The following is a 276,049-nucleotide window of genomic DNA, read 5'->3' on the forward strand; positions in this document are numbered from 1 at the left end:
AACAGACGTTAGAGACTTGTGCACAAACAGATGTCATAGACTTGTGAATAAACAGATGTTATAGACTTGTGCACGAAGAGATGTTATAGACTTGTTCACACACAGGTGTTATAGAATTGATCACAAACAGGTGTTATAGACTTGTTCACAAACAGATGATTTAGACTTGTGCACAAACAGATGATTTAGACTTGTGCACAAACAGATGTTTTAAACTTGTGCACAAACAGATGTCATATGCTTGTGTAAAAACTGATTTCATAGACTTGCTCAAAAAGAGATGTCATCGACATTTGCACAAGAGATTCCGTAGACTTGTGCACATGAAGATTCTTCAGACTTGTGCACAAACATATTTTGTAGACCTGTACACACACAAATACCATAGACTTGTGCAAAAATAGATGTCAAATATTTGTGCAAAAACACATCCCACAGACTTTTGCACAAACTGATGCCATAGACTAGTGCAGAATCATATGTCCTAGACCGGTGTACAAAACATTCTATAGATTTGTGCACAAACATGAGACATATACCTGTCCACAAAAAATATTTCACGGACTTCTGCACAAAAACATTCCATATACCTGTACACAAAAATATTCCATTGACCTCTGCACAAAAACATTCCATAGCCCTATGCTCAAAAATTTTCCTTACCCATTTGCACAAAAATATCACGTTCACCTGTGCACAAAAATATTTGGTATCCATTTTCACAAAAATATTCCGTACACCTGTGAACAAAAATATTCCAAATCCATTTTCACCATAATATTCCGTACACCTGTGAACAAAAACAGTTCGTACACCTGTGCACAAAAATATTCCAAATCCATTTTCACCTATAATATTCCGTACACCTGTGAGCAAAATCAGTTCGTACACCTGTGCACAAATATATTCCAAATCCATTTTCACCTATAATATTCCGTACACCTGTGAACAAAAACAGTTCGTACACCTGTGCATAAAAATATTCCGTACAATTGTGCATAAAAATATTCCGTGCACCTACGCATAAAAATATTTCGTACAAATGGAAATCACAGGCTTGTGCACAAAGAAATGTCGTAGACTCGCGCAAAAAGAGATGTTATAGACATGTGCACATCAGATTCCATAGAGTTATGCACAAACATTTTCAATACCCCTATGCTCAAACAGATTTAAAACCCTTATGCTCAAAAGGATTCCATACCCATTTGCACAAAAATAATCCGTAGACCCGTGCTCAAAAATATTCCATAGACCCTTGCTCAGACAGAAGTCACTCACGTGTGCACAAACAGATGTCATAGACTTGTGAATAAACAGACGTTAGAGACTTGTGCACGAAGAGATGTTATAGACTTGTTCACACACAAGTGTTATAGACTTGTTCACACACAGGTGTTATAGAATTGCTCACAAACAGGTGTTATAGAATTGCTCACAAACAGGTGTTATAGAATTGCTCACAAACAGGTGTTATAGACTTGTTCACAAACAGATGATTTAGACTTGTGCACAAACAGATGTTTTAAACTTGTGCACAAACAGATGTTTTAGACTTGTGCACAAACAGATGTTTTAGTCTTGTGTACAAACAGATGTTTTAGACTTGTGCATAAACAAATGTTATTGACTTGCGCAAAAAAAGATGTCATAGAAATGAGCAAATCAGATTCCAAAGACCTGTGCACAAACAGAAGTCGTAGACCTGTGCACAAACAGAAGTCGTAGACTTGTGCACAAGCAGAAGTCGAAGACCTGTGCACAAACAGAAGTCGCAGACCTGTGCACAAACAGAAGTCGCAGACCTGTGCACAAACAGAAGTCGCAGACCTGTGCACAAACAGAAGTCGCAGACCTGTGCACAAACAGAAGTCGTAGACCTGTGCACAAACAGAAGTCGTAGACCTGTGCAAATAAAGATTTTTCAGACTTGTGTGCACTAAAGATTCTTCAGACTTGTGTGCACATAAAGATTCTTCAAACTTGTGTGCACATAAAGATTCTTCAAACTTGTGCACATAAAGATTCTTCAAACTTGTGCACATAAATATACCATAGACCCATGAACAAAAAATTCCATAGACCTGTGCACAGAAGATTCCATACTCCTATACTCAAAAGGATTCGATGCAGATTTTTGCACAAAAACATTCCGTAGACCTGAGTAAAACAATATTCCATAGGCCTGTGCATGAAAAGATTCCATAGACCTGGAAACAAAAATATTCCACTGACCTGTGCACAAAAAGATTGCATAGGCCTCTGCACAAAGAGATTTTATACCCCTTTGCACAAAAATATTCTGTAGGTCTGCGCTTAAACAGATTCCGTAGACTTGTACACAAACAGATGTTATAGTTTAGACTCGTGTAAAAATTTAATTACCTATAATTGGTAATTATCTTTAATTGCTTATTTTGTTTAATTAAGTTTAATCTGTACTTCGCAACTAAATTAGTTGGACGCGCAAAAGTTACAATGACAATTAAGCTAGCTAATTGCCCTACCAATTTGATAATCCGCAGTAAAACGACGTAAGTCCTAGAATGACTTTCTTTATTACTTAACCAAGCAAAAAAGTCTTAAGTTCCACAGTTAAAAGGTAAACCACGTAATTCGGAGCAGGTACCTAAAACTATTAAAAACAATACTTAAACTTTGTTTTTCTTAATGAAACAAAAATTGGCGCCCACTTTAAAAATGGGGCTTTCATTTAAGACCGGTTTCAAATCTATGAAACGTATAGTTATTTTTGTAAGGGTAGTTACAAAATGGAAGTTTGGAAAATTTCCCATGTTATTTCTATGGAGATTCTCTAGTTTTTCGCCAAAATCTGTGATTAATTTTATGGAAATGAAAACCACCCTTAGCAACTTTATGCTTTATAAAATAAACTATTGGATGGATCATCTTGAAATTTTTACCACATATTAAGGGCCCGGATTTTAGTTCAGTAGAAAAATTTCAAAACAATAAACTTAATACGAAAAAAGTTAAAACCAATCCAAAAACCTTCCTTATACATTAGAGCCGTCATCAGGCCTTATCTAGAATAATTGAAGCATATTAAACGTCCACGCATATTCAAAACAAAAAACACGTGATAAAACCGTACGTTGTGAAAATTTTTAAAAACTCGTCTACATATGTCATATACTTTATTATGAAGTTGCTCATAGACACCCATGAATACGTGTACAGTTTCATTGTCTGAAATTTACATATTAATAATGCTATAGTGAGGGACTAAGGCGAGGTTTGGTTATTCTGCATTCATGCGCTTATACGACTAAATTTATGATATGCACTCTTAACAAAACGCGGGGGTTTATTTTGCGCGCGCTTTCCGGTCTACTTAAACAGGGGTTTTCAATGTACTTTCTACGGTATTTGACAAGGTGTCTTTACATTGGGCTGGAATAGGGGAAAGTCGGGAAGTTTTTCTTATGAAACTCCAGAGCCGCAATCGGGAGGAAACTGCGTAATGCATATGCGAAATTTTCCAAGGTTTTAACTTTTCAAACCTCCAAGTTTTTATTTATTTATTTTATTATTAACTTCTTAGCCTAAAACGCAAAATATTTATGTGTACTGTACTCTTGCTTAAGGGTAGTTTTCAATGGGTTAGGCGAAATTAAGCGAACTTTTTTAATAAGAGACGTGTTTTAAGCATACAGAGATTGATTGATTGAAAGTAATTATTGAGATTAACAATCTTAATCTTTATTCTGCAAAATAGTACACATCAAGAAACACATTTTAACCACGTCGATTAACATTCGCAAGCACGACTTTCGCATACACTGTATCTTCCATCGGGACACTTACAAGAATATTTCAACCAGATATTCCTAATATAATTTTGAATGCAATCTGTAAAATAAAGTTAACACTTTAGTAAAAAGGTGGCTTGGTTCAGTGTCATCTGCTGAGGTATTTAAGGGTTAATACAGTATATTACATAACCAAGATGTTAATTAAGAGAGGGGCTTCAAAGATACCATGGATAACGGATAAGTTTGGGTGATTCGCTCTCTCGTTTTGGTTTCCAAAGCGGTAATTTTCTTTAAATTCAGAATTTGCAGTAATTGACTTACCAACTACGCAGTTGCAAGTTAAATCGGGTCCGCAAAGTCCCATTACACTACCATCGTATTCACCATTACGACAGTAACAATCACCAATCTTTCTTGTCGCATTCTTTAACAAAAAGAGGCGATCTTTAAAAACGGAATTAATAATATTTGCTATTTTTCTGTTAAAACTGAAAGTCAGAAACTCTTTAAGACAACTTACTGCTTCCCTGCTGGGCTATCGATTTCATGACGCAACAAACCAATAAGAAACAAATCAGGATTCCTCGAGACATGGTTTTCTTTTCAGTACAGGATGAAGGAGTAAAATTAGATAATGGAAAGACTAATTGAACTTTGCTTAAACTTCTATTGAATTGTATCTAATATTGTCCCCAATTGCAAATAATTTTAAGAGTAATATTTTGAAAACAAATTACGAAGAAGTGTTCGTTGTCGAGTGAAAATTTTCAAAGTTTAGAAATCCGCTTTTAAAAAAAAAATTCAAAGTTTTCTTACCAAAGTTGAAGAGCTTAGAGTTTGAAGCTGACTTTCGAGTTCTCCAGGAGTGTTAGTGATGATTTGGCAAACAAAACATGGTCTTTTATCCACTGTTTTGCTGACGAAGCAACTACAGTTGAAGAGTACATTAAACGTCTACGCAAATTCAAAACAATAAGACAATGAAAGAACGAGTACGTTAAAAATTTTGAAATCCTCATCTATACACTCTAAGAAAATGGGGTGTGCTTTAACACCTTTAAAAGTAGTTCATATGGGTCCAAATTTGACACCGTTACAGGTGTTCATTTACACCCCTGAAAGGGTTTAATAACACTTATTTGAGCAATTGGTGTTAAAGATAAGAATAAAATGGTGCAATATAGGTTTAACACCTTTTTAACTCTTATATCGAACTAAAAGTTAATTTTTTACTCTCATATGAGTGTTGTGCAATTCCTTAAAAGGTGTAGAATAGCACCTTTCCGAGTTTAAATAACGCTTTTAAGAGTGTAGCATAACAAGTTTCGGAGTGACGCATAACACCTTTCAGAGTGTCGTATAACACCTTTCAGAGTGTCGCATAACATCTTACAGAGTGTCGCATGACACCTTTCTTAGAGTCACATGACACCTTTCCTAGAGTCACATGACACCGTTAAGAGTGTTTGATTTGTTAACAAATAGCGCCTTATTCATAGCAAGGTTCCACCTAGAGAGAAGTTAAGAGGACAGTTCTTACATGCAGACCTATACCCCTTTAAGCAAGGGTAGTTCTCGCATCGATGTGAAACTACATAAAAAGTTGGCCATTTGACCGACTTAAAATCCAGCGTGAAACTGCACGGTAAGTTCGTCATTTTCACCGACTTAATAACTTCAGAAAAGGCAGAAAGTTTTAAATTTTAATAAATGCACCGGGTATTAAATTGGTTCCGAGACCATAAAATCCCAGCAGTAGATACACACGTACTCCTCAATTTTAATAATCTCTTTTCACTAAGAGTTTTTCGAGCACCAGAAACGCGTTTGACCAAATCTACTCTACAATGTTTAAAAAAAATCCATTTTCTACTCTAATTTTTCTCAAAATAAAGATAAGACATGTCACAAAAGCATGTGCCCCACATGTTGGCCTCTCAAGCTGGCATCTATAGTCCATAACGGTGGAACGAATTCTACGCTACACCGCGGCCACAGGTCTCTTAAAGGCCTGAATATGAGGGTGCACAATATGCCTCTGGCATCGGTCCAAGGACGTGAGCCCCCCTCTCCCCAATAGTAACAATAATAATAATAGTCGCCCTACTGTGAGGCCAGTACCTAACCTAGTCTCGTTCTATTAGTGTCACACAATACTTTTAAGAGTGTCACATAACACTTTCAAGAGTGCAATAGCGTTGCTAGGGTTTGAAATTTGGGGGCTTAATCTTATTATTCGTATATTAAAGATATACAAACTTGCAGTTTTGAGGAGATTTTGAAAAACTTCAACGGAGCTTTTTTTCAGAACGTAATTTGTTATTGCAGCTTAATTTTAAGTTTTCGTCGAACGATAATTTATCATAGAAGGGAGTTAAGATATCCGCTTTTGATTCCGACGCTGTTAAAGAACCCATATTCAATATTCAATATACCATGGTACTTTAAGCTTAACGGTCATAGCAAGGAGAATCAAAAAGCAAGAACTGTATGAAAATACCCTTCCTTCTTTCGGAATGAAGAATAAAATTCAGTTCAGTTAGGAACATGAAAATGAAAACACGCATTTTTTACGCATAAAAAGGGGAGCCCACAATGCTCGTTTAGGTGAAGATTTTGGAAAGCTGAAAGCCAACCGAAAATATTAGCTCCTTCCGCGAAGAAGGGGAGTTGAAGGTAAGAGCTTTGTTGAAACATTTTAGGAGTTCTTGGTTTCCTTTTTTATTTATTTCATTTAATTTCCTTGCTAATATCCGGGTCACCATATTCAAACCAATTAGACCTCATAGAAAAATGCGCGCGCATACCGCATGCTTTAATTGAAAACTTTCAAAGCGATAACTTTCCATCCCAACTTTCTACTCCCTTCTTTCTTTCCTCTTAAATATTTTCCACGAAGCCCCCCCCCCAACACATACACACACCCATTTAAATTTTATTAAAAGACAAGTCTTCTTTAAAATGTACTTTTTAAATCCAATTTAATGAGGTAGGAGGGTGAAGTTTCGGTGATATCGGTTAACATTTCACCGAGATACAATTTTTTTGAAGTAATTAAAAACTGGATTCACTAACTAATCGATTGTGAAATTCGAAATGCTCATGAATTATTTATCTTCCCCTTTCGGGTCATAATTAAACTAGGCTTAGCAATAACATTACGAATAAGATTAGGCCTAAGCCTAAGCCTTATTTTTTGTATACTTTTCACCTTCCACGTCAACGGGAAAGTTCAACGAACTAACATTATCTTCCGCTAGCTCGAAATTTTGAAGATGAGAATTGCCTTTTTAAGATAATTTTCTATTTATACTCAATCCGAAATTTCATCTAAATATCTATGGAGTTTAACATTAGGAAGCCATTTTTTTTGTGAGTTAGACCAGGGATAGATTTATTTTTTTTAAGAAGGAATGGGTAACTGGGTTATTCGGGTGCGCGTCCAAGTCCACGTCCCCGTTACCCGTGACGGAGGGTTATGAAAGAAGAGGCGGGTCTTATTTTCATTATGGCGTTGTATGTATATCCGGGTCAAATAAGCGTCGTCTGCCCCTTTGTCTGCCAAGTTGGAATGGGCTCGGATTGTAATTTCTAGCATCTCCAATAACCGTTCTTTTAAATGTCAGAGTTTATCAGTTTCATCAAACCAGAACACATTTGAAATACGATTTATTTCTCTTTGATGAAGTTGTAGTGATGTTGTAAAAGTCTTCATAGATATTACAACACGAACCGGTTTTAACCAAACACTAAGCTCACAAAACTCCTGGCTATTCACTAACCCTTGGTTAACTTCATCAAATTCGTTTACAAAATCATGAGGATAGTAGACATGATTGGCTTTAGTAAGAATTAGCGAATACTTTTCACCCTTATAGATGTACTCCAAATCCAAAACACCGGCACCAAATTCACTAACTACCGTCTTAATTGCTATTAAAAACAATTCCCGAATAATTTCCGGACCCTCGCTTTTAGACGGCTCCATTTTGAACCCCTGTGAAGACGCTTATCTGTACAACGCAAGAGGGGTCGTAGTCATAGCGACAGAGGTAAACAGGAATTACGTATTTTTGGCCCTCCTTGTCAGCAACGTCACCAATACGTAGTTTTAGTGAGCCAATAAGATAATTTAATTTTTTGGTTACGTGTTAGTGCTGTGCGAATACTCGACAAGACTCGAGTACTCGATCGAGTATCGAGCCGAGTACACGACTCGATAAGAGATTTTCTGAGACTCGAAAAAGTTTCGAGTATCAAATCAGGGCTCGATAAATACTCGAACCTGCTTTTGGAAGACCTTTTACTCTGAAAATGGGATGTAGTAGCTATAAAAATCTACTAACAAGTCACGTTTATTGGTTAACAGACGCAAGTTATTGCTCATTGGGTAGTTTAGATCATAATACAAGTGTAATGTAGTAGGGTAGTAGCTCCCAGCTGGTTCAATAGTGGAATTAAAAGTAATAAAATACAGTTAAAAGGTCGTTGACTATTCTTATCATTGTTTTATTTTATTAATATATTTCTCTATTCTTATTTTTTATTTTTGAAATTCAGCTTAGTAATTTTCGTTTGGGACTTGCGCGAAGTATAACAAAGGCTAGAAGTGACTTCGGTGAGGAATGATATTCCGAGGAAGATATTAATGAGGAATTAAGTTTGTTAAATTTAAAGGGACTAATATCGTCTGGGAATTGTTTCAAGTAGTTGTCAAGGATCAAAATTACACTAAATGTCTAATATGAGAGCGACAAATAAACAGAAAGTGTGGAAATACTAGAAAATCAATTCCCAATTACTCGATAAATACTCGAAACAAATTTTCCAACTACTCGATACTCGATTCGAGTACTCGAGACTCGGCTCGATACTCGATAAGGGAAAATTTCAATACTCGAGACTCGACTCGAAACCAAAAATTCAAGGCTCGCACAGCCCTATTACGTGTTGAAGGAAGGGGCTCTACTCGGCTATGAGTCGGACTGAAGTAAAGGCCAAACGTTGTCCATTCCTTCTAAAACAAGACGGCCCAAGGGCTCGTAATAGTAGCCATATCGTACGAGTGAATAGCCCCTCTATACCCTACCCTATCGAGTGGATAACCCCTCTATACCTTACCCTAATGAGTGAATAGCGCTATCTTTTTCAATGCTTAAATGATTTACCGTGCATAAAATCAGAGTGAATAGCCCCTCGATTCCCTACTCTAAACAGTGATTAAATTATAACCGTATAAATTTACTTATGCTGTAATTCTAATATTCCGGCGAATCGAAGAACAGATAGTTTTTAGTGATAATCCCCTCGATGAGTTTACAACATAGACTTATGCCGATGCACACTTATCGCATCTTATAAATTTCTAACAAGGACTTATGCCCAGAAACTTTTGAAAGAGAAAGTTTAGTTATAGTGATTACGCATTTTAGTGATTATCCCCTCGAATTACCTTTAGCAATGCTAAAATGATCAGACGCATAACGCCCATTTAACACTATGTTAGCTCTGTCTAAACCCACATTTGAATTAACCGCCAAAACGTTCCAGTCAAACATAACATAGATGACGATAGCTACCGAACGAGAACGAAACACATGAGGTAGGAAACGGGGAAAATCGTTATCTATTTAATTAGCACATACATAAAAAAAAAATAAATATGAAAACCCCAAACATACAAATTCATAAGTATCCGACCCCACAGATAAAAATTCAAAAGTTTCCGACCCCACAGATTAAGAGGTACCCCACCCCACATCACCCCGACATTTTAGAGATAAGAATAAATAATAAAAAACTCGAGGTTTCTATCAAGTCTCTATGGTTGAGTGGGTAGACTGTTTGTCTTCTACGCCAGCGGTCCGGGTTCGAATCCCGGGTCTGACCTGAAAAAATTTTAATTAAAATTAAATCTCTAACCGAGCCCAGTAACCCCTATGGGTGGGTTGTGGTAATATAAAGTTCCTTTTAAGCTAAAATCTGACGATAACGAAGCGACAACCCCGGCCACTACTACTACTACTACTACTACGACGGCTCGGGTCAAACTAAGAGCCTATCGTATACTTAGATATGGCTAAAAAATAAATCTATCCCTGGTTAGACCTAGACCCAAATTTTTCCGACCAAGTGTGTACACTTTTTCACAACCTAACTTCATAGCACTAGCAAACGCTGAAAAGATATAGTAACTCAATTTTCGTAGTATGGAATAAAGTTGACAATTTTTTTTTAGATTTCGAAATATTTTCTTACTAATTTAATTAAAATTTTCAATTCAAATCTCGTGATCCATTTCACCATTTCGGTTCTCAAATTATGGTCTCCAAATTTTTTCAATAATAACCTTTTATGCCTAATTTTATGCTTGCCTAAAGATAGATTATAACAATTAAATACCTAGAGAATAATTCTCTATAGTTTCCCGCGGATCCAGCGAATTTCTAGCATAGTTTATTTCCATACTGTGCGTTGTATTAACGAAACACCATTGCAAGCTACGTTATTCTTAAACAAGACGGCCCAAGGGCTCGTAATAATAGCCACATCATACGAGTGAAAAGCCCCTCTATACCCTACTCTAATGAGTGGATAACCCCTCTATACTTTACTCTAATGAGGGGATAACCCCTCTATACATTACCATAATGAGTGAATAGCGCTATCTTTTACAATGCTTAAATGATTTAGATTTACCGTACATAAAAATCAGAGTGAATAGCCCCTCGATGCCCTACCCTAAACAGTGATAACCGTAATACCGGTAGAGGCAGAGCGGAGCCTCAGCCAGTCAAGGCCGGCGCCCGCGGGAAGGGGAAATGTAACAAGCTATACCTTTCTTTCCATTTACCTTTAAAAAATATAGATTATTAATGGTTATTTTAAGAATTAAAGTCGCCACTTCCACTTTAATGAAGTCTGGTGGAGTATACGACTCCAAAGAAGTATCCGACCCAAAAGATACAAATTCAGAAGTATCGACCCCAAAAGTGCAAATTCAGAAGTATCCGACCCCAATGATACAAATTCGGAAGGATCCGACCCGAAAGATACAAATTCGGAAGTATCCGACCCGAAAGATACAAATTCGGAAGTATCCGAACCGAAAGATACAAATTCGAAAGTATCCGACCCGAAAGATGCCAATGCAGAAACCCCAAAGATACAAATTCAGAAAATATAAAGAAAAGAAATATAAAGACCAAATGACACAAATTCAGAAGTATCCGACCCCAAAAATACATAAGTATCCGACCCCAGAAATAAATAGGGCCCTCCCTCATTCCCAACCCTTTAGAGATAAATTAAAGGAAGAAAACTCGCTATTATTGTCAAGCCCTCGTGGTATAGTGGTAGGGTGTCTTACTGCTGCATAAACGACCCGGGTTCGAATCCCGGCTATAACCTGAAATTTTTTAATGAAAATAAAATCTGTAACCAAGCTCAGTTACCCCTATGGGTGGTTTGAGGTACTATCAAATTCCTTTTAAGCTAAAATCTAACGATAACGAAGCGACAACCCCGGCCACTACTACTACTACTACTACGACGGCTCGGGTCAAACTAAGAGCCTCATCGTATACTACGATGTGGCTAAAAAAGGGGTCGCTTTATTTAACAACTCCAGAACTAATTAAGGCTTTCCTAAAATCGTTTCTCCCCAAAAAGGCACAGATATTATATGTATAAAACAAGATTATATGTATAAAACAAGATTATATGTATAAAACAAGTTTTGCGGCGTCGCTCGCCTGTAATAAGAACTTCCATCAAAATGATATAAAGAATGGGTACATTTTACTGATGACTATTATTTTTGTAGCACCCTGGGAGCGAAGGCACTCGGCGTTGCCCGTCAGCCCGTCGGGACATTTTCTTTTTACTTTTCCCGCGGACCTTATTCCATAAAGAAGGGTTTTAAGTTTTTAGCCGCCATTTATAAAGATGGCAACAAATCGAACCCGAAAGACCATTCAGCCCGTCTATGGGTTAAAGGAAACCAGTGTACTAAATATTTGTGAAATTGGTTGAAACGCGCGGACTTTGTTGAACAGAGAAGATTTTTTACATTTCGGGGCGCCATTTTTTAAGATGGCGGTGGGTTGAAAAAATCTTTCTTAGTACGCGCCTACTACTTATGAGTAACGTTCCTCCAAATTTTCAGTCTTCTAGGGCAAGCGGTTTGGGCTGGGCGTTGATTATCAGTCAGTCTGTCAATCAATCAGTCAGATTTATATAGATATAGATGATTGACACTCATTCAAACTCACAAAGGGCCATGCAGCAAATTAGAAATTAGTATAGGTATTGCAATTTGAAATTAAGTTTAATCAATATGAAAATTCTGGTATTAATTGCGTAGTTCAAACATCTGAAATTTTAAAAATGTATAAATGGGGCATTTCAGAACAAAAAAGAGAGCTAATTTTCAGGTATGAAGTCGTACAGAAACTGTTATCGCAAAAACTTATGTCGTTTTACTATTTGTGATATAAGCTCTCGGTCATTCTTTTTACTGGCGTACTCTGACATTTATCATACATTATGTATTCCGCTCATTTTATGGTTGTCTTTAATTATATCAAAAATTTATTTCATATGCAACTGAGCGTTCAATCTAAAAAATGTTTGTCCAAGGTATGGTTCATAGTCTATAGTTCAAGTATTTTTTTCTTGAAAACAAGGGAAGTTGTAAACTTGAAATGAAAACTACATTTTTTTTAGAAAGATAAATATTGAGTCTTTAGTAAGGTACGCTAAAATTTATATGCAATAAGGGACAAAAGCCTATTTGTAAAAGTGTCCAAATTTAGACCGGCTGAACATGTAAATCGGATCCTTTCCCGAGACTCTCAAAAAAGTACTAATATAACAATGGAATTTGCAACAAACGCTTTTTGCCAAGAACTCCTAACAATGTTTTTAATGAACTATGGGGTAAAATTCTCAATTTCTTCAGTATGCAATATTATGAGATATTGGGATTTCAATTAGGCGGGGGAAAAATTAAATAAAAGCAATGTAAAAACGACCATCTATGGCCAACAACGATGACCATGACCGTCTAGCTAAAAGACCTTCGAAGATACTCTCTGAGCATTACAAAATATCCTACCTGTCCCTGCCATTGTAGAAGTACTTGGTTTTACTTAGAAAATCGAAAACCAAGCAGAGCGAGACGAAATATTTATATAAATCCAATGAAATCTGAACTTTGAACGAAAAATATCTAGAAATATTGGCTCGAATTTCTTGAATACGACGCTGGAACCGTTATCTTAAATAGTATCCCAACACCTGCTTCAAATAGCGTATCATTAACGTAAGACAAAACAGAGGCGTTGAATACACTGTGTTTGACCTAAAATATATATTATTGGAATTCATTATGTTTGGCTCAGCCGAGTGTCTGTGTGATCACCCACAGTTTAATGTTTTACGAAGTTCATTATCACATGAGATCCAATGACGCGAAGAAGTATTTCGCAGACTTTCTTTGGTTAATAAAACGTTTGTAAGTTCTAAATTTTGTAGGCGAAGGATAGTGTTAAATGCTAAACAATATTTGTAGAATCTCGAATAAAAAGAAAATGTTTGAATGATTTGGGTTTCAAATTATTTTACGTAGGTTTAATATAATTAATATTTTAAGCCCAGCATAAGTTTCCGGCTATTTATATCAATCTAATCTAGGACTCCAGTCCACTAAGTTTTAAGTTCACCATACCAGAAACCGCCGGGGACTCCTTTAACTCCCCCTCACAGAAGGGACACTCCAATCCACTTTTGGGTACAACGCCGAACCCCAATTCTTCTATCGCTTTCTTCAGTAAATCCCTGTTGAAAGAGAGAGAGAATGATAACGTATGTAAAATAACTATCTTGTTATAGATTTATATGGTTTTCAAAACCCCGCCAATTATGTCAATATATATATAAATTAGCCATATTTAAAGGAGGTAGGAGATGAAATATATGTAAATAATGAATCTAGTTTCTCTCTTTAAATCTTTTTTTTTTTTCGTTTTTTTTTCATAAATTATAAAAAACTTTTTGTTATCATTAACAATTTTTGGGATACCAATCCCCGGCGCCAGAGCCCATGAAAACTACATCATTTTTGATGTAGTAAATGCTACCCCAATAGTAATAACATCTACTATTCATACAATAGAAAACTATCGAGGTAGCATCACACGTGCTCTGGTACCCTCGACTCCGTAAAGCATTACCCCCGCAATGCAAACAGTGTGGGGTACAGTATGCTTCGGGTAAACGGGCATATCCTTCGGTCCAAAGTTGATCGAAATCTCATCCCCTGGGAGTAGAGAAAAGAAAAATAAAATATAAGTAAACAAAATTCAAAACGTTTTAGAAGGCAGGTGATGATAATATAATTAATATTAAATAAAAATGAAGTAAACACGTCCATGGAAAACTTACGGCCAGACTATTGCCTCCTCCTCCTCATCCTCAGAGCCGTCGGATGATAGGAGAACCTCCATGAACCCCTCGTCTACAGACCATTCGACGTATTCGAGCGGAGGTGGGCTAAAATAAATAAATATTAGGATCATAAACCATCATATTTCATACGGTAAACTTTAACTCGCGGTATGCTAAACTATTTATTATATATTTTTAAATTAACTCGTAGCACGCTAAACTATTAGCCATTTTAACCAGCAGTATACTAAATGATCAACTATAGTATATTTTAAATTAACTAGCAGGACACTGAAGTATTAACTTTTATATTTTTAAGTAACTCACACGTAGACTTGGGGGTTCATGGCAGCCACTGGAGGTTCCACAACTTGACCGGGGTCAGCATCATTGTGAGGGCATGGGGTGATGGCAGAGAAAGCACGTCTATAGGGTGGACGCTCTGATAACATCTACTATTCATACAGTAGAAAACTATCGAGGTAGCATCACACCCTCGACTCCTAAAGCATTACCCCCGCAATGCAAACAGTGTGCCTCGGGTAAACGGGCATATCCTTCGGTCCAAAGTTGATCGAAATCCCATCCCCTGGGAGTAGAGAAAAGAAAAATAAAAAATAAGTAAACAAAATTCAAAACGTTTTAGAAGGCAGGTGATGATAATATAATTAATATTAAATATAAATGAAGTAAACACGTCCATGGAAAACTTACGGCCAGACCACTGCCTTCTCTAATACTAGGCCATGAAATACGAATAAAAAGGGGGTGGCAGATAGGATTTCACAAATGCCGCTAGATGTCGCATTTCTGAGGTTTTAAACTGGCGGCAAATTCAAAACTATGGGAAATTGTTGAAAGCTTGCAAGTGGACGGTTATAGGTATTGAGGATAATATTGGAGCTGACTTAAATAACCAGACACATTAAATTTCAAACGACAAGTTTATTTTAAACTTGTTAAAACAAAAAACTGCATTTATCACAGCATCTTTCTTATGATCACAGTGAGTGTGGGTAAAATTTGTTTACATTTTTACAGTTTTTCTAGAAAGAGGTTTGTTTTTGAATTTCTTGTAAGATTCTTTGCGATCAGTTAAATCTTTCGCGTAGTTGTCTAACAACGGTCTTATAAACTTTGATAAAAGTAGTTTCGTTAATGGCAAATAACTATCACAGTCACATTTTAAAGCCTTCTCAAAATATGGTTGAATGATATGTACTAGTATCATCAATGAACATCGTTTTGAAATGAAGAGCATTGCTTCCTTTACAAAATCTGCAATAACAATTAAAATGTTCGTCAAATAGTTGCTGGGATATCTATATCCCCCACGATCCAGCATATGTATTAAACTTAAAGCTTTTGCGTTGGATCTAGGTTGGGAGACACGATCCAAGCACATTTCACATTGACTGTTTTCTTCGGCTACTCGAACAATATATCCGCCTATCAAAGCAGCTGCGGTGTTTCTTAAAGTAGGCAAAACCGAATCCAGAGGAGACAACGTGTTCATGCGTACAAGAATATTCATAACCCAGTCTGGTACTTCTTTGACCATACTTTCTAATGTTGCCAAGGTGATTATTCCTTTTGGTGGTGGTAATGCGTGAATGTCCTTCACAGTGGTTGACAATATTTCAATGTTTTGAGGTTCTATATACGCGTTGCCAAATTTGGATGGTTTTAAAAGTCCAGTCTTGAGAGTGTTTTCTACGGCGGTTGTACAAGATCGGGCATCCATCATATGATTGTAGCCGCCTTTGGGGCGAAGGTGACTAAAGAACATTTCTATCGCATCAGATGAGAATTTGGACGTTAGGACGAAAAGGAAATCAATTTCTAGAAGGTGTTTTATCATGGCTACCGTTGAAGTTGTCGTTAATATCAATGCAGCGAATGTCTCTTGTAGGTCATAGAGCTTTTTAATGAACTTTGAAGAAATGACAGAGCCTATGAAGACCATCACTCTAGCTAGAAAGAGGTTTCTAAGGTTTTTCATAATATGGCTTTGGTCAAACGCCAGAAACAGCTTACGCTCCTTATCAAATGGGTGTTGGATTACTGGCTTCAGAGTCCCATTACCTAACTTCTTGTAGGTTGCAACATTGATTTTGGCATTATCGCTAACGAGGCGCATAATCTGGAACCCTTGTTTTTCAACTTCGTTAATCACCTCCAATGTCATTTTATACTGACTTTCTGCGGCTAATTTTGCAACAAAAAAGTAAGCTACCGGCATACGAAAATCAGTTGATAAGCTTTGGTAATAGAAGCACAGAAGATGTGTTGCTAGTGTTTCCGATACCCCCACTTCATCTCGAGTGATGTCATTTTCGCCAAAGAACAAATCCATTTTTCGATCATAGAGATATTTTGATTTGATCGCCATCTCATCAAAAATTAATGACCCGATACACTGATAATCTTTTTTACCTCTCCGTGTGACGTAGTCCAGGAGAGGTTCTGTAACGGCCGTGTCTGTCTGTCTGTGTGTGTGTGTGTCTGTCTGTCCGTTGTTACACCCACGTGACCGCGTTCGCAGTTTGCGTATCGGAGCAAACGTGTTCGCCATTTCCGAACTGCTTTCACAGTCACGGAAATGGCTCCTCTACTTGAGTTCTCACACCACCATCTTCTGATCTTTGTCCATCCCACATGAACACCAGTCTGGTACTTATCTGGCTTCCAACACCATCATCTTCTGTTCTTTGTCAATCCCACATTGACACATTTATCAACGCGTCTTTCAAGTTCATATTTGTTGTTCTTGACTCACTTTGAACATAAATTAAAGATGTATAATGAAGGATTAAATTAACATTTTTCGATGTGTTGCATTTTAAGTAAATGAAGAAGTATTTTCTATTATTGTTCTCCAATAGCAATTTTGGGCCGAGCTTGAGCTTAATGTGTTAAATTTGAAGAAAAGTTCAAAACTTTTTCGTAAGCGTACATTTTGCCTATTGGTCGTAAAAGCTATCCAGGGAGTATTTTCCCTTCGATTTTGGTAAAATTAATTATGGAAAATATTAGGTTGCCTAAATATAGCTTTATCTTCTCGGGATTTTATGATAAGAGCCTTACAGCTGCGTTCTATAGATAGAGGAGTTTTCAATCTATAAAATTAAAATGAGCCCTTTAAGTATTCATTTGAAGGTACCAAACATAAATTAGGACGTTTTTAAGAAAACTGTTCAAAATTAGAGCTGTTCCAAGTTAGGACTACTGAGTACTGACCCCTAATTGAATGTTTTCCCGTTTACTGCATGACTTTTAGACGAACATACCAACAAGGGTGAACCAGCACAGAAAAAAAAATCTCCAAAGTGTAAACTTCATGAAGTTTTTTATGGTCTTGTAGCCTAGAATCAGTCTTGAATTTCATCTGAAGAGATAAACAGAGACAGTATCCACGCACACATTCGTACAGATAACGTCTCTCTTTTAACTCCATAAATTTAAATTGAACTGAATCCTAAAATCAGAGAGATAAAAAAACTAATAAATCCTTTTAGAACTATCAAACAATCGCTCGCTTCGTTTTAAAGCTCTTTCAGCTTTTCAAAGGCTAGAATTAGCAATCAAGATATTCTTCCAATTGTTGTAGCTTTCTTAGTTCGTAAAATTATCCACTCATGCATCGGTATCCTTAAAGATGCGATTTCGATACGATAAAAATGGGAATTGTATTGCGCAAATGAGTCGACGACCCCTGCAGTTACCCTAAATATTTCTTCACCAACCGTAGGAAAGTTTTCATTGGCCGCCAGATGAGGAGAAGAATGAATGTCTTGTGGTATTTTCCAGATGTATCGTGAGAGACCAAAATAATTTTCTCATATTTTGACCATTTTGGTGAGATGCCGATCTTTTAACTATAAGTTTCAGTAATTTTTGTAACGCGTATCCTCAAAGAAAATGTAATGACTGCACAAAACATGTTGTTTTTTTTTTGAGTTTTCGAAATCATGCTAAAATAATTAAATCTTAAAGTAAGCAATTCATCAATTCGAGTAACTTTATTTGAAAACAAAGTAAGAAACGCGCGCGTATTGTTACAATAAAACGATAGCGTGAAATTGTAATGATTACTTAAATGGAAAACAGACATAAGACTTCTTAGCCACACTACGATACATCAAAATGGATTAAATGACGGGATTCAAATTAACTTTAACCACCTCGTAAAGATAAGGTGCTTCTTTCATTCTGATGTAATAGCATCCATGATAATTCCCCGAATCTTCCAATTTGGTCAAAATAATGGAACACTGTTTATTGGTAAACTGAGTTTCATGATCAACAACGTCATTGTTATGAAAACCAAACTCCTCCTTCAGGTGATCAATTGGTTCTTCCCATTTTACACTTAATTCCCGCCTCATTGCTTCAGAATATGGGCCATAAATCGCTTCGTTAGCGGAAAGAGGCATTGCAGATTCTTTTTCCAATTTGACACAATTGAAGTGTAGCTCTGAACTAAAATTATCATTCGACACGGGTTCAGCTTCTTTCTTCATTTCCTCAGAGGTTATGGTTGAACATATGGTATTAAATTTACGCTCAGAAAGTCCTTGGTTGAAGTTGGAACCGATACGTTCTGAACGAGTACAATTCGACTCTGTTGCGTTTCTGGGTTCATCAGGATCTTCTTTCTTCATTTCCTCAGAGGTTATGGTTGAACATATGGTATTAAATTTACGCTCAGAAAGTCCTTGGTTGAAGTTGGAACCGATACGTTCTGAACGAGTACAATTCGACTCTGTTGCGTTTCTGGGTTCATCAGGATCTGATTCAGAATGGATTTCGACAAAGTCTCCAACAGCAGTTGATCTACTTTCAGACCGAACATCTTTAGAATCTGGAAAATTCGATTCAATGTTTCCCTGATTTGGCTTTTCAGAATTGTCTTTGGTATAAATACGTTCACGCTTGATGCTTCGACAAATATTTTCGTGGGAAATTAAAGACTCACGACTTTTGAAAACTATCATACAAAATCGGCATTTCCGAATAAACTTTGAAGGACCATATTTGTTTTCCCCTTTGGACTCGACAGTTTTCTTAATTTCTCGCTCAACTCCAGATTTTGATGGATGACGACTAACAATGTGAGCTCTTAAACTCTGCTTTGACTTGGCTGCGAAATCACAAAAAGAACACTTGAAAGGACGCTCGTCACTGTGAGTCGCGACATGTGTCTTTAAACTCCCACGTATCCGGGTACGGTAATCGCAAATATCGCATTTGAATGGACGTTCATGACTGTGAGACGCAACGTGCTGCTTTAAATTCCCGCGAATTCGGGCGCGGTAATCGCAAATATCGCATTTGAACGGACGCTCATCACTGTGAGACAAGATGTGGTTCTTCAAAGTCCAGCCAGTTCGGGCGCGGTAATGACAAATATCGCATTTGAAAGGACGTTCAAGACTGTGAGTTGAGACGTGTGTGTTTAAATTCGACCGAAAATGAGTACGATAATCACAAATATCGCATTTGAATAGACGCTCATGGCTGTGAGTTGAGACGTGTGTCTTTAAATTCGACCGAAACCGGGTACGATAATCGCAAATATCGCATTTGAACGGACGTTCATCACTGTGAGTCGTTAAATGTCTCTTTAATTTATCACGTGTTCGGGCGCGGTAATCGCAAATATCGCATTTGAAAGGACGCTCATCATTGTGAGTCAAGACGTGTTTCTTTAAATTCGACCGAAAATTTGTACGATAATCACAAGTATCGCATTTGAATGGACGCTCATCATTAAGTCGCGACATGTTTCTATAAATTCCTTCCGCACTTGAGCATAATGTTTTCATTCATATGTAATCGATAGTGGATACTGAGCGTTGAAAGGAGATGGCTATTCATGCAAAAATGAGAATAGCATACAACAGTTGTCTTTCCAGTTCACCCAAGGATTTGCAAACAGAGGGGTCCAACTGATTCAGTTTTTTTTTTGTTCCTGAGCCAGTGTAAGCTAAAGCCAGTGTGCCGCACAGCTTGGCTTAGGAAACTGGTCATGCATAGGGTTATTATAATAATCAATTAAGTGAGTTAAATAATTAAATGTACAAATTAAATATTGAGATGGCAACGTAATAACAATTTAAATTGTCCAACAATGAGGGCTTACGTGACAGACACAGGAAGGGCATTCCAAGAAACTATAGTGCGATATTAACCTCAGAATAGGGACTTGGCAGTACTACGTCATGCAACGTCAGGCTACCTTCCACTAGTGCTAAAAAACATACCAGGAGGAGGGGCTTGTGTAGCTTTCATTCTGTTAAAAAAACATACCATAATGGCGCTGGGGGCGGAGTTAAGCATGAATTGCCAAGTCCCTATTGTAGTGATGAAGAATTATCTCCTTACGCTGTCACTCTGTTTGAAATGGCCGATATGATAATGACCAGGGGATTCCAGACCTCACCCAATATGTAAGTAGCCGATCAAAGAGGCAGGTCAAATATTAAACTGTCCATTAGTCATGGAAACCTGGATTAATATTTTGACATTATTAGTCCATGAGCCAGGTGTTCAATATCACATTTTCGAGTACCAACTCTAGGGACTAAAAACGAATGTAATTTTCGGAAAGATGGTTGGATAGGGTTTGCAAAACCGTGTGATGGCACTGTCTATCGCCCAGCTATTCAAGATGGCGCCGGTTTCAAGATGGCGGCTTAAGGAAAATTTAAATCGGCTGTATCTAATGAACTACTAATTGTATTGCAATGTTTAATATCTCCAATGGAAGATGTTAAACAGTTCTTTAATTTATGTACACTGGTGTTTCATCATAAATTGCATATTTTTGCAGAAAATTACCAAAAAAGAGATTTTGACCTCCTAAAGATACGATGTTTTGTTTTATTAAAGGAAAACACTACGACTTGGAAAATTTTCAACATCATATATCATATCTACATTAAATAAGCTGCATTTTAAGCTATTATTTACCTTCCTACGTTAATTTATGAATAAGTGGTGGAAAGAAAGATTTAGGGGCTGCCTTACTTTTAGTCAAATCTGGAGCGTTTTATTGTGCTTTATATATTTTTCAAAAAAATAAAAATTACCTTATTCAGTTGGAGATAATAATTTTAATAGTTATTTCGTTTTAAACTTAAAAATAACACATTTTAATTTAAGTGCAGCAATGGTTTAGATTCACTACAAGCGGCGCTGTTAGCCTAGTGTTATGAATTAGTCATACCAAAATACAACGCAATAAAGATAACGTGGTATTTTTATGACGACGTCGACGAATGTTTTTTGTATGCAGTTCAGTAGGTGCCCAAAATGTCGCGTGAAAAAGGAACTAGCTGTGTTAGAAAGCCGTGTATTCTTTGTAACAAAGAATCACCTTTAACAGAATTGACAATTCCTCAAGATGAACAATCATGGCAGTCTCTTCGTAGTGCGGCGGAAGTTAGAAATTTTGAGCCAATACTGAAACTGGTCTTCTCTGAATCAACAATGGATAATTTATACTACCATAGGAACTGCCGAGCGAAATTTACAAGTAAGAAAACTTTATTGAAACTTGGGAAACAAGCCGAGTCTGCTGGAAAAGAGTTTTCTGAATCTCAAGATACCAGAAGATCGTCAAGGGCCGGTCCCTCAAAATCCAGAGTTTATGACTCTGTTTGCATTTTTTTGTGAAAAAACATCCAAGTATCTTAAAGGGTCCAACACCCGTGAGCAACTAACACAGTCAATGGAATTAAGAGCAGACGAGACTGTTCGAAAAGTTGCGATTGAGCGAGCTGATGATCGTTTAATAGCCCTAACTAGCAGAGACATTGAGGCCGCAGAAGCCCACTATCACAAATCATACTACAAAGACTACTCTTGAAAAATCAACCCTTCAACCATGAAGTCAGACTCTGAATTATTAGACGCTTACAGTGTTGCTGAAAAAGCAGCCATTTCTGAATTGTTTTATGAATTACGTCATCGAATATTTCTTGAAACTCCGGTCTGTTCCTTATTTCATTTAACTTCAATGCTAGAGTCACTAATGGAAAATAAACGATCATCAGCTCGCTCAATCGCAGCTTTTCGAACAGTCTCGTCTGCTCTTAATTCCATTGACTGTGTTAGTTGCTCACGGGTGTTGGACCCTTTAAGATACTTGGATGTTTTTTCACAAAAAATGCAAACAGAGTCATAAACTCTGGATTTTGAGGGACCGGCCCTTGACGATCTTCTGGTATCTTGACATTCAGAAAACTCTTTTCCAGCAGACTCGGCTTGTTTCCCAAGTTTCAATAAAGTTTTCTTACTTGTAAATTTCGCTCGGCAGTTCCTATGGTAGTATAAATTATCCATTGTTGATTCAGAGAAGACCAGTTTCAGTATTGGCTCAAAATTTCTAACTTCCGCCGCACTACGAAGAGACTGCCATGATTGTTCATCTTGAGGAATTGTCAATTCTGTTAAAGGTGATTCTTTGTTACAAAGAATACACGGCTTTCTAACACAGCTAGTTCCTTCTTCACGCGACATTTTGGGCACCTACTGAACTGCATAAAAAAACATTCGTCGACGTCGTCATAAAAATACAGTAGCGTCGCTAGGGTTTGAAATTTGGGGGGGGGGGGCTAAATCTGGGCAAACTAGTTATTATAAGAACTTAATAAAAAAAATTGCAAAATGGGTTCATTGGACAATGTGTAGACCTTTAAAACTATCCGCAAATATGTGTCAACGTGAAATTATTCGTATTTAAAAGATATACAACCTTTTATTGTTAAAAACTACGGAACCGATTATGAAGGATTTCCACTCGTCTTGAGTTTATTTTTAGTTTTGGTTAGCTTTTAGTCAACACTATTGGGACTCGCTTCGAAAGAACCTGAAATATTTTACTTGTCTCGATCTGTTCTTTTCTTCAAAACTGTACTGTTTGATATTGAAATTCATCTCCGCAGACATGAAACTTAACGAATGTATCATTTTAATTTTTTATATATTGCTACAGAATTTTAGGTTGCTAACTGGAATTTTTTGGTAGGGTTTACGGATTATTTTGGGGGGGGGCTAAGTTTGGAATTTGGGGGGGCTATAGCCCCCCCCAAAAAAGGCCTAGCGACGCCACTGTAAAAATACCACGTTATCTTTATTGCGTTGTATTTTGGTATGACTAATTCATAACACTAGGCTAACAGCGCCGCTTGTAGTGAATCTAAACCATTGCTGCACTTAAATTAAAATAACTATTAAAATTATTATCTCCAACTGAATAAGGTAATTTTTATTTTTTTGAAAAATATATAAAGCACAATAAAACACTCCAGATTTGACTAAAAGTAAGGCAGCCCCTAAATCTTTCTTTCCACCACTTATTCATAAATTAACGTAGGAAGGTAAATAATAGCTTAAAATGCAGCTTATTTAATGTAGATATGATATATGATGTTGAAAATTTTCCAAGTCGAAGTGTTTTCCTTTAATAAAACAAAACATCGTATCTTTAGGAGGTCAAAATCTCTTTTTTGGTAATTTTCTGCAAAAATATGCAATTTATGATGAAACACCAGTGTAAATAAATTAAAGAACTGTTTAACATCTTCCATTTGAGATATTAAACATTGCAATACAATTAGTAGTTCATTAGATACAGCCGATTTAAATTTTCCTTAAGCCGCCATCTTGAATAGCTGGGCGATAGACAGTGCCATCACACGGTTTTGCAAACCCTATCCAACCATCTTTCCGAAAATTACATTCGTTTTTAGTCCCTAGAGTTGGTACTCGAAAATGTAGGTGGCTCATACACTATATTACCTTGAATTTGAAGCTCTAGGATAACGTACTTTCCCTCGCTCGCTCGCAAAAATCTCTTTCAGAAAACAGAGCAGACGACACACACTGTTCAGATTTAAAGAGCGGGTGCGGAAATAAGCTAATATGTTTCTTAAAATTAGGGAACAGCTTTTTTACATGAAATTATCATTATTGATAGCCGGGAGTGTGGCGCACTCCTGTAAGCCAAGCGTCTGGGCGGCAAAGTTTGAGGGAATAAGACACATGTCGGCGATCCTACCCTATAGGCATGGACGAAGGATGCGCGTGAAAAACATTCGACGCTCAACAGGATGTGAAACTCCCTGTACTAAAAAGTAGACTAGTCGATACTAGCGCCGCCTGGCTACCAGCGCTGGAAACCCTCGCGGGAAAAATAAAAAATACTGGACATAAGAAAAAATCCCTCTGTTTTGCTTCTAGCAGACGACGCTAAGGAAAAAAATTTACGGTAGCGACCAGTCTTGGAAATAAGGATTTTTTTGAAACTAGTCCTCGGGACCAGTGACCCCCAGCGTCTACAATATTAAACTGGTCCTTGGGACCAGTGACCCTATCCCTAATTTATTTTTTACTAATCCTATGGAAAAATTAAGGGAGTATTTCGTTGACGCACAGCCCATTCGATCGGGCTATAGATGCAAAATTATGTCAAAAATCAGAGTTAACTGCGTCATTGGGGGAACACCGTTTTTTGGTCCTAATTTTGAAAATACTGGTTGAAATCTCTTGAAATTTTAATGAGATTTGCAAAATAATGTTTGGTACTTTTGTGCAAAATTTTCTCTTACAAAGCTTTTTGTAACAACATTAAAACGAAAATGAACCATAATTTAATGGCTTAGTCTCAAACAGTTTAAATTTGTTTCCTTCAGCTTCACTGGTTCGAGTCTCTTGAAATTTTAGTGAAAGGCATATTTAAAGGTTTTAAATTATTGTGGAAAATTTCCAACTTTTAAAACGAATAGTCCTTTTCCTAAAATTTCCCTAAGCGACTAAATAGGTTGTAGGATTATGCACAAGCACAATTTTAATGAATTTTTTGGAAGTGAATTGTTTCTTTGAAAACTTCGAAAATTTGCATCATAACTTAAAACCGTTCAATGTGCCTCTCACTAAAATTTCAAGAGATTCGAACAAGTGAAACGGAAAAACTTATTAAACCGTTCCAAGACCAAGCCCTTTAAGTAGGGCTAATTTTCGTTCTAATATTTATACAAAAAAACTATAAAAGGGAAACTTTTAAAAATTTCCAAAACATAGCAAACGCTGTTTTGCACATTAAAATTTCAAGAGGTTTGCACCAGTAGTTTCAAAATTAGGGCAAAATAACTGTGTTCCTCCCATAGCCGGTCATGTTAAAAGCTGGCTCCTTGGATTTTTCGAGCGAAAAAGCCCATAATTACCAACACACGCTTTTACATAGGAAAAAAATTGTGTGAAGCCAAAGCGTGATCGAGTGGCTGTGGTTGTAGCAAGGAAGGCAACTTAGGCAAGAATGAGAAAATGTCAAGGCTAGGAGACTATATCCATGGAGTAGAAATTTATAATGACTATAATTTTTAAACTGGTCCCTCCTGAATTTTCATAAAAATTCTCAATTAATAAACTGGTCCCAAGGACCAGTAACCCCCGGATTTTGAATAAAAAAACTGGTCCGAGCAATTAATAAACTGGTTTTTGACCTGTGGACCTGTGCTATTTCCAAGACTGGTAGCGACTAGCGCGTGTTTTTTTCTTATGTCAAGTATTTTTTATTTTTCCCGCGAGGGTTTCCAGCGCTGGTAGCCAGGCGGCGCTAGTATCGACTAGTCTACTTTTTAGTATAGGGAGTTGCACATCCTGTAGAGCGTCGAATGTTTTTCACGCGCATCCTTCATCCATGCTATAGGTGCCGACTGCCCCGTGTCCGCCGGAGGTGACTTGACCCCCACACCCCGTCCGTCACCTCCCAAGTAAACATCATTTCCTTCTCCTGCTTACACACATACTGAACCCTGAATAATCGCATCCTTGCCGCGGACGTAAGAGCCCAATTCGCATTGAAACCTCAAAAAAAAAATCATTATTGATAAATTAATTAATATTTATTTCGAAAAAATAATTCGCTAAAATCATAGAGGCAAGGTGTGGTTACAGGGAAATATTATGAGCTAAGCATAGTTTAGTGTAACGCTAAAAGGACGTGCACGCGATTCCATGGATAAAAGGGAACTGGTAAAAAAGTTACCGCTTTGATAGTTCAACAAGGGCAAACATCATTTTGCATTACTCCGTGTGGTTTCCAATGTGCTAAGGTTGTACAACATCCAACTAAGGCGATACAATGTCTTATCATACACTGTAAAGTTACGAAGACTGCCACATAAACTTGAGAAATGCCTGCCTAATTCGATATGCGCGAAATACAGCGACCACGACACTAGAAGATGCCATTTCTAGACTAGCATACATTTTTTAGCCACATCGTACATCGTAGATTTACGATGAGGCTATTAGTTTGTCCCGCGAGCCTGTGGTGGGTGTGGTGGTAGCAGGTGGTAGTAGCATGGACGAAGGATGCGCGTGAAAAACATTCGACGCTCAACAGGATGTGCAACTCCCGGTACTAAAAAGTAGACTAGACGATACTAGCGCCGCCTGGCTACCAGCGCTGGAAACCCTCGCGGGAAAAATAAAAAATACTGGACATAAGAAAAAATCCCTCTGTTTTGCTTCTAGCAGACGACGCTAAGAAAAAAAATTTACGGTAGCGACTAGCGCGTGTTTTTTTCTTATGTCAAGTATTTTTATTTTTCCCGCGAGGGTTTCCAGCGCTGGTAGCCAGGCGGCGCTAGTATCGACTAGTCTACTTTTTAGTATAGGGAGTTGCACATCCTGTAGAGCGTCGAATGTTTTTCACGCGCATCCTTCATCCATGGTAGTAGTAGTTATTCGCGATTTTGAATATGGTCAGAGTTACCCAAAGAAATGGTTATGTCAGAGCTAACCGAAGAAATGGTTATGTCAGAGCTAACCGAAGAAATGGTTGTATCAGAGCCAACCGAAGAAATGGTTATTTTATGCCTTTGGCAGCATAAAACTTTTCGTTCGTCATTGAATTGAGAGTGAATGTGAGAGAATTGTGATGAAGTGATATTTTTCGTTCGTGTTTTTAAAAGTATGGGGATTATAATAGTAAGTTTAAGCATTGCATTTAATTGTACAGGTGAGGTTAAGCTTTGTGAATTGTGGTTTACGTTTGCTCGATATATTTAAAGCGTGAGAGAGGATTGTGGTATTGCCTTAATTTAAATTGGACCCTCCCGTCGACAATAAGGGTTTCACCTCGGTCGAAAGGGGTAATTCAGCGTAAATATGGCAAACGTTAGCAATTATATTTGCAAACGAAGTACAACGAGAGGGTCTTGTTTTAATATAACTACCGAAGTGTAACGAGAGGGTCTACAAAAAGAAGTGAGATCCTATGAAAAACATTAACATGTACAAAAATGGGCCAAGCCTCGCCTCGTGCCCTCTCCGCCCTAAAACGTTCTGAGATCCCATGTAGAGCCAAGTCTGTCATTTTCTTCTTATTCAATCGCCAATTGAACAATTATGTTATAAATTAAGTCCTTTTCCGAATTAATAACCAATATTCTTTGACTCTATCATTATTATACATCTTTGTTCGTATCAAAAATATCGTGACTTGGCAATCGCAGGTAATTACCTTATAAACGTGTACATAGGGTTATGCATAATTCGCCTCATAAACCTGTAAATAGGGTTATGCATCACTCATCTTATAAACTTGTACATATCCCCTCGACCATAAACGATTTAGTGAATATCCCTTCGATTATTTTAAAATTGGCAACGATGTAGTGAATATCCCCTCGACTACGTTTTAATATTACTTTCACATGGAAGAAGCAAAAATAAGTTAGGGAGAGAGAGAACCACTCTGGCCAATTTTAATAATGTCTAGTGTAATTTTATCATGTAAAATTAAAAGTTTTTGATGAGTTTGTTTGTTTTAAACCGATTCTGATCCTTGAAGTTCAGATAGTCATAAGTTATATCCCATTAAGATTGTAACTCAAATATACGACAGTCGGTAGGCGTAAATTACAGTAAATTAGCTCTCCCAAGCCGGTTGCATAAAGTTTCGTACTCACGAATAAGATTTTAGTTTACGGTATCATGGAACGCAAAATGTTGCATAAATGCGAAGATTACGTTTTGGGTACATTCAAATTTACTAGACCCGACTCGTAGCCCTGTATAGAGCCCCTCCCTCCAACACGTAACGAAAAGTTCAAATTATCTTATTGGCTTGCTTAAGCTACGTTTTGATGACGTTGCTGACGGGGACGGCGGAAAATACGTAATTCCTTTTTACCTCTGTTGCTATGACCCGCCTCTTCTTTCATACTCAATGAAAATTAATTTCATTTAATTAAAATCTTAATTACGATAAAGCAGTGAATTTAAATTCCTGCCAGTCGCGTTTTTCCTATCCTTTTGCAATGGTTTTTTTATTAGTGAAAAAAAAATACTGGCAGTTATAGCTGCCGGTACTTTGACAGTAAATTTTATGGTAATGCTTTACAGTGTAGGTTAAAAAAATTTTCATTTATATGTTGAGTACAAACAGGGATAGATTTAATTTTAGAAGTATTAATGGAGAACAGAGTAATGTAGGCGCACGCCAAAGTCCCGGACCCCGTTCCACGGGACGGAAGGGTATGAAAGAAGAGGCGGGCCATAGTGACAGAGGGAAAAGGAATTACATATTTTTCGCCGTCCCCGTCAGCAACGTCATCAAAACGTTTTAAGTGAGCCAATAAGATAATTTAAACTTTTCGTTACGTGTTGGAGGGAGGGGCTCTATACTGGGCTTTGAGACGGACTGAAATAAATACTAACCGTTCTCCATTCCTACTTCTAAAATTAAATCTATCCCTGGTACAAACAAAAATTTCCATCGACAGGAAACCCGTCAGGACATCTTTAAAGAATACGTAAGACGTTGCAAAAAACTCCCGACTGAGTTGAAAGGTGACTTGGATGGTATCTTCAACAAAGGAAATGCAGTTTATATCAGCAGTCTAACTCATTTGGAATATTTTTGTCGTTATGGTTACACCTTGAAAAAGCCATTACATTGCGGGAAAGATCATTTCTTACCGATCTTTGAAGGCTTTACAACGTCAAAGAACGCATCGACCTTCAAAAACATCATAAACATGAGGTAACGTATTCCAATAGTACTGAAAGAACTAAAAATGTAGCGCCATCTAACGCATATCGGTTTAGTATCATGTTAAACCAACTGATCCGATACTTTCGAGAAACCCCGAGTGTTGGTGCCGGTGCCAATACCGATATGGTATCGGTACCGGTTCATCCCTAGTTTTTACACGTCCCCCCTTGCATTTTGAAAGGGGGGACATTCAAACAGGGGTACTGGGACTATGGCGCGCGAATACTTAGGCATCTTAAACCTTCTCCCTAATAAACTAGATATCACTTCGTGGGTTCCGTTGGACTTTGGGTAGATTAGTGGGAAAATACAAATATCATCTTATCCAAATCTTTTTTAATTTTAGGAAAGGAAAGTAAGTAGCGCGACCAAAACCGAATTTTCACTTCGAAGCGATCAGCGTTATCGGTAATATCAGAAGTCCATTAAATTAACCTAGGAAGTAAACAATTACAATAGTTGGTATAGCGTACGTCTCTGCTGGGGTAGGAACTCCTAACTCCATGGATAGGGGATTCGTTTTTCCCCCTTTCCTAACACTGTTAGAAATCTCGAGCTCCTCTCTTGTAAGTCTTTTTGACGTGAGTGGGGCGTGACTTCTTCAGCCCATGAACGCTGGATCTCTAAAGGGACCGGAAAACGGGGTAGATCGTTTGCTTTTTAAAAAATTAAAAAAAGGAACGGCCACGGTCGTTAAAATTTTTTTTTTACCTCTCCGAGTGACGTATGTCACGGAGAGGTTCTGTAACGATCGTGTGTGTCCGTGTGTGTGTCTGTGTGTGTGTGTGTCTGTTGTTACAACCACGTGACCGCGTTCGCAGTTTCCAAATCGGAGCAAACGTGTTCGCCATTTCCGAACTGCTTTCACAGTCACGGAAATGGCTCCTCTACTTGAGTTCTCACACCACCATCTTCTGGTCTTTGTCCATTCCACACGGACACCAGTCTGTACTTACTGGCTACTCTACATGAGTTCTCACACCACCATCTTCTGGTCTTTGTCCATCCCACACGGACACCAGTCTGTACTTACTGGCTTCTAACACCACCATCTTCTGGTCATTGTCCACCCCACATGGACACCAGTCTGAACACACTGGCTTCTAACACCACCATCTTCTGGTCTTTGTTTTTGTCCATCCCACATGGACACCAGTCTGTACTTATTGGCTTCTAACACCACCATCTTCTGGTCATTGTCCATCCCACATGGACACCAGTCTGTACACACTGGCTTCTAACACCACCATCTTCTGGTCTTTGTTTTTGTCCATCCCACATGGATACCAGTCTGTTCACCTGGCTTCTACACCACCATCTTCTGGTCTTTGTTTTTGTCCATTCCACTTGGACACCAGTCTGTACACCTGGCTTCTACTCCATCGTCATCGTTTGGTTTAAGACATTCGCGGCGATCAGCTAGGGTTACGAGAAACGTCTAGCCTCCCTAGGGTGGGTAGTCCACGATAGGTTTTCGCAATTGCGGTTGTTCTTGCTTTTAGCTGTAGTTCGACACCCTTATATACTACCTATTTGATTAAGGCGAAGCAACCGGCGTATGCTTCATTTCAAACGCCAATATTAGTCAAGTCTCTCAAGAATGTTTAATTGTTCTTTTTTAAAACGATGTAACGTTCAATAAGGCGAATAACTAACGAAGAAAATATTAAATATTAATTATATTTATTTTAATATTTAAGATAATCTTGTTTCTCAATTCAAAATTAATACAGAAAGAGTTAAAAAGCAGTCTATGTTTTGTCTGTGTGTGTCCGTCCGTTGTTACAGTAGTGCGCTGCGTTAAAAGTTCGTTTTGTTTTGATGTGTAAAGAAATCCTACAGAACCATAATATTCCCTTTATCCTTAATATAAAGTGAATATGTGGAAATATTTTTCGTAATTATGCTGCATTTAGTACTTTTGTAGCTTTAAAGCTCTATTTCATTTTGATATTCCAAAGATTTATTTTTAATATTATTATTTAAAATGGATGATTATATATTACTTAAGCTATACTACATCTGTTTATAGCATAATCCTTTCTAAAGTGAATACAAGCACAACGCTACTATATTGGTCAAATGAACTTTTATTTGTCAATAGGCTTAGTGAACCAAAAAGTAAACGCTTGGGTTTGGTTTTCGTTTCTGTAATGCAGAGACATTAACGGTTCAGAGTGAGCCGAAAGTTAAATACACTTTTAAATAATTAGGCTTAGATTTTATAATCATGGTGGAAATCTGGGCCGCGTTCAGCAGAGCCCAGAGCTATTAGCATAACGGGATTTTGTTTTTGAATTTTGACGTCACGGTGTTTAGCGCTGAGCTAGCGCGGTCTTCAAAGAAAATAGTCGGCTTTTTGGATAACGTGACGTAAAACGCGTAGTTCTCAGCTTGGCGAAAAAACTATGGAGGAATTAATACAAATAGCTCTATGGGACTATAGCTATTTAATTGGCGTGAAACCAGTTGATCACGCGAGAACATGGCAGCCCTGTTGTGAATATGGCTTTGAACATAGAGAGCATACAGTTGAGGAGTAGAAAATTGGGCCTTTACAAACAGGTATATATCTCTCCAAAGTTTTATCTCTTCATTTCCCGTTTTTCCCCCATCGGATGATTTTAATGTGTACAAGTATATCATTATTGGATGTAAAATGTCGTCTGATTTACAGTATATTTGCTATGCTTTGCATACTGCTTTAATATTTCATAAATTTTAACTTAAGAAACATTTCCATATCTGGGTAAATAAGTTTGTAAGTAGTCGTCTTGACTCGGAGAGGTAATATTTTGGTTTTCCCAACTTGTTTTCAATAGGCTTTTCAAGATTCATGAAAAAACCGAATCGCCTTGAATGTTCTAAAATTCACAACCCCCAATCCAGTGGCGCCGCCAGGATTTTTTTACAGATAGGCTAAGGAAGATTTGGGGGCCCTTTATAAAATTTGAAGAGAAAAATTTAGTTGCACAGCGTCGATAATATTAAATTAACAACTTTTTTTCATATTATTCATATAGAGAAGTTTAATATACTAACGTTCAGTATTATCAACAATAGACATATTATTATATAAACTATAGTTTGCGAAAATAATAAAAACACGGAGTCGGAGCGAGAGAGGGGGATTTTCAGTTAAGCCCTCTATGAGGTCACTGTGCACTGTCGATGTGGTGAGGAAAAGGGTATTAGCCCAGGACATTTAGGGTGTGACCTAGAACTTTTAGGGTTTGACCTAGAACATTTGGACATAAAGATGAAAATTGGTACATGTGTTATTTTCGGTATCGTTCCTTTCAACCGAATTCCCAATGGACCGAAATCCCATTCGACCGAGAATCCCGCAATGGTTTTAGATTTCCAGCCCAATGGCTATATTCCCGATGGACCGAAATCCCAATCGTCCGAATATGCCCCTGAAAATACATCAATATAAATTGAAACACTGTAGCCGTCAGCAATTCGGTGGTGTAGTGGATACGATGTTGGACTGCGAAGCGATAGGTTGTTGGTTCGAATCTCCGAAAGGTATGTTAATAATATTAAAAGTAAATATTTCGTGATACTAATTAAAACGCTCACTTTCATTCCTTTCAAGGCAAGAGATATATAGAATTAGTAAATAAACAAATTGCGCTTAAAATGAAGTACAGTCTTAATGGTAGTTCCATCAAGGTCTTTAAGTTTTAAATTAAAATTATAATATTTTGGTTTCGGGTGGGTTAGGTTAGGTTAGGTTAGGTTAGGTTAGGTAAGGTTAGGTAAGGTAAGGTTAGGTAAGGTAAGGTTAGGTAAGGTAAGGTTAGGATAGGTTAGGTTAGGTTAGGTTTGGTTCCGATAATTCGTTGACACCTTTTCCAAAATATGCTCCTTTTAATTAGCTTTCACCTTTTCCAAAATATTCTCCCTTCAAATAGCTACCACCTTTTCCAAAACATTCTCCCTTTAATTAGCTGCCACCTTTTCGAAAAGATTTTCCTATTAATTAGCTGACACCTTTTCCAAAATATTCTCCTATTAATTAGCTGCAACCTTTTCCAAAACATTCTCCTACTGATTAGCTGCCACATTTTCCAAAACATTCTCCTATTAATTAGCTGCCACCTTTTCCAAAATATTCTCCCATTATTTAGCTGCAACCTTTTCCAAAACATTCTCCTACTAATTAGCTGCCACATTTTCCAAAACATTCTCCTACTAATTACTGCCACATTTTCCAAAATATTCTCCTTTTAATTGGCTGCCACCTTTTCCAAAATATTCTCCTATTAATTAGCTGCCACCTTTTCCAAAATATTCTCCAATTAATTATCTGACATCTTTTCCAAAATATTTCTATTATTGCTAATAAATTGTTCGTGGTAAGAGGCGGGCTTTTAATACTCATATAAATAATCTTTTTACCTCCAAACAAGTTTGGGTTAGGTTAGGTTAGGTTAGGTTTGGTTAGGTTAGGTTACGTTTGGTTAGGTTAGGTTAGGTTTGGTTAGGTTAGGTTAGGTTTGGTTAGGTTAGGTTACGTTTGGTTAGGTTAGGTTAGGCTAGGGTAGGTGAGGTTCGCCGTAATTAAAACGCTGTTAAAATAAGTGCAGTAATACATTTTCAAATCACATTTATTTTAACAATAATAAGTTGTGAAATTAAAAATATATTTAATGCAAAACCACACAGTATGTCTTCTTCCAGTTCAATAGAATTTCGGTCCAATGGGACTATAATAAAATCGCACCTTTGGCTACGTTCGGTCGAATGGGACACCGCAAAAAAAGCCGTTCTGTCGAATGGGAATTCGGTTCAATGGGACCAAAGCTTATTTTCGACCCAACAAAAAGTATACTAAAAGTCCCCTGCTGTAGAGCGCGAGCTTTCGCCGCCATCTTGGAAAATGGCCGCCGGGAATGCCAGCTACAACGTATTCCACATTCTTCTTCAAAAATTATGAAAATTGGTACACATTATGACTGGGACCACATGAGCATCATAGAAAAATTTTACAGCTCTGTGTTTGATGGTTTGGTCGCCATATTGGAAAAAGGCCGTCGTGAATGCTAGGTACAGTATATTTCACCATGTTGTTGGAAAATTAAGACAAGTTGGGAAACCAAAATAAACCTCTCCGAGCCGAGCCGAATTTACTTTCCAAACACAGTTCCGCAAGCCAATGAGGCAAACCGGAAATACATAGTTCTGATCGGCGAGATATTGCCATGATCATTTAGTTTAAAGCGTTTTAATAATTTCCTGCGTATCCACAATAATTCTAATGAGGACCTAATATCTATCACACTAATGTGTATTTAACTTTCGGCTCAATCTGAACCGTTAAGACCTCCTATAAGAGGACATGAAACAAGGTCAATTATGGTTAAGATCTAGGTTATCTTATCTCATAGACCCAGTCGTTTCAACACGTATGGAGAGATGAAGTATTAACATCCTTGTTATTTAATGAAGCTAAACGTTACGTTTACACTATATATAAATGTAGTAAAGATGAATTAAAAAGTAAACACCAAATTTTAAATGTTAATATCAAAAGATGTTCTTGGAATATTGAGATGAAACAGAGCTTTATAGCTACACAACTACTAAAAGAATCGTAATGCCGAAAAATATTTAAGTATTTCCATTTAATATTCTGCAAAAAGAAAATGTTATCGTTTTGTAAGAGATCTTTTCACCCTACTCGCTTTATATTAACTTTGATATGCGTGTACTGTTTCGATTCAGATGCAATCTTCATTACTCGTTCTATATTAACTCTCACTTGTGTCAGTACATAGAAATAAGTTTATCTTAAATAATTAATTAAATATAAATGATATTAATTATTTTAATCGCCAGTAAATAACTTTAAAAATAGTTAAATCGTTTAAAATAAAGTTGTTCCTATTTTCTTTCGAAACTTTGCTAATATTGACGTTTAAAGTGAAGGGTACCCCTCTTGCCCGCTTTCTTCAAATTTTGGGGTATATATACGATTCGTTTCCATTTCAATAATAGATAAAAACGCATTGGGAGGCTAGACGTTTCTCGTAACCCTAGCCGATCGCCGCGTATATCTTGAAACCAAACGTTGACAAAGGAAAAGAAGCCAGAATGGACTGACTGGCGTCCATGTGGAATGGACAAAGACCTGAACATGGTGGTGCATAGAAGCTGGTGTCAATGTGGAATTGACGAAGAACAGAAGATGGTGGTGCATAGAAGCTGGTGTCAAGGTGAAATTGACGAAGAACAGAAGATGTTTGTGCTTGGAAGCTAGCAAGTACAGACTAGTGTCCATGTGGAGTGGACGAAAACCAAAGCTGGTGGTGTTGGAACTCAAGTAGAATAGCCAGAGGAGACAAACCCAAATTTCCGTGAACTGTCAATGCAGTCCGGAAATTGGGAACACGTTTGCTCCGATACGCAAACTGCGAACGCGGTCACGTGGGGTCTGACAGACAGACACACAGACACGGCCGGTGTAATACCTCTCCGTGACATACGTCACTCGGAGAGGTAAAAATCGATAGATATTATAATCAGAGCTGTGTAAACATCATAGTAAAATATTGAAGCCATTCGTCAGATAGTTTGGCCGCCATGTTGGAAAATGGCCGCCGGGAATGCCATTTCTATACAGTATATTCTTCAAAAGTTATGAAAATTAGTAAATTTATTGTTGAAGACCGTCTAAACATCATTATTGAATATTTAAGACGTGCTACTGATAGTTTTGGCGCCATCTTGGAAAATGACTGCTGGAAATACTAAATATATTTCAAACATATACATCTTTTCGAAATTCCTATATTGAGTAGATGATTTTCATTAACTTAATAAACACCAAAAATAGCCATCTCCAAGTCGATATTATCAACGCCAACTTTAAAATGGCCCCTCGAAAATTATTACCCTAAATTCTGAAAGAAAGAAAAGTTATTCAAAACTGCAATTCTCAACATGTTGATTAGGGTATATAATTTAATATGGGGGTTTATACATTCTCGTGTTGTTAAAGATTAGATTTAAAACAAATCTCTACCAGTTCGTTCATATTCATCTCGTCAGCCTGAAGATTTTTTCACAATAATTGCATGTCAGAGGCCTTAAGTAGGCGCTACACTTCTTCAACAAGATATTTACCAATTTTCATAATTTTTGAAAAGTATACTGTATCTAAATGACATTCCAACATGGCGGCCAAACTATCTCATGAATGGCTACAATATTTTACTATGAGGTTGGAACAGCTTTCATTATAATATCAATAAATTTTCATAATTTTCCAACAACATTGTGAAATAAACTGTACCTAGCATTCACGGCGGCCATTTTCAAGTATGGCGACTAAACTATCAAAATAAGAGCTGTGAAATTTCACTATGATGTTCACGTGGTTACATTCATAATATGCACCAATTTTCATAATTTTTGAAGAAGAATGTGGAATACGTTGTAGCTGGCATTCCCGGCGGCCATTTTCCAAGATGGCGGTGAAAGCTCGCGCTCTACAGCAAGGGACTTTTAGTATATTTTTTGTTGGGTCAAAAACAACACATGTACCAATTTTCATCTTTATGTTCAAAGGTTCTAGGTCAAGCCCTTTTTTAGCCTATCTGTCCTGGCCTATATTACCAAAAGGAGTCTGACCTCGAAGTTTTATGGGACCAGAAGGCTCATTATTTTAGCTACATCGTAACGAATAGAAAATTTCAGTGAATAGCCCCTCGATGCGCTCCCTTTAAGTGTGATATAATGATTACTATTAATCCTAACTTCAATTCATTTTCTTCTGTTATAATTATAATGGTGCGACACAAATAGGAAACTTGAGTTAGTAGCCCACAATAACGCATACCTAAACCTTAATTGAAGTACAGAAAATCCAAGTGATTAGCCCCTCGTTTCCCAGACTTAAAAATAATTACCTCGGTCGTAATCCTTACGTTCATAAATTTACTTACGTTAAAATTGTAATACACTATATTTAATTTATAAAGATACTATATACTTACTTTTGCCAAAAGTGGATGAGAGGAAAAGTATGAAAATGGCCAAAAGTCGCGAGTCATCAGAGTTTCGCCGTAGTTGACCGTTTTATTGGCTGGGCCTGTTCACTCCCTTAAAATAGGTCTTGTGTTAATTCGCGGTTACGCGGTTACCGTCGTCTGCTATTGTGTATGCTAGAACTTCCTCGATTTGTGTTTGTAGTCAGGACAGAGTAGCTGGTATTGTTTAAAAAGGTATTTGAAGGTATAATATGGATTTAAGTAAGGTTTTCGAAGAAATAGAAGATCACATAAAACTAGATACGTTTAAAACCAATCTCGGTTATTTAGCTTTAGCGCGAGCAGCTTGCGTCGTGATGCGCTTGATCGAGTAGGCCATGGTTAACCAAAGTCGCGAGTTTATAAGTCCATCAGTCACTAGTAGACTAAATAGTTATTGGCGAAACTTTGATGTCCGCGTTTTTTTAACACAGGCTCTATGGTCATTGTCATACTTTCCCTCTCATCCACATTTGCTTTTGCTTTTAAATTTTTTTTCACTTTCTGGAGAAATGCACGTAAATTCTGGGATCGTGATAAACACCGCCTTAAGACTATTCAAAAAATATACAATCAGTATATACTTGCTTTTGCATTTAAAGTTAACCTCGATTTTTTTGAATGTTTAAATAGAGGAGCGGGATTGAATGCGTGAAATCCTTATTGTCGACGGGTGACTGAAATTTTAAAGAGAGAGTTTAACACCTTCCATTATAATAAGGCAATCCAATAATCGTTTCTTTCGCTTTAGATATATCGAAAAAACGTAAAATTTTAAAATTCAGGGTTGGCAAAAACACACGCGGAAAAAACCGGCAAAAACACACGCAGAAAAAACCGGCAAAAACTAAATTCATGGTTACAAGGTGGTAAACTAAATAACAATAGTATTTTTAATTTTTAAATTTGACATGGTTATTGCTGTATTAAATTTTTAGTATTCAAATTTGCCAGGTGTCGTTCTATGAGCATTTGTCAGCACAGGGCCGTCGTCTGGGGGAGGGCCGGGTGGGCCGGGTGGGCCAGGCCCTACCTACAATGTGTTTGGCCCTACCTGAAATATTTCCAAAATTCTTGGAAACTGCTCGTGGCCCTACCAGTAGTTTCATTGGCCCAACGCCCCTACCCCTAACCCCACCCGACTACGTTCATGACAATAGGATAAGCCTTATAAATCCCATATAATTAAAACAAAATTTAAATAATTATTGTCATGGCATAGAAAACGTTTTCGCCAAACTTTGGCAAATTGGCACAATCTTCGTAGACGGTAAAGCAGATGATTCCAGTGTTGCCAATGTTTGAAAGTGGATTTCCCACTTCCATTTGAAAAATTTCCAACATTTCCCACACGCCCCCAGCTAAAATATGCAAGAAAAGTTACAGTCAAATGACTAATCTTTTCAATCGTCCTTGAAGTAACAACTCTAGGTGACGCCCAGAGCGTTCAAATAAATCCCTACCGGCGTTTCCCTATTGCAGCGTCATCTACGTACACTATTATTTTTGGAACAATTTCGAAGCAATAATTATTAAATATTAAGTCTATATAAAATTTAGTGTATCAATTGCAAATTTTATTTATGAGGAAAAAGTTTAAAATAACCTCAGGGTCTAGTTCTGAGGTAGCCCACCTGCCTTTCATCCCGAGTATTCCTTCCCCATTTTTAGCGTCCCACCAGACCCAATCGCGTCCGAAGTTACGGTGCGTATTTCTCTCAGAATTCGTATCCACCCCCTATCATCCTTGGCCGTTTCGCGCCCAAAAGTATCGGCCAGGAACCGTTAACCGTTTAGCGAAAGATTTCTCTCTCCCCACTTTCATCACAAGCGGTACGCGTCGCCTTGTTTCGTATGTTTGAGATATTTCTACCTCTCGCGCCTAGCTCCGAAAAACCGAGATTTTTTGGGGTCTGTACGAGCCAACGTAATAGTGCAATTTTTTTGCGCATTTACAGACCTTGTACGAGGGTAACACCGAAAAAAAATGGACATGATAGAAGGGGCATATGATAGAGCTGTATATTCATAGGTATATAGATTCATGGAGCTAGTTCGAGAACGAAGCAAGAACTGACTACACTCGATTGTACAGTTCATTTTACTAAGCCTTTGACAGAGCTTCACCAGGCGTCACTTTACGAGAATATAATTACCAGTGACAAACTTATGGAACATATCTTATGAACTAATGAACAAATGAAATCTTTAAACAATGGAACTAAAAAAGTTTTGAATTGAATTGATATTAATACTGAAAACTTTTATAATCAGAAAATCAGGTATCTTTGAATTCAAAAGTACTCTTTTAAAAACGATTCCAACTTCATTTAACCGTATAGGTTGTAGATTATTGTTATGATGATGGTTGAGAGAATTAGAAATATCAAAAATGCTATTAAATAATAGAATTAATCAGAAATATTAGAAATACGAAGGAATATTAGAAATACTGAGAAATATTAGAAATACGAAGGAATAAGAGAAATACGACGGAATAAGAGAAATACTGAGAAATATTTGAAATACGAACGAATATTAGAAATACTGAGAAATATTTGAAATACGAAGGAATAATAGAAATACTGAGAAATATTAGAAATACGAAGGAATAATGGAAATATTGGAAATTTAAAGGAAATATCGTGAAAATATTGGAAATTTTTGGAGAAATATCGGGAAATAAAGAAATACAAAAATAATAGAAATAAATCGGAAATATTTGGAAATAAGAAATTTGGTGTACATTTTTTGGGGAAGTGAGTAGCCCCTCGACAAGAATGGTGCCCACAACAGCAATGCTGACGCTCTTAGCAGATTGCCCTTGACGGTCAAGCACACCGAAACACGGTTACCGAACGAATACGTTTGTTTGATGGAACTCCTCGATCAAGGCCCCATCAAGATGGTCGACATGGCCCAAGCGACTCGAGCAGACCCTACACTTTCACAAGTCTTCCAATATTGCCGAGCTTCTTGGCCCCCACATGCGAAAACGCCAGACCCTTGCAAACCATTCTCTTTGCGGAGGGAGGACCTGTCGAGCACAAACGGAATCATCATCGTCAGCAACAAAGTCGTGGTACCACAAGCTCTCCGTACACGCGTCCTGAACGATCTCCACAGCAGTCACCAAGACATGAACCAAATGAAACAATTGGCCAGGACCAAAGTAGTACTCGGCTCGTTTTAAACAGGATCAGGTGTTGTAATCGGACTTTGTGCGTAATCTGAGAGTTCCGCGTAGTGTAATTTGCGTACTCATGGCGTAAGCCAAATAATCTTTACGTACTGATGGATTACATAATCAGTGTACATGCAAATTCAAAGTGATCAGCCCTTGGTCTAAATATGGCCGAAAGTGCACGATCACTCTAATAGGCGATTTTCATTAAAAATTAATAAATTTTATTAATATTCTCTGTAGGTAATTTGCACAGACAAATCATAGGTTTTCAACTTAGTGAAACCAAGTTCCAACAAGAACTAAACGCTGTTAAACAAAAATTGGATCAAAGTGTAAAACGGAACCAAAACCTCCAGAAAAAGTATATAGGCCTACTACAAAATTTAATTCCCAATTAAATAGCTTAATTGTATTAATTAATGCAACATTATTAAAAATTAGGTGTGTTGACAAAGAAGACGAAGTCTACAATATTCATAGCCAAGCTAGAAGCAAAATACAGCTACTGACTAGAATACTTTACGAACTGCGACGGCAATTTTCTTCGTCAATTCCTATTGTTAAACAAGAGGAGTTGATGAAGGAAGTTAAAAATCTCAATAATGAGAGAAATAATTTGCGAAAAGATTTGGAAAAACTTAAAGAGGAAAACTCCAAGATTGACTAGGATAAAATGAAGCTAAGCGTAAAACTTCAATCTGCTAAGGAGTTGATACAGGCATTGAAATCCGGGTCTTCAGTTGAAAAGATTATGGATTGGCACAAATGGTAAGGGTTTCTTTTCTTCTTCTTCTTTTTTTTTTACCAAGGGCAGTCTCCCCCCCCCCCCCAACAGCGCCGGTGAGCCCCTTTAAGAGTTCATTAGACCCAAAGTATTGGTGTTTGCCAGAGAGCACTTCATCACAACTAGCCGATATTTAGCATTGCTCAAAGTATGGTTTGATATGCCAAACAAAATCCCTGACATCCCTGACGTTTTAGGATAAAACTTTGAATCCCTGACTTTTCCCCCCTAATTTCCGAATCGCTAACTTATCCAGGTTATCCGTACGATTAATTTTCAGGATTGAAGTGGTTCAGATGAGAGAAATTCACTCGAAACGACTCGCTGAAAGATATTCCAGTCAAAGTGATACTTTGAAAGAGCTTGTAAATCGATTGGAAGCAAAAATCCTTCGATTGGAAGAACAAAACCTCAGACTAGAGTCTCAACTTAGAGAGCAAGAATTAGAAATTGATGCTAGGAACTTAGACTTTTTAGGAGGGCTCTCTTCAAATCGGCTTCAAAGTGTTTCTACTCGAAGTGAAGCTAGAGAACCCCAAGAAGAATTAGTTCAAATTGAAGAAAGCCTCGATGGAGATTCAATTCACGAGCAAGAAGCTTTGAATGAATTGCCATTAGAAGAAGACTCTGTTTTAAGTGAAGCGTTAGAATCATCAGTCTCTGCGAGTGAAGTTCGAGCACTTAGAGAGGTATGCTTATTAAAGCAATTAAGCCTTGGCTGTGGTTTAGTTTAAAAAAATCCACTAGATGCTCCCATTGTCGAGGGGTGGAGTTTACTATCCTGCTAAGCTTTTGATTGGTTCCTGCCTTTGGCAAGGTTAAATTATTGTGTAGATTATTATAGCCAGCATGTTGGGGCGCCACAGGAGCTTTAATTTTTAAAGGAAAAGCTCAGGTAACATTTAAGCCAGTCGACAGACTGGCTGATATATACGGGTCGTTCGAGTTTCCTGCCTTTATAGGGGCAAATTTCTGGAACGGGAGTGTAGATAATTTTGAAATGGCAGGCCTATGACTTCAAGCGAATAAACGCCAATTGGTTTTTAACCGTTCTGCTGCAAACAGGACCCCTCCGCGTAAGTTTTTTGAGGTGCAGAAATGACAACGCTAAGGCTTCACGCGAATAAACGACAATTCGTTTTTAACCCTTGTGCTGCTAAAAGCGTAAGTCGCGTAGGTCATTCTCGAGGGTGGTCTCTATCTAGCTCTTATCATGGTGGGGGATCTTTTAACGACGTGCTCGAGTTCAAAATTCTCGTAACTCCAAGGCACTGAGGTTAAAATGCACGTATCTCTTTTATCGACATGCTCGAGTTCAAAATTCTTGTAACTCCAAGGCATTGAGGTTAAAATGCACGTATCTCCGATTCGTTTATTGAGACTTGGACTCTCTTTGAGTTACAATGCACGTATCTCTGTCGTTCTCCGATTCGTTTCATTATCAGTAAGACCAAGCCTTTCATGGAAGGGACACACAAATATCCATTCCGTTTGAAATTAATCATTTCATATTTCATTATTAGTAAGACCAAGCCTTTCAAGGAAGGGACACATATTATAAAAAGACCGTTTTTACAAACGGAAAAAAACCTGATATATACTACATCGTTGATTTTGGGTCGCCACTCACTGTTCTTGTCACGGCTTCTAAGGGACAGATATTATTTATTCTAACCGTTTCATATAACACCACCATTTATTAAAGCGGTAACATTACGTCATGACAATTAATATCACATGTCATGACAGCATCAACTATTAAAGCGCTAATATTACGTCATGACAATTAATTTCACATGTCACAGCTAAAAACTGTCGATTCTTATCAGGTGCGTCAACTTCATTATCTTAACACATTTTCTTTACTTTTTATTTCGGCTGACATTTTTTGAAGCTAAAAATAAATAATTTTTGCCATAACAACGAAGTTATGGTAAAAATGTCAGCCGAAATAAAAAGTAAAGAAAATGTGTTAAGATAATGAAGTTGACGCCCCTGATAAGAATCGACAGTTTTTAGCTGTGACATGTGAAATTAATTGTCATGACGTAATATTAGCGCTTTAATAGTTGATGCTGTCATGACATGTGATATTAATTGTCTTGACGTAATGTTACCGCTTTAATAAATGGTGGTGTTATATGAAACGGTTAGAATAAATAATATCTGTCCTTGAATACGAAGTGTATGTTCAGATTGCACCGATTACGCCGAGTGCTTTTAGGACGCGTCGAGTGGCTTTTGGAACGCGTCGAGTAGCTTTTGCAACGCGTCGAGTAGCTTTTGCAACGCGTCGAGAGCTTTTAGATAATGCCTAGCACGTTTACACTATGCCGAGTGCGTCGTGACTATAGCAGTATTATGCGGGTTTTAAAGACTATGCACCATTTCGGGTATGGAGCCAACAAAGAAGATTGATCAGCGCGTTACTGAAGACTTACCAGATGATAACTTCTCGTCACTAGAAGCTTGCATATCCAAGAGTAAATTCCTTGTCATTTCCAGTTCTTTTTCGGTAACTTCCCGGAATCTTTCAACTGTTTGTATTTGATATTTGGCAGATTCCAAAGCTGCCTCATAGCGATCAGCATCTTCTCTTAACCTCAATTCTTTGCATTCTAACTCGCTCACTTTTGTGTTCAAGGCGTTGTATACTTCATTACTGACACAATCTAATGTAGAATAGAATAACGCGTGTTTGTAGTCACCACTTAGAATAAGGAAAATAAGCGTATAATTTTTATATATGAATACAAGTACCAAGAATTTCAATTACAATAGGTACTGTAGTCATCAAGTCTGAAGAAAAGCATTCATCGCTTAAAATATTGTGCTTTCATTAAAATCGTTTCGTTAGTAAAAATAAAGTGATCCAGACGGTATTGCTTAAAACAAAAATTTAGGGTAGGCTCCTTTAAAGCAATTAGCAAAGCAGTGCTTTAGTTCAAACAAATGCCACTAGATGCCGCCATAGTCGAGAGCTGGAGTTGACTAGCTAGCTAAACTAGGTAAAGGCTAGTTTTAGCTCCGCCCTCGAGAATGAGTTCTGATTGGTTCCTGCCTTATCCCCCCAACTCATTGGACCAAAACGGATGTAGATATAGCGCCATCTCTAGGCAAAATAAATAGTTTTTGCGGATTTTAAAGATGGTGACGCCCAATTTTAGGCAGGATTTCAATTTTGACATCATAGGGCACGTGACATTTGGTCCAACTTTCTTGTAACTTCCTGTTAGGGATAGTAGTTGCTACTAGGGGCGTTTGGAACATGTATACTTTATCTTTTAGGGGGAACGAACAACCCCTAGCGTTAGTTAATCCATGCCTTTAAGTTCAGCATAATGTTTCTATTCTAATGTTTAAAGGAACTGCAAAGAAGGCATCGGCGGGTGGGCAAAAATTATTAAAAATACGTCACAGACATCACGTGATACCAAGATACAAAGACTCCTCATAGAGTGGAACTTGACATCTAGTCCTTGTTTTTCGCGAGATTGCAGCGCCAATTCAATGAAGTAGTAGTTTTCGAAATAAAACGAACTAAGTTTCTTTGAATCACGCCTCTCCTCGGCCACGTGCCTCTGACGTTTTTCAAATAATTTTTACCCACCCGCCGATGCCTTCTTTGCAGTCCCTTTAATTCAGTTGTGTGTTGTAAATGAGTCGAATAGTTAAAAGATATGTCAGAGATCCATTTTCTTCACTTATTTCTTCCCACAATTACAAATTTCACGTCAAATTTAAACAGTACAAGTGGGGTTTCAGTACATTTGCCTTAACATCCCATAACACCTTCACATACCATTCAACTTTTCTTTAAGTATTCTTTCTCTGTTTTTGATGTCCACTGCCTCTCTGGTTAGCTCGGCAAACTTCTTTTCCAGTTCAGAATTTCTAGTATCCATGCTATCAAAAACTTGTTTGAGTTGCTCGTGTTGCAATAGAAGGTGATCGGCTCTTTGTCGTTCATTGGCTTCCTTTAACAAAGTAACTCGCAGTTCATTTTGTAAACTAGCTTCATCCATACTTGCGTGATTTTCTGTAAGGTTATCAGTTAAGTAAGGAAGTTCGTAAAAATTTTAAGTGCTTACCAAGAATTTTAACTTTCTCATTTAAGAGGCGATTATCTATTTTAAGTTTATCACATTCTAATTTTAATTTCTACGGACAGACAGACACACAGACAGACAGATACGGCCGTTACAGAACCTCTCCTGGACTACGTCACACGGAGAGGTAACAAGGGGTATAATCCCATTAGTGGAAGCAGTATTTTTTTTCGAAACAATCTCGCTTATGTTTATCCTCTCTAGACTTCGCTAAAAACGTATTACTCCTATGTAAAATATTAATTGACAGGCAAGGATTCATACCATTAAAGAAGGAGCGCAATATTATCCATATTTTCATTTCATATACAGAGAAAAGAAATTATTATGTTTCTGAGAGGAGCTTCCCATTTTGGTTGTCGTTTCGAAAAGTATATAGAAATGCACGGGCCTTGATAGATATAGGAGGCAATGAATGAAATATAACACAATGCACGGGCCTTGATAGATATATGAGGCAATGAAGGAAATATATCACATGCACGGGCCTTGGTAGATATAGGAGGCGATGATAATCTCTCTCTTTGCACGAGAGGTTTATCTTTAATATTTAAATAAATATAATTTTTAATTATTTTAATCTTCAATAATGAACATTAATAATAGTTAAATCGTTTAAAATAAAGTTATACCTATTATCATCTCAAACTTTGCTAATATTGACGTTTAAAGTGAAGGGTGCTGTACCCCTCTTGCCCGCTTTCTTCAAATTTTGGGGTATATATACGATTCGTTTCCATTATAATAGTAAGGAACAAGTTGGGAAAACCAAAATATTACCTCTCCGAGTCAAGAGGTCTACTACTACCAAAGAGGGTAGAAAGAGGGGGAGTAGAAGGCTTGGCTGGAGTGTTCTCGCTTTGAAAGTTTACCTCTAAGCTTCCGGTGTGCGCGCGCATCTTTCTCTGACCTCTTATTGGTTGAAATACGGTGAACCAGATATTAGGAGGAAAATATAACAAATAAATAAAAAAGAAAAGCGAGAACACCCAAAATGCCTTGCCAAAGCCGCTAGCTTCTACTCCCCCTCTTTCTACCCTCTTTGCTACTGCAAACTTATTTACCTAGATATGGAATTATTTCTCTTTTTTGAAGTGAAAATTTACGAAATATTGAAGCAGTATTCCAAGCATAGCGAATATACAGTAAAGCAGACGACATTTTACATCCAATAAGAATAAATCTCGGACACATGGAATTCAGTCAATGGGGAAAAGAACAGGAAATGAAGTCTACGCTTCAGCTGTTTACCGTATATTCTGATTAGTTTGCCAACATGAATGTTAACGTTAAATAACACCAAAGCTAAATTGTAGCTAGACGCACTAATAGTCAATGCGCACCATAAAGATAATAAAACGTCTGTAGCTAATACCCATTTACCATTAGCCCTTTTACTATTCTAATTGTCACAAGGATCTTTTCTTCTATTACAAAATCTTAACCTGATTATTTAAGAGTGTATTTAACTTTCGGCTCACTCTGAACCGTTGATGTCTCTTCATTTCAGACACGAAAATCAAAGCCCATAGTTTACTTAACCTCAGGCCTCGATTATTTACTCTTTGTTTCACTGACCCTATTGCGGATAATACTTGATATACCCGCCGGAGTCTAGGTCTTAGTTTTCTTCATGAAATCACTAAACCAAGAATTATTTTATATACATATGTAGTATAGCTTAAGTAATATATAAACAGCCATTTCAAATAACAATATTAAAAAAAATCTTTGGAAAATGAAACAGAGCTTTAAAGCTACAAAAGTACTAAATGCATCATAATTACGAAAAATACTTCCACATATTCACTTTATATTATGGAAAAAGGGAATATTAAGGTTCTGTATGATTTCTTAACACATCAACACAAGGCTAACTGCTAACGCGACGCACCAGTGTAACAATGGACGGACACACACAGACAAAAACATAGACTGCTTTTTAACTCTTTCCGTATTAATTTTGAGTTGAGAAACAAGATTATCTTAAATATTGAAATAAATTCCATTAATATTAAATATTTTCTTCGTTAGTTGTTCGCCTTATTGAGCGTTACATCGTTTTGATAAAGAACAATTAAACATTCTTGAGAGACTTGACTAATATTGGCGTTTGAAATGAAACATACGCCGGTTGCTTTGCCTTACTCAAATAGGTAGTATATAAGTGTGTCGAACTACAGTTAAAAGCAAGAACAACCGCAATTGCGAAAACCTTTGGTGGACAACCCACCCTAGGGAGGCTAGACGTTTCTCGTAACCCTAGCTGATCGCCGCGAATGTCTTAAACCAAAAGGATGACGATGGAGTTAGAAGCCAATGAGACAGATTGGTGTCTATGTGGATTAGACGGAAGACCAATAGATGGTGGTGTTTAGAAGCCAGTATGTACAGACTGGTGTCCAAGTGGGATGGACAAAGACCAGAAGATGATGGTGATTAGAAGCCAGTATGTACAGACTGGTGTCCATGTGGGATGGACGAAGATCAAAAGATGGTGGTGTGAGAACCCAAGTAGAGGAGCCATTTCCTTGACTGTGAAAGCAGTTCGGAAATGGCGAACATGTTTGTTCCGATACGCAAACTGCGAACGCGGTCACGTGGGTGTAACAACGGAGAGACAGACAGACACGCCCGTTACAGAACCTCTCCTGGACTACGTCACACGGAGAGGTAAAAACATAGACTTCTACTTTACTCTTTCCGTATTCTACAGGGCCGGTAGGCCCTTGTAGATATGACTTGATACTCTTTTGTAACGTTAAAGCAAAATTCACATGCTTTTACCAATTTTCCTATGGAGATTAACATGGGGTTTTTCATGATATTTAACCACCTCTAACTGAAAAACTAGAGCGAAGTTACTTTTCGGAATACTCTTAATTTAACAATTAAGTATTCAGGGTGTGCCTTTTGCAAGTGTCATGAAAAACAATTAAGTCTAAGTGTGTTAATTTTAGTTAATTACGGAAGTACGGCTCTTGAGTTAAACGTCAGGTTAACCTGTTAGCGCGCTGATACCCATTTCTTCAATTTTCAACCAGATTGAGAACAAGGGAGGGCCTAGCTTTGTGCCTGATAACAAGTTATGTTGACATTTTCAGTTTGCTTCATTCTGTGGAAGTTGAACCTATAGCGCGAGCAGCCTGCGTCCGCAAGTCGCGTGATTGAGGTACTTGTGGGTACTTGTAGGTGCTTGTGGGTACTTGTAGGTGCTTGTGGGTGCTTGTAGGTACTTGTGGGTGCTTGTGGGTGCTAGTAGGTACTTGTGGGTACTTGTGGGTGCTTGTAGGTACTTGTGGGTGCTTGTAGGTACTTGTGGGTGCTTGTAGGTACTTGTGGGTGCTTTTGGGTACTTGCCCCGGGTGCTTGCTCAGGGTACTTGTGGGTGCTTGCTCAGGGTACTTGTGGGTGCTTGCCCCGGGTACTTGTGGGTGTTTGTAGGTACTTGTGGGTGCTTGTAGATACTTGTGGGTGCTTGTAGGTACTTGTGGGTGCTTGTAGGTACTTGTGGGTGCTTGTAGGTACTTGTGGGTGCTTGTAGGTACTTGTGGGTGCTTGTCGGTGTTTGTAGGTACTTGTAGGTACTTGTGGGTACTTGTAGGTACTTGTGGGTACTTGTAGGTACTTGTGGGTACTTGTAGGTACTTGTGGGTGCTTGTAGGTACTTGTGGGTGCTTGTAGGTACTTGTGGGTGCTTGTAGGTACTTGTGGGTGCTTGTAGGTACTTGTGGGTACTTGTGAGTGCTTGTGGGTACTTGTGAGTGCTTGTGGGTACTTGTGAGGTCTTGTGGGTACTTGTGGGTGCTTGTAGGTATTTGTAAGTGCTTGTAGGTACTTGTGGGTGCTTGTAGGTACTTGTGGGCGCTTGTAGGTACTTGTGGGTGCTTGTAGGTACTTGTGAGTGCTTGTGGGTACTTGTGGGTGCTTGTAGGTACTTGTAAGTGCTTTTAGGTACTTGTGGGTGCTTGTAGGGACTTGTGGGTGCTTGTAGGTACTTGTGGGTTCTTGTTGGTACTTGCCCCGGGTGCTTGCCCCGGGTACTTGTGGGTGTTTGTAGGTACTTGAGGGATTATTTAGTGGTTCCAAGCGATCATTTTAGCACTGTTAAAAGCAACGCGTCGAGGGGCTATTCACTAATGAATATTTTCTTTCATTGGTGATTTTTATTGATGCTTTTAAATGTTATAGGGATTTATTGACGATTTAAAATGGATGGGGTTAAGGGTAACTAATACCTATTCCAAAGATAGAATGTCCTCGATAGATGGAGCCTTACAAACGATGGGGCTTTAATTTGGCCGGGGCCATCTTGTTAAACTTTCATAAAAAAGTACAACATTATATGCTTATGAAAATCAATGTTATTGGATATAAGTTAAATGTAATTAGCTATTATTAAGTACTTCTTTAAGCGATTAGAAATAGATCAACCCCAAATGTGTGACGGTAAAGCAAAAATAAAATTATTCAAATTTTAATTTCATTAAGACTGAAGTGACAGATATTATAAAAAAACGTCTTGATTTAGACCAAGGCCGAAAAAACAAACGATATGTGTGAGGTTTATCATTTGACTGAAGTTTCAGATATTGCAATTGTTTTAGTTATTTTTATCCATTTAATCCTTAATCAATATTAAATTCAATCAACTGATTTTACTGTTAATCGATCCATTCCCTCCAAATTAATTGAAAAAATTACATATCTACGCTTTTTCAAGAACAATTACATTTTATCATGAAATAAATTATTTTGAAGGGATTTCGTGTCGACGATTACTAACTTGAAAGCACCTTGACGGGCATAGTTTTAATTAAGGCTGGCTTGACAAATTTTGAAGTTTGCACCAAAATGTTTAAATCTGCAGTATGTTTCAGAGAAGACTGATGTTCAAAAAATTATGATAAATAACTTATTCCGGACTTGCCCGCCAACCTTAATAACTTAAAACTATAAAACATTCGTGTACATGAATGATTACGGTTGTGGCTTGACACTCGCTAGCGCCAGAAAGACCGATCACTCAGTGTAATCGGTGTTCATTTGTAAGTGAGTGGACCATTTTGGAAATTACATACAGATAATTAAAACACAGGGGTGATGCCACCATTGTGGTCTTCTCTCTCTCTTGCCTAGAAGCCCCGCTATAGGCAGTGAGAATTGACTAGCCTCTTGCCTGTAGTGAACTTTGGCACAGTCTGGCAGTGACCCTTGGTGTGAGGGAGAATACCCCAATGGTGGCCTCGCCCCTGTGTGTTTTCCGAAATGGTCTTTATGCGTACTAAAATGATTACACGTAATACGTAACCGGTGTACAAGTAGCGCCAACAATGAAGAAATGACGTTTCAAATGAAGACTGAATTATGACCAAGAAATTCTAAAGCACGGAGAGGGAAATTGCAGTGCAATCTTTTCTTCATAGAGGCGACAATAGAAATGTAGCATTTCGATTAACGAAATTAAATGTATAAATTCATGCAACACCCTTGTTTGGCAAACACTATTAAATATTTACATTTTCCTTTCGAATTATGTCAAAGATCACCTGCTCTTTTTAGAAAGTCAGTAGAATATTTCAAATATTCAATATTGACCCCTCAACACGTACTCCCTTCAAAATAATTAATTTCATGATAAAATGTTTTCGGAAAATGTAATTGTTCTTGAAAAAGCGTAGATATGTAATTTTTCAATTAATTTGGAGGGAATGGATCGATTAACAGTAAAATCAGTTGATTGAATTTAATATTGATTAAGGATTAAATGGATAAAAATAACTAAAACAATTGCAATATCTGAAACTTCAGTCAAATGATAAACCTCACACATATCGTTTGTTTTTTCGGCCTTGGTCTAAATCAAGACGTTTTTTTATAATTAATTCTGAGTTGAGAAACAGGAATACAGGATTATCTCGAATACTAAAACAAGGAAGGATTATAAAATATGAAACATGGAGTGGAAGCTGTATCCTTATTACTCAGTTTTTTATTAACTAACGTTATCATTACTTGTCCGATATTAGCTTTGCAAAAGAGTTTCCGTGGTTTGTACTACAATGGAGTAACGTCTTTTTTACTCGCTCTATATTGACTATGAAATGTGTATAGTGTTTCGACTTCATATGCAATCTTCATTACTCGTCCTATATAAACTTTGACTAGAAATTTTTGATTGATAGGGGTTTCTCTTAAACAATTTCTTAAATTTATTTGATATTAATTATTATCTTCGTCAGATATTTGCTTTAGCATAAGTTTATAAGATATGTATCTTATAAACTTATGGCTTTAGTTATACTTACATCGTTTTAAGAAACTTTATTCGTAATATCGTTTGAACTTAAACTATTATTTTGGTTTCCCCGCTAGCGTACTGCCTTTGCCAAAGTTTTGGAAATCTAGGGTATATATAGCAATCGTCTCCCAGTAAATATTAAGAAAGTGCGCAATTGCGAAAACCTTCGGTGGTGATCCCACCTTAGGGAGGCTAGACGTTTCTCGTAACCCTAGCTGATCACCGCGTAAATCTTAACGATAACAGAGTAGAAGCCAATGTTGCAGATTGGTGTGTATGTGGTATAGACTGAAGACTAGTGCATGGTGGTGTTAAGGCTCGTTTACATGTGCGCGAGAAATGGAAAAAGTCGAAGCGTAAAGCGGAGAGATGAGGCGTATTGGGGTTTGCGTTCCCTAGGCATACCGTTTACAAACAAGCGAAAGCTTTTTAAGTCGCGCTTGTTGCTCATAGATGAAGCGGGTGTTCGGAATAAGCTCCGATCTGCCGCAGTAGAATCTTCAGCTCGTGTTTCCTTCTCGCAAAGAGTCACGTGATTTTCTAAGCCAATAATATCGAAGGACCGAATATCGTTTGATATTTTTGCGTTTGTTTATCTCGCGAAATAGGCCTAGGCACCACCATTGAGAATTTCTTTAAAAGAACAAGATAAAATTTTTGAAATACGTGTAATCACATTTCAAGCTCGACAATTAAATCAAAATCATTCTCAACATACGCATCTTAATAATAATAATAATAATAATAATAATAAAGCTTTTATTTCGTGCAAATAAACAGTACAGCGTAGGTGTGACCTTCAAGTATTTGCACGCGGGGACAATCGGTATAATGATACGTCGTTTGTGTGGTTTTAAATTATTAGGGGGTTTAAAAGTTAAAACTATGCTCATTTTGGTTCATGTTAAGTAAGGTCTATTTTTTTCACGTTTAACTTCTTATCATTGAAAATGTCAACATTGTTTCCATGAATATTAAAATTTCTCATTATCCGGCTCATAGGGTATATTGTAGACAATTGTGGTTTGAAAATTTGGTAATTTTTAATTCTTGTCTTCTGATTTGGGATATTTAGATTGATTTGACTTAAGAGTTCTTTACAGTCAATAGCGTTGTGAATTAATTTTTTTAGAAAGAGTATGTCTAGTTTTATTAAGGTGTCCCTTATTGAGTCCATTTTTAATGTCTTAATAACTGTTTCGTACTTAAACGGGGTTTTGATGCTAAAGTATTGATGGTAAAATTTAGCGAATTTCTTCTGGATACGCTCGAGCTTAGATATCTGGTATTGGCTACAGCTACTATATACTAAGGCACCGAATAAGAGCTTCGGTTTCACTAAAGTTGAGTACAATCTTTTAAAACATGTGGGTGAGTTTATATCCTTAGCGATTTTGAGTGCTAAACAGAGAGTTCTTAAACAGCTTTTTGAGGTGTTTTCAACTTGGCTTATGAAATGTAATCGCTCATCAAACAAGACTCCTAAGTCGCGTATGTTCTTTTCTCTCTTGAGTGTTTTTCCGTTCAGTTTGTAGGGATAAATAATTTTATTTTTCTTGCGGGTGTAAGACACTACATACGTTTTATCCTCGTTTATAGGTATATTATTTATGGTAGACCATTTCTGAAGGTTCATTAGGTCAGTGTTTAGTTTTCCACAGTGTTCTTCGTTGCGAATGTAATTACATAATTTGTTATCGTCGGCAAACATGTAAATTCTGGAGTCCTGGATCTGCAAGGGTATATCGGAGGTGTATATGTTGAATAGTAACGGACCTAGGGAAGAACCTTGAGGAACGCCACAAGTAACTCCATAGCTTGTTTTCGATATTTCTCCGTTGATTTTTAATGTGTTTTTCCTGTCCCTTAAGTAGCTTTCAATCCAGGCCAATAGTTTTCCCGTTAGGCCGTAAAAATTAAGTTTTTGAAGTAGAACACGGTGGGATACTCTATCAAACGCTTTTGATAGGTCTACATATAGGATGTCCACCTGTCCTCTATCATCTATTTCAGGAGCCATATATTCAAGAGTACTTAGGAGATTAGTTTCAACAGATCGACCCCTGACAAAGCCATGCTGATTTTCGGGTAAGTTAACCTTGAACCAGTTGTACAGTTTATTACTCATTAACATGTCAAATATCATTGGTAAGCAGTTCAAAAGGGAGATTGGTCTGTAGTTACTCGGATCGGCTTCCAAACCTTTTTTAAATATTGGGGAAACCAGAGCTTCTTTCCACATTCTTGGGAATTGCCCAAGTTCTAGTGATAGGTTGAAAATATGCACTAATATTGGTGAAAGTAGGTCGCCGCAGCCTTTTACTACGAAGTTTGGAATTCCATCTATTCCAGATGATAGCTTAGGTTTGAGTTTCTTAATTGTATCTTTTACTTCCTGTTCTGATATTATATATTGATAAAATTCACATTGGATTTTGTTTTTAGGTGTGAAGGGTAGAAGTATAGAGTCATCATTCGATATATTCGAGAAAACCTTTTTGAATTCATTTGCAATTTCATCGTTATTTGTAAGGAGTTTATCTCCATTTTTAATCACGATTCTTTTCTTTTTTGACTTGGATTTACTGTTTATATACCGCCAAAATGTTTTTGGGTCGTTTTTAACACTATTACAAATTTCATTTGAGTATGTTCGTTGATCACGTAGTAGAAGTTTTTTAACCGTTTTGCGAGCTATAATGTATTTTAAGTTATCATTTTCATTACCGATTCTCTTATTTTTTCTGTGATAGTAACGCTTATTTTTTAAGGCCTTGATGAGCTCACGGGAATACCAGTGTGGATATTTGTTTTTTGTAACATTTCTGGGTTTATTTGGATTACTACGGGGGATAGAGATTTCCATTGCTTCTTGAATATTTTTAGTTGTATAGTTTATGCAAAATTCTACGTCCCTAGATGAGTATACTGGACACCAGTTGATGTCTTTGATTGTTTTATACAGTTTCTGATAATCTCCCTTCATGAATATAAATCTACTAGATACACACTCTTCATATTGAATTTTTTGGTTCGTGCAGAATTCTAACGTAAAAACTGGGTGATATTTATCAATAGGTACTAACGGGATTTCATTGTGGTATTCTATTGTGCATTTGTCGCTGTTAACTAAACAGAGGTCTAGGATATTTCCACTGCTATTTCTTTTATAATTTAGTTGCTTGAGATTGTTTAGGTGGGAGAGCTCAAAAATATGTTCCGCCTTATGTTTTGCATAATAACCACATTCGTTAAGGTTCCAGTTGTCCCAATTGACACCGGGGAGATTGAAATCCCCCAAAAGAATTATATCCCCTTTAAAGCTAAGTAATTGATTTTTAATATTATCGTTAAATTCTTCGTAATCTGATATTGAAGAATCCGGGGGGAAGTAAGTACAACCTAATAGTAAATTTTCTCGATTGTTTAGGCGCACTTCAACAAAAACAGATTCATGTTGGTGTTCTAAGTCTGATCGCCTTATGGTTTTAAAGGTGTCTTTAATGGCTATTAGGGTTCCTCCACCAAGACTTCGTTTAATTCGGTCGGTACGGAAAACATTATAATTTCTAGGGAAGTAGTCAGAGCTACTATAAGAGTGGTTTAACCAGGTTTCGGTTAGGCACAGAACATCAAAATTTGTTTCTATTACGTTATTTAAAAATATAGTGGCCTTGCTACGTAGACCCCGGGTGTTTTGGTAATATATAATTGGGTTTCTAGTCATCATCGTGTTGTGCCTTATCTCCCAAATTCTCTTCCCTAATGGTAGTCATTTGTAAAGTGGTTTTAAATTTCTGGTTTTCATAAAGAGGACCGCGAAAGTCTGTTATTAGTGAATTTTCTGGAAAATTTTGGGGATCGCGTAATTTTTTAAATTCTTCTTCGCTTGCTGTGACGTAGAAGGAATAATACTTCCCTTTAATTCGGGGGTTGAGTTGTATACACTGCACTGTTTCTAACTCTGTTTCAAATTTAATTGAGTCCCTAAGTTGTTCTGCGGTGGTATCAACGGGCAGTCTTGAGATAAACAATGCTTTTTTCCTAGGTTGTTTGGCAGGTCTTGCAATTCCTTTAAGTAGGCTTGATTTTTTTGTTCCAAATTGAATGAGTTTTTTATCATTATTTTCAGATGTGGGTTTATTAAGGGGTAGTTTTTCATGAATTTTGGGTTGTGTAATTAGACTTGAAAATTCGCGGGGTCGTCCTATGGGTAGGTAGGGGTTCCGGTCGAGGGTTGAGTTTGGTGACTCAATACTTCGTGCAAGTATTTCTGCGTTTTGCCTAAGCACTAAAGCATTTTGTTCTCTCAAGTTCTTTATTTCCTTTTGGAGTTCTGAAACGGTCTCAACCAATAAAGAAACAGACGATAGAACATTGTCTACTATGTTATTTTTGGTCCGATGTAGGCTATCTACCCTAAAATATTCGTTTAAGTTGTCCATAAGCACACTAATTGTTAATGTTTCTTCACCAGCTACACTTTCTTCAGTTTCTGATTCACTATCGTCGTTATTATTAGGGGTTTCGATAAGGGAGCTATCATTTCGGTTAGTAATGCAGGTTTTACATTTATATTTACTTTGTTTTCCTTTGTAGTAGTATTGAAGTTCTTCGTTAGTTATAGCACCAATGCATTCGCCGTGTGAAAACTCATTGCAGATTCCACAGGAGATATTTGGTTGAGTCGAGGTTATTTGTTTTTTACATACTTGGCAATTAATTTTAGGGGTTTTCTTTTTCCCCGTCATTCTCACGAAGCCGAGTCCGCTTTGTTGATAAGCGATAAGCTGAATTCGCGATAAACCTTTTTGCTAGTCTCAGTAGGATTACGGAGCGATTATGATTGCGACCGCACACGCCAAGAGCCAGATAATCGGTTTGGAAGTGATCTGTTCTTACCTTAGATGTTTATTGTTTTCAAATCTTGACAAATTATATCAAGTAACGTTCCAAAAGGCGAAAATAGCATTCTTTGTTTCTATTTCTACATATAGGATGTGCCCACCAACGACGTTCCGTTCTAATTTTCTGTTGTGTTTTTGTTATAAATGTCGAATGTTTTTCAATAGCAATAGTTTCTTTTTAAGCAGAAGTAAACTAACGACAGTCGACACCATTTTAGTTGTTTACTTCCGACTGAAAGACAACTCTGCAATCTAGGCGCATGCTACCGCCCAGCTCGTATGTAAACGAAGGAGCAGGTGGAGCAGCGGGAACAAACGCTTTTGGCAGACGCGATTTTTTTAGGCGCGAGAAAAAGATTCGACTTTCAACTTCTACTCTCCGCTTTAAGCTTAATTCTCGCTCACATGTAAACGAGCCTTTAGAGGCCATCAAGTAGCGACAGTTTTCCGAATTTCTGTGAACTGCGAACGCAGTCCGGAAACTAACAATACGTTTGCTCCGATTTCCCAACTGCGAACGCGGTGACAGACACACACATACACACGTTGAGCTCAATTTGACATACAGTGTGCTCTCAACTATGTTTATAATTCCCGAAACTAGTTGTAGACGATATTTTCAAGGAGCAGTGTTAGCGTTAGCGGATGTTTTGAGAGATACAGTAGAATGGCCATCAAAGGATGAAATACAGAAAAATATACCACAATGTTTCGAGAATTTCAAAAACATAGTGGTAGTTTTAGACTGTACTGAAATACCTATTGAGAAGCCAAAGTGTCTGAGGTGTAGTTTGTTGACATACTCATTCTACAAGGGAGTTAACACAGCTAAGTTTTTAGTTGGTGTTTCTCCCGCAGGGCACATAACATTTTTCAGTGACGCTTATGGTGGTAGAGCCTCGGACAAATTTATCACGTCAGACACTAAAATTCTTGACCGATTAATACCTTACGTAGATGGGGTCATGGTAGACAAAGGCTTTTACATAAAGCAAGAATGTTACGACAGAGGGATTGAACTTATAAGGCCTCCGTACCTTGGGAAGAAGAAACAATTAACAACTCAAGAGGCTCGACAAAATGTAGCGATAGCAAAGGCAAGGGTACACGTTGAGAGAGCGATTCAACGCTTTAAAATCTTTGCCATTTTTAACCAAAAGCTTGAATGGGAGATGTTACCATATCTAAATGCAATGAAAGACATAGGAGCTTCGATCGTCAACTTATCCCGACCTATATTAAGCGATAAAAGATTCTAATATCATTAAACAAATAAATTCAAACAGATTAAATTGAAAATTTAAGAATTGGACTTTTTTATTTCCTTCATTCTACTGCAATTTTTGGAAGCAAATATTTAAAATACACGGTTTTTAATTTCTTTAAATACTTGTCAAGAAATGCTAAGTCACGATAAACATGAATGAGAATTATTTCATTTAATTTTTGACCAAACACAATGAAATGGCAAACGTTTAAGTTGGTTAAAGCCATCCCAAGTTGAATTTGGCCATAATATTTGTGTTTCTTTTTTAGGGCATAAACCCCATTGGTTTTAGTCAAATATTTAATTTTTTTGTTGTCAAATATTTTATCGAGAGAATCATTTTGGGCTTCGAAGGAGCATTTAACTTCAATTAGGGCTACTGGTATGCCTCCTTCAAAAACTAATCCATCTGGGCTATAGCCTAGCCACGGCAATAAATAATTAATAATAAGGCCTGTAGATACAACAGTTGAGCCCGTTACTTCTTGGTATTTCCTAATTGCGTTTAATTCGTTGGCCTGACCAAATTTTGTATACTTATTTCCCTTGAACTCAATGTTTTTTAAGTGATTTGTTATTTTTTCACCCAATCCCCATTATACGTAAATAAGGCATAGCTGGTTGATCCTGTAATTCGAACTCTCCTGAGTTGTACCCAAATTTCTTCACAGTCGGAGCCATCACCACCCTGCTTTTCAGTCTCGATAGCGATTTTTAAAGCTTCTTCTTCAGTGATAACAATTCTTTCGCGGTAAAAGTTTTGCGTATCCACCTTTTCTATTTCCATCTGAGGTGCACTAATGCTGTCTATTACACAATTGTTATCTGAAGCGTGCTTCAACAAAACCCTACATGATTCTTTATTTGTGTCCAAAGTGCTATCCAAATTAGCTTCATTCTGAAATTGATTAAAATTCCCATTAACAGATGGGTTAGGTTCAGAAATAGCAAGCTCAGAAGCATGATTGAGACTAATTGGTAGGTTTGGTTCGGAGGTGACTAGGTTAGATTGCAGGTTGGGTTCGGTGGTGACTAGATTTGATTGCAGGTTGGGTTCAGTGGTGACTAGATTAGGTTGCAGGTTGGGTTTGTTGGTGACTAGGTTAGTACTGCGTACTCTACCTTTCTTGTGTAAAGAAATTGCAGAGTCCGGCGCACACTCAAGCAATTTGCGTTTGAAATGCTGTTTCTCATCAGCTGACGGCTCCCGATGAAATCCCACAATTTTTTTCACGTGGCACATTTCAGTTAATGGTACTGGATCATACATTGACTTAGCGTCACTTTTCCTTTTGCCCCATTGTTGCGTTATGGTGCAGCTTAAATCATCTAACTCCAAAATATTTGCTCTATTCAGGAACAGAAGTAACGCCACACAATGTTTACATTTCTCTAGAAGGCCTGATTTGCAAGAGCAAACAACCGAGAAGTCGCCTTTAACATTTAATGAACAATTTAATTCGTGGGGTTCGCCTTTTAAATCACTCGTTTTCAAGCAAAGTGCGACAATCTTCAAATTATGTTCTTCTCTTTTCTGTATTCCACAACACACCAAATGTTTACTTTTCAAAACTTCTTCTCCCTCTACAAGGCACCGTTTTCTTTCTCCTTGATAATCAATATATTGTAGAATAGACTCGATAGAAACCGAAAATTTCACTTGTTCTAATAAATGTAACTTACATGAAAATAGTTTTTAAACTGCTAATTTTAGGAGTAAGCGCGATAAAAAGTGCTAAACTGTCTATACACCGACAAGCGCTATCCTTCTCTCGTCCGTAGCGCCCCCTATATTCAGTGGCGTTTGCGAATAGAGTCCACCTCTTCTCTACGAAAAGAAGGGTAAAGAAGGCGCAGAGGCGCCCTCCCGAGGAAGATTCTTCAGAAGATTCCCACCACTGCCATAAAATAACCCTAGAAAATGAACCTTTTGAAGCCTATCTTATAAAAAAAATACAGTTTTCGTTTGAAATACAGAGATTTTTTTAGCAAATGGCGGCATTTTTGAAGAGGAATGGGCTAAGGGGATGGAGTTTGAAATATACTATAACTTTCACCACGTTTCACCTTAAAGTTACTTATGTGATAATAGGCAACAAGAGAGTCTCTCTGTACAATGCTGTGCGCTGTGAAAACACATATGAAGCTGTATTTGGTTTATCATCCCCTCACTTTACAAAATTTCCAGTTATTGTACAAAGCGCATTTCTCCTTCGTACTTTCAGTGAGAATTAAGAACGGAAGAAGAAACTTCAAGGAACTTTGACAAGGAACACGATGTAGCTCAAACGAGCCCGCGCGTCTCAAGCGTCATTTTCTCGCTCTAGTTTGTCATTTTCTGGCTTCTAGTATTTGCTTCCAGCGTAAATGAAAATACCAAAGCTAGAAGCGAGATTGAGTTCTAACGACATTTTCTCGCTCTCGCGCGTTTTTTTCACACGAAAATGCGGCTTAACTAGCGCGTGCTGACAACCAAAGCTGGAACAGAGTATATATATTGAATAAGCTACCATCCGAGATAGGGAGTTGCCTATCCTCTGAGCATGGATAAAGAATGCGCGTGAGAAAATTTGTTTTCATGCTATAGGATAGGCAGCTATCTCCGACGGCAGCTTATTCTCATTATTCGATATAACAGTACCTTTAATTGCTGCTATTTTTCATAATGACATTCTGTTGATAGAGAAAGTATTTCTACTATGGAAAGGGTGACACTTTTGAATCGGCAGTTTACTGACTGGAACAACACAAGTGCTTTTTAATAAAAACAAGTTGGGAAATCAAAATAACCTCTCCGTGTCGAGACGTAATTAAGAGGATTTTCTTAAATAATTTAATAAATGTTATTTTAATGGTCATTAAGTTACCTTAATTCTAGTTAAATCGTTTTAAGATACTTTATACCTAAAATCATTTTAAACATAGCTATTGTTGACGTTTGAATTCAAGCATATGCCTCTTTAACAATTTTTGGAAATTTAGGGTATAGGGTCTTTGCGCGTGACGTCAAATTACCTACCCCTTTCCTCTCCCCTTGCCAGCTGCCCGCTCTGGCCATGTTAGGCCGCCATGTTGACATCCCCTGAAAACCGGTTTTCGCCCCCTATTTCTTCTCCCTTTTCACTCTCGCGGAAACACCCTATATAAGGCGATTGATTCACGTTGGGAGGCTAGACGTATCTCGTAACCCTACCCGATCACCGAGTACTTCATAATCTTAACGATGGGAGTAAATGCCAAAAAATGCTTTCTGCGTACACGTATGCTCTGATTTGCCAATTGCGAACGCTGTGACAGACATACACATACGTCCAGTGTAATACCTCTCCCTGACGTCATCGTCACTCGGAGAGAGGTAATATAACAAGCTTCGAAGTAGATCAGTCAGTCATACAACAATACGGAAAGTACCCCAGCTTCTGATGAATTAGTATTAGTTGAGACTGGTACACTAACCCCAGTTAATACTTTTCAATGCAAGGAGACTCAAACCAGTTTAGAAATATCCAGTGGCGTCGCTAGGCCTTTTTTCAAACTCAGCCCCCCCCCCCAACAAAATAATCCGTGAACCCTACCAAAAAATTGCTGTTAGCAACCCAAAATTCTGTAGCAATATGTAAAATATTTTCAATATCAAACAGAAAAATTTTGAAGAAAAAAACAGATGGAGACAAGTAAAATGTTTCACGTTCTTGCGATGGGAGTCCCAAACGTGTGGACTAAAAGCTAACCAAACATAAAAATCAACCTAAGACGAGTGAAAATCCTTCATAATCGGTTCCGTAGTCTTTATCAATAAAAGGTTGTAACTTGTATATCTTTAAAATACGAATAATTTCACGTTGACATAAATTTACGAATAGTTTTAAAGGTCTACACATTTTCCAATGAACCCATTATGCAATTTTTAGCCACATCGTAGTATACGATAGGCTCTTAGTTTGACCCGAGCCGTAGCAGCTGTAGTAGTAGTGGGCGGGGTTGTCGCTTTCATTATCGTCAGAATTTAGCTTAAATGGAACTCGATAGTACCTCAACCCACCAATAGGGGTAGCTGAGCCCAGATAGAGATTTTTTAAAAATTACAAATTTTTCACACCGCACCCGGGAATTGAACCCGGCTGGCTGGCGCAGCAGTAAGATACGCTAACACTTCTGATTTTTTTAGGGTCTTTGAATTTTTTTCGTTTTATGTGCTAATTAAATAGATAACGATGTGGCTACTATTAAGTCCCAGCCCCTGGGCCATCTTGTTTATATCAAGTTCTTATAATAACTTTAAAATAGTTTGCCAAGATTTAGCCCCCCCCCCCCCCAAATTTCAAACCCTAGCGACGCTACTGGAAATATCTGATGTAGGCCTAGCATGTCAGTTTGGAAGAATCGAAGTTGATGATTGCTAATGCTCACAGCATGAAGCTATAATGGTAGAAATTTAAAGTCAAGTGGTTCTAGCTGACTTTGAGGAATTAATTAACCAAAAAACCCAAACTTTATTTAGAATGGTTAAAAGATTTAAGCTATAAACTCTCTATAGACACAAGTAGAATAACCTTACACCAAGTTCCTATGTAAGATTTTTTGCCGTAGCCTCTGTGTCTGAAAGTTCTGACGTTAAGCTTTTTAAAGTTCCCAACGGAGCTCGCGTGAATGGAGACATAAAATTTCTAAAATCTCGGCCACGACCGAGAACGAGCTTTTGAAGCAGCGCTCCACAGCGGTGGAGAGTGAAGTAAAACAGGCGGGGCTAATTTTTTTTATCTGAGTAAGTTCAAGCATGGAGGGTTCACCCACGGTGTTTACGTTTTTTATGGCAACGGCGTATCGTGCGGAGTGCTAAGGGGGGTGGAATTTTTTTAGTGAGAACCAGCTCTCCGCGGCTGATGTTAGTTGGCGCCGAGAAAAAAATGTTAGGAGAGAAAAACTTTGGGTGTTCAACCACCATTTACTCTACAGTAGATACATTCGGCCTAGCCTTGGGATATCAAGTTTTAGGAACACTCGAGATGAGACGTTCGTTAGCGAGAACCTGACACACAATACCCTCATTCCTAAGCTGGAAAGCTAGGTCCTTGGTGTTAGATTATTCACCTTGTGCTATAGACCATTAAATATCAAACTTTATTTAAAGAAAAAAGTAATTATCTTTAAAATATTAGTGAGCAGATAAACACTCATCAGAAATTACAAGCTAAAATGAAGAGTACGAAAGATTTTCATGTTTTTATTTGACATTTAGTTTGGAATCCCATACAAATTTTGTTTTCTTGAAATTATCAATGAATTTTACCCCATGTAGTAACTTGAAACTGCTGCTATATTTGCATTACAAATAAATTATGATATTTGAGACTAGGTACTAGTTTTACAACGGACGGAGTTGACAAACGTGCAGGTATCGTGACACACCAGTCAGATGACTAGACTATAGATACCGTCATAAGTTTATAAGATATGTTCCATAAGTATGTTACTACCTATACTTCGTAATATTAGAGACATACTAGGAGCTAGTTCGAGAACGACAAGAGAATTGACTACACTCGGTTAATTTTGCAGTCCATCTTACTATTTGGTCTGTACTAAGCCTTTGACAGCGCCTCACCAGGCGTCGCTTTACCTCGAATCTATGACGTTTCACCTACGTCACTCATGGCAAGCTCTCCGTAAACAGTGACAAACTTATGGAAAATATTTTAATAACTTAAGATACAGTTGCTATTTTGGCAATATGAAAATGTAAAATAGTTTTTCGAGAGAATTATCTGACTAGTCAAGTAGGAGATCAGGTATCTTCTTTTAATTCGTTTATTCTTATTTGCACTCTCATTTCAGCATTTTCTCTTAATAGTGTCTCGTATATTGTGTCTCTTTCTTTAGTCTGAAAAAGATAAATAAAGTCAGTAAAATTAAATTAGAAAGTTTGCACAGATGCCCATGGCCTAGTGGGGCGAAGTATCAAATTACTTTCATTTAAGAATAGCTTAAAGTCTGGGCTATGGTTTAATTTAAACTAGGGATGAACCGGTACCGATACTCGGGGTTTCCCGATAGTATCGCATCGGTTGGTTTAATATGATACCATAAGAAAATAATATATAGCTCCCTATAAGTGTGAAAATCTCCATTTAAGCCATGTAAACAGCATTTTCTTCCATTGAAATTTGAAAAAAGTTTCTAATGCCACCTATTAAGAGTTTTTGGCGTTAAAAAGATGAAATATTTGCTTAGAAATTTTCAAATTTTATATTGTAATTAAATAGTTAAAGGTCTAGAAGTTACTATTATGATAATTAAAACTAATTAAGTACATGTCAAAATTATCATAATAAATTAATAGATGGCGCGAGATTTTGACGAACGAGGCTAGCGCCTACACTGGTACTTATAGGGAGCTATATATTATTTTCTTATGATACTAAACCCATACTAGTTTAAAATGCGCGTTAGATGGCGCTACATGACATTTTTAGGTCTTTCAGTAATGTATTGACGGTGGTCATACATTTTTATGAATGTCAATAAGCCGTGATATTATTTTGAAAGTACCTCTAAACATTGTACTTGGTAGTATAATTCATGAAACTACTATATAATTATTTTCTAGTATTTTTAATGCATATATAAATATAAAAATATCGGTATCGGTTGAAGTATCGGGTTTTCGATCATAGTGAGTAAATATCGGTATCGGTTCATGTTTGCACCAGTATCGATCCATATCGGGTTAAGTCTGGTATCGGCCATCTCTAATTTAAACAAATAGCACTATATGCTCCTATAATCAAGGGGTAGAGTTGACGCCCACTAAGCTTAGCAAAGGCTAGTTATAACTCCGCCCTCCCAGACGAGTTCTGATTGGTACTTGGCAAGGTAAAATTGGTGTATTGAAGATTAGCCAGAATGTTAGCGGCGCCACCGGACGAAGAGAGCATCTAGTGACAAACTAAATCACAACCATTAAGTTATGGTTGCATTTACAGCATTGGGCGATTGGATATGTTTACAAAAGTCGACCAAAGCAGGAAACCAATCAGAATTCATTTACAAGGGCGAAATTAAAACTAGCCTTTGCTAGGCTTAGCGGACCAGTCAACTTCCCCCTAGACTATGGCAGCATCTAGTGGCAAACTAACCACAACCATAAAGTTATGTTTGCATTTACAGCATTGGCCGATTGGATGTGTTAGCAAAACTCGACCAAAATCCTTGAACCCTAGTTATTGGGGAAATGATTTAATGAATACCTTTATCAATTCCGGTTCATGATGTAAAAGCCTTCCAAGTAGTTCTTGATTTTCATTTTCCAATTCCACATTTTTTTCTTTTAGGGCTTTAATGGCGTCTTCAGGATCCACCATTGAAAATTTTTCAAGAGATTCAATCTTAACGAAAAATATTGCACATTTGAGTTAAAGACTATGAATTCCTGGGTGATGCTAAATTTCACCCAAGGCGCAAGTGTGGCGCTAAAGAGCTTGTAATTTGAACATGTGATAAAACCAAACCACTATCTACATGTTTGTGTATATGCTAAAATAAAATGTAGAACCCACTTAGCTTATGGAAGATAAAATAAAAAAAGACGAAACCTGGAACAATTAGGAAAAAAAATCTGTATTTTTGTAGGATGATAGTGTAGAACTAGACTAGTTAAACAATATCCCAAAACTCCACATCTTTCTGAGCGCCGCTTGCGCTTTAACGCCCCCTCCCCCCAAATGTTGGGAAAACCCACTTAATGCAGTAATTCCGGAATGAGATGAGATATAGAGTCAAAAAGCATTCCAATCAAATGCTATAATGAGCTATATTTTATTACATTACGAGAAATCTGTACGAGCTCAATAACGGAAATGTTTTGGTAAGTTATATCAATGATTTTGATGATATTTTATCAATGTAAACTGACTCAGCTTTTTCATAATTTTTTCAAAGTTCAATTCTATTTCCTGGGGCTACTTGGTCTTGGTCATTTAAGCCTTTCTGAACACTAAAATTTTCAGAATTTGTGAGTCCGGTGTTTTTACCACCTTGTCTTCTTAAGACGGAACATCTGTTATACGTTGGATTGGTAACATTTTTGGACGTTCATTCCAGATGTTCAGTCTTAACCCTATATCAAAGCACATGATAACATGATACTGCGGCCCCCTTTTGAAAAAGGTCTACAGAATATACGTCTTTTGTGCCCCTGTCGAAACCTAGTAAATTGGTTGTAACACGATAATGTCGCACTAACATTTTTATATTTTTGCACACTATGTATTTAAAGAAAGGCTTGTATGGCGCACCTTCAGAAAAGTGTACAATGATTAAAAATTTGCTACCTTAATTTTTAACTGAGCTATCTCCATCCTTAAACGTTCTTCTTTCTCCGCTTGCTCTTTTGTTACTGTGAATACCCGATGATATTTATTCTTCTACGTTAAAATATTTTCAATCACATTTCATTATATGGCGATATATTACATAAGAATTTTCTTTTGAAAATAGGGAGTTGGCCAAGAGGTGAAAATCGGACCACTCTGGCCTCTCCCAATAAAGGACTTTTGACTCAAGTAGATGGGTCAAAAAGTTTAGTCAGCAAAAATTGGTCAGTGATAAATTTTTAATGTGGTGATTCAACCAGTCTGAGAAAACCAGTTTATTAATTGCTTGAACTAGTTTTTAAGTTTATTAATTTCAAATCTATAGGAAAACTAATGTGGGACCAGTCCAAGGGAACACTTTATTATTTTGGACGATATGGGGGTCACTGGTCCAAAGGACTGGTTCAAAAACTATGCTCATTTCCCACTGCTCCCAACTAGTTTACTCAACTCAAGTTGACTCATCTAAATGAGTCAAAAAGTTGTATCGTCTGTAAAGGCCTTTAAGGCTCCCAAACTTATTTCACTTACTAATTCTTCTAACTCCTTTTCAAGAGCAGAGATTTTTTCCTCGTACATCTTGGTAACTACGTAAGTTTTGTATTGTCGTGGAGGCATGGAATGTGGCGTTGGAATTTGTTGCTTTAAACTTTTGATTAGTTTCTCTTTTTCTTCAAGCGCGTCTAAAACTCTACGGTTTTGTTCCGTTAACGTTCTGTTCCGCTTGGATAATTGGTCAATTTCACGTTGACACTAGATAAATTAATTGACAACTTCTTCACCTATTTTCTCTTAAAGCAAAGCGCGGGTCACGTGGGTCCCCTACAAGGTGACTTTCCTTACGAACTCTAGTCTTGGATGAAGAATAGTTACACTTGGATATATCAGTCGACAAATCTTTGGACCACAAATGACTTACGCGACCTTCGCCCCGCGTAGTGTTAAAATCTTGAAACTTCCGTTACAAACAAGAAACACGTGTTTAGTTTAGCCAAGGCCTAGGGCTATTTAAACATCAACTTTACTGGTTTCTTTTATTATAGAAGGTAATTATACTTAAAGTATAAAATCACCTACTATAATAATTAGAAGAATTATAGTTCATCTTTAAAACTTCCATAATCATAACTCACCGCATAAACAAAAGCCACTGAAAACGATCTTAACCCTAACCGCCGTTTATTTTTCAAATTCAAACGGAATCAGAGCAGACGACGTAACAAACGGAAACCAAAAAATAATCATTTCCGGTAAAAACAGCTTGTCGCGTTACCAAATTTAGAACCCCTCTAATGCGCATCCGCGACCGCGGCCAGAAGCACACGTTATACTACGAGTGATATATCCAAGTGTAACTATTCTTCATCCAAGCTCTAGTTTAGGCTTGGCGAAGCTAGAGGCATTTGTGGGCGGGATTTTTAAGTGCACTTATAAATCCCGCCCACTAGCCTTAGCCAAGTTAAACCCGAAAACGTTTCTGAGCCCGGGGTATCTTGTTTAAAACGTCCCGCACACGCGCATATCAAGCAGATAAACGTCACTGATACGACAGCAGGCGCCATCTGGCGCTGGATTATTGGGATATAGTTAGGCTTAACGGCTTTTTTAACTGTTGTATATAGATAATATTTACACTGTATTTTACGAAATTAAGTATAAATAATAACTAACAAAAACTGGAAACTTGAAAGCACAAAAATACGACTATGAAGTTAAATCTTAGACAGAACGCGGCCTTTATCAAGTACTGCTCGAGTAAATTAGGTTTGATTGGCTGCTGCTAGAATTGAACTGACTCGAATGACCTGCTGTCGGACCTTTTACCCAGGATTACTTTGATTTTTTTCAGAAAGGCCTGTTCAGGAGGAAAGTCAACTTGTAGGGAAACCACGTGACCCGCGCTTTGCTATGATGTTGTTATCAAATAAGCACATACCTTTTTAACTTCATGTTGAAGTTTCATATTTTCCGAGGCAATTTTATTAGTTTTGACATCAAGCAATCTATGTATGCTGGTACTACTTGCACATTTAGGGGTTGCGGTATTGTCGCTTTTATCAACATTGTTATCAAGTACATCACTCTGTGATTGATCCAGTATTTTTACTTCCTGCATTAACAAATGTTTCAAATTTAAATAAGGCTGATATGTTGAATGAATAAGTTTATAAGATATGTTCCATAAGTATAACACTGGTTTATACTTCGTTATGCTAGAGACTTACAGCTCGAGCTAGTTCGAGAACGACAAGAGAATTGACTACACTCGGTTAATTTTGCAGTCCATCTTCCTATTTAGTTTGTACTAAGCCTTTGACAGCGCCTCACCAGGCGTCGCTTTAAGACAATCTATGATGTTTCACCTACGTCACTTCACCACAAGCTCTCTCAGTAACCAGTGACAAACTTATGGAACATATCTTATAAACTAATTGTCTCAGGTCCGGAAATAAGCACATTGTCCAATAAAATTTTAAAATGTCCCATAATTTTTCTAAAAACTTAAGGGGTTACTGGACATTTTAACCAATAAATCTTCCGTAGTTTAGATGGTTTGACTATGAAGATGCGACAGTATTTTTGCATATTCCAGTGGACAATGTCCTATAACTTTTCCACTCAAAGGGGGCGTCACTGGACACATGTCCTATAAGAATTTTTTCTTATTTCCGGCCCTGAATGGTCTTAAGGATAACCCTTTAAATAATAAACTGAAGGACAATGCTATTTATAGTTAAGGGGTCATTCATAAAAAACTCTAATCAGAGCTTGAAAACGGTGGCCCTTGGATCAAAATGTAACAACAAAATTTTCAACTCAAAATCGCCCATAGAACCCACTATACTTCTTCCTACTACCCAATTTTGGAACACCCCATATTTTTTAAGACGTGGACATGCGGTCCAATCTGGACTTGACATAAGCAATAATAGCATGGATGTAATTATTTTACTTTGATATTTGATTGTTCTCCATTTGAGAGCTGTTCAATTATGGCTTCTTTATTCTTCAAATCTGATTTCAGGACATTGATTAAGCCTTCCAAGGTAGATATCTGCACCTTGTAACGAGGAACATCAATTTTCACTTGCTCCAATTCAACCTTCAGCTCAAAATTTTCCTCCGACAGTTTCAAAACCTGACAAAATCGAAATTAAAAATATGCTTCATTTCTGAAATTAACAGCTTTGCAAAACCTTTACATGTTTTTGAAGATTATTAATTTTAACAGAGGAGCTGACTGAAGGGTCATCGTTGAAAATATCTCTAGTGGCTCGGGCCATAGTCTACAAAAAAGGTTATACTTTAACATACGCATAGTAGTTAAAAGCATTTATCGTCTGTGGTTTAGTTAACTCATTTCATCGTTCATACCTCTCTGGATACTGTATATTTCGCCAACTGCTTTTCTAGCTGATAAATTTTATCCACCAAAATTTGGCTTTTTGTTTTCAATTCTTCCAATTCATCCGGTTTTCTTCCGGTGGTCTTATTAAAATAGTTAACTCATATTTGAAGTTGCAAAGATACAGCTTGCTAATTTCTAAATTTAGCTTCATAACTTTTGTTTTACCTCTTGTTCAAGTTGCTGTAACTTTTTCTTTAGTTCTTCAAGTTGTGCCAATTCTGGTGGATGTGCTTTAACCAACAATGCTTTTACTCTGTTCTCAAGAAGGGTTTTTTCCTTGTTCAATTTTACCAACTATGAAACAGAAACATATATTCGTTTATGGGCATGCCACAATTATGGATAGTTTTTACTAATGACAAGACGCTAGAGCACTGTCAACCAATTTAGTCCAGTCCCTATTCAAAGTAAACTGCTAACCTATTGATACCTAAATGGGTTGGCAACACTGCCGACCGGCAAAACAACTATTCTTAGCTTAAAGCATGGTTTTCACTTGGCGTAAATCAAGACTTTTCGCCCGACGTCAAGCGATAACCGAAAAAAAACCTAGTTACGCTGGACAGAAATTACGTTGAGTGTGGCGATATTAGCTTTCTATTTTTTCGGCCGTGTTCAACGTTAACGCTCTGCGCGAGCCAATCAGCAATAAGCTAGAGTCGTGACGTTATTTTCGAACACGCGTGTTCGGAAAAGGCCGTCTGCGGTCCGCCATGTTTTTATTTATTTCGTTCCTAATCGAGTTAGTAACTAGTACAAATCCCTGAGAATGCCGAAGTTCAATGCTTAAAGGTTTATTGAAGAGGTTAGAAACAATACAAATCTGTATGATGTTAGAATTAAAGATTGCAAAAAAAAAAAGACAATAGATGGGCCGCAATTGGTGCAGTGTTCAGTTTATCTGTTAAGCCTTGGTTCCATTATTTGCATGAACTACGCTAAGTGAAAACGCTATAACGCTGGGCGACAACGTAAAAAACAAATCTGACGTTTGACGTCCAGCTGCAAAGAAGTTTTTTATGGTCAAGTGAAAACCATGCTTAAACCAAAGCGTGGGTCCTATTATCAAGAAGGCAGGGCGTAACGCGCGCGATTGGTCGGAGGTCCTTATTTCCAATTATTCAGAAAATCTGAACCTAATTTTAATTTTGAAATCATTCGGAGATATTTCCTGGATGTTTCACTGCGCAGACTGATCTTATATAATATTTAGAAGAATCGATAAAAAAATCACTTGATTTTCCACTTCACCCTCCCTTTAAGAAGTATAAGCAAGGAAGATGGAGATAGGGAAGTTTCGTGTAACCGGAGCCTCCGAGATATCTAGGCCCATGCATGTCGATTTTTACGTGGGGAAATATCCAGTTTCATAGAGGAAATATTTTTACCCTTTGTGTGTACGAGGTGGCGCTTTAATGACCGTTGCGACCGGGGTCTTCCATAAATTATCGATGACATTTTAGGGGCCAATTATAAAACTTTTATGAAAGAGAAATGTTTCACCTTTAAATTAACGTAATTTTTTAGGGGCTATTCACTTTTTATTGAATTTATTGGTTAGATTAAATGGACAAAAAAGTAATTATGAGATTTTAACATCGTTGTTTTTTTAGTAAAACAAAACTTCTTGAAGTTGCTAATTCACAGTTTTCATATATCATTAGAGGATTTTTTACCCCTTCGAAACCTTAACATTTTTATCCTTTACTTCTTTGGAATGATTGTTTAATAAAGGTCTTCGGAAATTTTCAAAAACATTTTTTTACTATCCGCGACCTCGGCTTCACCGCTCTACGTCTATACCTTGCCCTAATATTGTAGCAGTCGACGGGGTCACGAGGCTGAACTTGTTTATTTTACGGTGCTGAAAGCGCCACGAGGCGGGAAAACACGGCGAACTAAATTAGTCAAAAAAATATTCTCGCTTCGCTACATGCATATCTCGGAGGCTCCGGTGTAACGCTATAACTCCGGTCGCCCAAAAATCCCGTTTTCGTCTTGGATGTGCAATTGTGCATGTGCGCACGCGCCGCACTTTTCTCGCGCATCGTGCTGAGGATAGGCGGCACTACCGGTTTCCTGCGCAGTTCAAACTAGCGCCGAATATAAGTCATGTGACCTGCTACATTTCGTGAAGAGAGATTCCTATACTGACCAAACTTCCCTATCTCCATCTTCTTCCTTGGTATAAGTTTAAAATATACACGTTTGAACACAAGTTATCTTACACATTAGAGAAGGAATATGTATCTATACCGTGCATTTAGTTTAGCTCCAGATTAATACGCCCTCTAGTGCACATTTTTCGACTAAAAATTAAGACCCATACAGAAGAATACGGTACCGTTCTTCAATAACATGCGAAACTTTAACACAACAAAAGCCGCTACCATAGCAACCAAATTGATTTTTGGGATATGGTATAGACCTTTTCACACTTAGAGCGGGGGTGAAAAGGGGGTAAAATTCTCGAGAGGTGAGCATGCGCAGAAAGAATGTTTGTTGCCAGTCGTATTTATGTACCCATTGCTTTTACCTTACTAGTTAGGAATTCGAGTTTATTTTTATAAAACAGTGTTGTACTAATGGTTGTAAAAGTATAAATTGAACTTCCTAGGTGAAATTTTATCGAATTCATTTGATAGACGTAAAATTGGGATAGTTTATAATATTCTACAGACCAAATTGGGCGCCAAGGCTTACGAGCGTGTTATACGCGGGGTAACGCGTCGCTTTCGGGCTCGGCACGGCATGATCGGCGATATCCGCCGATGAAGCGCGTTGATCTCATACGGTCGCCGAGGCTTAGTGAGTTTTAACCAACTATTATCATTCCACCGTTTCCATTAGAACTTAAAACTGTTTGTTTCTTAACATTGTTTTAATTTTACTCTCTCGGTTTAAATACTAGGCATTTTATTTTAATTTTAAATTACAAAACGTTCTAAAACACGTCCATCGTAGTTTATTTTACACGTTAACTCCATAGAAGTGTAAAACTCGTGGCAACAAACTTGCAACTGCTCATGCGCGGCCATAAGTGGGAAAAGGTCTATTCACTCAACCATTTAAAGCAAGTCTCGACTGTGGATTAGTTTAAACCGATACCACTAGATGCTGCCATAGTCGAGGGGTGGAGTTGACAGGCCCACCAACCTAGGAGGATGTAACTCGTTCCGGGAGGGGAAAATAGCTTGCCAATAGCACAGAAGTCTTACACCCATGCGTGGCAGTGTGAAAAAGTGGGCATACGCTTTAACTGCTGCCTAGTGGACGAAAATCAAATCATATTTCTTGAGTCCCCTACCCCCTCCGCCCCTTCTCTATGACCCTGAGAAAAACATTTTGAATTCTAACCGTCCGTCTGCTTCACTCTTCAGTAAGTTCAGTGTTTGGAATCTTTGGATGTCTTCTGTTCGTTTCATTTCGATTCATTAAGTTTTAATGATTAAGTAGCATTTAGTTTTATTGATAAGTAGTATTTAGTTTTAATGATAAGTATTATTTAGTTTTAATGATAAGTAGTATTTAGTTTTAATGATAAGTAGTATTTAGTTTTAATGATTAAGTAGTATTTAGTTTTAATGATTAAGTAGTATTTAGTTTCGTTATCCCTCTAGAATCTTTAGATAACTTTGAATATCGATGGTCGTGATTAATTATTTTTAGCAAACAATTACTCTCCGACCCCGACTGGGCCGACATTGCGAAAATTAAAGATCCGAAGGAAGTCCGAACTAGCAGAAAACGTTTATCCAAAAAAAAAAAAACAATCCTTGGAAATAACTAACAAAGCGCTCGATAGGTGGTGCCACTATCTTATGCCCACCTTTTTACACTGCCAATCATGGCGCACCCGCTCAGCTCTCTTTTCCCCTCCCGGAACGAGTTCTATTATGATTGTGGTAGGCTTGTAAAGCTACTTATCATAAGTGAGCCTATTAAACGAACTTACGTAAATGTATTCTCATTTATTTCGGTTAATCTTGAGTTAATAAGGCTAATACAAATTATATTCCCATTTGGGATCGAGCGTGGTGTTTCCTTGTTCCGACTCTGGGCGCTACCCGAACGCGACTGACTATCCGAATTGATAGTGTACAAGGGAGTAGCTAAGCTTTCTAAGAGGTAGCACTATGGCCATCTAGGTGTAGATATTAGAACTAGTATAGAAACACAACACTCCTCCCGAATTACATTAGAAACAAGCATTAGTTAAGGTTGGGATATTCTTTTCGCCAACCTGACGATTGCATACAGGTGTTAAATTTTAACATTCAATAAATTGCATAACCATTTAAATATCACAAAATTATTAATACTTTTTTTTTCTTGCTAGGAACTTTTAGCTTAGTTTAGACTTTAAGTTAGATTTAATGATTTTAAAGATTTAGTCTTTTTGGTGGTTTGATCTCTCGTTTGGATCTTCTTGGCACTGGAGTATTTGTGGTATTATTTGGTAGAATATTTTCATCAGGAGTCGATCGAGGAGTGGGAGTTAGATTATCTGGAATCGCAGGAGTCGATCGAGGAGTGGGAGTTAGATTATCTGGGATCGTCTGTATTGGTGTATTGGTTGATACTTGACTAGCCTCTTGACTGGGATTTTCACCGGTTGGAGGTAATGTATCTTGACTAGCATCTTGACTAGGATTTGCGTATCTTGTTAGGAGTTGATCTTGGTGACGTTTCCATATTACATTATTTGGAGTTTCGATATGATAAGAAGTTGGTCCTGTTCTCTTTAATACTGTTGCGGGTGTCCAACTAGGCTTAGCTGTGCGATAGTCTCTAGCGTAGACTCTGTCACCAATGTCGAAAGTTTTGTTGTTTACGGTACTTCTTCTTAAGACTTGAGAAGTTTGATTTTTCCTGACCGTAGCGTTAATGTCTGGTTTAATTAGTGTTAGTCTAGTTCTAGGAGTGCGTTTTAAGAACATATTCGCCGGGGTTTCTCCCGTTGTAGCGTGTGGAGTGTTACGATAAGTCAAAAGGAATTCGTCTAGTTGTTGTTGGATGGATGTAGCTGTAGACGAGTGTTTCAGATTACGTTTTAGGGTTTGTACAAATCGTTCCGCTTGTCCATTCGTTGCGGGATGAAATGGAGCCGAAAAAACGTGTCGAATTCCGTTATTAGCGGTGAAGTTTGCGAATTCAGAACTTGTGAAACACGTTCCATTGTCACTTACTAAACATTCTGCCAGTCCAAAACGTGAGAACATATTAGTAAGAGATTCTATAGTTTGTTCTGTTGTTGACGTTTTTGAGATGTAGACTTCGGGCCATTTGGAGTATGCATCCACTGCAACGAAGAACATGTGGTTTTTGAATGGACCTGCATAATCCATATGTACCCTCTGTAGCGGTCTGTCCGCATGAATCCAGGGATGTAAGGTTCCTTTTATCGGGTTTTTACTAAGTGTCTGACATTCTGAACAAGACTTGACCTTTGATTCCAAGTCCTTGTCTATCCCCTTCCAGTAAACAAAACTGCGAGCAATAGCCTTCATGTTTACGATACCGGGATGATTTTGATGTAATTCGTCCAAAACCTTAGTACGACATTTGGTCGGTATGACTACCCTCATTCCCCTCATCAAACAACCTTGAGTGGCTGTCAGATCCTCCTTTCGAGCGTAATAAAACTTGAGATCGTCATTCCAATTCTTTGCAACGGAATTTGGCCAACCCTGGAGGGTAAATTCCAGAACTTTTGACAGCAGAGGATCATGGCGAGTAGCAGAGGCTATGACAGAGCTCGTGATAGGTAAACAATGTAAGTGGTTCAGTTGAACCAATTCGGCGCCATCCTCTTTGTTTGGTACGGTGACAGCGAGCGGCAGGCGCGAGAGTGCGTCTGCGTTTCCGTGAGAATTACCCGGTTTATACTTGATAGTATAGTCGTGAGCAGCGAGCATGACCGCCCAGCGCTGGATGCGAGAAGCCGCCAAAACCGGAAGACCCGTATTGTGACCGAAGATGCGCGTCAATGGACGTTGGTCGGTATAAAGGGTGAAATGGCGTCCGTAGAGGTACGAATGAAATTTTTTTATGCCGAATATGATCGAGAGCGCCTCCTTTTCAACGTGCGCGTAATTCTGTTCAGTTTTAGTCATTGTTCGTGAAGCATATGCTATTGGGCGTTCGTCGCCATTCGGCATGACGTGAGCTAAAACCGCCCCTACTCCGTAGGGTGACGCGTCGCACGATAAGATCAATGGCCAGAGCGGGTGATAATTTACTAATACTCGGTCTGAAGATAGTTCGTTCTTGATTTCTTCAAAAGCTTTGTGGCATTCGAGAGACCATTCCCAAGGGGTGTCTTTGTGAAGTAGTTGATGTAACGGATACAGCTTTAAACTAATGTTATGGATAAATTTTCCGTAGTAGTTGACTAGTCCAATGAAGGAACGGAGCTGCGAAACGTTTATCGGAGGGGGTGCGTTTAAAATCGCAGAAAGCTTCTTAGGCGTAGGGTGTAGACCCGAGGCATCAATGATATGACCGAGACATTCTAATGAGTCTTTGAAGAATTTACATTTATCTTTTTTCACTTTTAAACCGCGATCCGCCAGTCGAGTAAGAACTTTGTCTAAATTCAAGAGGTGCTCTTCGTCCGTTTTGCCTGTTACTAAGATATTGTCTTGAAAGTTACTGGTAGATTCAAGACCAGAAAGGACCTGTTCCAATGCTTTTTGGAAAATGGCCGGTGATGAAGCGATACCGTATGCTAGTCTATTTACTTTATAAAGTCCTTTTGAGGTGTTAATCGTAAGGAGTTTACTAGTAGCTTCGTCAACCTGAATCTGCATGAAAGCCTCGCTGAGGTCTATTTCTGTGTACCTTTTTCCATGTGACAACTGGTCAAACATTTCTTCTATCCGTGGCATCGGATGGTGTTCTACTTGTATCGAGGGATTTACCGTTACTTTATAATCGCCGCATAGGCGAATTGAGCCGTTTGGTTTGACTATTGGAACCACTGGAGTAGCCCAATCACTGAATTCAACCGGAGTAATTATATTTTCGCGTTCCAGTCTTTCTAATTCAAGATCTACTTGTGAGCGTAGAGCGTATGCTACGGCGCGTGCTTTACAAAACTTCGGAGTGACACCCTCCCGTAGGTGAAGGTGTGCTTTAAAGGACGTTAGTTTACCAATCGTAGGGCCAAAAACTTCTTTGTGCTTTTCGAGAATGTCTTCTAATTTCTTCTCGTAGTCTCCAGAGGATAATTTTGAAATCCTTCCTCGGGAAGAGAGCAATTTCTTCCAGTTTAATTTGAGTTTGTTGAGCCAACTACGTCCAAACAGAGGTGTGTTATTTCCCTCTATAATGTATAGCATTTCCTGGATCTCCTGTGACTCGTAACCAACGGTAACGTGTATAACCCCTATTGGCAGGACCGGTTCTTTTGTATATGTCGAAAGTTTCTTCCGAGTAGTCTGAATAGGAATGTGGGGAAACTGTTCGTCATATAGTGTCTTTGAGATAACCGATACGGCTGCACCAGTATCTAGTTCCATGGACAAAGGTTGTTGGTTGACTAATACGTCCAACATTATCGGCGAATCTTCACCCATGAAGATTGAATTTAACGAATATATGTTATTCTGGAAGGACTCTTCGTCGTCCGACTCGGAGTTTGTCTCCTTTGGTGCGGTATCGAGTGAGTGAACTGTGTGGTGCTTAGGACTCTTGGACCCTTTTGTACATACTCTAGCGATATGGCCGTGCCTGTGACAGCGATTGCATTTAGAGCGTTTGAAACGGCACGCTACCTCAGTGTGTTCAGTATCTCCACATCTATGACAAGCAGGTCTTCTGTTGTTAGAGCTTTTTCCTCTCCCGGAGCGAGATTCAGAAGAATGGGGAGAGTTGGTCGTAAACCTCGAAGGCGTGGACTGACGAAAAGCTGGACGCGAAGACGGACCGGTGCGGATGGCATGGACTGTAGGAGTTGAAACCGAACCGTGCAGTTCAATGGTATCTTTAGCAGCCGTTTCCATTGAGACTGCAATATCTACCGCTTGTTGAAAAGTAAGAGTGCGTTCTGACAAAAGTCTCTTCAAGATGCTATCGTTAGCGAGACCCGAGATGAACTGATCGCGTAAAACGTCATCTAAATTGGCACCAAAGTCACAACGAACCGATAAGTGTTTTAATTCCGCGACGAAAGCCGAAATTTGTTGCGACGAGGACTGCCTACAGCGGTGAAACCGAAATCTTTCTGCTACGAGCAAAGGCTTAGGGCACAAGTGGTCGCCTAAAATCGTCTTGAGCTGATCAAAAGTCTTCGTAGAAGGAGCTACCGGAGCCGTGAGACTGCGTACTAACGAATAGGTTTTTGGGCCTAACAAGGTTAAAAACGTGGCCACCTTTTTGTCGTCGGCGATATCCTGGGCGATGAAAAAAAGTTCGACGCGCTCGACGTACGTGGGCCAATCACTGGAAGATGAGTCGAAAGGTTCTACAACCGAGAGGGAAGAAGCCGCCATTTTGAGACGTCAGAACAGGGTGTGGTCCGTGGGGAAAATCGGTAATCTCCGTCGCCAGTTATTATGATTGTGGTAGGCTTGTAAAGCTACTTATCATAAGTGAGCCTATTAAACGAACTTACGTAAATGTATTCTCATTTATTTCGGTTAATCTTGAGTTAATAAGGCTAATACAAATTATATTCCCATTTGGGATCGAGCGTGGTGTTTCCTTGTTCCGACTCTGGGCGCTACCCGAACGCGACTGACTATCCGAATTGATAGTGTACAAGGGAGTAGCTAAGCTTTCTAAGAGGTAGCACTATGGCCATCTAGGTGTAGATATTAGAACTAGTATAGAAACACAACAAGTTCCATCCTCCTAGGTCGGATGGCAGCCCATAGAACTCCATACTAAGCGAGTAAACAACCAATGTTAAGCTTACCTCCCCTTTTCACCCCCAAAATGGACGGGGGGATTATAAAAAATACGGAGTCAAATCCCGGAAAAAGCTAGCGCCATCTATACAAAATAAGATGTTAGCTCCTTCCCTCTTTAGAACGTTGATTCCCCCATATGCCCCCCCCCACTATCCGGTTTGCTACTATCTGCCGCTAGAGGGCGAGTTAACAAGTATTTTTCAACTTTCTCCCTCTGCCATCCGTCCTTCAGTATTGCTTTTTCCATGCACTAACCTTAGTTAAGGCATGAACAAAGCAATACTGTATTGCTTTGTCCATGGTTAAGGCTAGCTTTAGCTCCGCCCTCGTGGACCAATTTTAATTGGTTCCTGCCTTTGGCAAGTTAAATTTTGGTATGCAGAAGATTAGTCGGATTTTAGGGACGAAAAAGTAGCTTTAACAAGACCAGAGCCTCCACGTGGACAGCTTTAAGCACCCCATTCGCGCTCGTTTTTGAATTCTTAAAGCTATCCTAGTATTAGTTATGATCAAGAAGTTTATTAGGTAGAAGGTATAAATTCACCACATTTCCAGCTTTATCTCCAGTAAAAACGTAGGTCCGGGGTTAATCCCCGCCTCTAAATTACAACCAGCATCTAATTGGTTCTTGAAAACTCACGTCAGCGCGACGCGAATGACGAAAATTACGTATTTTCTGACTGAGGAGAGGCGAAATAGCCTGGCCTCCTTTTACGTCCCCCCCCTTGTATTTTGAAAGGGGGACTGGGACTATGGCGCGCGAATACTTAGGCAACTTGTACCTTCTCCCTAATAAACTAGATATCACTTCTTGTTATGATCTTGAAGGTAAGATGGTGCTTAATTTCATCAGGGGCGTAAGCCTAAATTTTAGAAAAACGCCATAATCCGCGATTGGTGGCTTGGTATTATATACTTCTGATAACGTTAATTGGTCATAGTGACTGATAAAATAAAACAAAAATAACCTCTCTTGAAGTATAATTAAACCATATTGTATTCCACGTTATTAGAAATTATAAATAGAATTTTAGCGACAAAATATTCAATGCAAACTCCTCTAACCGCTTGAAATCACCATTAATGAAACAATTACAAAAGGTTAATTTCTTTACCTGATCTCGCAGTGTTTTGTTCGACTTCTCAAGTGATTCCACTTCATGTTCTTTCTCTTTCAGCTTACTTTTTAATCGCTCAGTAGTTTGTTGCCACTTTTTACTCTCTTCCCAACGAATAAGTTCTTCCCTTGACTACGAAAAGATACAAAATAAAACAAGAATGATGGATTTGCTACACTGCTTATTTGAATTTATGGGAAGACACTGTTGATGAGGTACAGAGGTACTGTAATAGTTATGCATTACAGTACTTATGCATGGGGTGGAAAACCGTGGACTGGACCACATCAAATCCTGTGCAAGTCTACTACGCAAGTATTAAGAATATACTAATTACTTTTTGCGCTTTCTCATCCTCAACATAAGGCTTTTCCGGTGGTTCATGACGACGTATTAGTTCCTCTAAAAATCGAATCTGTTCCTTCAGCTCCGAAACTTCTTCAACACCATTCTCTTCAACTGGAGCCTGAAATGCATGTATTTCTTAACACCATCAACAACTCATGACCTCAGGAGTGAACCCATTATTTAACGTCAGTCATATTACACAATTTACACCTCTAGTGGGCAGTTCACTCCTGATGCCAACTGATTTCTAAGAACAGTTTTGACGTACATTTGAAGTAGGTGGTCGAGCTCTTTCCAGTCGCCTTTTCATATCTTCATTTTCTTTAAGGGTTTTCTCCAAAAAGTCGTCATTTTGATCTAAAAGAAACACAATTTGCATTACTTTATTAGTCAATGACAGATTTTAAAGCAAAGCGTGGGTCCAGTGGATCCCCTACAAGTTGACCTTCCTTACGAGCTCCAGTTTTGACTTGGCAAAGGCAGGAGACATTTCTGGGCGGGATTTATAAGTGCACTTATAAATCCCGCCCACTAGCCTTCGTCAAGCTAAACCCGCTTGCTTTAAAGCAATGCTAACTCCTAACTTACCGGCTATCTTCTACAAACCAAATTTATCTTGACAAAAGCAGTAACCAATCAGAATTAACCTTTGCCGGGCTTAGCGGGCAGGTCAACTGCACATCAGTCCACACCTCAACACGCCGTTGTACTTCGTCGATTAAAAATATACTAACCCGAGTTCATCCGTAATGCATCCAGTTCAACAGCAAGTTCACTTATTCTTTCATCCCTTGAATTTATCTGCTTTTTCAAATTTTCTCGCGCTTTTTCCAAATTGTGGATTTTATCCTGAAGTCATAAGTGATAATTATAGCCACTCCATAAGTTTATAAGATATGTTCCATAAGTATGACACTTCCTATACAGCCCTAATTCAGTTAGTTCTAGAACGACTTGATAATTGACTACACGCGGTTTTGCAGTCCTCCTACCCAATTAGTCGATACTAAGGCCCAGCAGCGTTTTACCAGGCGTTGCTTTATGAGAATCTATGTCGTTTCAACTACGACAAGCTCTCAGTAATCAGTGTCAAACTTATGTTACAACGAGTCCACTTATAATCAATGAATTGAAATTTAACCTGATGTTCTTTATATTTTAAATCAGTTGAAGTTTGAGTTTCTTTATCTTTTGTCTCAATTTTAGTGACAGTTTCCGGCTTGTCAAATTGCACTTGATTGATTGATTGTATTGATCTATCAGGCTGACTTAGAGATTCGTGTGTATCCGCCTGTTTAATTGATGTCCTTCTCATATATTGCATTTCAGATCTCAATTTCCCAATTGCGTTGATAAGTTCCTGGGATATTATTATTATTATTATTTTGATTTAGTTATATCATTTTTCATTCTTAATAGAGTAATGACGCTTTGAAAATCGTCACTCTAATTAACCTTCGCGGGATTGATCATTCTGTGCAATTATTGTACACGCAGCTTGAATATTGAATTAAGTTACTGTAATGGTGCCATAATCTCGGCATAATCTCGAAATAATGGCGCCATAATCTCGGTGTAATCTCGATATAATGGCGCCATAATCTCGGCGTAATTTCGAAATAATGGCGCCATAATCTCGGCGTAATCTCGAAATAACGGCGCCATAATCTCGGCGTAATCTCGAAATAACGGCGCCATAACCTCGCCTTATTCTCAACGTAATCTCGATATATTTTCGGTGGTCATATTCTCGCAATATTCTCGCGATATTCTAGGCGTAATCTGGCTTTAATCGCGCCCTAATCTCGGCATAAATCGCCTTACTCTGGGCGTAACCCTTACTGTAATCTAAGATTAAGTAGTCGGTGTACGGCGGCCACCATTTCAAGTCTGGAAACTAATATAGACCAACCTGATGAAGGTTCACATATCCAGTACGTTAACTTAAAAGGCTGGAGCGCTACGTCACCATTGCATTAGGAGCGCGAACCCACATAGTTTTAAATGAAACGCGTAAGAGTGCTGTTATGAAAATCAAATATTATTTGCACTAGCTTACATTCAATTGTTTTTCCTTGCCATAAATCTGATTTTTAAGGTCTTTCAGTATGAGTTTCAGTTGAATAACTTGAGCTGGCTGATTGCCGATTTGTTCCTCGAAATTTCGATTCAGAACTTGTATCATCTGTTGGTGCCTCTTTACTTCTTCCACACCTTGCAGCCTTAAATACAGCTCTTGCTTAATTCTAAAAAAATAAAACGTATAAAGAGTACATGTAAGGCTCTGAAAGAATATTAAAAGCAAGACATACCTCTCCTGTTCTTCAAGTTTTTCCGTCAAATTGTTAGCTTTGATTTTCCACTCAACTGTTTCTTGTTGAGCTACGTTTAATTGTTTCATGAGACCAGATAGTTTTGTCTGATTGATATCCATTGATTCTTCAAGCTCTGTTACTTTCGAAAGCTAAGGAAGATAGAAGATGGAACGTATCTCATTAATTTATGCTAGTGTCATATACAGGGTTCATACAACTTTTGGAAAACAAATGTCCCTGAATGTTGCAGGTTTTTCCCCACATACTTCCCCGAATTTTCCAGGTTTTTCCCCACATACTTCCCCGAATTTTCCAGGTTTTTCCCCACATACTTCCCTGAATGTTCCAGGTTTTTCCCCACATACTTCCCCGAATGTTCCAGGTTTTTCCCCACATACTTCCCCGAATGTTCCAGGTTTTTCCCCACATACTTCCCCGAATGTTCCAGGTTTTTCCCCACATACTTCCCTGAATGTTCCAGGTTTTTCCCCACATACTTCCCTGAATGTTCCAGGTTTTTCCCGTATATGGAGTATCCTATTGAGAAAATGTTAACGAAGGAGGAGGGGGGGGGCAATATGACTATTACATAATCAAAGGACATGCCCGTATCTCTAATATAACAGAGTTATGAGCCTCCAAAGTATAGAGAGCTTTCAAATGAGATAGTAGTACGTCAAACCGTCCCAAGCCTTACCATTCTGTTCTGGTAGCCATATTGGGTGGTCTCAGCTTCATTCCTGCTTTAAACCCACCAATATGGCAGCGAAAATTATGTCACGAGACTCAGTTACTCCTCCAACTGAAAGCTCTCTATACTGTAATGTTAAACCTATGGCGCGTATGTTTATGAACATTTTGCTTAATTACTCGGCCCCTGTTTGACGAAAGCCCAAGTTTATAGTATTGTTGGAGAGGGGCAGATAAGACTATAACATACTCGAAGGACATCCCCTTATCTCTAGTAGAACCAGAGTTATGAGCCTCCAAAGTTTTGTGTAATGTTAATCCTATGCAGGGTATGTTTATGAACATTTTGCTCAATTACTCGGCCCCTGTTTGACGCAAAGTTCGCTGATTTCGATGAATTTTACTAAAAATTCGAAATTTCCCTGAGGTTTTTGTCAACTATTTATTTCCCTGATTTTTCCTGGTTTTCCCGGTTTGTATGAACAATGATCATATTGCGTAAAAAAACCCATGAAAATTCCTCACTAGACTAGAGTTCAGTTCCTGCATCAGCAACTTTTTATCATCAGCATCCGAGGCATTTTTGGTTTTGGAAAGAACGTAATCTCTCTGCGCACTTTGAAGTTTACTCTGCAGTTCCAACAATTCTCGTTCATAATGCAGCTTTTGCGATACCGTATCATCTTTCAGTTTATTGAGAAGTTCTTGATAACGCGTAATACTTTCCTCTTTTTGGTTCAAGCGAGCCTGCAAACAATCTATGGTAGTTTGGGCGACACTCAGATTCTGTTTCGCTTCGAAATAGTCCACCAGTTGAACTTCGGGGCTCTGCGATGTTTGCAATGAAGGCGCGGTGTTCAGGCTAGTTGGCATTCGGGCTATTAAGTCATTTAAGGCTTCTTCCCTCGATTTCAATGCATCTTCAGCTCCTTTAAGACGTCTTTCTAGATTAGCTACAGTCTGCGCAAACAAACAGACAAACAATTAGAAATAGCATGAATCTATATAACTATGAATATACAGCTCTGTCATATGCCCCTTCTATCATGTCGATTTGGTTTGAGTGTTACCTTCCTAGCTTTGACGCGTTTTGCGTAGCTCTAATAGCCAATCACAAGACAAAAGGAAGTGACGTTTCGAATATACACACCCCCGGACTCCCCCTCCCGCTCCTAACACTAGCAGACACGTGACTGATGTCTCCTTTCGCTAAGTTCCGCCCAAACCTTACCGAGAGGTTAGACAGCATAACGCAGCTGTATATTCATAGTTATATAGATTCATGGAAATAGTATATCAAAAAGCGAAATATTCTTATAGGAAAAGTTCAGGTAATATTCCATTGTACCTTAAAAGAACGGACTTCTTCTACATATTAAAGGAAACATATTAAAAAAAATATATAGTCTAAAAAACGTGGACTACTGCGCCCGGTCTGCCGACATTGGATTAGTTGCGTCTGCTAAATAGAACCACTTACCCCTCTCAGCCTATGTGAATTCAAGATTCAACCAATCCCGTAATGGTAAGGGGTTCTGGCTAGCAGAAACCACTAACCCAATGGCGGAAGGCGCAGTAGTCCTCGTTTTTAGACCAATTAAATTCCAATTATTTTGTAATAAGAGATCATTTTATTCTTTTAAATCCTTTTCCTTTAAAATTTAGAAAAAGGCCGTTCTTTAAGGTTCGATTTAGCAGACGCCACTAAACCAATGGCGGCATGCGCAGTAGTCCTCGTTTTAAGACAAATTAAATGCTAATTATTTTGTAATAAGGGATCATTTATTTTTTTCAGGGGTGTGAGAGTACCCGAGTCCCAATTTTAAGCCTTTGCCAATACCCGCCGAGTCTGACAAAACCCCCACGGGTCCAGTTCATGACGTTACCGAGCATGTTTCAATATTTCTGCCTTTCATGATTAAATAACTTAATTAGTTACAAGTTATTAATTAATATTGTTGAATGAATTACACTATAATTATATAATGGCTCAGCTTTGAAATCTAGCTTTTAATCGGACTGTAAGGAAAAACAAAGACCCGAATTGGACCCGAAAGCAAATTTTGGGGATTTTGCAGGACCCGAGGACCCGAAGGGTAATTGAAAATTGGACCCGATACACGCGGGTAAAATTTTCTATTACCCGAAGTTTACCCGACACCAAAAATCTGGACCCGCACAGCCCTGAGCTGGCTATAATAATCTGCACAATAATTTAACCTTGCCAAAGGCAGGAACCAATCAAAAGCTTAACAGGATAGTAAACTCCACCCCTTGACAATGGGAGCATCTACTAGATGCCATCTAGTGGATCTTTATTAAACTAAACCATAGCCAAGGCTTAATTGCTTAAATAAACATACCTCTCTAAGTGCTCGAACTTCACTCGCAGAGACTGACGATTCTAACGCTTCACTTAAAACGGAGTCTTCTTCTAATGGCAATTCATTCAAAGCTTCTTGCTCGTGAATTGAATCTCCATTGAGGCTTTCTTCAATTTGAACTAATTCTTCTTGAGGTTCTCTAGCTTCACTTCGAGTTGAAACACTTTGAAGCCTATTTGAAGAGAGCCCTCCTAAAAATTCCAAGTTCCTAGCATCAATTTCCAATTCTTGCTCTCTAAGTTGGGACTCTAGTCTGAGGTTTCGTTCTTCCAATCGAAGGATTTTTGCTTCCAATCGATTTACAAGCTCTTTCAAAGTATCGCTTTGACTGGAATATCTTTCAGCGAGTCGTTTCGAGTGAATTTCTCTCATCTGAACCACTTCAATCCTGAAAATTAATCGTACGGATAACCTGGATAAGTTAGCGATTCGGAAATTAGGGGAAAAAAAGTCTGGTATAGAGTAATGTCAGTTCTACGTATGCAAACGTCATACCCTTCTATCTCTTAGCTCAGTGTCATCCCCCCTACCAGGCGCGTACAGTATCCTCTCTTACAAAAGCGCGCCTAGAGGGAGGGATACACAGTCTACTCCGCTCTCTACCGACACTACTCTAATAAAAGTTTTATCCTAAAACCATGAATCTATAACTATGAATATACAGCTGCGTTACGCTGTCTAACCTCTCGATAAGGTTTGGGCGGGGCTTAGCGAAAGGAGACATCAGTCACGTGTCTGCTAGTGTTAGGAGCGGGAGAAACGTCACTTCCTCTTGTCTCGTGATTGGCTATTAGAGCTACGCAAAAGGCGTCAAAGCTAGGAGGGTAACACCCAAACCAAATCGACATGATAGAAGGGGCATATGATAGAGCTGTATATTCATAGTTATATAGATTCATGCTAAAACGTCAGGAATTTTGTTTGGTATACCAAACCATACTTCGAGCAATGCCAAATATGGGCTAGGTGTGATGAAGTGCTCTCTGGCAAATACCTTAACACGCTCAAGGATAAGCTGGAGAAGTCAGGGATTTAAAAAAAAAAATTTCGTCCGGACTCTTGATTTGGTTATTTAATTTTGAACATTAGAATACAGCTGAAACATAAATACTTAACTGTCTGTGTTACCAGAAGGGGATAGTATTATATCCCTTACTAAAATATTGCATGATAAATAGGTAGATATTACATGAATTTCACGTGATTGTTACCAAGTACAAGTGAATATTACGTGACACAACGTGTCAATGATTATCACTTGTGTTTGAGAAGTATTTCATTAGTGAATACCAGCTCTTTAAAGTGTCACGTTAGATGGCTTTTCATACTCAAGGTGATTCATGGGTGACACTCGCATCACTTATATATACCCATGGATATCGGTCACGTTCAAGGCAAAGCCTTTATGAAATGAGGGTTCCTGATAGCAATATCAGGTGAATAACATCCAAAAATCACTTCGGGGCTCTGTCGATACTGTTTGTTAAGAACTCAGTGAGGGCATGTCGGATGAATATCTGACAACAAGTAACACTTCACTGGGTTTATGTACACCTTGTTGAATATTGGACATTTAATATTCACCCGAATTACACCAGCCGCGCAGATCACAAACATTCGTGAATCCAAGAACCACCAACAGTAACTTATATGAAACGTAGCGAATATTGAAGATTCGATATTCACCCGAAATTCACCAACTGCATATACGTGGATCAATGGTTTATCATTTATGTCTGGTGTATCTCAGATCTACAGCGAGTGATAAATTATCACTTGTATCTCATATTAATAGAAAGTGATACATTTTCATTTATGTCAAGTTCATCTCAGATAAATAATGGGTGACAAATTATCATTTATGTCAAGTGCATCTCAGATCAATAATGGGTGACAAATTATCATTTATGTCAAGTGCATCTCAGATCAATAATGGGTGACAAATTATCATTCATGCCAGGTTTATCTCAGATCAATAATGGGTGACAAATTATCATTCATGCCAGGTGTATTTCAGATCAATAGCGACTGATAAATTACCATTTATGTACTGAGGTTGGTGAATATTACACATTCAATTTTCACCAGAGATATACTAGCTGCGCTCGTCAGAAACATTCAAGAATTAAAGTGAGGTCCGCGATTCATCCAAGAATCACCAACATATAAACCATAGTGAATATTGGAGATTCGATATTCACCCGAAATTCAGTAACTGATATATGTCACACACTTAAACGAATTAATGTTTTAACATTTATGTTTGGTGTAACCTTTGGTGTTACTCAGTTGAATAGCGAGTGATAAATTATCTATTATGTCAGATGTATCTCAGATCAATAAGGAGTGAAACATCAGTTTTGACAGGTGTATCACAGATCACTATCGAGTGACAAATTTTCACTTATGTCGGGTGTATCTTAGATCACTAACGAGTGGCAAATTTTCATTTATGTCGGGTGTATCTTAGATCACTAACGAGTGGCAAATTTACATTTATGTCGGGTGTATCTCAGATCACTAACGAGTGACAAATTTTCATTTATGTCGGGTGTATCTCAGATCACTAACGAGTGGCAAATTTACATTTATGTCGGGTGTATCTCAGATCACTAACGAGTGACAAATTTTCATTTATGTCGGGTGTATCTCAGATCACTAACGAGTGGCAAATTTACATTTATGTCGGGTGTATCTCAGATCACTAACGAGTGACAAATTTTCATTTATGTCGGGTGTATCTCAGATCACTAACGAGTGGCAAATTTTCATTTATGTCGGGTGTATCTCAGATCACTAACGAGTGACAAATTTTCATTTATGTCGGGTGTATCTCAGATCACTAACGAGTGATATCACTTAGATCAGAAGTAACATATGCTTAGATCAATAGCGAGTGATACATTATCATTTATCTCAGGTTTATCTCAGATCAATAACAGGTGATATCATTTGTGTCATTTATTCGGCCCTATCTTGGTATGATAGTGCTTCCTTTAATTCGTATTATAATAAAGATTTTGAATAAAAATGAAAGACAAGATCAGAAGTCGTTTTCATTAAGTTTGTTAGCTGAGAAATAAATATATTTTTTTCGTTTTAATTATCATTTAAGCGTAATAACAGATGACCAATTTCGTAGTATGCCTTATTTTACATTTCCCATAATGATAGATAAGCCAGTATCTCGTAATTGAATGAATCGATCATTGCGTCCTCGGATTCTTAAATCAATCGTGGATATCGATGCAATGTTCAATTATCGTTAAGTGCAGCCACTTGACACCGTCCATATTTTTCGAAAACCGCCCACATGCGGGGTTTCGTTTGAATGGGACATTTGAATTTTGGGTACAGCCGAATGGGGGAGAACCTTCGCGTGTCACTTATATTGGGTGTATTTCAGATAAATTAGTGATATAATATCAACTATTTAAGGTGTATCTCAGGTCTATCGCAAGCCAAAATTTGTCACTTTTATCAGGTGTATCCCAGGTCTGTTGCAAGAGATAATTTGTCACGTACGTCGGGTCAATAACGGGCGATTATTTGTCATTCATGTCGGGTGTCTTTCGGGTCCATGGCAAGTGATTATTTGTCACTCATCTCGGGTGGCTTTTGGTTCAATAACAGGTGATTATTTGTGATCTCGGGTCAATAACAGGTGATTATTTGTGATCTCGGGTCAATAACAGGTGATTATTTGTGATCTCGGGTCAATAACAGGTGATTATTTGTGATCTCGGGTCAATAACGGGTGATTATTTGTCATCTCGGGTCAATAACGGGTGATTATTTGTCATCTCGGGTCAATAACGGGTGATTATTTGTCATCTCGGGTCAATAACGGGTGATTATTTGTGATCTCGGGTCAATAACGGGTGATTATTTGTCATCTCGGGTCAATAACGGGTGATTATTTGTCATCTCGGGTCAATAAGGGGTGATTATTTGTCATCTCGGGTCAATAACGGGTGATAATGTGTCACTCATTTCAGGCGTCTTTCGGGTCAATAACGAGTGATTATTTTTCACTCATGTCGGGTGGCTTTTGGGTCAATAAGGGGCGATTATTTTTCACTCATGTCGGGTGGCTTTCGGGTCAATAAGGGGTGATTATTTGTCATCTCGGGTCAATAACGGGTGATAATGTGTCACTCATTTCAGGCGTCTTTCGGGTCAATAACGAGTGATTATTTTTCACTCATGTCGGGTGGCTTTTGGGTCAATAAGGGGTGATTATTTTTCACTCATGTCGGGTGGCTTTCGGGTCAATAACGAGTGATTATTTTTCACTCATGTCGGGTGGCTTTTGGGTCAATAAGGGGTGATTATTTTTCACTCATGTCGGGTGGCTTTCGGGTCAATAAGGGGTGATTATTTGCCATCTCGAGTAAATAACGGGTGATAATGTATCACTCATGTCGGGTGTCTTTTGGGTTAATAGCGGGTGATTATTTGTCACTCATGTCGAGTGGCTTTTGGGTCAATAACGGGTGATTATTTGTCACCTCGAGTCGGGTGGCTTTTGGGTCAATAACGGGTGATTAATTATCTGTCATCTCGGGTGATTATTTTAAATCTCGGGTCAATAACGGGTGATAATGTGTCACGTATGTCGGGTGTCTTTTGGGTCAATAATGGGTGATAATGTGTCACTTATGTTGGCTGTCTCTCGGGTCAATAATGGGTGATTAACACTGATTATGTGTCACGTATGTCTAGTGAAAAATGAGTGATCAGGTGTCACACAGGTTTATAACGAGTGATAATATGACTCTTATCACAAATGACAATCAAGACTAAGTCAGGTAATTTTTACGTAAACAGTCAACGTGAAATATAAATAAATAGCAGGTCTATATTGGACTAATTTTAGGCAATACTTGGAGGTCTATTTTTGGGTAAGGGATACTCCTGGTGTTACGAGGAACTAGTGACAAATGAGTACAGTGCAAAAACACAACCTATGTAAGTAATTTCTGGCAAGGACGTATTCTTGGGGGTCATAACTGCCTCTGTATCTCAACAAAATAATTCCATAATTCTTTGTGTTTACGTAGGGTTGTGCCTTTCAACTGATTCCTGTGTATGATATGAGATCATACACATGAGACGCCTCGACGTTTTATCTGATTGTTATGCGCGTGACGGGGCCTATAAAACAAGTTGCCTCAAGTCTAAAAACCTTTGCGGAATGGCCTATTACTTAAGTACTTTGGGTGTAATCTAAGACCATTAAAAACCCCCGGGGCCGGGACTCGCAACGCAATAAGATCCACGTATTGAAATTTCTGCCTCTAGGAGTTACGGCTGTTTTTGCGCAACAAGGGTGCCACCAAGCGGCAACGGATAGAAACTTATAGGGTATACAGAACTTCCGGTTCCGGATATCGCTTAAAAATAGAAACAGAGCTGTGCTAATTAGCTGACAAGTAATTGAATTAGAATTAGCAATTAGGGAAATATTTATGAACTAATTAACTAGCCAATTAGCAATTAGGAAAATATTTATGAAGTAATTAATTAGCCAGTTAGCAATTAGACATAGAAACTAATTCAATTCAATTAGAAATTAGACATTTATTTATCAAACTAATTAAATAGAATTACTATTTTCTAATTAAGGTAAAAGAGAAACGTGAGTAAACATAAAAGTTTAAAAGTGCCCATGTTTAATGTTTTAATGCCATTGAAAAACGGTTACGGAAGCCATGAATTATTAATTCGAGAGGTAAAACAGTCGAAGTTTCGAAATTGCGGCAGTAGCGAACTACGAAATTTTCTACTAGTACTAGTATTCTCTCATGTTTGAGGAGCTAAAAATTTAGAGTAGCACTAAGTTTCCTCATCGACATAATAAGGCTTTTTCATATTCAAATAGATGAATCAAGAGTTAATTCCTCGATTTTTTACAACAAATTGGCGTAAAAGATTAATTGAAAATCCAATTGGCTAATTAGTTAATCCTAAATCTAATAAAATTTTAATTAGATAATTACCTTTCCGACTCATACTAATTAATTAGAATTACTTCTCAATTAGCACTAACGTAATTAAAATTCAATTACCATTTTTAATTAGTAAATGTTGCTAATTAATTAGAAATTCAATTAGCTAACTAATTAATTAGCACAGCTCTGAATAGAAATAAGATCGTCTTATTCTAAATTCGGAGGCCGAAGCCGCAACGGTTTAATGTATGATTATGATAAAATAGCAAAATAACATACCGCTAAATTAGCTTGATATCTGCAATATGGTAGTTAAAAAAATATGTACACGTTAACATTTTCATTCTCGTCTTCATCGTCGTGATCCGCCATTTTTAAATGGCAAAGAGGAACCTGTAATCCGGAAATTCGGTACCCCCTAAAAGTTTCCTCAATATACCGCGAGGCGGCGAGGGTCGCTAGGATCGCGCGTAACAGAAAACCACGCAAATTAGAAAGCTTGCGTTGCGAGTCCCGGGGGTTGTTAATGGTCTTAGGTGTAATAAACTCTTAATATTTATAATTGAAAAAAAAACAAAAAAAAACCAAGAAACCCTTACCTTTTATGCCAATCCATAATCTTTTCAACTGAAGACCCAGATTTCAGTGTCTGAATCAACTCCTTAGCAGATTGAAGTTTTACGCTTAGCTTCATTTTGTCCTCGTCAATCTTGAAGTTTTCCTCTTTAACTTTTTCCAATTCTTTTCGCAAATTATTCCTCTCATTATTGAGATTCTTAACTTCCTTCATCAACTCCTCTTGTTTAACAATTGGAATTGACGAAGAAAATTGCCGTCGCAGTTCGAAAAGTATTCTAGTCAGGAGCTGTATTTTGCTTCTAGCTTGGCTATGAATATTGTACACTTCGTCTTCTTTGTCAACACACCTAATTTTTAATAATGTTGCATTAATACAAGCAATTAAAGCATTATATTATGTAGTATATACTTTTTCTGGAGGTTTTGGTTCCGTTTTTCACTTTGATCCAATTTTTGTTTCACAGCGTTTAGTTCTTGTTGCAACTTGGTTTCACTAAGTTGAAAACCTATGATTTGTCTGTGCAAATTACCTGTAGACAATATTAATAAAATTTATTAATTTTTAATAAAAATCGCCTACTAGAGTGTTTGTGTGTACACTTTTGGCCATATTTATATCTAGGGGGTGATAATTTTAAATTTGAATGGACACCGATTATGTAGTCTATCCGTACGCGAAGATTATTTGGCTTAAACCATGAGTACGCAAATTACGCTACGCGGAACGCACAGATTGCGCGGTTTACATCAAGAGTACACAAAGTCCGTTTAGAATACATGATTCTGTTTAAAACGCGCCCAGTCCGATTTGAATACGAAGTGTATGTTCAGATTGCACCGATTATGTCGAGTAGCTTTCGCAACGCGTCGAGTAGCTTTAAGATACCGTCGAGTGCTTTTAGATTTATAATGCCTAGCACGTTTACACTATGCCGAGTACGTCGAGACTATAGCAGTATTATGCGGGTTTAAAAGGAACTGCAAAGAAGCAGAGAGAATTTATAATAGGGAGTGGAAGCTCTTGCCCTTGGCCGTGCTAAATACAATGTAGCTCAAACAAGTAGGCTGCGTCGCTTAAACTGGCCTGGTAATTTTCCGGTCACATGACTCTCCTTTAATTTTAAAGTTTGCCTCAAACACTATTGGTTGTACAATTACCCAATAAGGGTTCGCAATTTCGAGTGCGACTGGCGCCCTCTGGAGATATTTTTAGTCAGACGTTTCCCTTCCGCTAAAAAGGTAGTGTCCATCTCCCCTAGAGACCCTCCCGCAACATTCTAGACCCACCCCGGAGGGAGGGGCCACAAAATTTCATACCGGAAATAGACCTGGCGAGTTTTGTTGATCACGCGATTTTTGAGCTACATTATATTCCTCAGTTTCCACTCCTTATTGTAAATTTTCTCTGAAAGAAGGCATCAAAAATTATTTGAAATACAGACATCACGTGATACCAAGATACAAAGACTCCTCATAGAGTGGAACTTGACATCTAGTCCTTGTTTTTCGCGAGATTGCAGCGCCAATTCCATGAAGTGGTAGTTTTCGAAATAAAACGAACTAAGCTTCTTTGAACCACGCCTCTCCTCAGCCACGTGGCTCTGATGTATTTCAAATAATTTTTAGCCACCCGCCAATGCCTTCTTTACAGTCCCTTTAAAGACTATGCACCATTTCGCGTATAGAGCTGACAAATGAAGAGTGATCAGCCCCTTGATGAAGACTTACCAGATGATAGCTTCTCGTCACTAGAAGCTTGCATATCCAAGAGTAAATTCCTTGTCATTTCCAGTTCTTTTTCGGTAACTTCCCTGAATCTTTCAACTGTTTGTATTTGATACTTTGCAGATTCCAAAGCTGCCTTATAGCGATCAGCATCTTCTCTTAACCTCAATCCTTTGCATTCTAACTCGCTCACTTTTGCGTTCAAGGCGTTGTATATTTCATTACTGACACAATCTAATGTAAAATAGAATAACGCCTGTTTGTAGTCACCACTTAAAATAAGGGAAATAAGCGTACAATTTTTATATATGAATACAAGTACCAAGAATTTCAATTACAATCGGTACTGTAGTCATCAAGTCTGAAGAAAAGCATTCAACGCTTAAAATATTTTGATTTCATTAAAAGTTCGTTTCGTTAGTAAAAACAAAGTGATCTAGACGGTATTGCTCGAGTTCATGTCTAGTTATTAAAACAAAAATTTAGGATGGGCTCCTTTAAAGCAATTAGCAAGGCAGTGCTTTAGTTCAAACAAATGCCACTAGATGCCGCCATAGTCGAGGGCCGTAGTTGACTAGCTAGCTAAACTAGGTAAAGGCTAGTTTCAGCTCCGCCCTCGAGAATGAGTTCTCATCGGTTCCTGCCATCATGAACGAAATAGTGATTGTTCACTATTTCGTTCATGCTGCCATTGACAAATTAAGTTTAATGCGCAGAAGACTGAGAAGATTACCATGCAAGTTTGGAAGCGTCAAAGGAGCGTACATTGGCTTTAAGTAGGGATGAACCGGTACCATATCGGTATCGGCACCGATACTGGGGGTTACCCGATAGTATCGGATCGGTTGGTTTAATATGATGCTAAACCGATACTCGTTTAAAATGCGCGTTAGATGGCGCTACATGACATTTTTAGGTCTTTCAGTAACGTATTGATGGTGATAATATCTCATTTTTATGAATGCCAATAAGCCGTGATATTATTTTGGAAGCACCTCTAAACATTGTACTTGGTAGTATAATTCATGAAACTACTCTATAATTATTTTCTAGTATTTTTAATGCATATGCAAATGGCACTGTCCTACTAAAAATATCGGTATCGGTTGAAGTATCGGGTTTTGGATCATATATAGTGAGTAAATATTGGTATCGATCGGTATCGAAACATGTTAGCACCGGTATCGATCGGTATCGAAACATGTTAGCACCGGTATCGATCGGTATCGAAACATGTTAGCACCGGTATCGATCGGTATCGAAACATGTTAGCACCGGTATCGATCGGTATCGAAACATGTTAGCACCGGTATCGATCGGTATCGAAACATGTTAGCACCGGTATCGATCGGTATCGAAACATGTTAGCACCGGTATCGATCGGTATCGAAACATGTTAGCACCGGTATCGATCGGTATCGAAACATGTTAGCACCGGTATCGATCGGTATCGGGTTAAGCCTGGTATCGATCGGTATCGGAACATGTTAGCACCGGTATCGATCGGTATCGGAACATGTCAGCACCGGTATCGATAGGTATCGGGTTAAGCCTGGTATCGGCCATCTCTAGCTTTAAGTGTAACATAATGTTTCTATTCTAATGTTTAATTCAGCTGTGTGTTGTAAATGAGCCTATTGAACTAATTTTCGAACAGTTAAAAGATATGTCAGAGATCCAGTTCCTTAACTCATTTCTTTCCACAATTATAAGTATCACGTCAATTGTAAACAGTACAAGTGGGGTTTCTGGACATTTGGCTTAACATCCCATAACACCCTCACATACCATTCAACTTTTCTTTAAGTATTCTTTCCCTGTTTCTGATGTCAACTGCCTCTCTGGTCAGCTCGGCAAACTTCTTTTCCAGTTCAGAATTTCTAGTATCCATGCTATCAAAAACTTGTTTGAGTTGCTCGTGTTGCAATAGAAGATGATCGGCTCTTTGTCGTTCATTGGCTTCCTTTAACAAAGTAACTCGTAGTTCATTTTGTAAACTAGCTTCATCCATACTTGCGTGATTTTCTGTAAGGTTATCAGTTACGTAAGAGAGTTCGTAAAAATTTTTAAGTGCTTACCAAGAATTTTGACTTTCTCATTTAAGAGGCGATTATCTATTTTAAGTTTATCACATTCTAATTTTAATTTCTTGGTTAGCTCCTGAAAAAAGGTTTTCAATATATGTATCAACATAATTTTTCATTCATAAACGTCAGGACAATGCAATAATGATCTTGGGCCTACCTCTTTCTCTTGGTATTCTTGAAACTTCGAGTTATCTTCATTTTGCTTTTGAAGCAGCTTTTGATAATTTGTATTAAGATCTAGGAAGCTACGATTTGCAATTTCCAGCTCTGTCGCTGGTATAGAATCATCCAAGGCCTTTTGCAAATTTAATACTTTGCTATGAGCCCTCTCCTAAAATAACCACAGCCAATTAGCACGCTAAGGCAAACTATACATATCACCCTAATTACCCTATAACGCTTAAGTATGGGTTTACCGTTAGGGCTTATACAATAGAGCTATCTCAGTTGTGACGTCAGTGCCTAGGCAAAACAGTCATGGGCTTAGCTTTTACAGTGGGCGGCCATGTTTGGTACCGCTTTGGCTCTAAGGGGAAATAGCATGGGTGACGTCACAATAAGGCTTCTGAGATAGCTCTATTGGCATTGTCAATAAGACAAAATAATATGAGCTATTGTCTACTGTGATTCTCTTTCGCCACTCTACGATGCATACACCGCCGCGTGAGTGATGCCCATCAGGGCCATCTACGAGATACAGCGTCCCTCTAACCAATTATGAAGGATGCGTGCTCATTGCAACTATACCTTTGACTCATACTTATGGAGAATATGATAGGCTTAAAAAACATGATATTTGGAATTAAACATACCTTGTATCGTAGTAAGTATTTCATTTTCTCCAGACTATTCAGTTCGAGGCTCAACAACTCTTTTTTGACAGCTTCATTTTCCTTTCTTAGATCACTTTCCGATGCAGCGGAAACTTCAAGTCTCCTCGACAAAAAATTTACTCTACAAACAAGCTGTGAATCTTTCAACGCAGCTTCAGCCAAGGCTTTTTTCATTTCATCTTCATCTTTTTCAAGTGTTAATATAAGATTCTGTCGATTGTAATTTCGATAAGAATATTAGAGAACCTTTAACTGCCTTCATAAAGAACTTTGTTCACACTAAAACAATTTTCAATTAATCGAACTATAACGAAACAATTTTCACTTAATAGAACCATACTGAAACAATTTTCAATTAATCGAGCTATACTGAAACAATAGTCTAGCCACCGCCTCCTATATGTAATCCAAGCCCGTGCACGGTGAAATTTTTAGGGGGGACTTTATGTTGTATAGGAATGGCATTTTATCCCAATAGGTGGCGGGATTTATCCGAGATTCGCACAATACATTTTCTTCGACTAGTTGGACAACCTTGACCAAAGTGATATAAGTATTTGATTATATTTCTCATATCATGATTAATTTGAAATAGTCCAAGATTAAATTCAGTATATAGTAGGGGAAAGTCTTGAAATTGAATGGGAGAAATTGGAATTTGAGATGCAAATTAGATGAGGAAATAGGATTTAAATATTAAAATCATATGAATTATAGAAAAGTGATTAGGGAAATTTTAGGATTGTTGATTTGTAAATTATAGGATTATTGATTAGTAAATTATAGGATTATTGATTAGTAAATTTTAGGATTATTGATTAGGGAAATTATAGGATTATTGATTAGTAAATTATAGGATTATCGATTAGTAAATTATAGGATTATTGATTAGTAAATTATAGGATTATTGATTAGTAAATTTTAGGATTATTGATTAGGGAAATTATAAAATTATTGATTAGTAAATTATAGGATTATTGATTAGTAAATTATATCTAAATACAGGATAATCTAGGAAAACAAAGATAAACAAATGAACTAATTGTGTACAATTTCACCCTTGAATTTGAAAACTGTAGTTTAACAACGGTGGTTTAACTTGAAATTCCCTCATTAAGTGAGGAAAATTAAACAAAGTAAACTAAAATTTGAAATGGAAAACTTAATATAGGAACATGTTTAATTCTTTTAGCAGTTTTCATCTGAAATATCAAAGATCTCCAATCTAGCATAGACAGGAATTAACCAATTCAAAAAGAGGAAAATAACGGTCGTTTTCAAAATCTCTTACGTCACGCCGTGACGTAAAAGCTATAGTTAATCGCCCCTCTAGCGGTAGAGACTGGCGAATTAAAAATCCACTTCTGAAAATGTTTTTGGGATGGCGAACGGGCTTGGATTAGGAGACGGTGGTCAAGCAATCGAACTATACTGAAACAATAGTCAAGCAATTGAACTATACTGAAACAATAGTGAAGCAATTGAACTATACTGAAACAATAGTGAAGCAATTGAACTATACTGAAACAATAGTGAAGCAATTGAACTATACTGAAACAATAGTGAAGCAATTGAACTATACTGAAACAATAGTCAAGCAATTGAACTATACTGAAACAATAGTCAAGCAATTGAACTATACTGAAACAATAGTCAAGCAATTGAACTATACTGAAACAATAGTCAAGCAATTGAACTATACTGAAACAATAGTCAAGCAATTGAACTATACTGAAACAATAGTCAAGCAATTGAACTATACTGAAACAATAGTCAAGCAATTGAACTATACTGAAACAATAGTCAAGCAATTGAACTATACTGAAACAATAGTCAAGCAATCGAACAATTTTCAATTAATCAAACTATACTGAAACAATTTTCAATTAATCGAACTATACCGAAACAATATTCTGATGCCATATTCACTTGATCAATCTATACTGAAAAACTGTTTGCTTGATCAAAAATTATAATGAAAATCTACTTAATTAATTAAATCGTATTGAAATATGATTTGATTAACCGTATGTGGGCAACCCAATGAGTAACACTTATCACCTTTCCCACTAGTGCAAACTGAACTTGAAATGTTTAAAACATTCTAGCAACATTATTTACATACCTCAAAAGCCTCCAATCTCGTTTTCAAAGTATCGCGGACTTGCATTTCTCTCTCACATTCTTCAGTCCAAGTACGCTTTTCACTGAGAAATTTCTCCCATTCAGACAGGATGTTTTTATAAAGTGATGGCACACTAGCAGTGTTGTGCGACTGGTGAGTTGGGCTTGTCATTACTTCACCTTCACTCATGTCTACATCAGATCTGTTGCTTATTTCCTGCAATAAATACATAGTTTACAATGTGTTAATTAAGTAACTAATTTGCTTGTAAACTGTGGCCCGAACAGCCAAATGTCATAGAACATTTTTGACTTAAAATGGCCCAGAGAACTCTCTGTTGGAGCACCCTTTATATTCTAAAAGAAAAAAACAACTTCTTACCGATTCAGATCTAATTGGAGAAGATGGCAATTTATCACTAGCTTTGGAAACACTAATTTTATCAGATTTCACGTCTGCGTGAATTTCAGATGCCTCAGATAATCTACTGTTGGTTGGACTAAACGGGCTATTACCCATTGTTCGTAACTGTAAAATTAAAATAGCTTCTATAGAATTAAACCACCTTTAAAGGGAATGCGAATTCACAATTTCATATTATATTTGACCACGAAAGTGGTATTATGTTACACTTTCAAGTCTCTACTTTCAAAATACCAAGTTTTTAATATAATTGAACCAAAGTTTCTATTTTTAAAATCCATTGGAAAATCACAAAAACTCAGTTTCGATATATCAATAATTTTGTCTTGTCGAGCTTGTTCGCCCATTTGATGACATCACTATGACGCGAGGAAAAAAAGCGCGGGAATCTAGTACGCGTCTCGAGCTTCTCGCCAGTCTAAACTCTGGGTCTGATAGCGGAGAGAGTGGCACCATCTCACGTGAAAAATATATCTGTGACGTCAGCCTACGAGAAACGTTTTAGCCTTTCATAAAACGTGGATCTCAAACAATTTCATATGAAGCATTTTGAAATGCATATTGCGGCCAAATAAGCAGAAATCGGAGAATTAAAAGCTTGATATTTTTGAATTCACAGAAATTAATTCTATCTTTTGCTATATAAATCAGAGCTTTTTCAAACGAAGCTTCTCATTCCATTTAAATAGTTCAAATTCCGCCCTCTGCCTAACTTGACCATCGAGTAGCTTTTTTAGCACTTACCTTGTCTTCCGCCTTATTTAGCTTATTCATTGAACTAATGGCTTGTTGCCGGATAATTTTCAGTTCGCCACGTAAGGCCTCATTCTGTCCTTGAAGCTGATCAACCTGACATTTTAAGATCCAAATTGGATCGTAACAACCGGCGATTTCCCTAACTTCAATCGCGGCAACCAGCTGCTCGAGGGTTGGGCATTTTAATACGACGTCAGCTTTGCCTGATTGGGTTGAAAGTCACCGACTTGAAAGACTTTAAAACCACGGGAAAATCAAAGTTAATTAATTACCATCTTCTTCCTTCAAGGCCTCTAAAATTTCTTTCATGCCCATAAAAAGGCTTTTATTTTCTCTTTCGAAATTTATAAGTTGGATTCTCAGGTCTCCATTTTCTAGTCGAACTTTCTCAATGGTTTCTAAAATACTGTCAAGTTCATCCCTCTAATAACATTGAATAAAAAGAATTAGTTTCATAATTGTTCCCTAGGAGGTGTAGAAAAGGAGACATATTGTGGGAGCCCTCCATTACTAAAATATTGGATGATAAATAGGTAGATATTGCATGATTGTTGCCAAGTACATGTCGTTATTACGTGACACCACGTGTCAATGATTATCACGTGTATTTGAGAAGTATTTCATTTGTGAATATCGGCTCTCTAAAAGTGTCTCGTTATATAGAGAGCTTTCAGTTGGAGGAGGAGCTGAGTCTTGTGACATAATTTACGCTGCCATATTGGTGGCTTTAAAGCAGGAATGAAGCTGAGACCTCACAATATGGCTACCCGAACAGCCGTAAGACTTGGAAGGGTGTGACGTACAACAATCCCACCTGAAAGCTCTCTATTGCTTTTCCTACTTCGTGGGAGAAACAATATGGATATGTGGTACCATGAGTTAATAATATGTCAGCTCCCTATAAGTTACTCAGGCAATTCATTTTTATAGTCCAGCGTTTTCTCCCGCGCCGCCGGCTTCCCAATTATATGCGACGCTCTGCGGCCGCCACGTGAACGAAAGTCTTATTTACTCTTCTTTCCGGTTTTTCCCCGGAAGCCCGTGTAGTGGAAGCTAGCCAATGATATCGGAGCTATTTAAGCAGCCGAATATTTCGCTTAGTAGCCTCGGTTAAGAAAACAGTCAAGAGATCAGTGGATTGGATTTAGCTCAGTTGTATAATTTTCTGGTTTCAAGCCACAATAACAACTCTTATCTTTAGCATTCTTTATCAATATCGGCAAATTGCATTGAGTTCCTGCATTTTTTTTGTCTCATTACTGACACAACGCCATGATTTAATGTTAAATTATAAAATATAAAAATTCACGACTAAAACACTGGTGAAAATGTAGTCGACGACTCGAGGTCGAGGAGCCGTACGAGCGGGATTTTTTTTTCGACAAGAGAGAGCGCAACATTCGGATTTTTCCCCGCGCGGGCGAAATGAGAAGAAATCGCTGGATACATTACGCCTGAGTAACTTATAGGGAGCTAACATATTATTAACTCATGGTGGTACGTGATGAAATGAGTGTTCCTGATAGCAATAACAGGTGAATAACATCCAAGAATCACGTCAGGGCCCAGACGTCTATACTGTTTGTTAATAGCTCAGTAGTAACACAAAACTACTATGCACGTGTGGGTATCGTTCCTTTCAACCGAATTCCCAATGGACCGAAATCCCATTCGACCGAATATCCCGCAATGATTTTAGATTTCCAGCCCAATGGCTATATTCCCGATGGACCGAAATCCCAATCGTCCGCATATGCCCCTAAAAAATACATGAATATAACTTGAAACACTGTAGCTGTCAGCGATTCGGTGGTGTAGCGGATACGATGTTGGACTGCGAAGCGATAGGTTGTTGGTTCGAATCTCCGAAAGGTATGTTAATAATATTAAAAGTAAATGTTTCGTGATACTAATTAAAACGCTCACTTTCATTCCTTTCAAGGCAAGAGATATATAGAATTAATAAACAAATTGTGCTTAAAATGAAGTATAGTCTTAATGGTAGTTCCATCAATGTCTTTAAATTTTAAATTAAAATTTTAATATTTTGGTTTCGGGTGGGTTAGGTTAGGTTAGGTTAGGCTAGGTTAGGTTAGGTTCGGTTAGGCTAGGTTAGGCTAGGTTAGGTTAGGTTAGGTTCGGTTCGGTTCGGTTAGGTTAGGTTAGGTTAGGTTAGGTTAGGTTCGGTTAGGTTCGGTTCGGTTCGGTTAGGTTCGGTTCGGTTCGGTTAGGTTAGGTTAGGTTAGGTTAGCTTAGGTTAGGTTAGCTTAGTTTAGGTTTGGTTTGGTTTTGTTCCAATAATTCGTTGACACCTTTTCCAAAATATGCTCCTTTTAATTAGCTACCACCTTTTCCAAAATATTCTCCCTTTAAATAGCTACCACCTTTTCCAAAACATTCTCCTATTAATTGAATGCCACCTTTTCCAAAAGATTTTCCAATTAATTAGCTGCAACCTTTTCCAAAACATTCTCCTACTAATTAGCTACCACCTTTTCCAAAACATTCTCCTATTACTTAGCTGCCACCTTTTCCAAAATATTCTCCTATTAATTAGCTGCAACCTTTTCCAAAACATTCTCCTACTAATTAGCTGCCACATTTTCCAAAATATTCTCCTTTTAATTAGCTACCACCTTTTCTAAAATATTCTCCTATTAATTAGCTGCCACCTTTTCCAAAAGATTTTCCTATTAATTAGCTGCCACCTTTTCCAAAAGATTTTCCTATTAATTAGCTGCCACCTTTTCCAAAAGATTTTCCTATTAATTAGCTGCCACCTTTTCCAAAATATTCTACTATTAATTAGCTGCCACCTTTTCCAAAATATTCTCCAATTAATTATCTGACATCTTTTCCAAAATATTTCTATTATTGCTAATAAATTGTTCGTGGTAAGAGGCGGGCTTTTAATACTCTATAAATAATCTTTTTACCTCCAAACAAGGTTGGGTTGGGTTAGGTTAGGTTTGGTTAGGTTAGGTTAGGCTAGGGAAGGTGAGGTTCGCCGTTATTAAAACGTAGCTAAAATAAGTGCAGTAATACATTTTCAACTCACATTTATTTTAACAATAATAAGTTGTGAAATTAAAAATATATTTAATGCAAAACCACACAGTATGTCTTCTTCCAGTTCAATAGAATTTCGGTCCAATGGGACTATAATAAAATCGCACCTTTGGCTACGTTCGGTCGAATGGGACCCCAAAAAAAACCCCCTTCTGTCGAATGGGAATTCGGTTCAATGGGACCAAAGCCACGTGTGTTGGGTTGTTTACAGCAAATGTCAGCGGGACGCCTAACATCTTGGCTAACCTTCAATATACTAGTTTTCCCTTGCCAAAGGCAGGAACCAATGACCAATCAGAATTGGTCCAAAAGGGAAAAGCTAAAACTAGTCTTTGCTAAAATTAAACTACAACTCTCTACTATGGGATCGTCCAGTGGTATTTGTTTAAACTAAACCACAGCCGAGGCAAATTGCTTTACCCACTGGCCCTATGGCCAAGCCAGTAACAGAGATTCTTAATCAAATCATAATTGTTGTAAAACTAACATGAAAAAATACGGTATCCTGGCCGCCAGGGCATTAAGCTGTTCAAGATTTTTACATGACCAATATACGCAGTATAATACAATTTTAATTAAACTAATTTCAAACTTTCGAAGTAAAATAGGGTCTTTGCGCGTGACGTCAAGTTACCTACCCCCTTTCCTCTCCCCTTGCCGGCTGCCCGCTCTGGCCACGTTAGGACGCCATGTTGACATCCCCTGAAAACCGGTTTTCGCCCCCTATTTCTCCTCCCTTTTTACTCTCGCGGAAACACCCTATACAGGCATTTTAGTTTTAGCCTCATACTTATTGCTTATAAAGATCCTCAAAAGGGGGAAGTTCAAAGTGCACGTTTGCCATGTGATAAGTTCTACCCAATGAGATAGAATATATGTATTAAACCTTGAGTCACAACGTGGGAACGGTGGGATCTCGAGATCGACGTTTCGTGATACACTTTTTGTCGAGCATGAATATTTATCAAATACGGGTGGCGCCACCTATTAATCACTCGAAGAACCTTATTATTACCAGGGAGAAAGGGAGAAGCCGCCTAATGCTAACAGAACTCGTATCTAGCGGGAAGGGGTTGAAAACGGGGGTATGAAATACTATGTTCTCTCTCTCTCTACCTTGGGTCATTCGGTGGATCATTGAGCATGCGCGAAGTGACATCACAACAGATAAAAAATTTGGATTTTGCGCAGTAGAGCTCGCGGTAGCCCGGGCGATACTACCCCCGTTGGCTGGGAAATTTACTTCCCCCACCCAAAAGAGAGACACCTCGCGCTCTTCACGCGGCATCTCCCTTTCTCCCTGTTATTACCGTCTGCTGCTATAATCTGTGTAACAATCTGTCAAGATAGATTTTCAAACGTGTTAAATAAAATACGCGAGTTAAATAATAAAAACCCTAGTTCTTTTTAATCTAATAAATAGATGAAATAAAAATCATAACGATGTTTCTGATTGCAAATAAGCAAGTAAAAGTTGTAATTAGTTCCGCTACAGGCTCACAGATGGCGCTGTCATGTTTTGACAAACGTGCTTGATAAAAACAATGTGTTTCGCGGTAAGCCGATTTGAATAGCCCTTTTCGCATGTCGGAGGGTAAAAGTGGGGGAAATGCGAGGCGCATGCGTGTTAGTAATAACGTGGATAAAATAGCAGACTACGGTTTTAGCCTCCGCGTATTTCCTCATTATTTTAGAGGCATCAACTTTGCCATTAAATCTGATAATTTTCAATACATTTTCTTGATTTTTTTCTTAGAAATTTGGTAAAAAAGTGTATTAAAATTCATTTAAGCCAGTGGTTTTTTAGTTAGTTCAATTTTGTAGCATTGTTCAAATTTAATTTTTTTTTTCATATGATTCTTAAGCCTTTGCACTATGCCTGGATGGCGGATGCTGTGTTCAATTGTGTTGTGGTAGTGGGTGGGATGCAAGAATCAGTCTTATAAAGTAAAGAGGGATGGTAAAAATAGGAGGCGGTGGTAAAACAGTGGAAATTAAATTTCACAGAATTGTTGTGAAAAGTAGAAAGAGTTATAAATCGAAGATGTTGGAACTACAAAGACGGGGTTATGTAACATGCATTTCGTTAGTGGGTATCGGACCCTGGTCGGGAATCGGCGGCCCTCGCGGGGAAAGCGCTCTTTTTTCAGGGGTTGCTCTCGTGGTTTTGCCCGGCGCTGCTTGGATACCGACATTATTTATGAAGCCGACACTAAGCCTTGGTTATTAAGGGAAATATTTTCGATATTTTCATTTTTTAAAGCTTCAATGTGCATGTGTTTTCTCCAGTAGGATTTAAATATAATTCCTATATTTTTACAAACTTCTTTAAGTTCCAATATTTTTAGTTTATCACAGTTTAGATTCAAATTTACTCCGTTATCCACAATAAATTACGAAAAGGGCTATTGTAACTCTATCTATCTCATTGGTTCTACCCTAGTTCTTCCCTCATTTCTCCCGTTGTGGATGTAAGAATTACTCTTGCCACTCTGAGGAGTGTGTACAATATGTCCCCCTTTTAGCACTCCCAGATAGATTGCAAATAAACAGTTAAAAAGCTTTTCAAGGAGTCAATAAATTAACTTTGAAACGAAAATAGACTAAGTTTTTCTGTACTAAAACAACCACAGCAAAAAAAAAAAAAATGCATATAATGCTTGATAAATTTAGAAATAAGCCAAACTTACATCATAAGAAGCTTCAATTTCATTGTTATTATCCGACACTTCTTGACTCTTAGATTTTTTAATTTTGTTGGTATCTTCAGATACAGTTAAACTTCTGTTAAATAAATTTAGATCAAGATATATTTAAAAATTTAAAAACTAGGTAAATCTCCCATAAACAAAGTAATCAAATTACCTTTTGGCTGAATTGCGCTTTATTTTGTGAAGTTCGGTTCGAAGATCAACATTCTCTCCTTCTAGCGCATCAACCTTAACAAAAAAAGAAGCTTATACATGTTATTTGACACTAGATGAACTACACGGTGTTGTCTAAGTGGTTTAAGGGAGTGGAAATTGGGAAGATTTTTCTGTCTATTTAGACTCTAAAGATCCCAATATGTTTCAATACAACACTTAATGCTTAGTTAGGAATTATTCATGAAGCGCTAAAATGATACAGGTGTAGAATAGGACCTTCTTAACTTGGATAGGCGTTTAGGACCCAAACTTAAGGAACTTTATCAAACCTAAGATTAATAACCCCTGGATATGAAAGGAAATAGGGAGGCATACTTGAAAAGGGCATCGGCAGCTCTAGCGCCCCTATAGTCAAGACTTGGAAGTACCTGGTCCGGAGGTTTTGGTCACTATATTAGGTAGGTTTTTAGTTTTTTATTTATGTAAAAATTAGATTGATAAATCAAATGACAACTTGCGTAAGAACAGCGTTTGCTAGGCATTTTTTGAAAATATTTAATGTCTTTAACTTAATATCGAAGACAAAAAAAACCGTTCACGTTTACCAGGACTTGCCGGTACAACCGTACAATTCATACTGCGTCGTCTGCATGGGGTGACAAAGTTCTACGTTTTGCCGTCTGAGGGCGCCACATGGCGATACTATTTGAAAACGCCCGGTTTTGTTTGCCTTTCATATCCAGGGGTTATTAATCTGAGATCAAACCTATAATCTAAGTTTTTCAACAGGTAAACTACTGATTAAAATTTTGGGGAAAATAAAATTACAATTCTGTTGGTAATTTATTTATTTTCAGGTGTATGTAGTCTATTAAACCACGTTGAATTGTGATCAATTTATGCCTAGTTTAGGTGCTTTGAACAGCGCCATCTAGTGGGAAATTGAGAGAAAACGATTAAAATAGGGAGTTTTTATAGCATCTGGCAGTTTAGTACACTTAGTTTTACCATGGAACTAACTAACGCTAGGGACGGTTCGCAGCCACAGAGTTTACATTATCGCCTCTGAAGAACGTTCGTTGACAACTCCCCCTTATTTTAGCCGACCCCCGACAAGAATTTGGTGAGTCAAAACGGAAAGAAATTAGGCTGTCGGCGCCACCTACTACAACATTTTCAAACTAATTTACCGGACCTTGGCCTTGGACTAAAAGTTCGTCTGCTAAGATAAGGTTATCGACAGCAGACTTAAGAAACAGCACACGTCCTCTGGTCCAAAACCAGTTTATTAATTGCTTGGACTAGTTTTTTAATTCAAAAAGTGGGGGTTACTGGTCCTCGGGACCAGTTTATTTATTGCAAATCTATAGGAAAACAAAGGCTGGGACCACTCCGGAGACCAGTTTATTATTTAGGACACTAGGGGGGTCACTGATCCCAAGGACTAGTTTAAAAATTATCCTTATTTCTAAGTCTGATCGACAGTTACTTCTACTTACAGTTATTGTGGAATCGGATATTTCATAATTATCAGACTATTATAGAATATAGGGCGATTAATGCGCAATTAGGTTTCTTATAAATATGGTGAGACACAAGATATGTGTGTATAAGGGTTGTAGAAGTGACAATCGACGAGCACATAAAGAATACGTGAAAGGTGTTGATTTCATTGTTTGAATTTGTGAATTACAAGTAGAGCAGACATGTAAGCAGACTACACCCTCCGATTGACGTGAGTCATGTAACTATTAATGACGTCCCCCCCCCTAAAAATATTGACTAACTATTCCGGAGCTGCACCGAAATCCCGCTAGGGCCGTTGTCAACGAACGTTTTTCAAATTATCTTGCCTGCGAACCCTCCCTAGCGTTAGTTAGTTCCATGGTTTTACGAGGGATAGATTTAATTTTAGAAGTAGGAATGGAGAACGGTTAGTATTTACCAGTAGCGTCGCTAGGGTTTGAAATTGGGGGGGGGGGCTAAATCTGGGCAAACTAGTTATTTTAAGAACTTAATAAAAAAATTGCATAATGGGTTCATTGGAAATGTGTAGACCTTTAAAACTATCGGTAAATTTGTGTCAACGTGAAATTATTCGTATTTTAAAAATATACAACCTTTTATTGATAAAAACTACTATGAAGGATTTTCACTCGTCTTTAGTTTACTTTTAGTTTTGGTTAACTATTAGTCCACACTATTGGGACTCCCTTTGAAAGAACATGAAACATTTTACTAGTCTCCATCTGCTCTTTTGTTCAAAATTGTACTGTTTGATATTGAAATTCATCTCTGCAGAGATGAAACTTAACGAATCTATCATTATAATTTTTTATATATTGCTACAGAATTTTAGGTTGCTAAGAGCAATTTTTTGGTAGGGTTTACGGATTATTTTAGGGGGGGGCCTAAGTTTGGAATTTGGGGGGGCTATAGCCCCCAAAAAAGGCCTAGCGACGCCACTGGTATTTACTTCAGTCCGACTCATAGCCCAGTATAGAGCCCCTCCCTCCAACACGTAACTAAAATTTTAAATCATCTTATTGGCTCACTTAAACTTAAATTTTAATGACGTTGCTGACGGTGACGGCGAAAAATAAGTAATTTCTTTTTACCTCTGTCGCTATAACCCGCCCTCTTTCATACCCCCCTTCCCGGGGAACGGGGTCCGGGACTTTGACGCGGGCTCAGATTACTCTGTTCTCCATTCCTACTTCTAAAATTAAATCTATACCTGGTTCTACTCAGAAGGGTTTTAAGTCTGGGCACCAACATTTGGAAATTTTTTGTTAAATTACCATTGTATACGGTATGACGTAAATCGGTAATTTACGGCGTTATTTTGGTAAGGTACCAGTTAATTGCAGCTTTTGATAAAAATTTACCTGTTCCTGCAGTGTCTGAGCAACTGTTAGTATTTTCTGAGAACCGGACTTCCTAAAACTCTTCGAGTCATATTTTCTCGGACTGATATTTAATTTTTCTCTCAAGTGAATATTTTCTTCGACTACTTCGCCCAACTTGAAATCCGAATCGTTAATTTGTTGAGTAAGTTCTTCAATCTGTCTGTAAAATTATTAACATAATATTTAAGTCAACCCAATATACGATAATACCATAACCATAACTATAGAGCTATCTCAAAAAACCTTAGTGTGACGTCACCCATGCTATTTGCCCATTGAATAAAAGCGGTACCAAATATGGCCGCCAACTGCCAAAGCTAAGGCCGTGACGTTTTACCTAGGCGCTGACGTCACAACTGAGATAGCTCTATTGAAGTATTACAAAACAGGCTTAGACAATTTAGGCAAAGTGCAAATCGAATTTAGAAATGCAACAGATCAGTAATAATCCTTTTCGATGTAAAAAAGGGGGTAGGTAACCCTCAGTTTCGAGACATACAAGGGGATTGACCTATAACCGCCTCTGGGCATGCACTCTTTGAACCCAAAACGCGCACCACATTAGCAGATACCCCTATATGTCTAGAAAAGTCATAGCAGGGTGTGCTGTTAAGTGGTTTAATAAATTGGTAGTTCAAACAAGGATTTAAAGGGAATGAGAAGCTTCGTTTGAAAAACCTCTTGATTTTTATAACAAAAGATAGAATTAATTTCTGTGAATTCAAAAATATCAAGCTTTTAATTGACTCCGATTTCTAATTATTATTTGGCATTATGCATTTGAAAATGATTCATATGAAATGATTTGAAATCCACTTTTTATGAAAGGCTAAAACGTTTCCAGTAGGCCGACGTCACGGATATATTTTTCATGCGAGATGGTGCCACTCTCTCCGCTATCCGAGCCAGAGTTTAGACTGGCCTGAAGCTCGAGACGCGTTTTGGATTCCCGCGCTTTTTTTTCCTGACGTCATAGTGATGTCATCAAACGGGCGAACAAGCTCGACAAGACAAAATTATTGATATATCGAAACTAAGTTTTCGTGATTTTTCAATGGATATTAAAAATAGAAACTTTGGTTCAATGATATTAAAAACTTGATATTTTGAAAGTAGAGACTTGAAAGTGTAACGTAATACCACTTTTGTGGTAAAATATGATATGAAATTGTAAATTCGCATTCCCTTTAAGTTAGTATGCTACAAGGCGACACCATTATGATGTCATCACCCTATTTCTATTTTGAAATAATAGAATTAACAGATGGAGCTGCAATTGGGCTCAAAAATATATCAATAGATTGAATAAGGAGTAATAAATCACACATTTTGCGATGTGTAAAATGCACATTCAAAGAGAAATTAATATCATCAGAAGCATATAAGTGAAAAATAATTAAAAAATAATAGGTATACAAGTGACTTTAGCGTTCACCAGGAATTTAACAAAATTTCATACTTATTTCTTATTCTGATCTGATTTTTGCACTCCTTAATTTCCATAACTGCTTCCGACAAACCATATTCCCCCTATAAAATGTATATAACGATATCAAAGCAATTATCAGTTTCAACTATCAAAATTGTTAACCTAAGATACAGTGTGCCCCAAAAAGGGTGTGGTTCTATGGATGCTCGGACCATCTAACCCATGGACAGGCAACTGAATGTGGAGCTAGGTTTGCTTAGAGCAACGCCTGACACTAGCGCTGTGGCGGCGGATGTTGGAAGTTTTTCACCAAACCGTACTAAAATTCGCGGCTTTTTGTTTTCTGAGGAGTAGAGGTCTCCAGTCACCAATATGGGGAGAAAATCTGACTAAATTGTAAAAGTGAGTTGAATTTCATTATTTATTTTAGCCTTTCTCTCTCATTAAAGATTCATGAACGATCAATGAAGTTAGTTTTAGTAAATATCACTCTGGTATTGTTTATAAAGTCAGTTTAACACTAAGCCTTGGCTAAAAAATATCCCGAACCATTACAGACGAATTTTTCTTTGAGGGCGCGTGATACGCATTGCCATTTGTTAACGCGGGCTTAACATGGATTTGCCTGTCCATGGGTTAAGTGGTCGGAGATGGCTGATTTGAGTCAAAAATGTTCTATGACTTTTTGCCACAAGTCATGATTAGAGTTGTCTTAAGGATAAAAAACCTTAAATTTAAGTATGAAAATGAAAGGCAATACTAATTTATTGAATTGTAAATGTTGGCCCTTAAGCCAAAAATCCCAAAATGTCACCCAACATTTTTGACCCAAAATCGCCCATAGAATCCACTGTACTTCGGTCCTACCACAGTTCTTGTAACACCCTGTATAAACGGTTGACTGTACCATTTCGTATAGCCTCATCCTGCCTAAGGTATCACTGAGTTCTTGATCTTTCATTTTCCATTCCTCTTCAACAACTTTCAGTTTATTCCTTAATTTTTCTAATGCCAGATTTTTCTCTCGAATTTCATTTTGACTTTCGATCATGGCACCGAGTCGACTTCCGGGACTAAGCGGAGCCGATTCTTCATTCTTATTAAGCCTTAACTCTTCCAGGAGTTTGCTATTTTCTTCCAGATCTCGTGTAGCCAATTGCAATTGCTCTTTCAAAACCTCTATCTGCGCGTCACGATCTTCGACAACCTGAATATTGTAGGCAGTTAAGGATAAATTTTAAATACATACGTCACGTGGTAATAAAAAAGTACCTTTTTCAATGCCTGTGATTCTGAAACATTCATACTACCAAGATTGAATTCCGACTGAAGTTTTGAAATGAACTGTTGCTGCCTTAAAATTTCTTCTTCTTTGTTCATTAGTACAGTCTGCAAAACAATAAAGGATAAGAATGGATAAAGCAATACTGAAGGACCACTGGCAGCCCATAAAGCCCCATACTAAGCGACTAAACAACCAATGTTAAGCTTACTTCCCCCTTTTCTGCTCCAAAAATGGAGGGGGGTTATGAAAAATACTGAGTCAAATCCCGGAAAAAGCTAGCGCCATCTAGACAAAGTAAGACGTAAGCTGCTTCCCTCTCTAGAACGTTGATTCCCCCATATGCCCCCCCACTATCCGGTTTGCTACTATCTGCCGCTAGAAGGCGAATTAACAAGTATTTTTCAACTTTCTCTCTCTGCCATCCGTCCTTCAGCATTGCTTTGTCCATGTGCTAACAGTCTTGAACAAAACTGTGCTCAGAAATATTTTTTAACATCAGCTGATTTGCTAATCGGCTAGCTTTCATGGCAAATTATTTCCATGAAAGCCATTTCAGTAATACGGTGTTCAGAATGGCTCATCCAAGAAAATTGATTTTACCTAAGACCATGGACTGGAATGGAGATACAGTGCGTGGTTTTTTTTTTAGGGCAGTGCCTCTCTAGCGCCACGCCGCGAACAATATTGGAACTTTTTCGACTCAAACCATAGCCATACCATGATCTGAGTCGAAAGTTTTGGGAATCTCCCGCTAGGGGCGACGACAGACGATGCCATTGGAAGAACAGGGGGGTTTAGCTTATTATTTCAGTCCATCTGTGTATAATGGTCTTAAATTGTACCTTCATTCCTTTTCAATAAGACCCCCTTTCCCTGATAGCCCCTTCCGAAAAGTTATCGAGGCTCAGGCGAACTTGCTTTGAAGGTCCCGTCACGCGCATATTAAGTTGATAAACGCGCGGTTATTGGTGTGATATTATGCGCTAGAGATTTTGGTAGGGTCGGCATTGACTTGAGGAAAACTGCCATTGGATCCCAGGATTCCTTTAGGTTTTTATTTCAGAAAGGTCTATACAACTAACAAACTAATTGTTTCAATTCCATAACGGTTATTTGCGTTGTGTCTCGTGCATTAAGGGTGCGAGCCTTGAATTTTTGGTTTCGAGTCGAGTCTCGAGTATTGAAATCTTCCCTTATCGAGAACCAATCCGAGTAATAATAATAGTCAACGCGCCTTTAACTGTATTTTATTACTTTTACTTCCACTATTGAACCAGCTAGGAGCTACTACCCTACTACACTACACTGGCATTATGATCTAAACTACCCAATCAGCACTATCTTGCGACTGTTAACCAATAAGCGCGACTTTCTAGTAGATTTTTTATAACTAGTACATCCCATTTTCAGAGTTAAAGGCCTTCCAAAAGCAGGTTCGAGCTTCGAGTATTTATCGTGCCTTGGTTTGATACTCGAAACTTTCTCGAGTCTCAGAAAATCTCTTATCGAGGCCAGTACTCGAGTCTTATCGAGTACTCGCACAGCACACACAGTAGATGTTCTCTGCTATTGACTGGTTAAGCGATGTTTAACGGGACAAAACAAGGAGAAGTGGAGCAGGTGATATTATTAACCAATAGGAAGCTGGGAGCCGTACCTGATCTACTATACCCCATAGATGTCGCTCCATCGCTTACACCCATTTTACTAATCAAATAGCAATCTGCCAATTCCCGATATGTATTTTTTCGTCTATTCCGGTAGCATCACTAAACATTACTTAAATTGAGTTTACCTTCCATTCTTCAACTCTGCGACTGACAGTCTCCATAATTTCATCATCAACTTCTCCTTTTTGAGAAAGTTGACTTTTTAAGTCTTCAATCTAAGATTTGAAATGACTTAACACTGATTCAGGTAAAATTAAAAATTGTATTTAAATGAAATAATTACCTCACTGGCAAGGAGCATTTTCTGTTCCATTAAGAGTTTTAATTGAGATTCACTTTCATCATAAGCTTCCTAAAATGTACATGGAAAAAAGGAACATAAATGGGCGTTACTAATCTAGCGTATGACGATTCAATTGGCGGAACTAACTTTCAGTTTTATGTACTCATCGGTGGTTTTCTCCATTTGATCTACCGCTTCAATTAGTTTTTCATGTAGTTGGCTTTTTTGTGATCGAAGTTCAGAATTCTCACTTTCCAGAGTCTGTAAGATGTTTGAATTTCAATCAATAAGTTTGCTACTGGTTACTGAGAGCTTTTCATGAAGTGACGTAGGTGAAACATCATAGATTCTCGTAAAGCGACGCCTGGTGAGGCTCTGTGAAAGGCTTGGTAATTTAAAACCGAATGTAGTCAATTCTCGCGTCGTTCTCGAACTATCTCTTAGTAAGTCTCTAGCATTACCAAGTATAGTTAGTGTCATACTTATGGAACATCTTATAAACTTATGATGAAACATAGGCCCATATAAACTACTAGGACGTGCCGCGCGCGGTCCCATATTGGTGTTGCCTTCTGGTGGAAAAGACGTTAAGCTTAAGCCTGGCTCTTGTTAATAGAATTTATTGCGTGCGATGTCAAAGCATTGTTGCTTTCAGATGAAAAATATCTGTTGCAAGCGACAGGCGGTTGCTATAAGAGCGTGAAAAGTGGAACGTCATAACAGTGTCGCCTTCTAGGGGCTGAAGCTTTTCAATAGGGTGTACCTCACTGGGGGGGCGGAATAAAGTATAAATGGAATAAAGTATAATGGGAATAAGGTATAATAACGAACTGGAATAAAATATAACTGGAATAGTGTATAACGTCGTATTTGAAAACTGGAATAAGGTATAACTGTCCTAATATATAATGGGGGAAGGGACAAAATGATAAAATGGCATTCCTGGACTAAAGTATAATGACCCAGAAGCCAATACTGGAATAAAGTATAACTGGACTAGAGTATAACCGCGAAATTCTATACCGGAATAAGGTATAACCGGATTAATGTATAATGGACGTACGTATAACGCCAAATTTCACAACTGGAATAACGTATAACCGGACTACTGTATAATGGACGTAATAACGCCAGGTTTCACAACTGGAATAACGTATAACCGGACTAATGTATAATGGACGTAATAACGCCAGGTTTCACAACTGCAATAGCGTATAACTATCGGCTCTACGACAATTGGGTGTCTGACAATTGGGAGCGCGACAATTTGGGGCGTTGAAAATTGGGTGTCCAAAAATTAGGAGAATTAAATTTTTATTTTGTAAAAATTACAAATATCTTGACATTCTCAATTTTATTTTAAAACAATGAAACTAGATTAGGTGATATAGGTCAGGTTTGGTTTGGTTTGGTTGAAATAGGGTAGGTTTGGCTAGGTTGACATAGGTCAGGTTAGGTTTGGTTTTGTTGACATAGGTTTGGTTTGGTTTTGTTGACATAGGTTAGGTTTGGTTTTGTTGACATAGGTTAGGTTTGACTTTGTTGGCATAGGTTAGTTTTGACTTTGTTGACATAGGTTAGGTTTGGTTTGGTTGAGATAGGTCAGGTTTTACCAGAAATATGTACTTTTTAAAAAACATTTAATTCACCCAATTGACGCTCTGCCAGATTCATTGACACCAAATTGTCGCTCACTCAATTTTCAAACCTCCCAATTTTAGGACAACCAATTTTCAACGCCCTAAATAGTCGCGCTCCCAATCGTCGTCACCCAATTGTCGTAGAGCCGATAGTTATACGCTATTGCAGTTGTGATACTTGGCGTTATACTTACGTCCATTATACATTAGTCCGGTTATACGTTATTCCAGTTGTGAAATTTGGCGTTATACGTACGTCCATTATACATTAATCCAGTTATACCTTATTCCGGTATAGAATTTCGCGGTTATACTCTAGTCCAGTTATACTTTATTCCAGTATTGACTTCTGGGTCATTATACTTTAGTCCAGGAATGACATTTTATCATTTTGTCCCTTCCCCCATTATATATTAGGACAGTTATACCTTATTCCAGTTTTCAAATACGACGTTATACACTATTCCAGTTATATTTTATTCCAGTTCGTTATTATACCTTATTCCCATTATACTTTATTCCATTTATACCTTATTATAGCGACCACGCCTCCACGAGGGACATCAAACCAGTGTCGCCTTCTTGTGGGAAAATAAAGGTTTGTAATTCGCGTCCTTCGATTGCTATGAAAGCGTGCAACGTGCGACACCTTAACGGTGTCGCCTTCTGGCGGAAAATATCTGCAACTCGCTACTGTCGTTTGTTTAATAGAGCACACTGTGAAAATACCTGTGGTTCAAGACTGGCAGTTAATATAAAAGCGTGATATGTTCCACGTCAAAACAGAGTCGCCCTCTGTTGGAATCGATCTTTAGCTAGCTAATGGTCGTTGCTACTATTAAGTACCGCATGCCTCGTCAAAACTTCCTCGCCATCTGGTGGAAACGAGCTGCACTTCACGATTAGCAATTGTTAATATTATAACAGTGTCGTTCTTTTCCAGATGTCGCCAAAAAGTCATTGAAACCGCAGATTTTAAAATATATATTTTTCAAAACAAATGACTTGCAAGCATCAAAGACTTTCTTTTGTACTCCATTTGGTAAAAAAAATGTTGACATCGGAAATGAATGATATCAAGTGGCCTTACATGATGATTGATATGAATAAAGGCAGAAGTAGGATAAGGGACTAGAAGTAAAGAGCTCTAGCATTGGTAATAAATCCTGGCACTAGTGAACAAATTTGAGGATTTTATGCCGCTTCCATCGCGTCTGCACGAGAGAGAAAAAAATTGGTCGAGTGCCCCTTCCCCTCAACGTAAAGCCGCGGAACACGGACGCGGGTGCTTGAATCTAGTTCGGCCGTCTACCGCCGCGAGCGTCTCACGTTTTGGAGGGGAAATACAGAAACCGCTACCAGAGGGCCAACCATTGGCGTGTTATCAAGAATATTCACTTTCGCCAAGTGAAGAATTTGATTAGCTCGATACTTCTAGTCCCTTATCCTACTTCTGACAAAGGGGAACTCCAAAACAAAATTCAAAACAAAAAATTATAGACAGATACCAAAAATATACCTTTATATCATTTAGAAGTTGATGAATCTCTGCGTTTTTAACTTTTATCTTTGCCAAGAGCTCTTTCTCTTTCATTTTGCAGCTTTCTTCTTTCGATACTTCAACATTCTTTATCATCTCTTTGCTTTCTTCCAGTTGTTCTTGCAACTTCTCAATCTCGTCACGCAAGATACTCTGCTCCTCTTCGTGCTTCTCAACCATTTGAAGAGCCTGGGTACGATTAAAAATAAAAATAATAAAGCTTTCTCAGAAATCAATCAAGTAGATTGTAGCTCGTGAACTGTTCACACTTTCTCAAACTCTCGTTTGGTTCTCCTGATTTCAGTCTTTTTCGATTCAATTTCTTTACTCAAAGTCAAGTTTTCCTGTTCGAGTTCCTCATTTCGAAGATTATGTTTCAGAAGCGACGTATCACTGCCTTTTCTTGAACCCTAAATATCATGTAATTATGGTTAGTGGTATATCTTTTCATAAAAATACAGTAAAAAGTATTTTTAATGGTAAACATCTTCCAAACTAATCTAGGCACGTGCAGATAGCTTCATTTGACATTATGTTACTTTCTGAATTCGTAGGGGCACCAAATATCGGCTGGGGTCTAGTTTAAACAAATGTCACTAGATGCTCCCTTAATCGAGGGATGGAGTTGATTTGTCCCCTAAGCTTAGCAAAGGCTAGTTTTAGCTCCGCCCTCATGGGCGAATTCTGATTGGCTCCTGCCTTTGTCAAGGTAAAATTAGTGTGTATAAGATCAGCCAGAATGTTAGGGGTGCCACAGGAGCCGACATTTGCTTTAAAGGGGTAATGAAGAAGAAAAACGAGTGAATTTTGATGTACCTTTTTCCTGATGCATGTGCCAAGGCTTCACGCGAGCTTTTTATTTGCGTCAAAATTATGCCACGGCTGCTTCAGAGTAGAAAAGCTTCAATATTTTCGACTGTGAAGTAGACAACGCATAATTTTTGCCAGATTTGTCAAATAAAAAGGGACGTTAAGCCTTGGCACACGCATCGGGAATAAGGTGGAGTGATTAAGGGTGTTAAACTATGCATAAAACAAAGATAAATCAACAAAACTTTGACTTTAATATTGAAAGTTGCTATATTAGCTCGCAAAGCCTAACTCCAATTTGCAACAAATTTTGAAGATGGAAATTTCTTTTGAGAAACTAATGTTCAGCAGGTAAAAAATCACAACTTTGAAAATATATTATATCATATAATATATTTTCAAAGTTGTGATTTTTTACCTGCTGATATAATTTATATGTTAACATAAAGTTTTGGTGAGTTACCCTGTTTTTATGAACATATTTTTAACACCCTTAACAGGGTTGCCACGGAATTTTCAGAACCAAATTCCCTGACTTTTCCAGGTTTTCCCTGATCTTTTAGGCCGAAAGTGTGAATGTTTACTGCACGTTTTAAGTGGTTATAATTAAATAAACTCTCTACATTAAGTTTTCCCATGTATTTGTTGCACCAAAACAAATAAGAAACATTTTAACTATAAATAACAGTCTAAGAGAGCATTTACTTTACAAAAATATTTTTAAGGATTAATCTAGAGTTTTCTGTGTTGAGAGAGCATGAGGAGAAACTTTCATTACTCTTTCAATAAAGACTTATTCCCAGAAGTTTTACCCACTAAAATCCAATTCCCTGACTTTTCCAGATTTTCCAGGATTTCCAGGTACTGTGGCAACCCTGTTTAATCAATTAAAATTAACTTTTTCTACTTCATTGTCCCTTTGATTGAAAAAAAATAATATAAAAGTAATTAATTTCAGGGTCCCAAAGGGTATTAAACTCTTAATGAAGAAGTGAAGGGTCACTGCCACTTGCGACATAATTCTTGCCTTTCTTATGTGACAAGTTTACACTTGCAACTATTTTGCAACCCAGACTTTTAGGGGATAATTAATCCCAAACATAGACTAGATTTTTAGCAAGTACAAAACTCTACATGGTACAAACTGAAAATAATTTTCCACTAAAACAATGCAACCAAAATGACAACCTTCATGTTCTCCAACTCATCCTTCAGATCTTCAATCTCGGCTAAAAGCTCCTTTTCATGACGAGCACTCAGTCTTCCTTGATTCTTGGCCATTTGCTCCAATTCTTCCATCGCAACCTCCGCTTGCAAGCCTTTGAGCTTGAATACGATGTGATTCACTTATTTTATCTTAACCTAAAGTTTGTTTTCTTAAAGAATGTATACCTGCAAAACTGCTTTTGACACCAGAAAGAGCTTATGCAGTCTTTTGGGATCATCTTCGTTTAATGGGTTAAACTTTAATAATATAGGTCAATTAAAAACAATGGCAAATTTATATTCTAATTAGGATACTTACATTAATTAGTTTTTTGTAGAAACTTTCAGCTAAATCATCATTTATATCCTGAAGATTGCATTTGTCAATTTCGTTCCAATCAATAGGCGCCATGTGAACAGCGGAAGTGCGTGCAAACTTATAGGGTAATGGCAGCCGTCTGCCTTCGACTGTATTAAGCTCTATGGGTAAATAACATGGGGTGCCATTAGTCTATTGTAGCAGAATTTAATATTTTACACAAGAGAATAGGGTAATGGCAGCCCTCTGCCTTCGACTGTATTAAGCTCTATGGGTAAATAACATGGGGTGCCATTAGTCTATATTGCATGTGTTTTTGTTATTTATTTTTAGGTAGTCATGGTCTTTTTTTCACAAATTTGTTATTTACCATGTGTAATAATAATAATAGAGGTTAATAAAAAAATACGAACACCATTGAATCCATGTAACACACAACCACAGGGTTCCACTTCACAATTTTGAAATTGGAGTTGAAAAATCCAAGTTGACTTAACCCAGGCTCGGACAGTGGACACAATGTGGCACTACGAATCGTCGAAGTAACTATGGTGCTTCCCCGGATATTGCTGGTGAAATGCGCTTTCTAGCATTATAAACATACCAAAAACGGAGTGGTCACGTCATCACCTAAATGAACTTAGTCCATTTTATCATTTGATTATTGTCTCAGCGTTTCAATTAGCCTGTTTTGAAAGGCCTTGGTAGAAGCTGTCTGCTTCACTACTTCGATGTCTTATAGGTCTGCGTCTGCTACAAACATTTTTGTTTGTTGATGTTTCCATAGCAACGAAAGTAACAAAGAGCTGGACATAGGAAATCTTACAGCAGTTCTATAGACCTTTTCACACTTAAGGCCGCGCATGAGCAGTGCAATGTTTGGCGCCATGAATTTTACGCTTCTATGTAGTTACAGTGTAAATTAACTACGATGGACGTGTTTTAGAGCATTTTGTAATTTAATATTAAAATTAAATGCCTAGTATTTAAACCGAGAGAGTAAAATTAAAACCATGTTAAGAAATAAACGGTGCTTTAGTTCTTATGGAAACGGTGCAATGATAATAGTTGGTTAAAACTCACTAAGCCTCGGCGACCGTATGGGATCATCGCAAGTTCATCGGCGGACATCGCCGATGCCGTTCCGAAAACGCCGCGTATTATCGCGTATAACACGCTCGTAAGCCTTGGCGCCCAATTTGGTCTGTAGAATATTATAAACTACCCCAATTTTACGTCTATCAATTGAATTCGATAAAATTTCAACTAGGAAGTTCAATTTATACTTTTACAACCCTTAATACAACACTGTTTTATAAAAATAAACTCGAATGCCTAACTAGTAAGGTAAAAGCAATGGTTACATAAATACGACTGGCAACAAACATTCTTTCTGCGCATGCTCACCTCTCGAGAATTTTACCCCCTTTTCACCCTCGCTCTAAGTGTGAAAGGAGGCTGCTATTTGAATCTGAAATCGCTTGCGGATTTCTTTATTTCGTCATGAAATTCGACAAAAAACAATGAGATCGTTCTCAGTTAGACTTAGATCCGTAAGGCTGATTTACACGGTTTCTAAAAAATTTGCTTGTGTGCGAACTTTTCGCTAGTGACAGCACGGAGCTTCTATTACTAGAAGCTCCGTGGTGACAGAGCTCGAGATTTTTACCTCTCCGTGTGACGTAGTCCAGGAGAGGTTCTGTAACAGCAGTGATGCCAGGTGGGAAAAATGGAATTTCCCTTTCTAGCCCTTAAAATTTCCCTTTTTGGACCAAAATTTCCCTAGTTCAGGGTTGCCAGATTCTGCACATAGAAAATGATAGAATTATAGCTTGACAACTGTTTTTGGCGATGTATTTTCGTAACGATTACAATGGGTCAGTTAATTCAATGTTTGGAAATTACTAAAAACAGTAGCAGGGTTGCCATCTAATAAGAATCCAACGTAATTAATAGGTCAATTTGATGAAGTTGTTTAATTTTCTATGTTGAGATTGTAGGTTTTGAATAAAGTATTTCTTCCCATGGAATTTCCCTAGAATTAGCAAATTTTTGGTGGAATTTCCCTTTTCCCTTTTTACCGTTTTTAGGAGTCAAAATTTCCCCAGATATGGGAAATTTCCCTCAATCTGGCATCACTGTGTAACAGCCGTGTCTGTGTGGGTGTCTGTCTGTCTGTCCGTTTTTTTTATTTTATTTTTTTTGTTCCTTTAATAAAAGACTAGCTAGGGCTGAGTCAGCCATACAGCTCCCTACATACATAACAGATAACAGTTTTATATCACAATATCACATTTTCATATCACAGTAAAAATTGGTGGTTAAAAATAGGTAGTTAATTCTTAAAGTTGTAAGTGAGCTCTTAGTCGGGTTTTAAATAGTGCAATGGACCGGACAGATATCACATCCTCGGGGAGGGCGTTCCAAATGGGAATTGTGCGTCTGAAGAATGAATGTTTTAAGACATCGGTCTTGAAAGGTTTCAAAAACAATTGCGGGAATGGCCTCTAGTATTAATGGAACGGGGTGCTTGAATAAAATAAGATTGGGAGGGGTCAATTAAAATTTTGAAGAGACTAATAAGGTCCAGGTAAGAACGTCGAAGAGTGAGGGAGGGCCAACCGAGGGCTGACACACGTTGCTCCCTTGGGCGGGATTTCAAAATGTAAGGAAGCCGAGAAGCACGGCTTTGGTCCCTATCGAGAGACGCTATATCCTGGATGTGGGAGGGGTTCCAGACTTGGGATCCAAATTCTAGAATAGGGCGCATCACCCACGTGACCGCGTTCGCAGTTTGCGTATCGGAGCAAACGTGTTCGCCATTTCCGAACTGCTTTCACAGTCACAGAAATGACTCCTCAACTTGAGATCTCACACCACCATTTTCTGGTCTTTGTCCATCCCACACGGACACCAGTCTGTTCTTACTGGCTTCTAATCACCACCATCTTTTGGTCTTCGTCCATCCCACACGGACACCAGTCTGTTCTTAATTTCTTACTGGCTTCTAATCACCACCATCCACTGGTCTTCCGTCTATTCCACATAGACACCAATCTGCACTTACGCTGGCTGCTAACACCACCATCCACTTGTCTTCCGTCTATTCCATTCGGACACCAATCTATATCATTGGCTTCTACTCCATTATCATCGTTTAGTTTTAGGATATACGCGGCGATCAGCTAGGGTTACGAGAACCATCTAGCCTCCCTAAGGTGGGATCGCCACCAAAGGTTTACGCAATTGCGCTTTTTCCTTACTATTATAATGGAAACGAATCGTATATATACCCCAAAATTTGAAGAAAGCGGGCAAGAGGGGTACCCTTCACTTTAAACGTCAATATTAGCAAAGTTTGAGATGATAATAGGTATAACTTTATTTTAAACGATTTAACTATTATTAATGTTAATTATTGAAGATTAAAATAATTAAAAATAATTATATGTATTTAAATATTAAAGATAAACCTCTCGTGCAAAGAGAGAGATTATCATCGCCTCCTATATCTACCAAGGCCCGTGCATTGTGATACATTTCATTCATTGCCTCCTATATCTATCAAGGCCCGTGCATTTCGATATACTTTTCAAAACAACAACCAAAATGGGAAGCTCCTCTCAGAAACATAATAATATCTTTTCTCTGTATATGAAATGAAAATATGGATAATATTGCGCTTCTTCTTTAATGGCATGAATCCTTGCCTGCCTATTAATATTTTACGTAGGAGTAATACGTTTTTAGCGAAGTCTAGAGAGGATAAACATAAGCGAGATTGTTTCGAAAAAAAAATACTGCTTCCACTAATGGGTTTATACTCCTTGTTACTGTTGTATAGAGTAATCATGATAAAAGCTTAAAATATTACGAGAGGACAGACCTATTTTATCCTCTTGTTTTATTCTTAATAAGAATATAAAACATTTATTTTGTATCAAAAATATTTTTGGTGCTGAGATTGCTTTAGAAAAATCCAAACGGTTAGGCATTGGTAAAAAAGACATGTGTAAGCTATTTGCAGAGATGATAATTGTTTTACATGTTTTAAATAAGACTGAAGATTCCACTATTGTGTTTATGCTCCTTGTTTGTTTCACTGAAAACCATCTAGGTGTAGATAACAGCCAGACCAAAAATTTCAAAAATATGTATTTTAAATCTAATCAGATACGCCCACCTAGTTGAAAATAGACCTATTAAATTTGCGGGAGCCATTCTTGAGAATTTTTCTTTGCTTGTAGGTTGTTAATTTATCTACCAGAAAATATTTGTATTTGGAAGTTGGATATTAAGTCAAATTAAGTGGTTGTAAAGAGGCAGCAGGTTTTTGCCGCTTCTTTTTGTGAGTATTTGATTTTTGTATGTAAAATGGAGGAAGGTAATGTTGAGAGTAAGGATGAAATGCGGAAGCGCAAAGCGCGGGAAAGGATGAGGGCAAAAAGGTCGACGTTTTCATTGGATACTTAAGTTTATATAATCTTCTCGACACGGAGAGGTAATATTTTGGTTTTCCCAACTTGTTTTATTTACGTTTTTACACGCTTCAAGCATTTTGATTTACATGCTTTTAAAAATATATTTTAAGATAGAACTTGAAATTGTTCAGATTTTCGTTAAGCCTAATGTTTCAAACTTTTTAAGCCTAATTTTTCAAACTTTTTGCTAAGACTAATTTTTACCTCTCCGAGTGACGTGTGTCACGGAGAGGTTCTAACATGGGTTCTAATTTCGACGTGTCGGTCTGTGTGTGTGTGTGTGTCTGTCTGTTGTTAGACCCCAGGGGACCGCGTTCTTAGTTGGCAAATCGTAGCAAATGTGTTCTCAATTTCCGGACCGCATTTACAGTTCCCGGAAACTTGAAAAATTGTATTCCACTTACGATGGCTAATGTTTGCATTAATGCTAATGGTGGGCATTTTGAAGAATACCTCTATAAAACTGCTGCTAACTTTGTACATGTACGAATAAATGATACATTAACTGGAAACTCTTCTTTGTTTGTCACCAACTTTTATTGACCAGTCCTTGCACACTTCTACCTTTAATAATACGCTTCTGCTAGAAAATGGCTCATTAGAATTCTAAGATGGGAGGGTATTGGAATTGTCTAAACAAGATGAGCAAGCTGATATGTCTTACTCCACATTTGTGACATTTTTCACGTTTTGGGGGTCAATGTTTGGGGACCCGTACCTCCGAAACTAAGCGTTGTAGACCACATGTTCTTTGACACTTTTCACTCATTTTGACCCAAAGAACACGCCCTTTAATTTATGACATGCTTATCAGAAACACCCTGTATGTGTTTGGCCTTTATTGCAGTCATTGTTGTCACGATATCAAAGACTAACTTTTTTGACTGAAAAAATACCTTTACTGGCTTTGGGTGTAAGTTTACATTTAAAATTAAAATTAGCGTATTCCAAAATAAGGTTGGCTCAATAAAAAACTTAATTTCAATTCGGCACATTTGCCTTTTCAAAGAGGCAAGTTATGACTAATATCCAGTTGAAATTTTTTCAAAATTATAAAAAAAACTGAATTTTCATTGATGGCGGTAGCTTTTTTTTGCGCTTGCTTGAAAAAAAAAATCGTTTTGGTTGCAGATTGAACTTGTTTAAAACGAAGCCAAGGAAGCGAACCTACAAGCAGTCATGTAAATGGCCGAGCTTGAGCTTGTGCAGAAAATATTAAAATATTTCAAGCAAAATCCTGTTTTTACGAACTACAATCGTGCATGTAAATGAGCCTTGACACTAGCGAAAAGTTCACACACAAGCAGAATTTTAGAAACCATGTAAATCAGCCTTTAAGAGAAATACGCATAATTTCCGTACCGGTTTTAACATTGGTTTTTTCCCCGCCAAGTTAATGTTTATGCTTATTTTGTTTTACCGTACGGACCAATCTTTTAATAGAAATCGGTTCCGACTCGAGTTCGCGACCGAACTATGGAAGATGTGAATCCGAGTATAGCCCACTCGATCACAGGTTAAACTGATCGAGTGGGCTATGCATGGACGAACCAATACTGAAGGACGGATAGCAGAGGGAGAAAGTTGAAAAATACTCGTTAATTCGCCTTCTAGCGTCAGATAGTAGCAAACCGGATAGTGGGGGGCATAGGGGGGAATCAACGTTCTAAAGAGGGAAGCAGTTAACGTCTTATTTTGTCTAGATGGCGCTAGCTTTTTCCGGGATTTGACTCTGTATTTTTCATAACCCCCTCCTTTTTGGGGCTGGAAAGGGGGAAGTAAGCTTAACATTGGTTGTTTAGTCGCTTAATATGGGGCTCTATGGGCTGCCATCGGTCCTTCAGTATTGGTTCGTCCATGGGCTATGATCCGCCTCTCTGTCCGATTTTATGACGTAATAGAGGAAATCGCGAGCGATCTCAGACAGTACAAGCCAAGTGTGGTTGGGGGTGGAAAGATTATGTTAGTTTCGAATGTACAAAGGTAGTATAGCACACCCCAAAGGCGGGTGTACGCATTTACTAAAATAATTAAAGACCACTTTAATATTGTGGACCCTAGGGGGTCACTGGTCCCAAGTACTAGTGCAAAAAATGCCAAAAATATCCTATGTTTAATATTTCTCTAGTAAACAATGCATACGTTTGAGTAGCCCTCAATTAGGGCCGTTTTAATGTTAACCAGGATTTAACTTTCCTGCTTCGGCATGCTTATTGTAGTTTCGTGAAAATCACTTGCCGTTGCGAAAGGCATATTTAATTCGCTCCCGTTAAAACCATGCTTAAGGCTTTATTTTAATTACATCACAAATTTCAAAGTTTGGTACATTTTACACTAATTAAAAAACTATAAATCAAATAACCGTCGACAAAATCAGGTGGTTTAGTGGGTTTAGGGCTTTAGGCATGAACCTGTACAACAATGAATATACATAGGCATTTCCCCGTCTAAACTCTAACCTCTGGTTCAGACTTGTGTGGGGCTTAGACATAGACGACACTAGTCACGTGGTGAAAGCTTCTTTCCGAATAATCCCGAGTTTGAACAAGAGGCAAGAGCAGTGAGTGTTTTATGTTATCTCGACCCCTGACATTATTAAATTTGGTTTTATGTGATATTTTGAGGTTTTTGATATAAAAATCGCCGTATCTCGAAACATAACGCGTTAAAAATTCCCCAGCAAAATATCGTCAAGCGAGCGCTGCTGACGTCACCCTGGCGCTTCAGCGTTACACCAGGACTTAATAGGCACCCTCCTTCTAACTTATGATTGGCTACTCAAAAGACGTCGTTGACTTGTAAGCCAACACCCAAATCAAATTGGCAGGTTAGAAAGGGTATGGCATAGGGATGTATATTCATTGTTATATAAATTCATGGTTTAGTGGGTTAAGGTGTGGGTGGTTTTGCTGGTGGATTAGTAGTTTTAGGTTTTGCCAGTTTATTGCGTTAATGGGTTTAGATGTGGTGGGTGGCTCAATCGGTTTGGTGTGGGTGCTTTTGTTGGTGGTTTAGTGGGTTAATGGGTTTAGATGTGGAGGGTGGCTTAATCGGTTTGGGTGTGGGTGCTTTTGTTGGTTTAGATGTTGGTGGTTTAGTGGGTTAATGGGTTTAGGTGCGAGTGGTTTTGTTAGTTTAGGTGTTGGTGGTATAGTTTGTTTAGGTGTTGGTGGTATAGTGAATTTAGGCGTTGGCGATATAATGGGTTTAGGCGTTGGTGGTATAATGGGTTTAGGCGTTGGTGGTATAATGGGTTTAGGCGTTGGTGGTATAATGGGTTTAGGCGTTGGTGGTATAATGGGTTTAGGCGTTGGTGGTATAATGGGTTTAGGCGTTGGTGGTATAATGGGTTTAGGCGTTGGTGGTATAATGGGTTTAGGCGTTGGTGGTATAATGGGTTTAGGCGTTGGTGGTATAATGGGTTTAGGCGTTGGTGGTATAATGGGTTTAGGCGTTGGTGGTATAATGGGTTTAGGCGTTGGTGGTATATTGGCTTTAGGCGTTGGGGGTATATTGGCTTTAGGCGTTGGTGGTATAATGGGTTTAGGCGTTGGTGGTATAATGGGTTTAGGCGTTGGTGGTATAATGGGTTTAGGCGTTGGTGGTATAATGGGTTTAGGCGTTGGTGGTATAGTGGGTTTAGGCGTTGGTGGTATAGTGGGTTTAGGCGTTGGTGGTATAGTGGGTTTAGGCGTTGGTGGTATAATGGGTTTAGGCGTTGGTGGTATAATGGGTTTAGGCGTTGGTGGTATAATGGGTTTAGGCGTTGGTGGTATAATGGGTTTAGGCGTTGGTGGTATAATGGGTTTAGGCGTTGGTGGTATAATGGGTTTAGGCGTTGGTGGTATAATGGGTTTAGACGTTGGTGGTATAATGGGTTTAGGCGTTGGTGGTATAATGGGTTTAGGCGTTGGTGGTATAATGGGTTTAGGCGTTGGTGGTATAATGGGTTTAGGCGTTGGTGGTATAATGGGTTTAGGCGTTGGTGGTATAATGGGTTTAGGCGTTGGTGGTATAATGGGTTTAGACGTTGGTGGTATAATGGGTTTAGGCGTTGGTGGTATAATGGGTTTAGGCGTTGGTGGTATAATGGGTTTAGGCGTTGGTGGTATAATGGGTTTAGGCGTTGGTGGTATAATGGGTTTAGGCGTTGGTGGTATAGTGGGTTTAGGCGTTGGTGATATAATGGGTTTAGGCGTTGGTGGTATAATGGGTTTAGGCGTTGGTGGTATAATGGGTTTAGGCGTTGGTGGTATAATGGGTTTAGGCGTTGGTGGTATAATGGGTTTAGGCGTTGGTGGTATAATGGGTTTAGACGTTGGTGGTATAATGGGTTTAGACGTTGGTGGTATAATGGGTTTAGGCGTTGGTGGTATAATGGGTTTAGGCGTTGGTGGTATAATGGGTTTAGGCGTTGGTGGTATAATGGGTTTAGGCGTTGGTGGTATAGTGGGTTCGGGTGTGGGTGGCTCTGTTGGTGGTTTAGTAGTCGTTTGGAGTGTTGGTTGTTTAGTAACTGGGCGGTCCTCGGGATATTTACATTCTTCGAAGTTAACTTGTTCCGATTTTGAACGCACTTTGGTCGATATTTCGCAAAAGGAGGCACGTTGCGTTTGGCAACATACGTTGATGACTTTATGTTCATCACCACCGCGCAGAGCTCCGCAATTTCCATCGTCACCGTGACTCGGACGGCCTTTGTACCATATTTCTTTAAATTCCTCCTCAGTGACCTTGGTTCCATCAAGGTATTGCCATTCATTTTTCTTATAAAGATCACTGGCTGCAATGTAAATGTGGTCATCTTTGGGCCATTTCTCATTCACAATAAATATTTTGGATTTATTGAAGATCTCCACGGTGCTAATTTTGGCCAAGTGGGCTTCGCTATTAATACTGTTACACTGAGGCTCGGCCTCGAACCAGGTCACTTTATTAGTTTCAAGCCAATAACATTTATCGCCCACTTTGACGGCATCAGCGCAAATTTCTTTGGCTGATTTGTGGACTTTAACGTAATTATATTCAGCCTTGGACACTGGTACTTCACACATGAAGGAGTGTTTACTGTGACATGCTATATCCCTTATTCCGTATCCGTCTTTATCATTTTCGTAGATAGCACTGCATTTTTCAGGTCTAAGATCATAAGGTCCATCATTTCCCCAAATAATTTCGTCAAATGTTGTTCCGTCAATATTTTCCCACTTATCGATGGACTTGCTATTGCTGTTCTTTACCAAGTCAATGTGTGTTACACGGGCATTACTTTGTTTTGCTATGTAGATGAGATGCTGTGCTGTCTCCTGGGTATTGGCTATAGCTAATTGCGCGTTGGGGTTCAGTCGTTTACATTCCCGGGAAGCGTTGCCCCAATTTAAAGCTTGGTGTTCAACCCAGTAGCATTTGTCACCAACGGTCATTCCTTTCGGGCATTGAGGTGGAAGACTGGAAGTATTGCAATGCCCTCAAAGTAAAAAAAAATATATATTCAATTCACTCCAAGTTGTCTCAAAATATGTCATAAAATATACAAAACTAGCTGCTACCCGCGGCGTCGCTCGCGTGTAATTATAACTTCCATCAAAATGATATAAAGAATGTGGAGATTTTACTGATTCGACTAATATTTTTGTAGCACCCTAGGACCGATGGCACTCGACGTTGCCCGTCAGCCCGTCGGGACATTTTTTATTACTTTTCACGCGGACATTATTTTATAAAGAAGGGTTTTTAACTTTGTGGCCGCCATTTAAAAAGATGGCAACAAATCGAACCAAAAAGACCATTCAGCCCATCTTTAGCTTAAAGGAAAGCAGTGTACTAAATATTTGTGAAATCGGTTGAAACGCGCGGACTTTGTTGCATAGAGAAGTTTTTTTTTCATTTCTGGTCGCCATTTTTTAAGATGGCGGCGGATTGGAAAAATCTTTCTTAGTACGCGCCTACTACTTATGAGTAACGTTCATGCGAATTTTCAGCCTTCTAGGGCAAGCGGTTTGGGCTGGGCGTTGATTATCAGTCATTCAGTCAGTCAGGACTTTGATTTATATAGATATAGATTAAATTCGAACTTACGTTTAACAAAAGGTACTTCACAAATAAACGGAGATGGTAAAGAGCATTCTTTACTTCCCAGCTGGATCTCGAACGATTTTACTAAAACTACCCCGCAATCATCTTCCTGTATCTTACGTTCATTGGTACTCTCTTCATGCCATAAAAATTGTCGATATTTTTCTGGAACTTCGGTGCCATCAATGTAGTGCCAATGGTCTTGATTTCTCATCATTCCGATGAATGGACGTCCTTCGTTATCGTCGATACACTTCCCAAAGTTGAATTTTAGCTGTAGTAATAGTCGCATCATCGCGTCTTTGATCTGATCGGTATTGACCTTGGCTAGACTTGCGTGGGGGTTAAGCTTTTGACATTTGACCAAAGCTTCACCCCAAGAAACCTTTTCATGGCTAGCCCAGTAACACTTATCACCAACTTGAATTCCTATGTCACACACAGATTCTGTGGAATTCGGTAAGACATTTATTTACTTTTGATGAAGCTAGGTTTGTCTAAATAGATTTCGTACTAGTTTTAATCCCAATTGTGGCCGCTAAGAAAGCGGCGAAGGTTAACGCTAAGTACATATGGAACATATTTTGGAAACTTGCTTTTGACTTCGAAGAGTATTAAGATGAGTCCGGAAAAAATGGTCGATGTGGCTTCGATGAAAGTATTACTCGTGTACAATTATTGTTTACAGCTTTGTGAAATTATAGTTCAATTCAGCTATAAATTTAACCACAGTACAATGGAACGATAATATTTATGCGAGCTTTTTTTCATAATAGAGAAATAGATTGAATTTATTTAATAAATAAGGGGTCGTCCGTTAAACACTCCAATCACAACTTGTAAACGGTTTCCCTTAGAGAAAATGTCATAGAACAATTTCGACTCTATATTTTTCATAGAACCCACTGTACTTAGCACCCATTTTAGACTACCCTGTGTTATTTCCTACGTTATCAGTAATTTATGAATGATAATCCGTCCAAATATATTTTAATTTAAAATCGATTAACACTGAATTTTAGATTTCCCATAACAATACGACGTTACTTTAAATTGATTACTAAAAAAATAATTATAATAAAACACGAGCAGTTAACCACTAATAAAACCATATAAAAACAAAACAGAGTCGAGATGACTATCACCATGAATTTATTTATTAATAAATAAATTCATGCTATCACTAACCACTAATTTAACTAAATATGTAACGATTGCTAGTTATTGATAAGCAATTGCTGGTGTTAAAATTAAGATACTGAATATTGAAGCTTTACAAAGGGTTTTATTCATTGCTCGGCTGGCGCGTAAACACTGTCACCTCGTTATTTACCAGACTGATTACTAACTTTTGTCCATACTGGTATCTTTACCCTTGTAATCATCCGTGATTACAAGGTAAAAATAAAAAACTCGGCCTTGAGTTTTTTTTTATTTTCCATTTTAAGATAATTTTAATACTTTATTGTTATCGGTCTTTTTATTTAAATAGGAATGCGCAGTTCCAAGCTTCTGGGAAATAATTCGAAATGATATAGACTTATATATTATCTTATCTCTAATTTTAAAACAAATACTTCATTTAGGTATCTAAGAATATGGAAAAGGAAGGAATGGAGAACAGAGTAAGCTGGGCGCGCGTCAAAGTGCCAGACCCCCTTCCTCGGGACGGGGGGTATGAAAGAAGAGGCGGGTCATGGCGACAGAGGTAAAAAGGAATTACGTATTTTTCGCCGTCCCCGTCAGCTACGTAAAAACGTAGTTTAAGTGAGCCAGTAAGATAATTTAAACTTTTTGTTACGTGTTGGAGGGAGGGGCTCTATACTGGGCCATGAGTCGGACTGTAGTAAATACTAACCGTTCTCTATTATTTCTTCTAAAGTTAAATCTATCCCTGGTGTAAACTGTATTCATTTTACTAGGGTTAGAAAAACGTATAAAAAGATATGCAATCAAACATACGACGAAATTCTTAGTTATGTGAATGGATGGTTTTTCCTAAAGATATAAAACTTTCAACAACTTCAAATTGACATTTGCTCATACACTATTCACTAAAGATGTCTGATTTGTGGTATAAAAGTGTTATTGAGGATGCCCTAAAGGATCCAAAGGCAATTCTATTGACCATCCTGTTTGGTCTGATCGTTTATATTACTAGTTCATCTCTGATCAAGCGTCGCAAGTATCCACCAGGACCATGGGGTTTGCCCATTATCGGTTACGCCCCTTTTATGACCAAAACACCCCACGTCAAGCTATCAAAATTGTCCGAAAAGTACGGCGACGTGATCATGATCAGGATAATGGGTGACCCGATCGTCCATCTGAACAGCTACGAAGTTACGCGTGAAGCCTTTGTCGAAAAGGGCTACGACTTTGGGGGGAAACCACAAGATTTTAGCTTCTTTCAATGGATAACTGACAGCTTAGGTAATTAAATTCAAATCCTTAATTCCCTTGAAACTACTGTTTTCTAACGTATAACTTTAGGTATTGCTCAGAGCGAGGGACCAATTTGGAAAGAGCACCGAAGATTTGCCTTGCACACCTTGAGGGACTTTGGTTTTGGAAAGTTGGCTTTGGAACGCAAAGTTTTGGACATTGTTGGCGATTTGGTAAAAACTTTGGAGCTTAGTAAAGGACAACCAATCGATATCAACGAGGATATTTCCAACTGCGCCAACAACACCATTTGTAGTTTGCTTTTTAACAAACATTACGGCAGGAATGATCCCGAATTTCTCGAAACTAGAGCAGCCGTTAACGAAGTCTTTGGTCTTTTACAAGGAGCTAGCGCCTTCTTGGCCACACCATTATCTAAGTAAGTCTCAATTCACTCTTAAAGACATACAATTTCGAAAAATTCAGCTATCCCCAAGCGATTTAGTAAACCTTTGGAATATAACAGGCAATCTAAGCTTTAATTGTAGGCTTAGGTGGACATAGAATCTCTAAGAAAAGTCACATTTAATTCTTGGTTTTATAAAATAAACAAGTTGAGAAAACCAGATTATTACCTCTCCGAGTCAAATGGAGTAGTTTCACCCCATTTAGTTTTAAGTATTAATGATATTTCATGATAAGCAGGGTTCGAGTAATGAAATAAACCTACTCATTTCATTGTGAAATTAACCTGGGCCTCACACGAAACCCCTAAACCCACTTTAAGAGTACACATATGAAAATGCCAATAGCTTGATGTTATATCTTTGAAAGTATAGACTTGAATGATGAACATAATGAAATTACTTTTATTACTGGGAAATGACGGGAAAGTTTGCCCAATGAAGTGGTACATTCTTTGAAGCAGGTTCTAGTTGTTGCCGTGTTTCTGTAGTTGAAGCGGCCATTGAAAAGTGAAGCACCACCACTTTTATAGTGGTGAGCCGTCCCGCTCCAAAGGGGTTCTATTTTTCATACTTGTTACCAATAAATCTGGAATCTTGCTGGAGTGATTAGATTTAATGGCCTTGTCTGGTTTACATTACGTGTAGCACTGTAGCTTTGGTTGTTGATTTCTTATGAAAAACAAACCGTCTCTACACGGCAAAATTCATTTCTCATTTATCCTAAATGAACTTCACCACTCCGTTTTATTAAATAACAATATCAATACCAGTCCATATTAAAGCATAGCGCGGCTCCAGTGGATCCCCTACAAGTTGACTTTTTTTACGAACTCTAGTTCTGGCTTGGTAAAAAGTGGGCGGGATTTATACGATAAATCCCGCCCACTAGCCTTTGCCTAGCCAAACCCGGAGTTCTGGAGGAAAGTCACCTTGTAATGGATCCACTGGAGCCGCGCTATGCTTTAACTTTGGAAAGAGTTTCCACGATTTGTAATACTATGGGGTAACTTCTTAATTACTCGCGTATGTTCATACCCAACTTTTTTTACTCATCCTTCATTAACTTTGACTGAAGAAGTTTCCGTCTAATCTAATCTAATCTAAGTTTTTTGTCTATGAAGGGATTTCCACACTAAGCCAGTGGCTTGTTTACAGGTGGGTCCCTTTACAAATGCATAGGGGGTGGTGGCTAGCCCCTTTGCCACAGCTAACCTACAGCGCCCTATAGTAACTATTACAGTTAACCTCTGTGATTGTATGTCACGTTCTTCTTCAAGCTGCCGTTAAAGGTTTCTTACCAGAATTAATTTAAATAATTATTGGATGGTAACTGCTACATGTCTATACACGCAACACGTGCTGCTCTAATGAAACCTTGATTAAATAAAAAGCTCTCACCAATATTCCGTGTAAAAATTCTTATTTACAGATTTTTACCTATCCACATGCTACCAAACTACGACAAATTCACAGGTATCAAGAAGCATATCCAGTCGATATTCTCTAGACATATCAAAGAACACGAAGATACTTACGATCCAAACAATATGAGAGATTACTTGGACGCTTTCTTGGCCGAAAAAAAGAGACAAGAGACTGAGAAAGTAGAAGATACCACTTTTACTAGTAAACGAAACTTAACATTGGTTTACCATTCTTTCCTTGACTTGAGTCACAAATATGGATTATAACTTTAATATTTCTGCAGTCGATCGTCTAATAGCCATCGGTATGAACTTTTTCTTCGCTGGAACCGAGACAATCACCGCTACCATGTATTGGGCCTACAAAATCATGATGATCCATCAAGATGTCCAGAAAAAGGTCCAAGAGGAAATTGACCGCGTCATTGGTAGGGAAAGGGAACCGTCTATTATCGATCGAACAAAAATGCCCTACACCGAAGCCGTCATCGCTGAAATACATCGATTTGCCACGATAGTCGCCATTATTCCTGTCCACAGTAATCCCGGTAAGTTTCTATTTACTAACTGGTTAATTGTAGACCTTTTCGGGAGGTGTGATTATGTAACATGGTAATTTTTTGTTTGTTCGTTCGTTTGTTTGTCTGTGTACACGAAAACCAAGTGTGCCTAGACACTGATTAAGACAACCAGATGCCATTGCTTGGGAAATAAAGAAATTAGTATTATTGCAGTGGTCACTTTGTTTTTCATGTCGTCCCTCAATTCCGCTAACCGCAGTCCTCCACAGCCAGCTAAACTAGACGAGGGGCGTTCAAATGTATATCTTCACAACGTAACCTCACTCAAACTAATTTTAGGGAGTTCATTTGTTTATGAGAGGGGAAAATAGGTTTTTTTATGAAACATATTTGTAAATAACTAGTGAAATTCTAGAAACGTTTTTCGCTGTTATAAAAGTATTTTACCCCTCGGTCCCACGCACCGTCAAATTAGGTTTAAAAAACGGTGACTTGCGACTTGCGACTTGCGTAGTTTCTACAGCTTCAGTTGGTTGAAGACTATTAAGAAATATTTTTCTCTAGAATTAAGGAACAAAAAAACCAAGCTCATGATTTGTATGTCTGTTTTATAGATATTAATCTATTTGTAAATATAATTATTTTAGTAAGCCCGAACCAATAAGAACTTAATGGACACCATTTTATATTAACTTAGCGTTAGAAAATATGCATGGTTACTGAAACAAACATGCCAACCACACCTAGATAGCACGAAAATGTTCATTTGCGTTACTTGTTATACTTTATTACGAAACAGAGGAAGCTACTCTGGCTGGTTACACTATACCCAAACGAAGCATCATTATGGCCAATTTGTGGAGAATTCATCGAGACCCAAGGTACTATAGCGACCCTGAAAAGTTCATTCCGGAACGTTTCTTGGAGGCTGATGGATCGTTGAAGAAAATGGATCATCTGATACCATTCTCCATGGGTAAGTTAATTTCGACATTGAACATTTGTTCATAAGCCCATAACCCTCCTGTGGCGGTTTATAATCTATCCGTCTTCAGCCTAGATATTTAGTTCGAATCCCCCCAGCTTCCTTCATCATTTTCCATCATCTTAAAGGGCGCCATCGGAGGCTTGAGGGCGCGATAGTTTTACAAGAAGCAAAAGCAAGTCCGCCGTTTGTGTGTGTAGGCACGGAGCTTCCACAGGCCTCTGGTGGTGCCATTTAATTTAAACGGCGGAAAAAAATATGTGTCACTTCACTTCGATCACACGATAAGCTCAGAGGCGAGAATAGACCTTTCCGACGTAAATAAGGGGGTAGGTAATCCTCAGTATTGGAACATACAAGATACATTGCGTCTCTGTGTACTCATATGATACAAAAAGACTACAGCGCAGACGCCAAAAATAGGGTTAATGGCAAAGTTTTACCCCCGTGTCTTTCCCTCTTAGTTACATCCAAATGATCTACAACTTTGCCTTCTATTTCACTTTTTGGCGCCTGCGCTGTAGTCTTTTCGTATCATGAGAGTGCGCAGAAACGGTAATATTTCAACCCCCTTGATTCTGAGGGTTGCCTACCCAATTTTTTACGCCGAAAAGGTCTATTTATGTGTTGGCGCTAGCGTCGTGGCGTCCCGCTGTCTTAAAGCCTGAAGAGTGAATGAGGAAAAGCTTCACTTTGGTACTTCGTGTGTTATGGACTCCTGATTTTATTTCTAAAATACTTTCTTGTATCATAAACATTCGCAGGTAAAAGGGCTTGTCCCGGAGAAGCCTTGGCTCGTATGGAAGTATTCCTCTTTTTGACATCAGTTCTTCAAAGATTCAACCTCTCACAACCGGAAGGACACAATGATAACACTTTCGAGTGTCACAAGGCTGTTATACGAAGATTGACTTCTTATAAGCTTTCAGCCAAATGTAGATATTAAGGAAATAAATACCTAGTTAATGGTTGATTGTAGTAAATTGAATTTATAGGCATAAACTAGACTTTACTTCGAGGATTCCTAAACTTACACCGAGGTCGCTGCAATTGATCTTGCCTCGATTCTCAACAGTTTACTAGTGTGGCTCACCATGACGTTACCAAATACTCATTTGTGGATGAATTTGATCTCAATTCCATGATGTGGTTCCCAACGTCGCTACCTTTGTGTTCCAACTTAAAATTAGAAAAAAAAATCAATGTTTTTTATCCTCTAATTAGTAACGTTTGTAGAAAACTATTATCTTTACGACCTCTTCCGTGTTTAGTTTTAACAAGTTTTTAATAATGTTTACAAGTTAATTAGATCTTTGTGGCAAACAAGATTTGAGTGGATGGACGTTATTGCAAAATTGGTCAAAAAAACTTTATATTTTGCTACTAATCATACAAGTTACAAATACTTTTCCATCCCGCCTACAATAAAATCATAGTTAAAATTTGTAATGGAATCCATGTTCAATACGATTGGTTACAAAGATATCCAAAAATTTTAAGTAAAACGATCATTTCGAAAACCACTTATTTCAAAGTGATAAGAATGGTCTAAGATTTATGATAACAATTTCAAAATTCAATGAGATCCAACGACAGAACGACAAAATGGATAACGACATCTAATGACCATTAAGTATACGCGTCAACTGGGTGAATGTGGGAATTAGAGGAACAGCTTAGCAAAGTACTACTTCCAACGGTAAATTGAAATAACAAAAAAGTGAGGCAGTAATGATCTCTATGAAATTATAATGCCAAACCGTCACTCAAGTTGCCTCTGCGCTAACGAAAAACGGCTTCCAGAATGCAGTTATAGGAAATAGTCGCGTATGATTGCCTATATGATTCTCTTTGCTTATTATTCCCTTTTGCTGATGCGCAGGCAAACCGAATTATATCTACCAGGTCTGCAGTACGAAAGGGACCCACCTGTAAACAAGCCACAGGCTTAGTGTGGAAATCCCTTCATAGGCAAAGCTTAGATTATTATTATTATTATTATTATTAAATGAATGAACACCAAGAACGAAAAATACCCTAATGCTCGATTGCCTCAAAGCAACAGGCGACTCCATTATCACCCCTAGCATTCTGGCTAATTTCCTGAACACAAATTTTATGTTGCCAAAGACAGGAACCAATCAGACCTAATGCATTAGTTCCGAATGGTTCCTGCCTTTGGCTAAACTAATCTTTACCAAGCTTAGCCACTGTGTAGTAGAAAATTCATCTTTATGGGGCTTCAAAGTCGAACCAGAGATAAAATACATGTATAATGTCTTTAATAATTGCTTGACCTAAAAAGGCAGAAAGAAAGCGAGACTTCCTCCACTTTGGGCACAAGGGAAGGCTTCCGAATACAGTTCCTCACGTTGTGTTATTTCAATTTGTCTTTGCTACTACTGTGGTAAGGTTTAATAATTTTTAAAGCGCAGTGCAAAATTAAACTAATTCCCTATATCCATTGCTTCAAGTACAAATAAAAGACTTTATGATATAATAGGGATAAGTGTTAACAATGTTAAAAGGGTTAACGAAGCGATGTTTGAATTGCAACCGCAAGTAAACTTCTTGATGCTCTCTATTTCTTTGGACATGTAAATGAACTTTGGAGATTTATTGGGGCAAAATTTAGTTTCACTATTCTTTTCCTTGCAAGCTTCGAAAGCTTTCTTTGCTCTGTAAAATATTGCCAGAAAATATTTAAAAAATTTAGAATACACGATGAAAACTGTACACAAATGTATCAAAATGTAATTACTTGCAAAACACGTCCTTTGAAATTTCGTGAAGGTTGCTTCTATTGGTAATAGTGATCCACTCTCCGTAGCAAGATTCAAACATTTGAGGGCACTTTTCTATGTAATCGCTATGATTAGCTTTAAAGAAAACCATTAAAATTATTTAAAGCAATTAAGGTGACGAGGAATTTGAAAAGTTCAGTAATTTCCTCGAAAAGGTCATATTATAAAATTTTCGTGATGAAATTTTCGGCTTGCAACGTTATCACTAAAGTCCTACCATATGTTTATAAGATATGTTCCATAATTCGTAATGCTAGAAACTTACTATTTGGTAGTTCGAAAACGACGCGAGAATTGACTACACTTGGGATTGCAGTCTATCTTCTTATTGAGCCTGTACTAAGCCTTTGACAGCGCCTCACCAGACGTCGCTTTACGAAAATCTAAGACGTTTCACCCACGTCACTTCATGACAAGCTATCATTAATCAGTGGCAAAGTTATGGAACATATCTTATGAGCTTATGCGGAGCCTCCGAGATATCTAGGTTCGTGCCTATCGCGAAGCGAGAATATTTTTTTTTACTAATTTAGTTGGGAGCGCTTTTAGTATAGTAATGTAGAAATAAGTTCAGCCTCGTGACCCCGTCGACTGCTACAATATTAGGGCAAGGCATAGACGTAGAGCGGTGAAACCGAGGTCGCGGATAGTAAAAAAATGTTTTTGAAAATTTCCGAAGACCTTCATGACAAAGAAGTAAAGGATAAAAAAGCAAAGGTTAAAAAAAATGAAAGGTTACGAAGGAGTGAAAAAAATTCTCTTATGGTATAATAAAACTGTGAATTAGCAACTTCAAAAAGTTTTGTTTTACTAATAAAACAACAATGTTTAAATCTCATAATTAATTTTGTTGTCCACACATTCTAACCAAAAGATTCAATAAAAAATAAATAGCCCCTAAAACAATTACGTTAATTTATGGGTGAAACCTTTCTCTTTCACAAAATTTTTATATTTGGTCCCTAAAATATCAACAACAATTTATGGAAGATCCCCTTCGCAACTGAATTAAAGGCGCCATCTAGTACACATATTGGGTGAAAATATTGCCTCTATGAAACTGGATATTTCCCCACATAAAAAACGACACGCACGGGCCTAGATCATCTCGGAGGCTCAGCTGCAAACCCTAATTCAAATGGACTCAAAGTAATACTAAATTTAATATTGCATATTCTATCATTTTGAAAAGAGGAAAGGCAAAATTAACAGAAGACTGTATTTACGTGTTCTAAAGCTATAATTTTAACTTGTAATAAGATGGCTCCAGCGAGTCAATATTAAAATTTTGCGCGGCTACACGGCTAGCAACTATTTTTCCGGCGAACCTTGAATGTTAATTCCATATAGTCTAATAATTGTTTGTCAATTTTCCATCAACTTTTGTTCAAAAAAATTATACTGTCCTCAAATAACATCAGTAAACTGTAACTTAACAAACCCAAATTTCAATTCTTTAATTTACCGCAGTTTGAAGAATAATTAAGGTTATAGTTACAAAATTTTAAAGCGCGCGCCCTGATTCCTATGCCAGCGTTCGCCAAGCAAAATTAAAAAACAAATAAAAAAAAGTGTCAGTAACCACCTTAAACTTACCACAATCTATATTTAGATGGTCGATTTCCACATTGAGGCATACATTTTTTGTGAAATTGTTCCAAAACTCCTTTTCAGTGACGTCCTTACACTCATCAATAAACGGGTTTGTGAAACTAAAGGATGTAGAAAATTTTTAAATATTTCGTTAAAATAATAGGGTTCAATTGTCTTACTTGCAGTCTTTTTCCTTTACGGTAGCTTTTTCAGTGCAGTTATTGTACAGGATCAAGCAGTCGCTGTTAGTATTTTCAAATTTCGCATAGGGTTCTATAGTCAATGTTATTTCATTACTAAAATTTGCAACACAACATTTTTTCATCTCTCATTGAGTGTTTGGCTACTATTTTCGTATTTTAACCTCGCGGTGGGGATGGGGGTGCGTGTCTGTCACCACGTTCGAAGTTGGAAAATCGGAGAAAACGTGTTCGCAATTTCCGGACCGCGTTCGCAGTTCACAAAAATTCAGAAAATTATACTCCACAACGTTATCTATCTCACTTAAGCGCCATACCTTCACCAACTAGCTATCCGCAAATTCTTTCAGCCAATATTTATAATCTATTCCACATACACACCTAACCCACTTATTGGCTTCTAACAACAACACCATGCACTACCACTTGCACACCAATCTGTACTTATTGGATTCTAACACCGACATCGAATGGTATTTCGTCTATAGAGCTATTTCAGAGGGGGTAATGGCTACGTCACCAATGTTATTTGCCCATAGAGAAAACCCTCACAAAATGTCCGCCCCGGCCCGCCAAAGGCAGGCCCAATTTTCGTAGCAGACGAAATTTTTCCCCCACTGAAATAGCTCTATACCACATATACACCAATCTACACTTAATGGCTTCTAACAACAACACTATGTACTAGTTATAATAAGAAAGACGAAGCTTTCCTTAGAAAGAGTATTTAAAATCATGAATACTTCAAATTAGAGCCATGTAAAGAAGATGAAAGCAATTATTTTAGTCTTCACTGCTAACAAGACGCCACACGCCCACACCTGAGGACTACCCCAATTGGGCGATTAGCACCACCTGACCAATTTATCCAATGAAAAGGTACCATTTAAGAAATCCACTAAGCATAAAGTTTAAAATCAAGGATTATTTAGCTTGAGTTGAAATATGGCGTCACAAAATATAAAAGCAAGAAGAGTTTAGAACAGTGAGAATTATACACATCTTGTGAACGAAAGATAAAAATAAATATAGGAGCCTAGATATACAAAACAAAGAATCTTCGTATGACGGGCAAAACTTAACAGTTCAGATTATTCAATATAGAACACTCACCATAGAAAATCACCAATGTTACTATGGCTAAGAAGAACTTGCACAGCGTCATCTTGACTAACTACGGTACACCACTCAAATGAGTCTTTTCGCGAGTTCAATGCTTTCTAGTTCCTGTTATACCTGGAACTCAAAAGCACTTCTCTTGATTGAGACATAAGAGTATAACTAACATTCTATAAGTTTGACACTTGCAAAATTACAGCTCGCGATAAAAGGCTTAGCACATGCCATTTCTAGAGGGTTGGCAGGCCCTTCTAGATAAGAACCAACACCCTTCCGTAATGATAAAAAATCACACGTTTCTCTAAATTTCCCATAGAAAAAGCATGGGGTTTATGGTGGTCCAACACATCGAATAACTTCGAAACTGCAGCGAAGTTACTTTCGAAATACTTTCAAATTAAGAAGTAACTATTCAAGTTGTGCCTTTTCAAATTTTTATCAATAATAATTATGTCTAAGTATATTAGTTTAATTCATTTGTAAAGTATTTAAAAAACGGTTTTCGCTGTACCAAGTCAGTTTAATATGTTAACACGTTCAATGCTATTTTCTATAATATTCGTGCTGGTTGAAAAACAAGGGGCCTAGCGTTGTACTTGCTTACAAGTTACGTTAGTAAATTTGTTTTATAAGGGAAAAGACTTTCAATTCAAATGTCGTGAAATACCAATAATAAGGAAATTAACTTAAAAATATAGCTTGTAGACAGTTCTTATATCACTCTGGAATTGCTTCCCAGTAAGGTTTTAGAATTAGAAAGTTTCCTAATTATCATATGGAAGATATATTATTAACTTATGCTGTACTTGAGAGTTTTAATTTGATATATTGATAACCTATCTTGGATCACTTGCTATGGTGTAGGAGTGACAGACTGTCACCTTTACTAATAAAACAAACTAAGGGTTTATTTGTGGAACCAAAAGCTGATAAACAAGTATGGCAGTTTGGCACCTGATGGCACTATAACCTATGCCTTAAGAATTGTTTTCAATATTATTTATTCTTTTTTTCAAATCTGATTATTTTTAAATAATATGAATTTTATATCAAATAGTTTTACATATTTTATTTGAAAAGTATGTTTTGATATAATTATGAAGTATGAATATTGCCCTTTCTATAAAAATAAATATTCCTTTGCTTCTTTAATTATACAAAATTAAGTTAAAGAGCCAACGAAAAGCTAAGTTCCAAGGTGGTCCATTGAACATTCTCCGTTCAATACTTCTCTAGCGAATGCAATAATAAACTTGGTGAAATCGAGGCATACATTTTTAATATAATCAAAAGTACTTAAAGACGTCATCGAATCTTCATCAGAGGAAAGGAGCGATTTCCTTAAATATTTATGAATTGACCACTTCCGAGACTTATATACCTTTAATAGCAAACCTTAATTTTCCCATTACACTATCATCAAATATGAAAGAAATGTTTGAATGTCACATTTGCATAATTTTATTAATTTATTCGTTTTCTGAGGTTCGATTTCGAAATTGTTTTTACTAATATCAAGAAGTGATATCTAGTTTATTAGGGAGAAGGTATAAGATGCCTAAGTATTCGCGCGACATAGTCCCACTCCCCCTTTCAAAATACAAGGGGGGAAGTAAAAGGGGGTCGGGCTATTTCACCTCTCCGTATTCGGAAAATACCTAATTTTCGTCATTCGCGTCGCGCTGATGAGAGGTTTCAAGAACCAATGAGATGCTGGTTGTAATTTAGAGGCGGGATTAACTCCGGACCTACGTTTGGACTGGAAATAAAGCTGGAAAAGTGGGGAATTTATACCTTCTCCCTAATAAACTAGATATCACTTCTTGCTAATATGGAATGACAAAAGCTCTAGAATTTACGTCTCTTTTAGAATAAAAGTGCTTTAAGACGGCAATTATATCGATTGATCAAACAGTCATGAAATGATTCTCCGAAAAATTACATCATAATATGACGAAGTTCACTTCTCCGCAATGTTAGAGGAAATCATAAATTGCAGTAAATCTATTTGCCTTACAAACTGCTACAAGTCCAAGAGCACGAAGAAATATTTTTGACAAAGTTCTGTAACTTGTACTGTACATCAGGGTTACAATTTTTGGGCGTTTGTTATTTACGTTATAAAAGGGGAAACGCCTACTAGCACCAGAAGTAAGATAAGGGACCACAAGTATCGAGGTCGAGGTAACCAAACTCTTCACTTGGCGAAAGTGAATATTCTTGATAAAACACCAACGGTTGGCCCTCTGGTAGCGGTTTCTGAATTTTCCCTCCAAAACGTGAGACACTCGTGGTGGTAGACGGCCGAACTAGATTCAAGCACCCGCGTCCGTGTTCCGCGGCTTTAGGTTGAGGGGAAGGGGGTATTCATTTTTTTTGGAACTTGACCAATTATTTTTGCAAACTAGTGTAGGCGCGATGGAAGCGGCATGAAATCCTCAAATTTGTTCACTAGTGCCAGGATTTATTATTAATGCTAGAGCTCTTTACTTCTAGTCCCTTATTTAACTTCTGCTAGCAATAAAGACAACGAATATTGTTATATTTTTGCTTTTCATCTCTGGTTAAAAAGTAATAATTTATTAATCATCTTTACGATCTATTTATATCTTACGAGTTAAAATAATAATTGTAACCATATTTGTGTCGTTACAAAACACTACAAGTGCAACTACGCGTGGAGTTACTACCCAAGTTCTGCAACTTATACAGGACATCCGGGTTTAATTGAATGTAAATGACGGCGTAGGTAATGGCCACGCCCATAAAGGACACGAAGAAATTTTTGGTGATGACAAAGCATCCTCCCAAACGGATACCATTCTTCATGGACCACAATTGGTTATACAACAAATTTATCTCCGCCTGGTACCCAGCGGTGATGGCGTGTTCTGCTAAAACCGGGACATAATCAAAAGATTCGGCCAAGACATCAGGGATCTTGCTTGCATAATAAGTCACCGTCGTTAATGTGACGAGATCACCGAAGTTCAAAATTAAGTGATAGACAAAGTTGAGGATTGTGGTACTTCCGGCTCGCTTGATTCCTTCCGTGACGCCACTGCATGTGTGCAACAAAGTGATGACGTACCATAACAAAACGATGTTTTGTAGTATCGAGTTAGCCTCTTCGATTAAACCATTTAACTGCCGTAAACGGGAACGCATGGTGCCAAGAAATGGTCCAAACTGGTCTCTTGTTTCAAGTGTAGCCTATCAGAAAAATTGTTAGATCTACGAAGTAAACATTGGGGGAAATTAATTCTCTAACTTTTTAAGCGAGTTATCTCAAGTGCTAACTATAGACTAAAGGGTCAGTGGTCAACCTCGTGCGTTCCTTGAGAGCGAAGATTTAAATAGGCGATTATTTATAGGTGTCATCTAACCTTGAAATAAAATCGGCAGATGCCTTGCGATTCCTATTGTGCTGATAAAAAACCAGGTGGTCAAGTTAAATTTTTACCGCCTTCAGTTATAAAGCAAGCGATAACTTATCGACCAGATCAACCCTTTGCTAAGTTATCGCTCTCATGAAAATTAACAACGGTTAAAGTTTACTTTGACCTCGTTGTTTTTTATTAGCACAAGGGGAATTCCAAGACATCTACCGCTTTTCGTTCGAAGTTTGATTACACCTAAGACCAATCACCTATTTAAATATCGCGATCTCATAGAAGGCACAAGATTAACACCAACCCTTTAGTCAATAGTTATAACTCGCTTAAAAAGTTGGAGAATTGCCTGAGTTTGTCTAAATTACGAACCAAATCCTTATTAAATCTTTCGGCGATGCTAACGATGGCCATACAGACGAATGCGTAGAAACTTGCAATAAGAATTCCGCAACCAATGACGCAGTAACTGTAGAACGTAAAAATCGTTGATGTCACAATACGAGACTGCAACATGGTTAAAGGACGATACTCATTTGGATCGCAAACGAAGCAGTAATAATCGGCCATGATAAAGTAGTGACTATCCGCGGACCCGTTCATGATATCCAGCGCGCCAACGATAGCCAATAATGTTCCTAAAATCAAGGCGATAGTAACGAATAAACGGTGTTTGCGGAAAAGGCCTTGCAAGACTGTCTTTTCCGAGGCATCCAAAGCGATGAAAAGCTTAACCAGAAGTGACTTGATTTGCTTCCGACGGAAGAAGATGGTGTACAACGCGACCAGTTGCGAAATTTCAGATAAAATGTAACCCCCTAAATTGAAAACCGCTCCTTGACGACGCGTATGTGTTAAATAAATCAAGTTGGATATTATGGCGTAATGAATATGCATCGCGGACAGTATCATCCATAGTTTAAAGAATCTCAAGTTGCCCTTGCCGACATATAATTGAAACTTACGCGAAATGTCCTTAGAGACATCGTCGTCTTGTGACGAAAACCACGTGGACGTTTTTAACAGCATCTATTCTTTCTGGTGTTACCAATGCTAAAAAGAGTAGTATTAAAACCCAAACCGGGTTAAGGAACCGTAGTAAATGTAAATTGTTTATTGTTTGTACAAGGCGTTGCTCTTTTATAACGAAAGGGAAACGCCTTGTTGAACTTTTTAGTTGTTAACCATTTGAGAGTCACTGTAAGGTGGCTATTATGTTGTTCGATTTTTGGCTGTTTTATTTGGTTAAACATAATTTATTTTGTTTATAACTTACATCAACAAACACTAAATACACGTTATACAAATTAAAACTTACCGAGGAATGAATTATGTTAGTTAAATTAGTATTTCAATTGATATCTATAGGAATTAAACGGATGTTAAACGTAATTTTGATTTAGTTGGGGCTGATGTCGTTGCCTTCGCCGGCATACGCGGTAGCCAGAACGCATTCGACAAATGTTTTCTCCGATTCACTACTGAAAAAATTGCGATCTATCATATTTGTACAGATGGCTTCGATTTTTAGAAGTTGATTGTAGCAAATATCCCGTTTAGTCTCGCACTCATCTTTTTGCCTCAATAACTCCGATTTCTATGGATAAAACAACCATCAAACACCAAGCAAAAAGCAGGTTTTTAGTTTCAAGTTATAGGGTAGCTGGCTCACTTGCTCGGTCAATTGATCGATTCTATCTTGTATAGCTCGTTGTCTGTACAATGCAGTTTCTGAAGAATTTCTACTCATAGGTCGAACCACACCTGTAATAAATTAACAACCGTTACCCTGAATTAGGACTGAAACTACGGGTAGACTTTTTGGTACAGTCATACATTCCTGGTACAGTTTTACTTCCAAGCTAAACATAATTATATATATAAAATAAACGACAAAATTAATGTTTGACTACGTAATTAACTAAGTTAATATCTGGCGGCTCGCGGAACCAACCTTGAGGAACTGAACCGAACTACTTCCAACACCTTTTTCTAGTGTTTCAACCATGCAGTTTGTTTCTGTGCATGTAGAACAAACACACAAAATCAAACCACTTTCTAAAATAAGATTGGACCACTTTGTGTCTGTACCGACTTGATACTTCAACCATGGAGAAAGGGGGGAGGAGTCGAATTGAGTAGCGTTTCTCGGTCACTATGCGTAGTAAGTTTCACCCCCAAGTGGGAGAAAACTGTGGGGGATGGAATGGGGAAAGATTCTTGCACACTGTGGTAAAACCACCATGCTTCTTTGGCTACATTTATCACGCCCTCTCTCGACTATATCTCGACTTAGCAAATTCAAAATTTAGTGGCAGCATGGTTCCAGGCTTCCATCGTTTTAGATAATAACTTTGGCTTTTATACACGCAGTATATGCCCATATTCAAATAATTAATACGTGAAATATTATTTAATTCACAAAAAGCTTGCCTCCGTTCCTCCGTTGAAATCTACGCGCCACGGAGTAGTAGAAGGCAATTAAATTAAACTCGCCACCATGGTGCTACAGACGGCGCCAGCTAACTAGGTCCACGTGTGTTTACCACGATGTGGATGATGCGTCCCCCACTATTTCAACCCACCCCGTCCTCCCGTTTTTGTGGGAAATTATATCGCGGGTCGGGGCAGAGTTCGGCTCAAGATTTCCTCCCCCTTTCTCCATGCTTCAACACACTATAGACCAATTCGGAAGTTGCCTACGGAGAAACCAACAAACGAGGGCGAGGCCGCCATTGTGGCAACGCCAGACGGAGCCCGAGTTCAGGGTGGGAAATAGGGATACTTTATTAAACTGGACATCAGGCCAGCGACCCCCCTGACCTGGAATAAATAAACTGGTCCATGACCATTGACCAGGGCACGTCGTCTGCTAAACTATAGAAGTGGATAATTGAAGTATTTGAATTAATGTCTGGACTCTGGTTACCCTTGAATTTTCTTAGTGGTCCCGTGGACCACTGACCCCCCCCCCCTCCGATTGAATTTTTAAACTGGACCAGGCAATTTTTAAACTGCTCAGTTGCCCTGTGCCAAAGCCTTATTTGCCACGCTGCCCAAGTTCACTACACGCGGGAGTCTAACCAACTTGCACTGCCTCTAGCGGCGCTTCTCGGCGACAGGGAGGAAACCCCAATAGTGCCCTCGCCCCTATGTGCTGGTTTCTCTGTATGTTAATACCGTAATGGTCTATGGTCCAACATTCACTACTCACTAGTTCTTTCAGAAGACCTATACCCATGTTTCAGCTCAGATCCAGTTTTACTCGGACATGAAGAAACTGAATTGATAGAGCTACAAGATGAAACTGATGCTACGGATTCAGTTGAGCCGGCTCGTGATGTATTTAGTATAGTTGCGGACTTGTTCCTGTAGAGGCTAACAGCGGGTGATCCAGAAGAATGAAGGGATGTGTTTAAATGATTTATCCCATAACCCCAAGAAGCGCTACGAGATTCTAATGACTTATTTGGATCCTGCCGGTAATTAACATCCCAAAACATTTTGAACCACTGTACAAATTCTAAATTATCTTGGAACCGAGCTTTGGATAATCTGTCCAAAGGAACCGTCTGGAATATAATTAGAAAATTACTAAATTAGGAGATGATAGCAAAAGTGTATGGATATAAAAACAAAAAGTACACTTCATTAACAATTCCCTGCCTTTGGCTGTAGACGACATGTAAACTGAGAAGCAAACTATCCTCCTCTCAACCCCCTACACGAACTAACCAAAATCAGGGAAAAACCAAACCAATCAGGGAAGAGCTGCTTGGCGTCATTGGTTTAGAGAAAGTAGTGCATGATGCTGGCGATCCAAACGTTAATTTTTGGTACTAGAGCTAGCTTATGCTATTCTTTATGAGCCTATTCACGGATTATTACCTATGCCACGCTCATAGCAGACGGGGATCGACACTATTCTGCGATAAAGGAAGGCTTCTCATATTACACGGCGCAAGAAAGTTTCAACAAAGTGCACTTTTTGTTTTATATACTTTTGATGGCAGTAAACCCTTTTCAAAAGCGAGGTCGCAGCACCGTCTGCTTCATTTAGGGTCAAGACGAACTATCTGGTATGATGTGGATCCAAAGACGTTAGATAGGACTTCAACGTTACCAGTCCACCAGAGTAGTTTTGTTAGAAGCAAAATCTAATGTCGTTGGATAAACATAAAAAAGCTATGTAGCCAAAGTGTCAAACACCAGTTTCTGTTTCACCCCTGCAGACTTTTGAAAAGGCTAAAATGCGCCAATGTGGACGCGGATTACCTTATCGCTGTTGACCTTTTTCAAAGCTAATTGTAAAAGTTTCAAATTGTGAATGTAGTGATCTTCTAGCTTGGCTTCCATTTGAAGTTTTTTTTTACAATTACTGATCCTAAAATGAAACAAAACTTGAAATTATCCATTAAATTATTCGGTTTTACAATTAATCCATACCCGGAAACATTATATCCATTAATTGACAGTAAGCGACGCCTAGAAATTAATAAAAATATATAGGGTTATTGTCACAATAAGTTTTCCGTTTGAAATTATAGTTTATGTATGAATTTCAATAACGACTTCCTGTTACTCCCAAAAAATTTTAGTATTAAAATAGTAGTTAATAAAACAGCAATTAGCTCGCCCTTGGTCCCACCCTATTTGGATACATCTTTTTATGTTAAAAAGGCGGTGAGGAGCCCTCATTATCGGGACATACAAGAGGGTTGATAAATTGACCTCTCTTCGTATTATCAAAATACCAAAAAGAAAGCCGGCTTTAAAATGTCCGTGTTTGTATTCCTTTAAGGTGATGTTTTAAATCGAGTGGAATTTAAATGACAAGCTTACCGTCACATAATTGTTCGATGCGTTTGTACTTTTTCTGAAGAGTTTCGTTAATCCAATCAAGGATTTTATATCGGCTTAAATTAATTGCTCTGCTCGGAGTTGGATAAACGCATTGGCGAATTACTTTTGGAGTACCGCCTTGAGTGCTTGAAGCCGTTGCCATTGTTAAATAAACCTAATTAAACAAAATTTTTTTTTTAATTGACGATTTCCGGACAACCGGACTTGTGAAAAATCTCCAACACGACTGAAAACGAAACTTTAAACCAGCCACAAAAACTATACTGAACAAGAAAGCGTAGGCCTATTCTTGGCCTAAAATATCGTAGACTTAACGAGATTTCGTGTTTTTTATTTTTTATGATGTAATCATTTATTCTAGGAGAGCGATAGCTCTCTTAGATAAGACTTCATACCGACTTTAATGTATAAGGATGGTTTTTTGATTGGTTATAACTTTTTTTGTATCGTATTAACTGCTTTGAAAAAATTCCACAGAACTACAATTCGGGCCCTCAATATGTGGTTAAAATTTCAAAAAGATCCACTCATTAGTTTATTTTATAAAAAATAAAGTTGCTAAGGGTGGTTTTCATTTGCATAAAATGATTCAGCCCTTTGGGTGAAAAAGTTAAATTTTCCCATAGAAATAACATGGAGTTTTTTTCAAATTTAGCCATTTTGTCGCCACCCTTTTGAAATGAAATTTTCGTTTGTTACGTTTGGGAACGGTTTTATATCAAAATTTAAACCTTTTTCTAGGACCATTTTTAAGGTTTTTGAGAAAAATTAATTTTAAGTATGTTTAATTTTAAATTTTAAAAACTACCCCAATCTGCGATATTTTAGCATTTATACACTGTTTTATTAGGAAATATCAGCGAGACCAATGTTGGCCTTTTTTGACGTATAGTGCCTCATAATAATCCGATTGTTTCTTCTTAATGCCTTTTGGTTGGAATGGCCTATCGATAGTGAGATAAGACGGCTTTAATATTGCTGCAGTGACGTTGTCGCGGCCGCTACAGCGACGCCATCAAAACACACGGGTCTAAATTGTCGCGGATATAGTCAAATTCAAACTAGCTTAATGGACATTTTAACTTTTCCCTGCTAATTATTCTGGATTACCAATAAAAGGTAATTAAACTAGACTCCCAATTAAAGATAAATAAACTAGATTACGAATTTAAATAATTAAAGTACTTTACCAATTAAACGTTCTTAAAATAAATTATCAATTAGAGTTAATTAAACTAGACTACCAATTAGAGGCTATTAAACTAGATTACGAATTAAGGGTAATTAAGCTAGATTACCAATTAAGGGTAATTAATCTAGATTACCAATTAAGGGTAATTAATCTAGATTACCAATTAAGGGTAATTAATCTAGATTACCAATTAAGGGTAATTAATCTAGATTACCAATTAAGGGTAATTAATCTAGATTACCGACGACTGGAAATTAAACCAGATTACCGACGACTGGTAATTAAACCAGATTACCGACGACTGGTAATTAAGCTAGATTACCGACGACTGGTAATTAAGCTACATTACCGACGACTGGTAATTAAGCTACATTACCGACGACTGGTAATTAAGCTACATTATCGACGACTGGTAATTAAGCTAGATTACCGACGGCTGGTAATTAAGCTAGATTACCGACGACTGGTAATTAAGCTAGATTACCGACGGCTGGTAATACCGACGACCGGTAATTAAGCTAGATTACCGACGGCCGGTAATTAAGCTAGATTACCGACGGCCGGTAATTAAGCTAGATTACCGACGACTGGTAATTAAGCTAGATTACCGACGATTGGTAATTAAGCTAGATTACCGACGACTGGTAATTAAGCTAGATTACCGACGATTGGTAATTAAGCTAGATTACCGACGATTGGTAATTAAGCTAGATTACCGACGACCGGTAATTAAGCTAGATTACCGACGACCGGTAATTAAGCTAGATTACCGACGACCGGTAATTAAGCAAGATTACCGACGACCGGTAATTAAGCTAGATTGACGACGATCGGTAATTAAGCTAGATTACCGACGACCGGTAATTAAGCTAGATTACCGACGACCGGTAATTAAGCTAGATTACCGACGACCGGTAATTAAGCTAGATTACCGACGACCGGTAATTAAGCTAGATTAACGACGACCGGTAATTAAGCTAGATTACCGACGACCGGTAATTAAGCTAGATTAACGACGATCGGTAATTAAGCTAGATTACCGACGACCGCTAATTAAGCTAGATTACCGACGACCGGTAATTAAGCCGTATTACCGACGGCTGGTATTTAAGCTAGATTACCGATGGACGCGCAACGGCCTAGGACTTTTTCTCCCATATTTTAAAGAATTTTAATTAATATGAAGACTGAAGTGACAGATATTAATAAAAACTGTCATTGTAGACAAAGACTGGAAAGTGTAAAAGATAAGGTTTGAAAATGAACTGCCTGAAGTAACAGATATTAAAATTTTCACTATTGAAGACATCATTATAAAACATCAATTATTTTAAAAAATTCTTATCTTACTTTTTTTCACCAAAATTTCATTTTCCCGAAATATTTTTCAGCAATATTTACCAAGTATTTTGTCCTCAATAGTAGTTGTCACCTAGAAGGGTTTAAGGGATACTAGCTTGGTACTGGTTTTACTTTCAACTAACATTTGATTCTAGGAGATTCAAATGCTTCGATATCTGAAAAGATTTCTCTTGAAGAGTTTAAATTTTTATATTTTAAAATTGAAAATATTGCGAAGCGGAAAATAATATAGGCCTTTTCTTTGTGATTTAGTTATTAGTGTCGAAAAGATCTGTAGATTGATCGTGATCTTTGAGAGCAACACAGCACGTTAATATTTATTACTTTGAAAGCTTTACAATTTAAGAATACGTTTTGTAAAGTTTTAATACGGTTTATATTTTGTAAGCTCTCAACGATTTTCTCACGTTATAGGGTCAATTTTCTACCTAATTTTAAATTTTTGATAAAAAATAAAATGTAAAGCCGTAGTATTTTTAAAATAACGCGCATGTTCCTTTTTAAAATACTTTCCCGAAGTAATTTTGGTGAAAAAAAGTAAGATAAAATTTTTTTTAAATAATTGATGTTTTATAATGATGTCTTCAATAGTGAAAATTTTAATATCTGTTACTTCAGGCAGTTCATTTTCAAACCTTATCTTTTACACTTTCCAGTCTTTGTCTACAATGACAGTTTTTTACCTCTCCGAAAGACGTATGTCACGGAGAGGTTCTAATTTCGACGTGTCTGTCTGTCTGTCTGTCTGTGTGTCTGACGGTGTGTGTGTCAGTCTGTTGTTATTGACTTACACCCCAGGGGACCGCGTTCGCAGTTTTCAAATCGGAGCAAACGTTTTCCCAAATTCCGGACCGCATTTACAGTTCCCGGAAATTTGGAAAATTGTATTCCACTTACAATGGCTATTATCCATTGGCTATCTAACACCACTATCCTCAGGCCATTTGTCCAGCTTACTGACTTCTATAATCCACCTTCATCTGCTCGTTGTCCATCCCACATGGACACCAGTCTCTACACACTGGCTTCTATTCACCACCATCTTCTGGTCATTGTCCATCTCACATGGACACCAGTCACACCACCATCTTCTGGTTTTTGTCCATCCCACATGGACACCAGTCTGTACACCTGTCTTCTAACACCACCATCTTCTGGTCTTTGTTTTTGTCCATCCCACATAGACACCAGTCAGTACACCTGGCTTCTACTCCATCGTCATCGTTTGGTTTAAGACATTCGCGGCGATCAACTAGGGTTACGAGAAACGTCTAGCCAGCCTAAGGTGGGATCGACCACCGAAGGTTTTCGCAATTGCGGTTGTTCTTGCTTTTAACTGTAGTTCGACACCCTTATATACTACCTATTTGAGTAAGGCCAAGCAACCGGAGTATGCTTCATTTCAAACGCCAATATTAGTCAAGTCTCTCAAGAATGTTTAATTGTTCTTTTTAAAAAGGATGTAACGCACAATAAGGCGAACAACTAACGAAGAAAATATTTAATATTAATTATATTTATTTTAATATTTAAGATAATCTCTTTTCTCAATTCAAAATTAATACGGAAAGAGCTAAAAAGCAGTCTATTTTTTTGTCTGTGTGTGTCTGTCCGTTGTCACACTAGTGCGCCGAGTTAGCAGTTCGCTTTGTTTTGATGTGTTAAGAAATCCTACAGGACCTTAATATTCACTTTTTCCATAATATAAAGTGAATATGTGGAAATTGTTTTCGTAGTTACGATGCATTTAGTACTTTTGTAGCTTTAATGCTCTGTTTCATTTTGATATCCCAAGAATATTTTTTATAATTATTATTTGAAATGGATGTTTATATATTACTTAAGCTATACTACATCTGTTTATAGCATAATCCTTTCGTTACTGATAGCAAGAAGAACGCTACTAGGTCGGTCAAATGAACTTTTATTAGTCAATAGGCATAGTGAACCCAAAAGTAAATGCTTGGGTTTGGTAATCGTTTCTGTAATGCAGAGACATTAACGGTTCAGAGTGGGCCGAAAGTTAAATACACTTTTAAATAATCGGTGTTAGATTTTACAATTGATAAAGCATCATGGTGAAAATCTAGGCCGCGTTCAGCAGAGCTCAGCGCTGTTAGCAGTGTCGTACAGAAGGGATTTTGTTTTTGAATTTTGACGTCACGGTGCTCAGCGCTGAGCCAGCGCGGTCACCAAAGAAAATAGTCGGGTTTTTGGATAACGTGACGTAAAACGCTTAGTTCTCAGCTTGGCGGCAAAAACATGGAGGTATTATTACAAGTAGCTCTTGCCGATTCTGATGGGACTATACCTATTTAATTGGCGTGAAACCAGTTGATCACGCGAGAATTTTAAGAGACATGTTAGTTAATTATAAAAGTTGTTCTTATCTATCTCTATAAATATGTTATATATGTATATCCTTATAGAGTAATTTCTTTCCCATATACGGCAACGTCATAACCCTCTATCTCTTACCTTAGTGATATCCCCCTCCCCTTCCCTTCCGGAGGCAAATAGTATTCTCTAGTACAAAGTTGCCCCTAACGTAGGGGATACACAGTTCACTCCCCCTTCAGTATTTGTTCATAAAAAAGAAACATTTCCATATCTGGGTAAATAAGTAGGCTTCATCTTGACTCGGAGAGGTAATATTTTGGTTTTCCCAACTTGTATTAATATTTTATATGGAGTGTTTTTATTCTAGTGATAATATTTTTTTCTTAAAAGTGCATTGATGTTTCATAGTTGTAACAAAAGCGCATAGATAACCAGAAAGTGAAGAATGATCGAGAAGCTTAACCCGCAACATGAGAAATGAGTTCCCCTATAGTCGGTTCAAGATTTCCGTCCCCCCCCCCCCCATTCAAAGCGAAGGGAAGTCTTTTGCCGCGCAAAGAGAGAATTTATAATAGGGAGTGGAAGCTCTTGCCCTTGACAGTGCTAAATACAATGTAGCTCAAACAAGTAGGCTGCGACGCTAAAACTGGCCAGGTAAATTTCCGGTCACATGATTCTCCTTTAATTTTAAAGTTTGCCCACAATCACTGTTGGCTGTACAATTACCCAATAAGGGTTCGCGATTTCGAGTGCGACTGGCGACGTTTGGAGGTTTTTTTTTTTTTTTTTTTTGGAGGGTTTCAATGCGAGTGGGTCAGTGGACCTCGGCAAGGATGTGAATATACAGGTTTCAGTAGGTGTGTAAGCAGGGGAAGGAAATGAGGTTTACTTGGGAGGTGACGGACGGGGTGTGGGGGTGAAGTCACCTCCGGCGGACACGGGGCAGTCGGTACCTATAGGGTAGGATCGCCGACATGTGTCTTATTCCCTCAAACTTTGCCGCCCAGAAGCTTGGCTTACAGGAGTGCGCCACACTCCCGGCTTCCGTTTGGAGTTATTTTAAGTCAGACGTTTCCCTTTCCCTAAAAAGGTGGTGCGCATCTCCCCTAGACCCCCCGCAACATTCTAGACCCACCCTAGAGGGAGGGGCCACATAGTACCGGAAATAGACCTGGCCAGTTTTGTTGATCACGTGATTTTTGAGCTACGTAATATTCCTCAGTTTCCATTCCCTTATAAATTCTCTCTGCCGCGCCGGAGAGGTACTTTCGTGTAGTTTTACACAAGGTACATGCGTAAGTTGGCTAGAAATAGTTCACTTATTTCCTTAATTTCACGTCGTCTGCTATAGTTTATTTCCAAGGCCTAATGTGACGGTCTTGTCAGAATGTCAGATATCAATGTAACAAATATATCTCTCTTGCGCCCACCTACCACGGTGCGCAGCCGTAAACAAACTTCTCTGACTATTCTTTACTCTATGTTGCGCCGATTGCGCATGTGTAGAACTCTGATACTGAGCTACATCTCGGTACCGGTTTTGAAAGGGGGACTGACGGAGAATTTGGTCTTTCCTAGCTACTAGCAAAACCATGCTTTTAAAACACATGGTGCTCTTCAGCGGATTATTCCGTTATTAAATTTCCTTTAAGGAAAGCAACGTGTAATAATATCAGATTCAACGTATCTAGAAACCCTCAAAAGAAAATTATTTAAAGAAATAATCCAGAGAAATGCGAAACACAAGTTTCAAAAGGTACTTTTTTAATGAAAGGACTCACGGTTTTCTGGCTCGGTATGCTATAATTTTAATTTGACTCGTGGCAGTACCCTAGTTTTTACTTGGGCATAAGCTTTAGCATAAGTTTATCATGCCTCTAAGTACACAAATATGGGTTACAACTGGGCATCTTCCGCAGGCTACTGTGACGTCAGAACTCCTATAGCACTAAGATCCGAAGAGAGAAAATTTTGAAATTTCGGTCGCGGTGCAGCCACCAAGCGGTCGAGACGATTACTAAATTGGTCTCATGAAAAAAAATCATCCAATGGAATAAAGGATATTTTTTCGTTTCGTATAGGCAGGCATTGGGGGGGGACTAATTTTACTTAAGCAACCCCAAAATCCCTCTCTCTCTCTCGTGAGATAGAGGCGGTTTCGGTCCTGAAACATTCTAAAAGGGATAAAAGAAACGCTAGGTTAGGCGGTACAATTTTGTATTGAAGTTGAGGTGATAAATGATACGGAGAGAGTATAGGGTTTCATTAAAGGGACCCGGACAAACACTATTGCCATAGGAGTAGCAGCCATTTCTCTACTTAGAGGCATGATAAACTTATGGCTTTAGGTTAGGAGCCTCCTGGTTATAGCAATAAGAACTTTTATTTACAACTGACTTCGCAATGAAAAAAGAAAAATTAAATATTTCCACCGTGATGTCCAACCACGAAAAGCAATCTCGAGTTTCTAACTTACAGGTATAGATGACAGCCGAAATCAAACGTTCATCCTCCAAGTTATCACATAGAGAAATGTGGGGGTAGAGGCGCGGAGGATAAAATTTTAAACGTTGAGAGATAACGCTAGATGGAACCGGAATCTCTAAAATAAGGGAATATATTTATAAAGCACAAATTATGATTAGCGACAGTGCGATAACTGTTTAATTTTCAATCATCGTTCTTATTCTATTTTTAGGAAGGTACTGCTCTTGGATCAATAATTATACAGTATATGTGTATTTTAAATTTTCTTATTGTCCATGAAATTATTATATTGTGTACATTTTCTATTTTTCGTTGAATTTATACAACGTTTATGTAAACCATTAAGTTGGCGGCGTCTTTTTTATAAACATCTCTTGTAACATTACGTCCCAGAAACACTATTCTTAATTATCTTTGCGTTTCAATTTTACAACACCCTATTTTCACTCTGGGGACAGAAACTGCCACCATGTGTCGTATTCCCTCCAAACTTTGTCGCCCAGAAGTTTGGCTTACAGGAGCGTGTAACACTCCCGACAAATTCGAGATAATTAAGTACACGTGGCTTTGTGGCGCCACACGAGCGCCCGGGGTTAAAGTTCATTTCAGCGAGATAGCGCCTTGATTTTTTAGAATGGTTAAAAAATAATTGGGTGGGATTAAAATTAGTCTTTGGAAATCCGCCGTTGTTATTTGGAATAGGGGGGAGGAATTAGGTGGAAGAATAATAATGCCAAATATTGGTGGTTTTTTTTTCACGGTTACCAAAGGTCAGGGAAAAATCCCGTTCAAGGTTACCAAAGGTCAAGGAAAAATCCCGTTCAAGGTTACCAAAGGTCAAGGAAAAATCCCGTAAAGGGTGCAAGACGTCACGTGCTGCAAGAAAATCCGTGAAAATGAATGTCAGAAACGATTGAAATTGATACAAATTTATTAATGAAACATTTTGTGTAATTAATTTTCGTTCGTTAATATTGATTACAAGTTAAGCAAAAAAATAGTACAAAAGTAAATATGAACTAGATATAGACGCGTACAGTTTCGATTGTGTGTAAATTGTTTAAAGAAAACCCTAAAAGAAAATTTTCACCCAACATTTTCACGTAAACCATATTTGAAAAAAAAAGAATTTAATCAAAGTAGAATATAATTTCAATTAACCTTGACTATATTAAGATTAACTATTTTTTATATAATAAAATTAATATCAAGAAATTAATATTTATATTTGTGATTGTATCATTAGTTAACAAGGTTAGTTTAAAAAGATAGTATAGCGTTATGAAGAAATCATTAAATTTTGTATTTAAATATTTAAAGCCCATATTATAATAAAAATAAAGCATTGTATATACTAAAAAATATAGTACCAATTAAAAACCAAAATTAACTTTCGTATTCCATTTTTCAATTTTAGAATTTAATACCAAAAAGAATAGTGCATAAATCAAAAAAAAAAAAAAAAAAATAAGTCGATATTCGTGTTTTAAACATTCAAAATATCTAGAAACAATTCAGAACTTTCGTCGAAAAATTGCTTAAAAAAACCAATAGAAAATGAGTATTTCTTTCAAGTGAAATATTTTTTTCAAAAAAGTACGATCCTAACTTAACCTAATCTAAACCTAACCCAAGACTCACGCGCTTTCGTTCTTTAATTATTAATGAAGACTTGGGTTTTCTAAACGGCTTAGTTCAAATGGTTTAGATAATTTCTTTTCACTAACCAAAACATTCTCAGTCAAACAAATTGCATTGCTTCTGACTAATTCAATTTGAAGGTGCTGAACACGAATATCGACTTAACTATTAATTTAATTAAGTGCCCGGTAAACTGCACTTATACTCTTTCGCTTAAGACCAAACCGCCATTTTAATTACGCGTTAATATTCTAAAATTGAATTATAATAAAGAAATCGTTTCCATGAAAATGAAAAATACATGAGTGGCTAAAAGTGCGCCTCTTCTTAGTTTAAAAAGAATCAAGAAGAACAATTTTGTGGGAAAGGTGTCAATAAACAAACCTAATTAGCAATAAATTGGGGGAAAAACATATCCAATTTAGTAATATTTTGGAAAACGTAGAAATTTATTCAGTTGATAATATCAACAAGATGTGCCCGGCTGGGCACAGAATACTTTTGCACGGCAACTGTCGAATTACTATTATTACTATCAAAAAATGGCCCAGGGATGGACTCATAATATTAGCCACAGCGTACCGAACTTAAAAGGCGTATAGAAAATTTACGTGAATAGCCGTAACTATGCTAAAACGATTACCCGTAATTCTAACGTTAATTTATTTACTTCTATTATTATTCTAATAGTGCAACACAGTAATAGAAGTGAGTGAGTATGCCCTCGTTGCGAATTCTTTAACAGCGCAATCATTCAAATAATTTACTTAAGTTATAATTTTCAAACTTTTTCCTTATTATCTTAAGATGAATTTCGTCCCGAAACATCTTTAATTAAAATAAAACGTGAAAAAAAAAATTATTTTCTCGTGTGGAATCGAACTTGCGACCCATGGTTCTGCCGAGCAAAACTCAATATTTCTAACCGATATACCACCTATACCACGCGCCCAGCCTGAGCGCGCTCCCCCGAGAATTTTTTCGGTACCTTTTAATTCGCCGAATGCCTAAGTTTTTTTTATCTCATTTTAAAAACAGGAATGTTAAAACAGAACATTAATTTTTATTACGTAAGTCAAACAAAACTGATTCAGATTATTTTATAACATTTTAAAACTAGTATTAATATAGTGCCACATTAAAACAATAATATTCCTATTTTTAAAATGTGAACAATTTTAATTTTTAAAATGGGACTCTATTTTATTCCTATTTTTAAATATGACTCTATTTTATTCCTATTTTTAAAATATGACTCTATTTTATTCCTATTTTTAAAATGACTCTATTTTATTCCTTTTTTTAAATATGACTCTATTTTATTCCGTTTTTTAAATATGACTCTATTTTATTCCATTTTTTAAATATGACTCTATTTTATTCCATTTTTTAAATATGACTCTATTTTATTCCTTTTTTTAAATATGACTCTATTTTATTCCTTTTTTTAAATATGACTCTATTTTATTCCTTTTTTTAAATATGACTCTATTTTATTCCTTTTTTTAAATATGACTCTATTTTATTCCTTTTTTTAAATATGACTCTATTTTATTCCTTGTTTTTAAATATGACTCTATTTTATTCCTTTTTTTTAAATATGACTCTATTTTATTCCTTTTTTTTAAATATGACTCTATTTTATTCCTTTTTTTTAAATATGACTCTATTTTATTCCTATTTTTAAAATATGACTCCATTTTATTCCAATTTTTAAAATGTGGCAATATTTTATTTATATTTTTAAAATGTGGCAATATTTTATTTATATTTTTAAAATTCCTCAATCTCAAAGTTTTGCTGGTTTTAAAAATTCGCGGGGATTTTTGAGATTTGAGGTTTTGAAAAGCGACATCTATGCGTGGTGCCCAAATACACCTTGACTGCCTTCCCTGAGATAGCGCGCTTAGGCCTGTATTAATAATAAATTTACTTTTGTTAAAACTTAAAAACTTTTTCGTCGTTAATTTAAGACGAATTTCGTCTCAAAACATCCTTAATTAAAATAAAACTTAAAAAAAAAAAAAAAAAAAAATTTCGTCGTGTGGAATCGAACTGCGACCCATGGTTCTGCCGCGCAAAAGGCAACTGCTCTAACCACCATACCACGAGCCTAGTTATCCAAGCTACTATGCGTGGTGACCAAATACACCTTGACTGCCTTCCCTGAGATAGCGCGCTTAGGCCTGTATTAATAATAAATTTACTTTTGTTAAAACTTTAAAACTTTTTCCTCGTTATTTTAAGATGAATTTCGTCTCAAAATATCCTTAATTAAAATAAAACTTAAAAAAAAAAATATTTCCTCGTGTGGATTCGAACTGCGACCCAAGGTTCTGCCGCGCAACAGGCAACGGCTCTAACCACCATACCACGAGCGTAGTTAATCAAGTTCATATTCTAGTGGTATTTTTTTATAAAGCTCGCGCATGCGTATCAGATTCTTGGTTACACCATGACGTCAGCAAACCACCGCCGGTATTCCACTGGGGAATTTTTCATCGTTTCCCTCTCGTGGGCCCGTATATTTCAATTGACACCCGAGCGTGCTCGACGGGCTTTAAGTCTTCCGTTTATAAAAATATAACTTTTGAACGCCATCTGGCGTGCAAAAGTAAAAACAGGCGCGCATTTAGCCGCTCATAAAAAACACGAACCAGTGAAAACTTTAAAGGGGCTAACCGGACCTTTCCCAATGTAAGTCTGCCTTCATTTCCTCTTATCGCCACTGTTTCTATTTTGGCGCTGCTGTCGGGCAAATGTCTCAAAGCTTTATATCCCTACTCCAACAGATCCGTTGGATATTGAAAAGATGGCGCCACCATAGACCAATTTACTACTTTTGGAAATTAGTGTCCCAACCCCAATAAAAAGTAGTACCCGGGAAAGGTCCGGTTAGCCCCTTTAACGGAAATTTCAGGTAACATAACAGATTATACCTTAAAAGAACGGCTGCTTTTTAAAACTATAAAAGGAATTAAATATTAAAATTAATGAATAAATTATCTCTTATTACAATATGATAATTAGTACATTTAATTAGTCTTAAAAATTATCAAGGACTACTACACCATACGCCATTGCTGTAGTGGCGTCTGCTAAATCGGCTCACTTACCCATAACCTATAGGGGTTATGGCTAGCAGACACCATGCACTAAACCAATGGTGGATGGCGAGGCAGTAGTCCTTGATACTTTTTAATCATGACTATTTAAATGTACTAATTATCATATTGTAATAAGAGATAATTGATTTTATTTTAATTTTAATATTTAATTCCTTTTATAATTAGAAAAAGGAAGTCGTTCTTTTAATTAAGGTATAATCAGTTATGTTACCTGAACTTTTCCTTTAACAAGGTCTCGCTAAAATCTTGAAGGAACATTGCAGTATTGAAACTCGATCTCTCGTCGAAGTTAATCGCTTCGAATCTCGGTCACGTGAAAACCGGGCTTCAGAGTATATTAAAGGGAAGGCTTTCACGGCGGTATTGTCTCGCATAATTTAATACCAAGTTGGTGACAGCAAGGGGACATACTATAGTCCTCTTTAAGATCCCATTCAGACATAGGAACTTAAGAGTCCATGATCAATTTATGATCTCGTGCAGTTTTCTCTAGAGATGGCCGATACCAGGCTTAACCCGATACCGATCGATACGTGTACAAACATGAACCGATACCGATATTTACTCACTATGATCCAAAACCCGAGACTTCAACCGATACCGATATGGTATCGGTTCATCCCTAGAGTACTAGGCGCGTACTAAGAAAGATTTTCGCTTATTAGTTGTTAGATAAACTGAAATCAGGTACTTTTTATATAAATGAGAACTCGTCATGATTGAAATTCATAGAAATGAGATATTATCACCATCTATAAAAGACCTAAAAATGTCATGTAGCGCAATATAACTCATTTTAAACGAGTATCGGTTTAGTATCGTTATCGAATCAACCGATCCGATACTATCGGGAAACCTCGAGTATCGGTGCCGATACCGATATGGTATCGGTACCGGTTCATCCCTAGGTTACTCTATACTTGACAGACGACAATTGTTATCATTTTATCCGATAGGTATTACATCTAATTTTTTGTACCCGACAAGCATTTTTCCGCTAAGCTTTATTACCCGGATACCCGATAACAGAATTCGGGTACCCGCCCCGATACCCGATAAGCAAATTTAAGAGTACCCGAATTCAGTTTGAAATACAAAAATCACTATACCCGCACTGCCCCATTTATATTTAATTTGAAATTTTGAAAATAACTATTTTGAATTATAAATTAGAGTCAGGTTGCTCTTCCTGACTAGGATCGGCAGGGACCCCCCGAGGGCGTTAATCCGGCACTAGTTACAATTATTAAATCATCAATAACTACGAAGAAGTTCCACTAACTTTTCATGTTTACATCGACGAGCTATGTCTAATGGCGTTTCTCCTTTCTTATTTTTTAACTGGGGATTAGCGCCACGTTCAAGTAACAATTTCACGACATCAACATGGCCCCCATAAGCAGCACGATGCATTGGTGTTTCACCGCTGTTACTCGTTAAATCGTAATTAGCCCCGCGTTCTAGTAACAATTTCACGACATCAACGCGGCCCCAACAAGCGGCACGATACATTGGCGTTTCACCGCTGCCACTCTTTAATTCGTAATTAGCGCCGCGTTCTATTAACAATTTCACGACATCAACATGGCCCTCAAAAGCGGCACTGTGCATTGGCGTTTCACCATATCTATTCTTTAAATCGTAATTAGCGCCGCGTTCTATTAACAATTTCACGACATCAACGCGGCCCCATTCAGCGGCAATGTCCATTGGCGTTTCACCGCTGTAATTTTTTAAATCGGGATTAGCCCTGCGTTCTATTAACAATTTCACGATATCAACGTAGCCCCTTTCAGCGGCACGGTGCATTGGCGATTCACCCCTGCCATTCTTTAAATCGTAATTAGCGCCGCATTCTAGTAACAATTTCACGACATCAACGCAGCCAGTTTCAGCGGCACGGTGCATTGGCGTATCACCATATCTATTCTTTAAATCGGGATTAGCGCCGCGTTCTATTAACAATTTCACGACATCAACGTGGCCCTCTACAGCGGCAAAGTGCATTGGCGTTTCACCCCTGTCATTCTTTAAAGCGCAATTAGCGCCGCGTTCTAGTAACAATTTCACGACGTCAATTTGACCCTGAGATGAAACAAGGTGTAACGGTGTCTTTTTATCCTTATAGTCTCCACAGTTCACGTCAGCACCGGCATTTATTAAAAGTTCTGCAATTTTAACGTGGTTATTTGAAGAGGCAGGGTGTTTAAGGCGTTCTAGTAACAATTTCAGGACGTCAATTTGACTCTGAAGTGAAACAAAGTGTAACGGTGTCTTTTTATCCTTATAGTCTCCACAGTTCACGTCAGCACCGGCATTTATTAAAAGTTCTGCAATTTTAACGTGGTTATTTGAAGAGGCAGGGTGTTTTCGAGTCATGTCTAGTTAAGAAAAGAGCATGTATAACCAAAAATAAATAGGGGAAAGTGTCGGACTCTCTCCTTCGTCTGTGACATGCATTTGGAGGGGTGAATGCATACTCGCGAAATCCGTTTCATCCCCCTCGCCATTCACCACGTACCTAAGATAATTTGTGATATTGCGCGTGAAGAAATAGTGCGGTATTATTTTACATTAGCTCAGCTGCTTTTGAACTGAGGCTAACCGTGGCCACTGCAGTTTATCACCACAATTTAATTTGATGATGTACATGACTGTATTAATTTAGTTTGCTAATGTTGATTGTTATTTACCAATATATTAAAACTTTTTGGCTTATAATGACAACCCAGGGCCTAAGTTTAAACGAAAGGATTTTAACGATGAGTTTTTTTAATTAAATGAACATCTGCGGCATTTTTAATTTAATTTCGGCGTGCTAAGTTGCTAACATTTTAAACAAACTTCAACCTCGTTCAAACGCGAAAATAACACTAAAGAAAATAGAACAGAGCGCGGAGGTCCGAGGTTGTGACTCTTCCTTGAGATAAGCCTATGCCAAATTTTCCAACTTGGTGGCGTACGAGCGTTATTCTCGAGAAGAATGACATCATCAACTACAAATCTGATTGGCTGATACCATTTTAAACATCTCTCGCGCGCTAGAGCGTCTCGAAATGCATGTCAAGCTAAGGCAAAGGCAGGCAAATATGGCAGTCCGATAATCACGCACCGAAGTATAGCCAAGGTCAGGAGTTCATAATAACCCCCTTGTTATTTAATTTAACCGCGGAATTCTCAATCACACCTAGGCCAACCTTAGCTGCGTTCAGTAACACTCATCAGGAAAAGCATCGCTGTTTGGGAAAATGAAATCGGTGTTCTTTTGACGTCATGATGACGTTGCAGTTGCTGAACGGCACAATTTGGCGAAATCGATGCTTTTCAAAATGGCGACGATTATGATAACGTTATGGCAAAGGCTTAAATAATAAGGCCGAACTATTTACAAAGATATTAAACTTCAATTTATCAACTAAATCATAACGCCTACCTCTTAAAATTCTGTCATAATCCTTTTTTTTACCGAAATAATATATTGCTTTTTAGTATTATTATCCATAAGGATAATATTTGTCAATTCTTCATTATTTAAGATTGCCGGAGACTGGGATCATGGATTTATAATAGAAGCTTACGCTTCCTGGATATTCCACTCGCCTTAAAACGCGCACAACATTTATTCCTAATCTGAACTGGCGCGAGCTAGTACCAGCCTGGCAGGCGCGTTTGTGACGTAGAATTTGAGGCAAATTCAGAGGGGGGTGGAAGTTTTTCACGCGCTTGAGTTTTAACTTTTAATAGGGCGCGCGAAACAATTTTTAGAAAAGCGCGCGTGCACGCGTGCCGAGAGAAAAAAGTTTGCCTCAATTTCTACGTCATCAGTCCCCACGCGCGCGAATTTCTATGACATAAATGTGTTTAAAATCAAAATGCCTTACTGAAGGCTACAGTGGAATATCCAGGAAGCGTAAGCTTCTATTATAAATCCACGCTGGGATGTAGTTCCCTCCATTTGTTTTTTTCATGGCGCAAAATGACGAAATTTACGTCATGAATCCGATGCTCATCGAAAAAACCTCCTCTCACAGCTAATTTTTCTGTTGGGCATCCGATGAGCATCATGACGTCACGTCCAAAGTCGCGAAAAACCGTTCAGTAAGACATCGATGTCATCTTTTAGTCATCGATGTTTTTGATGCCGGTTACTGAAAGCAGCCTTAGATAACCTTCATTCGGTGGTAGAAGGCCTGCCAGCTTTATCCGAACCCGATGTTAAAAAACGACTAGCAAAAGCGCCCCTAGTTCCGACTTTCGCCGTTAGGTGAGCTACCAACCCAGTTTTCCTCGTAATGCTTTTTCCATGGATAAAGAATGCGCATGAGGAAATTTAATTTCACTCTACAGGATAGGCAGCTCCCACTCTCGGACTACAGCTTATTCTATATGTACTCTATTACAACATCGGTTGTCAGCAGGTGCAAAGCTAGGTGTCTATGTAACGTAGCTTTGTACGTGCTGTCAAGAGACCAAAAACTTCAGGATCTTCAGGATTTAAAATATCCGCGGTTTTTTTTTTCGCTGAAGTGCACGGACCTCTACCGTCTTGTCAGTAAGCACAAAACTAGGTTACATAGAGACCTAGCTTTGCGCGTGCTGACAGCCGATGCTGTAACAGAGTATATACAGAATAAGCTGTCGTCCGAGATAGGGAGTTGCCTATCCTATAGCGTGAAAACAAATTTCCTCACTCGCATTAATTGCTTTTTCTATGGGAAAGAAATTCGGAAGTGAACTCGGTTTTAGAACATTTTTCATACATTTACTGATTTTTTCAAGGCCAAATTTTAAATGAGAAGAAGTTCTAATTTATATTTTGAGACCTATAAGCCTCGGTCCAACGACGCCACTTATTTTTAATGGTTTAAACCATGGATGTACTAATAACGCTAGTTATGAGCTGTACATCCATCATCTATGGCCCATGGTGCAGACTGCAGACGCGATCAAGCGAGTCAGTTTCGCTCCCAAAATCAGAAGATAAAAATAGTGCTAAACCGGAAGTGAGTAAGTTAATGCGCGTGGGCGATAAAAATTGGGGTAACTATTTCTTTGGGAGTTAAGCGGTGTATGAATCCGCTGAGCTTTACGGCGACACTTTGTTGTTATGGGCTTTTTAACTAGTTTCATACTTATTATGAACTCCTGCCAAAGTTTATAGTTAGTTGGGGAATCATTGCATTTTAAACGGCTAATAATACTTCATGAGAAAGATTAAAGCAAATATGAAACCTGAAATTATTAATAACGAAGTGAAGTTGTGTTTTCACGAAAAATTAGAAGCGACACTGAGAATATTTCTGTCCACGTATACACTAAGAAAAAATGGTGAGAAGTGAGCGAGCACTGAGTACTCTAGTAAACGTGGAACCATAAAGATTACTCGTGTCGCATCTAAATTAGGGATATCAACTTGCCGCAAACCCAGTTTTCGGTTAACTGGTTTTTAAAAATGGCCGATCCAAAAATAAAAGATGTTGAGACGTATTTATTCAAATCTTCAAGCGTTCCCGGGAATTTTACATTCAGGATGTTAAAATGTTTTTGCAAATATTTAACAATGAACTTCACTTGATCCTCTTTCGAAAATGGTACCATAGTATGGGCCCAACAGCTGAAACAATATTCCAACTGTTCCTTGGTATATGGCCTAGTTGATATTATAATTTTCTCGACACGAGTTTTCATCAACACTTCCAGCATTTTTATAACTTGGCTATCATAAGTCGGACTAATTTCGTCAAATCCGTCTAAAAGTAACACCAATCTCCCGTAATTGGATAACGAATTTTCAAACAACTTTTCTTCAAATGTATTTTTCAATGTCGTGTTTTCGCTGCCAGGTAAGATATATTTCAGCATAAAATCCGATAACTGTTTCCGATTTGCGATGGAAATTTTCTCTTTTTTTGCCGTTTCTAAAGTCTTGGTGCACTCGTTTAAGTTGACTCTAATTACCCAATAATCCGGATACATCTCTTTGATTTTTTGTCCCAATAAAGAAAGCACGGTTGATTTGCCCATCCCGGGAGTGTCGGAAATTATCAATGATTTGCCGGATTTTTCAATCAATGTTTCTTCAGAATAGGAAGATCTCTGATCTTTGACCAAGTACTTTCGTAAATAACCCAGTTCACCACGTGACTTGTGCAAAATTAACTTGGAATTTGAATCATACTTTAACCAATGAATGTTCTTCCTTGGATATTGTTCGCATACACTGTTAGAAAAAAAGGTGTTTCATGGGTGTTCGGAAATACCTTGAGGTGTTTATACACTCTTTTTGGAGTGTTTTTTAACTGAGATGGTGTTTTCTCCGTAAAAAGGTGCTAGTTGACTCTTTTAAGGTACTTTTTAAGGAAATCGTGATTCACTGGTACGTAGACACACCTTTAGGTGTTAATTGACCCTTATTAAGTGGTTTTTTAAACGGAAATAGTGTTTTTAATATAAATCTGTTCGAATGGTGCGAATAAACACCTTTGGGCTTTACTTCACACATTGTTAGCTGATATGATGTTTTTTTAAGTGAAAGGTTATTGATATGAGCTTAGAGGGAAATAATCTACTAATTCTACCTGCATAGTGAAGCATCCTAAAAATAACCCAAAGATTTTAAAAATCTAAATTATTTAACATTTCTTAGGACTAGCTTATTCTAATATTTATAGGAATTTATAATTATTTTGAGTTTTCAATCATTGGAAAATAATTCTTGAAGAGTTCAATATGCTGGAATGTCTTGGTATTAGAGTAATTAATAAAATTATCACTTGAATTTCGCCTTGACACAGGTTTTAATCTCTCCGAGTGACACAACTACTAAAATATTTCCATTTAATATTCTGCAAAAAGAAAATGTTATCGTTTTGAAGGAGATCTTATCATCCTACTCGCTTTATATTAACTTTGATATGCGTGTTGTGTCTCGATTCAGATGCAATCTTCATTACTCGTTCTATATAAACTCTCTTTTTTTGTCATTCCAAAGAAAGAAGTTTATCTTAAATAATTAAATAAATATAAGTGCTATGAATTATTTTAATTGTTAGTATTTTACGTTAATTATAGTTAGGTCGGTTTAAGAAATTTAATTCCTTAAATAATTTTAAACATAGCTATCTATAAAGTTATACTTCAAGGAAACACCTATATCAGAACTTTTGTAAATTTTGGGTATATAAAGTGATTGATTCACACTAAGAGATAAGAAATGCGCAATTGCGTGAACCTTTGGTGGTAGCTCTGCCATTAAGAGGCTAGACGTTTCTCATGTCTCACGTGTGGCGTATGTGGTGTACACGAATGACTAGTGCATGGTGTTGTTGTTAGAAACCATTAAATACCGGATAGCATTGGGTGAAACAATTGGTTGTTAGACAGCAGATGAAGGTTTAACGAATAGTTAATGATTGACGTTAAATAAGATGGATATAGCAAAGAAGTAACATTTTCCGAATTTCTGTATACTTCGAACGCGTTCCGGAAATTACGAACACTTTTGCTTCGATTTGCCAACTGCGAACGCGGTGACAGACAGACACACAGACACGTCCAGTCACTTGGAGAGAGGTAAAAATTCTACTTCATTACACTATCGCCACACTGGTTTTTCTAATGGTAAATACCACATACACGCTAATCTGTACTTATTGTCTTCTGACAACGCCATCATAAAGTCTTCTGTGTATAACACATACACGCCAATCTGAAACATTGGATTCTACTCCATTATCATCGTTGGGATTAAGATGTACGCGCGATCGGCTTAAGTTACGAGAAACGACCAGCCTCCCAATGGCAGGGCCTCGACCAAAGGTTCACGCAATAGCGCTTAATCCTACCATTTGTGAATCAATCGCCTTATATAACCTAAATTTCCAAAAATTGTGAAAACGGTTTACGCTAGAAGTCAAACGTCAACAATAGCTTTGTTTAAAATCATTTTAAGAATAACGTTCTTAAAACCACTTAACTAGATTTAAGGTAAAATACTGACGATTAAAAAATTAATATCATTTAAATTTATTTAAATATTTAAGATAATTTTCTTTCTTCGGAACGACACAAGTGAAAGTTTATATAGAACGAGTAAAGAAGATTGCATCTGAGTCGAAACACTACATGCATATCACGAGTAGGATAAAATTATCTCTTACAAAACCATAACATTTTCTTATTGTAGAAAATTAAATGAAAATATGTTAAGTATGTTTCGGCATTACGATTCTTTAAGTAGTTTTGTAGCTATAAAGCTCTTTTTCATTTCAATATTCTAAGAAGATCTTTTATATTAATATATCAAATTTGGTGTTTACTTTCTAATTCAGCTTTACTACATTTATATACAGTGTAAACATGAAATTTAACTTTCCTTGTTTCACTAAATGTTACTTCTAAATATTTTGGTAAGCGTTGTTCAGATTGGTTCCTTGAATTCGTGTGTCTTTGAGGAGGTCTTGACGGTTCACAGTGAGCCGAAAATTAAATACACATTTGAATGATGTAAATCAGGTCCTTAAATAGAACTATTGAGGATATACAGTAAAGGTTAAGCGTAACCATTTCACGCGCATATCAAATCTTACACGGTTGAATAAGGCTTACAGAAGAAAAAACGTTTACCCTTAATCCACTGGATTTGAGCAGCAGATTTTGAGCAGCTATTTTGAAAGACTAATCTATGGTAATTCATGTGTTTTGAAAAAAATAATTTCAAAAAACACCTTTTACAGAGTTGATAGACACCTTTCTGGTATAATTATAATCCTCTATTAAGGGTGATGGTTTAAACCTAACAAGAATTAAAAAGCACCAACGTCAATGAAATTTAAAAACACCAAATTAGTCTCAAAAAGACCTTTTTTTAAAGGGTTTATTAACACTTTTTCTGGTATTAATATACACCTCTATTCAAAGTGATTAAAACACCTCGCAGGATATAAAAGCACCTTCAGAGAAGGTATTATTTCGCACCGTTTTGAAAGGTGCGTATTGACATCCTCTCGTATGGTGCTTTTCAACACCAATAGGGGTGCTGCTGGGGATGCATTAGGAAACACCTCTTAAGGTGTCAAACAGTTCCATTTTATTTAACAGTGTAAACGTTGAAAATCCTCATCTTTCGTTATTTGAACAGGGTTTACTTTATTTGCGAAACGCGGATTGCTTAGAGCTATTAATTCGGAAGAGTCTATTTGGTTTAAACATTTTTCATCAATAACGTCATTTACTTGGAACTCTCTTGGAATATAATAATCCTCGACGTCACCCAGACTCTGGAGCTCCTTTCCAACAGTTATGACTTTATTTTTAATCAAATCAACTAGAGTTTCCCCTTTCAGAACTTCTTCAAATTGAATAAAATCCTCTTCGCTAAAGAGATCTTCTAAACTAAAATTTTCTTTTCCTTGAAATTTGATTACCTTTCTCTTCATTAGATCTTTCTGAGCTTCAGTGGTCAACTCGTCCCAAGTTATTCCGTCATGTTTTATCACATGCTCTATTTTTAAACCTTGGGCATTTCCATCCGTTATTAAAACTAGTTTGATATTAGTTTTAATAGATTTAATTTCGTCTCCCAAATCTTGTAGAAATTTCGTACGTTGGGTGTTCGAGTCAAGTTCGCCAGCGGATTCGATTAATATTATGGTTTCTCCCAAATTTTCGTGTTTTAAAAATTCCTTCAAAGTGAAGAAAGTTTCCGTTGTTAATAAACTTTGCAATTCAAAGGCCAAAATTAAACAATTTTCTTGTGAACTTGGAATTGTCGTCAGAGCCTTTGCCATAGCGACATAGGTTCCGTACTGAGCCTGAATTTGACACACTTTATCCGGCTTATTTTCGAGAAAGTTTATCAAAGCATGCCAAGGATCTTTGGAGTCTTCGACATTTAATTTGATTAAATCGTTGATTTGTTTTCGGTATGTTTGGGAGATGTCGTTGTAAATCGTTTTCCTGACTTCATAATCGGTTAAGGCATCTTCGATTTTCTCGTTTAATTCGGGATAAAGTCGAAGCAAGCATTTAACGTATGGCACAAGTTGACGGATATCCGAATCAGAGTCGCAGGTAACGATATCACCTTGAAGACATAATTGTTCCAATTTACGTTTTATCTTGTCTTGTAATCGATGAAAAATTTGATTGTAGTCAAAAATTCTATTCGGGATTATTTTCAATTGCTGGAAAAGTTGCAAAAACTTTAATTCCGAATCGGTGAAAACGCTGACGTGGCATTGATTTTTCCCAACGAGTTTCGCTTGATACCGAACTTTCAAATCTTTTTGCGCTTTTGAGTTAGGTCCATCGGTGTATGTTAAATATGCCGTCGTATCTTGCGGTTCAATTTTATTCACTGCTTCGGCAAATTGCCAAAAATTGCCAAATTCATCACCGAAAGATTTGTTTTGCCTTGTCCCCAATATTTGTCTTCCAATAACTTTCATACCAGTCCACAAAGTGGGTTCAATTTCGGGCCAGTCGACTACTTCAATATCATCTGATGATGGATTTTTCAATTTTGCTAAAAGACCTTCGAGGGCGTGAGACTGTTTTGTGTATTCAATAACATCTTCGGCGATATTAATTTCTGGAAAAATCCGGTATAATTTTCCAACATGTTTATTGCAACAGTTGACGATATTCGGTGATGAGATATGGTTGGTTATGTCCAGGCGATGTAGTTGGATCTTTCTATCAGCATATCGAACGTCAAAATCATTTTCCATCTTTGCCAGCATATTCTTGCAACCCGGGCTATCAAAAACTTCAGTGTGTGCGTGGTAACCTTTGTAAGTCTTGCTTGAATTTTCTTGGTTTCGAATGTTGATGAAAATTCCTTTTTCCAACTTCAAGTACTTGAGGGAAAATGTTGTCACTTGGGCTAACCAACCACCCAAGGAATGTCCGGTGAAATATATTTCGAATTGGACGTTGTACTCTTGCTCAATTGAAGCGGCAGCTTCGTAGACTAGGTGCGTAAACGTGCAAGCGGCGTTCATCTGTCTAACATATTGATTCCACACGACTCCCATTAAATCGGCTCGTATTGTATCCAAGTTATTGGTTCCTCTATGCGCTATGACAATTCCGCGACGCACTGGATGCCAAAATGCAGCACCAAAATATCCCCAGCTTAAATTCCAGAACGCTGAACTTCTAGCGGTTGTAAGAAGTTCCCAACCTTGAGGTAGTTGCAAACGTTCCTCGTAATCCTCATCAATATCCTCTTTATTTCGGTCCGGGTCTTTGTAGGCACTGTCGGCGAATTGCCCTAGCGTGTAACGGTCCAGGAAAGGCAATACGCTCTGCAGCTGTTTTTCTTTGGTCCTTGTTTCTTTTGGTGTTTTAGTTTTGAGGTCGTTTAGAAAATGTTTGTTGCTGAATTCTAAGCTATCCTCTACAGTTAATTTGCCTGAGACTTCTTGAAAAGCTAATTTGTCAATTTCATTTTCCGCGTTTGAAACTGTCCCTGTTATAGAAACCAGATTCAATATTCAATATATTTAAAATAAAACCATGGTCATTTAACCTAGACGGTCATAGCAACTCCGAATGACTCCCTAAAAATATGATTGCCTTCTTCGAAGTGGGGAATAATCGGTGGGTTGCGACGGTTGCGATTGATTAAATTTTTAACATGATATAATGTAAGCCTTGGTCTTCTTATATAAAGCTCGTGTTCCCTCATTACACAGGTAGGTAGGAACAAATCAGAACTCTTACAAGCGAGGGTGGAGCTAAAACTATTCTTTGCTAATCTTAGAGCGTCAGTCAATTCTACCTCTCGACTATGGGAGCATCTAGGCCTAGAAACCAGATTCAATATTGAAATTAAAATAAAACCATGGTCATTTAATCTAGACGGTCATAGCAACTCGGAAAGGCTCCCTGAAAATACGATTGCCTTTTTCGGATTGAGGAATTATCGGTGGGTTGCTATTGGTTGAATTTTCAACATGAGATGTAAGCCTTGGTCTCCCTACGAATCTCGTGTTCTCTCATAACACATGCAGGTAGGAACTATCAGTACTCGTTCACGCGAGGGTGGAGCTAAAATCAGCCTTTGCTAAACATTCGGAGCAAAGTCATTAAACCGAATCACATGCGCCATAAATAGTTCCCTCACCATTACTCTATTAGCGTTTAACTATTTGGCAAGACGCGCAAGTGGAGTTTTGTCCTACCTCAAGAGGAGGGTTGTGGGTTGATTTCTGTGGATTTAGTGCCAAACAATTATAGAATTCAACTTACGGTGCGATAATAATTAGGTAAAGCAAACAAAAAGGGTGAGCCTGGGAAGAATGACGTTACATAACTAAAGTATTAACAGGATACAGAGTGCCATCCTTCCATTATCCCCTTCTGCTAAAATGTAAGTGGAGAGACCTTCCTACCCTCACCATTGTAAGCGACAGTTTTCGCACTATGACCATCTAGCTTAAAGGACTATGCAAATACATTCGGAGCGTATTATAAATTATCCTACCTGGCCCTGCCATTGTAGAATTTCTTAAATTTCCGCAGAAACTCGAAAACGAAACACAGCAAGCTTATGTTATAATTTCACACTAAAAAATAAGAATGTAAAACTAAAAGTGAAAAACATGTTCCTATTTAAAATACCATTGAAATCACTCACGTGACGTGGAATTATTCAATCCAAATTCTTCATCCGCCATTAATGGTGTGCAATTTCTATTGGTTAAGAACTTGGCATCAACATGACGTCGTTAATTGTAAATCATGTTTCAAATACCGAAATCTAAACTTACTTTTTATCTTGCTAAGCCTTTTCACGAACAATATCCGGAATCTTGAACATCACGCGTTCAGATTAGCGAAAGAACAGCGCAGATTAAAAGAACTTTTAACTATCAGTACAATGTTCTTACTGAACGATCTACATCTATTTCAACTAATTTTAAGCAATTAAACTAAGTATTCCGAATTTAGGGTTAATTTCCGTTAACAAGACTATGGACACGACTGAACTAATTTAATCTTTCAAAGTCCTTATCAGCTTGCCAAACCTCACTTTCATTGTGAAATAAAATCAGCTGAGGTTTGTCACGCGGTGAAACTTACCTTAAAAGGTACAAAAGAAGATAAAACTATAATTTGGTTTTATCACGAGGAGATAGCAACGGCCTAATCCAATTAAAAAGAACAATGAATGTATTGTAACTAAGGCAAAAAAAAAATAATTGTCTTTGACATTTGAAAAAGTATGGCACAAGTTGCTAGCGATTCCCATGAATAGCAAACAAAAGCAAACTTGACTGTTACACTTATTGTTGTTATGTTTCTTAAAATATTGCAATAAATATAGAATTAATATTATTTATTTAAAATTTAAATGTTGTACAGAAACAAGGATGGTTAAGTATGGAGCGGGAATATGACGTCATAAAACATTAATCAAAGGATAATTAAGAATGGGGTGGAATTGAATAAGTCCTGTCGTATAACGAGATGACTTTATAGAAATAAAGAACTTATTCCAATTCAACAGATTGGGGCCGATTCCCTTTAAATCGGCTGTTAGTACGGTAAAGTTGGTTATATTGAAATTCCTTTATGGGATATGACGATTTTGCGCCAAAATATCCCCCACCTTGTATTTATGAAGGCCCTGTTCCTTGCGGTTGTAAGACTTGCATAGGTTCTTGGTATTTATTTCCTTGTCTTCCTCAACCCTTTTTGCGAATTGAGCAAGTATGTACGCATCCAGTCCATTGTCCAACCGTTCTTCGCTAGTCTTTGTTTCTTTAATCCTTCGAGATTTAAGGTTTTCGAGAAAATCGAAGTTTCTTAACACTAAGCATTTGTCTAAAATTAATTTCTCATTTTCGGGTGGTGGAATGGGATGGGATTTTCCGCCTTTAAATCTAACGCTGATAATGAAATATATCGGGCAAAAGTAAAACACAATTCACAGTGACAATTGTACCTTACTAGTACAATTAAATGCAATGCTTAATCTTACTATTATATTCCATATCCTTTTAAAATACACGAACGAAAAATATCACCACCTCACCACAATCCTCTCCCATTCACTCTCCCTTCAATGACGAACGAAAAATTTCTTACTACCAAAGGCGGTACTCTTTCACGACGGCGCCAACAACAGGGCAGGTCAAACTAATACCCACATCGTAGATGTACATAATACGATGTGGATAAAAAACCTACAGTCGCTAAAATTTCAACAACTTTCCAATTGATCTATGTCCTAAAAGTTCAGTAACCAAACTTATGACCTTTTAACTACAACACCCGTAACATTTCTCGGAATTTAATTAATTAACTTTCACTCATTTTCCACAATTCTGAAACATCAACAAGATTTTAGAACAAACAAATTTAATTACCGTCTAAAGGACGCCCGATATTTCAATCCAATTAAAATTGCAAATTAAATAATCAGAGAAATAAAACAATCTAAAAAATACTTACGGCGCAACAAACACAGTTCGCCTGTCCCGTTGAACCACGCAAAACTGATCAAACCGTTAATGACTTCATCGGACGCTCGACGAGACAAAGAAAATGAACTACACCGAGAGCGGCTGCAAATGGACTTTGAAGTTTATCTTCAAGATATTCTTTATTCTTAAAGTGCACTAAACGCCAACTGACATTGTTGTACAATTAAGCGTTAGTCGTTGAAGGAAAAAGGAGGTTTACTTGGGTGGTGACAGAAGGGGGGTGTATGGGGTCAAGTCACCACCGGGAGGGACAGACGGCACTGCCACCATGTGTCGTATCCCTCCAAACATTGTCGCCCAGAAGTTTGGCTTACAGGAGCGCGTAACACTCCCCGCCGTATTCTGCAGGCTTAGCCTTCCGCGCCCACTTGGATTCTCGTCGCTCATTGGTCCATAGAGGACTGAATTCTGGCTTTTGATTGGCGGCTTAGGTTTCGAGACGAAATTGGATTCTGGGCTGAGATTGGAGGTTCATGCAAGCAAGGAAAGATAGTGGTTCAGTTCAGTTAACTTTTCAATTGACACTGAACGTACGGTGTAATGTCAGCATTTTGTGTCGGTTATCGTCAAAGGTCAGTGCAATAACCTTTAACCTCTATGTTTAGGTTCTTTACGCCATCTATTTCGTGAACCTTCAAATAGCAGACTATTTTCCCCAATTCCCACATGTTTTGGGTTAGTGTACTGTATCTGGGTAACATAACTCTGGAATGGAAGTTTATTCAAGTATTTAATGTGTAACGATAGTGTACTTTATGGTAGACGAAGTATAATTTTACATTTTAATAATATAACTTCACAATCTTTACTAAAATATAGCATTGTAACAGGGGTTAATTCTGGTCGTCAAAAACCTTGTAGCAGAGGGGTTTTATCATTGAAAGGGGCGTGTGTAGCTGAACCATGCAAGGCTATCTAAAATATATTGTGCGCAATACACTGGTTAGGCTTTGGAGAGCCTATTTGTCTTTATGAAAGAGAGATTCCAATGCACAGAAATTGAAGACGTAACTGTTCTGATATACCATTCAGTTCACGGGTAGCATGTATCATGTCACCAAGTAATAAGCTGAGAAAAACGAGCGTAAAAACGCTGCTGTAGGTTGAAGAAGCATAAAACAATAGATTTTAGTTTTACTTCCCGGGTTTCATTTTGGCATTTGTAATTTCTGTTACTCCTGGATGAGTACTAATTGTTGGTATCGAATACCTCTATCGAATATCAATACAAGTACTTGTACCAATAATAAGTGATAAATATCGTGAAGATTACCAATTACATGAATGACATTCGACATATAAATGCTCGAACGAAAGGACACCATTAAGACTTCACCCTGTTTCGATAGCGTCGCACACTCTATGGTATAACCTTGAATGAAACGTATCTTATTGATTGCGTTAAACTTATTTTGGCTTTTCAACTAACGATTTAACTGACGTTGTAGCTTCTCTAGTTTCACATATAAAGGCGACACACTTCTATATTAGGCAAACTTACACTCTACTATCACTTAAATCTAAGATTTGCCTAAATGGTCAATTAGGCAAACGAAAAAGTCGAAACAGGAAGCCTCTTGTAATATGTCGGCTTCAATCAGTTTTATTCATACTTTCTACCAAAACTCTAATTTAAAATTATAATAAATTTATACAGAACGATATTTCAGAACATATAGCTTTATTTTGTACAGTTTATGAAGAAACGTTGTCGCTACTCTCATGACAAGAGAGCAAATTTTTGCCGTTGTCATATAATTGCTTATTTATAACATTGTACATCCAAATGTACCTTCAAACATTGTCTCTTATCTTTTTACACAACCAGGCTGATGTTACTTCATTTGGGTGACATTAAGTAGCAGCAAATCCTGTATATAGATAGTTTACACAAATGGAGCATTAATGAACCTTACACCTGAAGGCCGGGCTGCATGGAGGACAAAAAGAGACGGGTTTCTGTCCTCCTGGTGTAAATGGTATGATTCCTCCAGATGTGCAAATCCTGTATATTAAGATCAAACTTTTAAGAAGCCTTAAAACATTATTAAGTTTTTGTAATATTTTCTAAATAAAGTGGTTAATACATGGTATTTGATGTTAATTATAACAATTTCAAGTTTGTATTATAGATTGAAGCGTGGACGTCATCAATATTGACAGTAGTAGCCCATTCGTGTGACACTGTCAATTATACCACTGTTTTATTCCAAATCTTTAGCACAACAAAAACTCATTCACATTTATATTGTTAGACACATCAGTAACCATATTTACCAGTTGAACGTACTGCAACATTTACTTTTGAACCCATCTATCATAATGTATTTCTTTGATTATATCACACGTACAGTCAATGGTATCCCATAGGGGTAGGATTGCCTATGGGGCTGTGATACTTTGAATGGTTATACTAAATGACGTTTTTGTCTCATTACCCTTGAGTGAACCCACTTCAGCATATCAGTAGGATGTTATTATATACTATAATTAACATTCTATATTGCATTAATTATATAACTATTATGAGAATTGAATGGCTTTAATAATGGTCAGTTGGCTCATTCGATGCTCATTTTATTTAATAACGACGCAGAACGATAAATGAAGTCACATTAATGATTAAACTTACATAACACCTAAGCCTTGGTTGAAATAATTTTCGATCACGAGCTGAAACGTCTTACACTATAAATGAACGTTTACTTTTATTCAACTATATTGTCACAGATAATTTGCAAATGATAAAATAAAAGCATACCCGTCCAATGCGACGATTTAAGTAAATCTCTCTTCTTCAAATAAGCATCCGTACTTAGCAAAATATTAACCGTACCGGTGTACCCAAGTCGCCTCTAACACTGATGAAGTGTAGTCTGCTACGTTCAGCATCAGAAACAAAAGCAAAAGCACCGGTGAGTTAACCGGTTGATTACGCTGAACGATTTACCAATCGAAAAACCGAATTTCAAATTTGGTGGACATCCGCAATTTAATTTCGTCTTGAAAGTCGAAACCTAAGCCGCCAATAAGAAGCCAGAATCCAGTTCCTTTACGGACCAATGAGCGACGAGAATCCAAGTGGGCGCGGAAGGCTAAGCCTGCAGAATACGGCGGCCGACAAATTCAAGATAATTAGGTACACGTGGCTTTGTGGCGCCACACGAGCGCCCGGGGTTAAAGTTCACAACAGAGAGATAGCGCCCTGATTTTTTAGAATGGTTAAAAAATAATTGCGTGAGATTAAAATTATTCTTTGGAAATCTCCCGTTGTTATTCGGAATATGGGGAGGAATTAGGTCAAAGAATAATAATGCCAAATATTGTTTTTTTTTTGTTCAAGGTTACCAAAGGTCAGGGAAAAATCCGGTAAAGGGTTCAACACGTCACGTGCTGCAAGAAAAAGCCTGAAAATAAATGCCAGAAACGATTCAAATTGATATAAATTTATTAATGAAACATTTTGCGTAATTAATTTTCGTTTGTTAATATTGATTACAATTTAACCGAAAAAAGAGTACAAAAGTAAATATGAACTAGATATAGACGCGTACAGTTTCGATTGTGTATTAATTGTTAAAGAAAACCGTAAAAGAAAATTTTCAATCAACTGTTTCACGTAAACAATATTTGAAAGCAAGAATTTAATCAAAGTAGAATTTATTTTCGATTAACCTTGACTATATTAAGATTAATTAATTTTTATATAATAAAATTAATATAAAAAATTTAAATTTATATATTTGTGATTGTAGCATTAGTTAACAAGGTGAATTTAAAAAGATAGTATAGCGTTATGAAGAAATCATTAAATTTTGTATTGAAATATTTAAAGCCCATATTAAAATAAAAATAAAGCATTGTATATAATAAAAATGATAGTACCAATTAAATAACAAAATTAACTTTCGTATTCAATTTTTGATTTTAGAATTTAATACCAAAAAGAATAGTCGAGGGGCTAGTCACTTGAGTAATCAGGTGTACAAAACCGCCGAAATCGATTACTTGATTTCTAGAATTCTAAGAAAATCATAAGTAATCATAATCAATTTTGTGAGTAATCAGAAATCTCCGATAATCACTGGAAATCACATGGAATATAGAGAGAATCAGAAATAATCACATAATTTCCTAGTAATCTTTTGTAATCATCTCGGTAATCACATATTTCGTCAAATAATCACGCATAATCAATCGAGGAATTCGAAAATCCAAAATAAAAATCGTAATCAGTTGAAATGGAGTAATCAGTGGAATTCAAATAGTAATCACGAGTAATCAGTGGAATTCAAATAGTAATCACGAGTAATCAGTGGAATTCAAATAGTAATCACGAGTAATCAGTGGAATTCAAATAGTAATCACGAGTAATCAGTGGAATTCAAATAGTAATCACGAGTAATCACGAGTAATCAGTGGAATTCAAATAGTAATCACGAGTAATCAGTGGAATTCAAATAGTAATCACGAGTAATCAGTGGAATTCAAATAGTAATCACGAGTAATCAGTGGAATTCAAATAGTAATCACGAGTAATCAGTGGAATTCAAAAAGTAATCACGAGTAATCAGTGGAATTCAAATAGTAATCACGAGTAATCAGTGGAATTCAAATAGTAATCACGAGTAATCAGTGGAATTCAAGTAGTAATCTCGAGTAATCTGCGGCAATAACGGGAAATCATTGTAAAGATTATGGAAATCACATAAAATAATCGTAATCACGGAAATCAAGAAATTCATTCAGTAATCAACGTAATTCACATAAAAATTCAGAAATCAGAAATCAGGTGTACAAAATTTTGGAGAATGACTAACCCCTCGAGAATAGTACATAAATCAAAAAAATTAAGTCGATATTCGTGTTGTTGAAAATTTCCAGTAAAAACTGAGGTAAATGTACAAAAAAGAAAAATAAGGTTGGCATGGAGCCCAGAGAAAAATCATTGAATGAAAGGACAGGTTAAAGGTCGAACAAATAAAAACAACCTATTATAGCTTAAAATCCAACCAGTTCGAGTTCGACCACCCCAAAAATTATAAAGAAAAGAAAAAACCTGTACCCCTTTTACCCGAGGTAGCTCAATGCAGGTGTTTATAGAAATAGCCAACCGAGCCTTCTTTTATTAAAATGACCGAGAAAAAGGTCACTGATCACTCGATACTTGGACACTCTCAAGGAGAGAGAACCGCGTGTTCAGTCGGAAAAATAAAATAAAAACTTTGGAAAAAACTTGCATCTTCATTTAGTTTAGTTAGGAAGATTGCCTTAGAAAAACTTAGAAAAAAAACTTGGAAAAACTTAGCCAAAACTCAAAATAATTTAGATTTCAAAAAACAAAAACCTTTAGAAAAATTAATAAAAAGGCGCGAGATTTTTTCAGTCGGTTAAGTGAACCTTTAAAATATCAGCACCGCTCTCCCAAGTAAGAACTATTCCGTTTCACGGCGAGAACAGAAAAATATCTCGTTAAAAAACAGATGCACGGCGTCTTAAATAGTCCAAGCAAAAGCTACCCAGATTGATAACATTTTAACGCCTTACTCCCAAATAATCTTTGGTATTGTGAATAGTTTTATCTAAAGAATATTTTAGACACCCTACTCAGTCTTCATAGTAGTTCTCGAATTTAGGTACGTGGTAAATCGGTTCTTTAGGCGGAAGGATTGTATGGATCCGAAGGAGCCGCGTTACTGAACTATTTCCCTCCGCGTAAGGGGAGGTAACGGAGGTTCTTTCCTAAGAGCTTAGAGAATATCATGTAGCTCCCCCAGGCGCGTGTTACGTACTTCATGTGTAAAGCCTAATCGGCTTCTGGCTATAGTAATACATTTGAAGGGTTCGACGGATGGTTTTTGTTACTAGTGTGTTAAAAGGCCCTCTGGCCCTGTAAAGTCATAAAAATTCGGAGTGACGAATTTTGGGGATCGCTCGCTTGGTAACAATAATAGGGGGTAAAACTTGAACTTTGTGTTAAAACTAACAGAAGCAAAGCATGAAAATAGATCGTATTGGACTCTTGATGTAGAAGGAATGCTTGTTACCATCGGACATTATAGAACGCAAACCGACTCTGCCGAGAGAGGTTGTAAAAGAAAGACTTAGAAACTTTAGATAAACGGACGTGTTTTTAAGGAAAATTGTTGTAAAGATATGTTGATTTAAATAAGACTTAATAAGACAATACAGTAATTAAAGAAAATATTGATGATTGCATTTGGAGCTTCTTCGTTATTGACATAAAGACATACAAATAAGTTAGGGATTTAGATCGGTGTTTCAGTCCGCCGATGTGATATCAGGAGGTATCACAAACACTTATGTTGGGATGGAAGTCGCAACACCTCGTCTTAGTTTAAAAAGAAACAAGAAGAACAATATTGTGGAAAAGGTGTCAATAAACAAAACTAATTAGGAATAATTTGGAATAAGTAGCAATATTTAGGGGTAAAAATATATCGAATTTAGTAATATTTTGGAGAAGGTAGAAATTTATTCAGTTGATAATATCAAAAACAGGCGCGCATTTAGCCGCTCATAAAAAACACGAACCAGTGAAAACTATAACGAAAATTTCAGACAACATAACAGATTATAACTTAAAAGGACGGCTGCTTTTTAAGAATATAAAAGGAATTAAATATTAACAAGTTGGGAAAACCAAAATATTACCTCTCCGTGTCGAGAAGATTATATAACCTTAGGTGACGTCGACCTTTTTGCGCCTTGATAGATATAGGAGGTAATGAATGAAATATATCACAATGCACGGGCCTTGATAGATATAGGAGGCAATGAAGGAAATATATCGCATGCACGGGCCTTGGTAGATATAGGAGGCAATGATAATCTCTCGCTTTGCACGAGAGGTTTATCTTTAATATTTAAATAAATATAACTATTTTTCATTATTTTAATCCTCAATAATTAACATTAATAATAGTTAAATCGTTTAAAATAAAGTTATACCTATTATCATCTCAAACTTTGCTAATATTGACGTTTAAAGTGAAGGTTACCCCTCTTGCCACTTTCTTCAAATTTTGGGGTATATATACGATTCGTTTTAATTATAATAGCACAGACCACTAATATAGGGACAGTCATCTTAATAGGAGGCTAGGTTAGAATAGAGCAACGCCTGATTGCAGCGCCGCGGTGGCGACTTTGGAATATTTCGAACTCTAACAGATGCACGTACCTCTAAACAGTAGTAAACACGGTTATGTAGGCTGTGATTTAGGTCAGGTCTTGCCTCAATGAACTCAAACTAATATGAGCCTCAAGGATGAACATTAGAATCAAATTAAGCGAAGGAGGATTATAATTAAATAATTATATTAAGGTGAGTTAAAAGTTATTATTATTTTCAAATTTACATAGATGTTGAACGAGTAATAAACATATTATGAAAGCTTCATGGTGTGATATATAGTTAAGCCTTGGCTAAAATTACATGACACAGGGTACGATAATTTCACGCTTTCGACGCGAGGTGGCGGTTGCTACGCGTTGCCATATGTAAACTGGCGATTACCATTGAGTTTACTGTCCCTATATTAGTGGTCTGAGATAATAGTAAGGAAAAAGCGCAATTGCGAAACCTCTGGTGGTCGATCCCACCTTATGGAGGCTAGACGTTTCTCGTAACCCTAGCTGATCGCCGCGTATATCCTAAAACCAAACGATGATAATGGAGTAGAAGCCAATGATACAGATTGGTGTCTATGTGGAATAGACGGAAGACCAGTGGATGGTGGTGTTAGAAGCCAGTGTAAGTGCAGACTGGTGTCAATGTGGGATTGACAAAGAATAGAAGATTGTGGTGGTGGAAACCAGAAAAGTACCAGACTGGTGTTCATATGGGATGGACTGGATGGACGAAGACCAAACATGGTGGTGTGAGAACTCAAGTATAGAGTAGCCAACGGAGAGAAATACAATTTTCCAAATTTCTGTGAACTGTCAATGCGGTCCGGAAATTGGGAACACGTTTGCTCCGATACGCAAACTGCGAACGCGGTCACGTGGGTGTAACAACGGACAGACAGACAGACACACAGACACACACACAGACACACCCACACAGACACGGCCGTTACAGAACCTCTCCTGGACTACGTCACACGGAGAGGTAAAAACTAGAATAAATTATCTCTTATTACAATATAATTAGTGCATTTAATTAGTCTTAAAAACTATCAAGGACTACTACGCCATCCGCTATTGCAGTAGTGGCGTCTGCTAAATCGAACCTCTTACCCCTTACCTCTCTCAGCCTGTGAAAATTCAACCCATCCCGTAGGGGCAAGTGGTTCGGGCTAGCAGACGCCACTAAACCAATGCCGGATGGCGACATAGTAGTCCTTGATACTTTTTAAGTCAAATTAAATGTACTAATTATCATATTGGAATAAGAGATAATTTTTTATTTTAATTTTAATTCCTTTCATATTTAGAAAAAGAAAGCCGTTCTTTTAATTAAGGTATAATCATTTATGTTACTGGAACTTTTCCTTCAACAAGGTCTCGCTAAAATCTTGAAGGAACATTGCAGTATTGAAACTCGATCTCTCGACGAAGTTAATCGCTTCGAATCTTAGTTCCGTGAAAACCGGGCTTAAGAGTATACTAAAGTGAATGCTTTCACAGCGGTAGTGTCTCGTACAATTTAATACCAAGTTGGGGTGAGACGGATTATCCACAGCAAGGGGACAGACTATAGCCCTCTTTCAGATCCCATTCAGACATAGGAACATAATAGTCGATGATCAGTTTATGATATCGTGCAGTTTTCTCTACTTGACAGACGACAATTATAATCATTTTATCCGACAGGTATTACATATAATTTTTAGTACCCGACAAGCATTTTTCCGCTGAATTTTTATACCCGGATACCCGATAACAGAATTCGGGTACCCGACACCATAACCCTATAAGCAAAGTTTATGAGTACCCGAATTCAGTTCGAAAACCGAAAATCACAATAGAGCTATTTCAGAGGGGATAATGGCTACGTCACCAATGCTATTTGCCCATAGAGAAAACCCTCACAAAATGTCCGCCCCTACACTCAAAGGCAGGCCCAATTTTCGTAGCAGACGAAATTTTTCCCCCACTGAAATAGCTCTATACCCGCACTGCCCCATTTATATTTTTATTTGAAATTTTGAAATAGCTAAAGTTATTTTGAAGTATTCATTACAGTCATATTGCCGCTCCTGGATAGGGCCGGGAGGGGTCTACGAACACCTAGTGCCTAGGGGCCCCCGAGGGTGTTAATCCGGCACTGCTTCCATTTTTTGAATCATCAATATCAGGTAGACGAAAAGGCTTGTGGGCCCCTTGAAAATTTAAAAAATTGCGGACCCTCCTCAAGACACTATACACGCGTCTCGGGCCCGGGAAAATTTCCCCCGCTCCCGACGGCCCTGATCCATATACCTACTAAGCAGTTCCACTACATCATCATGTTTACGTCGACGAGCTATCTTTAATGGCGTTTTTCCCTTTTTATTTTTTAACTGAGGATTAGCGCTGCGTTCTAGTAAAAATTTCATGACATCAACGCGGCCCCCATAAGCGGCACGGTGCAATGGCGTTTCACCGCTGTTACTCGTTAAATCGTAATTACCGCCGTGTTCTAGCAACAATTTCACGACATCAACGTGGCCCCCTTCAGCGGCAATGTGCATTGGCGTTTCACCCTTGATATTCTTTAAATCGAAATTAGCGCCGCGTTCTATTAACAATTTGACGATATCAACGCGGCCCCAATAAACGGCAATGTGCATTGGCGTTTCACCAATGTCATTCTTTGAATCATAATTAGCGCCACGTTCTATTAACAATTTCACGACATCAACGCGACCCCTTAAAGCGGCACAGTGCATTGGCGTGTCACCGTCGTCATTTTTTAAATCGTAATTAGCCCCGCGTTCTATTAACAATTTCACGACATCAACGCGGCCCCCAAAAGCGGCACGGTACATAGGCGTTTCACCGTCGTCATTCTTTAAATCGTAATTAGCCCCGCGTTCTATTAACAATTTCACGACATCAACGTGGTCCCCATAAGTGGCAAGGTGCATTGGCGTTTCACCCCTGTCGCTCTTTAAATCGGGATAAGCGCCATGGTCTATTAACAATTTCACGACATCAACGCGACCCCCATAAGCGGCACAGTGCATTGGCGTTTCACCGTCGTCATTTTTTAAATCGCAGTTAGCGCCACGTTCTATTAAAAATTTCAGGACATCAACGTGGCCCCCATCAGCAGCACGGTGCATTGGCGTTTCACCCCAGTCATTCTTTAAATCGCAATTAGCGCTACGTTCCATTAAAAATTTCAGGACATCAACGTGGCCCCCATAAGCGGCATAGTGCATTGAGGTTACACCGATGTCACTCTTTAAATCGCAATTAGTGCCGCGTTCTAGTAACAATTTCACGACATCAACGTGGCCCCCTTCAGCGGCCCAGAGCATTAGCGTTTTACCCGTGTCTTTCTTTAAATCGTAATTAGCCCCGCGTTCTAGTAACAATTTCACGACATCAACGTGGCCCTCTTCAGCGGCCCAGTGCATTAGCGTTGCACCCCTGTTAGTCTTTACATCGTAATTAGCTCCGCGTTCTATTAACAATTTCACGACATCAACGTGGCCCCCTTCAGCGGCCCAGTGCATTAGCGTTGCACCCCTGTTAGTCTTTAAATCGTAATTAGCTCCGCGTTCTAGTAAGAATTTCAGGACATCAACGTGGCCATCTTCAGCGGCAAGGTGCATTGGCGTTGCACCCCTGTTAGTCTTTAAATCGTAATTAGCCCCGCGTTCTATTAACAATTTCACGACATCAACGTGACCCTTTTTAGCGGTACGGTGCATTGGCGTTTCACCCCTGTTAGTCTTTACATCGTAATTAGCTCCGAGTTCTATTAACAATTTCACGACATCAACGCGGCCCTTATCAGCGGCAATGTGCATTGGCGTTTGACCGTCGTCAGTCTTTACATCGTAATTAGCTCCGCTTTCTAGTAAGAATTTCAGGACATCAACGTGGCCATCTTCAGTGGCAAGGTGCATTGGCGTTGCACCCCTGTTAGTCTTTACATCGTAATTAGCTCCGCGTTCTATTAACAATTTCACGATATCAACGTGACCCCTTTTAGCGGCACGGTGCATTGGCGTTGCACCCCTGTTAGTCTTTACATCGTAATTAGCTCCGCGTTCTATTAACAATTTCACGACATCAACGCGGCCCTTATCAGCGGCAATGTGCATTGGCGTTTGACCGTCGTCAGTCTTTACATCGTAATTAGCTCCGCCTTCTAGTAAGAATTTTAGGACATCAACGCGGCCCCAATAAACGGCAATGTGCATTGGCGTTTCACCAATGTCATTCTTTAAATCGTAATCAGCACCGCATTCTATTAGCAATTTCACGACATCAACGGAGCCCCATACAGCGGCACGATGCATTGGCGTTTCACCTCTGTCAGTCTTTAAATCGTAATTAGCCCCGCGTTCTATAAATAATTTCACGACATCAACGGAGCCCCATTCAGCAGCACTGTGCATTGGCGTTTCACCTCTGTCAGTCTTTAAATCGTAATTAGCGCCGCTTTCTATTAACAATTTCACGACATCAACGCGGCGCCCATAAGCGGCACGGTGCATTGGCGTTTCACCGTCTTCATTCTTTAAATCATAATTAGCGCCGCTTTCTATTAACAATTTCACGACATCAACGCAGCCCCATACAGCGGCACGGTGCATTGGCGTTTCACCCGTGTCAGTCTTTACATCGTAATTAGCTCCGCGTTCTAGAAACAATTTCACGACATCAACGGAGCCCCATTCAGCAGCACTGTGCATTGGCGTTTCACCGTCTTCATTCTTTAAATCGTAATTAGCGCCGCTTTCTATTAACAATTTCACGACATCAACGTGGCCCCCAAAAGCGGCACGGTGCATTGGCGTTACACCACTGTTACTCTTTAAATCGTAGTTAGCGCCGCGTTCTAGTAAGAGTTTCGCGACGTCAATTTGACCCTGGGATGAAACAAGGTGTAAAGGGGTCTCTTTATCCTCAGAGTCTCCACAGTTCACGTCAGCACCGGCATTTATTAAAAGTTCTGCATCTTTAACGCGGTTGTTTGAAGAGGCAGGGTGTTTTCCAGTCATGTCTACTTAAAAAAAAGCATGCATAACTAATCACGCACCGAAGTATAGCCAAGGTCAGGAGTTCATAATAACCCCCTTGTTATTTAACTGAACCGCAGAATTCTCACTCACACCATGGCCAACTATGGCTGCGTTAACTAACACTCATCAGGAAAAACATCAATGTTTGGGAAAATGAAATATTTTTTCTTTTGATAACGTTATGGCAGAGGCTTAACTAATAAAACCGAACTTTTACTATTTATCAACTAAATCAAAACGCCTACCTCTTGAAATTCTGTCATAGTCCTTTTTTTTTACCGAAATAATATTTGTCAATTCTTCATTATTTAAGATTGCGGGAGATTGGGATGTAGTTCCCTCCATTTTTTTTGTCACGGCGCAAAATGACGAAATTTACGTCATGAATCCGATGCTCATTGAAAACCTCCTCTCACATCTGATTTTTCTGATGGCCATCCAATGAGCATCGTGACGTCACGCCCAAAGACGCGAAAAACCGTTCAGTAAGACATCGATGTCATCTTTTAGTCATCGATGTTTTTGATGCCCGTTACCGAAAGCAGCCTTAGATAACCTTCTTTCGGCGGTAGAAGGCCTGCCAGCTTTACCCGAGCCCCGTGTTAAAAACGACTTGCAAAAGCGCCTCTTGTTCCGACTATCGCCGTTAGGTGCGCTACCAACCCAGTTTTCCACGTAATGCTTTTTCCATGGATATATATACTCTATTACAGCATCGGTTGTCAGCAGGCGCAAAGCTAGGTGTCAATGTAACGTAGCTTTGTACGTGCTGTCAAGAGACTAAAAACCACAGGATCTTCAGGATTTAAAATGTTCGCGAGTATTTCGCTCGAGTGCAGGGACCTCTTGGCCCTAGTTTCAAATACGTGTGAAATTGCCTACAGCCTACTACCGTCTCTTGTCAGTACGCACAAAGCTAGGTTACAAAGAGACCTAGCTTTGCGCGTGCTTACAACCGATGCTGTAACAGAGTATATATGGAATAAGCTGTCTTTCGAGATCGGAAGTTGCCTATCCTATAGCGTGAAAACAAATTTCCTCACGCGCATTCTTTATCCATGATTTTAATGTAAACTTCCTTCTGACCAAGGCCTAATTCTAGACGGCGCATTTCTCCGCCTTAAAAAGAACTCCAATTTCGAATGTTGATTATTCGTCAAATAACGGACAAAGAATTATGAAATAGGTCTCAAAATATAAATTGTAACTTACTTCGGCCACAATAAAAATCGGTAAATATATTAAAAACGCACTAAAACCGAGACCACTTTCGAATTTTTATCCATAGAAAAAGCATTACGAGGGAAACCTGGGTTGGTAGGCTGGTAGCTCCATGCTCACCTAACAGCGAAAGTCGAAACTAGGGGCGATTTTGCTACTCGTTTCTTAAAATGGGGCTCGAGTAAATCTGGCAGGCCTTCTACCACCGGTAATCTATCACAACATAACATTAATGACGATCGTTTAAATGTTTTGTATAAAACTAGAAACCATCGAAAAGCCAACTTCTTAACCAAGACTAAATTTCCACCGCGCCGACAGACTCAGACGCGAGCCATTTTCGCTCCCAAAATCACAAGATAAAAATATTGCTAAACCGGAAGTAAGTAAGTTAATGCGCGTGGGCGAAGAAATTGGGGTAACTATTTCTTTGGGAGTTAAGCGGTGTATGAATCCGCTGAGCTTTACGGCGAAACTTTGTTGTTACGGGCTTTTTAACTAGTTTCATCCTTATTATGAACTCCTGCCAAAGTTTATAGTTAGTTGGGGAATCATTGCATTTTAAACGGCTAATAATACTTCATGAGAAAGATTAAAGCAAATATGAAACTTTAAATTATTAATAACGAAGTGAAGTTGTGTTTTCACGAAAAATTAGAAGCGACACGGAGAATATTTTTGTCCAAGTCTACACTAAGTAACAATGGTAAGAAGTGAGCGAGTACTGAGTACTCTAGTAAGCGTGGAACCATAAAGATTAGTCGTGTCGCATCTAAATTTGGGATATCAACTTGCCACAAACCCAGTTTTCGGTTAACTGGTTTTTAAAAAGGCCGGTTTAACCGATCCAAAAAAAAAATGACAAAAACAGAAGCACGTAGCAGTGTGAGGAGTAACGAAACACTGAAGCTTTTTTTACCCTTCAGAAATCATGCAAACAAACTGACGTCGCTGACTCACTGCGTCATTACAAAGTGGTGGACATAAAATTCAAGTGATTGAAACGTGAATAGTGATGCTAGAGAACAACGGAAAACGGGCCTTTTTTCAATTTTATAAACTCGAAAAGAAAGAATCATTTTGATTTTAACCAAAGAATTGAAAAACCAAAAAGTCGGTGCTCCGGATTTGAAAAACAGTTTTCGGTTAAATCGGGCTGTTTTTGATATCCCTAATATAAATATTGGTGTCTTTAAATATAAGGATATAAAATTCAGTAAAAACAATCAGTAGATAATATAGTTTAGTCTTATAACCAACTATATAAGAGAGAATTTCTGTATTATTAATTTTGGCAAGAAATAAATTACCGATGAAAGAACAATGCATTTTAATGAATGCAGAAACAAATAAAAACATTGAAACTTACCTATATCAGGCCTTGTTTCAACATCGGCATCATTCTGCATAAGACTAAATTTGCATGCTACATACAATGGACTAAATCTGTCACACTCTAGTGGATTGACGTCACTTCCGGCTTCTAATAGCTTTTTGACGATTTCAGTATAGCCAAACCGACAAGCCAAGTACAAAGGCGAAAAGAATCCACGGGAGCCATCAGATTCCCACCGTTCAACTTTTTCGTTTTGTCTTTCCCGATACTGAACTAAAAGCTTTAACAGACTTTGGTTATCTTTGGATAAAATGTCGATCAAGTTGCTAAGTGTATCAAGATGACCTTCGCGGATTAGTACGTGTAGAATGGTTTCTTTCGAGGCATTGTAGCACTTTTTTCGGGGATAATTCTTTTGTAAGAATTCGACGTAACTTCGTAAAATCCTCTCAGTTTCCTCCGAATTTTTGGCATTTCGAATGAGAAAATCAAAGAAGGTTCGAACCACTGAAAATTCCGCTTTTAACATTATTTCTCGAGTCAAAATTGACAATTTATTCCAGGCGCCTTCGTTTCTGTTCGTATCTTTAGCTAGATACAAAAGGTGATCCACAACGAAATATTCAGCAAAGGTTCGATGTATAAACGTCAGATTTCCGATATAAATTCCTGCATATAAAAGTGAATCCTCAAGTAGATCTTCGTCTTCAAGTTCGGGGTAATTCAATTTTTCATATACGTTTTCAGACAGTAAAAGTTGAAGAGCGTATTGTCTGTGTTTCTGAAATATTAGTTTTTCCACAATTTTTATCGCATTGGTCAAAGGTAAGTTACCGTCCGTCGAGGATCCTTTTTCGGTATAGTAAATTTCTATTTTACTTTTGATAAAATCGTCGTATAAATCCATTAACGATACGTTGTCAAACATTGCGAATTTTCCAATTGAAATGTTACGGAGCATATAAGATGCTAATAATCTGCATTGTAATGGGACTCCCATGAACTGTCTTTCGTTATCTTTTATAGAGTTGGATAAATTGTCAATTGATGTTGAGACGTATTTATTCAAATCTTCAAGCGTTCCCGGGAATTTTACATTCAGGATGTTAAAATGTTTTTGCAAATATTTAACAATGAACTTCACTTGATCCTCTTTCGAAAATGGTACCATAATATGGGCCCAACAGCTGAAACAATTTTCCAACTGTTCCTTGGTATATGGCCTAGTTGATATTATAATTTTCTCGACACGAGTTTTCATCAACGCATCTAGAATTTTTATGACCTGCCTATCATAAGTTGGACTAATTTCGTCAAATCCGTCAAAAAGTAACACCAGTCTCCCGTAATTGGTTAACGAATTTTCGAACAACTTTTCTTCAAATTTATTTTTCAATTTCGTGTTTTCGCTGCAAGGTAAGATATATTTCAGCATAAAATTCGATAACTCTATCGAATTTGCGATGGAAATTTCCTCTTCTAGCGTTTTTAAAGTCTTGGTGCACTCGTTTAAGTTAACTCTAATTACCCAATAATCCGGATATTTAAGTTTAATTTTTTGTCCCAATACAGAAAGCACGGTTGATTTTCCCATCCCAGGAGTGTCGGAATTTATCAATGATTTGCCAGATTTTTCTATCAAGGTTTTTTCAGAAAAGGAAGAGCTTTGATCTTTGACCAAGTACTTTCGTAAATAATCCAGTTTACCACGCGACTTGTACCAAATTAACTTGGAATTTGAATCATACTTTAGCCAATGAACGTTCTTCCTCGGATTTTGTTCGCATAACCGTTGAAAATCCGCATCTTTCGTTATTTGAACGCAGTTTTCTTGATTTGAGAAACGCGGATCATTTAGAGCTATTAATTCGGAATAGTCTATGTTGTTTAAAGATTCTTCATCAATAACGTCTTTTAGTTGGAACTCTCGTGGAATATAATAATCCTCGACGTCACCCAGACTCTGGAGTTCCTTTCCGACAGTTATGACTTTATTTTTAATCAAATTAACTAGAATTTCCCCTTTCAGAACTTCTTTAAATTCAATAAAATCCTCTTCGCAAAAGAGATCTTTTAAACTCGAGTTTTCATTCCCTTGAAATTTGATTACTTTTCTCTGAGTTAGATCTTCCTGTGCTTCAATGGTCAACTCGTCCCAAGTGATTCCATCATGCTTTATCACATGCTCTATCTTTAAATCTTGGTTATCCCCATCCGTTATGAAAACTAATTTGATATTAGTTTCAGTAGATTTAATTTCGTTTCGCAAATCTTGTAGAAATTTCCAACGTTCGGTATTCGAGCCGAGTTCGCCAGCGCAATCGATTAATATTATCGTTTCTCCCAAATTTTCGTGTTTTAAAAATTCCTTCAAAGTGAAGAAAGTTTCCGTTGTTAGTAAACTTTGCAATTCAAAGGCCAAAATTAAATTATTTCCCTGTGAACTTGGAATTGTCGTCAGAGCCTTTGCCATAGCGATATCGGTTCCATACTGAGCCTGAATTTCACAAACTTTATCAGGCTTATTTTCGAGAAAGTTTATCAAAGCATGCCAAGGATCTTTGGAGTCTTCGATCTTTAATTTGATTGAATCGTTGATTTTTTTTCGGTGTGTTTGAGATACGTCGTTGTAAATCGTTTTCCTGACTTCATAATCGGTTAAGGCATCTTCGGTTTTCTCGTTTAATTCGGGATAAAGTCTAAGCAAGCATTTAACGAATGGCACAAGTTGACGGATATCCGAATCAGGGCCGCAGGTAACGATATTACCTTGAAGACATAATTGTTGCAATGTACGTTTTAGTTTGTCTTGTATTTGACCCAAAATTTGATTGTAGTCAAAAATTCTATTCGGTATTATTTTCAATTGGTGGAAAAGCTTCAAAAACCTCAATTCCGAATCGGTGAAAACATTGGAGTGAAACTCATTTTTCGCAACAGGTTTCAATTGATAGCGAACTTTTATTGTTTTGTGGATTTTTGAATCAGTTCCATCGGTTATTGTTACATCTACCGCCATTTCTTCGGGATTTGGGTCAAATTTCGTTGTTTTGGCCCAATCGAAAAAATTGGAGTATTCGTTACCCAAAAGTGACTTCCGGATTTTCCAAACTGTGCAGAAATTCCACATATCAACTCCAATTTTGGGCCAATCAACCACTTCCATTATTTCAACCCATGATGAATTTTCCAATGTTTTTAAGATCCCGTCAATGCTGTGAGAACTTAATGTGTAACTTATATACTTCTCGGATTTAATTTCTGGAAAAATTCGGTACAATTTTCCAACGTGCAAATTGCAACAGTTGACGAAATTCGGTGACGATAGATAGGTCGTAATGTCCAAGCGATCTACGTCGACTATTTTCCCATCATATCGCACGTCAAAATCACTGGCCATTTGTAGCAACATATCTCTGCAACCTGGGCTATCAAAAACTTTAGTACGCGCGTGGTAACCTTTGTAAGTCGCGCCTGCATCTTCTTGATTTCCAATTTGGCTGAAAAATCTTCTTTGATGCTTGAAGTACTTGAAGAAATCTGTCGGTTCCTGAACCACCAGCAAGTACTTGAGGGAAAATGTCGTTACTTGGGCTAACCAACCACCCAAGGAATGTCCGGTGAAATATATTTCGAATTTGACGTTGTATTCTTGCTCAACTGAACTGATAGCTTCGTAAACTTTGTGCGTAAATGTGCAAGCGGCGTTCATCTGTTTAACATATTGATTCCTAACGATTCCATTTACATCGGCTCTTAGCGCGTCAAAGTTTAAGATATCGGTTCCTCTGTGGGCTATGACAATTCTGCGTTTCTCTGGATGCCAAAATGCGGCGCCAAAATATCCCCAGATTGTACCCTTGAGCGCCCTACTTTTAGCCGTTGTAAGAAGTTTCCAATCTTCAGGTATGTCTTCTTCAGTTTCATTCTTTTCCAAGTCTTTGTAGGCCTTTGCAGCGAATAGCGCGAGCGTTTTACGATCCAAGAAAGCGGTGACGTTGTCCAGCTGTTCTTCTTTAGAGCTTCTCTCTTTTGGCGTTCCAGCTTTGAGGTCGCTAAGAAATTTGTCGTTGCTTAATTTTAAGCTTTCGTCAAAACTTATTCTGTCGCAGTAGATTGGTAAGGGATTTCCCGCTTTTGAAACAGACGCTGCTAAAGAATCGCGATTCAATTTAGATATTTAAAATAATACCAAGGAGCCCACCGGTCCTATAATTCCTATAAATTCCTATATTTTTGAACCAGTCCTATATTATCCTATAATTTCATGAAAGGTCCTATAATAGCCTATATTTTTGACTTAGTCGAAGTTTTCGTTTCATCAAGTTTATCAAAATTTAGCTTTTTTTTTATCGAGATCACATTTTAATAGACACCGAAATTGCGGAGCTCGCTTAGGATTTTTTATATATAATATTATATTTTAATTAAGTTCTTCTGAGTTTTCAAAGTAAAATCCAATTTGTTATTTTTAATTTTTCTACATAGTTTAAGCCCCAAAATTGTATTATACAGGGTGTTTCTGAAAAGTCCATCACAAATTAAGGGGCGTGTTTATGGGACCAAACTGAGCGGAAAGTACCAAAGAACATGGGGTGTACAACATTTTGTTACGGAGATATGGCCTTCCAAACATTCGCCCCTAAAACAAGGAAATATCCAAAAATGAGGAGTAACACTTAAGACCGACTAACCAGCTTGTTTAAAATTACTAGACAATTTCAATAGCCTTTAATCGAACAATTGATTTCTACCTTTACTAATCAGAAGCGTATAAATGAGTAGAAGTATGCCTACGGTGGTAATGTAAAATTAATCCCAAGTGACATGATGTTTCAAGATCTTCCCAGCACCAAGTAAAATGGTTCTGATTGAAGGGACTTTTATTAGCACAGCGTAAACAACGTTATTTTCAGGATTTAGTCCAAATGTCCACGGGCGGCATTACAAAAACGAGGCAGTCTTTCGAATGATACTTGGACATGTTGGAAGATCCCTGGCTTGTTCCTGTTATCTCAAACCGTAAAAAGCTACGCAAATCTTCATCATCACGGACAACACTCTTGTACGTTAGGTATGACCTTGAGAAAACCTAAAAGGACATCTCGAATGTATTTGAAAAACCCATCTCCAATTAAGGGGAGTGTTGTTTGTTTCCAACAGAGTAAACTCGCCCAGAGAACAATTACAATGCAGAGCCACGTTTCGGCGTTAATGGCCCACAAAGGTGGTCCCAAAAACAAGAACAAACTTTAATTTGTTTCGTTCAGTAAGTGTTTCATGTGTCATAGATAAAACGCCATGATTAATGCACGAAGAAAATGAATTTATTGACAAGTTTTAACATTTAATTGCAACTAGTTACAAAAATTGTTCAAAGTGTTCACCACCCGCGTTAAGGCACACATTAGCACGTCTTACAAATGATTCCCTTACACGTTGAAAAATGCCTGGAGTTTCGCGAATTGTTTGACAGCCGTGAATTATTCGTCGACGTAGCTCTTCAACATCGGGCACTTCAGTCTGATAAACTAAGTCTTTCAGGTGGCCCCAAAGAAAGAAATCACAAGGGTTAGAATTCACAAAGTACAATTCAGCTTAAACGTGTGGTGTAGTATTGTGGGTGACAATTTAATTGGGCCATATTTCCTAGAGCCCAGGTTAAACGGTGTGGCTTACTTGTAGTTCTTACGGGACGATTTACCAGAACTACTCGAAGACGTACCCTTAGGTTTAATAAACAGAATGTGGTTCATGCACGATGGTGCACCACCACATTTCAGCATCGCGGTCCGAAAACTTGTCAATAACATTTTCTTTGTGCATTAATCATGGCGTTTTATCTATGACACATGAAACACTTACTGAACGAAACAAATTAAAGTTTGTTCTTTTGTTTGGGACCACCTTTGTGGGCCATTAACGCCGAAACGTGGCTCTGCATTGTAATTGTTCTCTGGGCGAGTTTACTCTGTTGGAAACAAACAACACGCCCCTTAATTGGAGATGGGTTTTTCAAATACATTCGAGATGTCCTTTTAGGTTTTCTCAAGGTCATACCTAACGTACAAGAGTGTTGTCCGTGATGATGAAGATTTGCGTAGCTTTTTACGGTTTGAGATAACAGGAACAAGCCAGGGATCTTCCAACATGTCCAAGTATCATTCGAAAGACTGCCTCGTTTTGGTGCTGGGAAGATCTTGAAACATCATGTCACTTGGGATTAATTTTACATTACCACCGTAGGCATACTTCTACTCATTTATACGCTTCTGATTAGTAAAGGTAGAAATCAATTGTTCGATTAAAGGCTATTGAAATTGTCTAGTAATTTTAAACAAGCTGGTTAGTCGGTCTTAAGTGTTACTCCTCATTTTTGGATATTTCCTTGTTTTAGGGGCGAATGTTTGGAAGGCCATATCTCCGTAACAAAATGTTGTACACCCCATGTTCTTTGGTACTTTCCGCTCAGTTTGGTCCCATAAACACGCCCCTTAATTTGTGATGGACTTTTCAGAAACACCCTGTATATGAGCATTTCTATCCCTATATTTTCCTATAAAAGCACATTTTTTCTCCTATAAAATCCTATAATTCCGGAAAAAATTTGCTATTTTCCTATAAGGAATTTAAATTTAAGAGTGGGCTCCCTGTACCTAGATGGTCATAGCAAGGAGAATTAAAAGAAATTGATGAGAGCATAATTTTTCTTCGCTCTATTAAAAATAAATTGTCTTTGAAAGTTCAAGAGAACAGGCTTTTAATTATTTATAAAATTAATTAGTTTAAATTTAAAAACAATTATAAAATCTCGATTCGGTTAATATACAACTTTTTCTAAAAGTTTTTTATATAATTTTTATTATTGTTTAACTTTAACAACTAAACAAGGTAAAAGAAACTACAACACTCTCTCTACCTAAAATGTAAGTGGAGAGACTTTCATCATTTTAAGCAACAGTTTTCGCACTATGACCATCTAGCTTAAAGGACTATGAAAATACATTCGTAGCAAATTATAAAATATCCTACCTGGCCCTGCCATTGTACAATTTGTATATTTTCCGCAGAAACTTGAAAACCAACCACGGCAAAGTTATGTCATAATTTCACACTACAAAAAAACAAACAAAACATGTAAATTCATTGAAAACTAAACTAAAAGTGAACAAGTTGGGAAAACCAAAATATTACCTCTCCGAGTCAAGAGGTCTACTACTACAAAGTTTTTTACATAGATATGGAATTATTTCTCTTTTTTGAAGTAAAAATTTACGAAATATTGAAGCAGTATTCCAAGCATAGCGAATATACAGTAAAGCAGACGACATTTTACTTCCAATAAGGATAAATCTTGGACACATAGAAATCAGTTAATGGTAAAAAAAAAACAGGAAATGAAGTCTACGCTTCAGCTGTTTACCCTATATTCTGATAGCTACATTCACAACTGGTTAGCAGTGTAAACACCATCGTCTCGTCTCACCTCAACAATATTCTTAGTTTGCCAACATGAGTGTTAACGTTAAATAATACCAAAGCTAAATTGTAGCTAGACGCACTGATAGTCAATGCGCATCATAAAGAGAATAAAACTCTGTAGCTTAGCCCTACTAATCTAATTGCCACCATCATCTTTTCTTCTATTATAAAATCTTAACCTGATTAATTAAGAGTGTATTTAACTTTCGGCTCACTCTGAACCGTTGATGTCTCTTCATTTCAGACACGAAAATCAAAACCCAAAGCTTACTTCACCTCAGGCCTCAATTATTTACTCTATATTTCACTAAGCTTATTGCAAGTAATACTAGATATGACCGCCGGAGTCTAGATCTTAGCTTTATTCATGAAATTACTAAACCAAGGATTATTCTATATACAGATGTAGTATAGCTTAAGTAATATATAAACAGCCATTTCAAATAATAATATTAAAAAAACTCTTTGGAATATCAAAGTGAAACAGAGCTTTAAAGCTACAAAAGCACTAAATGCATCATAATTACGAAAAATATTTCATCATATTCACTTTATATTAAGGATAAAGGGAATATTATGGTTCTGTAGGATTTCTTTACACATCAAAGCAAAACGAACTTCTAACGCAGCGCACTGCGGCACTAGTGTAATAACGGACGGACACACACAGACAATAACATAGACTGCTTTTTAACTCTTTCCGTATTAATTTTGAATTGAGAAACAAGATTATCTTAAATATTAAAATAAATATAATTAATATTTAATATTTTCTTCGTTAGTTATTCGCCTTATTGAACGTTACATCGCTTTAAAAAAGAACAATTAAACATTCTTGAGAGACTTGACTAATATTGGCGTTTGAAATGAGGCATACGCCGGTTGCTTCGCCTTACTAAAATAGGTAGTATATAAAGGATTCGAACCGCAGCTGTAGATAAGAACATCGCAATTGCGTGAACCTTGGAGGAAGACCCCTCCATTGGAAGGCTAGACGTTTCTCGTAACCCTAGCCGATCGCCGCGTATGTCTTAACCTTAAGGATGATGGTGGTGTTAGAAGCCAGGTGTACAGACTGGTGTCCATGTGGGACGGACAAAAACAAAGACCAGAAGATGGTGGTGTTAGAAGCCAGGTGTACAGACTGGTGTCCATGTGGGATGGACAAAAACAAAGACCAGAAGATGGTGGTGTTAGAAGCCAGGTGTACAGACTGGTGTCCATGTGGAATGGACAAAGACGAGAAGGTGGTGGTGTTTAGAAGCCAGTAAGTAGAAACTGGTGTTCATGTGGAATGGGCGAAAGACTAGAAGATGGTGGTGTTTAGAAGCTAGTAAGTTCAGACTGGTGTCCATGGGGTGGACAAATGAACAGAGTTGTTAGATAGGCAATGGAGTAATAACCTGTAAGTGGAATACAATTTCCGGGACTGTAAATGCGGTCTGGAAATTGAATACACGTTTGCTCCGATTTGCAAACTGCGAACGCGGTCACGTGGGTGTAACAACGGACAGACGGACAGACAGACGGACAGACAGACAGACAGACAGACAGACAGACAGACAGACAGACAGACACGTCGAAATTAGAACCTCTCCGTGACATACGTCACTCGGAGAGGTAAAAAACATGATTCTTTTTAAAATAGTAATGAGATCACTCACGTGACTTGGAATATTTCTATCCATATTCTTCATCCGCCATTAATGGAGTGCAATTTCTATTGGTTAAGAACTAGGTATCAACATGACGTCGTTAATTGTAAATCATGTTTCAAATACTGAAATCTAAACTTACTTTTTATCTTGCTAATCCTTTTCACGAACAATCTCCGGAATAATTAGCCGTTCAGATTAGCGAAAGTACAGCGCAGATTAAAATAACTTTTAACTATCATAACAATGTTCTTACTGAACGATCTATACATCTATTTCAACTAATTTTAAGCAATTAAACTAAATATTCCGAATTTAGCGTTAAATTCCGTTAAGAAGACTATGCTGGACACGAATGAGCTAATTTAATCTTTCAAGATCCTTATCAGCTTGCAAAATTTCAATTCATTGTGTAATAGCATCAGCCGAGATTAGTAACGCGGTGAAACTTAATTAAAAGGTTAAATTAAGATAAGACTATAACAAGCATTGTTTTATCCTAGTGAGATTGCAACGGCATAATCCAATTAAAAAAGAGTTTCTACAATGAATTTCTTGTTACTAAGGCAAAATAAAAGTATTGTCCTTGAGATTTGAAAAAGTATGACTCAATATGCTAGCAATTCCGAAGAATAGCAAACAAACGCAGACTTGAGTGTTACACTTATTGTTGTTATGTTTCTTATAATAATAATAATAATATTGCCATAAATATAGTGTTAATATTATTTATTTACTATTTACAAAGAGTGCAATGGATCGTTAATGCTTCCCCGTTGTACAGAAACAAGGATGGTTAAGTATGGAGCGCTAATAAGACGTCATAATAGATAAAATAAAGGATAATTAAGAATAGAGTGGCATAGATTAAGTAAAAGATACGTCGTATAACGAGATAGTTTATTATAGAAATAAACAACTAATTCCAATTGAACATATTGGGGCCGATTCCCTTTAAATCGACTGGTAGTACGGTAAAGTTGGTTATATTGAAATTCCCTTATGGGATATGACGATTTCGCGCCAAAATATCCCCCACCTTGTATTTATGAAGGCCATGTTTCTGGCGGTTGTAATTTTGTATAAGACTTGCAAAGGCTCTTGGTATTCTAATTCAGTTTAGTTCCTCGTCTTCCTAAACCATTTCAGCGAGTTGCGCGAGTGTGTACGCATCCAGTCCATTGTCCAACTGTACTACGTTTTAGTCCTTGTTTCTTTAATCCTTCGACATTTAAGGTTTTCGAGAAAATCGAAGTTTCTTAACACTAAGCCTTTGTCTAAAATTAATTCCTCATTTTATGGTGGTGGAATGGTATGGGATTTCCCGCGTTTAAATCTGACTCTAATATTGAAATATATCGAGGAAAAGTAAAACACAATTCACGATGCTTAACATTACCAGTACAATTAAATGCAATGCTTATTGCTTAAACTTACAATTATAATCGTCATCCTTTTAAAATACAAGAACGAAAAATATCACCTCACCACAATCCTCTCCCATTCACTCTCTCTTCAATGACGAACGAAAAACTTTATACTGCCAAAGACGGTACTCTTTCACGAAGACGACGCCAACAAGAGGGCAGGTCAAACTATAATACCCACATCGTACATGCATATCATACGATGTGGCTAAAAAGCCTACAGTCGCTAAAATTTCACCAACTTTCCGATTGATCCATGTCCAAAAAGTTCAGTAACCAACCTTATGACCTTTCATCTACAATACCCGTTACATTTCTCGGAATTTAATCAATTAACCTTCACTCATTTTCCACAATCCTGAAACATTCCCAAGATTTTAGAACAAACAAATTTAATTACCGTCTGAAGGACGCCCGATATCCAATTAAAATTGCAAATTAAATAATCAGAGAAATTATCTAAAAAATACTTATGGCGCAACAAACACGCTTCGCCTGTCCCGTTGTACCAATCAAAACTGATGGCGTTTTCCTTTGGGCCAATTTTGTGTTGCCGGCAACTTCAAATGTCAATGGAATATACCTATGACCAGGAGCAGATGACAAAGGAGTCTCGGACGCTAGCTTCCATAATGTAGAGGGCAATGGGATCCGCGAACGTCACGGTTACTAACCAAAATCATTACGCCAGTGCCACCTCTCGTAGGAAATTTGAGCTTTATTTTCGAACCAATAGCGTGGCTGCAAAGTCTCGAAAGGAGATCTGGGAAATCGCGTCCGGAGCCTCTCTTTAAAAATACGTATCGTCTGCTTATAATTAGCCTAGGCTTAACGAGTATTAGAGTTAAAAATGGATTTCAACGGCTTTTTAATCTTTTTTTAGACTAAAATTGATAATGAAAAGCCCAGCGAGTAACGTATGTACACTATTAAAAAACTAAAATTTGTTTCAGTGCCAATTTTTTCTTAATTTCGTCTTGAATTAAATGATAGCTACAAGAGGTTGGGAAAAGAAATAACTCACGATCTTTTAAAACCAAAAAATTAAGAGACAGTGATTTCGTAGCAGTAAATTAATTCAAAAAAATACGGAATATTTTGGCCCTAAAACACATATATAACATTGTGTTTCGGCATCTTTTAAAACCTTGCTTTTATAATTTGAAAAGCCGAGCCCAATCAATCCAGTGGGCACAAATTGTTAATTAAGCCTTGGCTTACCTGGGTTTCTCAGCTAGTTTGGACTTAATTTACTATTTAGTAGGTTTAAAGTCACAAAATGTAGTCTTATCTTTTATCTTAATACCAACGGTTACAGCTGTTTGAATAAAGTAATTATATTGTGTATATTTATGTCGCGATCGGGTAAGACGAACCTCAGTAGCCACCGTGTCCGTTAGTCCGTTATTACAAAAAAAATTCCCAGCAGACTTTGGTGCCAGATATAATCCACCAAAAGCATCGTCTGCTATAGTGTCTGATAGCGCGTCTATGGCAAACGATACCGCTACAGCTGTGACGTACGCGGGTGCCATTGCCCTCTATATTGTGGAATCTAGCGTCCGAGACTCCTTTGTCATCTGCTCCTGCTATGACAGTAACATATTTAATCTTGTTTCAATGGAACACACAATTCGTTCGACTTTCGTACGAAATAGCTATGTTCGGAAGAAGGCAGTTCTTATACTAGTACCAAAAGTGAATAGACTACGTCAGAAAGTCAAGAAATAGAAGTCTTTGTTGCCTTTAACTGTGGTTTTAATGAAAATTCTGAAGCAGACGATGCTTATATAAGAAAGTATACCGTTATTGGTTGTATTTAAATTTCCCTCTTTTTTGTGCAGCCAATCGAACCTAAAAAATATTACATCACTGAAAGTAGTTTTCTACTCCTCTATCGAGTGTTTTTAACATGGCCGCCGTACTTATCGCTTTAACTAGAAATGGGAATAATTAAACAATTTTAATTAGAAATGCCACGGAAAAAATTAGTAGGCGCGAAAAATCAATTCAAGCTATGTGATTTTACGTTAAAAGAGACTTCTTTCAAATGCACTCAAGTTAAAAGTGGAGATTTGGGTCTGTTAACAGCTAAGCCTTGTACATTTGTGCTTCAAAAGCAAACTTTGCAATCGCATCTTTATTTACACTTTCAGCCACCTTATTTTGATTATTTTTATGAACCGTTATTTTTCCGATTTTCTTTGATCTCTTGCTTAAACCATAAAGACTGCATCTGAGATTTTTGCCCTCCTTATGATTTTTCCTTTCCTTTCATTTCTTTGCAAAACGGCACTTCTTACAACTTCTGCTAGCTTCGTTTTAGTTCAATGTTTTCATACTGTGAACAACAAACACCAATACACCACAGGATGAGAAATAAGGCGGTGGCACTGGGCAAATGACCAGTTTAAAAATTGCTTTGACCAGTTTACTTATTAAATGCCTGGGGGTCTACTGGTCACCTTGACCACTTTTTAAATTCCGCTTTAGTAAAAAATAAATTGCCAGGGCACTGTACTCGAGAGTAGTTTTGATGTATATATAATAAAATCTTCCTTGGAGAAGCGCAACACAACAGTTAGTCTCCTGGTATATTACTCCATGGTGACACACTGCTTGTAAGTAGCTGCGATGTTCGTTGTTTTTATGCGTCGTTAGCAGGGCCGGAAATAAGGAATATTTCTTATAGGACATGTGTCCTCTGATCCCCTCTTTGATTGGAAAATTTATAGGACATTGTCCACTGGAGTGTGCAAAAATAGTGTCGCGTCTTCATAGTCAAGCTATCAAAACTTGAGAAATATTTACTGGTCAACTGTCCAGTGGCCCCCTTAGTTTTTAAAAAAATTATGGGACATTTTAATATTTTATTGGACAATGTCCAGTGTCCTGTGCTTATTTCCGGCCCTGGTCGTTAGTCTTTCATTATAAGAGGCTTTAGTGTTGGAAATACAACAAATTTAAGCACTTCAAATCTGGAAACTTCGATTCGTATTAAAATGGAACATGTTTCCATTAAAGGTTCCAAGTTTAATTAATTTCTTGTACAACAAATAAACAGTATATAAAACCTAGAACCATTTCAGTGCAGCTCTGACATTATGTAGAAATATTAAGTCTAATCTAAGCTTATAATAATAATCTAAGCTTTTGTCTATGAAGTGTTCATTGACCAGTTTTATAATTAAAACCGTTGGGCTCTACTGGTCAAATGACCTGTTTAAAAATGTTCCTTATTTCTCACCATCAAAACAAATGAATCGTCTGCTAGCCTATGCAAGCGTTCCCGTGGAACTACTTTTTCGAGAGGTATGGATACAACTCTACAAGCTGGTACAAGTGATTCGCCGCTGCATTACGGTGGCGTTGCGCTTAGGCGGGCCCGTTTAATAGCGTTTTCCTTTGTGTCCTCGCGGAGCGCTCCCAAGGAGCAATAAAAATGGTAGTAGTAGTTTCCAGCTTCGTTAAAGACTGTTTTTAAAGAATAGGATCTCCTAGTTTTATCCCTCCATGGGAGCGCTCCGCGAGGACACAAAGGAAAACGCTATATGAGAGCGAGAGAACTAACACGTTTGATACGAGCGCTGGAGTTCTTGACTTTCTGTAATCTATTCACTTTTGCTAGTACAAAGTGCGTATTCCATTGGTAGGGTGGAAAATGCCCCTTAAGAACCGATAAATGCAAGTTTGCCATGTAAAACCATTGGTGTTACGATCACGTGATTGTGACGACACAATAAATGTTGTAGTATGCATATTCCATTGGAAAAATGTCACATTCCCATCGCCCTAATTGCCGGAACAAAAGCGTGAAAGCTGAATTTCCCTTCCGAAAAGTAGTTCAGTTCAGTTCTTAGAGCTTGCGCAGTGTCATTCTTTGATCATTTTTGATGCACTTTACCACGCCCACTTTGCTTTTCGACCTTTGGGATCTTTGCGGTCCTTGCGGATATCCAACTGGGCCTTGGCTTTACCAACGCCATCTACATTATTTCTAGGGACATGAATATGCCTGATAATTACACTATCGCTCCGCTTTGATTACACCACTACTTAGCACGCCGACATTCGAGCAGACGATAATTATGAGACGATAGCCCATGAAATCGTATTCCAATGGACTTTATAAGCGCCATGTTTCGAATTATTATTGCCGTGTTGGCAAGTCAGTAGTGCTGGCATGGCGCTGGGAGTTCAAGGCTAATTTTACCAATGGAGTATGCACCGCGTCTCATCACTACTGAGCTTAAACTATTGGAATACGCAAAGGTTTTTCGAGCGCCTCCGGCAGTAAAAAATCTGCCCAAAGGAAAACGCCATGATAAAACCGTTAACGACTTCATCGGACGCTCGACGAGACAACCGCTAAATTCACCACAGAGAGACGACATTTCCCGCAAAAAATGCCCACACACAAATAAGGCGGGAAATTAAAAAAATCCCGCCAATTTGAGAAAGAAAATTAATTACACCGAGAGCGGCAGCAAATGGACTTTGAAGTTTATCTTCAAGATATTCTTTATTCTTTAAGTGCACTAAACGCCAACTGACATTGTTGTGCAATTTAGCGTTACTAGTCATTGAAGAAAAAAGGAGGTTTACTTGGGTGGTGACGGAAGGGGTGTTTGGGGTCAAGTCACCACTTGGAGGGACAGACGGCACTGCCACCATGTGTCGTATTCCCTCCAAACTTTGTCGCTCAGAAGTTTGGCTTACAGGAGCGCAGAACACTTCCGACAAATTCGAGATAAATAAGTACAAGTGGCTTTGTGGCGTCACACGAGCGCCCAGGGTTAAAGTTCACTACAGAGAGATAGCGCCCTGATTTTTTAGAATGGTTGAAAAATAATTGGGTGGGATTAAAATCAGTCTTTGGAAATCCCCCGTTGTTATTTGGAATAGGGGGGAGGAATTAGGTGAAAGAATAATAATGCCAAATATTGGTTCTTTTGTTCAAGGTTACCAAAGGTCAGGTAAAAATCCCGTAAAGGGTGCAATACTTCACGTGCTGCAAGAAAAAGCGTGAAAATAAATGTCAGAAACGATTCAAATTGATACAAATTTATTAATGAAACATTTTGCGTAATTAATTTTAGTTTGTTAATACTGATTTCAAGTAAAGCAAAAAATAGTACAAAAGTAAATATGAACTAGATATAGACGCGTACAGTTTCAATTGTGTGTAAATAGTTTAAAGTAAACCCTAAAAGAAAATTTTCACCCAACAGTTTCACGTAAACCATATTTGAAAGCAAGAATTTAATCAAAGTAGAATTTAATTTCAATTAACCTTGACTATGTTAAGATTAACTATTTTTTATATAATAAAATTAATATCAATAAATTTAAATTTATATATTTGTGATTGTATCATTAGTTAACAAGGTTAATTTAAAAAGATAGTATAGCGTTATGAAAAAATCATTAAATTTTGTATTGAAATATTTAAAGCCCATATTATAATAAAATAAAGCATTGTATACAAAGATAGTACCAATTAAAAACCAAAATTAACATTCGTATTCTATTTTTTAATTTTAGAATTTAATACCAAAAAGAACAGTACTTAATCAAAAAATTAAGTCGATATTCGTGTTTTAAACATTCAAAATATCTAGAAACAATTGAGAACTTTCGTCGGAAAATTTGTTTTAAAAAAACCAAAAAAAAATAAGTATTTCTTTCAAGTGAAATATTTTTTTCAAAAAGTACGATCTTAACTTAACCTAATCTAAACCTAACCCAAGACGCACGCGCTTTCATTCTTAAATTATTAATGAAGACATAAGATTTCTAAAGGGCACCCTACACGCTCAATAATTTGCGCAAAAAACGTGGGTCCCGTTATTTAAGTTACAAAGTATAAATAGAGCGTTATCCAGACTAATATTTGTGCAAAGTTCTAAAGCGGCCTTTACACGCTCAATGTTTTGCACAAATAAAGTGGGGGACATTAATAAAATTCATCATCTTATAAATTATTCCCAAGACTTTTAACTAATTGCGCAAATAAAAATGTGTCATGATATTGAAAGCTCAATATGTAGAACAAAAATTTTAAATTTTATTGGACAAATATATTGATCATATTGCACACGATTTATTCAATTATATTGAATATATTTTATCACAATAAAAACGTTAATATTTAGTCCATGGACCGTGTACAATTTTATTGACCAAACATAACGTATAAATCGTTAAATACACAGACTTTAGTTTTATTCGAATGCGAAATATTGTTCGTATTTTGAATAACATTTTGAGCAATAAAAACTCACTCAATATATAAGTTCAGTTTTTTGCGCAAATATTGTCCAAAATTTACCGCAAATGATTATCCACTTCCTGATACATATTGTAGCATTATATTTGAACTTTGCACAAATATTAGTCTCGATAACGTTTCATTTATACTTTGTAACTTTAATAACGGGCCCCACGTTTTTTGCGCAAATTATTGAGCGTGTAGGGTGCCCTAAATATAATGCTACAATATATTTTAGGAAATTGAAAATACTTTTGCGGTAAGTTTTGGACAATATTTGAGTAAAAAAACTGAATATGTATATTTAGTGAGTTTTTAATGCTCAAAATGTTCTTCAAAATACGAAAAATATTTCACATTCGAATAAAACTAAAGTCTGTGTATTTAAAGATTTATATGTTATGTTTGGTCAATAAAATTGTACGCGGTCCATGGATTCAACATCAACTTTTTTATTGTGGTAAAATATATTCAATATAATTGAATAAATCGTGCGCAATATGATCAATATATTGGTCCAATAAAATTTAAAATTTTTATTCTACATATTGAGCTTTCAATATCATGATAGATTTTATTTGCACAATTAGTGAAAAGTCTTGGGAATAATTTATAAGATGATGAATTTTATAAATGTCCCCCGCTTTATTTGTGCAAAACATTGAGCGTGTCATAGCCGACTTGTATTAATACAAGTCGGCTATGAGCGTGTAAAGGCCGCTTAAACGACTTAGTTCAAAAGGTTTTGTTAATTTCTTTTTACTAACCATAAACTTTTCAGTCAAACAAATTGCATTGCTTCTGACTAATTTAATTTGAAGGTGCTGAACACGAATATCAACTTAATTTTTAATTTAATTAAGTGCCCGGTAAAGTGCACTTATACTCTTTCGCGTAAGACCGAACCGCCATTTTAATTTCGGGTTATTATTTTAAAATCGAATTATAATAAAAAAATCGTTTTCATGAAAATCAAAAATACACGAGTGGCTAAAAGTGCGCCTCTTCTTAGTTAAAGGGATAGAACCAAGTTTTTTCATCTAGTATAAACTGCATTTGGTTACATATAAAAAAGTATGCCTAAAATTATGTGGTGTACGTAAAAAGTCTGAAAAAAGATTTTAATTACGGAAAAAGAACGTTATAAGTTTAAAAATTTAAATTATACATGGGCACCCGCCAACTTGTTTATCCCCGTTGTTTCGTCACAACGGGATGCGATCCTATTGGTAGGGAAAAAACTGGAATGCTTCCACCGATTTTAGCTTCTGCAGTAGGATTTTTTGTTACTTTTTGTACTGGGGAAGCAGCGAATATTTGAGAAGACGTTTGTAAACATAATTCTCAATTTTCATATTTATTTTCCTTTGTTATCGTAACTCTTGGTTACGTTGTAGAGTAAGGATGATAGCGATTTGTCAAAATTGTCACAGGTAATGTCCAAAACACCACATTTTTACTCTATTTTCGCAAAGGCTTAGCTTCCATATATAATAATGGTATGGCTTTATTTTAGCCTAATGGCTCTAATCTAAGCTTCAACACATTTTTATTTGTAAATTAACCTTGTAAAACTACTACTTTGAACACCAAAATTACAATGAAACTATTTACCTTCCTTTATAACTTTCAAAGCATCCGTATCGAAATGAAAAATATTAATGTGGCGAAATCCGCGAAAAGGCAGAATAGTATGAAAACTACTTTTAGGAGTAAATCTACCATATTTCCGTGTGAGAGAAGGGTAGCGGGGGTAATGTAGGTGTTTCAAAAATAGTTAAGTTATTAAAACTATCAATATATATATATATTTTTGAAAACGTAATTTTAGGTTCTATCTGATTTAAAAAAATGAAAGCTTTTCATTAGTGGTCAAAAGATTGATTCTATCCCTTTAAGAAAGAAACAAGAAGAACAATATTGTGGAAAAGGTGTCAATAAATAAAGGTAATTAGCAATAATTTGGAATAAGTAGCAATATTTAGGGATGAAAATACATCCAATTTAGTAATATTTTGGAAAAGGTATAATTAATTCAGTTGATAATATCAAACACAGGCGCGCATTTAGCCGCTCATAAAGAACACGAACCAGTGAAAACTTTAACTAAAATTTCAGGTAACATAACAGATCATACCTTAAAAGAACGGCCTTTTTAAGAATATAAAAGGAATTAAATATTAAAAATTAAAATAAATTATCTCTTATAACAATATGATAATTAGTACCTTAATTAGTCTAAAAAACTATCATGGACTACTGCGCAACCCGCCATTGGTTTAGTGGAGTCTGCTAGCCCGAACCCCTACACCTATAGGATTTCGTTGAATTCTCACAGGCTGAGAGAGGTAAAGGGTTAGGTAGGTTCGGGCTAGCAGACGACACTACTGCAATGGCGGGTTGCGCAGTAGTCAATGATAGTTTTTAAGACTAATTAAGGTACTAATTATCATATTGCAATAAGAGATAATTTTTCTAATTTTTAATATTTAATTCCTTATATATTTAGAAAAAGGAAGCCGTTCTTTTAAGGTATAATCAGTTATGTTACTGGAACTTTCCCTTTAACAAAGTCTCGCTAAAATCTTGAAGGAACATTGCAGTATTGAAACTTGATCTCTCGACGAAGACAATCGATTCGAATCTCGGTTCCCTGAAAACCGAGCTTAAGAGTATATTTAAGGGAAGGCTTTCACGGCGGTAGTGTCTCGTATAATTTAATACCAATTTGGGTCGAGACGGATTAGAGACAGCAAGGGAACAGACTATAGTCCTCTTTTTGATCCCATTCAGACATAGGAACTTAATGGTCGATGATCACTTTATGATCTCATGCAGTTTTCTCTACTTCACAGACGACAATTACAATCATTTTATCCGATAGGTATTACCAGAAGCCGATTAGGCTTTACACATGAAGTACGTAACATGTGCCTGGTGGAACTACACGATATTCTCTGAGCTCCTAGGAAAGAACCTCCCCTTACGCGGAGGGAAATAGTTCAGTAACGCGGCTCCTTCGGATCCATTCGATCCTTACGTCTAAAGAACCGATTTACCACGTACCTAAATTCGAGAACTACTATAGAGACTGTGTAGGGTGTCTAAAATATTCTTTAGATAAAACTATTAACAATATCAAAGATTATTTGGGAGTAAGGCGTTAAAATGTTATCAATCTGGGTAGCTTTTGCTTGGACTATTTAAGACGCCGTACATCTGTTTTTTAACGAGGTATTTTTCTGTTCTCGCCGTTACGGCAAGCCCGGCCGCCGGCGGCTCGAAATGGGCCGCTCGGCCTCAGCCGCTGATATCTAGCCAAGGCTTAGTGTAGTTTTCGTGCCTAATTCTATTCGCAGAGCTATATTTATGTTGAAATTTAAAGAAAATCTTATAATATTTAGTTGTTATCAATCTGGGTAGCTTTTGCTTGGACTATTTAAGACGCCGTGCATCTGTTTTTTAACGAGGTATTTTTCTGTTCTCGCCGTTACGGCAAGTCCGGCCGCCGGCGGCTCGAGATGCGCCGCTCGGCCTCAGCCGCTGATATCTAGCCAAGGCTTAGGGTAGTTTTCGACTTTTCGTGTCTAATTTTATTCGCAGAGCTATTTTTCTGTTGAAATTTAATGAAAATCTTATAATATTTAGTTGAAGACCTAGTAAATGTCTCAAAAAATTTCGAAACTTGAGCTTTAAAACGTTAAATATTTTATAACGACTACGAACGATACCGCAAACTCGCCTTCCCGGGCTTCCCGGTTATGGCGACGGCGAGGTAGAGTCGAGGTCCCATGCAAGAAAATAGTAATAGCCGGCGCCTATTGGTCTGACATTAAAGAGGTTATCTATGGTTCGGGGGCTCATGATTGGTTCAAAGCTTTTTTGTTCGTCTGCTTAGTTTTTACTTCGGGAATATCATGAAATCAATGGCCAAAGCTATGGAAAAGTGGGACTTACGTACTTTATGTGTGAAGCATAATCCGCTTTTGGTATTACATCTAATTTTTAGTACTCAACAGGCATTTTTCCGCTAAGCTTTATTACCCGGACACCCGATAACAGTATTCGGGTACCCGCCCCGATACCCGATAAGCAAATTCAAGAGTATCCGAATTCAGTTTGAAAACCAAAAATCACTAACCCCCTCTGCCCCATTTATATTTTCATTTGAAAATTTGAAAATAACTAAAGTTATTTTGAAGTATTAATTAGGGTCATATTGCTCCTCCTGACTTGAGTCGACAGGGACCCCCGAGCGTGTTAATCCGGCACTAGTACCTTTTTTTAAATCATCAATAAAACCACTAAGAAATTCCACTACATCTTCACGTTTACGTTGATGAGCTATGTCTCATGGCGTTTTTCCTTTTTTATTTTTTAACTGGGGATTAGCGCCGCGTTCAAGTAACAATTTCACGACATCAAAGGAGTCCCTTAAAACGGCACAGTACATTGGCGTTTCACCGTCGTCATTCTTTAAATCGGGATTAGCACCGTGTTCTATTAACAATTTCACGACATCAACGTGGCCCCTTCCAGCGGCATAGTGCATTGGCGTTTCATCTCTGTCATTCTTTAAATTGTAATTAGCGCCACCTTCTATTAAGAATTTCACGACATCAACGCGACCCTCATCAGCGGCGTGGTGCATTGGCGTTGCACCATATTTATTCTTTAAATCGGGATTGGCACCGCGTTCTATTAACAATTTCACGACATCAACGTGTCCCCTTCCAGCGGCATAGTGCACTGGCGTTTCACCGTCGTCATTCTTTAAATCGGGATTAGCACCGCGTTCTAGTAACAATTTCACGACATCAACGTGGCCCCCATAAGCGGCACTGTGCATTGGCGTTTCACTCCTGTCTTTCTTTAAATGGTAATTAACGCCGCGTTCTAGTAACAATTTCACGAAATCAACGGAGCCCCTAAAAGCGGCACGGTGCATTGGCGATACACTCCTGTCACTCTTTAAATCATAATTAGCGCCGCGATCTATTAACAATTTCACGACATCAACCCGGCCCTGTTTAGCGGCACGGTGCATTGGCGTTTCACCGTCGTCATTCTTTAAATCGGGATTAGCACCGCGTTCTATTAACAATTTCACGACGTCAACGTGTCCCCTTCCAGCGGCAAAGTGCATTGGCGTTTCACCCCAGTCTAACTTAAAATCGGGATTAGCACCGCGTTCAAGTAACAATTTCACGACATCAAAGGAGTCCCTTAAAACGGCAATGTGCATTGGCGTTTCACCTCTGTCATTCTTTAAATCGGGATTAGCACCGCGTTCTAGTAACAATTTCACGACATCAAAGGAGTCCCTTAAAACGGCAATGTGCATTGGCGTTTCACCTCTGTCATTCTTTAAATCGGGATTAGCACCGCGTTCTAGTAACAATTTCACGACATCAAAGGAGTCCCTTAAAACGGCAATGTGCATTGGCGTTTCACCGTCTTCATTTTTTAACTGGGGATTAGCACCGCGTTCTAGTAACAATTTCACGACATCAACGTGGCCCCCATAAGCGGCAGGGTGCATTGGCGTTTCACCCCTGTCTTTCTTTAAATGGTAATTAACGAAGCGTTCTAGTAACAATTTCACGACATCAACGGATCTCCAAAAAGCGGCACGGTGCATTGGTGTTTCACCCCTGTCACTCTTTAAATCATAATTAGCGCCGCGTTCTATTAACAATTTCACGACATCAACACGGCCCCTTTCAGCGGCAAAGTGCATTGGCGTTTCACCTCTGTCATTCTTTAAATCGTAAATAGCGCCGCGTTCTAGTAACAATTTCACGACGTCAATTTGACCCTGGTATGAAACAAGTTGTAACGGGGTCTCTTTATCCTTAGAGTCTCCACAGTTCACGTCAGCACCGGCGTTTATTAAAAGTTCTGTAATTTTAACGTGGTTGTTTGAAGAGGCAGGGTGTTTTCGAGTCATGTCTAGTTAAAGAAGACCATGTGTAACTAATCATGCACCGAAGTATAGCCAAGGTCAGGAGTTCACAATAACCCCTTTGTTATTTAACTTAACCGCGGAATTCTCACTCAAACCATGGCCAACTATGGCTGCGTTCAGTAACACTCATCAGGAAAAACATCGATGTTTGGGAAAATGAAATCGGTCATGATGACGTTGCAGTTGTTGAACGGCACAATTTTGTGAAATCGATGCTTTTCAAAATGGCGACGACATAAAAATTCTGTCACTATCCTTTTTTTTTTTACCGAAATAATATATTGCTTTTTAGTATTATAATCCATAAGGATAATATTTGTCAATTCTTCATTATTTAAGATTGCGGGAGATTTTGATGTAGTTCCCTCCATTTTTTTCTTTGTCGCAGCGCAAAATGACGAAATTTACGTCATGAATCCGATGAGCATGATGACGTCACGCCCAAAGACGCGAAAAACCGTTCAGTAAGACGTCGATGTCATCTTTCAGTCATCGATGTTTTTGATGCCGGTTACTGAAAGCAGCCTTAGATAACCTTCTTTCGGCGGTAGAAGGCCTGCTAGCTTTACCCGAGCCCCATGTTAAAAAATGACTAGCAAAAGCGCACCTAGTTCCGACTTTCGCTCCCAAAATCACAAGATAAAAACAGTGCTAAACCGTAAGTAAGTTAATCCGCGTGGGCGATAAAAATTGGGGTAAATATTTCTTTGGGAGTTAAGCGGGGTGTGAATCCGCTGAACTTTACGGCGACACTTTGTTGTTACGGGCTTTTTAACTAGTTTCATACTTATTATGAACTCCTGCCTAAGTTTATAGTTAGTTGGGGAATCATTGCATTTTAAACGCTTAATAATACTTCATGAGACAGCCCGTACAAAAATTTACGGCTGCATTTTTGCTGTTAATTAGATTTTTTAGAATCTGCAATATATTGCAAATAAACTGGAATATTCTGGAAAAATACTGGAATAAACCTGAAAAATGTTCAATTTCAGACAAAATTAAGGTGATTCCAGAGAGCAATGCAGAACATTTTAGACGTTTTGCAGAAAAAATATCTTCCGTTGGAAAACTCAGTACAACAGTATACAAAATTTAGCAACTCTAGAGTCATAAAATAGTTACCTTACAGCTAGAAAACAGAGGGGAAATAGTAACTCCCGTAAGAAATCAGGATGTTTGTAGGCTCATTACAAGTACTGTACCTTCCAAATATATTGTATGCATGTTACAGTCAGAAATTGCTAAGTTTGTAGGATAATTGCAGGCGTGTTTCGGATACTTTTTACGATAATTGCAGACGCGTTTCAGATACTTTTCAGGATCATCACAGGCGCGTTTCAGATACTTTTCAGGATCATCACAGACGCGTTTCAGATACTTTTCAGGATCATTACAGGCGCGTTTCAGATACTTTGTAGGAAAATTGCAGGCGCGTTTTAGATACTTTTTTGGATCATTGCAGGCGCGTTTCAGATACTTTGTAGGATAATTGCAGCCGCGTTTCAGATGATTTGCAGGATCATTACAGCCGCGTTTCAGATAATTTTTAGGATAGTTGCAGGCGCATGTCAGATAATTTTTAGGATAGTTTCAGGCGCATGTCAGATACTTTGCAGGATAAATGCAGGCGCTTTTCATATACTTCGTAGGAAAATTGCAGGCGCGTTTCAGATACTTTTCAGGATCATTACTGGCGCGTTTCAGATACGTTTAAGGACCATTACAGGCGCGTTTCAGATACTTTTAAGGACCATTACAGGCGCGTTTCAGATACGATAATTACAGGTGCTTTTCAGATACTTTTTAGGATAATGGCAGGTGCTTTTCAGATAATTTTTAGGATAATTGTAGGCGCGTTTCAGATACTTTTTAGGATAATTACAGGCTCTTTTCATATACTTTGTAGGATAATTGCAGGCGCTTTTCATATACTTTGTAGGATAATTACAGGCGCGTTTCAGATACTTTGTAGGATAATTGCAGGTGCTTGTCAGATACTTTTCAGGATAATTGCAGGCGCATTTCAGATACTTTGCAGGGTCATTGCAGCCGCGTTTCAGATACTTTGTAGGATAATTGCAGCCGCGTTTCAAATACTTTGCAGGATCATTGCAGCCGTGTTTCAGATAATTTTTAGGATAGTTGCAGGCGCATGTCAGATAATTTTTAGGATAGTTGCAGGCGCATGTCAGATACTTTGCAGGATAAATGCAGGCGCTTTTCATATACTTTGTAGGAAAATAGCAGGCGCGTTTCAGATACTTTTCAGGATCATTACTGGCGCGTTTCAGATACTTTTACGGACCATTACAGGCGCGTTTCAGATACTTTAATTTTTACGATAATTGCAGGTGCTTTTCAGATGCTTTTTAGGATATTTGCAGGCGCGTTTTAGATACTTTTTAGGATAATTGCAGGCTCTTTTCATATACTTTGTAGGATAATTGCAGTTGCTTTTCATATACTTTGTAGGATAATTACAGGCGCGTTTCAGATACTTTGTAGGATAATTGCAGCCGCGTTTCAAATACTTTGCAGGATCATTGCAGCCGTGTTTCAGATAATTTTTAGGATAATTGCAGGCGCATGTCAGATAATTTTTAGGATAGTTGCAGGCGCATGTCAGATACTTTGCACGATAAATGCAGGCGCTTTTCATATACTTTGTAGGAAAATAGCAGGCGCGTTTCAGATACTTTTCAGGATCATTACTGGCGCGTTTCAGATACTTTTACGGACCATTACAGGCGCGTTTCAGATACTTTAATTTGTACGATAATTGCAGGTGCTTTTCAGATGCTTTTTAGGATAATTGCAGGCGCGTTTCAGATACTTTTTAGGATAATTGCAGGCTCTTTTCATATACTTTGTAGGATAATTGCAGTTGCTTTTCATATACTTTGTAGGATAATTACAGGCGCGTTTCAGATACTTTGTAGGATAATTGCAGGCGCATTTCAGACACTTTTCAGGATAATTTCAGGAGCGTTTCATATAATTTGTAGGAAAATTGCAGGCGCGTTTCAGATACTTTTTAAGGATAATGGCAGGTGCTTTTCAGATAATTTTTAGGTTCATTGCAGCCGCACTTCAGATACTTCGTAGGATAATTACAGGCGCGTTTCAGATACTTTGTAGGATAATTGCAGGCGCTTTCATATATTTTGTAGGAATATTGCAGGCGCTTTTCATATACTTTTTTGGATCATTGCAGGCGCGTTTCAGATACTTTTTAGGATCATTGCAGGCGTATTTCGGATACTTTGTAGGATAATTGCAGGCGCGTTTCAGATACTTTTTAGATTAATTGAAGGCTCTTTTCATATACTTTGTAGGATAATTGCAGGTGCGTTTCAGATACTTTGTAGGATCATTGCAGCCGCGTTTCAGATACTTCGCAGGAGCATTTCAGATACTCTGTAGGATAATTGCAGGTGCGTTTCAGATACTTTGCAGGGTCATTGCAGCCGCGTTTCAGATTCTTTGTAGGATCATTGCAGGCGCGTTTCAGATACTTTGAAGGATAATTGCAGGCGCGATATAGATACTTTGTGGAATAATTGCAGACGCGTTTCAGATACTTCGCAGGATCATTGCAGGTGCATTTCAGATACATCGCAGGATCATTGCAGGTGGATTTCAGATTCTTTGTAGGGTCATTGCAGGTGCGTTTCAGATACTTTGTAGGATAATTGCAGGTGCATTTCAGATTCTTTGCAGGATCATTGCAGGCGCGTTTCATATGCTTTGCAGAGTCATTGCGGGTTTTCCTATCAATTTTTGTGAATCAGTAGCCTTATATACCCTAAATTTCCAAAAAAAAATTAAAGAGGCTTACGCTTGAGTTCAAACGTCAACAATAGCTATGTTTAAAATGATTTTAGGAATAAAGTTTCTTAAAACGATTTAACTAGAATTAAGGTAAATTAATGACGATTAAATTAATAAATATTATTTATATTTATTTAAATATTTAAAAATAGCCTCTAAATTGCGTCTCGACTTGGAGAGGTTTATTTTGGATTTCCAACTTGTACTCATCTCTTACAAAAATATTAAGCTGTAATTCATCTGAATACACGCTTTTCTGACTTGCTAAAGTAATATCTGAGATGGTCCAACTGTTTAGGTACATGTACATTAAGTTCTCACCACATCTAGATAAGAAGGTCTTTTCGTCTATCTAACATCCACAACATACACACTCACAGAACGTAATCGAAAAATTCTTTCAAACTTATAGCTAAAAACCGATTACAACTGAAGGGAAGGGTCCCGACAGGCTTGTTTTACGTCTATCCGCAACCAAGAAAACTGCTGTAAACTTATATGATAGCGCTAAAGTACTTTGGTTCGCAATTTCCTTCACATTTCGAGCGCCATGGTGATAGTAGATCTTGTCTTAATCGGTTTCTATCCACGCTTGTTTTTCGTGTACCCGGGGCCACAAACACACACATGCACACACACACACACAGAAAGCTAGGTCTGGTCTCAGAAACTGGAATAAAATCACTAAAATAAACTGAAATTAATTTTATTTACTTTTTTTGGATGAAAAATGGTTTTTCTACGACTTTTTACCTCAAATAGAAGTAACTCTTATTTTATTAGGTTTTGAATCTATAGAACTTGACTGCCAACACCTTTGAAAGCTTGGAATCCTTATGTTGTTAGTATTGGATACACCTTAAACATAACTGCATAAGTTCGTAAGATGTGTTCCATAAGTTTGTCACTGGTTACTTCATGAAGTGGTGTAGGTGAAACGTCATATTCTCGCAAAGCGACGCCTGTTGAGCCATTGTCAAAGGCTTTATAAGGCTAAATAGGAAGTTGGACTGCAAAACCGAGTGTATTCAATTCTCGCGTCATTCTCGAACTAGCTCTCAGTAAGTCTCTAGCATTACGAAGTATAGGCAGTGTCATACTTATTGAAACATATCTGATAAACTTATGATAACTGTATATACAATACTGGCCCATTTATGACCAAAAAATGTTTCAATTTTCTATCTTTTATGGTGGTTTAAATATTTTTAGGATCGAGACGTGACAGTATTAGATCAAAAGATTTTATTAAGATGAAGGAGTAAAGCTTTTTTAAGATGCCTTTTTAGGCCTAACCAATTCTTTATTCAAATTTTAGAAAAATAAAAGCAGTAATCATAGCTGTGCGGGCTCACCTCAATTTCATGAGCCTGAGCTCGATTTGAGCGAGGTACTGCCTAAAAGTTTGCATAAGTTTGAGCCCGAGCTGAGCTTGGTTAATATTTGTAAAACAAAATTTCCGTGAGCTGAGCCAGTCAGGATATCGTGAGCCCGAGCCTGCGTGAGCTGAGCTCGTGTCAAGAAAACCGTGAGCCCGAGCCCGGGCTCACAAAATATCCATAATCTGTTGATCCCGAGACCGGGCTCACGAAATTTTCTTAATCTGTTGAGACCGAGCCCGGGCTCACTAAACTTGTATTATTTGTACCTACGTACTATACTAAGTAATGATGAGCTAAGGCTCTTCCTTTTTGGAAATCCATAAACAGAGTGAAACAATATTTAAGCTTTCCATATATACCATAGATGGCAGGAAATTCCACTTCGTTAGTAGATTGGAGTTGGGAGTACTTGTTACTCTTTCGTCCAAGAAAAATTTTGTCAATTTTTTTGAGTAAGAAGTTAATGTAAGAACTTAAGATGGATGTTTTAAAATGCGAAAGCTAGTCTAATAAGAGAGGAAAAATTTGACTGAGCTGAATCCACAATGAGTTTTAGGAGCCGAGACCGACGTGAGCTCGAACTTAAATATTGAGCCCTACTTGAGCTCGAAGGTAAAGTTTGAGCCCTGCTTGAGCTCGAAGTTAAATATTGAGCCCTGCTTGAGCTCGAACTTTATAAAGCGATGAGCCCGAGCCTGAGCTGAGCCCCGTTATTTATATTTTAAAATTTGAGTCCGAGCCGAGCTCAAACCTTATATATAGCGATGAGCCCGAGCCTGAACTGAGCCCCGTTATTTAAGTTATAAAATTTGAGCCCGAGCTGAGATCTCTTTAGAAAGTGAAAATGTCGTGAGCCCGAGCTGAGCTAGGGGTCCCTCTTTATAAAGAAACGCGAGCTGAGCTGAGCTTTATACTCGGCGCTCAGCTATGGCAGTAATATTAATGCCTAACAGAAGCAGATAAAAATTTAGGGTGCGCTCGAAGTTGACTTCCCGTACAAAAATTTTAAGCTGTAATTCATCTGCATACGCGCCTTTTTTATCGCTACCACGCTGTAATAAGTATACATTAAGGCTACATTTCTGCAGCTCAAAAAACGGGAAAATTTCACAGCAATTCTAGAACTGCAAATTGACTGCCGTTTCTTCATTTTCTGTTTGTTAACTGTTAACTGTCTAGCCTGGCAGAAATATGCAGCGCAATTCTGCAAACGCTAAACAAAAGTAGAAATACCAGCTGTTAGTTTAAAACTGTAATTTGACCGTTTTTATAGATATGATACAGGTCTGCAAAAGTGATGGAACAGTAGAAATACAGCTGCCAATTTAAAAATTTAATTTGACCACATTTAGAGAGATATTGCAGGTATTCAAAAGTAGGAAATTCTACTTTTGAATACCTGCAATATGTCTATACATGTTGAATAGTTACAGTTTTAAATTGGAAGCTAGATTTCAACTTTCCCATAACTTTTGCAGACCTGTAACATGTGTATAAATGTGGTCAAATTGCAGTTTTAAATTGGCAGCTGGATATCTACTTTTCCATCACTTTTGCAGACCTGTAACATGTCTATATAAATGGTCAAATTACAGTTTTAAATAGGCAGCTGGATTTCTACTTTTCCATCACTTTTTCAGACTTGTAACATGTCTATACATGTAGTCAAATTACAGTTTTAAACTAGCATCTGGTATTTCTACTTTTCTATCGCTTTTGCACACCTGTAACATGTCTATAAAAATGGTCAAATTACAGTTTTAAATTGGCAGCTGAATATCTACTTTTCCATCACTTTTGCAGACCTGTAACATGTCTATATAAATTGTCAAGTTACAGTTTTAAATAGGCAGCTGGATTTCTACTTTTCCATCGCTTTTTCAGACTTGTAACATGTCTATAAATATGGTCAAATTACAGTTTTAAATTGGCAGCTGGATTTATACTTTTCCATCACTTTTTCAGACTTGTAACATGTCTATATATATGGTCAAATTGCAGTTTTAAATTGGCAGCTGGATTTCTACTTTTCCATCGCTTTTTCAGACTTGTAACATGTCTATACATGTAGTCAAATTACAGTTTTAAACTAGCATCTGGTATTTCTACTTTTCTATCGCTTTTGCACACCTGTAACATGTCTATAAAAATGGTCAAATTACAGTTTTAAATTGGCAGCTGAATATCTACTTTTCCATCACTTTTGCAGACCTGTAACATGTCTATATAAATTGTCAAGTTACAGTTTTAAATAGGCAGCTGGATTTCTACTTTTCCATCGCTTTTTCAGACTTGTAACATGTCTATAAATATGGTCAAATTACAGTTTTAAATTGGCAGCTGGATTTATACTTTTCCATCACTTTTTCAGACTTGTAACATGTCTATATATATGGTCAAATTGCAGTTTTAAATTGGCAGCTGGATTTCTACTTTTCCATCGCTTTTTCAGACTTGTAACATGTCTATACATGTAGTCAAATTACAGTTTTAAACTAGCATCTGGTATTTCTACTTTTCTATCGCTTTTGCACACCTGTAACATGTCTATAAAAATGGTCAAATTACAGTTTTAAATTGGCAGCTGAATATCTACTTTTCCATCACTTTTGCAGACCTGTAACATGTCTATATAAATGGTCAAATTACAGTTTTAAATAGGCAGCTGGATTTCTACTTTTCCATCGCTTTTTCAGACTTGTAACATGTCTATAAATATGGTCAAATTACAGTTTTAAATAGGCAGCTGGATTTCTACTTTTCCATCGCTTTTTCAGACTTGTAACATGTCTATAAATATGGTCAAATTACAGTTTTAAATTGGCAGCTGGATTTCTACTTTTCCATCACTTTTTCAGACTTGTAACATGTCTATACATGTAGTCAAATTACAGTTTTAAACTAGCATCTGGTATTTCTACTTTTCTATCGCTTTTGCACACCTGTAACATGTCTATAAAAATGGTCAAATTACAGTTTTAAATTGGCAGCTGAATATCTACTTTTCCATAAGTTTTGCAGACCTGTAACATGTCTATAAATGTGGTCAAGTTGCAGTTTTAAACTAGCAGCTGGTATTTCTACTTTTTCATCACTTTTGCAGACCTGTAACATGTCAATAAATATAGTCAAATTGCAGTTTTAAATTGGCAGCTGGATTTCTACTTTTCCATCACTTTTGCAGAACTGTAACATGTCTATAACTGTGGTCAAATTACAGTTTTAAACTAGCAGCTGTTATTTCTACTTTTGCATCGCGTTTGCAGAATCGCGCTGCATATTTCTGCCAATACAGACAATTAACAGATAATAAACAGAAAATGTAGAAACGGCAGACAATTTGCAGTTCTGGAATTTCTGTGAAATTTTCGCGTTTTTCGAGCTGCAGAAAATGTAGCCTTAATTTATACCTATTACAGCGTGGTAGCGATAAAAAAGCGCGTATGCAGATGAATTACAGCTTAAAATTTTTGTACGGGAGATTAAATCAAATATGAAACTTTAAATTATGAATATCGAAGTGAAGTTGTGTTTTCACGAAAAATTAGAAGCGACACTGAGAATATTTCTGTCCACGTCTACACTAACTGAGATTGGTGAGAAGTGAGCGAGTACTGAGTACTCTAGTAAGCGTGGAACCATAAAGATCACTCGTGTCGCATCTAAATTAGGGATATCAACTTGCCACAAACCCAGTTTTCGGTTAACTGGTTTTTAAAATGGCCGGTTTAACCGATCCAAAAAAAATTGACAAAAACATCATGCAAATAAACTGACGTCGCTGATACACTGCGTCACTACAAAGTGCTGGGCATAAAATTCAAGTGACTGAAACGTGAATAGTGATGCTAGAGAACAACGGAAAACGGGCCTTTTTTCAATTTTATAAACTCGAAAAAAAAACCGTTCCGATTTTAACTAGAGATGGCCGATACCAGGCTTAACCCGATACCGATCGATACCGATATGGTATCGGTTCATCCTTACAGGCGCGTACTAAGAAAGATTTTCGCTTATTAGTTGTTAGATAAACTGAATTCAGGTACTTTTTATATAAATGAGAACTCGTCACGATTGAAATTCATAGAAATGAGATATTATCACCATCATTACGTTACGAAAAGACCTAAAAATGTCATATAGCGTCTTATAACGCATTTTAAACGAGTATCGGTTTAGTATCGGTATTGAACCAACCGATCCGATACTATCGGGAAACCCTGAGTATCGGTACCGGTTCATCCCTAATTTTAACCAAAGAATTAAAAAACCGAAAAAGTTGGTGCTCCGGATTTGAAAAACAATCAGTAGATAAATTTGTTTAGTCTTATGACCAACTATGTAAGAGAGAATTTCTGTATTATTAATTTTGATGAGAAATAAATTACCGATGAAAAAACAATGCATTTTAATGAATGCAGAAACAAATAAAAACATTTTAACTTACCTATATCAGGCCTTGTTTCAACATCGGCACCATTCTGCATAAGACTAAATTTGCATGCTACATACAATGGACTAAATCTGTCACACTCTAGTGGATTGACGTCACTTCCGGTTTCTAATAGCTTCTCGACGATTTCGGTGTAACCAAACCGGCAAGCCAAGTACAAAGGCGAAAAGAATCCAACGGAGCTATCAGAAAACGAAAATACAACTTTTTCGAATTGTCTTTCTCGATACTGAACTAAAAGCTTTAAAAGACTTTGGTTATCTTTGGATAAAATGTCGATCAAGTTGCTGAGTGTATCAAGTTGACCTTCGCGGATTAGTACGTGTAGAACGGTTTCATTCGAGGCATTGTAGCACTCTTTTTGGGGATAATTCTTGTGTAAGAACTTGACGTAACTTCGTAAAATCTTCTCAGTTTTCTCGGAATGTTTTCCATTTCGAATGAGTACATTGAGGAAGGTTCGAACCACTGCAAATTCCTCTTGTAACATTATTTCTCGAGTCAAAATTGACAATTTATTCCAGGCGTCTGCGTTTCTCTTCGGACTGTTAGCCAGGTTCAAAAGGTAATCCACAACGAAATATTCAGCAAAGGTTCGATGTATAAACGTCAGATGCCCAATATAAACTCCCGCCTTTAAAAGTGAATCCTCAACTAGACCTTCTTCGTCCTCAAGTTCGGGGTAATTCAATTCTTCATATACGTTTTCAGACAATAAAAGTGTTTCTGAAATATTTGTTTTTCCGCAATTTTTTGCGCGTTGGTCGAAGCTACGTTACCGTCCGTCGAGGATCCTTTTTCGGTATCATAAATTGCCATTTTACCCTCAATAAAATCTTTGTATAAATCCATTAACGATACGTTGAAAATCATTGCGAATTGGCCATTTGAAATGTTACGGAGCATATATGACGCTAATAATCTGCATTGTAGTGGGACTCCCATGAACTGTCTTTCGTTATCTTTTATAGAGTTGGATAAATTGTCAATTGATGTTGAGACGTATTTGTTCAAATCTTCAAGCGTTCCCGGGAATTTTGTATTCACGATATTAAATTGTTTTAGCAAATATTTAACAATGAACTCCACTTGATCTTCTTTCGAAAATGGTACCATAGTATGGGCCCAACAGCTGAAACAATTTTCCAACTGTTCCTTGGTATATGGCCTAGTTGATATTATAATTTTCTCGACACGAGTTTTCATCAACGCTTCTAGCATTTTTATGACCTTGCTATCATAAGTGGGACTAATTTCGTCAAATCCGTCAAAAAGTAACACCAGTCTCCCGTAATTGGTTAACGAATTTTCGAACAACTTTTCTTCCAACGGAGTTTCTAATTTCGTGTTTTTGCTGCAAGGCAAGATATATTTCAGCATAAAATCCGATAACTGTTTCGGATTTGCGATGGAAATTTTCCATTTTTTCGCCGATTCTAAAGTCTTGGTGCACTCGTTTAAGTTGACTCTAATTACCCAATAATTTGGATATTGAAGTTTCATTTTTTGTCCCAATAAAGAAAGCACGGTTGATTTTCCCATCCCAGGAGTGTCGGATATTATCAATGATTTGCCAGATTTTTCAATCAATGTGTCTTCAGAATAGGAAGAACTCTGATCTTTGACCAAATACTTTTGTAAATAATCGAGTTCACCACGTGACTTGTACCAAATTAACTTTGAATTTGAATCATACTTTAACCAATGAATGTTCTTATTTGGATATTGTTCGCATAAACGTTGAAAATCCTCATCTTCCGTTATTTGGACGCAGTTTTCTTGATTTGCGAAGCGCGGATTTCTTAGAGCTATTAATTCGGAAAAGTCTATGTTGTTTAAACATTTTTCATCAATAACTTCTTTTAGTTGGAACTCTCGTTGAATGTAATAATCCTCGACGTCACCCAGACTCTGGAGCTCCTTTCCGACAGTTATGTCTTTATTTTTAATCAAATTAACTAGAATTTCACCTTTCAGAACTTCTTCAAATTGAATAAAATCCTCTTCCAAAAAGAGATCTTTTAAACTTGAGTTTCCATTTCCTTGAAACTTGATTACTCTTTTCTGAGTTAGATCTTCCTGAGCTTCATTGGTCAACTCGTCCCACGTGATTCCGTCATGTTCTATCACGTGCTCTATCTTTAAATCTTGGGCAATTCCATCCGTTATTAAAATTAATTTGATATTAGTTTTAGTAGATTTAATTTCGTCTCGCAAATCTTGTAGAAATTTCCAACGTTCGGTATTCGAGTCAAGTTCGCCAGCGCATTCGATTAATATTATCGTTTCTCCCAAATTTTCGTGTTTTAAAAATTTCTTCAAAGTGAAGAAAGTTTCCGTTATTAATCAACTTTGCAATTCAAAGGCCAAAATTAAATTTTTTCCTCGTGAACTTGGAATTGCCGTCAGAGCCTTTGCCATAGCGATATCGGTTCCATACTGAGCCTGAATTTCACAAACTTTGTCTGGCTTTTTTTCGAAAAAGTTTATCAAACCATGCCAAGGATCTTTGGAGTCTTCGACCTTTAATTTGATTAAATCGCCGATTTGTTTTCGGTATGTTTGGGATATGTCGTTGTAAATCGTTTTCCTGACTTCATAATCGGTTAAGGCATCTTCGGTTTTCTCATTTAACTCGGGATAAAGTCTAAGCAAGCACTTAACGTATGGTACAAGTTGACGGATATCCGAATCAGAGTCGCAGGTAACGATATCACCTTGAAGACATAATTGTTCCAATTTGCGTTGAAAAATTTGATTGTAGTAAAAAATTATATTCGAGATTATTTTCAATTGCTGGAAAAGCTTCAAAAACTTTAATTCCGAATCAGTGAAAACGCTGACGTGGCATTGATTTTTCTGAACGAGCTTCGCTTGATACCGAACTTTCAAATATTTTTGCGCTTTTGAGTTAGGTCCATCGGTGTATGTTAAATATCCCGTCGTATCTTGAGTTTCTAATTTATTGACTGCTTCGGCAAATTGCCAAAAATTTTCATATTCTTTACCGAAAGAGTGGTTTTCCCTTGTCGGAAATTCTGTTCCTGTAACAACTTCTATAGCACTAAACCATGCTTTTTTTAAAATAGCTTTCGTCAGAGCTTTCGTACATTTCCAGAAAGTGACTTCAATTTCGGGCCAATCGACTACTTCTATTTCATCCGATGATGGAGTTTTCAATTTTGCTAAAAGACCTTCGAGGGCGTGAGACTGTTTCGTGTATTCAACAGTGTCCTCAAAGATGGTAATTTCTGGAAAAATTCGGTACAATTTTCCAGCATGTTTATTGCAACAGTTGACGATATTTGGTGACGATATATGGTTGGTTATGTCCAGGCGATGCAGATGGATCTTTTTATCAGCATATCGAACTTCAAAATCGTCTTCCATCTTTGCCAGCATATTCTTGCAACCTGGGCTATCAAAAACTTCAGTGTGCGCGTGGTAACCTTTGTAAGTCTTGCTTGAATCTTCTTGGTTTCGAATGTTGATAAAAATTCCTTTTTCCAACTTCAAGTACTTGAGGGAAAATGTCGTTACTTGGGCTAACCAACCACCTAAGGAATGTCCAGTGAAATATATTTCGAATTGGACGTCGTAGTCTTGCTCAACTGAAGTGGCAGCTTCGTAGACTAGGTGCGTAAACGTGCAAGCGGCATTCATCTGTCTAACATAACGATTCCACACGACTCCCATTAAATCGGCTCGTATTGTATCCAAGTTATTGGTTCCTCTATGCGCTATGACAATTCTGCGATGCTCTGGATGCCAAAATGCAGCACCAAAGTATCCCCATCTTAAATTCCAGAACGCTGAACTTCTAGTGGTTGTAAGAAGTTCCCAACCTTGAGGTAATTGCAAACGTTCCTCGTAATCCTCATCAACATCCTCTTGATTTCGGTCCGGGTCTTTGTAGGCACTGTCAGCGAATTTCCCAAGCGTGTAACGGTCCAGGAAAGGCAATACGCTCTCCAGTTGTTCTTCTTTAGCCCTTGTTTCTTTTGGTGTTTTAGTTTTGAGGTCGTTTAGAAAATTTTTGTTGCTGAATTCTAAGCTATCCTCTACAGTTAATTTTTCTGAGACTTCTTCAAAAGCTAATTTGTCAATTTCATTTTCCGTGTTTGAAACTGTCCCTGTTATGGATACCAGATTCAATATTCAATATATTTAAAATAACACCATGGACGGTCATAGCATGGAGAAAGGGGGGAGGAGTCGAATTGAGTAGCGTTTCTCGGTCACTATGCGTAGTAAGTTTCACCCCCAAGTGGGAGAAAACTGTGGGGGATGGAATGGGGAAAGATTCTTGCACACTGTGGTAAAACCACCATGATGCTTCTTTGGCATAGCAACTCCGAATGACTCCCTAAAAATATGATTGCCTTCTTCGAAGTGGGGAATAATCGGTGGGTTGCGACATGGAGAAAGGGGGGAGGATTCGAAATCTTGAGCCGAACTCTGCCCCAACCCGCGATATAATTTCCCACTAAAACGGGAGGACGGGGTGGGTTGAAATTGTGGGGGTCTCATCATCCACATCGTGGTAAACACACGTGACCTAGTTAGCTGGCGCCGTCTTTGGCACCGTGGTGGCGAGTTTAATTTAATTGCCTTCTGGTACTTCGTGGCGCGTAGATTTCAACGGAGGAACGGAGGCAAGCTTTTTGTGAATTAGGTAATATTTCATGTATTAATTATTTGAATATGGGCATATACTGCGTGTATAAAAGCCAAAGTTATTATCTAAAACGATGAAAGCCTGGAACCATGCTGCTACTATATTTTGAATTTGCCATGTCGAGACATGGTCGAGAGAGGGCGTGATAAATGTAGCCAAAGAAGCATCATGGTGGTTTTACCACAGTGTGCAAGAATCTTTCCCCATTCCATCCCCCACAGTTTTCTCCCACTTGGGGGTGAAACTTACTACGCATAGTGACCGAGAAACGCTACTCAATTCGACTCCTCCCCCCTTTCTCCGTGGTTGCGATTGATTAAATTTTTAACATGATATAATGTAAGCCTTGGTCTTCTTATATAAAGCTCGTGTTCCCTCATTACACAGGTAGGTAGGAACAAATCAGAACTCTTACAAGCGAGGGTGGAGCTAAAACTATTCTTTGCTAATCTTAGAGGCTCAGTCAATTCTACCTCTCGAGTATGGGAGCATCTAGGCCTAGAAACCAGATTCAATATTCAAATTAAAATAAAACCATGGTCATTTAAGCTAGATGGTCATAGCAACTCGGAAAGGCTCCCTGAAAATACGATTGCCTTTTTCGAATTGAGGAATCATCGGTGGGTTGCTATTGGTTGAATTTTCAACATGAGATGTAAGCCTTGGTCTCCCTATGAATCTCGTGTTCTCTCATAACACATGCAGGTAGGAACTATCAGTACTCGTTCACGCGAGAGTGGAGCTAAAATTAGCCTTTGCTAAACATTTGGAGCAAGGTCATTAAACCGAATTACATGCGCGATAAATAGTTGACTCACCATTACTCTATTAGCGTTTAACTATTTGGCAAGACGCGCAAGTGGAGTTTTGTCCTACCTCAAGAGGAGGTTTGTTGGTTGATTTCTGGGGATTTAGTGCCAAACAATTATAAAATTCACCTTACGGTGCGATAATAATTAGGTAAAGCAAACAAAAAGGGTGAGCCTGGGAAGAATGACGTTACATAACTAAAGTATTAACAGGATACAGAGTGCCATCCTTCCATTATCCCCTTCTGCTAAAATGTAAGTGGAGAGACCTTCCTACCCTCACCATTGTAAGCGACAGTTTTCGCACTACGACCATCTAGCTTAAAGGACTATGAAAATACGTTCGGAGCGTATTATAAATTATCCTACCTGGCCCTGCCATTGTAGAATTTCTTAAATTTCCGCAGAAACTCGAAAACCAAACACGGCAAGCTTATGTTATAATTTCACACTAAAAAATAAGAATGTAAAACTAAAAGTGAAAAACATGTTCCTATTTAAAATAGCATTGAAATCACTCACGTGACGTGGAATTATTCAATCCAAATTCTTCATCCGCCATTAATGGTGTGCAATTTCTATTGGTTAAGAACTTGGCATCAACATGACGTCGTTAATTGTAAATCATGTTTCAAATACCGAATTCTAAACTTACTTTTTATCTTGCTAAGCCTTTTCACGAACAATACCCGGAATCTTGAACATCACGCGTTCAGATTAGCGAAAGAACAGCGCAGATTAAAAGAACTTTTAACTATCAGTACAATGTTCTTACTGAACGATCTACATCTATTTCAACTAATTTTAAGCAATTAAACTAAATATTCCGAATTTTGGGTTAATTTCCGTTAACAAGACTATGGACACGACTGAACTAATTTAATCTTTCCAAGTCCTTATCAGCTTGCCAAACTTCACTTCATTGTGAAATAAAATCAGCTGAGGTTTGTCACGCGGTGAAACTTACCTTAAAAAGGTACAAAAGAAGATAAAACTATAATTTGGTTTTATCACGAGGAGATAGCAACGGCCTAATCCAATTAAAAAGAACAATGAATGTATTGTAACTAAGGCAAAAAAAAATAATTGTCTTTGACATTTGAAAAAGTATGGCACAAGTTGCTAGCGATTCCCATGAATAGCAAACAAAAGCAAACTTGACTGTTACACTTATTGTTGTTATGTTTCTTAAAATATTGCAATAAATATAGAATTAGTATTATTTATTTAAAATTTAAATGTTGTACAATGCTACCCCTTTGTACAGAAACAAGGATGGTTAAGTATGGAGCGGGAATATGACGTCATAAAACATAAAACAAAGGATAATTAAGAATGGGGTGGAATTGAATAAGTCCTGTCGTATAACGAGATGACTTTATAGAAATAAAGAACTTATTCCAATACAACATATTGGCAACGATTCCCTTTAAATCGGCTGTTAGTACGGTAAAGTTGGTTATATTGATATTCCTTTATGGGATATGACGGTTTGGCGCCAAAATATCCCCCACCTTGTATTTACGAAGGCCCTGTTCCATGCGGTTGTAAGACTTGCAAATGTTCTTGGTATTGGTATTTATTTCCTTGTCTTCCTCAACCCTTTCAGCGAATTGAGCAAATGTGTACGCATCCAGTCCATTGTCCAACCGTTCTACGTTAGTCCTTGCTTCTTTAATCCTTCGAGATTTAAGGTTTTCGAGAAAACCGAAGTTTCTTAAAACTAAGCCTTTGTCTAAAGTTAATCCGTCATTGTAGGGTGGCGGAATGGGATGGGATTTCCCGCCTTTAAATCTGACTTTAATAATGAAATGTATCAGGCAAAAGTGAAACACAATTCACAATGCTTAACCTTACTGGTACAATTAAATGCAACGCTTAATGTTACTATTACAATCCTCATCCTTTTGAAATATACGAACGAAAAATATCACCTCACCATAATCCTCTCCCATTCACTGTCCCTTCAATGACCAACGAAAAATTTCATAGTGCCAAAGGCGGTACTCTTTCACGACGACGCCAACAACAAGGCCGGTCAAACTAATACCCACATCGTAGATGTACATCATACGATGTGGATAAAAAACCTACAGTCGCTAAAATTTCAACAACTTTCCAATTGATCCATGTCCTAAAAGTTCAGTAACTAAACTTATGAACTTTCAACTACAATACCCGTAACACTTCTCGGAATTTAATTAATTAACCTTCACTCAGTTTCCACAATCCTCAAACATCCCAAAGATTTTAGAACAAACAAATTTAATTACCGTCTAAAGGACGCCCGATATTTCAATCCAATTAAAATTGCAAATTAAATAATTAAAAAAAAACTTACGGCGCAACAAAGACACTTCGCCTGTCCTGTTGAACCACGCAAAACTGATCAAACCGTTAACCACTTCTTCGGACGCTCGACGAGACAACCGCTAAATTAACCACAGAGAGACGACAATTCCCGCAAAAAATGCCCACACACAAATAAGGCGGGAAATTAAAAAAAATCCCGCCAATTTGAGAAAGAAAATTAATTACACCGAGAACGGCAGCAAATGGACTTTGAAGTATATCTTCAAGATATTCTTTATACTTTAAGTGCACTAAACGCCAACTGACTTTCTTGTGCAATTAAGCGTAACTTGTCAGTGAAGGAAAAAGGAGGTTTACTTCTGTGGTGACAGAAGGGGTCGTGTATGGGGTCAAGTCACCACCGGGAGAGATAGACGGCACTGGCACCATGTGTCGTATCCCTCCTAACTTTGTCGCTCAGAAGTTTGGCTTACAGGAGCGCGTAACACTCCCGACAAATTCGGGATAATTAAGTACACGTGGCTTTGTGGCGCCACACGAGCGCCCGGGGTTAAAGTTCACTACACAGAGATAGCGCGCTGATTTTTTAGAATGGTTAAAAAATAATTGGGTGGGATTAAAACCAGTCTTTGGAAATCCCCCGTTGTTATTTGGAATAGGGGGAGGAATTAGGTGAAAGAATAATAATGCCAAATATTGGTTGTTTTGTTCAAGGTTACCAAAGGTCAGGTAATAATCCCGTAAAGGGTGCAACGTGTCACGTGCTGCATGAAAAGCGTGAAAATAAATGTCAGAAACGATTCAAATTGATATAAATTTATTAATGAAACATTTTGCGTAATTAATTTTCGTTTGTTAATATTGATTACAATTAAGAAAAAAATTGTACAAAAGTAAATATGAAATAGATATAGACGCGTACAGTTTCGATTGTGTATTAATTGTTTAAAGAAAACCCTAAAAGATAATTTTCACGCAACAGTTTCACATAAACCATATTTGAAAGCAAGAATTTAATTAGATCAAAGTAGAATTTAATTTCAATTAACCTTGACTATATTAAGATTAACTATTTTTATATAATAAAATTAATATCAAGAAATTTAAATTTATATTTGTGATTGTACCATTAGTTAACAAGGTTAATTTAAAAGGATAGTATAGCGTTATGAAAAAATCATTAAATATTGTATTGAAATATTTAAAGCCCATAATATAAGAAAAATAAAGCATTGTATATAATATAAAAAGATAGTACCAATTAAAAATCAAAATAAAATTTCGTATTCCATTTTTCAATTTTAGAATTTAATATCAAAAAGAATAGTACTTAATCAAAAAATAAAGTCGATATTCGTGTTTTAAACAATCAACATATCTAGAAACAATTGAGAACTTTCGTCGCAAATTTGCTTAAAAAAACCAATAAAAAAAAGTATTTCTTTTAAAGTGAAATATTTTTTTCAAAAAAGTACGATCTTAACTTAACCTAATCTAAACCTAACCCAAGACTCACGCGCTTTCATTCTTTAATTGTTAATGAAGACTTAGGATTTCTAAACGGCTTAGTTCAAAAGGTTTCTTTTTACTAACCAAAACGTTTTCAGTCAAACAAATTGCATTGCTTCTAACTAATTTAATTTGAAGGTGCTGAACACGAATATCGACTTAATTTTTAATTTAATTAAGTGCCCGGTAAAGCGCACTTATACTCTTTCGCATAAGACCAAACCGCCATTTCAATTACGGGTTAATATTTTAAAATTGAATTACAATAAAAAAATTGTTTTCATGAAAATGAAAAATACACGAGTTGCTAAAATGCGCCTCTTCTTAGTTTAGAAAGAAACAAAAAGAACAATATTGTGGGAAAGGTGTCAATAAACAAAGCTAATTAGCAATAATTTGGAATAAGTAGCAATATTTTGGGGTAAAAACATATCCAATTTAGTAATATTTTGGAAAAGGTAGAAATTTATTCAGTTGATAATATCAAAAACAGGCGCGCATTTAGCCGCTCATAAAAAACACGAACCAGTGAAAACTTTAACGGAAATTTCTGACAAAATAACAGATGATACCTTAAATTGACGGCTGCTTTTTCTAAATATAAAAGGAATTAAATATTAAAATTAATGAATAAATGATCGTTTATTACAATATGATAATTATTACATTTAATTTGTAGTGGCGTCTGCTAAATCGACCCACTTACCCTAACCTATCGCAGCCTGTTAGAATTAAACCAAATTCTATAGGGGTAGCAGACGCCATGCACTAAACCAATGGTGGATGGCGAGGCAGTAGTCCTTGATAATTTTTAATCATGACTAATTAAATGTACTAATTATCATATTGTAATAAGACATTATTTTAATTTCAAATTTTAATTCCTTTTATATTTAGAAAAAGCAGCCGTTCTTTTAATTAAGGTATAATCAGGGCCGGAAATAAGAAAAATTTCTTATAGGACATGTGTCCAGTGACCCCCCATTTGACTGGAAAATTTATTGGACATTGTCCACTGGAGTGTGCTAAAATAATGTCGCATCTTCATAGTCAAGCTATCAAAACTTCGGAAAATTTATTGGTCAAAATGTCCAGCGACCCCCTTAGTTTTTTAAAAAGTTATGGGTGCATTTTAAAATTTTATTGGACAATGTCCAGTGTCCTGTGCTTATTTCCGGCCCTGGGTATAATCAGTTATGTTACCTGAACTTTTCCTTTAAAAAGATATCGGTAAAATCTTGAAGGAACATTGCAGTATTGAAACTTGATCTCTCGACGAAGACAATCGCTTCGAATCTCGGTTCCGTGAAAACCGGGCTTAAGAGTATACTAAAGGGAAGGCTTTCACGGCGGTAGTGTCTCGTATAATTTAATACCAAGTTGGGGTGAGACGGATTATAAACAGCAAGGGGAACAGACCATAGTCCTCTTTTAGATCCCATTCAGACATTGGAACTTAATAGTCGATGATTTGTTTATGATCTGGTATAGTTTTCTCTACTTGACAGACGACAATTATAATCAGTTTATCCGATAAGTATTACATCTAATTTTTGGTACCCGACAAGCATTTTTCCGGTAGGTTTTATTACCCGGATACCCGATAACAGAATTCGGGTACCCACCCCGATACCAAATATGCAAATTTAAGAGTACCCGAATTCAGTTTGTAAACCAAAAATCACTATACCCGCATTGCCCCATTTATATTTATATTTGAAATTTTGAAAATAGCTAAAGTTATTTTGAAGTATTAATAAGAGTCATATTGCTCCTCCTGACTTGAGTTGGCAGGGACCCCCGAGGGTGTTAATCTGGAACTAGTTCCATTTTTAGCCACATCGTAGTATACGATGAGGCTCTTAGTTTGACCCGAGCCGTCGTAGTAGTAGTAGTAGTAGTGGCCGGGGTTGTCGCTTCGTTATCGTCAGATTTTAGCTTAAAAGGAACTTTATATTACCACAACCCACCCATAGGGGTTACTGGGCTCGGTTAGAGATTTAATTTTAATTAAAATTTTTTCAGGTCAGACCCCGGGTCGCTGGCACAGTAGACAGAAATTCTACCACTAAACTATAGAGACTTGATAGAAACCTCGAGTTTTTTATCTTTTATTTTTATCCCAAAAATGTCGGGGTGATGTGGGATGGGGTACCTCTGTGGGGTCTGATACTTTTGAATTTTTATCTGTGGGGTCGGATAATTCAGAATTTGTATGTTTGGGGTTATTATATTTATTTTTAAATTTATTTTCTTTTTATTTATGTGCTAATTAAATAGATAACGATTTTACCCGTTTCCTACCGCGCTCCTCATGTGTGTCGTTCTCGTTCGGTAGCTATCGCCATGTTGTGTTTGATTGGAACGTTTTGGCGGTTAATTCAAATATGGTTTTAGATAGAGCTAACATAGTGTTAAATGAGCATTATGCGTCTGATCAATTTAGCATTGCTAAAGGTAATTCGAGGGGATAATCACTATAACTAAACTTTCCCTTTCAAATATTTCTGGGCATAAGTCCTTGTTAGAAATTTATAAGATCCGATAAGTGTGCATCGGGAAGCCCTCAGATGAGCGGTTCCCGTATGAGCGGATTCCATAATAGCGGTCCTCATATCAGCAGTTCCCTAAATAGCGGTTTCCCGAAATGGCAGTTTACCCGTTACAACAGTTACCGATACAGCGGTTCTCGCAAACGCGGCGTACCATTACAGCAGTTCTCTGAAGAGCAGAAAAACAGGAATGTGAAAAACGACTGTTGTTAGTTATGGTGTACGCTGTGTTATATGAACTTAAATAGAACTAGGTCAGATATGGTTAGCTTCAAGTTGATTATTTGAACCCCCAATAGTGTTAGGTTAGGTTAGGTTTGGTTAGGTTAGGTTGGGTTTGGTTTGGTTAGATTAAAGTTGATTATTTCAATTAAATAGTATTAGGTTAGGTTAGGTTGGGTTTGGTTTGGTTAGGTTAAAGTTGATTATTTCAATTAAATATAATTAGGTCAGGTTAGGTTGGGTTGGGTTCGGTTTTTTAGGTTTTGTTTTGATTGGTTAGACTTGGGTTAGTAATATTTTTGAAATGGTGTTACGCCTTTTCCAAAATATTGTTGTTTATCTTCATTCACTTCCCAAATAATAATATGCCTTTTCCAAAAAATTACTGTTTACAATTATCTACTTCCGAAATAAAATAACCTTTCTTGAAATATTTTCTATCCTGGTATTAGAATTGTAAACTGATACAGCCTGAAGAATAGTGCAATATTTAAGTGTACTTTAAAAACACGATCCGTTAGTAGGTCACATTACTGACTAAATGATCACAGAAAAAGGTAGTTTTCGAAAACCACGAATATATCTGAATTGTTAAGAAATACTCGAAACTGAAGACAAACACTGCTATTTCCCAAAATAGCGGCCGCTATTTCTAAAACAGCGGCCGCTATTTCTAAAACAGCAGTTTTGAACAACGCCGCTGTTTTTTTGGAATCGCAGCTGCTATTTCGAGAACTGCTCTACCGGGAACTGCTCATACGAGGTACACCCTGTGCATCGGCATAAGTCTATGTTGTAAACTCATCGAGGGGATTATCACTAAAACTATCTGTTCTTCGATTCGCCGGAATATTAGAATTACAGCATAAGTAAGTTTATACAGTTATAATTTTACCACTGTTTAGAGTAGGGCATCGAGGGGCTATTAACTCTGATTTTATGCACGGTAAATCATTTAAGCATTGTAAAAGATAGCGCTATTCACTCATTAGGGCAAGTTATAGAGGGGTTATCCACTCATTAGGGTAGGGTATAGAGGGGCTATTCACTCGTACGATGTGGCTACTATTACGAGCCCTTGGGCCGTCTTGTTTAAATCATCATTATACCCACTACGCAGTTCCATTACATCTTCATATCCATATCGATGAGCTATGTCTAATGGCGTTTGCCCTATTTTATTTTTAACTGGGGAATAGCGCCGCGTTCAAGTAACAATTTCACGACATCAACGTAGTCCTCATATGCGTTAACGCGGCCCCCAAAAGCAGCACGCATTGGCGTTTCACCGCTGTTTCTCGGTAAACCGTAATTAGCGCCGCGTTCTTGTAACAATTTCACGAGGTCAACACGGCCCCAATCAGCGTCAAAGTGCCTTAGCGTTTTACCCCAGTCATACTTTAAATCGCAATTAGCGCCGCGTTCTAGTAACAATTTCACGACATCAACGTAGCCCCCATCAGCGGCATAGTGCATTGGCGCTTCACCTCTGTTATTCTTTAAATCGTAATTAGCGCCGCGTTCTATTAACAATTTCACGACATCAACGCGGCTCCCATGAGCGGCCCAGTGCATTGGCGTTTTACCCCATTTATCCTTTAATTCGTAATTAGCGCCGCGTTCTATTAACAATTTCACGACATCAACGTGGCCCCTTTCAGCGGCTTGGTATATTGGCGTTTCACCGATGTAATTCTTTAACTCGTAATTAGCGCCGCGTTCTAGTAAGAATTTCACGACGTCAATTTGACCCTGGTATGATACAATGTGTAACGGGGTCTCTTTAAACTTAGAGTCTCCACAGTTCACGTCAGCACCGGCATTTATTAAAAGTTCTGCAATTTTAACGTGGTTGTTTGAAGAGGCAGGGTGTTTTCGAGTCATGTCTAGTTAAAAAAAGAGCATGTATAACTAATCACGCACCGAAGTATAGCCAAGGTCAGGAGTTCATAATAACCCCCTTGTTATTTAATTTAACCGCGGAATTCTCACTCACACCATGGCCAACTATGGCTGCGTTCAGTAACATTCATCAGGAAAAACGTCGATGTTTGGGAAAATGAAATCGTTGTTCTTTTGACGTCATGATGACGTTGCAGTTGTTGAACGTCACAATTTTGCGTAATCTATGCTTTTCAAAATGGCGACGATATTATGATAACGTTATGGCAGAGGCTTAAATAATGAAACCGAACTATTTACAAAGATATTATGCTTCAATTTATCAACTAAATCAAAACGCCTATCTCTACAGGTACTGTACAATTACCAGAGTGGTTTTAGGGCTAGACATTCCACTATTACCTGCATTTTCGACCTTTACGAAACCATACTAAACTATCTCCGAAATGACATGTACGTTATGCTAGTGTTCATAGACCTGTCAAAGGCTTTCGACACGGTGCAGCATGACATATTACTTGGTGATCTCGAGAATGCTGGTATAAGTGGTACAGTACTAAAATGGTTTAAGTCCTATCTACACAACAGGCAGCAGGTACTCTTTCATAATGGGCACTACTCTGAAAAGCTAACGATTAAAAACGGGGTTCCCCAAGGCAGCGTCTTAGGGCCCCTCTTATTTAATGTTTACACGGCTGACCTCCATAATTCTCTGCTCTCATCAAAATCGAAGGAGTATGCGGACGACTCGGCTCTAATTGCAGCAAATAAAGATCTGCAGAGGTTAATAACGGACACTGAGCTTGACTTAGATCAATTAAAAGTTAAATTATTAGAAAAAGGTCTCGTTTTAAACGAAGAGAAAACAAATTTCATGTTAATATCACCAAATAAGCAAATGAGAAACCAAGCCGACTGCCTAGTAACTCTGTGTAAAGGGACAATAAAAAAAGTAGATAATTTTAAATACCTGGGCCTGTGGGTAGATGAAAAGCTCACATGGACTAAACATGTGGAATATGTTACTAAAAAAGTAAACACGAGACTATGGCTTCTGAGGCCGCTTCAGAAATACCTAGACACAGATTTTTTAAGAATAATATACAATGCCGGCATAAAGCCAATATTACAATACGGCAACATATTCTATCACAACACCTCTAAATTAAATCAGTCTAAATTAAGTTCTTTAAATTATATGTGCGCTAAAATGATATCCAATACTCGAAAATACTCCTCCACGACTGCCGCAAGGGAAGTCGCAAATATCAATACCATGGACTTTAATTACTACTTTGACCTCCTAATATTCATGTTTAAAGTGAGAAATGGCCTCTTCCCAAAATATATAATAAACTGGTTCCCAAAGGGAAATAATAATATAAGAACACGAGGAGATAAACATAACTTCTATTCTGAAAGTTGCAACTCTCGCATCAGAGACAAGAGTGAAAAATTCCAAGGCATAAAATGTTGGAATGAACTAGACGACAATCACAAAATTATAACTTCAATAACGCTTTTTAAAGATGCCATGAGCAACCATGTCGCACAGAAACTAAGTCAATGACGCTACGATTACCTGTAAGCAAATGTTAACAACTGCCAATTTAGGCCCCATATTTTTAAGCTAACTTATTTTATATTACTTTTATGTTTTAATTTAACGCTGGACATCATTGTAAATAAGGGCTACACCTTAATGATTGCTCCAATAAAAAAGCCTTTATTATTATTATTATTATCATCATAAGTTAATTAAGCCTTAATTGAGGCTTAATTAACTTATGTTATTATTATTATTATTAAAATTCTGTCATAATCCTTTTTTTTACCGAAATTAATATATTGCTGTTTAGTATTATCAAATGCGGATTATGCTTCCCCCCACTTTTCCATAACTTTGACCATGGATTTCATGATATCCCCGAAGTAAAAACTAAGCAGACGAACAAAAAAGCTTTTAACCAATCATGAGCCCCCTAACCATAGATAACCTCTTTAATGCCAGACCAATAGGCGACGGCTATTACTATTTTCTTGCATGGGACCTCGACTCGACCTCGCCGTCGACATAGCCGGGAGGCCCGGAAGGCGAATTTGCGGTATCGTTCCGTAGTCGTTATAAAATGTTCAACGTTTTAAAGCTCAAGTTTTGAAATTTTTTGAGACATTTACTTAGTTTTCAACTAAATATTATAAGATTTTCTTTAAATTTCAACAGAAAAATAGCTCTCCGAATAAAATTAGACACGAAAACTACACTAAGCCTTGGCTAGATATCAGCGGCTGAGGGCCGGCCGAGCGGCGCATATCGAGCTGCCGGCGGCCGGGCTTGCCGTAACGGCGAGAACAGAAAAAATACCTCGTTAAAAAACAGATGCACGGCGTCTTAAATAGTCCAAGCAAAAGCTACCCAGATTGATAACATTTTAACGCCTTACTCCTAAATAATCTTTGGTATTGTGAATAGTTTTATCTAAAGAATATTTTAGACACCCTACTCAGTCTTTATAGTACTTCTCGAATTTAGGTACGATGTAAATCGGTTCTTTAGGCGGAAGGATCGGATGGATCCGAAGGAGCCGCGTTACTGAACTATTTCCCTCCGCGTAATGGGTGGTTCTTTCCTAGGAGCTTATAGCGTTTTCCTTTGGGTCCTCGCGGAGCGCTCCCATGGAGGAATAAAACTAGGAGATCCTATTCTTCAAAAACAGTCTCTAACGAAGCTGGAAACTACTACTACCATTTTTATTGCTCCTTGGGAGCGCTCCGCGAGGACCCAAAGGAAAACACTATTAGAGAATATCGTGTAGCTCCCCCAGGCACATGTTACGTACTTCATGTGTAAAGCCTAATCGGCTTCTGGTATTATTATACATAAGGATAATATTTGTCAATTCTTCACTATTTAAGATTGCGGGAGATTGGGATGTACTTCCCTCCATTTTTTTTGTCACGGCGCAAAATGTCGAAATTTACGTCATGAATCCGATGCTCATCGAAAAAACCCCCTCTCACAGCTAATCTTTCTGATGGGCATCCGATGAGCATCATGACGTCATGCCGAAAGACGCGAAAAAGCGTTCTGTAAGACATCGATGTCATCTTTTAGTCATCGATGTTTTTGATGCCGGTTACTGATAGCAGCCTTAGATAACCTTCTTTCGGCGGTAGAAGGCCTGCTAGCTTTACGCGAGCCCCATGTTAAAAAACGACAAGCAATTTTTAGCAAAAGCGCCCCTAGTTCCAACTTTCGCCGTTAGGTGCGCTACCAACCCAGTTTTCTTCGAAATGCTTTCTCAGTGGATAAAGAATGCGCGTGACTTACCGTGAGGAAATTTTATTTCACTCCCTCTCTCGGACTACAGCTTATTCTATAGGGTCTTTGCGAGTGACGTCAAGTTACCTACCCCCTTTCCTCTCCCCTTGCCGGCTGCCCGCTCTGGCCACGTTAGGACGCCATGTTGACATCCCCTGAAAACCGGTTTTCCCCCCTATTTCTTCTCCCTTTTTACTCTCGCGGAAACACCCTATATGTACTCTATTACAACATCGGTTGTCAGAAGGTGCAAAGTTAGGTGTCTATGTAACGTAGCTTTGTACGTGCTGTCAAGAGACGAAAAAATATCTGGATATTTAGGATTTAAAATATCCGAGAGTTTTTTCGCTCCAGTGCACGGACCACTAGGCCTTAGTTTCAAATACGTGTGAAATTACCTACAGCCTACTACCGTCTCTTGTCAGTAAGCACAAAGCTAGGTTACATAGACACCTAGCTTTGCGCGTACTTACAACCGATACTGTAACAGAGTATATACAGAATAAGCGGTCGTCCGAGCGAGGTTTCCCAAAACGGCACATTATTAAAAAATGTTGGCCTAAAATGGCACATTTTTTGTAACCATAAACGGCACATTTTTTTCGTAGGTTTTCTGAAATCTGATTGTTTACTGTAGCCCAAAACGTCATATTTTTATAGCCTCATTTGGACAAGTTGTAAGCCGATAGACTAGAAAAATGGACTTCAAATTAATTGCTAGTAATAAGGGTGGCCAGTGCTTAATATTTGACCAATTGAATTTAAATTTAAGTTGTTCCGCACACTAAAGAAAAGTAGCGATATTGTATGGCGACAGACTTAAAGAAAAAAGAAAAAATAAGTGGCGCTAAAAAAATTAAAAGAAAAAGAGACCGAGAGAGAGAAGCTTTTCTCGAAGAAAAATATTTATTGCTAAAAAATAGGGAAATCGATGTACAAGAATATATTAAAGTGCTAGGACACAGGTTTAAAGGTTTTAAATTGTAAACCATAATCCAAGACCAAATAAAAATTTTATTTTATTTTTCAAAGTGTGCCGTTTTTGGTTGTCGGAAAGTGTGCCGTTTTAAGCTATCTATTTTTTGAGGGTGGCGAACAAAAATGTGCCGTTTTGAGCGACCTCCCGTCCGAGATAGGCAGTTGCCTATCCTATAGCATGAAAACAAATTTCCCCACTCGCTTTGATTCTTTATCCAGGCTTTTTCTACGGGAAAAATATTCGGAAGTGGACTCGATATTAGAGCATTTTTAACACATTTACCGATTTTTTTCGTGGCCAAATTTTAAATGAAAAGTCAAGAAAGTTCTATTTTATATTTTGAGACCTGTTTCATAATTTTCCGTCCGTTATTTGACGAATAATCAACATTCGAAATTGGAGTTCTTTTTAAGGCGGATAAATGGAATTTCTCGGAAAATATAAGCCTTGGTCCAACGGGGCCACTTAATTTTATTGTAAACCATGGATGTACTAATAACCCTAGTTTTTAGTACATCCATGATCCATCATCCATGTGTAAACTTCCTTCGGACCAATGACCAAGGCCTAATTCCAGACGGTGCATTTCTTCGCCTTAAAAAGAACTCCAACTTTAAATGATGATTATTCGTCAAATTATCAATGCAGAATTATGAAATAGGTCTCAAAATATAATTTATAACTTACTTGACTTCTCATTTAAAATTCGGCCGCGAAAAAGATCGGTAAATATATTAAAAACTCCATCGAAAAGCCAACTTCTTAGCCAAGGCTTAATTTACACCGTTCCGACAGACGCAGACGCGAGCCATTTTCGCTCCCAAAATCACAAGATAAAAATAGTGCTAAACCGGAAGTGAGTAAGTTAGTGCGCATGGGCGCTAAAAATTGGGGTAACTATTTCTTTGGGAGTTAAGCGGTGTATGAATCCGCTGAGCTTATGGCGACACTTTGTTGTTACGGGCTTTTTATTTAGTTTCATACTTATTATGAACTCCTGCCTAAGTTTATAGTTAGTTGGGGAATCATTGCATTTTAAACGGTTAATAATACTTCATGAGTAAGATTAAAGCAAATATGAAACTTTAAATTATTAAAACGAAGTGAAGTTGTGTTTCCATGAAAAATTAGAAGCGACACTGAGAATATTTCTATCCACGTCTATGCTAAGTAGTAAGAATGGTGAGAAGTGACCGAGTACTGAGTACTCTAGTAAGTGTGGAACCATAAAGATTACTCGTGTCGCATCTAAATTAGGGATATCAACTTGCCACAAACCCAGTTTTCGGTTAACTGGTTTTTAAAAAGGCCGGTTTAACCGATCCAAAAAAAAACTGTCAAAAACAGAAGCACTTAGCAGTGTGAGGAGTAACGAAAGAATGAAGCTTTATTACCATTCAGAAATCATACAAATAGACTGACGTCGCTCACTCACTGCGTCACTACTAAGTGCTGGGCATAAAATTCAAGTGACTGAAACGTGAATAGTGATGCTAGAGAACAACAGAAAACGGGCCTTTTTCCAATTTTATAAATTCAAAGAAAAAATACCATTTCAATTTTAACCAAAAAATTAAAACCCCAAAAAGGCGGTGCTGCGGATTTGAAAAACGGTTTTCGGTTAAATCGGGCTGTTTTTGATATCCCTAGTATAAATATTGGTGTCTTTAAATATAAGGATGTAAAATTCAGTAAAAACAATCAGTAGATAATATAGTTTAGTCTTATAACCAACTATATAAGATAATTTCTGTATTATTAATTTCAATGGTGAGAAATAAATTACTGATGAAAAAAACTATGTATTTTAATGAATGCAGAAACAAATAAAAACATATTAACTTACCTATACCAGAACTTGTTTCAACATCGGCACCATTCTGCGTACAACTATATCTGCATGCTACATACAATGGACTAAATTTGTCACACTTTAGTGGATTAACGTCACTTCCGGCTTCTAATAGCTTCTCGACGATTTCGGTATAACCAAACCGGCAAGCCAAGTACAAAGGCGAAAAGAATCCAAGGGAGCCATCAGATTCCCACCGTTCAACTTTTTCGAATTGTCTTTCCCGATACTGAACTAAAAGCTTTAACAGACTTTGGTTATCTTTGGATAAAATGTCGATCAAGTTGCTCAGTGTGTCAAGTTGACCTTCGCGGATTAGTACGTGTAGAACGGTTTCTTTAGAGGCATTGTGGCTAGCTGATGGATTTGAGACATAATTTTCATCTAAAAATTTTATATAACTTTGTAATATCTTCTCAGTTCCCTCGGAATTTTTGCCATTTCGAATGAGTACATCGAGGAAGGTTCGAATCACTGTAAATCCCGCTTTTAACATTATTTCTCGAGTCAAAATTAACAATTTATTCCAGGCACCTGCGTTTCATTCCATAATTTTAGCTAGGTGCAAAAGGTAATCCACTACGAAATATTCAGCAAAGGTTCGATGTATAAACGTCAGATTTCCAATAAAAACTCCCGCCTTTAAAAGCGAATCCTCTAGTAGGCCTTCTTCGTCCTCAAGTTCGTGGTAATTCAATTCTTCATATACGTTTTCAGACAGTAAAAGTTGAAGAGCGTATTGTCTGTGTTTCTTAAGTATTTGTGTTTTCATACTTTTTAGCGCATGGTTCGCAGCTACGTTACCGTCCGTCGAGGAAACCTTTTCGGTATCGTAAATTGCCATTTTACCTTCAATAAAATCTTTGTATAAATCCATTAACGATACGTTGTCAATCATTGCGAATTGTCCATTTGAAATGTTACGGAGCATATATGACGCTAATAATCTGCATTGTAATGGAACTCCCATGAACTGTCTTTCGTTATCTTTTATAGAGTTGGATAAATTGTCAATCGATGTTGAGACGTATTTACTCAAATCGACAAACGTTTCCGGGAATTTTATATTTGCAAAATTCGGTTGTTTTTGCAAATATTTAACAATGAACTCCACTTGATCTTGTTTCGAAAATGGTACCATAGTATGGGCCCAACAGCTGAAACAATTTTCCAACTGTTCCTTGGTATATGGCCTAGTTGATATTATAATTTTCTCGACACGAGTTTTCATCAACGCTTCTAGAATTTTTATAACCTGGCAATCATAAGTCGGGCTAATTTCATCAAATCCGTCGAAAAGTAACACCAATCTCCCGTAATTGGTTAACGAATTTTCAAACAACTTTGTTTCAAATGTATTTTTCAATTTCGTGTTTTCGCTGCAAGGTAAGATATATTTCAGCATAAAATCCGATAACTCTTTCGGATTTGCGATGGAAATTTCCTCTTCTTCTAGCGTTTTTAAAGTCTTAGTACACTCGTTTAAGTTAACTCTAATTACCCAATAATCCGGATATAAATCTTTGATTTTTTGGCCCAACACAGAAAGAACGGTTGATTTTCCCATCCCGGGAGTGTCGGAAATAATCAATGATTTGCCAGATTTTTCAATCAAGGTTTCTTCAGAATAGGAAGAGCTCTGATCTTTGGCCAAGTACTTTCGTAAATAATCCAGTTTACCACACGACTTGTACCAAATTAAGTTTGAATTTGAATCATACTTTAACCAATGAATGTTCTTATTTGGATATTGTTCGCATAAACGTTGAAAATCCTCTTCTTTTGTTATTTGAACGCAGTTTTCTTGTTTTGCGAAACGCGGATCGCTTAGAGCTATTAATTCGGAAGAGTCTATTTGGTTTAAACATTTTTCATCAATAACGTCATTTACTTGGAACTCTCTTGGAATATAATAATCCTCGACGTCACCCAGACTCTGGAGCTCTTTTCCGACAGTTATGACTTTATTTTTAATCAAATTAACTAGAATTTCCCCTTTCAGAACTTCTTCAAATTGAATAAAATCATCTTCGCAAAAGAGATCTTTTAAACTTGAGTTTTCATTTCCTTGAAATTTGATTACATTTCTCTTCATTAGATCTTCCTGAGCTTCAGTGGTCAACTCGTCCCAAGTGATTCCGTCATGTTTTATCACATGCTTTATCTTTAAATCTTCGTTATTCCCATCCGTTATTAAAACTAATTTGATATTAGTTTTAGTAAATTTAATTTCGTCTCGCAAATCTTGTAGAAATTTCCCACGTTTGGTGTTCGAGCCGAGTTCGCCAGCGCATTCGATTAATATTATCGTTTCTCCCAAGTTTTCTTGTTTTAAAAATTCCTTCAAAGTGAAGAAAGTTTCCGTTGTTAATAAACTTTGCAATTCAAAAGCCAAAATTAAATAATTTCCTTGTGAACTTGGAATTGTCGTCAGAGCCTTTGCCATAGCGATATTGGTTCCGTACTGAGCCTGAATTTCACAAACTTTGTCTGGCTTTTTTTCGAAAAAGTTTATCAAAACATGCCAAGGATCTATGCAATCTTCGACCTTTAATTTGATTAAATCTTTGATTTGTTTTCGGTATGTTTGGGAGACGTCGTTGTAAATCGTTTTCCTGACTTCAAAATCTTTTAAGGCATCTTCGGCTTTCTCGTTTAATTCGGGATAAAGTCGAAGCAAGCATTTAACGTATGGCACAAGTTGACGGATATCCGAATCAGAGTCGCAGGTAACGATGTCACCTTGTAGGCATATTTGTTGCAATTTTCGTTTTATCACGCCTTGTAATCGATAAAATGTTTGATTGTAGTCAAAAATGCTATTCGGGATTATTTTCAATTGCTGAAAAAGCTGCAAAAACTTTACTTCCGAATCGGTGAAAACGCTGACGTGGCATTGATTTTTCTGAACGAGTTTCGCTTGATACCGAACTTTCAAATATTTTTGCGCTTTTGAATTAGGTCCATCGGTGTATGTTAAATATGCCGTCGTCTCTTGCGTTTCTAATTTATTGACTGCTGCGGCAAATTGCCAAAAATTTTCATATTCTTTACCGAAAGAGTGGTATTGCCGTGTGGGAAATTTTTTTCCTGTTAAATATTCTAAACCAGCAAGCGCTCCTTTTTTTCCAAAAACTTTCGTACAATTCCAGAAAGTGACTTCAATTTCGGGCCAATCGACTACTTCTATTTCATCCGATGATGAAGCTTTCAATTTCGCTAAAAGACCTTCGAGGGCGTGAGACTGTTTTGTGTATTCAACAGTATCTTCGACGATGTTAATTTCTGGAAAAATTCGGTACAATTTTCCAACATGTTTATTGCAACAGTTGACGATATTCGGTGACGAGACATGGTTGGTTATGTCCAGGCGATGCAGATGGATCTTTTTATCAGCACATCGAACGTCAAAATCATCTTCCATCTTTGCCAGCATATTCTTGCAACCTGGGCTATCAAAAACTTCAGTGTGTGCGTGGTAACCTTTGTAAGTCGCGCCTGCATCTTCTTGGTTTCGAATGTTGATAAAAATTCCTTTTTCCAACTTCAAGTACTTGAGAGAAAATGTTGTTACTTGGGCCAACCAACCACCCAAGGAATGTCCGGTGAAAAATATTTCGAAGTGGACGTTGTATTCTTGCTCAACTGAACTGATAGCTTCGTAAACCTTGTGCGTAAACGTGCAAGCGGCGTTCATCTGTCTAACATATTGATTCCACACGACTCCCATTAAATCGGCTCGTATTGTATCCAAGTTATTGGTTCCTCTATGCGCTATGACAATTCTGCGACGCACTGGTTGCCAAAATGCAGCACCAAAATATCCCCAGCTTAAATTCCAGAACGCTGAACTTCTAGCGGTTGTAAGAAGTTCCCAACCTTGAGGTAGTTGCAAACGTTCCTCGTAGTCCTCATCAGTATCCTCTTTCTTTCGGTCTTTGTAAGCACTGTTTGCGAATTGCCCTAGCGTGTAACGGTCCAGGAAAGGCAATACGCTCTCCAGTTGTTCTTCTTTAGCCCTTGTTTCTTTTGGTGTTTTAGTTTTGAGGTCGCTGAGAAAATTTTTGTTGCTGAATTCTAAGCTATCCTCTACAGCTAATTTTTCTGAGACTTCTTCAAAAGATAATTTGTCAATTTCATTTTCCGCGTTTGAAACTGTCCCTGTTATAGAAACCAGATTCAATATTCAAAATATTTAAAATAAAACCATGGTCATTTAAGTCAGATGGTCATAGCAACACGGAAGAATTCCCTGAAAATACGATTGACATCTTCGAACTCGGGGTGTGGAATAATTAGAGGATACAGAGTGTCATCCTTCTATTATCCCCTTCTGCTAAAATGTAAGTGGAGAGACCTTCCTACCCTCACCATTGTAAGCGACAGTTTTCGCACTATGACCATCTAGCTTAAAGGACTATGAAAAAACATTCGTAGCAAATTGTAAATTATCCTACCTGGCCCTGCCATTGTACAATTTATTAATTTTCCCCAGAAACTCGAAAATCAAACACGGCAAGCTTATGTTATAATTTCACACTACAAAAAAGAAGGAAAAAAATGTAAATTGAAAACTAAACTAAATGTGAACAGGAGCAGATGTGAAAAACATGTTCCTATTTAAAATAGTAATGAGATCACTCACGTGACGTGGAATTATTCTATCCAAATTCTTCATCCGCCATTTGGAGTGCAATTTATATTGGTTAAGAACTAAGTATCAACTTGACGTCGTTAATTATAAACAATGTTTCAAATATTGAAATCAAAACCTACCTTTTATCTTGCTAAGCCTTTTCATGAACAATCTCCGGAATCATTAGCCGTTCAGATTAGCGAAAGAACAGCGCAGATTAAAATAACTTTAAACCATCATTACAATGTTCTTACTGAACGATATTTATATATTTAAACTATTTATAAGCAATTAAACTAAATATTCCGAATTTAACGTTAATAAGGCTATGGACACGACCGAAGTAATTTAATCTTTCAAAGTCCTTATCAGCTTGCAAAATTTCACCAACGCGGTGAAACTTACAAGGTTAAAAGAAGATAAGACTATAACACGCAGGGTTTGGTTTTATCAAGAAGGGATATCTAGTTTACTAGGGATAAGGTATAAATTCGCCACATTTCCAGCTTTATCTCCAGTTCAAACGTAGGTCCGGAGTTAAACCCCGCCTCTAAATTACAACCAGCATTTAGATGGTTCTTGAAAACTCACGTCAGCGCGACGCGAATGACGAAAATTACTGACGACCGAGGAGAGGCGAAATAGCCCGGGGCCTCCTTTTACGTCCCCCCCCCCTGCATTTTGAAAGGGGGACTGCAGGACTATGGCGCGAATACTTAGGCATCTTGTACTGCTCCCTAGTAAGCTAGATATCCCTTCTTGGTTTTATCAAAGTGAGATAGAAACGGCCTAATCCAATTAAAAAAGAGTTTCAATAAGGAATTTCTTGTTACTAAGGCAAAATAAAAGAATTGTCCTTGAGATTTGAAAAAGTATTGACTCAAGATGCTAGCAATTCCCAAGAATAGCAAACGAACGTAGACTTGAGTGTTACACTTATTGTTGTTATGTTTCTTATATTAATAAAAATATTGCAATATAGATAGTATTAATATTATTTATTTACATTTTAAATGTAGTGCAATGGATCGTTAATGCTACCCCGTTGAACAGAAACAAGGATGGTTAAGTATGGAGCGGAAATAAGACGTCATTAAAGATAAAACAAAGGATAATTAAGAATAGAGTGGCGTGTATTAAGTAAAAGATACGTCGTATAACGAGATAGTTTATTATAGAAATAAACAACTAATTCCAATTCAACATATTGGCGACAATTCCCATTAAATCGGCTGGTAGTACGGTAAAGTTGGTTATATACATAGCTTTCAGACTAAGAGAATTGATACCATTTACACCAGGAGGCCAGGCTACTTGGCAGACAAAGTGCAGTATCAAGTAGCCTCGACTCCTGGTGTAAATGGTATCAATCCTCTTAGTCTGAAAACTATGTGTTGAAATTCCCTTATGGGATATGACGATTTCGGGCCAAAATACCCCCACGGTGTATTTATGAAGGCCCTGTTTCTGTCGGTTGTATAAGACTTGCAAAGGTTCTTAGTATTCTAATTCAGTTTAGTTCCTCGTCTTCCTAAACCTTTTCAGCGAATTGCGCAAGTGTGTACGCATCCAGTCCATTGTCCAACCGTTCTTCGCTAGTCTTTGTTTCTTTAATCCTTCGAGATTTAAGGTTTTCGAGAAAATCCTCCTTTCTTAACACTAAGCCTTTGTCTAAAGTTAATCTCTCATTGTAGGGTGGTGGAATGGGATGGGATTTCCCGCCTTTAAATCTAACGCTGATAATGAAATATATCGAGCAAAAGAAAAACACAATTCACAATGCTTAACCTTACCAGTAAAATTAAATGCAATGCTTAAACTTACTATTATAATCCCCATCCTTTTAAAATACACGAACGAAAAATATCACCATTCTCTCCCATTCACTCTCCCTTCAATGACGAACGAAAAATTTTGTACTGCCAAAGGCGGTACTCTTTCACGAAGACGACGCCAACAACAGGGCAGGTCAAACTAATACCCACATCGTAGATGTACATCATACGATGTGGATAAAAAAACCTATAGTCGCTAAATTTCAACAACTTTCAAATTGATCCATATGTCCTAAAAGTTCAGTAACCAAGCTTATGACCTTTCAACTACAATACCCGTAACATTTCTCGGAATTTATTTAATTAACCTTGACTCATTTTCCACAATCCTCAAACATCCCCAAGATTTTAGAACAAACAAATTTAATTACCGTATAAAGGACGCCCGATATTTCAATCCAATTAAAATTGCAAAATAAATAATCAGAGAAATAATCTAAAAAATACTTACGGCGCAACAAACACACTTCGCCTGTCCCGTTGAACCAATCAAAACTGATCAAACCGTTAATCACTTCATCGGACGCACGACGAGACAACCGCTAAATTCACCACAGAGAGACGACATTTCCCGCAAAAATGCCCACACACAAATAAGGCGGGAAATTAAAAAAAATCCCGCCAATTTGAGAAAGAAAATTAATTACACCGAGAGCGGCAGCAAATGGACTTTGAAGTTTATCTTCAAGATATTCTTTATTCTTTAAGCGCACTAAACGCCAACTGACATTGTTGTGCAATTAAGCGTAACTAGTCATTGAAGGAACAAGTTGGGAAAACCAAAATATTACCTCTCCGTGTCGAGAAGATTATATAACCTTAAGTATCCAATGAAAACGTCGACCTTTTCGCCCTCATTTTTTCCCGCGCTTTGCTCTTCCGCATTTCATCCTTACTCTCAACATTATCTGCCTCCATTTTACATACAAAAATCAAATACTCACAAAAAGAAGTGGCAAAAACCTGCTGGCTCGTTACAACCACTTAATTTGACTTAATATCCAATTTCCAACAACAATAATATACCGGTAGTTTAACTGACAACCTAATAGCATCGAAATTCTCATAAAGAATGGCTCCCGCGGATAAAAAAGGGCAATTTTCAACTAGGTGGGCGTTATCTCATTAGATTTGAAAATTATCATTTGTCTTTTTTACCAATGCCTAACCGTTTGGATTTTTTTAAAGCAATCATAGCACCAAAAATATTTTTGATTCAAAATGAATGTTTTATATTCTTATTAAGCATAAAACACAAGGATAAAAAAGGTCTGTCCTCTCGTAATTTTTTAAGCTTTTATCATGATTACTCTATACAACAGTAACAAGGAGTATAAACCCATTAGTGGAAGCAGTATTTTTTTTCCCGAAACAATCTCGCTTATGTTTATCCTCTCTAGACTTCGCTAAAAACGTATTACTCCTACGTAAAATATTAATAGACAGGCAAGGATTCATACCATTAAAGAAGGAGCGCAATATTATCCATATTTTCATTTCATATACAGAGAAAAGAAATTATGTTTCTGAGAGGAGCTTCAAATTTTTGTTGTTGTTTTGAAAAATATATCGCAATGCACGGGCCTTGATAGATATGAGGCAATGAAGGAATAATATCGCATGCACGGGCCTTTGTAGATATAGGAGGCAATGATAATCTCTCTCTTTGCACGAGAGGTTTATCTTTAATATTTAAATAAATATAATTATTTGTAATTATTTTAATCTTCAATAATTAACATTAATAATAGTTAAATCGTTTAAAATAAAGTTATACCTATTATCATCTCAAACTTTGCTAATATTGACGTTTAAAGTGAAGGGTACCCCTCTTGCCCGCTTTCTTCAAATTTTGGGGTATATATACGATTCGTCTTCAAATTTTGGGGTATATATACGATTCGTTTCCATTATAATAATAAGGAAAAAGCGCAATTGCGAAACCTCTGGTGGTCGATCCCACCTTATGGAGGCTAGACGTTTCTCGTAACCCTAGCTGATCGCCGCGTATATCCTAAAACCAAACGATGGTAATGGAGTAGAAGCCAATGATACAGATTGGTGTCTATGTGGAATAGACGGAAGACCAGTGGATGGTGGTGTTAGAAGCCAGTGTAAGTGCAGACGGGTGTCAATGTGGGATTGACAAAGAACAGAAGATGGTGGTGATTAGAAGCCAGTATGTACAGACTGGTGTCCACGTGGAATGGACGAAGACCAGAAGATGGTGGTGATTAGAAGCCAGTTAGAACAGACTAGTGTCCGGGTGGGATGGACAAAGACCAGAAGATGGTGGTGTGAGAACTCAAGTAGAGGAGCCATTTCCGGGACTGTGAAAGCAGTTCGGAAATACGAACACGTTTGCTCCGATACGCAAACTGCGAACGCGGTCACGTGGGTGTAACAACGGACAGACACACACACACACACAGACAGACAGACACACACACAGACACGGCCGTTACAGAACCTCTCCTGGACTACGTCACACGGAGAGGTAAAAAGGAGGTTTCCTTGGGTGGTGACAGAAGGGGGGTGTATGGGGTCAAGTCACCACCGGGAGGGACAGACGGCACTGCCACCGTGTGTCGTATCCCCTCCAAACTTTGTCGCCCAGAGGTTTGGCTTACAGGAGCGCGTAACACTCCGGACAAATTCGAGATAATTAAGTTAACACGTGGCTTTATGGCACCACACGAGCGCCCGGGGTTAAAGTTCACTACAGAGAGATAGCGCCCCGAGTTTTTAGAATGGTTAAAAAATAATTGGGTGGGATTAAAATCAGTCTTTGGAAATCCCCGTTGTTATTTGGAATAGGGGGGAGGAATTAGGTGAATGAATAATAATGCCAAATATTGGTTGGTTTTTTGTTCAAGGTTACCAAAGGTCAGGGAAAAATCCCGCAAAGGGTGCAACACTTCACGTGCTGCAAGAAAAAGCGAAAAACTAAATGTCAGAAACGATTCAAATTGATACAAATTTATTAATGAAACATTTTACGTAATTAATTTTCGTTTGTTAATATTGATTTCAAGTTAAGCAAAAAATAGTACAAAAGTAAATATGAACTAGATATAAAGACGCGTACAGTTTCGATTGTGTATTAATTGTTTAAAGAAAACCCTAAAAGAAAATTTCCAGTCAACAGTTTCACGTAAACCATATTTGAAAGCAAGAATTTAATCAAAGTAGAATTTAATCTCAATTAACCTTGACTATATTAAGATTAATTATTTTTTATATAATAAAATTAATATCAAAAAATTAAAATTTATATATTTGTGATTGTAGCATTAGTTAACAAGGTTAATTTAAAAAGATAGTATAGCGTTATATGGAAAAATCATTAAATTTTGTATTGAAATTTTTAAGCCCATATTATAATAAAAATAAAGCATTGTACAAATTAAAAAATGCAGTAACAATTAAAAACCAAAATTAAGATTCGTATTCTATTTTTTAATTTTAGAATTTAATACCAAAAAGAATAGTACTTAATCAAAAAATAAAGTCGATATTCGTGTTTTAAACATTCAAAATATCTAGAAACAATTGAGAACTATCGTCGGAAAATTTGTTTAAAAAAACCCAATAAAATAAAAGCATTTCTTTTAAAGTGAACTATTTTTTCAAAAAAGTACGATCTTAACTTAACCTAATCTAAACCTAACCAAGACTCACGCGCTTTCATTCTTTAATTATTAATGAAGACTTGGGATTTCTAAACGGCTTCGTTCAAAAGGTTTAGATAATTTCTTTTCACTAACCAAAACATTTTCAGTCAAACAAATTGCATTGCTTCTGACTAATTTAATTTGAAGGTGCTGAACGCGAATATCGACTTAATTTTCAATTTAATTAAGTGCCCGGTAAACTGCACTTATACTCTTTCGCATAAGACCAAACCGCCATTTTAATTACGCGTTATTATTCTAAAATTGAATTATAATAAAGAAATCGTTTCCATGAAAATAAAAATTACACGAGTGGCTAAAAGTGCGACTCTTCTTAGTTAAGAATGAAACAAAAAGAACAATATTGTGGGAAAGGTGTCAATAAACAAGCTAATAAGCAATAATTTGAAATAAGTAGCAATAATTATTGGTAAAAATACGTCCAATTTAGTAATATTTTGGAAAAGGTAGCAATTTATTCAGTTGATAATATCAAAAACAGGCGCGCATTTAGCCGCTCATAAAAAACACGAACCAGCGAAAACTTTAACGAAAATGTCAGGTAACAAAACAGATTATACCTTAAAAGTCTGGCTTTTTAAGAATATTAACGAAATTCAATATTAAAAATTAGAATAAATGATCTCTTATTACAGTATGATAATTAGTACATTTAATTAGTCTTCAAAACTATCAAGGACTACTGCGCCATTCCCCCGCCATTGCTGTAGTGACGTCTGCTAAATCGAACCTCTTACCCCTAATCTTTCGCAGCCTGTCAGAATTCAACCAAATCCCGTAGGGGTAAGGGTTCTAGCTAGCAGACGCCATGCACTAAACCAATGGCGCGTGGCGCAGTAGTCCTTGATAGTTTTTCAAGGCTAATTAAACGTACTAATTATCATATTGTAATAAGAGATAATTAATTTTATTGATTAATTTTAATATTTAATTCCTTTTATATTTAGAATAAGGAAGCCCTTCTTTTAATTAAGGTATAATGAGTTATGTTACCTGAACTTTTCCTTTAACAAGGTCTCGCTAAAATCTTGAAGGAACATTGCAGTATTGAAACCCGATCTCTCGACGAAGTTAATCGCTTCGAATCTCGCTCGCGTGAAAACCGGGCTTAAGAGTATACTAAAGGGAAGGCTTTCACGGCGGTAGTGTCTCGTATAATTTAATACGACAGTCCTCTTTTTGATCCATTCAGACATAGGAACTTAATAGTCGATGATCAATTTATGATCTCGTGCAGTTTTCTCTACTTGATAGACGACAATTATAATCATTTTATCCGATAGGTATTCCAACTAATTTTTGGTACTCGACAAACATTTTTCCGCTGAATTTTATTACCCGGATACCCGATAACAGAATTCGGGTACCCGCCCCGATACCCGATAAGCAAATTTAAGAGTACCCGAATTCAGTTTGAAAACCAAAAATCACCATACCCGCACTGCCCCATTTATATTTATATTTGAAATTTTGAAAATAGCTAAAGTTATTTTGAAGTATTCATTACAGTCACATTGCTGCTCCTGGATAGGGCCGGTAGGGGTCTACGAACACCTAGTGTCTAGTGGCTCCCGAGGGTGTTAATTCGGCACTGCTTCCATTTTTAGAATCATTAATATCAGGCCGTCGAGGGGGTTTGTGGGTCCCGTGAAAATTGATAAAATTGCGGGCCCTCCTTAAGACACCTCTCTTCCGACCTTCATGCATTAAAATTGGCTCCAAATGCGTATTCTAAACTCCCTAATCAAATCTGCAATCACCCAGCCGCGCAAAGGCTCTCAGTACTACAAATTGACCCTGTCTCCACCCGCCTCAAAATTAAAAATCTCTGCGTCGTTCATGGCTTTGTTCGTGGTCACCTTGCCGCTGACTTCTCTAACTTCTTTACTCGTAATTCAAATTCTCGTACCCGTATTTAAACCTCGCGCTCAAACTACCTATCGCCAGCCAAACTCATTTTACTGCTGCTGTCATTGATGACTGGAATTCTTTACCCCCTGATCTCGTTGTTATAACAAATAAGTCCCAATTTTGGCGTAAACAATCTCATTACTTTAAGTCTCTACCTTAGCTTATTTTAAGATTGTTTGTTTACCGTATTTGCCTCCCCCCCTTAGCAGGCCCCTCTATTCCAATTGTATTTTTACTTGAATGTTTTCTGTGTATATAATATTCTGTTATCTCTCACAGCAAACGCCTATTATTATCGCTGCTCATGTTTTAGCCACTTAGATGGCTCTGTGGGCAATTGTATAAATAAATAATAAATAAATTAATAAATAAATAAAAAAATAAACCCTACACGCGTCCCAGGCCCGGGACAATTTACCGAATTTACTCGCCTTAGGAGGCCGGCCCTGATTAATATACCCACCAAGCAATTCCACTATATCATCATGTTTACGTCGACGAGCTATGTCTAATGGCGTTTCACCCCATTTATTCTTTAAATCGTAATTAGCGCCGCGATCTAATAACAATTTCACGAAATCAACGTGGCCCCCAAAAGCGGCATAGTGCATTGGCGTTTCACCCTCTATATTCTTTAAATCGCAATTAGCTCCGCGATCTAGTAATAATTTCACGACATCAACTTGACCCCCATAAGCGGCACTGTGCATTGGCGTTTCACCGTCGTCATTCTTTAAATCGTGATTAGCGCCACGTTCTAGTAACAATTTTACGACATCAACGGAGCCCCCAAAAGCGGCACGGTGCATTGGCGTTTCACCGTCGTTATTCTTTAAATCATAATTATCGCCACGTTCTATTAACAATTTCACGACATCAACGCGGCCCCTTAAAGCGGCACTGTGCATTGGCGTTTCACCGTCATCATTCTTTAAATCGTGATTAGCGCCACGTTCAAGTATCAATTTCATGACATCTTCATGTTTATGTTGATGAGCAATGCCTAATGGCGTTTCACCCCATTTATTCTTTAAATCGTAATTAGCGCCGTGATCTATTAACAATTTCACGACATCAACTCTGCCCCAAAAAGCGGCAATGTACATTGGCGTTTCACCTCTGTCGTTCTTTAAATCGTAATTAGCGCCGCGTTCTAGTAACAATTTCACGACATCAATGCGGCCCCAATGAGCGGCAACGTACATTGGCGTTTCACCGCTGTAATTCTTTAAATCGTAATTAGCGCCGCGTTCTAGTAACAATTTCACGACATCAACGCGGCCACAATAAGTGGCAATGTACATTGGCGTTTCACCCCTGTCATTCTTTAAATCGCAATTAGCGCCGCGTTCCAGTAACAATTTCACGAAATCAACGTGGCCCCCTAAAGCGGCAATGTACATTGGCGTTTCACCTCTGTCATTCTTTAAATCGTAATTAGCGCCGCGTTCTATTAACAATTTCACGACATCAACGTGGCCCCCATAAGCGGCACGGTGCATTGGCGTTTCACCGCTGTCACTCTTTAAATCGCAATTAGCGCCGCGTTCTAGTAACAATTTCACGACGTCAATTTGACCCTGAGATGAAACAAGGTGTAACGGTGCCTCTTTATCCTTAGAGTCTCCACTGTTCACGTCAGCATTGGCATTCATTAAAAGTTCTGCAATTTTAACGTGGTTGTTTGAAGCGGCAGGGTGTTTTCGAGTCATGTCTATAGTTAAAAATGAGCATGTATAACTAATCACGCTTCGAAGTATAGCCTAAGTCAGGAGTTTATAATAACCCCCTTGTTTTTTTTTTTTTTTTTTTTTTTTTTTTTTGCTCCGTTTATTTGACGAGCAAGAACCTTATCAGAAGGCCATACAGCTCCAAAGAGAAAAATATACAGAAATACACTGTATACAAAAATAAAAATAAATGCAAAATTACAGGTTAAGGTATACAATTTTAGTTTGCGCTTAAATTCTGGGACTGACGTGACTGAGACCACGTCCTCGGGTAGAGCATTCCACAATTTAATGTTCCTGCGAAAAAAGAATCTCGCAGTATATTGGTACGTGTGGGGTGGATAAATAGTCGACGACTGTGGCCCCTGGTGCCCTTACAATTATCGTGCCAGGTAAAGTAGGATTGATTGGGCTGACATACGATTTAGAAAACGCTAATAAGGTCAAGATAAGTACGACGAAGGGAGAGAGGCTTCCAGCCTAAGGTGGATAGCCGGGTATCGCCGAGTTTGTGAGGTAGTGAGGTAGGGATTCGCCTTGCACGGCCTAGAACGTTCTCAACCATGGGTGCGTTCAGTAACGCTCAACGGAGATCAAACGCGTTGGGCTCCGTTGATCAACGTGATGTCATGTGACGTATTAGGCTACTGAACGGTTTTTTGCAAACTTTACGTTGTATCGTCTGCTTGCTGTTCATGTAAATGGATATGCGAGGGCCTGCTAGCCGAAATAAGAGAAAACTCTGACCAGTAACTTAGCCAAGGCTTAAGCTTTAAAACCCAATAACGTTTTAGGCTTCTTAGATATATTCGAAAAAATTTCATAAAATAATTAACAGACGTTATTCATTCGCATTCAGTCGCTGCTGCACCGATTTTATAAATATTTCCGAAATTATCCGTCAAATTAACTTCTCGAAATCCTTCAGGGATATAAGTTTCCTCCATTGCTGCTACGTCACAAATGCGTTGCTCAACGAAGTAATCGGATCTTAAAGCCGATGACTTCGATGGCTCTTCGCTTACAATCGTGAAGTCAAACCGGAAGTTCCAAAAATCGTTCTGTGGCGAATGCGCATTCAACGGAGCCTCCGTTGAGCGTTACTGAAGCACCCGGGGCAAGTACCTACAAGCACCCGGGGCAAGTACCTACAAGCACCCGTGGCAAGCACCCATAAGCACCCGGGGCAAGTACCTACAAGCACCCGGGGCAAGTACTTACAAGCACCCGGGGCAAGCACCCATAAGCACCCGGGGCAAGTACCCACAAGTACCTGCAAGCACCCACAAGTACCTACAAACACCCACAAGTACCCGGAGCAAGCACCCACATGAACACGGGGCAAGCACCCACAAGTACCTACAAGCACCTAAAAGCACCCACAAGTACCTACAAGCACCCACAAGTACCTACAAGCACCCACAAGTACCTACAAGCACCCACAAGCACCTACAAGCACCCACAAGTACTTACAAGCACCCACAAGTACCTACAAGTACCCACAAGTACCTACAAGCACCCACAAGCACCTACAAGCACCCACAAGTACTTACAAGCACCCACAAGTACCTACAAGTACCCACAAGTACCTACAAGCACCCAAAAGTACCTACAAATACCCACAAGTACCTACAAGTACCCACAAGTACCTACAAGCACCCGCAAGTACCCACAAGTACCTACAAGCACCCACAAGCACCCACAAATACCTACAAGTACCCACAAGTACCTACAAGTACCCAGAAGTACCTACAAGTACCCACAAGTACCTACAAGCACTCACAAGCACCTACAAGCACCCACAAGTACCTACAAGCACCCTCAAGTACCTACAAGCACCCTCAAGTACCTACAAACACCTACAAGTACCCGGGGCAAGCACCCACAAGTACCTACAAACACCCACAAGCACCTACAAGCACCCACAAGTACCTAAAACACCCTCAAGTACCTACAAACACCCACAAGTACCCTCAAGTACCTACAAACACCCACAAGTACCCGGTACAAGTACCCACAAGTACCTACAAGCACCCACAAGTACCTACAAGCACCCATAAGTACCTACAAGCACCCACAAGTACCTACAAGCACCCACAAGTACCTACAAGCACCCACAAGTACCTACAAGCACCCACAAGTACCTACAAACACCCACAAGTACCCAGGGCAAGCACCCACAAGTACCTACAAACACCCACAAGCACCTACAAGCACCCACAAGTACCTACAAACACCCACAAGTACCCGGTGCAAGTACCCTCAAGTACCTACAAACACCCACAAGTACCCACAAGTACCTACAAGCACCCACAAGTACCTACAAGCACCCACAAGTACCTACAAGCACCCACAAGTACCTACAAGTACCTACAAGCACCCACAAGTACCCACAAGTACCTACAAGCACCCACAAGTACCTACAAGCACCCACAAGTACCTACAAGCACCCTAAAGTACCTACAAACACCCACAAATACCCGGGGCAAGCACCCACAAGTACCCGGTGCAAGTACCCACAAGTACCTACAAGCACCCGCAAGTACCTACAAGCACCCACAAGTACCTACAAGCACCCACAAGTACCTACAAGCACCCACAAGTACCCGGTGCAAGTACCCACAAGTACCTACACGCACCCACAAGTACCTACAAGCACCCACAAGTACCTACAAGCACCCACAAGTACCTACAAGCACCCACAAGTACCTACAAGCACATATAAGTACCTACAAGCACCCACAAGTACCTACAAGCACCCACAAGTACCTACAAGCACCCAAAAGTACCTACAAGCACCCACAAGTACCTACAAGTACCTACAAGCACCCACAAGTACCCACAAGTACCTACAAGCACCCACAAGCACCCACAAGCACCTACAAGCACCCACAAGTACCTACAAGCACCCTCAAGTACCTACAAACACCCACAAGTACCCGGGGCAAGCACCCACAAGTACCCGGGGCAAGCACCCACAAGTACCCACAAGTACCTACAAGCACCCACAAGTACCTACAAGCACATATAAGTACCTACAAGCACCCACAAGTGCCTACAAGCACATATAAGTACCTACAAGCACCCACAAGTACCTACAAGCACCCACAAGTACCTACAAGCACCCACAAGTACCTACAAGCACCCACAAGGACCTACAAGCACCCATAAGTACCTACAAGCACCCACAAGTACCTACAAGCACCCTAAAGTACCAACAAGTACCCTAAAGTACCTACAACAGTGGCGTCGCCAGGGGTTATTTGGAGGCGCTTGAGCCCCCTGAAAATTCTCTGAAGCCCCTCCTACAATTTGTTAAAGCGCCCCCTTATATTTACCGAAAGCCTCTCCTAATTATTCAGTTGGGTCATGAATTTATTTATTAACATGAATGTCTTTCCGGCTTACCATACGCCTCTTACTCGTCAGTAGGAGGAGCCTATTTAAAAAAAAAGATGTGGCGAACGGAAAGTAGCGATCAGCTGTTATATTTAAAGCAGACGACGCGTTTTAACAGTAGGCATAGGCTTAGCAACGAAACTCGCGTGTTATAGGTTTATCGTGGATTTAGGTGTTATATTTTGGTATTTTGTTTATTAATTTTGATGTTATCAAAGATTTGTTGTTGTCAAGGCTTGCTACAAAGTTTGGCCAAGGCTTACGTGTTCGGTTACAGTTCTTACATTCAAGTCGTCAAATACGGTACAAGCACTCGATATAATGCTTTTTACGATTTCAAGTTCAGGATTACATTTTGTTGCCATTTTAAAATACTATCATGTTATGAGTTAAATGTTAACAACTAAATTACGTGAGTAAAACGACAACTCCCAAAGAACTGTCTGCTTAATAACAAACGGTAAGACGCGCCCGAAATAAGAATTTCCAGTATGGTTCCTATTGGATATAAAATTTACGTCACACGAGTGGCGCGAAAATTTGGCTCCTCCTATCGCTTTATGAGAGTGGACTACAGGGGAATGCTTAACATGGACATTTATGTTAGTAAATGAATTCATGGTTGGGGTCAATTAAGATTTTAATATATGAAAGTGAAATACACATATTGAACACTATTTCATATTCTAGGAGAGCGATAGCTCTCTTATATTAATCACAAGTTGGGAAAACCAAAATATTACCTCTCCGAGACAAGATTACCCATACATGGAAATGTTTCTTTTTAATGAACAAATGCTGAAGTTAATTTTATGAAATATTAAAGAAGTATACAAAGAATAGCGAATATACTGTAAATCAGACGACTTTTTACATCCAATAAGGATATACTTGTACACATTAAAATCATCCGATGGGGAAAAACGGGAAATAAAGAGATAAAACTTTAGAGGGATATTACCTTTACGTGTTTGTAAAGGCCCCATTTTCTACTCCTCAACTGTATACCCTCTATGTTCAAAGCCAGATTCACAACAGGGTTGCCGTGTAAACACTATCCTCTCGTTTCACCTCGACGATTTTCTTAATTTGTCAACATGACTGTTAACGTTACATAACACCAAAGCTTATTTGTGGCTACACGCACTGAAAGTAATTGCGCACCATATAACGCATGAAAACACGAAGCTAGAATGCGATTACGATCAGACCTTTCACTGATCTGCGCAGAGCTCACCAAAAAAGACAGCGGATTTTGGAAAACGTTAACCGGTGAGCTCTGTCGTCATAGCTTTGCTGAACGCTTTTCTCCGGTCATCGGTGTTTTAAAAATTACGCTAGTGCAATAAAGGTTGCAAGGTACCAAGGCTTAACAAAAATTGTATGATAACATATTTATAGAGATAGATAAAAACAACTTTTATAATTACAATTAGAAAGACCAAAGAAGATACACGCCCCAGGAATGGAAACTGTAGCTTCCTCTAGTGTAAATTTTTGTCTCTCCCCTCCTAGTACGCTCCAAAGGCAGGCTCGGTCGACCGAGGTATTTCCGGCTACATCGAACTTGCATAGACCGGAAGTTCCTTGTCAACCCAACCCCGAGACATACCTTCCATTCCTGGAGCGTATATTTTCTTTGGAAAGACTAACATGTCTCTTAAAATTCTCTCGTGATCAACTGGTTTCACGCCAATTAAATAGGTATAGTCCCATCAGAATCAGCAAGAGCTATTTGTAATAATACCTCCATGTTTTACCGCCAAGCTGAGAACTACGCGTTTTACGTCACGTTATCCAAAAAACCCGACTATTTTCTTTGGTGACCGCGCTGGCTCAGCGCTGAGCGCTGAGCACCGTGACGTCAAAATTCTAAAACAAACTCCCTTTCTGCATGACATTGCTAACAGCGCTGAGCTCTGCTGAACGCGGCCTAGATTTTCACCACGATGTTTATTCAATTATATAATCTAAGCCTGATTATTTAAAAGTGTATTTAACTTTCGGCCCACTCTGAACCGTTAATGTCTCTGCATTACAGAAACGAAAACCAAACCCAAGCGTTTACTTTTGGGTTCACTAGGCCTATTGAACAATAAAAGTTCATTTGACCGACATAGTAGCGTTCTTCTTGTTATCAATAACGAAAGGATTATGCTATAAACAGATGTAGTATAGCTTAAGTAATATATAAACATTCATTTCAAATAATAATTATAAAAAATATTCCTGGGATATCAAAATGAAACAGAGCTTTAAAGCTACAAAACTACTAAAGGCATCGAAATTACGAAAAATATTTCCATATATTAATTTTACATTATGAGAAAACCAAATATTAAGGTTTTGTAGAATTTCTTTCCACATCAACACAAGGCGAACTGCTAACGCGAAGCACTAGTGTAACAACGGACGGACACACACAGACAAACACATAGACTGCTGTTTTACCCTTTCCGTATTAATTTTGTTTTGAGAGACAAGATTACTTTAAATACTAAAATAAATATAATAAATATAATTATAATAATATATTTTCTTCGTTAGTTGTTCGCCTTATTGAACGTTACATCGTTTTGATAAAGAACAATTAAACATTCTTGACAGACTTGACTAATATTGGCGTTTGAAATGAAGCATACGCCGTTTGCTTCGCCTTACTCAAATAGGTAGTATATAAGGGTGTCGAATCGCAGCTATGGATAAGAACATCGCAATTGCGTGAACCTTGGCGGAAGACCCCGTCAATGGAAGGCTAGACGTTTCTCGTAACCCTAGCCGATCGCCGCGTATGTCTTAACCTTAAGGATGATGGTGGTGTTAGAAGCCAGGTGTGCAGACTGGTGTCCATGTGGGATGGACAAAGAATAGAAGATGGTGGTGTTTAGAAGCCAGTAAGTACAGACTGGTGTCCATGTGGGGTGGACAAATGAACAGAGTTGTTAAACAGGCTATGGAGTAATAGCCTGTAAGTCGAATACAATTTCCGGGACTGTAAATGCGGTCTGGAAATTGAATACACGTTTGCTCCGATTTGCAAACTGCGAACGCGGTCACGTGGGTGTAACAACGGACAGACAGACACACAGACACACAGACACACAGACAGACACACAGACACACAGACACGTCGAAATTAGAACCTCTCCGTGACATACGTCACTCGGAGAGGTAAAAAATGTCTTGATTAGAATCAAGACCTAAAAAGTATCGATAAGACTGAGGTTATCACGTGACTGAAAGATCAGATATAATTTCTTTCTTTTTAATTGAAACTTAAAGGCATGCTTAAGAAAAACAACGTTCCATTACCGTTTTCCGTTGAAATAAATTATTTTACTGGTAATCAATTTCAAAAATTTACTTATCTCGGCTTTTCGACCACAATTCCATTCCCCGAAAACATTTTATCATTACATTAATTACTTTTGGGAGAGTACGTGTATGGTTTTGCGTTTTAAAAGGTTCCTAAAGACGTTGCATTCCCATTCGTGACCGGCACGCTTCGCAGTGGAACATTTTCATTATTCTAAAACCTATGGCGAAAAATTCAATAGGGACAGTAAGATTTTTACTCGCGGTTTTGCAAAATGATGTAATATCAAGTGTACTTTAGTCAACCGTCGTGTTGTTCTTTCTCATAGTTCAGGGCATGCCCAATTTCTCTCTCTAGTTTCTAACGATGGTTAGAGAGTATTTGATATGGCACGTTATATACATTTGTAAATTCTAAGTAGCACAAAAGGAAAAAGAATCCACTTTTTTATATTTTGGTCTGAAATAAATAAACTCATGATAGTAATAATTATAACGAACAGAAAGTCAAGGGAATGGCACCGGTAATGAGCAGCAAAAAGGGAGGAAAGTTTGCTTCAAGATAGCAGAGGGACATGGTAGTGAAAATAGTAATCTAGAATTTTGTTCGTTCAAACCTTAATATATCATGAAAAATTCAAGTGAGGAGGCGACACTACCTAGAAAGATTGATTTTGGCAGATAACAGCGAAAAAATTATGTTCTACACACTACTACACAGCACACACTATGGGAGAGTTTCAGGGCCGCAGGTCGCACATGATGAAATTTGAACTCCAGTTTACATCAATTCTCCCTGGTCGTACTAGTAGCAGTTTAAGCTATAGTTTGCTCAGGTCCTGTAGTCTCGAAAGGGTGATATAGTGCTTGTAACTTTTAAAAGGTTGTTGTCATGGCTAAACAGACCGCTATTATAGATTTTTATTGTTTTATAGCTTGTTTTGACACGTAATCTCCCAAAAGTAATTAATGTAATGATAAAATGTTTTCGGGGAATGGAATTGTGGTCGAAAAGCCGAGATAAGTAAATTTTTGAAATTGATTACCACTAAAATAATTTATTTCAACGGAAAACCGTAATGGAACGTTGTTTTTTCTTAAGCATGCCTTTAAGTTTCAATTAAAAAGAAAAAATAATATCTGATCCTTCAGTCACGTGATAACCTCAGTCTTATCAGAAGCGCATGACATACGAAGTGATTTTCTAGACTCTTTGGTAGACCCGTCTTATACGGAAAGATTTTTATTCAAGTCGGCACTAGCCACCTATGGGGGGATACTGACAAGAACTGCATCGATTTATTAGGGTTGCCGTCTGGCGAGAATAAGGGGAACTATTTCTAGGCGGTGACATATGCGTACGCACCTACAAAATCCACCCGAACCCCACCCGCTTGGATTTCTCGGCGCGAGAGGAAAAATAAAGTTGGAAAGGGGGCTGACATTCCCCCCCCTTGATGGTAAAAGCTTTCCGTATAAGACGGCCGCTATGTTATGCATAATAGAAAATCACTTCGTATGTCATGCGCTTCTGGTCTTATCGATACTTTTTAGGTCTTGATTCTAATCAAGACATTTTTGATTAATATCTGTTCCTTCAGTCTTCATTTTAATTAAGAATGTTAAGAAACTTTTTTACATTTTCAAAATCTGCACTAAGCAGAAACATATATAAGGGGGACCATAACTTAGCTCAATCAGACATTTATTTATAATGATACTTCAAAATCATTAAAAGTTTGGGTAAGTAACCAAAAGCACCCGGTCCAAGAACCCACAAGCACCCGGGCCAAGAACCCACAAGCACCCGGGCCAAGAACCCACAAGCACCCGGGGCAAGAACCCACAAGCACCCGGGGCAAGAGCCCACAAGCACCCGGGGCAAGAACCCACAAGCACCCGGGGCAAGTACCCACAAGCACCCGGGGCAAGTACCCACAAGCACCCGGGGCAAGTACCCACAAGCACCCGGGGCAAGTACCCACAAGCACCCGGGGCAAGTGCCCACAAGCACCCGGGGCAAGCACCCAAAAGTACCTACAAACGCCCTCAAGTACCCGGGGCAAGCACCCACAAGTACCTAAAAGCATTCACAAGTACCTACAAAGACCCACAAGTACCTACAAAGACCCACAAGTACCTACAAACACCCACAAGTATCTACAAACACCCACAAGTATCTACAAACACCCACAAGTACCTACAAACACCCACAAGTACCTACAAGCACCCACAAGTACCTACAAGCACCCACAAGTACCTACAAGCACCCACAAGTACCTACAAACACCCACAAGTACCTACAAACAACCACAAGTACCTACAAACACCCGAAAGTACCTACAAACACCCGAAAGTACGTACAAGCACCCACAAGTACCTACAAGCACCCACAAGTACCTACAAGCACCCACAAGTACCTACAAGCACCCACAAGTACCTACAAGCACCCACAAGTACCTACAAGCACCCACAAATACCTACAAGCACCCACAAGTACCTACAAGCACCCACAAGTACCTACAAACACCCACAAGTACCTACAAACACCCACAAGTACCTACAAGCACCCACAAGTACCTACAAACACCCACAAGTACCTACAAACACCCGAAAGTACCTACAAGCACCCACAAGTACGTACAAGCACCCACAAGTACGTACAAGCACCCACAAGTACCTACAAGCACCCACAAGTACCTACAAGCACCCACAAGTACCTAAAAGCATTCACAAGTACCTAAAAGCATTCACAAGTACCTACAAAGACCCACAAGTACCTACAAAGACCCACAAGTACCTACAAACACCCACAAGTACCTACAAACACCCACAAGTACCTACAAACACCCACAAGTACCTACAAACACCCACAAGTACCTACAAACACCCACAAATACCTACAAGCACCCACAAGTACCTACAAGCACCCACAAGTACCTACAAAGACCCACAAGTACCTACAAAGACCCACAAGTACCTACAAACACCCACAAGTACCTACAAACACCCACAAGTACCTACAAACACCCACAAGTACCTACAAACACCCACAAATACCTACAAGCACCCACAAGTACCTACAAGCACCCACAAGTACCTACAAACACCCACAAGTACCTACAAACACCCACAAGTACCTACAAACACCCACAAGTACCTACAAACACCCACAAGTACCTACAAACACCCGAAAGTACCTACAAGCACCCACAAGTACCTACAAGCACCCACAAGTACCTACAAGCACCCACAAGTACCTAAAAGCATTCACAAGTACCTAAAAGCATTCACAAGTACCTAAAAGCATTCACAAGTACCTAAAAGCAGTCACAAGTACCTACAAAGACCCACAAGTACCTACAAACACCCACAAGTACCTACAAACACCCACAAGTACCTACAAACACCCACAAGTACCTACAAACACCCACAAGTACCTACAAACACCCACAAGTACCTACAAGCACCCACAAGTACCTACAAACACCCACAAGTACCTACAAACACCCACAAGTACCTACAAACACCCACAAGTACCTACAAACACCCACAAGTACCTACAAACACCCGAAAGTACCTACAAACACCCGAAAGTACCTACAAACACCCGAAAGTACCTACAAACACCCGAAAGTACCTACAAACACCCGAAAGTACCTACAAGCACCCACAAGTACGTACAAGCACCCACAAGTACCTACAAGCACCCACAAGTACCTACAAGCACCCACAAGTACCTACAAGCACCCACAAGTACCTACAAGCACCCACAAGTACCTACAAGCACCCACAAATACCTACAAGCACCCACAAGTACCTACAAGCACCCACAAGTACCTACAAACACCCACAAGTACCTACAAACACCCACAAGTACCTACAAGCACCCACAAGTACCTACAAACACCCACAAGTACCTACAAACACCCGAAAGTACCTACAAGCACCCACAAGTACGTACAAGCACCCACAAGTACGTACAAGCACCCACAAGTACCTACAAGCACCCACAAGTACCTACAAGCACCCACAAGTACCTAAAAGCATTCACAAGTACCTAAAAGCATTCACAAGTACCTACAAAGACCCACAAGTACCTACAAAGACCCACAAGTACCTACAAACACCCACAAGTACCTACAAACACCCACAAGTACCTACAAACACCCACAAGTACCTACAAACACCCACAAGTACCTACAAACACCCACAAATACCTACAAGCACCCACAAGTACCTACAAGCACCCACAAGTACCTACAAAGACCCACAAGTACCTACAAAGACCCACAAGTACCTACAAACACCCACAAGTACCTACAAACACCCACAAGTACCTACAAACACCCACAAGTACCTACAAACACCCACAAATACCTACAAGCACCCACAAGTACCTACAAGCACCCACAAGTACCTACAAACACCCACAAGTACCTACAAACACCCACAAGTACCTACAAACACCCACAAGTACCTACAAACACCCACAAGTACCTACAAACACCCGAAAGTACCTACAAGCACCCACAAGTACCTACAAGCACCCACAAGTACCTACAAGCACCCACAAGTACCTAAAAGCATTCACAAGTACCTAAAAGCATTCACAAGTACCTAAAAGCATTCACAAGTACCTAAAAGCAGTCACAAGTACCTACAAAGACCCACAAGTACCTACAAACACCCACAAGTACCTACAAACACCCACAAGTACCTACAAACACCCACAAGTACCTACAAACACCCACAAGTACCTACAAGCACCCACAAGTACCTACAAGCACCCACAAGTACCTACAAACACCCACAAGTACCTACAAACACCCACAAGTACCTACAAACACCCACAAGTACCTACAAACACCCACAAGTACCTACAAACACCCGAAAGTACCTACAAACACCCGAAAGTACCTACAAACACCCGAAAGTACCTACAAACACCCGAAAGTACCTACAAACACCCGAAAGTACCTACAAGCACCCACAAGTACGTACAAGCACCCACAAGTACCTACAAGCACCCACAAGTACCTACAAGCACCCACAAGTACCTACAAGCACCCACAAGTACCTACAAGCACCCACAAGTACCTACAAGCACTTGTAGGTGCTACCGCTCTCTCAGAATAAGACCTCATACTGCTCTTAATGTATAAGGAGGGTTTTTTGTTTGGATGTAACTTTTTTGTATTGTTTGAACTGTTTTGAAAATATTCCAGAGAACTGCAATTCGGACCCTCAATATGTGGTTAAAATTTCAAAAAGATTCACCCATTAGTTAATTTTATAAAAAATAAAGTTGCTAAGGGTGGTTTTCATTTCCATAAAATGATTCAGCCCTTTTGGTGAAAAAGTTAAATTTTCCCCTAGAAATAACATGGAGTTTTTCTCCAATTTAGCCATTTTGTGGCCACCCTTTTGAAATGAAATATTCGTTTGTTACGTTTGGGAACGGTTTTATATCAAAATATAAACCTTTTTCTAGGACAATTTTTAAGGTTTTTGAGAAAAATTAAGTTTAAGTGTTAAATTTCATGATTTTTAATATTGCTTTGACTTACGTTGTTGCACCCTATATGTCATACTGTTGGACTTACGGCGTTTTACCGTGGATAAAGCCGGGGAGAAAGCCACTCTTGCACATACGCTGTTTTACCGCGGACTTTTATCTGATTTTACTCTCTTTCGTTGCAAAAACTAAATGATTTTAGGTAATTAAGCTAGACTAACGATTACAGGTAATTAAGCTAGATTAACGATTACAGGTAATTAAGCTAGATTAACGATTACAGGTAATTAAGCTAGACTAACGATTACAGGTAATGAAGCTAGATTAACGATTACAGGTAATTAAGCTAGATTAACGATTACAGGTAATTAATTAATTAATTCGGGTAGGTTAGGTTAGGTTCGGTTATTATCCTATTAATTAGCTACCACCCTTTTAAAACATTCTCCTACTAATTAGCTACCACCTTTTCCAAAATATTCTCCTAATAGTTAGCTGCCACCTTTTCCAAAACAATGGTTCCAATAATTCGTTGCAACCTTTTCCAAAATATTTTCCTATTAATTAGCTGCCACCTTTTTCCAAAATATTCTCCTAATAGTTAGCTGCCACCTTTTCCAAAATATTCTCCTATTAATTAGCTGCCACCATTTCCAAAATATTCTCCTAATAGTTAGCTGCCACCTTTTCCAAAACATTCTCCTACTAATTAGCTACCACCTTTTCCAAAATATTCTCCTAATAGTTAGCTGCCACCTTTTCCAAAACAATGGTTCCAATAATTCGTTGCCACCTTCTCCAAAATATTCTGCTATTAATTAGTTGCCACCTTTTCCTAAATATTTTCCTATTAATTAGCTGCCACCTTTTCCAAAATATTCTGCTATTAATTAGCTGCCACCTTTTCCAAAATATTCTGCTATTAATTAGCTGCCACCTTTTCCAAAATATTCTCCTACTAATTAGCTGCCACCTTTTCCAAAATATTCTCCTACTAATTAGCTGCCACCTTTTCTAAAATATTCTCCTAATAGTTAGCTGCCACCTTTTTCAAAATATTCTCCTATTAATTAGCTGATAACGTGATAAATATAACTTAAAATAATAAAAAAAAAGTACAATTCCCTTTAAAAAGTAAATTTCCGGGGATCTGAAGGTATTTGGATCTTCTAAACCAAAATATGTGTTTAATATTTTACAGAATGTACGCGTATGGTGCTCAATTTCTTTGACCATTATTTTATTATAAGATGCAATCTTTGCGCTCCCGGGAATTAAATTCATTTTAGTTCCATCGGGTGTATATGCGCATGCATTCTTGTCCCAATGGACCGAATCCGAAACCCGGAGAAGTGCGTATTTTCGCTCCAATGGGACTGTCCTATTGGACCGAATCCGCCAAAAGTGCGGGTTTTTCGGTTGATTGGGACTGGTTTCGGCCGAATGCGATTCGGTCCAATGGGGCAGAGCCGACGTATTAAGGAGAAATTTTCTCTCTTGATGTCGCTCACGTGACGCCTGTTTGTGTCTCAGCGCCGCGTTAAGCCTAATTTATTCAGATTCGCGCGGCATTGGTATACTCGGGAGTCTCGGGCGCGCGCGCTTGGCTTTTCCGCGAGATGCCGTGAGTGACGTAGCAAGGAGAAAAACCCGCCAAATATCTTCTCCGCAAATTTGCTTTTGCCCCCAAATTTCAAGTTTTCGAAGTGTTTTTTCTGTGTTTTCCTCATATTTAAATATTTATTAAGCATATTTTTGGAATCAAAAGAGTTTAAACTCTCAAAAAAGTAAGGTTTTTTTAGATTTGAGATAATTTTTAAATCAGTTCGGTATTCCTTTAATTTTTTTGTGGTATAACTACCGCTTGCTCTGTGATTTGCATGTGAAAATGACGGGAAAGCAATTTTAGTTTGACTGGACGTTGATTGTCAAGTCAAGCAGTGAGGTTTGAAGTTATGTAATAGATGCTTGGTCAGTTCAAAAGCTTTAACTAATGTAAGTGCAACGCCCTAAAACGTTTTCTCTCCTAAGGTTTCTATTTTAATTAATATCAGAAGCGCATGACATACGAAGTGATTTTCTATTATGCATAACATAGCGGCCGTCTTATACGGAAAGCTTTTACCATCAAGGGGGGGGGGGAATGTCAGCCCCCTTTCCAACTTTATTTTTCCTCTCGCGCCGAGAAATCCAAGCGGGTGGGGTTCGGGTGGATTTTGTAGGTGCGTACGCATATGTCACCGCCTAGAAATAGTTCCCCTTATTCTCGCCAGACGGCAACCCTAATAAATCGATGCAGTTCTTGTCAGTATCCCCCCATAGGTGGCTAGTGCCGACTTGAATAAAAATCTTTCCGTATAAGACGGGTCTACCAAAGAGTCTAGAAAATCACTTCGTATGTCATGCGCTTCTGTTAATATTAAGACTGAAGTAACAGATATTAATAAAAAAACTGTCTTTGTAGAAAAAGACGTAAAAAAGTAAGAGATAAGTGTAGAAAATTAAATGCCTGAAGTAACAGATATTAAATTTTCACTTTTGAACACATGATTATAAAACATCAATTAAAAGAGGGAGAGTGAATGTGAGAGAATTGTGGTGAGGTGATATTTTTCGTTCGTGTATTTTAAAAGGATGGGGATTATAATTGTAAGTTTAAGCATTGCATTTAATTGTACAGGTAAGGTTAAGCTTTGTGAATTGTGGTTTACGTTTGCTCGATATATTTAAAGCGAGACACAGGATTATGGTATTGCCTTAATTTAAATTGGAGGTTTAATATTCCCTTTAAAATTCTTGTCACCCGTCAACAATAAGGGTTTCACGCTTTTTATCCCGCTCCCATGTATTTCAAAATTCAAAGAAATCGAGGGGAATTTTTAAAACCAAAAGGAACTATATACCGACGTTATTCTATGAGAGCGGTAGCTCTCTTAGATAAGACTTCATACTGCTCTTAATGTATAAGGAGGGTTTTTTGTTTGGATGTAGTTTTTTTTGTATTGTGTTAACTGCTTTGAAAAAAATCCACTGAAATAAAACTTGGACCCTCAATATGTGGTTAAAATTTCAAAGAGATCCATCAATTAGTTTATTTTATAAAAAATAAAGTTGCTAAGGGTGGTTTTCATTTCCATAAAATTAATCACAGATTTTGACGAAAACTGGAAATTTCTCATAGAAATAACATGGGAAATTTTCCAAAGTTACAAATTTTGACGATACCCTTACAAAATAACTATACGTTAGATAGATTTGAAAACGGTCTTAAATGAAAGCCCCATATCCATAGTTGGCGCCTATTTTTTTTTTTCATCAAGAAAAATTAAGTTTAAGTACTGTTTTTCATAGCTTTAATTACATGCTCCGACTTACGTGGTTTGCCCTGAAACTATGGAACCTACGACTTTTTAGCATGAGTTATATAGTGTATGAAGCGAGTTTGGTCGTTTTACCGCGGTTATAGTCAAATTCTTAGAACAAATAGCTAGCTTAAAGGGTGGGTGAAGAGGAAAATCAAGTGATTTTTTATCGATTCTATTACTAAAATTAATACCTGTTTGCATAGTAAAAAGTTCAGGCAATATCTCTAAAGTTTTTAAAAAACAAAATAAATGCCGATTTTCGCCTTTTTTTAAAAAATTTTACCTAACCCCCCACGACCAATCACAAGGCGCCCTCTATCGGACGCATTCAACAGGTCGAAAAGTTCACGCGAGTCGCGCCTTTTCCGTAGCGTCTGTCTGCTTCTGTTGAGTGTTGACAAGTTCTTAATAAACGAGTTGTTTACTTTTATACTTTTGACTGCGTTTTACATAAAAAAAATATCTAATTGACTAATTTCTGGTAAGTTTTTACGTCCGTGAACGCCATTTATTCTAAATTATCTGATAATAATCACATAATCGTCGAATATTTCGCGAAAAAATGCTCGAAGTGATGATAATTCTCCAAAAGCCTAGGTTTATCGCTCAATATATCAGAATGCCAGGGGAAATTTGCGCAGTACCCGGTTGTCCCAATACAGCGGAAAACTCTCAAGGGAAAGGCATTAATTTTCATAGTTTTCCAAAAAATCCTGATATACGACAATTGTGGTGTAATGCACTGAATAAAAGTGAAGGCTGGGTTCCCAGGAATAAATTAACAGTGTGCTCAAGGCATTTCACTCCAAGTTCGTATGGTTCAAGTGAAGTTCGAAAAACTTTGAAAAGAAATGCAGTTCCAAGTGTTTGGGGACCCATATCAGCTCGAAAAGTACAAAAACTTACTAATATGGATATTAATCGAGAAACTGATGCAAACGTTGGAACGTCTGGGATTAAAAAAACAACAGACGCTTCCTCAAAAATTTCACAGGTAATTATGGAAAGCCAAATGTTTTTTTTCTGATATTAGTTATGGTAATACTCACAATTGCTGAAACTTTCCATGATCTATTAGTTGAAAAACAAAGCCAAATGTCAGATCAAATCTAAGACACAACGTCAGAAGTCTTCTGCTGAACAAGACTGTGTTTTAAATCCTGTTTCCTCTGATGATGAGGATTATTGCGATATTGAGGAACCCGTGCCAGAATCTATAGGTTCTTCATCATCTACTGAAGCTTTGGGGATAGATTAAAGTTCATCATACAATCCTAGTTTTTCTGGCACTCAAGAAAGTGAAGATATAGATTCAGAAGACGAGTTAGTTCATAGTTCATACTAGCTTTACATTCGATGATTCGGGGGGGGGGGAGATGGACTGTTTATTTTAATTCTATACTATTATTGGATTAGGTATGAAGAGGGGACTATTCCTGAGAGCAAGCCCCATTTAGAGGATAAATATCTGGTTTTCCTCTCGCAATTGGTTCTCTTATTTAAAATTTGTCGAAGACCAGATTGCCAAAGCCCCATCACCCATTTGGCTAGAAAGGTATCGGGAACATGCTTGACAATCACATCTGAATGCTTAGCTGGTCATGTAGACAATTGGGAAAGCCAACCAAGATTCGGATTAACTGCTTGGGGAAATTACCTTCTGGCAGCATCTATGTATTTTTCCGGCGAAATACCTTCCAAGTTTCTGCGAGTTTTTAAAAATTTAAATATTAGAGTTTTCTCATCCAGAATGTATTTTGTTTATCAACGGATGTTTCATCCTATAATTGAAAAGGTATTGCTTGGATATTCGCAGAAAGTTAGAGCTCATTTAAAATAAATTGTATCATAGCTGTGGGTCAGCGAACAAGAAAAAATGCTCCTATCAGATCCTTCGAAGAAATACACCTTGTGTGGTGATGGGCGTGCTGATAGCCCTGGTTTTTCTGCTAAGTATGGGACATACACGTTCATGGATGCAGAAACCAACAAAATAGTTCATATTGAACTCGTTCAAGTACTAAAATATCTGGTTACTTTTATTGAATTTTTATTCAATTACAATCTCTGGTATTTCAGTCAACTGACGTAACTGCTTCGAACCAGATGGAACTCGAGGGTTTGAAAAGAGGCTTGGAATTTTTCTTTAACATGATGATTGGCGTTGCCAAAATTGTCTCCGACCGTAATCAGGGAGTAATTGCTTTTTTGAGAAAGATGCACCCTGAAATTGTGCATGAATTTGACAACTGGCACTGTGCCAAAAGTAAGAGTTAATGCAAAACTTAAAATCCTGGGAGTTTTGTTATTAAAGAATTGATTTGGGAAAGAAGTGTAGCAACGCTTTATATTTAGAGAATAACTATTTGGTTTTATGTTTAGACATAAAGAAGAAATTAGTTGCAATTGGGAAAGTGAAAAAATACAATGCCATAAATTGGTGGATACCTGCAATTAGTAATCATGTTTATTGGGTTGGGGCAACATCGACGACCAAAGAAGAAAGAAAGGCTAAGTGGACCTCTCTACTTAACCACATTACTAATGTTCACGAAGGCCATGGCGAAGAATACCCAAAATGTTTGCATGGGCTAATTGTAGAGCAAGATACGAGAGTATGGCTTTCAAGAGGTGAGAAGTTCTAATACAAGCATCATGTTGACAAACCTAAATGTTTTTCTTTCCTTATTTAGGAACTAAATTATTTGACGAGCTCAGCAAAGTCATAAATTCTCCATACACACTTGCAGCTATTTATCAGCTTTCCAGCAAATATCAGACATACTCGGTGGAAGTATTTCACTCTGTGCTGAATTCTTTCTGCCCTAAAATGTATCATTTTACAAAAGATTCCATGTGGCCAAGGTTTGTCTCCTCCCAATTATTTTTAGGTGCCAAGTATATATAAATGTGAAGATAATTTTGAAAAACAGGGTATGTCTTGCTGCGCTTCATTACAACGAAAATGGGCAAAAAAAACAAGCTGTAACAGCTGAAGGAGACGAACGTTATTACATAAGCTATCCGAAAGCTAAAGCTGGTGCTCCTACGGTGAAAAAAGTCTTAGAGGAAAGCACCTATGGTAAATTGAACTTCTGTGTTTCTCAAGTTGTCAGTGTGTATACGAAGCTATTGCACTTGCAGAATATGCCCAAAAATTAATGGATATGGCTTATGAACAAGCTGTTACACTGCCAGTGGCAAGTCATTTGGTCAGTTCTCCTTCAGTTGTAGCAACTCTATCATCTTTGTATAAGAAGGATGTCAGCAAAGCTGACTTAGTTGCAAAATTCAGAACAAGATTTCAAAAATAATGATTTACTTATTTTTCCCAAATTATTATTAAAACATAAAAGGAGACAA

General features: G+C 37.8%; 12 protein-coding genes and 2 long non-coding RNA genes across 20 annotated transcripts; 3 read left to right on the forward strand and 11 right to left on the reverse strand.

The window, feature by feature from the left end:
• Positions 1-3,698: 3,698 nt before the first annotated feature.
• Positions 3,699-6,193, reverse strand: LOC149616707 (uncharacterized). The gene is made up of 6 exons (XM_089857102.1): positions 6,129-6,193; positions 6,036-6,062; positions 4,593-4,704; positions 4,297-4,311; positions 4,098-4,200; positions 3,699-3,873 (listed from the first exon to the last, which is right to left on the reverse strand). Exons 1-6 carry the CDS (start codon positions 6,191-6,193, stop codon positions 3,773-3,775), a joined length of 423 nt encoding a protein of 140 aa, XP_089713228.1. The 3' UTR covers positions 3,699-3,772.
• A 7,770-nt stretch (positions 6,194-13,963) lies between these two features.
• LOC149616708 (uncharacterized) lies at positions 13,964-20,663 on the reverse strand. The gene is made up of 4 exons (XR_016375781.1): positions 20,538-20,663; positions 14,553-14,814; positions 14,223-14,330; positions 13,964-14,097 (listed from the first exon to the last, which is right to left on the reverse strand). It is a non-coding gene; the product is annotated as an uncharacterized LOC149616708 (long non-coding RNA).
• Positions 14,829-17,319, reverse strand: LOC149616709 (uncharacterized). Its single transcript, XM_089856310.1, has one exon. It carries the CDS (start codon positions 16,798-16,800, stop codon positions 15,253-15,255), a length of 1,548 nt encoding a protein of 515 aa, XP_089712436.1. The 5' UTR covers positions 16,801-17,319; the 3' UTR covers positions 14,829-15,252.
• LOC149616710 (uncharacterized) lies at positions 18,237-20,731 on the reverse strand. Of its 4 annotated transcripts, none has more exons than XM_089856308.1 (2): positions 20,613-20,731; positions 18,237-20,097 (listed from the first exon to the last, which is right to left on the reverse strand). In XM_089856308.1, exon 2 carries the CDS (start codon positions 20,051-20,053, stop codon positions 18,377-18,379), a length of 1,677 nt encoding a protein of 558 aa, XP_089712434.1. In that variant the 5' UTR covers positions 20,054-20,097; positions 20,613-20,731; the 3' UTR covers positions 18,237-18,376. The 4 variants fall into 4 exon arrangements, with proteins under 4 accessions (XP_089712434.1, XP_089712435.1, XP_089712433.1 ...); XM_089856309.1 differs by having other exon boundaries at positions 18,237-20,015; positions 20,613-20,721; XM_089856307.1 differs by having other exon boundaries at positions 18,237-20,250; positions 20,613-20,711.
• Positions 20,732-36,878: 16,147 nt separating this feature from the next.
• On the forward strand, positions 36,879-47,166 carry LOC149616711 (uncharacterized). Its single transcript, XM_089856533.1, has 6 exons — positions 36,879-40,096; positions 40,152-40,649; positions 40,765-40,885; positions 40,966-41,292; positions 41,589-41,997; positions 46,513-47,166. The coding sequence occupies exons 4-6, from the start codon at positions 41,198-41,200 to the stop codon at positions 46,513-46,515; spliced, it is 507 nt and encodes a 168-aa protein (XP_089712659.1). The 5' UTR covers positions 36,879-40,096; positions 40,152-40,649; positions 40,765-40,885; positions 40,966-41,197; the 3' UTR covers positions 46,516-47,166.
• Positions 43,512-45,465, reverse strand: LOC149616712 (centrosomal protein of 290 kDa-like). Its single transcript, XM_089856534.1, has 3 exons — positions 45,400-45,465; positions 45,111-45,347; positions 43,512-43,980 (listed from the first exon to the last, which is right to left on the reverse strand). Exons 2-3 carry the CDS (start codon positions 45,331-45,333, stop codon positions 43,727-43,729), a joined length of 477 nt encoding a protein of 158 aa, XP_089712660.1. The 5' UTR covers positions 45,334-45,347; positions 45,400-45,465; the 3' UTR covers positions 43,512-43,726.
• Positions 47,167-56,789: 9,623 nt separating the features above from the next.
• LOC149616713 (uncharacterized) lies at positions 56,790-57,953 on the forward strand. The gene has a single exon (XM_089856702.1). The coding sequence runs from the start codon at positions 57,207-57,209 to the stop codon at positions 57,882-57,884; it is 678 nt and encodes a 225-aa protein (XP_089712828.1). The 5' UTR covers positions 56,790-57,206; the 3' UTR covers positions 57,885-57,953.
• A 513-nt stretch (positions 57,954-58,466) lies between these two features.
• LOC149616714 (uncharacterized) lies at positions 58,467-59,147 on the reverse strand. Its single transcript, XM_089856703.1, has 2 exons — positions 59,015-59,147; positions 58,467-58,790 (listed from the first exon to the last, which is right to left on the reverse strand). Exons 1-2 carry the CDS (start codon positions 59,084-59,086, stop codon positions 58,467-58,469), a joined length of 396 nt encoding a protein of 131 aa, XP_089712829.1. The 5' UTR covers positions 59,087-59,147.
• A 3,942-nt stretch (positions 59,148-63,089) lies between these two features.
• LOC149616715 (centrosomal protein of 290 kDa-like) lies at positions 63,090-119,804 on the reverse strand. 2 transcript variants are annotated; one of them, XM_089857239.1, is made up of 44 exons: positions 119,366-119,804; positions 118,953-119,113; positions 118,820-118,891; positions 118,616-118,753; positions 116,887-117,027; positions 116,597-116,806; positions 113,585-113,698; positions 113,438-113,506; positions 113,280-113,369; positions 111,472-111,588; positions 111,107-111,406; positions 110,230-110,300; positions 108,750-108,930; positions 105,860-105,933; positions 105,685-105,778; positions 100,198-100,348; positions 99,914-100,128; positions 99,128-99,274; positions 98,747-98,962; positions 96,601-96,831; positions 95,946-96,119; positions 95,780-95,861; positions 95,490-95,726; positions 93,705-93,935; positions 92,386-92,506; positions 91,997-92,323; positions 85,423-85,831; positions 83,585-84,019; positions 82,367-82,518; positions 82,114-82,300; positions 81,196-81,414; positions 80,789-80,903; positions 80,323-80,411; positions 80,044-80,172; positions 79,704-79,838; positions 69,839-69,967; positions 69,640-69,753; positions 69,468-69,551; positions 69,218-69,403; positions 68,201-68,374; positions 66,796-67,017; positions 66,223-66,315; positions 65,140-65,277; positions 63,090-63,773 (listed from the first exon to the last, which is right to left on the reverse strand). In XM_089857239.1, exons 2-44 carry the CDS (start codon positions 119,043-119,045, stop codon positions 63,678-63,680), a joined length of 7,002 nt encoding a protein of 2,333 aa, XP_089713365.1. In that variant the 5' UTR covers positions 119,046-119,113; positions 119,366-119,804; the 3' UTR covers positions 63,090-63,677. The 2 variants fall into 2 exon arrangements, with proteins under 2 accessions (XP_089713365.1, XP_089713366.1); XM_089857240.1 differs by having other exon boundaries at positions 118,953-119,220.
• A 5,276-nt stretch (positions 119,805-125,080) lies between these two features.
• LOC149616716 (uncharacterized) lies at positions 125,081-129,893 on the reverse strand. Its single transcript, XM_089857483.1, has 2 exons — positions 129,512-129,893; positions 125,081-128,900 (listed from the first exon to the last, which is right to left on the reverse strand). The coding sequence occupies exons 1-2, from the start codon at positions 129,801-129,803 to the stop codon at positions 126,445-126,447; spliced, it is 2,748 nt and encodes a 915-aa protein (XP_089713609.1). The 5' UTR covers positions 129,804-129,893; the 3' UTR covers positions 125,081-126,444.
• A 1,122-nt stretch (positions 129,894-131,015) lies between these two features.
• LOC149616717 (cytochrome P450 2A9-like) lies at positions 131,016-136,739 on the forward strand. 2 transcript variants are annotated; one of them, XM_089857484.1, is made up of 7 exons: positions 131,016-131,283; positions 131,431-131,941; positions 132,002-132,332; positions 133,790-133,986; positions 134,069-134,332; positions 135,105-135,281; positions 136,055-136,261. In XM_089857484.1, exons 2-7 carry the CDS (start codon positions 131,569-131,571, stop codon positions 136,234-136,236), a joined length of 1,524 nt encoding a protein of 507 aa, XP_089713610.1. In that variant the 5' UTR covers positions 131,016-131,283; positions 131,431-131,568; the 3' UTR covers positions 136,237-136,261. The 2 variants fall into 2 exon arrangements, with proteins under 2 accessions (XP_089713610.1, XP_089713612.1); XM_089857486.1 differs by adding an exon at positions 136,286-136,739 and having other exon boundaries at positions 131,265-131,941; positions 136,055-136,225.
• Positions 136,557-141,124, reverse strand: LOC149616718 (uncharacterized). The gene is made up of 5 exons (XM_089857487.1): positions 141,001-141,124; positions 139,867-139,960; positions 139,691-139,806; positions 138,052-138,169; positions 136,557-137,969 (listed from the first exon to the last, which is right to left on the reverse strand). Exons 1-5 carry the CDS (start codon positions 141,050-141,052, stop codon positions 137,780-137,782), a joined length of 570 nt encoding a protein of 189 aa, XP_089713613.1. The 5' UTR covers positions 141,053-141,124; the 3' UTR covers positions 136,557-137,779.
• Positions 141,125-177,570: 36,446 nt separating this feature from the next.
• LOC149616719 (uncharacterized) lies at positions 177,571-179,014 on the reverse strand. 2 transcript variants are annotated; one of them, XR_016375776.1, is made up of 5 exons: positions 178,668-179,014; positions 178,539-178,594; positions 178,184-178,390; positions 177,994-178,090; positions 177,571-177,911 (listed from the first exon to the last, which is right to left on the reverse strand). It is a non-coding gene; the product is annotated as an uncharacterized LOC149616719 (long non-coding RNA). The 2 variants fall into 2 exon arrangements; XR_016375775.1 differs by having other exon boundaries at positions 177,994-178,121; positions 178,668-179,013.
• Positions 179,015-234,491: 55,477 nt separating this feature from the next.
• Positions 234,492-243,778, reverse strand: LOC149616720 (uncharacterized). The gene is made up of 2 exons (XM_089857151.1): positions 243,277-243,778; positions 234,492-237,113 (listed from the first exon to the last, which is right to left on the reverse strand). Exons 1-2 carry the CDS (start codon positions 243,776-243,778, stop codon positions 236,401-236,403), a joined length of 1,215 nt encoding a protein of 404 aa, XP_089713277.1. The 3' UTR covers positions 234,492-236,400.
• Positions 243,779-276,049: the final 32,271 nt, after the last annotated feature.

Source organism: Phalangium opilio, unplaced genomic scaffold (assembly GCF_054372755.1).
Source record: "Phalangium opilio isolate 3A_F unplaced genomic scaffold, DU_Popi_V2 ptg000217l_1, whole genome shotgun sequence".
Classification (NCBI taxonomy): domain Eukaryota; kingdom Metazoa; phylum Arthropoda; class Arachnida; order Opiliones; family Phalangiidae; genus Phalangium; species Phalangium opilio.

Coding starts and splice junctions, on each gene's coding strand:
- LOC149616707 (XM_089857102.1), bottom strand. CDS start 6,193: ATGGGTTCTTTAACAGCGTCGGAATCAAAAGCGGATATCTTAACTCCC. Junction 6,063..6,128: donor CCCTTCTATGATAAATTATC/GTTCGACGAAAA, acceptor GCTCCGTTGAAG/TTTTTCAAAATCTCCTCAAA. Junction 3,874..4,097: donor AACTTGCAACTGCGTAGTTG/GTAAGTCAATTA, acceptor TTTATTTTACAG/ATTGCATTCAAAATTATATT.
- LOC149616709 (XM_089856310.1), bottom strand. CDS start 16,800: ATGGCGAACACGTTTGCTCCGATACGCAAACTGCGAACGCGGTCACGT.
- LOC149616710 (XM_089856308.1), bottom strand. CDS start 20,053: ATGAAAACATTATGCTCAAGTGCGGAAGGAATTTATAGAAACATGTCG.
- LOC149616711 (XM_089856533.1), top strand. CDS start 41,198: ATGAAGCTAAGCGTAAAACTTCAATCTGCTAAGGAGTTGATACAGGCA. Junction 41,293..41,588: donor ATTATGGATTGGCACAAATG/GTAAGGGTTTCT, acceptor ATTAATTTTCAG/GATTGAAGTGGTTCAGATGA.
- LOC149616712 (XM_089856534.1), bottom strand. CDS start 45,333: ATGGATGAAGCTAGTTTACAAAATGAACTGCGAGTTACTTTGTTAAAG. Junction 43,981..45,110: donor ACTTAAAGAAAAGTTGAATG/GTATGTGAAGGT, acceptor ATTCTACATTAG/ATTGTGTCAGTAATGAAGTA.
- LOC149616713 (XM_089856702.1), top strand. CDS start 57,207: ATGTTTATAATTCCCGAAACTAGTTGTAGACGATATTTTCAAGGAGCA.
- LOC149616714 (XM_089856703.1), bottom strand. CDS start 59,086: ATGAGAAACAGCATTTCAAACGCAAATTGCTTGAGTGTGCGCCGGACT. Junction 58,791..59,014: donor AATTTCTTTACACAAGAAAG/GTAGAGTACGCA, acceptor AATCAATTTCAG/AATGAAGCTAATTTGGATAG.
- LOC149616715 (XM_089857239.1), bottom strand. CDS start 119,045: ATGGCGCCTATTGATTGGAACGAAATTGACAAATGCAATCTTCAGGAT. Junction 93,936..95,489: donor ACTTAAAGAAAAGTTGAATG/GTATGTGAGGGT, acceptor ATTTTACATTAG/ATTGTGTCAGTAATGAAATA. Junction 69,968..79,703: donor ACAAAACACTGCGAGATCAG/GTAAAGAAATTA, acceptor TCTGTTTCATAG/TTGGTAAAATTGAACAAGGA.
- LOC149616716 (XM_089857483.1), bottom strand. CDS start 129,803: ATGATGCGACTATTACTACAGCTAAAATTCAACTTTGGGAAGTGTATC. Junction 128,901..129,511: donor TGAAGTACCTTTTGTTAAAC/GTAAGTTCGAAT, acceptor TTTTACTTTGAG/GGCATTGCAATACTTCCAGT.
- LOC149616717 (XM_089857484.1), top strand. CDS start 131,569: ATGTCTGATTTGTGGTATAAAAGTGTTATTGAGGATGCCCTAAAGGAT. Junction 132,333..133,789: donor TTGGCCACACCATTATCTAA/GTAAGTCTCAAT, acceptor TCTTATTTACAG/ATTTTTACCTATCCACATGC. Junction 135,282..136,054: donor TCTGATACCATTCTCCATGG/GTAAGTTAATTT, acceptor AAACATTCGCAG/GTAAAAGGGCTTGTCCCGGA.
- LOC149616718 (XM_089857487.1), bottom strand. CDS start 141,052: ATGACGCTGTGCAAGTTCTTCTTAGCCATAGTAACATTGGTGATTTTC. Junction 139,807..139,866: donor GTAAAGGAAAAAGACTGCAA/GTAAGACAATTG, acceptor TACATCCTTTAG/TTTCACAAACCCGTTTATTG. Junction 137,970..138,051: donor TCAAAGGACGTGTTTTGCAA/GTAATTACATTT, acceptor AATATTTTACAG/AGCAAAGAAAGCTTTCGAAG.
- LOC149616720 (XM_089857151.1), bottom strand. CDS start 243,778: ATGTTAAAAGCGGGATTTACAGTGATTCGAACCTTCCTCGATGTACTC. Junction 237,114..243,276: donor TGAAACAAGTTCTGGTATAG/GTAAGTTAATAT, acceptor TTTTTTAACTAG/ACATGACTCGAAAACACCCT.